We start from the raw sequence: 237,372 nt of genomic DNA on the forward strand, positions 1-237,372 counted from the left end.
AGCAAGTCGGGGCCCGAGATGAAAGGAGACGTCATTCAGCATCGGCAACAAGACCGGCCAGCTGCTCCAAATACCACAACGCCGCGATGCTAATGGGATGCCAGCCTGGTTTAGCGGAGGGCTTAGCGAGCAGCGGCAGGGCACGCATGCGGGACAATGAGGCCATTATCGTGTCCCCGCAAAATACCAGTGATGCCATGTTGATTGAGTCCTTATCAAATGCCAGGATCGGTGAGTATTCAGGGGAACAGGTAGTTCATTCTTATCGCTGACACACACACACACACACACACAGATTATCACACGTTTGAGGTCAAAGTCATTTAATTATACAGTTCACACTGTAAGCCTTGGCATTCTCTAAATGGAATATCATCTGTTTAAATACTAACTCTGTAAAATATATTTGGTCTTGTAATTCTATATTTATAGATATATATTCATTCATTCATTCATTCATTTTCTACCGCTTTTTCCTCACGAGGGTCACGGGGGTGCTGGAGCCTATCCCAGCTGTCTTCGGGCGAGAGGCGGTGTACACCCTGGACTGGTCGCCAGCCAATCACAGGGCACATATAGACAAACAACCATTCACACTCACATTCATACCTATGGACAATTTGGAGTCGCTAATTAACCTAGCATGTTTTTGGAATGTGGGAGGAAACCAGAGTACCCGGAGAAAACCCACGCATGCACGGGGAGAACATGCAAACTCCACACAGAGATGGCCGAGGGCGGGGACCGAACCCTGGTCTCCTAGCTGTGAGGTCTGCGCACTAACCACCAGACCGCCGTGCCGCCCATAGATATATATATTTATAAAAATAGATATATTTTATATCTATATTTCTCCACTTGTGTGTATCGCTGCCCGTCTCATAAGCTCGTCTCAACAATGACAATCCGAAAAACTGAGGTCAATAACGAACATAGCGTTCCAAAGGGGGAAACATTGCCAAACAATAAGAGAAAAGAGCTGATTTGTAATCCAAATTGTCATCCATGAAAGTACCGAAACTAATCTTTATTGAAAAAAAGAACTCATCTTGGCGTGCGTTGCATCTTATGACGTGTAATAAAATAATTGGAGATTTGAACACAAGCAATCAATCTCTTTTCTGTCATTCTTAAAAAAAAACGTTCCATTGGTGAATATATCTTTGAGGTGGACTCATGTCGTCTAAATCATATCTGTTTTATCTTACAAAAACATTAAGGCTTCCAAATTTATGGAAACATTTTGGGGGAAGGCCCTTTTCACTTCCAGTGGAGCGTGGGTGAGGCACTATTATATTTACATAATTACAATCTATATATAAAAATAATATTGGTAATAACCTATCTGTAAAAGTGGATTCCTTATGTAATAATCATAAAATATTGTTGGTAGGTTCCATGTTGTTAAAGCCATAGAACATAATGATCTGTGTGCCTTGAAAGATCTGTCAGAACGGTTTAAAATACTGTACTGAATTAATTGTGATTAATTAGTTTAAAAACGGTGACTAATCGCATGTTAATTTGACGGCCCTACAAAGTACATGAATCAGTATTTGCATACTGCACATAAATAAATAGAATAAATAAATATATACAATGGAATGGTTGTTTGTCTATATGTGCCCTGTGATTGGCTGGCCACCAGTCCAGGGTGTACCCCGCCTCTCGCCCGAAGACAGCTGGGATAGGCTCCAGCACCCCCCGCGGCCCTCCTGAGGATAAGTGGTTGAAAATGAATGAATGATATTTATACAATATATATGTATATATACAATAAAATATATACAAATATATACACTATACAATAAAAAATAAAAAATAAAAAATAAAAAATAAAAAAAATAAAAATAAAATAAATAAATAAATAAATAAAAAATAAATAAAAAATAAATAAAAAATAAAAAATAAATAAAACTTAAAAATTAAAAATTAAAAATTAAAAATTAAAAATTAAAAATTAAAAATTAAAAATTAAAAATTAAAAATTAAAAATTAAAAATAAATCCATCCAAGCACATGTCAAGAATCGTTTAATTCCCGACATATAACATATTCATAAAAATTGTATACCTTCAGTGACTGACACACACACCCAATCATTTATACGAGGCGTGTTCACACTGACACTAAATGTCGCTTGGATTACAGGGCGGTGACAGTTGATGTGGCGGACAAATGCGCCCACCATCACTCATGCAGCCAATGATAAACCAGGGGGGGGACTCCGGAGTGGTGGTCTTCAGACAAATGTGCATCCGTGTTGGAATGAAAAGGTGTGACAAGGGAATCCTGCATAATAATAGGCAAATATGTCTTTATAGTGGTGGTTAAATATTCAGTTGTTGTTGGGTTCGGAGTAATAGGTGACAGATTTAATGGCTTGATGGTTTTGGCACCCAAACACAAGCCTGAAGCATCACCCCGCAATCACCGGTTGCTATGGTAACGTCACAACTACAACGAGCCTGGCTGGTGAAGGCGACATTAGCATGGCTCTGATCTAAACGCATGAAAATAAGGCGTGCCCGACTCCCATCAGCCTCACCCCGCTGGTCTAGACACTTCATGCTTCACTTTGCATATTGTGGTCGCCATGGATACCGCATACTCAACATCCGTTTCTTTAACTGTGCGCATGACGCCAACGTGAAGGTCATGCTACCTCGGGAATGCAAGTCAAAGCATCCGAATGAATCCAAACGAACCTCCGGCTGTTTAGAATGTGATCGGGAAGACAGGATTGATGAGAGATCGGATTTGGAAGCTTCCTTTCAGCGTGACCGCCGTATGACATCGACATGTTTGCTCCCAAGATTTCCCACATGGGGGCTGCATGTGAACGCAGCATCAGCATCGCATGCACAGTCTAACCTCAAAGTGACTTCATAATTCAAAACACAAAGTTTTTTCTGCCCCCCCCCCCCCCCCGCCCCCCTCTGTTTTTATCTACTATTCCGTTTGTTTGGGTACTCTCCTGGGAGTGAAAGTGCTTGGAAGGAGAAATTCAATGGATGCCATCTTGCTGTCAGTTTTGATGAAATCGTCCGATCCCTTCTGTTCCAGGTGATGCATGGTTTTTGTTAAAACATTAAAGATGACAAATATACTTATTTTTTTGCTTTAAATGGCTGCAAATTGTTAACCAATGAAAACAACTATTCACCTTATCAAATGAAAATAAGTCATATTAATACTAAGGCTCTCGCTCCATTAAAATATGACATCATAATTTGTGACGAGGTGCGGTCTAAACCAGACTTGGATCCCAGGATGCCGAGGACAAGAGGTAGGTGCCGAAATAATCTTTCATAGTCTGTTCCTCCCAAAAATTATGGATGTAAATCATATTGTGGTAAACCATTTGATACGCAACTACAACGATAACTACATCAAATTATATGAAAAGGTATATAAATGGGCCATTATTTTACTAAAAAATAATATATAGTTAGAAATCCTTCATTTGGTCCCTGAATGCATCTTTCAACTTACTCCCATGCTGCACAGACAGACCACAAAATAGTAATTTTTCCGTTTTTTTCTTTCTCAAATGCTGATGCTATGTGGAAAAGAATTAATGTCATATTTGATGATTGAGTGCTAATGTGCATATTTGTGGTACACAAACTCTCTGAAAAATAACGAGGTTCTGTCTTCATTTTGTATTTTTTTTAACTAATGGTATTTCTTTTTTTTTTTTTCTTTGGGCAAATATGTGAATCATTACAGTGCATTTCTTACATCAATCAAAATATAACTTTCCATTATTTACATTTGTATTCAACTATCTGATCCCAAGCCCGAAAGGAGTAGGCTGAAGCAAAAGCTAATACAATAATTTCTGTCATAAGTTTACACAACAAATAACAAATAAGATAAATTAGATCAGTATAATGTATGTACGTATGTTTTGCAAATGTGTTGGAAATCTTTACCGGTGACTAGCTAGTGTGCTGCTAATGCAATTGGCATTATTGACATTGCAGTCAACTGATAATTGACTGAGAAAATGGTTAGAATCCAACTTATTGGGTCTCCATCTGTCACAACATCAAACTGTCAAAATGGTCTCCTTTGAAGGATTGGATTCTTGACATTTCCTCCTGCTGCCATGGCGAGATAAAAAAGTCCCAACTTCCCAACAGTCAAATCAAGGTGAAAGCTTCTTGGGAGTGGTCATTGATTGTTAGTCAGTGGGAAGTGGGAAGAGGTCCTGACAGCCGGTTCACATATTGGTACCTGGTATTGATCATGGATGTGTTCATCCAATGGATGCTGATTTAAAACAATCTGTTGTGGTACTGAAAATGGGTTTTATTGAACATAACTTCATTTTAGTCACTGATGTTGTAGATGTTGCTTAGTTGTGCAAAGTTGATTTTATTTATTTTATATAATTTATACAAAACCAGTGGGAACATACATTTATACATTTTTATATGTTAGTGGTATGACCCCAAAACTACCAAAACGGTTCCCACAAAACTCTTAGGAGGGGTGTGACATGGACTAAGGAAGAAAGCATTATGTTTTGGGTTCACATTGTATGTATGGGGCGGCTATGGATCTGGTCTGGTTTCACTGGTGAGGCGTTCAGTGCATGTCCGACCAGCGGGAAGTCTTGAGGAAGACCGAGAACACGGAGAGACTATTCCTCAACTGGCCTGGGAACACCTCAGAGCTGCTGAGAAGCCCGATGAAGCGACCCAACACCAGATAACTGCAAGAAAATGGATGGATTAATGGATGGAACGGAATTAAACTCCCCAAACTTTGTCAGCCCTGCAACAAAGTTGAAATAAATTGCAGTTCTTTTATGTGTCTCTGTACTCAGTCAACAGTGGCCAGGACGTCTCTGCATCAATGGACCACCAGTGTTCCCCGGATGCTTGTGATGTAAATATCGGCACAGCAGGAAACCCCAAGGTTGAAGGTACAGGTAGTGTTCAACTGACAATGTGTGTGTTTGTCACAGACGGGGGTCTGTATTTGCACAAATGTGCATAAGAAAAGGAGAGATTGTGAAAAGAGTCGGGTCAAAGGGACAAAGGAAGGACCTACAATCGCGCCCGAGTCGTGGAACTTCCATGAGATTATGTCAAAGTTGAGTGGGCAGCATGCTAACCACCGCTTCTGGCGATGTCTGGTGGCTTAAACCCGTGAGAATTCATATTGAGGCACTTAATCTAATCCGGATTGTTGGGGCGGTATGCTAATGACCCATGTTGGTGCAGGTTGCTTTGGACATTTGGGATTCTCAAAGTAGGAATTTTGTTGAAATGTGGAAGAAACGTGCCAAGGTGCTAAAACCATGCACGGAGTGAACTTCCGCTTGGGAAGCCGGAGACGTGACATGAAAGAAATATATTGACAATTGTGTCATATTTTAATCTTGTGACTGGTACGACTACACGTCAACAACAAATAAGTTATTCCCGATGAGGAAGTCAAATCCCTCCATCTACCGCAACTTTTTTGTTCAACGGCATCAGGCCTGATCTCCTTTTTACTCCCATCTCTCGGCAGCGTGCCGCTATCCACAGCTTCATCAGTGGGGTGAATCAGCCGTGGAGATGGAGCGATTATCTGATCACCTGTTCCACGGTGCACTCCTTCGGTGACCTGCACATCTGCAGGTGCTTTGTTTTTCTCTCCCGGCTGTTCCTCCATAACTATTCCTTTCATGTCTTCTTCACCTCCCAGCCGCCCTCCAATCGCTAACAAGTGAGCGATGCTATTGCGGTGTCTCCAAGGAAAGAATGGTTCGCTTTGAGACCATTCTCTTTGTCGACAGAGGCTCCCTTCATCCTTTCTCAGGGGTGGGCAAACTACGGCCCGGGGGCCACATCCGGCCCGCCAAGTGTTTGCCCAATCTTTCCAAAGTATTTAATTTAAACTCAACATACAACCTGGCATCATGGCCTGAGCCAACCTTTTGATGGTTGTATCAATTTCGTTGTTTGACATGGTCTGTTGTTTACAAAGTGCTCCTGAAAAAAGAGACACAAGCACATAATAATAATAAAAATTTAAATAATAATTATTATATTATTATTATAACTATTGTGATTATTATATTTATTATATTAATGCTCATTATTATATTAATTATATATAATAATATTGTTATATTTGCATATTTTACATAATAATAATATAATAATTATTATTTTAATTTTATTTTAATTATTATAATATTTTATTATTTTTAAAATATTTAAATATAAATATAAAATAATAAATAATAATAGCAGATTGCATGACAATTTTACAGATACAATAATACCAGGTGGACTGTTACGTGTAAAATATATAGTCTGCCCCCCCCCCCCCCCCCCCCCCCGGAAATTTTGTTATATCAATGCGGCCCGCGAGTCAAAAAGTTTGCCCACCCCTGGTCTAGGGGTTAGCGCGCAGACCTCACAGCTAGGAGACCAGGGTTCAATTCCACCCTCGGCCATCTCTGTGTGGAGTTTGCATGTTCTCCCCGTGCATGCGTGGGTTTTCTCCGGGTACTCCGGTTTCCTCCCACATTCCAAAAAACATGCTAGGTTAATTGCCGACTCCAAATTGTCCATCGGTATGAATGTGAGTGTGAATGGTTGTTTGTCTATATGTTCCCTGTGATTGGCTGGCGACCAGTCTAGGGTGTACCCCGCCTTACGCCCGAAGACAGCTGGGATAGGCTCCAGCACCCCCCGCGACCCTCGTGAGGAAAAAACGGTAGAAAATGAATGAATGAATGAGTCATTGTGTGGTTATAATCGGGTATACATTATATTCAATGATAGCTATCATTAAGAGAGAAACATTGCCAAATTGCTATAATTGCTAATTGCTATTAGCTGACAACAAACATAAACAATGTTTGTAGCAACTTCCAACGTCACAGCGGGAAGAAGGTGGAATATATCCACCAAGTTAGCGCTAGCGCATCCTAACCAAGGCATGCAGCTCCTTTGGACTTGATAGTAATTACAAGTTCATAAAACCTAATGAGTCGTCTGGCAGAGTGCGGCTAAAAACATCTGTTAGGGGGGGCCGATCCTCAGTGGGCATCCCAATGTGATTTATTTTCCAGATGTCCGCAGGACAGTCCACTTGGATTCAAAGTCAACATTCCGGCAAAAATAAGAATACGGAAAAATAGTGCGACAATCCAGACTAGAGTTGCCGACCTGGCGTCTTTGTCGCTGAATCTGGCAACATTCAAGACTGTCTCGGCGGAATATTTTCTCAAAAAGCGACAAAGGGCAAATCTTGTTACTTTCTGGCGTTCTTCAGTTTTCTGGTTTCCTGGTGTTCGATTTTGTATCTTATAATTGTATCATTCATAATTGACATGTTTTATTTTTCTATGTTCATTTCCAATGCAAAGACTGACAAATTTTGTTAAAAAAACGTGAGTTTGTATATGAAATTTACACACTATGCTATTTTGCACAACTTCAAAATTCAACCTGATCATTTCAACCCAAATATCTTCTAATGAAATATTTAGGCAATGTGAGGTCACATTGATGTAAACGACTAAAAGAAGGACATCGAAGGTGATCTAATAATCAGCTTCTTGCATTTCAAAATCAAAGAGAACCAATCATACCAAATTCTGTGTTAGTATAAGAAAATGGGGTGATCTCGCTCACTATCGGAGCCCTCCAGTCATGACTTGTCCAACTCAAACCTGAAATAGTAAGTTTAATTTTATTGTGTTGACAGTATTGCTCTGTTCCCATAGACCATAATTCAATCCAGGCTTTGTTTTTCTGTGGAGCTGGCGTTGTGTAGTCTACATTATGTGAGGCAGAGCAGCCCAGACATGTTGGGCTTGACGTGACAGCCCCTCCAGCGCTGGGCAGACGACATAGCTCACATACAGAGAAGGGGCTTTCACACAGTTTGGAGCACAGATATTCATTGCATCCAAGTATTAAGTACTTGCAACAATTTAGTTCGATGTTCCTTCATTTATCGAAGGGCATAATTTCCCAAAATAGCCCACAATAAGTGAAATCTGTGAAGTAGGCACCATACTTTTTTTTAGACTTATATGTGTTTTCAGGCTGCAGAACTACTCACTCTTTGCCACTTCGTCCTGGCGCCATTATGCTGAAGCGTTTTTGTATCCTTGTTAAAACATATTGCTCCCATCGTATTTATCAATAACCAATACATGTCAAGTCCGATCCCGGAAGAACAAGGTAAGTTCAGGTAAACTTTCATTCATTCATTTTCTACCGCTTTTTCCTCACGAGGGTCGCGGGGGTGCTGGAGCCTATCCCAGCTGTCTTCGGGCGTAAGGCGGGGTACACCCTGGACTGGTCGCCAGCCAATCACAGGGCACATATAGACAAACAACCATTCACACTCACATTCATACCTATGGAGAATTTGGAGTCGCCAATTAACCTAGCATGTTTTTGGAATGTGGGAGGAAACCGGAGTACCCGGAGAAAACCCACGCATGCACGGGGAGAACATGCAAACTCCACACACCGTGCCACCCCTCAGGTAAACTTAATATCTTTTAATTAGTCTCACAAAATGTGGAAAACAGGAAATAAGGGCGGCGGCGCACAAAAAAGGGGGCACCTTGACTAAATGCATACTGGACACAAAAACAACAATAGAAAACTACCTGGGACAAACATAGGGGGTGCGTAAAACAAGCGGATAGTACTTAGCAGGTAACAGTCTGCCAACAGGGTGTCGAAGAAGACTAGGAGGTCGGGTGTAGAGTCCACAAGGGAATAACCCAGCACTCAAAGACGGTTCACGTTTGCAAATACAAACCAAGAGCAGTAAGGGTCCATAAGGGTCGGTCAGTCACACCGGTAGAAGAATTGGCAAATACATTTAGTTTCCAACATTGGGACACCATCCAATGCAGTATGTATCGGGCACACCTTTAAATATTGAAACGGTTACCATGGCATCCGTATCCTATCATCTCGTGAAGAGGAAAGAGGCGGACGTCAGCATGCAAGGAAAACACTTCAGCTTATTTCCTCACTGGCTCCACTGGCGCCGAACCTCTGTAGTGGATAAGGGACGCCCATAACGGGGGTGATGTCAGTTGACATGTCGTCACTCTTGGTTCCCGGGCTTGGTTCTTCATGGGAGGCGTGGGTGTGTCTGTTGGAGAGGAAGGGCGTATTTTGTCCGACAGGATACAAAAGCTGTAGTTGGTAATGTTTTGACCGGTTCTTATGGAGACATCAAGATAACTTCCAACATATCAACAAATACTTCGTTTACACTGCAAACTGATTCTGAATCTGTCAACTCATTTTTTGAGTCTAATTGGTCAGATGTCAGAGACTTGGTGACACTTGAAGCGAGCCGGATTTCAGACCCCAATGAGTGAGTTTCTCAATCAACCAATAACCTATTGGTCTTGAGTTTGGATTGTCTGGATTGATCTCTGCCAATGAGATCAGTGCAAAGTCCATAAAGCATCTATTACCAAATGACGGACCTCGATGCGGACCCAGGACCCAGTGAAGGCCCTTTACAGACCCGTGCCCAATTAAAGTGAACGATGGCAGTTTGCAAGTAAAATCAAGTCAGTTGTTACGGTTACATGACAGCAAACGTGGTAACGTCGCTGAAAATGAGTCAATGAAATTGTTGGTTTACTTGCTGAGAAGTGAATGGGACGACCATGGCTTCCTTAAAACTAGTAAAAGTTGAACAAGATGAACAATGAATGGACCAGAATCCAGTGCCAAAGTACCGTGTCTCATATGCACTGAAACTGTAGCGCTGGTCAAAACCGCAAACGTGACGTGAATCATTTGAGGGGGATTATCCACCTGATGTGAGTAAATAAATTTACTTAGAGTCCATTATGGAAAATCTACAACACATCTATAACACATTACCTTATAGCACAGCAAGATGCAAATGAATATTCATTATGGATTGTATGGATAAAAATCCTTCATGGGAAAGTTGTGAAGGACTACTACTGCTGTGGATCTTTGTGTGACAAAATCATCATCAGTTTTCATGGCTTTTGGGTACATACCAAAGCACAAATGACAAGGGAACTACTTCAAATCCCGTGTCCACAGACAACAGAAAAGGTATTCTTCATATACCAACACAACTTGAGCAACAGCCCAAGGATTGAGTGCAAAGAGTCAAGTCTAAATATGCAGTCGCTTGATAATCTAAACACTGACCTTGTATGTATATTTGCAGATGTATATGGGCAAATCTGACCTGTAACGAGAGTTCAACAGTTTTTCCCAATGCAAACACTGAAGGTCAAATTGGGCGGAGAGCCGTGACCTCTTTGTCTCGCTGAAAGGAAGGAAGTGAGCGGAAAACCAAAGGAAGTATCTTAGCCATCAGGAGTCCCATGACATCCTCAGGAAGGATCCGTGGAGCTAACAGTGACTTAACAGAGTCAACTCCATGATGGATCACCCAGGGGTGGAAATGATATAACATACTATTTGTTACTGTCACTGATCTCCATCTCAGTGAAGGTTCACTGTCGGAAAGCCACGTGTTCACCTTGTGACACAATCATCTGGGTCAAGGTCATCAAGGTCAGAGAGGAATATTCTGGGTAATCGTTACTCTTGTGGATGTCTGATTCACTGGACATTCCACTCAATGGTTATGAATGTGGGTGTGAAAGGCTGATTGACATTACTTAGAAGTAAAAGTATTATTTGTCACTCCATTTGTGAAATGTGTGTATTTATTATACCAGAATTAAAAAAATGAAAAATTCCAGACTCTATGGAAAAAAACAACAAACCAGAATTTAGATACAGTAAACCTCGGATATATCGGATTCAATTGTTCCCACTGCTTTTGTCCGATATAAGCGAAATCCGTTATATGCGTATACCGGAAAATGTACATTTGTCGGATTTTATCCATTATAAAAAGGCACTTCCTTGACTATGTTTCCAATGTACCTGGACTGGGCAATGAAAAGAGACTTAAGGTAATGAGAATTTAACTTTATTGGACTCTGTGCAAAACAAATTGTTAATTAAGCTTAATTGTTAATTAGCGTTATTTCCAATAGTGAGGTTAAGATCTCATTCACTGCTGTGCTAGTATTATTGACGTCACTCACTTTTATAGTTGTCCTAAATCTGGAGCCAGGAGAAAGACAATAGCCAGTGACATCAACAAGATTAGCATAACGATGCGGCCATCCGATATATGCCAGGGAAATTTAATGGAAATGCATTGGAACGGGACCCGAGATTTTGTCCGAAATAGGCGAAATCCGTTATAAAAAATCTGATATATGCAATGGATTTTTATTGGAAATGCATTACAGAAAAATCGGTTCTTTTTTATCTGTCCGTTGTGAGTGAATTTCCGATATATCCGAGTCCGATATATCCGAGGTTTACTGTAGATGCATGTTTTAGTGTAATATGAATCCATGGGAACAAAAATGCAAAACATCTATTTATTTTCAAATGTATTGAGGATTATTTGTACGTACAATGTATGTTGATGTACCTTACATAACCAAATGAGCCAATATTGCAAAACACACATAATTAACTATTAACATTTTTTGTAATTACCTGAGTTTACTTTGATGACTTGCACTGAATTGAACCAGCCAGGGATGCATAGTCCGGACAGTAGCTGCTGATAGCCAGCCTCAAGCACACTTCCAAATGTTTATCAGTCATGGATAATATCCGTATCATAATATCCGTATAATATTCCATATCCGTATGGAAGTGATATGTTTTTTGCCTTTTTACTTGGTCCAGTTTTTGCCTTTTTACTTGGTCCAGCTCCTTCACTCATTTTAGTGACCATAAACTTTAGCGAGGGCTTTAAAATCTCGCAATTCGCCGACTAGCTTAGCACTTTGCATCGTTGTTTACGCATGAGCGGTGACCTAAAGGTCAAAATTCAGTTGTCATCTGACTGGTTGTCCTGTATGTCAATCAAGTAACGGGGATGGATGATAGGCTGACATCGTAAGTTCTGCTGCACTTAGAGACGTTGTTTGATTTGATTGGTCGCCCGAAGGGCAACATTCAGTTGTCATCTGAATGGCTGCCCTGTATATCAATCAAGTGACGGCATTGATGCTGGGATGATATTTTTTTAATGTCACGCCGCGATCGACCAGCGATCGACCAGTACCACCTCCGCGATCGACCGGTAGATCGCGATCGACTTAATGAGCACCCCTGCTGTAGCGCATCATCGTGCATTTGCCGAAAATGCCCCCCCCCCCCCCGCACTTCTGCTTATAGTAAAATCGAATGTTCATATTTGACTGGATGTGATATTGCATATGTATATGAAACTGAAACCATTAATTTAGGTCCATTTTCATTCTTCAACTCCAAGGCCCTAACCCTAACCTTGGCACTTTTTTCATATTGTTTATCATCTATTTGTACAAACTTAAATAACTACATTAAATTCCAGACTTCTAATAAGAGATGTAAGACATCACCATTTTTCCATCACATTAAAACTTCCCTAAAACAGATATCGCACTGCACCTTTACGTGGAAGAACCACTGACGATGCATACTTACAGTACATGGCGATATTCCAGTGATGTAATCCAGTTTGAATCTCTTCTGTGGTTTGGAGAACGAGTCGCTATGCAGCACCGCCCAGAAAGTTGGCGTAAAGAGGAAACATGTCGTCCGCTGTGCGTGACTCGTACATGACTTGCACGGTCAAGCCTGAACAAATCTGAAAGCTCCACAGCAATTACCGGTCAAACTTTGGTACATGGTTTATTTGTTCAAATTTTACCACTCGACTACATGATGACAGTAAAAAAAGGAAAATAGTCGAGAACAGAGGTGTATTGAGAATCTAACATTGGGTTAGTAACTTCCTCCGGGGCTGATGCAGCGGGAATATTTATCTTTCGTGGAATGTCAACACATACGTAAGGTCCAAATGAACTCACCTGCTTCTCAAAATACTCATTATATTGTATCCAGTACAGTCGTAATTTAAAGTGACACAGTGCATATACAGTATTTATACACACACACACATCCGTATATATATATATGTATGTATAAGTATATATACACACACTGTGAGTTTGTTTACTCAGCTTGTACAAGACCAGCATACGGTCCTACTACGTCCCTCATTGATTTGATGTGTGAAAAGTGGAAGGAAATCAAAGCCATTTCCTTCATTTTTCCCGTTGTGGCTTGTGGTTCCCCAGGGTGGGGGGTGGGGGCTGGTGGGGCAGAGTGGCAGTCAGCCTGCAAAAGTGTACGAGGCACCACAAGTTGCCAAGAACAACACAAGAAACTGTTGCTGGAAGGCACCAAACACGCTTACACAAAAGTAAGTGAAGGTGCTCCGAGCTCCCAGTCCAGCAGCGACTCCATTTCTGTTCTATTCTGTTCCTGTGATTGAGAAAACACGCTTTTTTTTCTTTTCTCATTTAAATGCTGATAAGTTTGAGCACAAGCGCTGCAGAGTGTCGCCAGGAAATTGTTTCCCATTGACGAAAAGTCTTTCTCAGATAAAAGTATTTTTAATTTTGTGCTGCGACCGCCGTCAGAACTTGTGTGCTCATGTTTGTGTGACAGACACAATGAAGTTTATTACATAATTTTTGCAGTAATCAGTATTATGTTCATATAGTAGCTACGATGTACCTTTACAAAACCTGGGAAAAAATATGTTTTTTTTGTATTTGTGTAGTGGTGTTTAAAGTAACTCTTACGCAACAAACTGAAAAGTATTTTCAAGTCCAAATCTTTGACGTCAAAGTCCACAGCAACTTTCAAGTTCTTGGCGATACTGCAAATCGATTCCACAGTCATCAAAATTGACTTGAGTCCCCACTTCCGATTTTTGCCACTCTGCCAGAAATCAATTTTAAGACCCCGAACTTCTGGTTGCTTAGTGACGCATGGACCCTAAAAGATCCCGATGTCAATGATCAGATATGGGATGTAATTCCTTGATCATTTTCACCCAATAACAGTTAAAATAAAAATATTGGTTATATTGTTGCGTCATTTTTGTTGATTAATTGAACATGTTTGTTTTATTTTAAAGGAAAAAACATTCATTCATTCATTTTCTACCGCTTTTTCCTCACGAGGGTCGCGGGGGGTGCTGGAGCCTATCCCAGCTGTCTTCGGGCGTAAGGCGGGGTACACCCTGGACTGGTCGCCAGCCAATCACAGGGCACATATAGACAAACAACCATTCACACTCACATTCATACCTATGGACAATTTGGAGTCGCTAATTAACCTAGCATGTTTTTGGAATGTGGGAGGAAACCGGAGTACCCGGAGAAAACCCACGCATGCAAACTCCACACAGAGATGGCCGAGGGTGGGATTGAACCCTGGTCTCCTAGCTGTGAGGTCTGCGCGCTAACCCCTAGACCAGGGGTCAGCAACCCCTGGCTCCAGAGCCGCATGTGGCTCTTCAGCCACTTTGTTGTGGCTCCCTTCACAACGCTCAAGTATTTTTTTAAAATACCCTAATGGGAAAAAATATGCATTTTTTAATGAGTTTTTTTTTAAAATCTGACTTTCTGTGAGACCCTGAATGAATTGAAGTGAATGAGTTCTGACTCGTGATTGGATGAGCTCAAAGAGCTCACATGTGACGAGAAGCAACAATTTGGTGTAAAAATTTGGCGTTAAAACTGATTCAAACTTTCAAAAGTTTATAAGATATTGTTTTTAAATGATGTTTTGCGGCTCCTATCTGTTTTCCTTTAGTAAGCGTGTGGGTAAAATGGCTCTTTTGATAATAAAGGTTGCCGACCCCTGCCCTAGACCACCGTGCCGCCCAGGAAAAAACATAATATAGTAAAATAGCTTCGAAATGATGGATGGTTCAGAGCAACTTGAATCTTTTGGGATTTTGCTCCATAGGATCTCCTGAACTATGTAAGAATTATGAATGCTGATTTAGCAGCTGTCATCTCTTCATGTCCTGCAGGCAGACCCCCTCAGAAATCAGCGTTCACATCTCCGCAGGAATGCACCTTTCTCTGCGCAACATTAAAACAATTTCATTCGCCGCGTAGAAAGATGTCAGCGGCAGCGGTGAATCGAGATTTCTATCACAAGAAAGACCATTTAAGCGCAAGGAGCATTTGGGGCTAATGTACACAACTCAGCTTCCATCAAGCAGAAAGTTCAGTCTGGCGGTCCATAGTTTGGGGTCCTTTCAGGAGGTCTTGAATGGATCGGGAATGTGGGACGACACGGCTTTAGGGAAGCTGAAATCCCTCGCCTCTGAAGACATCTACCATTTATCCCGAGTAGAAAAGTTGTCCCGAGGCGGAAGATGTCTACTCACGGCCGTTTGACTGATTCCTTTCTCAGCCGAGTCACTTCTTAAACGATTCATTATGTTGGGTCCGTTTGGAGATTGAGGACTTTGGAGCCAAGATGCTGCCTTCATAAGGAAGAAAAGATGAACAGGACCGAGTCTTTTGACCCCATTGAGCTGACGGCTCAACACCTGACAAACTTTTGCACCTCAAATGGGCTTGATGGTGAATGGGACGCTTAATAAGGAAGCAGGTTGAATAAGGTGCGGATAATGGGAATTTCAAAAGACACTGAATGGCCCGTGATTAAAAGTGGGACAATCTTATTCTAAATGAGCTTCGGGCTTCTGGTTTTGTGACTTTTAAGTATCCAATCATGGTTTGAATAAAAGAAAAAATGGTCCATTTTTATTGTTCATTTCAGTCTTTGGTCAAATGAATGACACGTCTCGCCCCCCCCCCCCCTCTATTCAACAAGTACGAACTGCAGATAAGACTTTTCATTCCTGATAAGTTGGAGCAACATTCGCTTTAATTGTCAGTCAAATTGACTTGCTAGGTCACACTTAATAATCATAAAGCATAATACAATCGCCGCAACACGCCGATGACCTTTATGCTTCATCCGGCTCATGTAATTGCTACAATACACACTCGACAACTTTTCATACCTCGGTTTTCATTCCAAATCGGTTCCAGAAGGTCAGCTGATAACTGACTGTTACGTATGAATACATTTTCCCCATAAAAACTCATGAAAGCACAATTAATATCAGCGATGTTCCGATCGGGGTTTGATGCTGATGATTCAGATGCCGATCATCCACGAGTGAAATTGGCCAATACCAATCACATTTTTTAATTTATTTTGGCCACGGGTGCCGTATAAGGGGGGAAAGTCTGGACAATTCTGAGGGCCCCTAACTGCCCCCCTAAAATGTTCGTAAGCCCCCTAAATTATTCGATATTTTTTATTGATTTTTTTATTGATTTTTTTTTTACGAAAAAAATCTCTGACAAATTTTATATAATAGGGCAAAAGCAGGCTAACAAGCAAGTCAATAAGCAGGCTAGTACTAGCCTACTACTACTACTACTGCTACTACTACTACTACTACAAGTAGTAGTAGTAGACTAGTATCATTCTTCTTCTTCTGATTATTATTATTATTATTATTACTACCAGTAGTAGTAGTAATAATCAGAAGAATAATGATGCTAGTAATAATAATAGGCTAATTAATAATATAATTAATAATATAATAGAATTAATAATTAATAATATAATTAATAATTAATAATATAATTAATAATATAATAATATAATTAATAATATAATGATGATTATTATATCACTGATCACTGCCGGTTTTGATCACTGTCCAAAATTGGGAAAGTTTTATCCTGGTTCTTGTTCATTATTTGTTTTATGGATTTTTGTATTTTTTTTTGAATGTCTACTACATTCATTCATATCCTGTGCATCTCCAGGGGGCTAAGATCCCCCGTCCTCAGAACCTAGTGACGCCCCTGGGTCCGGTGCTTTTGGTTCTGGACTGCATTCACACTTGACCAAAGAAACCATACCAACAGATTTGAGTTTGTTTTAACCGAGCCAAAAATGACACGTGAAGGCAATCTAATAATACAGTCCAATAAAATATACGCAATGATAAACCCAATGATATATTTAAATATGTAACAACATATTTGAGGTAATTATAAGTGCAACGTTGTAGTCTGCGCCCCCAGACACAAGTGAGGGGCAGAGACAAAGCCGGAAGAAAGCGTGTTTCCCCGGGCTGGCGGAGGGGCGGCTCGCCTGAGTGTTGCCCGCCCCGTGGGTGTGTTCACGACGCCTCGGCCTCGGCATCCACCTGCTCCCGCCCAAGCTCGCTCCAGTCAGGAGTGGCCAACTTTAGTGAGAGACACCCACGCCGCGTGCCCGGACCTCTTTTCCACCACGGGGACTTTGTTTCACGCTGTTTTTTTTCCCACGACATGTGGATTGTGGCCGCTCGCTTCTGGTGCTCTGTCAAGAAGAGGAACATTTCCGATTAAAATGAATGCCTCGCAGTAATAACCAAGCGGCGAAGACGCTCAGGTACCGCGGATCGTTCAGAAGACGCACCGGGATTTTAATAATATTATTGATTTCAACTTGGACACGGACGTGATCGATATATTGGATTTTTTTTTCAATGACTGAACCAGACTGGCTGTGAAGTTTGCCCCATAATCGGAAAGCTTTAATAAGCAGGTAGGTGTTATTTGTTGTCATCACCTTACCGTATTTTACCGTAATGTTCTTGTGACTGCTTGGAGCTGCCTGCATTTTTAAAACAATCTTTTATTACAAAACTAGTCCACAACAAAAAAATACATCCAGTTAAATAAAGTAGCACTTGAATAATGTCCTAAACAGAGTATTCCTGAATTGTATTTGAGTTTAAGTTGAATACCTCACCAGACTGTTTACTGTTCTCATGTGGAGCCAAGACTGCCATGCCAGGCTGCCACATACAGATCAGCCTGGGTCTTATTTCAACATTTTTACTTTTACTGTCATTCATATTTCATCCTCATAAAAAGTTGTTGAGAAATTTTAACAATAAAAATTAAATCAACCTGTAAGTTTGAATATTATTTTTATTTGTACATGATCATGTGGCTGGTTAGATATGCAGTAAATAAATAAATCTTATTTTATATATCTAGAATTTGGTTCCGGTATATTTCATTTTGACTGGCAATGTTAAATTCCCTTGAATGTTTTTTTCATGGTTGTGTTGCTGAGTCTCTCCTTGGTGTAATTTGCCCTCAGTGCCTTGTTTGATTTCATCTTGTGGTGTGAAGGACTTGGCTTCTGTCTCAGAATAAACAGCTGCTTGGTTTACAAATTGTCAATAAAAAGGTTTAAGGTTTAAACAGCTGGTTATGGTCATAAATGCCCTCGGGCCAAGCACTTTGCTAGACCTTTGTCTCTACTGACCGTTTGAGAAGTGGACACTCCAAATGTAAAGAGTGTGTGGCAGAAGAAGCTTTGTACGGCCAGGTTCCCTCCGTGGGGGACAGCTTGGGGATTTTTGTGTTTTTTTCCACAGTTACTAAAGATTGATTATTGTCGTTGCTCTCTGGGGGCCATCATTCATTAACCTAAGATCATTACTGGCCACTGTTTGCTATGCTAATGTCATGATGGGACTCCCAATGAAATATTTACCGATTGAATTGTGGCATCCGTTTTTTTACCAAATGGACAAAATCTCCAAAAGCTTGGCTCCAGCGGCGCTCAACATCTGCGGGACGGATCTAGTTAAGTTGAGGGCAGCGTCTCCAAAACATGAGTCCCCTGGGGGCCGCTGAGTTGACACGACATAAATGAATAAACAAAGGTTAATATTCTGTTGTTATTTTATATTTTCTCATTGGCTCAATTTTGTTCCAACAGATTTGTTTTGTTAAATCACTGATTGTGTGCTACTGGTTGGTCGACTATGCAGTTGGACGGTCTGTGGACGGTCCACACCCTCCTGGCGCTGTGCGGCTTTGCTCTGGGTAACCCACTGAGCAATGAACCACTTGCTGCACCTCGCGTCTTCATCTCCTTCAAAGGTAAGACTTCATCATGTTCAATTTCACTTTTGCTTTCAATGTGTTTCATTTATTGTTAGGATTTACTATTTCCCTGCCATGGACTGGCCGGTCCGGAGTTGTTTAATTGAATGGTTTGTGGTTTGGATAATTGGGGATTTTATTCATCATCAGGAGCAGACTCTCGTGTTTCAGAAGTACACATTTAAATAATTTGTTGACCTTGCTTATAAGGGTGGAGTGCCAACTCCACTAGGTCTTGTTGAGGAGTTCAAGTACCTCAGGGTTCATGAGTGAGGCAAGGATGTAGGTCGACTGGAGGATTGCTGCGCCGTCTGCAGTGATACAGACTCTGTATCGGTTTGTTGTGGTAAAAAGAGGGTGGAGCCGAAAGGCAGAGCTCTCAATTTACTGGTCGATTTACGTTCCTACCCTCACCTACGGGCATGAGCTTTGGGGAGTAACCGAAAGGTCAAGATGGCGGTACAGGTGACGTATTTCCTTAGGGTGGTTGGGAGGGTTGGCCTTTGGTTGAATTTGAGCGATTCCGGTTCTTAATGATTCTCGATTCCGATTCTTACCAGAGGTAGGGTCATAAAAGTTTGGATGGTTTAAATGAGGGCACTAAGTTCTTGGATAAAATGTCTGGATGTCTCCATGGTTTTAAAAAAAAATCTTAGCCCTATAGCTCCTATTGATGCTCAATGCCCAACCATAGTGGTTGGGCTCTCTCTTCGAGATAAGGTGAGAAGCATTGTCACCTGGAGTAGAACTGCTGAGAGGAACCAGATTTGGTGGCTGGTGATTCCTCTTGGATACTCTCCTAGGGATTTGTTCAGGGCATGTCTGACCAGTAGGGGGCCTCTGGGAAGACCCAGAACACGTTGGAGAGACTATGTCTCTCAACTGGCCAGGGAATGACTTGGGATCCGCTGGGAGGAGGATGAAGTAGCCAGGGAGACGAGAAGACTGGATGGACGGATTGATGGATGGATGGACGGATGGATGGATGGACGGATGGATGGATGGATGGATGGATGGATGGATGAATGGATGGATGGATGAATGGATGGACGGACGGACAAACGGATGGACGGATGGACGGATGGATGGATGGACGGATGAACAGACAGACGGATGGACGGACAGACGAACGGATGGATGGATGGATGGATGGATGGACGGATGGATGGATGGATGAATGGACGGACGGACAAACGGATGGACGGATGGATGGATGGATGGATGGATGGACGGATGAACAGACAGACGGATGGACGGATGGACGGACGGACGGATGAACGGATGGATGGATGTATGGATGGACGGATGAACAGACAGACGGATGGACGGATGGACGGACGGATGGATGAACGGATGGACGGATGGATGGACGAATTGATGGACGGATGGTTACACCTTAAATAGACTGTATGCAACTTGCTTCAAATGGCATTTTTTCCAACCAAAAATATAAGAACACCCCCTAGCATATGTTGTCAATAATGGTTTATAAAAATAACTTGTTACTTCCAATACCTAAAGTTAGTAGATAAACTTTGCCAAATTGCTATCATAACAAACATAGTTAGTACATAAAAACCACCCGCGTCTCAGTAGGATAGACACAAATAAATAAGGAAAAGGAAATTGACCGTAGGGCAAACATTTTGAAAAGATTTACACATTTCAGCTAATTAAAAGCAGATTTTATCACCCGTTTGTTACACATTTCATATACAAAGTGGGGGGGCACGTAATAACTCTTGGGCCAATCTGCCATCATTCCCTGGTGATGTGTTTCACGGTCTGTGTTTGTGTGCTTTACCGGCCATACAGATTAGGTGAGATGGATTCAGTAAGGGTCCGAGTTCGAGACCACATTATCGAGAACAAATTGCCAGGCTCAGCCAAGCAGAACGACGTCCCTGAGGCTCGTCCAGTTCGGAGATCAAGCCTTTGATTAGCATCCATGGAAAAGCAGAAGCAGCGAGCTGCAGCGCTCTGTTTGCTTTGCTTCCCATTCCCAATGCGCCCTGGAACAAGTTGACTTAATGAAGTGGCCCGGTGGCACGGTTCATTGTTCAACTTGCTTTGCGGCTTTAATCAAGTAGGATTTAACACATCAGTGAGCACGTCCGCAGCTCAGCCTTCGCAATTTTATGTTCCAAATATCATTTCAGAGTATTTTTTTTTTAAACACATGTAGTTGCATGTCTTGAACAGAAACAGAATGGCAGCGAGGCTACTTACTGGATGCTTTAGAATTGGCACATCTCCGAGGGATGAACCCCGCTAAGTTAATTCACAGTCTCGTCTTTGCTTTGGGTAGAAAACGCTGAAGTGTCTTGCCTACCTGTGTGTGTGTGTTTGGCCCTGCAGTCAATATGAATTTCACAGTCTGCTGCAACTGCCTCTCTCGGAGGAATGCACCCCCCCCCTGCATTCAATATCATGACGCTCCAGCTCCTTTAATTGCTTTTTGAGAGGCCTGGGTTGTCCTCACATTGGCGAGCTGGCTGCACATCCCCTGATGCATCATGATAGGCGGCTTTGGCCCGAGCGCTTTGTTGGGAAGTTGCTGCAACTTGACTACAAAGAGGGTGTTTGAAAGCATCGGATAATTTGTGGTTTAATTGCCACGTTCTTATTTCGGAGTATTTATCGTTATTGTAAACCTTTACTGTGAATCCAGGAAACGTCTGTGGAAAAATTGCCATGTTGGCATGAACAGGAAGTAAGTTTAGAAGCAGAACTTTGTCCAGGCTTATCACGTCTTTTGCGCCAGTAAAGCGAGGAGAAAGGGCAGCGTTAGCAAGACGCCTGCCAGTTTAGGCAAGAAAGGTGTAATCAATGTCAGATGAGAAACCTGTTTTCAATGAAGGAGGTGCAGCAGTGAAACAAATCTCCCTCCAGGTAATCGTTTGACATTTTGAGATTAGTCGAGACAAGACTGCTGTCGCCTGCAAAACCCCGAGAGACAAATTCTATGTGGAACTTCGGAAAATCTGCCAGTTTGAGTTATCGCTCACTGTCTTCTTAGTCTTGATTACTAACGATCGCTTTTAATGGTGAAGGCACCTAAGTCAGGAATGAAGTTTGGACACAAACTAAAAGCACGTCTAAAAACCTCAAGGTAGGGCTTAACAAGAAGAAACTGATGTTTGGGTTGGTCGCCTGTCCACACAAGGTCTTGTTTCAAGGTCTTGTTTTTTTTAATGCACATGATTAGACATGCGATCCAGAAAATGATATGCAAATGTTACACTTAGGGGGAAAAGGGCTAATAAAAAATGGGCTAATAAATTGACAATAAAAGCACAAATTTCAGAAAACAACAGATGGAATGATACAGCACTCTACAAGAAGCAATAAAGTCTGTAAAATTAAATAATTAAAAAAAAAATCAAAAAATTGTTACAACAATAATGGTGAAAATGGTAATATTAATGATGATTAGAATAATGGTGAAAATAATAACAATAATAATGGTAATAATGATAAAGATTATAACAATAATGATAATAATGATAATGACAATAATAATATTACAATGATAATAATAACAAGGGAAAAACAAGACTGGCATGAACATGATTATATCTTAGTAGGCATTTATAAGCTTTTGCTTCAGCCTACTCCTTTTACTTAATAGTTGAATACAAATGTAAATAATGGAAAGTTATATAGTAAACCTCGGATATATCGGACTCGGATATATCGGAAATTCGCTCACAACGGACAGATAAAAAAGAACCAATTTTTCTGTAATGCATTTCCAATAAAAATTCATTGCATATATCGGATTTTTTATAACGGATTTCGCCTATTTCGGACAAAATCTCCAGTCCCGTTCCAATGCATTTCCATGAAATTTCCCTCGCATATATCGGATGGCCGCATCGTGGCGCTCCGATTCGCCGAATCGTGACAGGCCGCTATACGACGTCATTTGCAGCGTTTGCAGCGTTGCCTGCGCGTCCAGGTACATTGGAAACATAGTCAAGGAAGTGCCTTTTTATAACAAATAAAATCCGATTTACGCATATACCGGATATAAATCCGATATATGCGTAAAACGGACATTTTCCGGTATACGCATATAGCGGATTTAGCTTATATCGGACAAAACCAGTGGGAACAATTGAATCCGATATATCCGAGGTTTACTGTATTTTGATTGATGTAAGAAATACACGGTAATGTTTCATATATTTACCCAAATAAAACAAACTAAAAGATAGAAGATACCTTTTATTATTGTCAGATACAGTTTTTCTGGAAAACTGCTATCGGGACAAGCATAAATGCACCTTGAAAATACTTGCACTACCAACTTTTTGGGCTCCACTGTAGCTTATTTTGCAGCTGTGATCAATAAGAAAAGCAGAGAGGGTAACCGCGTTCGTGAGCAAAGTACATCAATAGAAGCACTATACATCACTCTGCTGAAACACGGCATTAACATGTGAAAGGATGGTGTGAGAGCGCTGGACCTCCGTGAGACTCCCAAGTCATGCAAGTGCTTTTGTAACTTAAACCCTTTAAGAGGTCAACCAATATGGCCAGTATTTCCTCTTGTGCTACAGGACACTGCGAGGCACGAAGCAGAACCCTCTCTGAATGGACCGGCACGCGGGGCATTCATGCTCGGCCATGTTTAACAAAGACTCTAACATTATTGCTTTTGGCCCACGTGAGAGATTTGACTTCATCCATCAGGTAGATACCAATCTAAATCCACGCTTACGGCTCTACTTCAGGCATTCAAACCGTACATAAACGTCTTCCCCATCTGGCCGGCTGCAGCGTTCTTTATTCCGAGTGACAGACTGACAGGCTCCTGTGCAAAATCTCTGCCCCTGCTCGCATATCCGATTGTTTACCTGGAAGTGGAATTGGCCCCTGAAAGCTTTCAGTTACATTACTGCTCCTTAAAGGTGGTCCTTCCTTGGGCCCCGTGCACACTCAAATGTCCCTGGGATTAGTTTTGCATCGTGGGAGCGAATCACGGGGTGAAAATGATGTAGGCACAAATACGTGGAGATGGGTAAACAGGCGGAATTACGAGAAAACTACAGAAGAGGAAAGAACGCCTGTACATATCTTCTTCTTCGCTTTCAAAGGTTCGTTGAGACGTGGAATTAATAATAATAATAATAATACATTTTAATTGTATAGCGCTGTTCAAAATACTCAAAGACGGTTTACAGTGAAGAAAAATTGAGTAAAAAACAGAGTCAAAGATGCATTAAAATACAGATTCATACATTCATTCAGAGCTAAAAACAAGGCTAAAAGCAGTCAGGTATAAATAGTTAGACATTAAAAATGGATTTAAACAGGTGGGTTTTTAGTTAGTTTTTGAAGGTGGGAAGGAATTTCTTCAAAATAACAAAATATCAGAAGAATATCGAGTCACGCCTGTCAAAATATTCAGATATTATGTTGGCTCGTCGTCAAAGCTCACTTCTGGTCATGTGACAGCCATCGTTTTCATAAAGCTGGCATTTTCATATTTTCCCATACTGGAAGCCGTTTTAAAAAAACATCTGAAATGATAAAATATTTAGCGGGCTGCACGGTGTTCAAGTGGTTAGCGCGTCGACCTCACAGCTAGGAAACCAGGGTTCAATTCCACCCTCGGCCATCTCTGTGTGGAGTTTGCATGTTCTCCCCGTGCATGCGTGGGTTTTATTCCGGGTACTCCGGTTTCCTCCCACATTCCAAAAACATGCTAGGTTAATTGGCGACTCCAAATTATCCATAGGTATGAATGTGAGTGTGAATGGTTGTTTGTCTATATGTGCCCTGTGATTGGCTGGCCACCAGTCCAGGGTGTACCCAGCCTCTTGCCCGAAGACAGCTGGGATAGGCTCCAGCACCCCCGCGACCCTCGTGTGGAAAAAGCGGTAGAAAATGAATGAATGAATAAAATACTTTTGACCTAAAAATGCTTTCATGCCGATAGCATGATAACACATAGAGCATGTAGACAAAAACACTGGGTCCACTCAAACTTTCTAAATATTGGCTTGGACATGTAGACTTAATCCACAATTAAAGCCAGGATGAGATTTGCGATGTCAGCACTTTGTGAGAATAGACCGCAGCTTTGGTCTCAATACAATTTGCAATTCCACCCATTTAAATATGTATGACATACTACATATGTAAATACTGCATTATAATAACATTACAGTACTCCACCACCACCGCCCTCAGTCAAGACCAAGTCCACTGGGAGGGCATCAGAATGTGGGTCAACTTAGCGCACCGACGGCGGTGCAGGTGGCGGTGCTGAGGCTCCTTGTTATTCCAAATACTACTCATCTGCACGCGCTCTCCGGACTCCTATTTTTACTGCAGGGGCTTCACTTTCTAACGGGTGTGAGTGCATATGCGTGTGGGAGGCAGTGCCAAGTGTCGCCACCCCCCGCCCCCCTTTAGGGTTAAATGCCTCGCATGCTGCGATGTGCTGCCCCTTGTTCTGCAGTAGTAATATTAGTAGTAATATTTCCATTGTATGTATTTTGGTCGTAATAACTGGAAATGAACAGATGAAGAAGGCTTAAAACAGGGGTCTCAAACTCAATTTAGCTGGGGGTTACTGGAGCTAGGGTCTGGGCAAGGCTGGGCCGCATCAGGTCCCCCCCCCAAAAAAAAAGCATTTATTAAAAACAGAAAAATATACAAACTTTTTCAGTGCTTTGGTTCCGATTTTCTACAATAAAAGCTCTGATAAAACATTCCACTGTTCTCAAATATCTTAATTTTTATTTTTCTGCACAAAATAAGATGAAAAATAAATAAACAAATCAAGAATGAAGAAAATCAATCAATCAGTAATAAATAAATATAATAATAATAATAAAAACTTAAGAAACCACATATAGTTGGTGGGTAGACAAATGATTTTTTTCAGATTAAAATGAACAAAGCATTATTAGAGCCCTGTAGACATGACAAAACACGACTATAGTCACATTTATACTCTTTTTTTATTTACAACATATTGCGCAACTGCAGGGTCTTGAGACACATGCTAACTCGCAAACTAGAGAGCTAGTGACCTAAACGGTAACCTTCAAGTTATTTCCTTTAAACTTAAATAGCCAAAAACTTACCACTTCCACACGGATAGGGAGGATAACTATTAACAGTTATTTAACCTTTAACATGAACATTAATCAAACTTAATATTTTTTTGGGGTACATGATACCAAACTTGCGCGATACACTAAACTTTCATATCAAGGCGGGGGCCTCAAACTAGTGTCCTGCGGGCCACATCTGGCCCGCGGGCCGCGTGTTTGAGACCCCTGGCTTAAAATGAAGTCGCTGTCAGCAGTTCACCGTCAGTTCATTTCTGGGCTTGTCCTTTTACTACTGCTGTGTCACTCGAACTAGTCAATGTTTAAAAGGATTATTCCCGTTGTTCACACAATACGAGCGGGTCACTTTCTTCTATTCACTACAGTGAGTCGTTAGCTTGCTTTTTATGACCGCTAACCGCTGTTAAGTCCAAATTAACGCAGAGATCAAGTCAATGAGTCAACGAGTCGCTCCTGTGCTAAATGCGGATCTAGGTCCGCTGCAGTGTGACATAAATGCAACATGACTGTTGACTCGAGGTGACTGTCTCTCCTCTTTGTCCTCTCGGCGGCCCTAATAGCCCCAGTACTCCGATAAAACAGTTCTTTCAGACCACATGCAAAAACTGAACTAAACCAGCTCCTGTTGGGTGTTGCTGTTTGCGAGGTTGTGGCGTCAAAGTAGCGACTTTAAAAGCATCTTTTCTGCGAATAAAACATTTTAGCAACGTTATTCAATCCAGGTGGCAATATAGCGACGTCAGATGAATGGCAAACGTAGCCCCACTTTGCTGTGACCCAGCTGTAAAGGCCACCATTTTTACGGTTTCTGCTTGTTGGCGAGAAAACGTTGGCAAAGTAAAACAATGAGCGTATCTGTGATGTTGGGTCTGTTGTTAATCTTCCATTATTAGCCCTGTCTAACTTGTGTGTGGGTGTGGTGAGAGAGTGTCACCCCTGTGCTGGAATCCAGACCGCACTTTGAAACAATATTCAATGTATGTAGGGCCCTATAAATTCTGTTTTATTTTTTCCCAAATTCCGTTTTATTTTTTCCCAAATTCCGTTTTTTCCGTTTTACTTTTTTGGAATTCCATTTTTGTTTTACCTTTTACTCATTTTACCACAAAAGAGTGCGTTTTAATAATGTTTATGAATAAAATGCACACTAATTAATTAGAAATGAACTTACATTCATTGAGGCGACACAATATTGCACTTTTCCTCAATACTTTACTACTGCATCATGTAACACAACATTGCACTAGGTCAGGGGTGGGCAAACTTTTTGACTCGCGGGCCGCATTGATTTAACACAAAGGGGGGGGGGGGCAGACTATATATTTTACACGTAACAGTCCACCTGGTATTATTGTATCTGTAAAAGTGTCATGCAATCTGCTATTATTATTTAATATTTATATTAAAAATGCTTTATATTTAAATATTTTTATTTAAATATTTTATATTTAAATATTTTATATTTAAATATTTTAAAATTTATTATTATTATTATTATTATTATTATCATCATCATCATTATGCTTGTGTCCCTTTTTTCAGGAGCACTTTGTAAACAACAGACCACATCAAATAACAAAATTGATAAAACCATCAAAAGGTTGGCTCAAGCCATGATGCCAGTTCGTATGTTGAGTTTAAATGAAATACTTTGGAAAGAACGGACGGGCCGTATTCAAACACTTGGCGGGCCGGATGTGGCCCCCGGGCCGTAGTTTGCCCACCCCTGCACTAGGTACTTCAAATAAAAAATGTTTGAAGTGAAAACAAATGACATATTAAAAAATAATAAAGTGCTCAACCAGCCTTTTGAAGTTGAAGGTGAAGTTGTCGGAGGCTGCTGGCATTTTCAGGCAGCGCTCCTCCCTGTTTGCGGTGCTTCACGAGAAAAGGACGTATTTTTCCCAACTTCTCCAAGGGGATGTCGGCCTCAGCACACAAAATCCTCGACTAAGTCTTTTCTTAAGTCCGCTGACTTGAACGAGGCAGTAACGCATGTCTGTCGGGGCTGCCTGCTAGCGTTAGCGCTATGCGTTTCTTTTTTTTTTTAGATGACTTTTGGATAACGGGTGGTCATCACATGTGTTTTTTCGCTTCCACTCAACTGAGTGTTGACAGAAAGTAGAAAATAACATGTCACCAGATACATAGAAGTCACCTGGGTACTGCTCGGCTCTGTATTTTGGCGTTAGCGTGGTATTGTGCAACTTCTTCGCAGACGGGGGGAGTGCCATGTTTGAAAAAGGGCGCTAGGCAGGTATTGTGTCACATTGATTACCGACCTCCGGGAACGATTCCCCAGGTTTATGTTCCTCTTTCTCATGAAAACAGAATTTCCGCGATATTCCGCATTCAAAATAATTTCCGTTTTTATTGTCCAATTCCGCGATTCCGCGAACGCGGAAATTATAGGGCCCTATGTATGCATGCACGTATGCGTTGAAAGAATCGAAACCGAACATTATTATGCTGAACGTTACCAGCACGGCGGTGACAATTTCCCCTGGCATTTATGTATTCACTCATCCTGAAAGGATACGCTGGATAGTCGCTGGTCAGCTCGTCTGCTGTCTAACAGGCGTCACGGATGAGCAAGTTGTCAGGTATCATTTAATGGTTTGTGGGTCGGGAGGAAGGTGAGATGGCAGGTGAGGAATCAGAGATCGATGAGCTGCCTGTCTGTGACCACCTCCAACCCTCACCTTTGACCCCTACTTGCTAGATGATTGATGGGACTGCAGTTTATCACGGGACCAACAGCAACGTTACAGAACAATTTATTTCTGGGTATCTTTCACAGTTACTGATGATTCATGCACAAGTCTGATCATAACTTAAACAAAATAGAATTTAAACTCACGACATCGTTGAAATTGTTGGTACTCTTGTTGCCAAAGAAGGAAAAAATCCACAAAATTCACTGACAAAAATTGACAAAAAAATTAACAAATGGAAAATCAGACATTGATTTTGTATTGTGATTGAAGAGAACCTAAAAAAAATAATTGACGCATGAAACTTGCCAGACATGACACTTTGGACACCACTCCACTCTGGCTGTGGAAACCCACACCTCGACCACAGAGCCCTCCGGCGTCTGGATTCAGTGTGGGCCCGGGTTAACCTAATATTTTGTTACACAACCTTTTTGTATTGTCATATCACCTCGTACTTCGGTACGAGGTACATTATTTAAAAAAAAAAAAAAAAAAAAAACTTAAACTGTATTATGGAAAGCAGGAAGTGAACAAATGTAACAGTTACTGATTGTAAAAGTACCAGATGGAGGGGTAGGATTTAATAAGCTTTGCTTCTTCCTACTCCTTTTGGACATGTGGAACTGGGAACTGATTATGTGATGCATTCAATTGCAGGGCTCTACATTAAAAACAAAATGATTCCCAAAATGGGAATCCTTAAGGTGAGAACTACTTGCCCGAACTTGCCCCATGTAAAATGAAAAGACTGCCATAATGATATCATCTCATTTTTAGTAAGCAGTGATATTTTATAAGTTGTGCACCACAATGAAACATTATTGATTAGACACATTTGTGTACTAGTAAAGTGTTTTTAATCCAGAAAAAAATGCTCAATTGTCAAACAATAATTTGTGAAGCAAAGGTGAGAAAAATACACAGAAAAATGGAAGCGCTAGATTTTGTAGCTTGTGCAAAATCAGCACTTGGTATTGGATCTAATGGGTGGTGTTTCATTGTGACCACTTCAAATTGTCACAGCAATGTGATTCACTCACCTGTGCCATCATTTGATTTGCTGCCGCTAATAAAATACTTGTTTAGGAGGCACTGCTTCATCACTTTTTGCTGTTTTCCTTCAGAAGTTGTTGAAGAATTAGACGATGTTGGCAGGGACGCCATGATAGATGTTTTCGTAGTCAAACGATCGCTGATTGGTTGATCGCGAACAAGAACGGGTGTGGGTAAAACGCGGACTGTGGATTACGGACCGCGGTCTAAATAAACGATTCTGATTGGTGCATTTCAAGATTTGCAAGGATTGCTTTGCAAATTACCACCGGAATTACGCACTCCGTGTTTTACCAACACCCAACAAAAAACTCTTCACAGTACGGCATGCTAAAGTGCACTTGCCCGACGGGAATATCACTGATTGGATTTACTTGCCCAAATTTTGTTTTAACTTGCCCTGGGCCATCGGTACATCGTTATTGTCGAGCCCTGAATTGTAATCTGACACATGTTCAAATGAAATTAAACCATTACCATAACCTTTTGAAGCACCTAGTACTTCCCTAATTCCCAATGGGACTCCTGCACCTATCCACATGTAGTATGAACAAACTGCTCAACGCTCTAAGGTTGGTTGGATACCCCCTCCAGATTGTGGTTTCGCTCTTTTGATAGATGTTCGGTTCGATTAAAGTCAGTACTCATAAAAGACCACATTAGAATTGTACGATGTTTTGCCTTGAGTCGTACTTGAATGTTTTTGGGTGATTTGTCAGTGGACCCATGACCTTTGGTTAAGACCGAGCTTCTGATGCAAGGCAACTTATTTCACCCCGGAATGTCTTGATAGCCTGAAGATTAATTTGTTTATTCTACACTGCACAGATGAAAGACACCTTGTGTATGATGCGGCAATGCAGTCTTAGAATATAATAATAGTTTCCTCCATACAGTAGGCATGGTGTTCTTTTCTCTCCATACGTCATTTTTGTATCTATAAATATCGAGCTGATATAGAGCTGGCCTGCAGAAACGCTCCATAAGCTTTGTAGCTTGTCAATGTGAATTTTATCAAATGAATATATTATAAATTTTGTCCGTTTTGAGTTATTTCAGTGACCATTGTGGGTTTTTCCTTCTTTTACAGAAAGATACCAACAATTTCATCCACGTCTATAAATCAATATATCACATTTAACATGTTCTAGAAGACACTGTTTCTGTCCCTCACCCTTCACCTTATGAGGCGCACGTGGGAGACAGAAGTGTGATATTCATCAAAAAGGATGCAGCAGCCTTTTATCACGTGTCCGACTTGGATATAAAGCGGTGTCGGTATCAATTCCAAACTGTTTCAGCCAACATTTATCTTCTCCTGTGTGCCTCACACATGTCGCCAATGCAACAAGCAACCTCTATCGCTTGACTTTCTTTAGCCAATGAATGAAATCATTGTATTGGGTCGTTATAGAATACAGGCACCGGCTATCTGGTTCTACTTGTTATGCCATATGGCTGCAAGGTTGCAAGGAGAGAATCGGTGACCACTTGGGTGGTCCTCGGTTTGATAAAAGAGGAAGCGGTATCAGTCGATCTCTAACATCTGGCCATTGGATAAATTACACGGTTATTAAAATATAGCAGCTAACATAGTTCTGTTACATGTCCGATTTTAGGGCCAAGTGAAAGTGACAGACTGCCCACAGCGCAAACTAAACCCTTTTGGAATTCTCAGTTTACGGAAGCAGTTCAGGCTCTTTACCCTTTCACACTGGAACAGTCAAAGCACCAGTTTGGGATTCCTGGCATGACAGCTCAACTCTAAAACAACAAAGGACTATTATATTCTATTCCAAAACCCTTTTGCCACCAAATGTCCAGGAACTTTCAGTTCTTGGTCAATGCAGTTCCTGGAATTAAAAGGTTGTGTTTACGTTTGAACAGCAGCGAGGTCCATTGGAACATTGGGATTCTGTCTGACGGCACTCTGAAGCATCACACTTGATTGCGCAGACTTGCTAAACACATCAACTGTAATTTATTTTACTCACATTTTTTATTTCTAATAAAAAATAGCGTGCGATTCAGTGCGATCACACTCGCCAAACTTAGCACGATTTAGGTGTTTAATGGGCTCAGATATTAGACCATGGGTGGGCAAACTACGGCCCGGGGGCCACATGCGGCCCGCCAAGTGTTTGAATATGGCCCGCCTGTTCTTTCCAAAGTATTTCATTTAAAGTCAACATACAACCTGGCGTCATGGCTTGATCAATTTCGTTATTTGATGTGGTCTGTTGTTTACAAATGCTCCTGAAAAAATGGACAAGCACATAATAATAATAATAATAATAATAATAATAATAATAATAATAATAATAATAATAATAATAATAATAATAATAATAATAATAATAATAATAATAATAATAATAATAAAAAAACAGTCCAGGGTGTACCCTGCCTCTCGCCCGAAGACAGCTGGGATAGGCTCCAGCACCCCCGTGACCCTCGTGAGGATAAGAGGTAGAAAATGAATGAATGAATATTGGTACATGTTTGTATATTTCTCAGTTCTATCTTTTCAATCGACTCCAAATTCTCGATAGGTATGAATGAGAGTGTGAATGGTTGTTTGTCTATATGTGCCCTGTGATTGGCTGGCCACCAGTCCAGGGTGTACCCCGCCTCTCGCCCGAAGACAGCTGGGATAGGCTCCAGCACCCCCGTGACCCTCGTGAGGAAAAAGCGGTAGAAAATGAATGAAAGAATGAATGAATATCTTTTCAATGTTAGGTTGCTGTGTGATGAGTTTAGTGTTATTTGTAAGATGACAACGTGAGTCAGAGTGTTATATAATGACCTAGATAGGTAGAAAATGAATGAATGAATGAATAATAATAAGTTTAATTTATAACGCACTTTATTTTACGTGTAAAATATGTGTAAAAATATACATATATAAATGGACTGTTACGTGTAAAATACTATATAGTTACCCCCCCCCCCGGCAATTTTGTTAAATCAATGCGGCCTGTGAGTCAAAAAGTTTGCCCACCCCTGTATTAGACCGTTGGCTGAGTGCTAGCACGCTGTTGGTCATTCGGCCCCGAAAAATTACCAGCAACTTATTTTTGACCCCAATGTCCCGCGGTTGAGGGTAAAATTCCTCTAGTGCAAGAAGGGGCATATTTTAGCATATGCCTTAACTGCTGTCCGGCTGCATGTGGTGGCCTCTGCGGTCATGGTTTGACCCGTACAGAGTCCTGAGTCAGGTTACGGCCTCTGTCTGTGGTCTGCCCCCGTGAAACTGAGAGGGGTTCTCCAAAAGACCGAGTCCCCAGCGTTGTCTGTCCTTCTTGTGTTTCATGGATATGTTGTTGCATCTGTTGCTTCGACCAAAGCCTCTTCTCACCAGGCCAAAAATACAAGACACAGTCAATCACTTCACGTTAGCGTCGTTATTAAAGCATCCTTTGGTCAGCAGGACATGATTGGAGACCGGATAAATAGGTTTAGGATTTAGACTGGCTTTGTCTCTGGGCTGCTGTTTGGACTGAACAGAGTATATTCTTAGCGCTGGTGTTTCTCTTGTGGAAGATTAAAGTGTCAGGTAGAGTAATAGTCCAGACAGATTAGTCAAGTTTGTGTGTCCAACTAAACCAATGCCAACGTTTCATAAAGGGTTTATTTCAATGCCCTCTGAGACTCTTCTGGGTTGTTACTTTGGAAGTAGGAGCTGGTATGCTATATACATAATGTCTACAACATGGTAAGTCTCCATTGACTGAACATTCTCCACCCGCCTTCCAATCGCTTCTCCCGACTTCCACACCCTCCACAGACTATGTAGCTGCTTGCATCACATTCAAAACCTGGGGCTGGCATGCCAGATCCAACAGATCCCAACTCCGAGTATTTAAGGCAGCGGTTCAAGAATTGTGTGCCAATCCCTGTAAGCTTTGTCTTAAATTTCAAAAAGGCTTCCTTTTTGCTACAAATGTCATGACATGTTCCTTCTTGTGTTCAAACGGTGCTACTAGAAGTTTGGCCAAAGCTGCTCTCCATGTGTTGATCTTATGATAGGGCCCTGTGATTACCTCACTAACGGAATCATAGACGGAATTGCGGAATTGGTCAATAAAAAATAGATTTATTGTTAAATACGGAATCTCACAGAATGGAACATGTGGGGAATTTTTTCCCCGGCGGACCACTCAATTGTGCTGGAATTTTATCCCAAACTGTAACCCGTCTAAACATGTAGAAATGGTGGCCTAAAACTGGCGAAAAGTTGGCGAAACATTGGAAACTATGAATGGAAACTAGCCAGGTTAGCTTAGTTTAGCAGAGCATGCTAGGACGGGATGCTAAATATGAGCAGGCTAGCGGGTGTCGGGAGGGGGATGGTGAAATTCTATCCTTTTGTTGAAAGACTACCCTTTTTGGGATAAAGGTTACAAAAAATATTCGATCATAATATCGAATTTGTAAAATCAAAAGCTGATGGATCAGCACTTTTTCTGCAACTTTGTCAAAATCAGCCACAAAATCAGAAAACTAGCCCACGAAATCTTGCAGCGACTAATCATGTTTGGAAAACATGTCATATAAAAATTCCAAGGTTTGAAATGCAACACTTGGGAATGAATTTGTCCAATCATTTCATCTCTGGTCATGCCGGACTTTTGAACTCTTACGAGGGGAAATGAGGCCGTTGGGAAGACACTGAAGAGTTCAACCCATAAGAGCCCTCTGGCGGAATCGAATGCATGGACTTTGATGCCTTTGTGGCGTCGTGGTTTTGAAATGCTGATTTCGAGATTCCCCTATCCTTCCTCTGGCCCGTTTTGGAGTAGGCGTTAATTGAAATGTGTGGGGATGGACTCTTGTTCACATCCATTGAGGCTCGGCCAAAGCCAGCAGTGACCCCCTGGAAGGCAGGTTTTGTCACCGACCCATCCTGTTTGGCCTCCTCCTGTGGCGATGCCTCCTTCTGATTGGCGACCGAGTGAAAAAGGGGAACCTCGGCTTGTTGTTGTTGTTGTTTGGCGGCGCCCACACACTCTTCCCCCTATGAAGGACCTATAGCTGCGGGGCGTTTGTGTAGGTTTGGGTCACACTCACAGAAGTTCACTCACGTTCTGGGAGACCCGGGGGTGGACGTTAAACTGGCATCAGCCTTTTTAGTTGATGAATGTGGTGCACAGCCTCCCGCTGGTTTTCCTCCGTGAATGCTTTAGACTCCTCGGTCCAGGTCCAGAGAGCACACTGGGAAGCTGCAAAGAGAGGACAGCAGTTTCCAATGGAGGTTAAAAAAATGAGGTTCCAACAGCGAGTGGTACTGTGTCGCAAAATAAAAGCCGACGGGATTATGAGTGTTAGGGGGGGGTGTTGGTGAAACCGTTTGGTAATTCCCTAATGGTTCTCGCAATCACAGCAACCTTTTGATTCTCTCATCCCTGCGCTTGTCCGAGCAAGATGCAAAAGCTCTTGAGCTCTAAGAGACTTCATTGTTTTGTAAATTTCAGTGTGAGGGGGCGTTACTATGTGTACCGAGTCCATGTTTGACTTCCTAACTCAATTGCTTGTTTTTCGACTCAGCCATTCAATGGAAGGATAATGAATACTTTATTGCCACTTTACCATGTGGATGTCCGTGGCCATATTTAACACCCCCCCCCCAGGGACATCCCGTGGCGTTTCCCAGAGTTTCCAAGTAGCCTGCTTTGCATTTCCTTTCTGAAAGAAGACAAACGGCCTCAAGTCCAAGAGGAACTGCTCTGACCGAGGGAGGTCGAGACAGAGGAAGGCAGGCTTGGATTTCACGTTTTAAGTCTTTCACCCGTGCTAGGAAACAATCCCGAGTCTCTCTCCCCCGCTACAGTTTGGCTCAGGTTTCACCCGCTATCTCCTTACCCCCCTTGGACATACAGTAGTACCGCGGGGTGGATCTCCCAGCAAGCATTTCTGTGCATTTCCAGAGAATAAACTATATATACAAATATTTTCCAAGTAAGGGATTGACTTAGTTTACTAAGTAAAGTAATAACAGGGCTCGACAATAACGGTGTATCGATGGCCCGGGGCAAGTTAAAACAAAATTCGGGCAAGTAAATCCAATCATGATATTCCCGTCGGGCAAGTGCACTTTGGCATGCCGTACTGCCAAGAGTTTTTTTTTTTTTTTAAAGCGGTTCGTGTTGGGTGTTGGTAAAACACGGACTGCGTAATTCCGGTGGTAATTTGCAAAGCAATCCTTGCAAATCCCACCCTCGGGCATCTCTGTGTGGAGTTTGCATGTTCTCCCTGTGCATGCGTGGGTTTTCTCCGGGTACTCCGGTTTCCTCCCACATTCCAAAAACATGCTAGGTTAATTAGCGACTCCAAATTGTCCATAGGTATGAATGTGAGTGTGAATGGTTGTTTGTCTATGTGTGCCCTGTGATTGGCTGGCGACCAGTCCAGGGTGTACCCCGCCTTACGCCCGAAGACAGCTGGGATAGGCTCCAGCACCCCCCGCGACCCTCGTGAGGAAAAGCGGTAGAAAATGAATGAATGAATCCTTGCAAATCTTGAAATGGACCAATCAGAATCGTTTATTTAGACCGCGGTCCGTTATCCACAGTGCACGTTTTACCCACACCCGTTCTTGTTCGCGATCAACCAATCAGCGATCGCTTGACTACGAAAAAATCTATCATGGCGTCCCTGCCAACATGGTCTAATTCTTCAACAACTTCTGAAGGAAAACAGCAAAAAGTGATGAACCAGTGCCTCCTAAACAAGTATTTTATTAGCGGCAGCCAATAAAATGATGGCACAGGTGAGTGAATCACATTGCTGTGACAATTTGAAGTGGTCACAATGAAACACCACCCATTAGATCCAATACCACGTGCTGATTTTGCACAAGCTACAAAATCTAGCGCTTCCATTTCTCTGTGTATTTTTCTCACCTTTGCTTCACAAATTATTGTTTGACCATTGAGCATTTTTTTCTAGATTAAAAACACTTTACTAGTACACAAATGTGTCTATTCAATAATGTTTCATTGTGGTGCACAACTTATAAATATCACTGCTTACTACGACTACCATGTGTAAGGTATTATGGTAGTACTCTCATTTTATCTTTATTTGAGATTCTCATGTGATGCCACAAAAAATTACATGATATCATTATGGCAGTCTTTTCATTTTACATGGGGCAAGTTCGGGCAAGTAGTTCTCACCTTAAGGATTCCCATTTTGGGAATCATTTTGGTTTTTAATGTAGAGCCCTGTACTAATGACTTCATCATTTCTTGAATGTGAATGGATGTTTGGTGATGGTCACGTTTTCGTCAGGCGAGCCCCTGGCAGCTGTGACTCCAGATGTAGATAACCACTGAACCACTGAATGAATAATGGATTCACTTCATTGTCAAGTGTTAAATATACAATCCATTCCATTACGATTATGGTACATATTTTCTGTCATTTCCGTCTCCTTCTGCTGCCATCCGCATGTTTCTGATAACGGTCTTCGTCATTCAACGTCCTAATTCTCAGGTGTAGTGACTGATTGTGTTCCTCCTCCTCCTCTTCTTGACAGCCTGTCAGACGTATCTCGGCTGTGACGAGTGTTTGCTATTTTAATACCTGCTATTAAGGCGGTCACCTCCCATTTCCCATCACAGCAAGATTTCAGCGCCCACCTCTGTCACATGCTGGACCCCGCGGTTGAGCGATGGCTTTTTAATAGAGGCGACCCATCGAGGAGACAAAATAGCTGGTGGGAGCAGTCGGAGGGAAAGCCGAAAGACGGGAAAAAGAGCAATCATGAATAAGCTGCTGTTTTTCTGAATGTGGAAGAGGGATTGAGTAAAGGTAATTGATCGGAACTAATTAGGGGTGGAGAGATAAATGATGGTGAGGTGAGATGTGACGCTCTTAATGACACACTGTGGGGACAGAATGCCCACTGGATTTAACTCTTCAGTAAGTCTGGAGAGGCGACAAGCCCACGGCAAAGCTCGGTCGTGGGTTTTGTTTGTGGATTAATCCTCAATGGCTCCTTCAAACTCATTTCTGGATTATTTAACGTTGGCTTTAACTTTAAGATACTTTTTTTTTAGGCTGCACGGCGGTCTAGTGGTTAGTGCGCAGACCTCACAGCTAGGAGACCAGGGTTCAATTCCACCCTCGGGCATCTCTGTGTGGAGTTTGCATGTTCTCCCCGTGGGTTTCCTCCCACATTCCAAAAACATGCTAGGTTAATTGGCCACTCCAAATTGTCCATAGGTATGAATGTGAGTGTGAATGGTTGTTTGTCTATATGTGCCCTGTGATTGGCTGGCGATCAGTCCAGGGTGTACCCCGCCTCTCGCCCGAAGACAGCTGGGATAGGCTCCAGCACCCCCTGCGACCCTCGTGAGGAAAAAGCGGTAGAAAATGAATGAATGAATGAATATTTTTTTTTTAGATGCATGCTTTTATGATTGAGATCACTGGTGTGGAATTGAAGGCCCGCCACATCGTTTTAAGCCTGGAAATAATGTCTAATACAAATTATCACAATTAATCTTGTAAGAACGAAACAAGGATATTGTAATTATCTCCCCCCAATCAATAATTCCTCATGTTTGATGAAAACAGGCCAAGATTCCAGATACATTTGAACATTTCCTGCAGCGGGAAAAGAGTCTGTTGTTAAAACATAGCAAGAAGATGATCCAAGATTCAAGTTGTGACATGTTCTGAAATAACAGCAGGCAGCGCTATTAGTGATAGATGCAGCGACAAGCCTTGGCACTCCCGGGGCTAACCCCTGCCTCCTCATTGCTCCATTTTAACATGGCCGCTATCTGGCAATGGTCCCACGGGGTATTGGGAAAAGTCACTTTCATCAGACAGGGCTCTACGTTAAAAACAAAAATGACTTGCCCATGGGGAATCCTTAAGATGAGAACTACTTGCCCGAACTTTCCCCATGTAAAATGAAAAGACTGCCATAATGATATCATATATCAATATATGCTGATAATTCATCAGATAATAGTACTGATGCATTGTATTTGGAGGAATGTCTGAAAATGTGTGTAGATGTATGTTAACATGGCAAGCCATGCTACCTTACACATGGTAGTCGTAGTAAGCAGTGATATTTATAAGTTGTGCACCACAATGAAACATTATTGAATAGACACATTTGTGTACTAGTAAAGTGTTTTTAATCCAGAAAAAAAAGCTCAATGGTCAAACAATAATTTGTGAAGCAAAGGTGAGAAAAATCCACAGAGAAATGGAAGCGCTAGATTTTGTAGCTTGTGCAAAATCAGCACTTGGTATTGGATCTAATGGGTGGTGTTTCATTGTGACCACTTCAAATTGTCACAGCAATGTGATTCACTCACCTGTGCCATCATTTGATTCGCTGCCGATAATAAAATACTTGTTTAGGAGGCACTGGTTCATCACTTTTTGGTGTTTTCCTTCACAAGTTGTTGAAGAATTAGACCATGTTGGCAGGGACGCCATGATAGATGTTTTCCTAGTAAAACGATCGCTGATTGGTTGATCGCGAACAAGAACGGGTGTGGGTAAAACGCGCACTGTGAATTACGGACCGCGGTCTAAATAAACGATTCTGATTGGTCCATTTCAAGATTTGCAAGGATTGCTTTGCAAATTACCACCGGAATTACGCAGTCCGTGTTTTACCAACACCCAACAAGAACCGCTTAAAAAAAAACTCTTGGCAGTACGGAATGCTAAAGTGCACTTGCCCGACGGGAATATTAATGATTGGATTTACTTGCCCGAATTTTGTTTTAACTTGCCCCGGGCCATCGGTACATCGTTATTGTCGAGCCCTGTCAGAGGAGAAGTCTGAAGCAGATATGAATAACTCTCATGGCGGCGTCCGCTCATCATGGTTTACCCTTAAAGACCTTTCCTCTTTAATGAGTGCTTCCTTTCCCATTGAAAGGCTGCTAATATGCTAATATGCTAGTATGCATGTATTCAATCAGGACTGTGTTATAGTTCATTTTTAAGTCATATTGCAAGCAAACATTCGTTCTTTTGGCTTTGCATTATCTAACACGACACTTTTCACTGGTAATTATATCACTGGATCTCCTACTGATCCCTGGAGATTATAGCAGTCACTATTGAGTCCACCAGATTTGTTTTTCATGTGTAAATGACACCGGAACCATTACATTCATGCATGTGATTGTTTCACTGTTATTTAAAGACGAGGCTGTTTTCCTTGGAGGATAAGCGTGCGTACTTCCAGACCGTGCTGATGGCTTCCTGGCAAAGAGACAAGCAATATATCTCCGCTGATTACACCACATTCTCAAGATAAACTTGCTCGTTCGCCACCATCTTTGTTTTGACTTGTCTCAATCGCCGTCAATTAAAATGTTTTTAGAGGAACGCCATGTTGCTGCTGGAAAGGGAGCGTGTACGGAGTCGCACGCATGAGATACGTTTGCGTTTAAATCAGATGGTAAGATCCCATCAACACGGAGACTTCCCGATCAAGATTGAAGTGCAGAAATCAAAGCTGAGAGGAAGCTAATGTGGGAATGTTTGTTGCTACTTTGGAACCGGTGTCCAGCTTGTAGAAGAAATGGCGTTCAGGCCATCGAACAAAAGCCAACGATAACACAAAGTGGAGCTGCGTTTTGTTCTGTTTGGCAAAGCGTCATTTCCTCAAATGAAAATAAAGAAACTAGCCGTTTCCCATGTGGGAATCTCATCTCGTCACTGGTACCCAAACCAGGAAGCAGTTATCATAGGGATGTGTACTTTTTCTAAATTGCGTGGTCTCAGAGTCCACCGACCCCAAAAGAAACTTCCAAGCCTGCAGCTCATTACCCCCCCCCCCCCCCCCCCCCGCCCCCCCGCGCTGGAATCGCTCACGCAGCGGTCACAGAGTCGGATATCCTGCCTGTCAGTCAAACGTCAGGGCTGACAGGTCTGTCTCACTGTTTTGAATTTAAAGCCAAGCGGGGAGACTGACTGGTCATTAAAATCTCAGCCGAGGGGGGGGGGCGAGGTTTGATTTTGTCATACCTCGGTATATTTCCACGACTGTCAAGCTGTCTCGGCCTGCCGCCTCGTGTGGTTGTCACCTCGGGCTCGAACCGACTTGAGAAGACGCTTTTCCTCTTGCTTAATGAGGAAGAACTGGTCATGGCGGGAGAAAAAGGTTTTATTTCTTTTTTTCACTAAATGCCTCGGTTACTGGTTTCTCGATTTGTGCTGTCCCATTTGTAAGACCAAAGTATATATTTCAGGGGTGCTCACACTTTTTCAGCATGCGAGCTACTTTTAAAATGACCGAGTCAAAATGATCTACCCACTACAAAAATGCAAAACATCTATTTATTTTCAAATGTATTGAGGATTATTTGTACGTACAATGTATGTTGATGTACCTTACATAACCAAATGAGCCAATATTGCAAAACACACATAATTAACTATTAACATTTTTTGTAATTACCTGAGTTTACTTTGATGACTTGCACTGAATTGAACCAGCCAGGGATGCATAGTCCGGACAGTAGCTGCTGATAGCCAGCCTCAAGCACACTTCCAAATGTTTATCAGTCATGGATAATATCCGTATCATAATATCCGTATAATATTCCATATCCGTATGGAAGTGATATGTTTTTTGCCTTTTTACTTGGTCCAGTTTTTGCCTTTTTACTTGGTCCAGCTCCTTCACTCATTTTAGTGACCATAAACTTTAGCGAGGGCTTAAAATCTCGCAATTCGCCGACTAGCTTAGCACTTTGCATCGTTGTTTACGCATGAGCGGTGACCTAAAGGTCAAAATTCAGTTGTCATCTGATTGGTTGTCCTGTATGTCAATCAAGTAACGGGGATGGATGATAGGCTGACATCGTAAGTTCTGCTGCACTTAGAGACGTTGTTTGATTTGATTGGTCGCCCGAAGGGCAACGTTCAGTTGTCATCTGAATGGCTGCCCTGTATATCAATCAAGTGACGGCATTGATGCTGGGATGATATTTTTTTAATGTCACGCCGCGATCGACCAGCGATCGACCAGTACCACCTCCGCGATCGACCGGTAGATCGCGATCGACTTAATGAGCACCCCTGATATATTTGAACCGGTAACGGCAGCAAAAGGCAATACTCGGTAAGAACTTTTAGTTTGCATGACTGCAGAACACAGAAGCTGGAGTTCAACTCTCCCTCACTTCCTCCCTGCTGTGCTATGCCAGCCTTAAAAGTTATAAATGACCGTGAAATTGGAGCCGTTCATTTGTTTTATGTCAGGGGGTCTCATTGAAAGCTTCGAATGCTGGGGTCAAAGTAAGGCTATCATGCACGGAGAAGAGAAGAGTTATGGAAGTGCAGGTTTGTTATCGGGATGATAAAAGGAAGCCCCAAGAAAAGATTCTTAACAATTGGTTGACTTGTCAAGTAAGGAGGACAAGCGTTAGGAAAGATACTTCCTCCCCAATGCGGCTGTGGTGCAACGCTACTGGGAAGCGGCAGTGCTGATCTGCGAGCGCTGGCGTCTCCTGGCGCGATGGCGGCGTTAGCTGAGGTGAGGTCAGACCGGGATTGAAGAGCTCGCATCGTTGAGTCATTCTGCAGAGTTTAGATTGGAGATGCTAATAGGTTAGCATCGTAGCAATGTCCATCAGCTATCCTTACGCCACTTCCTGGTGATTTACAGTCAGGCTTCCCTAGTAGAAAACCCCAGCAGGATTTTCCTTGGATGAATCCGAAATTCCATTTCAAATACACTATCCAGGAATGATGATGGTGATCCAAGCTTTTCACCCAGCGTTGTTTAAACCCTGACACCAGTTCCACAAGTGGTACTACATGCAGTAAGATTAGGGAATCTTAGTCTATTAAATATGACTGATCTGTAAGACAGTTACCGTATATACCGTATTTTCTGGACTATAAGTCGCTCTGGAGTATAAGTCGCACAAGGTCAAAAATGCATAATTAGGTAGAAAAAAATATACAAAGGTCGCACTGGAGTATAAGTCACATTTTTTGCGGTTAATTTATTTTAAACTACTTAACCAAAACAGACATTACGTCATCTTGGAAGCGAAGTTCTAACATGAATAAAAGAATAGCAAACAGGCTGAATAGGTGTAATATATGCTAACACAATGCTTATTCAGCTACACGAAAAATAAACATGAACAGAAAAGGTGTCCAGTGTTTATGTAACATAAACAGTTTTTTCATTTATAAGTCGCTCTGGAGTATAAGTCGCAGGAACAGCCAACCTATACGTTATTTACTGTACAGATTAAGCCTGAATTATGAAGCCAGTGTCGGCTTTTTCCTTTAACGCCATTTTTCCGGTTCGTCTCTCCTGCAGTCTGCAGAGGAAGGATGGATCAAGTAGAGTAGCGAGTAGCTTCAAGTTCAATACGTTAAAGCATAATTTTACGTGAATGTGCCTTCAGTTTTTTACGACAACATCGGAAGATGGTCAAAGAGCAGAAGGATTTGATTTTTCCCTCCCAGTATTTTGGTATTTTGACAACTGCATGTTGAGTGCTCACCCCCAGTCGAAGAGCTGTACAGTCGTCCCTTTATCGCGGTTAATTGTTTCCAGACCAGACCATGATATGTGAATTTCCGCAAACTAGGATTCAATATTAAAAATTTAATATTTTCGTGGTATGGCTGTACCCTGTGTGCCTGGAGACATGCATGCATGTCAAATATGCGTAGTCTTACGTTGTAGGGATGGTTGCGTATCGAGTGGCCATTTAGAAAATCAAAGAAGGCGACTGTTGGTTAATAAAGATTGGTCATTAACGTGAAATCACACAAGTACTCTACACACTTATTAGTGTTATTAGTGTAACAATGACAACTGGTACTGCACGGTGGCTAGGCTCGGAGTTGAAAGTCAAATCCCTGCCGGTGTTCTCCTGCATGGCCGGTTTCAAGGCTCCGTACGTTCCTTTAATCCCCACTCAGCTCTTACTCTGACTGACTACATTTTGTCTGATATTGATCAAACCTGAAAGAGGAGCCCTTAAGTGAACGTGTGAAGCCTCCTGGTAATCGATGATTGACGGCTGATATTTCAACGTGCTATTCAAGGTTACTGTGATTACTTCTGTGGGAAGCAGAGCAGCGGGGCTGCATATTGACAAATGATGAAGGAGAATGGTCGTAGTATCTCCTATCGGAGAGCAATACTAAACTCACAGGACAAAAATTTGCCAGAAGTATTCCTGCATCCTGCTAACATCGTCAGTGATGAAAACATTCCCAGGACTGCAAAAATTAGATTAGATTAGATTAGATTAGATTCAACTTTATTGTTATTGCTCATGTCGCTTGTACAGGGCAACAAAATGCAGTTAGCATCCAACCAGAAGTGCCATTTTTATAAGTACATTAGTATGGACAGATCTATGTAAATAAAACTATACAGGCTATGACTATAATACAGTGAGGATATGTACAGGGATATCAATGACTATAATATGGCTATTGTAGATTATACAGATTATAAACAGTGTGGGTATGACAATATATAATAACAGTAATATATACAGTATTAGGGCGGCACGGCGGTCTGGTGGTTATCGCGCAGACCTCACAGCTAGGAGACCAGGGTTCGGTCCCCGCCCTCGGCCATCTCTGTGTGGAGTTTGCATGTTCTCCCCGTGCATGCGTGGGTTTTCTCCGGGTACTCCGGTTTCCTCCCACATTCCAAAAACATGCTAGGTTAATTGGCGACTCCAAATTGTCCATAGGTATGAATGCGAGTGTGAGTGGTTGTTTGTCTATGTGTGCCCTGTGATTGGCTGGCGACCAGTCCAGGGTGTACCCCGCCTCTCGCCCGAAGACAGCTGGGATGGGCTCCAGCACCCCCCGCGACCCTCGTGAGGAAAAAGCGGTAGAAAATGAATGAATGAATGAATATACAGTATTGCAATGGAGTGACTAGGGTATGGAAATGACTATAATATGGCTATTGTAGATTATACAGATTATAAACAGTATGGATATGACAATATATAATAGCAGTAATATGTACAGTATTGCAGTGAAGTGACTAGAGTAGAGTATGGTTATTGCAGATGATATAAATTAAACAGTATGATCAATGAATCAACAGATAGTATATGTACGATCGAGATCCCGACTGCATCCCGCCTCTGATCCAGAGCATAATAAAGATGCAGCAGATCCATTGATCCTTTGAACCAAGCTCTGTTAAGCTTTCCTACGCTAAAATCCTGTCGGAATGATTAAAAGACTCCCTGAATGTGTTTTTCTTTGCCATCTGATTCTTAGTCGTAAAGAAGGCATATCATGCTGCCGTTGGACTTCCTCCAAAGCAACTGGTGGCGTCGCGTTTCACCCTAAAAGTTACGACACATCCCCGCTAAAACACTTGTACTCACATTTAGCCGATATATTTTGACAAGCATGTTTCCCGTTTAACTTGCTGAAATACGAGCTGGTTGTCTAAACGAAGCCCTGACAGACTGGCAGTCAAAGTCGAATTCATCAAGTCGCCCTCTTAGTCGGAATTGCACGTGTGGATTGATCATTACATAACTGGCAGCAACATCGGGATCATAAATCCCGACATCGTACAGCGATTCTGTTTGGCTGGGAATCGGAGAAGCCTCTCCGGATTTAGAAAGCACATCGTCAAAGTTGGAGAGAAGTGAAGTGCTCGTGGTGAGGTGTGAAGAAACAGATGGAGAGGTGTATTTCTTCATTTTAAGGGCTGCGGTTTTGGGCGTCATTGCCAGAGCAAACGCCTCCATTTCCTCCTACCTTTGAGCAAGTGAGGAACTTGAGTACCATCAAGTCAACTGCTGACATTCCTTCTGCTTCTTCCACCTGGAAACATCAATCAATCAGGCGATAAATGGGGTGCCTTAGCATAGCACCCCCTCAACCGAAATGCCTTAAAACTATAAACAAATACCCAAATAGTAATTCATTCCGTGTTTTACGTCCATCATCTCACATCATCAAAGTTTGTTTCTACCTTTTTCCATTCTTTAGTAATCATCAGTAGAACATTTGTAAGTTTCAGGAAAATATCAGTTCCCAACTAAAAAGCTTTTTGTGAAAACACAAATATTTTTTGCTTTTGTGACAGCTGAAATATATAAACCGATAACACAACAGGTGTTTGAGTGGTTAGCACGCAGGCCACACAGCTAGGAGACCCGAGTTCAATTCCACATGTATGGAGTTTGCATGTTCCGGGTACTCCGCTTTCCTCCTGCATTCCAAAAACATGTTGGCTTCACTGGTGACTCCAAATTGTCCATAGGTATGAATGTGAGTGTGAATGGTTGTTTGTCTATGTATATGTGCCCTGGGATTGGCTGGCCGCCAGTCCAGGATGGACCCCGCCTCTTGCCTGAAAACAGCTGGGATAGGCTCCAGCACCCCCACCGCCTTCCATGTCGAAGCCATAACGTGTCACGCTTGATATTCATAAGCGGCTTATGTGTGCCGCCGTTTGCTGTGCGTATTGTCCGTACCAGACGGCGTGAAGAAGGGATGAGGCCAGAGGATGTCCCGGTTCGCGTGCGCACGTAAACACTCCCACATGCCATCCTTCCTACTCGCCGCCTCGGCCTTATCCGTGCTGTGTCCAGCTCCTGCAGGTACCAGACTGATTCTATCAGCCTGTTAGCCGCACAGAGATTACCAGTGACAAACTGGGATGACTAAATCGGCTTGGCAAACTCGCTGACCTGGCAACTCCACCCCCTCCCCCCCCTGCCCCCTTTTATCTACTATCTCCCTCGTGTTACCATAAATGGCCGTCTTGAAACTGATAATGCTCCGACAAATGAGGTGTCTTGTGACTTCTTGTATTTACCATCTTCAGGCATTGCTGTTTATATTGCAATTTAAGTTCTGTTTTGGTGTTATATGAATTAAAGTAGAACCAGTCAGATCTATTAAACGCCTCTGGTCAGGTGCGGACAACCCCTCCCATTAGATTGATTAGTCAATCTCAAGCTATTATCTCATCCTGCCTCAGAAAGAGGATAAGAGTTTAGAGAGGTAGAAGGTCTTTAAAAAGCACCTCGATATCGGACGGTAGGTTTACCTACCTACCGTCAGGGGTGCTCACACTTTTTCAGCATGCAAGCTACTTTTAAAATGACCGAGTCAAAATGATCTACCCACTACAAAAATGCAAAACATCTATTTATTTTCAAATGTATTGAGGATTATTTGTACGTACAATGTATGTTGATGTACCTTACATAACCAAATGAGCCAATATTGCAAAACACACATAATTAACTATTAACATTTTTTGTAATTACCTGAGTTTACTTTGATGACTTGCACTGAATTGAACCAGCCAGGGATGCATAGTCCGGACAGTAGCTGCTGATAGCCAGCCTCAAGCACACTTCCAAATGTTTATCAGTCATGGATAATTCCGTATCATAATATCCGTATAATATTCCATATCCGTATGGAAGTGATATGTTTTTTGCCTTTTTACTTGGTCCAGTTTTTGCCTTTTTACTTGGTCCAGCTCCTTCACTCATTTTAGTGACCATAAACTTTAGCGAGGGCTTAAAATCTAACGCAATTCGCCGACTAGCTTAGCACTTTGCATCGCTGTTTACGCATGAGCGGTGACCTAAAGGTCAAAATTCAGGTGTCATCTGACTGGTTGTCCTGTATGTCAATCAAGTAACGGGGATGGATGATAGGCTGACATCGTAAGTTCTGCTGCACTTAGAGACGTTGTTTGATTTGATTGGTCGCACGAAGGGCAACATTCAGTTGTCATCTGAATGGCTGCCCTGTATATCAATCAAGTGACGGCATTGATGCTGGGATGATATTTTTTTAATGTCACGCCGCGATCGACCAGCGATCGACCAGTACCACCTCCGCGATCGACCGGTAGATCGCGATCGACTTAATGAGCACCCTTGGTTTACACCATCGCATGAAGGAGTCGTCGTGTTTTCCTTTGTCCAACAGCTCTGTATACATAAGGGGTTAATGCCGTGACCCTGCATTCCCGTTCATGGCTGCATGTGCGGGTGACGCTGCTGGTTTTGGACTTCCATGGCGGATGGCCGTAGCGTGGCCGTAGCAGCCGGAAACGCAGAGCTGTTTGTCAAAGGCTAATCATATTTATCTCAGATGAGCGCACTTGGAAGGGAGAAAGAAAGCCACGAGGCAAAATGGAGGGACTGTGCTGACATACACATTGAAATATGGGATTTGTCTTCTAATCCCACTTCCTGTACACAAGCTCTGGGAATCCCAGGCACATCCGAACTCAACTCTGCCACTGTTCAAAGTTGGAGTCAACAAAAGGCTTTCTACAAACGTTTGCAGACTCACTTTGTTTTTCTTGGGAATGGCGTGACTCGCCCTTTTTATTCCGATCAGCAGATAAGACGTAATACTATGTGACGACAGTATACACTGTGTGTACTTAACAGCTGAGGGCTATTAAGTAATTCATTGGCTCCGGACCGTCATCAAGTAGGATTCAATATTAATAAATGGAATACTTATGGGGTTAGAACAGGGGTGGGCAAACTTTTTGACTCGCGGGCCGCATTGATATAACAAAATTTCCGGGGAGGGGCAGACTATATATTTTACACGTAACAGTCCACCTGGTATTATTGTATCTGTAAAATTGTCATGCAATCTGCTATTATTATTTATTATTTTATATTTATATTTAAATATTTTAAAAATAATAAAATATTATAATAATTAAAATAAAATTAAAATAATAATTATTATATTATTATTATGTAAAATATGCAAATATAACAATATTATTATATATAATTAATATAATAATTAGCATTTATATAATAAATATAATAATCATAATAGTTATAATAATATAATAATTATTATTTTAATTTTTATTATTATTATGTGCTTGTGTCTCTTTTTTCAGGAGCACTTTGTAAACAACAGACCATGTCAAAAAACGAAATTGATACAACCATCAAAAGGTTGGCTCAGGCCATGATGCCAGGTTGTATGTTGACTTTAAATTAAATACTTTTGAAAGATTGGGCGGGCCGTATTCAAACACTTGGCGGGCCGGATGTGGCCCCCGGGCCGTAGTTTGCCCACCCCTGGGTTAGAACATAAAAAACCTGTCAATGACCTTCGAAAAACCTTTAACATTATTAGAGCCCTGCAAACATGAAATAGCACCCCTACTGTCATCCGTACCCTCTTATTACCCAATAAAATAGACATTTCAGATCGATAGATAAGCGGGTGTTCCTTCCGTCATACACCCTTACGCTGACGTTTGTTTAGCTAGCTTTGTCTACACTGCATTGCACAAACCTTAGGTGTAACACTTGGTAAGTGGGTAGCAATCTACTGAGCTAACTAGTTAGCCTCCACTTTAATTATTCCAAACTTAACAAGGGGTTTGAAACTGAGTGAAGAAAGCCAAAATGTACCACTTCCACACAAATGGGAGGGTAACTTTTTTTTCCACTGTCAGATTCTGTAAAGTAAGGAAGGCAATGTCTTATTAATGTAACAATACTTACGCCTACTGAGGAGAATACTACATATGATGTGTATTTCTATATTTTTGGATTCATGAAAGGCCATAAAACAGCAATCGTTAATTTAATTCATTTTTTAATAACCACATTTTTACTAACAAAAGCCCTCAGAGAAACGTAATTGCCCTTTAAAGGAGCCGTTTCAGAACTTTTCAGTCAGCATCCTTTCCTAGTTCCCTTCCTAGCTGATCATATTCAATGACGCAGATCACGATCATCTAATAAATAGTCTTTTTTCAAACCAAACAGCCGTTGTTCTCTGGAAGGATTAGCTAGCGCCGAGGTGGACTCGCCGGCTGAGGGGAGCAGCAGGAGCTTGTGGGAGGAAGAAACCTGGAGCAAAGCCACAATGGCTTCTGTCCTGGTTCCCTGTCATTCCCAGGAAGGGGCTGGAACAACTGGACTCCCACACTGCGACCCCACACTGCTTCAACAAATAAGGCATTCATGGCCACAGGGCATGACAGCGGGTGTCGCATCCATAGGTTGCCGTTTCCTGTGTCTGTCGACTTGTAAATCTTCCACTGACTTGTCAGGATGCACCTGAGGCACAGATTGTCTCATTAAGGAATGTTGTGGTCCTCCAAAGTCTTCTCAGTGGAGGACGCAGTCAAGAAGGGAAGGATTGGGTAACTCGTTCCAAGTCGTTCAACAGACTTGCTCGGTTTTCTTTTCACAACATTAATTATATCGTTCATAAATAAATCCCTTATGTTTAAACACAGATATGGAATGTGGATTAATCGTTTTTAGCATTCAGTTCCCATAGTGACTGATTCCACCAGGTATTATCTATCCAACATTCCACATTGACGGAGAGGGTGTTTCATGGTCAATACATTCGTCTCGTATGTGTCTCTGTTGCCGAGACACCAAGCATGGATGTGGAGTACGGATTCCTGGACAATGTCCAGCATGAGGGGATTATTCTTTGACATGAGGCTGAGACATGCCAGGTAGAGGACGATAAGAAGGTCCGAAGGTAATGTTGTCGTTTCGGACACAGCTTTATGTTTAGACTTGGTGGCTCCTTGCAAGAACCGCCCCTGCAACCGTCTTTGTGGTCAACTAAGAACTTTGTTTAGAGTCTGCATTAAAATGACCATACAATCTGTTTTTTGCCTGGCCATAGTTTTGGTCGTACTCGTGATTCATTGGTTCCTAGGGTGCTACTTTATGATCTCGGTGCACGTGGACCCCCGCTGAGCTGGAACAATGGGCTGGGAATTGTTAGAAGAATGGCCGAGATGCTACAACACGTTCAGTGAGACATCCAGAATTTGTCTATGGCTCTTTCTATCAACGGTATCAAACACGTGCTCATTGCAATTCTGGACAGGCTATCCAGTAATGCCACTTTACCCCCCGGCAATCCCTGTTTCCTGATTCCCCTCAGGGTGAGGAGAGATAACCCTGACCCTGAGCTAATCCCAGATTAAACCAGTACATAAAGCATTGCCACTGTTTCCCAGTGACCTGTGACTCGTGACTTGTGACTTGCTCATGTCTCCTGGCTCCGACTTCGGTAACCGTGCTCCGCATTCAGGACAGCGCACGCCGGGGAATTGTACTACTTAAATTAATCAAGCCGAGCGTGCAGATTATTACAGCCGGAGTAAAGCAATCATTTGTTGGAAGAATCCCTCGCAACTCAGAACTCAGAACTCGGGACTGCAGGAATTGATGCTGAGCTGTCTGAGACGGAGACTAATAAGAAGCCGTCAGTTAAAACACGGCCATGTTTGTTCAGATGTGCGCCATTAAAGGAAGACTCTCTCGGGAGGATCTCCTTCCCAGCAAGTTATGCACATTTTACATCAACCTCAGCTGGATCTCAGTTGGAGAGTACCTGTTTGACACAAACAGGCCTGTTCGGAATGACCCGGTTTTTGTTCTGGTAGGGGATACTGAGACAGCCAAACCTGATTTTTCTTAGCTGACGCATGAGCATTGTAATGAGGGACTGATAGTTATTAAATATTATGTCCAAGCCGTGTGTATCGATATGTGTTTATATTATTCTTCGCCTTCTGACAGAACCGCAAACAAAGCAACAATTTCTGAAAGATGACTGGCAAGTGTGGTTTGCAGTCAAAACATCCACTAAACAAGTATATTTTGTTAGATAGTTACATAGAAATATTCAATTTGTCAAAAAAGACTAATAATCACACAAAAAACATATGAATTACCGGTAATTGGACCTTAAAATGGGAGCTGTCCAACACTGATTTGCGTGAATTCAATGATATAAAATAGCATTTCAGCTCCATTATACGCTGCTGCTTTTTTACAATTGACATGAAAATTGAGACAAATGTCCCCACTCCCACTCCCACCAATGCTCCCTCACCCTGTTTTGCCTGCCCGTCAGCAGTGTGGGCTTGGCAGGTGACAGAAGAGAGGCTTAGGCGACTGTAGCCAGAAGCTCCGCGATGAGGCCGTTTCTTCGCATGAGAGCTCATCAGAGCTGACAGCGAATACAAATTGGAGCCATTAGCAAAGGAGGGACAGGGGATAGGCCAGGGATGGGGCTTACTGTGGACCTTAATTATAGAGTGGGAGAGCACCCCCGGGTCGGCAGGGGACCACAGAGGGGGTGAGGCAGTAACGATGCGCCGGTGGTGGTAAACAATCAAGTGTCACATCTCTAAAGGACACAGAGCTTAGCAGTGAGACTGCTGGGCCCTGCAGGGTCACTTGTGGTGGTTCAGAGGCTCGGTGGTACGGAGTTGGTGATATCATACAGCTTAGCCATTATGAAGGGTGGCACGTGACTTGTTGGTACATGAGAAGGCTGCACCTTGTCCCCTGTGTGGGCACACAGCAACAAAATAGAAACAAAATAGGACGTAGTGCTATCAAAAATAGTGTGCTACCAGCAGACATTTTATTTTGTAATTTACACATGTGCATAGGTTTGTTCCGATAACAGATTTTGATGGTTGATAATTGTGCTACACAATATCTCTGAAATTGGATATTATCTATTTTGACATTATAGATAATAATTATTGATATTATCTAAAACCTCGCACCAGCCAGGCCGCAATGGTAGAGGAGGTGTGCGTGACCCTTGCATTAAAAGTACATTGTGTACATTGCCGGCCTCCATGGGCGCCGTGTCAGGCCGCCCCCTTTCTGCTATGGCGGCAGGAGCGTCCCCAAACAGCGTCCCCAAACAGCGTCCCCAAACTGTCTGAGACTCTTTCAGAACTTTATTCAGACCTGAACGCGTCAACAGCAGTTAGATCCCAAGAACATATATGTATCACCAACTCACAAGGCACGTCTCTAGTAGGGATAGGGTGCCTGATAACGTAAAAAATAAAAATAAAATAAAAATAAAAAAATAAAATAAAAAAATAAAAATGCGATATCGGTTGATATCGGTATGTGATTTTTTTTTCCGATCAAGATATTTAAAAATACTGTATACAACACGTGTTCATTCCACTACATGATATATGTCATGTAACACATATCGGTATCGGTATCGGTATTGGTATTGGTATCGGTATCGGTATCGGCTGATATCGGTATTGGAATTTGAGTTTTCATTTGGAGCTGATAAAGCATCTAAATACATAAAAGTGTGTCCTGTCATTTATCTTTTGGTTCATAAAAAAGCCTTATTTCACACACAGTTGCACATTGTGATTAATCATGATTAATTAGTTTACAACCTACGATTGTTCTTCGTCTTATGGAGAAAGTTCTTTCTGTGCGGGTGCAAACTTAGTCATATTGGTCAGGTATCGGTCAGCCAACTGACTATGATTAACTATGATTAATTCAATTGCAATTTTTAATCATTTGACAGCCCTGGTATGAACACTCCGAACCAAGCGCACCCAGCGGATGCCGAAGAGCTTAAGCCGCGAACACATCATAAAGATATTTCCATGCTCTACGTGCTCATATCTCTCGGCAGCTCTTGTAAACGTGGGGAATCGAACGTGACCCGGTGGCTGAGCTTCTATTATCCTCCGTCCCACAGAGGAGCTAAGCTGCAGAAAGCAGCTGTTGTGCTCACATGGCGTTCCTTTTCATTGAGCGGCGAACCTTAAACACAGAAATCACGCAGCTTTGACGGTTGGACCGAGCACCAAGATAAAGCATGCTGGGAGGACGCCACTGAGCAAGGCACTGTGCTGTGGTGCCATGATGTAGCCTTGGACGTTGTGGCAGAAAGCAGCACAGGTGACGTTCAGTGGCTACACATTTATCCGAAGTGTTTTCCAATCTTCCTGACGGCGTTGTTGACTGATTGCCACTATATTAGGGATTTCCTTATCCTACTGATAGAGGGAATCACTGTGGGAAAGTTTAGCTGGGAAGATAAAGGGGAAACCACAACTCTTTCAGATAAAAGCAGCTGGACATTAGCGCTTACTTCTTGGAATATTTCATTTCACCCAAGTATTCTATTGGACATGATATACAGTGTGTTTATGATAACCAACATTATGCTTAATAATTTAATAGTTTCTCACCATCTTTATCAAAGGGCTGGAACTTGCAACTTTCTTTGGCCCCGTGGAGGGTTATTTCACAGTCACGCTTAATAAACAATGCATGGACAGTGAGTCAGCAACATGTTTGAACATGATATAATAAGTCATTTACATGCATGTTTATGCAATTTTTGTGGATGTAAACGTAGTGATTGACACTTTCCAAAGGATACACGACTGAAGTTGTTTCTGTGGAATTCCATAATTGCCCTAACCCCGGAAAAGGGCTTTTGGGGACAATAGGATGGGTTATAGCATCATTTTTTTTTTTTTTCAAAGTATTGGTCCAAGATTCCTGACATAGGTTTCCTTTGATGTGTGGGAGCACGACACCTTCCCACCCCTCTTAAACACCCTCATTATCGCTCCTGCCCCTCTGCTGTGTGATCTAACACCCCACTAAACGTTGGAAACTGCTTCAGGGCAAAGTTTAGTCCGACACGTATGTGATGTGCTGGGGGTTCGTTGGGTATTCTGTCACTTTATTACTAAAACACTGTTGCATTCAAAGACAGGCATTTTGCTTGGGGTGGTTGAAGGTCTTTTGACAGGACAACAATATGGTAGTCTTGTTTCTTTGTATTTTTTTTTTACTGACAGACAACAGTGTTGATGAAACAATCCCATTCACATAGAAATGTAGAAATAAGTAGAAATAAATCAATTAGTTGGTGATAGTTTTGTCAAGGAACATTAAATACTTACACAGCAACTACTCCTCTCGGCTTCTATCTGAAATCGTTTTCTCAATGCCCTTTGTTGGGGTATGGTGGATTTAGGATCTGACAGGAGATCAATTGAGACGGAATCAACGGCGCTTCTGCCGGTTGCGGCCAAATCGTGCTCTCCATTTTAGCCTCATTTGCTTCCAGACCTGATAAATCAGCCGCTTCAAGGCAGTCCGTTCCACACAATAAGCAGAAGTGGTAACGATCTTCATCCAGCAGGTATTTTATGGACTTCAACCTTCTTGTGGTGCCCTTGAGTAGTTTGACTAAAATCTGAACACAGTTTTGAAAAATGCTACAAGTAATCATTTCCATATCTCGATGTGATTCGTGAGTAGGAGGGTAAGATGATACCGCGTCTACAGTTTTGAGGTCCCGTGTACATTTTTCACAAAGTGGACTCCACAGAACCGTGACTTGAGCAGGTGATGGCTCCACAGTTGGCTCCTCATCAGTCATCGCCCCCCCTCCTCCATTTTTTTTTAGGTATCTCTCATTGTGTGCCTCACTATCAGCCATCCAGGAGAAAAAGGCCCAGCTCTGTTTCCTGCGGTGGGGTGTACTTTTATTTTTGTGTTTGAAACCTGAGCAGTGTGCACCAGATTACCCATATCACCCACCGCACCGTCTTGGAGTGAATGTGAGCTGCATGCCCGCCACACCCTCCATACCTATGTGCCCCAGTCTGTGTGATGGTAGGCTTGAACAGAGGAACACTGTCCCCGTCCCCGGACTCTAAATCTGCCAAATATCTCTTTATGTCAAAATGTTAAGTTTACACTTCCTAGTCGGAATTTTTATTCAAGGAAAACCACTTTTTTTGGAATGTTGCCCTTTAATCCAGGGGTGCTCATTAAGTCGATCACGATCTACCAGTCGATCGCGGAGGTGGTACTGGTCGATCGCTGGTCGATCGCGGCGTGACATTAAAAAAATATCATCCCAGCATCAATGCCGTCACTTGATTGATATACAGGGCAGCCATTCAGATGACAACTGAATGTTGCCCTTCGGGCGACCAATCAAATCAAACAACGTCTCTAAGTGCAGCAGAACTTACGATGTCAGCCTATCATCCATCCCCGTTACTTGATTGACATACAGGACAACCAGTCAGATGACAACTGAATTTTGACCTTTAGGTCACCGCTCATGCGTAAACAACGATGCAAAGTGCTAAGCTAGTCGGCGAATTGCGTCAGATTTTAAGCCCTCGCTAAAGTTTATGGTCACTAAAATGAGTGAAGGAGCTGGACCAAGTAAAAAGGCAAAAACTGGACCAAGTAAAAAGGCAAAAAACATATCACTTCCATACGGATATGGAATATTATACGGATATTATGATACGGATATTATCCATGACTGATAAACATTTGGAAGTGTGCTTGAGGCTGGCTATCAGCAGCTACTGTCCGGACTATGCATCCCTGGCTGGTTCAATTCAGTGCAAGTCATCAAAGTAAACTCAGGTAATTACAAAAAATGTTAATAGTTAATTATGTGTGTTTTGCAATATTGGCTCATTTGGTTATGTAAGGTACATCAACATACATTGTACGTACAAATAATCCTCAATACATTTGAATATAAATAGATGTTTTGCATTTTTGTAGTGGGTAGATCATTTTGACTCGGTCATTTTAAAAGTAGCTCGCATGCTGAAAAAGTGTGAGCACCCCTGCTTTAATCCTTCCGAGACACGAACTCGTCTTTCTTTTTTCTGTGTTCTAAAGATATAAAAACAGCTAAAAGTGACAGTTAATTAATGCATGTAATGGGATCACTAAAAGATTGCTATTAAAACAACCAACAAGGTTTTATGGTAACATCCATGATCCGGTGTAATACAATATTTACTGTATTTTGGTCATTTTTTAATATATAAAACATAGAAATGAACACTACACCTAGGCGAGGTGTCACTACGCCAGTAAAGTAGTTTTTTGGCATGAACGCTTACAATAATGTCGCCCCAGCTTGGTTAATATGCAGGTCACATGACGTAAATGGAGGCTTTTTTCGAAGGATTTATAAGCCTAATAGCTGCGTCCAATTACTTGCATTCTTAGCCGACTCTTTTTAGCCGTTTTTAGAACATACAGAAATGACAAAGACGTGTGTTCATGTCTCATTTAAGGATCGTGGATCTTGGACAGAGACATTCACGGTGTCTATGTGGGCCAGATCTCGGTCCGCAGACATGCAAGGCCCTTTCACCCTGATGGTTAGACCTCTGCTTCTCTTGTCATTATTGGTCCTCAGTCCGCTTTTCATCAAAGCACAATGCTCTCCAGCCTAAAGCTAAGGCTGACCTTTAAACTAAGAAAATGTCAAGTCGCTGGAATAATATCACTTTTTTGTTGCTTTGAAGTAAGCGCGGTGAAAAGCATGCTACACCAGTAGGTGGTGGAATGTCTCGTAGCCATTGATGTTTTGCTTATGGTGTACTAGTGCGTATGCCCAGACTGAACACTCGACACGTGTCTGCACTCATAGTCCATTTTTAAAGACCGATGTCAACTGATGCCCTCTGGTATTAGCGGTTAAACTCGGCACGGCCGAGTGCTGCCTTCCGTCGGTTAAAAACACACGTCAGTCTTTGCGAAAGAAAAATGAATGACGTCAGTGTTTATTCTCATACACAAGGGGGAGTGACATCCAATCACAAGTGGTCACTAGAGGCGCATGTTTAGACCTACTCGGATGCCAGACGTGAGCTAACGTGTCCACTTGTAATCGGATCACCCGAGATGCACATTAATGTCAGGTCTGAAGGTCTGACAGTGCCAGAGACTCGACTTAGGCTCTGAGTCATTCCGTGTAATGAAAGAGCAAAGTTTCCCTGCAGGCCAAGTTTTCCTCAACAACAGCATCACCTCATGCCGTAGGTGTTGCCTGTTGCAATGGACTGTACATTACAAATATACGGTGCATATACAGTACATACAGTAATATACAGTATTGCAACAGCTGGGCAAACTGTCTTATTTTTGCTGTAGACTGAAAACATTTGGGTTTGATGCCAAAAGATGAGTACGAGTCCAGGGAGCAATATTTAAGAGTTTATTCTCAGGTATTTACATCTGGATGCACAACTCAGAAATATTGTATATTATTATTATATTATCATTATATTATTATTATATTCTTATTGTATATATTGTATGTTATTCATTCATTCATTCATTCATTTTCTACCGCTTTTCCTCACGAGGGTCGCGGGGGTTGCTGGAGCCTATCCCAGCTGTCTTCGGGCGTGAGGCGGGGTACACCCTGGACTGGTGGCCAGCCAATCACAGGGCACATATAGACAAACAACCATTCACACTCACATTCATACCTATGGACAATTAACCTAGCATGTTTTTGGAATGTGGGAGGAAACCGGAGTACCCGGAGAAAACCCACGCATGCACGGGGAGAACATGCAAACTCCACACAGAGATGGCCGAGGGTGGAATCGAACCCTGGTCTCCTAGCTGTGAGGCGCTGTGCGCGCTAACCACTAGACCGCCGTGCCGCCCTATATATATGTTATATTTGAGCCCAAACATGCTTCAAGTTATCAAAAGTATTGGTGTTTTCTTCCATTTTGCCTGTGCAGACTCCGTTTAGAGGTGAAAACAACATAAAAAAATGCAAAACTGCAATTGTGTATTTGAAGGAAAATGGTAGAAAGTCAATCAGAATCATTGCACAAATATTCGTTATGGCCAGCACAACCATTTAGAAAGTCCCGGAAGAAACCACAGGTGTACTAAGTAACATCATCAGCAGCATTGTGACACCTGTAAAAACCCAATTATTAGTATTTTCATGAAAACATGTCTTAAAATGATATTGACAATATCACCAATTATTATCCAGCGACATATCTTATTTTGACAGGCCTGATGTTAATAGTGTGGCTCTCAATTCGAGGAGTCGAGTACTATTAACACCCCCCAACGGACACATGGTCCGCTCCAGCTCCTCTCTGACAACAAACACACTGAGGATTTGCTGAAAACCCGATGATGCAGACAGGACTTGGACCGTCTCTTGGAATGCGTGTGTGTGTGCGATGCGTGTCCGCCTGTTGTGTTATTGCCACACGCACGCATCAACCACACAAACCGAGCAGATCTCCGCAGCGTATGGGGACCCGTCCTTCAACTTAGGTCTCCAACACAAATAATCACAGGTTCCAACCACATGTTGAAGCCCCGCCGCACGATGCTTTGACAGCTGTCCATCACTTGGCTCACATGTAAACATTCCTCTGGTGGACGCAGTTATTCAATTCATCTTTATAAATATCGCAAATGCAATGTTTGTAGTGTTTGCTTATTGATGTAACTTTATTCAATTTACTTCTGGATGGAAAAAGCATCACATCATCTTCTATAGTGGCTCGCTTCTCTGGAGATGGTGTTTATTTTAGGATCCGATGGTGGGCATGTTGTTACCTTGCAAGAATTCATGTACGACAGGGGTGCTCACACTTTTTCAGCATGCGAGCTACTTTTAAAATGACCGAGTCAAAATGATCTACCCACTACAAAAATGCAAAACATCTATTTATTTTCAAATGTATTGAGGATTATTTGTACGTACAATGTATGTTGATGTACCTTACATAACCAAATGAGCCAATATTGCAAAACACACATAATTAACTATTAACATTTTTTGTAATTACCTGAGTTTACTTTGATGACTTGCACTGAATTGAACCAGCCAGGGATGCATAGTCCGGACAGTAGCTGCTGAAAGCCAGCCTCAAGCACACTTCCAAATGTTTATCAGTCATGGATAATATCCGTATCATAATATCCGTATAATATTCCATATCCACTTTGCATCGTTGTTTACGCATGAGCGGTGACCTAAAAGTCAAAATTCAGTTGTCATCTGACTGGTTGTCCTGTATGTCAATCAAGTAACGGGGATGGATGATAGGCTGACATCGTAAGTTCTGCTGCACTTAGAGACGTTGTTTGATTTGATTGGTCGCCCGAAGGGCAACATTCAGTTGTCATCTGAATGGCTGCCCTGTATGTCAATCAAGTGACGGCATTGATGCTGGGATGATATTTTTTTAATGTCACGCCGCGATCGACCAGCGATCGACCAGTACTACCTCCGCGATCGACCGGTAGATCGCGATCGACTTAATGAGCACTCCTGATTTACATTGACTGGAATTTATACTTCTTTTGGAACATCTCTGTTTGATAATAATCAAAGACAGTCAGCAATATTTGTCTGTTAATGCTCTGGTTTCCTTCCATCACATTTAGGGTTGCTAAATCAACAAAAGCTAATTCTGACTAACCTCAAAGTGCAGCTAAGTATGCGTCTGTGGTTTGTTCCTGCAAACAGAATCAGGGCTTTCCTGCCGTTTGACTGGAACGTTAGTGTTTGTCCAACAGTCAGCGAATGCCTCACCCCTACGGATTGTGTGTTTGGAGTGTTTGTCTATGGTGTGGCGTGGGGCTTGGCTCGCTTAGTAGTCGCCTCCCTGCTCTGCTTGTACGCGGTTGCTGAACCCAGAAGACCGTATCAAACAAACACTCCAACACATGACCGTAGGACGATTGGGTTACCCTCAACATGAGAGGACATGTTGACTGCATAGCGAAACCGAAGTCACACAACGATCTGACCTTCACAGAATAGAATAGTTATAACAGTTCAAACAGGAATAGCCGATACCTGGTCGATACCCGTTATAAGGACTTTATTGAACAATGTCCATCTAAAGCAGGGGTGGGCAAACTACGGCCCGGGGGCCACATCCGGCACGCCAAGTGTTTCAATATGGCCCGCCTGTTTTTTCCAAATATTTCATTTGAACTCAACATAAAACCTGGCATTGTGGCTTGGGCCAATTTACAAAATACTCCTGGAAAAAGGAGCACAAGCACAATAATAGTAATACAAATAATAATACAAATAATACAAATAATACAAATAATACAAATAATACAAATAATAATAATAATAATAATAATAATAATAATAATAATAATAATAATACAAATAATAATAATAATAATAATAAGAATAATGTTGTCAATAATGATAATAATACTACTATTATATTAATATTGTTGTTAATAATATTAATATAATAATGGTAGTAATATTACAAAATACTCCTGGGAAAAGGAGCACAAGCACAATAATAGTAATACAAATAATAATACAAATAATAATAATAATAATAATAATAATAATAATAATAATAATAATAATGTTGTCAATAATGATAATAATACTACTATTATATTAATATTGTTGTTAATAATATTAATATAATAATGGTAGTAATATTACAAAATACTCCTGGGAAAAGGAGCACAAGCACAATAATAGTAATACAAATAATAATAATAATAATAATAATAATAATGTTGTCAATAATGATAATAATACTACTATTTTATTAATATTGTTGTTAATAATATTAATATAATAATGGTAGTAATATTACAAAATACTCCTGGGAAAAGGAGCACAAGCACAATAATAGTAATACAAATAATAATAATAATAATAATAATAATAATGTTGTTGTCAATAATGATAATACTACTATTATATTAATATTGTTGTTAATAATATTAATATAATAATGGTATTATTAACAAAAATAATAATATAATAACATTACTATAACTAATAATAATAATTCTAATAAAAATAACAATAATAATAATAATAATAATAATAATAATAATAATAATAATAATAATAATAATAATAATAATAATGTCAATAATGATAATAATACTACTATTATATTAATATTGTTGTTAATAATATTAATATAATAATGGTAGTAATATTACAAAATACTCCTGGGAAAAGGAGCACAAGCACAATAATAGTAATACAAATAATAATAATAATAATAATAATAATAATAATAATAATAATAATAATAATAATAATAATAATAATAATAATAATAATAATAATAATAATAATGTTGTTGTCAATAATGATAATACTACTATTATATTAATATTGTTGTTAATAATATTAATATAATAATGGTATTATTAACAAAAATAATAATAATAATATAATAACATTACTATAACTAATAATAATAATTCTAATAAAAATAACAATAATAATAATAATAACAATACATTTAATTTCTAATACACTTTACATCAAATAAATGATTTCAAAGTGCACATATAGCAGATCGCGTGACACTTTTACATGTAAAATATGTGTACAAATATAGGTGTAAAAATGGACTGTTACGTGTAAAATACTATATAATCCCCCCCGTCAATTTTGTTAAATTAATGCGGCCCGCGAGTCAAAAAGTTTGCCCACCCCTGATCTAAAGTCAAGAACGACCACCCTCTGGGGTGGTATTAAGCCTTCAGCACCGCGTGACAGATGCTCAGTAGCTTGTCTCTCTAATGTGCGGAGTTAAGTTACATCAATGGAAACCCATCAGATAACGGAAAACTGATATCTCGGAGATGTTTGAAGAATGGCTCGTTCTAAAAGTGTGTATTTCTCATTTTTGCCTCCGTCCAGAGTTGAGATCTACCGGCACCGCTCATCATTTCGCCTACCTCCTCAACACCTCCGATTACCGGATCCTGCGCATGGACGAGGACTATGACCGCATGTACATCGGTAGCAAGGACCACATTCTGTCCCTGGACCTCCATGACATCAACAAAGATCCTCATATCGTAAGAACTGTTTTTTCCACTCGTATTCGCCGTTGTAGCGATGAAGCAAGTACCTGCACCTCGACTCTTAGAGCTGCACCTCTGGGTAAAATGTTCTGCTCCGTTGCACCAGCAGCAGCCGTTTGGGTTCGCTCAAATGCAGTTTTTGTTGGCAGTCATGTTTCCTGTTGCACAGTCAGTCATTAAAACACTGTTTCTGGGTTCGGACAATTCCTGCAGGGCAAATATTAGCCTTGGTAGACGTCCACTGCAAATTTAGAGCAAAACTCCCATAAATGCGAATGACGTGTAACGGGTTGCAAACATGAAATGTTTCCCTGCTCGCAGATCCACTGGCCAGTGTCTGAACGAAGAAGGATGGAATGCCTCGTGAGTGGGAAAGACGCCAACGTAAGTAAGCCGCTGGATAGCAGAACTATGGTCCCGGCACGGTCATTAGATTTACATGATTTGCATCGGTTTGACAGCCTCAACATAAATATGCGTTTAGTTAAGCCTTACTCGATACCGTTTCTATTTCACTGGTTATGATATGAAAAAGGCGGCACGGTGGTCTAGGGGTTAGCGCGCAGACCTCACAGCTAGGAGACCAGGGTTCAATTCCACCCTCGGGCATCTCTGTGTGGAGTTTGCATGTTCTCCCCGTGCATGCGTGGGTTTTCTCCGGGTACTCCGGTTTCCTCCCACATTCCAAAAACATGCTAGGTTAATTAGCCACTCCAAATTGTCCATATGTATGAATGTGAGTGTGAATGGTTGTTTGTCTATATGTGCCCTGTGATTGGCTGGCAACCAGTCCAGGGTGTACCCCGCCTTACGCCCGAAGACAGCTGGGATAGGCTCCAGCACCCCCCGCGACCCTCGTGAGGAAAAAGCGGTAGAAAATGAATGAATGAATGAATGATATGAAAAACCTTCTCACATTTGGTGTTTGAGGACATTGTAAAAATAATAATACCTTTTTTTATCCATCATGTGTTTATTTTGCCGTTTTCGCAATTTGACACAATTCCAAATCTTGCAGGAAGAGTGTGCCAACTTCATCCGTCTGATTGAGCCATGGAACAGGACACAGCTATACGTTTGTGGGACAGGCGCTTACAATCCGGTCTGCACCTTCGTCAACCGTGGACGCAAATCTCAGGTAATTTGCTTTCAATTTTAGTGAGCTGCCAAACCGAAAAAAAAAAAAATGTCTCTTGTTCTTTTTCTCTCACCTAAAACTGCACTCCAGGCACCTCAATGCGAGGGTCTTTAATGATTTTCCAACATTATTACCCTGTTTGTGGTGGGCTGCCCGCCAGCAGGATTGACAGTTTTACTCACACTCAGCTGTTGTCCCTAATGACTTGTTAAAGCTACTCTGTTTAGCCTCAGCCTTTAATGGGACCGCTTGAATTTCCTACGCCAAGCCAGGAATCAGAACCTCCATACTCAGACTCGGCTCGCTCCGCTTTAAGTTTTACACTCGGTTCCTAATGAACATGTTCAGATTATTGAGTTTCCCTTGAGAATAGATTGCCAACTCTTGTATCTCGTATGGGTTCCTTGTTGCATCCAGTTCCTCGATGAGCTTTTATGACAAATGTCTTCTATCTGTTCAATCACCTACTGCAGGGGTGCTCACACTTTTTCAGCATGCGAGCTACTTTTAAAATGACCGAGTCAAAATGATCTACCCACTACAAACATGCAAAACATCTATTTATTTTCAAATGTATTGAGGATTATTTGTACGTACAATGTATGTTGATGTACCTTACATAACCAAATGAGCCAATATTGCAAAACACACATAATTAACAGTTAACATTTTTTGTAATTACCTGAGTTTACTTTGATGACTTGCACTGAATTGAACCAGCCAGGGATGCATAGTCCGGACAGTAGCTGCTGATAGCCAGCCTCAAGCACACTTCCAAATGTTTATCAGTCATGGATAATATCCGTATCATAATATCCGTATAATATTCCATATCTGTATGGAAGTGATATGTTTTTTGCCTTTTTACTTGGTCCAGCTCCTTCACTCATTTTAGTGACCATAAAGTTTAGCGAGGGCTTAAAATCTCGCAATTCGCCGACTAGCTTAGCACTTTGCATCGCTGTTTACGCATGAGCGGTGACCTAAAGGTCAAAATTCAGTTGTCATCTGACTGGTTGTCCTGTATGTCAATCAAGTAACGGGGATGGATGATAGGCTGACATCGTAAGTTCTGCTGCACTTAGAGACGTTGTTTGATTTGATTGGTCGCCCGAAGGGCAACATTCAGTTGTCATCTGAATGGCTGCCCTGTATATCAATCAAGTGACGGCATTGATGCTGGGATGATATTTTTTTAATGTCACGCCGCGATCAACCAGCGATCGACCAGTACTACCTCCGCGATCGACCGGTAGATCGCGATCAACTTAATGAGCACCCCTGACCTACTGTATGCATCCAGAATAGCCACCAGCCTCCACTGGGTGAGAACCAGTATCAACCAGTAAGAGGGGGCCCTCATTACGAGGTTTTACATGAATGTTCCAGATTTTGGTCATTAATACGAAGGCTGTTATTTTTAAATTGTTTGGACATTCGGGCCAATTTCAACCATGCTGGGAATTTCAATTTGACACAATGAAAACATTTTTTCTGAAATGCTAACAATTGTCTCTGCAGATGTTCTCCGACAATGGTATTTTTATGGTATTTTATGGTATTATTATGGTATTTTTATGGTAATGGTAATGGTTTTATTTCATTTGAACATGCATCAGATTCCAATTGAGTGCATCCCATAATCAGTTCCCAGTTCCACATGTCCGAAAGGAGTAGGAAGAAGCAAAGCTTATTAAATCCTACCCCTCCATCTGGTACTTTTACAATCAGTAACTGTTACATTTGTTCACTTCCTGCTTTCCATAATACAGTTGAAGGTTTTTTTTGTTTGTTTTTTTTGTTTTTTAATAATGTACCTCGTACCAAAATACCAGGTGATATGACTATACAATGACATAATGGGTACCATAGTAACTTTATTATTCTATTAATACAACAATAGCCCATATTTCTAGAATGGATACCCCTTTACATATACATATTACATATTCCAATCACTAACTGTTACATTTGTTCACTTCCTGCTTTCCTAATATAGTTTAAGGGTTTTTTTCAATTTAATTTAATTTTTTATATATTTTTTATTTTTTTGTTTATGGTGTTTTTACTGTATTTTTATGGTATTTTAGGTTTTGTCAATTCTTTGAGCCTGCTTTTCCTTGTGGGCTGGCTCTCTGGTCTTTCACAGAACCTGAACCAGAACACCAGAAGTCAAGTCACAATTTTGATGGCTCAATTTGACAACATGATCAAAGACTCGGAACTCGACTTGGCCTTTGATATCAGTGACTCGGATTCTAGTGTTAAGTCTTGAATTAGTCTTGTCACACTGGTCTTATTTTAATTCAACATGCATCCATTGTGTTGGTCAAATCTAACAGATTGTTGCATCGTTCAAATGGAGACACCAAACGGTGCTAATCTTTGTAGGACTCAAAGATTTAAAGCCTATGACTTTGGACTTGACTCTACCTGGCATCTAAAGACTGAACTTCCATTCCTTTGATTTAGGACCTGGGAAGTTATCATTTCCGTGAAATAATAAATGGGTCACATAACCCCCAAACTTTGCTGTGTCCTGTTTTAGACGTCCATGTACCTCCAGATGGCCCAGGCCAGAGGACGGGCTAGCCGCGCCGCTGAGCCCAGCGCGGTGCATGAGACACTTGGACTAAAGGTGCGATGTGGGCCATGTCTGCACCGCAGGCCGGCGTACCGCCCGGGGTCACGGTCCCACGCTGCATGCACCATTTCCTTCCGTCTGAGCGTTCCCACATCTTTGTGTTTGCCATCACGTGTCCTGGGAATGCTGTGTTGTTGGTCACCCGTTCTTCCCTGAATGTCTCATTTTTCTCGACGCTAACCTCACATGCTTCCTCATCCACACCCAACAGGACACGAATGGCCGCCATGTTTGTCTGCATGTCGTAGGCGCATGGGAATGATTACAACCAATCATCGGAAAGGTGTCGCGCCCATCAGTTCCTTCATCAGGAATGTGTTGAAGGTTCTCCTGAAGAGGCAGCAGGGCTTGTCAGCATCTCAACCCCCCCGCCCCCCCCCTCCCACAGCAGACTGTGTTAGTCCAGAGCAAACAGCGGCCATCTGTAGGCGTCTCATTGTGCAGCAACGGAAATAATATATGCCGACATTTCTCAAGAGGATGTACAATAGAAAAAAGGTGCTAGAAATATTTAGGGTACTGAGTACGCATTTTGGACCTTTTTAATGTCAACTTCATGTTGATGATCTGGACCAGGGGTGGGCAAACTACGGCCCGGAGGCCACATCCGGCCCGCCAAGTGTTTGAATATGGCCCGCCTGTTCTTTCCAAAATATTTCATTGAAACTCAACGTACAACCTGGCATCATGGCTTGAGACAACCTTTTGATGGTTGAAGTAGCTGTTTTATCAATTTCGTTATTTGATGTGGTCTGATGTTTACAAAATGCTCCTGAAAAAAGGGACACAAGCACATAATAATAATAATTAAAATAATAATAATAATACATTCATTTTCTACCGCTTATCCTCACGAGGGTCGCGGGGGTGCTGGAGCCTATCCCAGTTGTCTTGAGGCGAGAGGCGGGGTACACCCTGGACTGGTCGTAATAATAATAATAATAATACTAATAATAATTCATTCATTTTTACCGCTTATCCTCACGAGGGTCGCGGGGGTGCTGGAGCCTATCCCAGTTGTCTTGGGGCGAGAGGCGGGGTACACCCTGGACTGGTCGTAATAATAATAATAATAATAATAATAATAATAATAATAATAATAATAATAATAATAATAATAATAACAATAATAATAATAATTCATTCATTTTTTACCGCTTATCCTCACGAGGGTCGCGGGGGTGCTGGAGCCTATCCCAGTTGTCTTGGGGCGAGAGGCGGGGTACACCCTGGACTGGTCGTAATAATAATAATAATAATAATACTAATAATAATTCATTCATTTTTACCGCTTATCCTCACGAGGGTCGCGGGGGTGCTGGAGCCTATGCCAGTTGTCTTGGGGCGAGAGGCAGGGTACACCCTGGACTGGTCGTAACAATAGTAATAATAATAATAATAATAATAATAACAATAATAATAATAATTCATTCATTTTTTACCGCTTATCCTCACGAGGGTCACGGGGGTGCTGGAGCCTATCCCAGTTGTCTTGGGGCGAGAGGCGGGGTACACCCTGGACTGGTCGTAATAATAATAATAATAATAATAATGATTAATTTATAACGCACTTTACATCAAATAAATGATTTCAAAGTGCACATATAGCAGACTACATGACACTTTTACATGTAAAATATGTGTAAAAATATACGTGTACAAATGGACTGTCACGTGTAAAATACTATACAGTCTGCCCCCCCCCCAATCAATGCGGCCCGCAAGTCAAAAAGTTTGCCCACCCCTGATCTGGACAGACCTGCCAGCACCTTCTTGTGTGCAGACGTGATTTTAATCCCATTTGAGTCGGGATACAGAAGGGGGTGGGGGGGGGGTGAATATGATAAGTGGTTTTGGCAGGCCCCAGTCTTTGGTGCTGATAGACCATGACAGACATCTCTGTTGCTACAGGGAGGTGGAAGTTGAAGTTTGACATGATTTTCTAGTCGACAGGGCGGGGCGGGGCGGGGCGGGGCCCGTATGACATGCCATCACACGCCATTGATTCCATTTTTCCTGCTCATAAATTCCCAGCAATAACTTTTCCGGGATGCGGTGCGGTGGGCATCCGCCTGACTTCGTAGATTTGTTTTCACTGTTCTGGATTACCGTGTCAGGACTAGACCTGAACACTCAGAAGTTAGGAGATCTCTGGCCCGGCACTTTATGAAGAGAAGAAGCACACTAGACATTATTGTAGTATTCTAGTACTCCGTGGTAGTATTAGGATGGATTTGAAATTCCCCTTTCACATTCCCTGCACGCTCTTTTTGTATGAACTAACACTCATTATTCTAATACCCCATCCCTCATCAGACCTGAAGGGTCCCCCAGGACTCCCAGGGAGCCTCATTTTCCATCCGCAAGGGAATCGCTGTGACAAGATGAAGAGGCCTGAATGCGTTTCCAACTCGTTCTGATTTTCCAATTGCAGGAGGACATTTTTCACTTGGAGCCCGGCAAAGTGGAGTCTGGGAAAGGAAAGTGCTCCTACGACCCGAAGCTCAACAGCGTTTCGGCTTTGATTAGTGAGTATCTCGAGTCGCCGTGATGATGTCAGTGTTGGAGGGTGGGGCCTTCCTAGCGACATCTCATTGGCTGTATAACTATAAATGATGTAATGCTAATGCTAATGCTAATGCTAATGGTTTAATTTCATTTGAACATGCATCAGATTCCAATTGAGTGCATCCCATAATCAGTTCCCAGTTCCACATGTCCAAAAGGAGTAGGAAGAAGCAAAGCTTATTAAATCCTACCCCTCCATCTGGTACTTTTACAATCAGTAACTGTTACATTTGTTCACTTCCTGCTTTCCTAATATAGTTACATTTAAAAAAATAATAATTTTAATTTTTACAATCAGTAACTGTTACATTTGTTCACTTCCTGCTTTCCTAATATAATTTAATTTTTTTTATTTTTTTTTCCATTTAAATTTAAATTTTTACAATCAGTAACTGTTACATTTGTTCACTTCCTGCTTTTCCTAATATCGTTACATTTTTTTAATTAATTTTAATTTTTACAATCAGTAACTGTTACATTTGTTCACTTCCTGCTTTCTTATATAATTTAAGTTCATTTTAATTATTTTTTTTTATTTAAATTTTTACAATCAGTAACTGTTACATTTGTTCACTTCCTGCTTTCCATAATACAGTTTAAGGTTTTTTTTTTGGGGGGGGGGGGGGTTGGTTTTTTAAATAATGCACCTCGTACCGAAATAGAGAAGTATTGGATGACGTTTTTAGCAAATTGGTTGTTTTTATGCATTATTTTAGCGGGTTGAAAATTAACTATATCAGCAAGTTGAAGTAATTGTGATTTTAGAAATAAGGAGTTAGTATGTTCTCTGTAGGCGGCATTATGAATTATCCTTACCGACCTTTTCTACAGTACATTTAGCGAGTGAAGATTGCTTTTATAGTTATTAGCTCATATTTCCACACAATAAGTAAGATATGGTAGAACCAGAGAGCAATAAAGAATTTTTTTTTTTTTTTTAAATAATGTACCTATATAAAGTATGTGGTGATATGACTATACAATGACATAATGGGTACCATAGTAACTGTCAATGTCACTTTATTATTCTATTAATACAACAATAGCCCATATTTCTAGAATGGATACCCCTTTACATATAATTTGATGTAGTTATTTACAATTATTTTACTTTTTAAAGTGTTTTTTTAAGTGTTTCTCTTCAAGCACGCTTGCTTTTTAACAAATACTGTAAGAATGTCACTTTTGTACAATCAGCTTCTTTATTTTAAAATGTAAGATTAATGTACATAATTTGTACAATAACATTGAATCAGTTTGAATAATAGTAATTTTTTAATCGTATCGAATCGTCGCTGATGCTTGAATCATCACATTGTAAAATAAATACACGGTGTCCGTTCATGAAAGTGGTCCAAGGTCACATCCAGACCTCATCGTCGCCACAGGTGACATGGAGTCTTCTCTGTGGGAAGTAAATCGTTGGCACCGTTTCCCAACATAACTGCCAGCTGACCTGCACGGAACAAATGTTGTCACCCAAGATGGATTCACTGTCCATTTTCAGCAGTTGGCATCATACAAGGGGCACCGTGTTCAAGCTGTGGCGCCGAATTTACCATAGCCCGTTCTACTCTACACTACATTACACGTGAGATCACCCATGAACATTTTAATCATGGATCTTAAAAAGTCATCATGCTGCAAAGAACCAGGATTTTGAACATAAAGGATGAGGCGACAGAGGTCTTTGTCCCCCCCCCCCCCCCCACGCCGCCTCCTGCAGTCACACCTGCTCCCTAATTGGGGGGGCTACACGGCAGCTGGCGTACAATCACCTTGCCTTCCTGCGGTCTAACGAGGCTGCCACGTAGTACTCTTGTGCATTGGCACACACGTACGTGCGTATATATTTTTATGACTTTATAATGTGTCAATGCTTGCTGGGGAGGTTTTACAGACCCTTTCTGCAAGAGCTGTTAAGCTAGTGACATATTTTTTTAATCATTTTTGGGAGGTGTGCAAAAAGACCCTTTTTTACTAATGAGCAGCAAAACACACATGTATAAAAAGGTCAAAAATATAATAGAAATGAAATAAACTAAGAATTATACATGAACAAATACTGCAAATGTGTAATTTGCTATTTTAGAAGGATTCTAGAAAAGTAATATAGTCCTACTAACTACTAATTAACTAAAATGCTTCCAAAATCTAGTTCAATACATATATTGGAAATAATATTTTTTATTCCCAATAGGCTAAATGTCAAAGTACAGGGTGACCCAAAAAGATGTGTACCCATGAAAATTTCAATTGTGACTTTGATTAAAAAGCTATTTATTTCAAATTACAACCACACATTATTCACTTTATGGAAGACCATTCACCAGAGTTTCAGCTATTTCTGTCAATTTTTAGTCAATTTATGGCTTTCCCAAGATGTGTTCCAAATGTCCACCATTCCGTTGCAAGCAAACCTGTACTCGTCTGACAAAGTTGTCAATCACTTTTACACACTCCTCTTTCGGGATGGCTCTTATTTTTTTTTTTGCTTGGTTGAGGCAGAGGTTCGAAGAGAGACTCATAAGCAGAAGATGCGATGTGGAATGGGCCCCGCACTCACTCCCAGATCTTAACCCCCCAGATTTTTATCTGTGGGGTTTCCTCAAAGACAATGTATACCAGGGAAATCCACAAACTATTGAGGAACTGAAAACTGCCATCACAGCAAAAATAAGAGCCATCCCGAAAGAGGAGTGTGTAAAAGTGATTGACAACTTTGGTTGACAATGGTGGACATTTGGAACACATCTTGGGAAAGCCATAAATTGACTAAAAATTGACAGAAATAGCTGAAACTCTGGTGAATGGTCTTCCATAAACTGAATAATGTGTGGTTGTAATTTGAAATAAATAGCTTTTTAATCAAAGTCACAATTGAAATTTTCATGGGTACGCATCTTTTTGGGTCACCCTGTACAAGAGCACACAAGAATACTAGTATAATGTAGTACAAAGCACTACGATGGTGACGGTGGAAAACGATGACTTTGTTACGTTGGCGTGCAATAAAGAGACCAAATGGATCTCATTCAGGAAATATTTAATTTCACGAAAACTGAATTTCTTCCTCAGATGGCGAACTTTACGCTGGAGTCTATGTTGACTTCATGGGAACGGATTCAGCCATTTTCCGGACTTTGGGGACCAAGACCGCCATGCGAACCGATCAGTACAACTCCAGATGGCTGAATGGTAAATCAGTCCGTAGTCTTTACGTTGGATCCGGTTGGATCAACGAGTAGTAAAGAATAAATGTCCCGCAGATCCCACTTTCGTCCATGTCCACCTCATTCCCGACAGCGCAGAGAGAAATGATGACAAACTCTACTTCTTCTTCCGGGAGAAGTCGTCAGAGATGGGCCAGACTCCCGTGACCCAGTCCCGGATTGGCCGCATCTGCCTGGTGTGTACACATTACGCCGCGTGTTTGTTTCGGGGTGTAAACATCACGAAAGGACCGTCAGCGTCCGTATAAAAACAGGTTGGAGTCTCCGGAGGCGAGTGTCCCGCAGTGTCGAAATGTTTACATGCCGGACTCGTATTTGGCCCACACCGATGTGCTGGAATCCACGCGTCTTTAACCTTCCTGTCTACAATGGCTTCCTCTGTGCGTCAGACCGCCCTTTGACCTCTCACCTTTTGACCTCATGACCTTTTCTGCCTGGTAGTCCAAATGCACTTTTAGTGTAAATAGCAATGTTACCAACATCATCCTTAGCCAGTAGACTTCCACGGCCACCAAAGCGACCAGGATAGTCCGAAATATTAAATGGTCTTCTTCCAAAGTTTGTTGATATCGAAGTGGAATCAGCTAAGACGATACGTGAGGAAATATGGCCGACATGAGGCGGTCATTTCAGCTGCTGTATTTATTTGAAGGGGGTCAGACGCTGACCCGGCACACAAACACTCGCCCCCCTCGCCGTGGGTTTTGTCATGGTCTCAGGAGACCCGCTTCTGTCATTCGGACTCCAACACACAAAACTAGGAAAATATACACAATATATAATATAATATAATATAAACATTTCTTAATCCATACAAGTATGATATCATTACATGGACTTACATGGGGCGGCACGGTGGTCAAGTGGTTAGCACGCAGACCTCACAGCTAGGAGACAAGGGTTCGATTCCACCCTCGGCCATCTCTGTGTGGAGTTTGCATGTTCTCCCCGTGCATGCGTGGGTTTTCTCCGGGTACTCCGGTTTCCTCCCACATTCCAAAAACATGCTAGGTTAATTGGCCACGCCAAATTGTCCATAGGTATGAATGTGAGTGTGAATGGTTGTTTGTCTATATGTGCCCTGTGATTGGCTGGCGACCAGTCCAGGGTGTACCCCGCCTCTCGCCCCAAGACAGCTGGGATAGGCTCCAGCACCCCCGCGACCCTCGTGAGGAAAAAGCAGTAGAAAATGAATGAATGAATGAATGACTTACATGAGGCGGCACGGTGATCGAGTGGTTAGCGCGCAGACCGCACAGCTAGGAGACAAGGGTTCGATTCCACCCTCGGCCATCTCTGTGTGGAGTTTGCATGTTCTCCCCGTGCATGAGTGGGTTTTCTCCGGGTTCCTCCCACATTCCAAAAACATGCTAGGTTAATTAGCCACTCCAAATTGTCCATAGGTATGAATGTGAGTGTGAATGGTTGTTTGTCTATATGTGCCCTGTGATTGGCTGTGATTCAATGAATGAATGAATGAATGACTTACATGCACATAATCAACCAGGGTGTATTAAGTGTATTAGAAAATATTACGTAACATATGATGTGTATTATATTCCATTTGTGTCCTAACTGCATCATAAGCGCAATTCAATGAATTATTGTGGCCACTAGGTGTCACCAAATGAACCAACCACCACCCCTTTAACTTAAAGGCAGCCCATATTAAATGATATACTGTTGATACATAAGTACGTAAGTACCACCGGATTCAAACTATGACAGAATACTGTAGAGCGGCTTTGCCCACAGGATGCGGTTCTGCAATGGCTGCCATTTACTGTATATCCTCACGTCAAAGTTTATTGTTTTTAACGATGCTCGCTGTCTAAATCCCCCCAGTCTTAGCTCCTTCCTCCACCACAGATGGAAAACTATAAATATGACAATGCGTACGTGTTTATCATACGCCGCCCGCCACCCTCCCCGATGCAAACCAGTATGTTCACGTCTGTGTGGGAGGTTCCACCTGCGCTTTGCGTCTCATAAGAAACCATCAAATGTTTCCGTTGCGGTAGAACGATGATGGAGGTCACTGCTGCCTGGTCAACAAGTGGAGCACCTTCTTGAAGGCCAGGCTCATCTGCTCGGTGCCGGGGGCCGACGGGATGGAGACGCATTTTGATGAGCTTCGTGAGTATGAAATTTACACTATAAAGCGGCATTGTCTTTATGTTGTGGTGGCGGCAGACCGTTATGCCCCCCCCCCAGTCTTCAGTGTGGTTTTAGTTAACATTGAAATAATCCTTAAAATTACGTACTTATGCCAAATTATGGCAAAGTCCATTTGTACACGTATATTTTTACACATATTTTACACGTAAAAGTGTCATGTAGTCTGCTATATGTGCACTTTGAGATCATTTATTTGATGTAAAGTGCATTATAAATTTATTTTTATTATTATTATTATTATTACGACCAGTCCAGGTGTACCCCGCCTCTCGCCCCAAGAAGCTGGGATAGGCTCAGCACCCCCCACGACCCTTGCGAGGAAAAGCGGTAGAAAATGAATGAATGAATGAATTTATTATTATTATTATTATCATTATTATCATTATTATCATTATTATCATTATTATCATTATTATCATTATTATTATTATTATTATCATTATTATTATTATTATTATTATTATTATTATTATTATTATTACGACCAGTCCAGGGTGTACCCCGCCTCTCGCCCCAAGACAATGGCATAGGCTCCAGCACCCCCCGCGACCCTCGTGAGGATAAGCGGTAGAAAATTAATGTATTATTATTATTATTATTATTATTATTATTATTATTATTATTATTATTATTATTATTATTATTATTATTATTATTATTATTATTATTACGACCAGTCCAGGGTGTACCCCGCCTCTCGCCCCAAGACAGCTGGGATAGGCTCCAGCACCCCCTGCGACCCTCGTGAGGATAAGTGGTAGAAAATGAATGTATTATTATTATTATTATTATTATTATTATTATTATTATTATTATTATTATTATTATTATTATTATTATTATTATTATTATTATTATTATTATGTGCTTGTGTCCCTTTTTTCAGGAGCATTTTGTAAACATCAGACCACATCAAATAACGAAATTGATAAAACAGCTACTTCGACCATCAAAAGGTTGTCTCAAGCCATGATGCCAGGTTGTACGTTGAGTTTCAATGAAATATTTTGGAAAGAACAGGCGGGCCATATTCAAACACTTGGCGGGCCGGATGTGGCCCCCGGGCCGTAGGTTGCCCACCCCTGATCTATACTGTATGTCGGTAGAAGTATTGGACTGAATAGAAAAAAAGACAAATGATGAGATTTATGAAAGACGTATTGGGTCAGGACCCCCCAAACGTGTCCTGCTTGGAGACGCTTATGAATGGCGGACCCACACGTTGGCCTTCGTCTCATTTTATGGCCCATCCAGGGTACAGTTACGCAATCTAAGAACCCCTCCCCCTGCATGTCACTTCCTTCCAAGATGTCGGAAGTCCTTCCTTCCATCGGATGGAATGTGTGTGACTGACAATGGTAGCCTCTGTGTTGACTCGGGACTGACTCGGGACTGACTCGGGACTGACTCGGGACTGACTCGGGACTGATGCACAGGATGGCTGATGCTCTCCAACTCAGGGAGCCTGATTATAGCTACTAGTCTTTATCACCATGACGCATTTCTTGCTTTCATCTGGTCCCAGCTGCAGTCCCGTAAGCACCGTTTGCTTTTTTACAGGTGACAATTATTGAAAGGCCTTTGAACAACCGCCAAGGTGACACACACCTGAGAAATCTGGGACACATGGGTCCATGTGTGCCGTCTTGTACAGTTCGGAGAAATCTACTCATTTATCTACTCACCTTTGTAAACAGGGCTCCAATTTTAGGGTCACTGCTGACACGCGGGCGAATCATGATCATTCGGTTTTGGTGCCATCTAAATCATTTTCATGTAGGTCTACAGAGAAGGTATATACAGTCATCTAAATCATTGTTATGTAGGTCTATGGAGAAGGTATATACAGTAATCTAAATCATTGTTATGTAGGTCTACAGAGAAGGTATATACAGTAATCTAAATCATTTTGATGTAGGTCTATGGAGAAGGTATATACAGTAATCTAAATCATTGTGATGTAGGTCTATGGAGAAGGTATATACAGTAATCTAAATCATTGTTATGTAGGTCTATGGAGAAGGTATATACAGTCATCTAAATCATTGTGATGTAGGTCTACAGCGAAGGTATATACAGTAATCTAAATCATTGTTATGTAGGTCTATGGAGAAGGTATATACAGTCATCTAAATCATTTTGATGTAGGTCTATGGAGAAGGTATATACAGTAATGTAAATTAATGTGATGTAGGTCTACAGAGAAGGTATATACAGTAATCTAAATCATTTTGATGTAGGTCTATGGAGAAGGTATATACAGTAATCTAAATTATTTTGATGTAGGTCTACAGAGAAGGTATATACAGTAGTCTAAATTAATGTGATGTAGGTCTATGGAGAAGGTATATACAGTAATCTAAATCATTTTGATGTAGGTCTACAGAGAAGGTATATACAGTCATCTAAATCATTTTGATGTAGGTCTACAGAGAAGGTATATACAGTAATCTAAATCATTTTCATGTACGTCTACAGAGAAGGTATATACAGTAATCTAAATCATTTTGATGTAGGTCTACAGAGAAGGTATATACAGTCATCTAAATCATTTTCATGTAGGTCTATGGAGAAGGTATATACAGTAATCTAAATCATTTTGATGTAGGTCTACGGAGAAGGTATATACAGTCATCTAAATCATTTTCATGTAGGTCTATGGAGAAGGTATATACAGTAATCTAAATCATTGTGATGTAGGTCTATGGAGAAGGTATATACAGTAATCTAAATCATTGTGATGTAGGTCTATGGAGAAGGTATATACAGTAATCTAAATCATTGTGATGTAGGTCTACTATGGAGAAGGTATATACAGTAATCTAAATCATTGTGATGTAGGTCTACAGAGAAGGTATATACAGTAATCTAAATTATTTTGATGTAGGTCTATGGAGAAGGTATATACAGTCATCTAAATCATTTTCATGTAGGTCTACAGAGAAGGTATATACAGTCATCTAAATCATTGTGATGTAGGTCTATGGAGAAGGTATATACAGTCATCTAAATCATTTTGATGTAGGTCTACAGAGAAGGTATATACTGTCATCTAAATCATTGTGATGTAGGTCTACAGAGAAGGTATATACAGTAATCTAAATCATTGTGATGTAGGTCTACAGAGAAGGTATATACAGTCATCTAAATCATTGTGATGTAGGTCTACAGAGAAGGTATATACAGTAATCTAAATCATTGTGATGTAGGTCTATGGAGAAGGTATATACAGTAATCTAAATCATTGTGATGTTGGTCTACAGAGAAGGTATATACAGTCATCTAAATTATTTTGATGTAGGTCTATGGAGAAGGTATATACAGCAATCTAAATCATTGTTATGTAGGTCTATGGAGAAGGTATATACAGTAATCTAAATCATTGTTATGTAGGTCTATGGAGAAGGTATATACAGTAATCTAAATCATTGTGATGTAGATCTATGGAGAAGGTATATACAGTAATCTAAATCATTTTGATGTAGGTCTACAGAGAAGGTATATACAGTCATCTAAATCATTGTGATGTAGGTCTATGGAGAAGGTATATACAGTCATCTAAATCATTTTGATGTAGGTCTATGGAGAAGGTATATACAGTCATCTAAATCATTGTGATGTAGGTCTATGGAGAAGGTATATACAGTAATCTAAATCATTGTGATGTAGGTCTACAGAGAAGGTATATACAGTAATCTAAATCATTTTGATGTAGGTCTACAGAGAAGGTATATACAGTAATCTAAATCATTTTGATGTAGGTCTACAGAGAAGGTATATACAGTCATCTAAATCATTTTGATGTAGGTCTACAGAGAAGGTATATACAGTCATCTAAATCATTTTGATGTAGGTCTACAGAGAAGGTATATACAGTAATCTAAATCATTGTGATGTAGGTCTACAGAGAAGGTATATACAGTAATCGAAATTATTTTGATGTAGGTTTACAGAGAAGGTATATACAGTCATCTAAATCATTTTGATGTAGGTCTATGGAGAAGGTATATACAGTAATCTAAATTATTTTGATGTAGGTCTATGGAGAAGGTATATACAGTCATCTAAATCATTGTGATGTAGGTCTACAGAGAAGGTATATACAGTGAAGAAAATAAGTATTTGAACACCCTGCTATTTTGCTATTTCTCCCACTTAGAAATCATGGAGGGGTCTGAAATTTTCATCGTAGGTGCATGTCCACTGTGAGAGAGATAAACTAAAAAGAAAAATCCAGAAATCACAATGCATGATTTTTTAACAATTTATTTGTGTGATACAGCTGCTAATAAGTATTTGAACACCTGAGAAAATGAATGTTAATATTTGGTACAGTAGCCTTTGTTTGCTATTACAGAGGTCAAACGTTTCCTGTAGTTTTTCACCAGGTTTGCACACACTGCAGGAGGGATCTTGGCCCACTCCTCCACACAGATCTTCTCTAGATCAGTCAGGTTTCTGGGCTGTCGCTGAGAAACACGGAGTTTGAGCTCCCTCCAAAGATTTTCGATTGGGTTCAGGTCTGGAGACTGGCTGGGCCATGCTAGAACCTTGATATGCTTCTTACGGAGCCACTCCTTGGTTTTCCTGGCTGTGTGCTTCGGGTCGTTGTCGTGTTGGAAGACCCAGCCACGACCCATCTTCAATGCTCTGACAGAGGGAAGGAGGTTGTTCCCCAAAATCTCACAATACACGGCCCCAGTCATCCTCTCTTTAATGCAGTGCACTCGTCCTGTCCCATGTGCAGAAAAACACCCCCAAAGCATGATGCTACCACCCCCATGCTTCACAGTAGGGATGGTGTTCTTCGGATTGTACTCTTCATTCTTCTTCCTCCAAACACGCTTATTGGAATTATGACCAAAAAGTTCTATTTTGGTCTCATCTGACCATAAAACTTTCTCCCATGACTCCTCTGTATCATCCAAATGGTCATATGCAAACTTAAGACGGGCCTTGACATGTGCTGGTTTAAGCAGGGGAACCTTTCGTGCCATGCATGATTTCACATCATGACGTCTTAGTGTATTACCTACAGTAACCTTGGAAACGGTGGTCCCAGCTCTTTTCAGGTCATTGACCAAGTCCTGTCGTGTAGTTCTGGGCTGATTCCTCACCTTTCTTAGAATCATTGAGACCCCACGAGGTGATATCTTGCATGGGGCTCCACTCCGATTGAGATTGACCGTCATGTTTAGCTTCTTCCATTTTCTAATGATAGCTCCAACAGTGGACCTTTTTTCACCAAGCTGCTTGGTAATTGCTCCGTAGCCCTTTCCAGCCTTGTGGAGGTGTACAATTTTGTCTCTGGTGTCTTTGGACAGCTCTTTGGTCTTCGCCATGTTACAAGTTAAAGTCTTACTGATTGTATGGGGTGGACAGGTGTCTTTATGCAGCTAACGACCTCAAACAGGTGCATCTGATTCAGGATGATACATGGAGTGCAGGTGGACTTCTAATGGGCAGACTAACAGGTCTTTCAGGGTCAGAATTCTAGATGATACACAGGTGTTCAAATACTTATTTGCAGCTGTATCACACAAATAAATTGTTAAAAAATCATGCATTGTGATTTCTGGATTTTTCTTTTTAGTTTATCTCTCTCACAGTGGACATGCACCTACGATGAAAATTTCAGACCCCTCCATGATTTCTAAGTGGGAGAAATAGCAAAATAGCAGGGTGTTCAAATACTTATTTTCTTCACTGTACAGTCATCTAAATTATTTTGATGTTATTTTAGAATAAAAGACGCCATTGTAGCTTAAACTCCTGTTAAAATGTCACATGACCGCCCTGACCTTTACATCGCTCCTTAAGCTTCTTGTGGGATTTGTGATATTTTCCCCGCGTAAAGACACAATCCCACTTTCTCTAAATCCAATAATCAGTAGCATGTTTCTTCAACAAAGTTCAAAGTTCAGCTTCCAAGCGGAGAAAGTTGGCTCCATAGAAGCTGATGTGATGATTGTTGACGAGGAACTCCATGCTGTACTTTGCTTCTCGTGTTAAAATGATTCTTTTGTCTTCCAGGGGATGTTTACATTCAGCCAACACAAGACACCAAAAATCCTGTCATCTATGGAGTTTTTTCTGTTTCTGGGTTAGTACTTTTGTACACAATACATCATATGAATTTAATAATCCATATTGTTGTTGACGTTCCTGATTATTACCAAGCCTGTTCCTGTCTTAGGTCGGTATTCAAAGGCTCGGCAGTGTGCGTCTACTCCATGGCCGACATCCGCATGGTCTTTAACGGACCCTTTGCACACAAAGAAGGTCCCAATTACCAGTGGGTGGCCTACACCGGAAAGATCCCGTACCCCCGACCAGGCACGGTAAGTCCCACCTTTAGAAGGTCTAACCTTACGAGGACCCCGCACGTGAATCCCGCCGCAAGCTGGCATAACATTGACTTTTCTCTGAGCTTAACCACAAATAGAAACCATGTCGGTAAAATCCAGCGTCAGCGGCTTTAAACTGGACTTTCTGTTTTTCTTCACCTGCGCTTGCTGAATGTTGTTGATTGCGTTCCGTCTGCAGTGCCCTGGAGGTACGTTCACCCCCAACATGAAGTCCACTAAGGACTACCCGGATGAAGTGATCAACTTCATGAGGAATCACCCCGCCATGCACAATCCGGTGTACCCAGTCCACAAGCGCCCCCTAGTGGTCCGGACCAACGTGGACTATGAGTTCACCACCATCGCCGTGGACCAGGTGACGGCGGCAGATGGCAACTATGAGGTGCTTTTCTTAGGAACGGGTGAGTCTCGTTATTCTCTGATAGCTGTTAGCTGTTAGCAGATTCAGAGGAGAGAATGGAAGTTTATACCATAAACTATACCATTGCTTTAATGTTGTTGTTTGATGCTTTTCTATTACATATTTACTGTATTGATATTTGTCATTTTATATAACGTTGTTCTTATTTTCAGCACTCCTTTCTCCCATCAAAGTGCTTTTGCTCTTTGTTCAGGCTGCGTTTGTAAATAAGAATTTGTTCTTAAATTGCTTGCCTGGGTAAATAAAAGTAAAATAAAATAATAAAAAAATAATAAAAATAAAGTTTTAGTGGGTGAAGTAAAATAAAAATAAAAATAAAAATAAAAATAAAAATAAAAATAAAAATAAAAATAAAAATAAAAATAAAAATAAAAATAAAAATAAAAATAAAAATAAAATTAAATTAAATTAAATTAAATTAAATTAAATTAAAATAAATTAAAATTAAAATTAAAATTAAAATTAAAATTAAAATTAAAATTAAAATTAAAATTAAAATTAAATAAAAATATATAAAAATAATAAAAATTAAAGTGTTAATGGGTGAAGTCGAGTCGCTGAAAGAAATCCCAAGTCAGTGGTGGGCTCGTCTCTCCTGCGATCGTTTGTCAAGATAAAAGCATTCTTTCTTTTGTGCTGGGGTGGAAATGCAACCTATCAAAGCGTCATTCTAGTCACATGTAGTAAACACCAGGGTATTTTTACCTGGAGGGCAGTGGTAGATTTAACAGCAGGGGGCAGGAGGGGGAGAAGCAGGGGGTACGAAGGACAGAGGTGGAAACATACATCTATCACCTTAATCTTGCACACTTGAAGCTTTAGTAAGACGGCCGAGTGACAGCAGTAAGCCGACCCCACATGATGCATGTATGACGTCTGTCATCCAACGTCTTTGTTCATGTGTTCGTTACGGGGAGGAGACTAATGGCTTCCTGTGGAGGAGGAATGCGCTTGCATTCAGACACGAGCATTCAGCCCGACACTAAAGACTCCATGCTGAAGTCATAATAACGCATCTCACAGGAATGCCAACACAAATGTGGCAACCCGCTGAAGGCCAAAGATGGAGGATACAGAAAGTTGATTTTAGTGGAAGTGGAACAGAGCCTCACGTCACTGAGCAAAGGTTCGATGAACAGACCCGTGCGATTGTTACGGGTCCCAAGCGTGGGCATCGTAAAGCAGATCATTTACCTGAATGGTAATGGTAATGGTTTTATTACATTTGAACATGCATCAGATTACAATTGAATGCATCACATAATCAGTTCCCAGTTCCACATGTCCAAAAGGAGTAGGGAGAAGCAAAGCTTATTAAATCCTACCCCTCCATCTGGTACTTTTACAATCAGTAACTGTTACATTTGTTCACTTCCGGCTTTCCTAATATCGTTACATTTAAAAAAAAAATTTAATTTTTACAATCAGTAACTGTTACATTTGTTCACTTCCTGCTTTCCTAATATAATTTAAGTTTTTTTAATTATTTTTTTTAATTTAAATTTAAATTTTTACAATCAGTAACTGTTACATTTGTTCACTTCCTGCTGTCCTAATATCGTTCCATTTTTTTAATTAATTTTAATTTTCACAATCAGTAACTGTTACATTTGTTCACTTCCTGCTTTCCTAATATAATTTAAGTTTTTTTAATTATTATTTTTTTAATTTAAATTTAATTTTTTACAATCAGTAACTGTTACATTTGTTCACTTCCTGCTGTCCTAATATCGTTACATTTTTTTAAAATTAATTTACATTTTTACAATCAGTAACTGTTACATTTGTTCACTTCCTGCTGTCCTAATATCGTTACATTTTTTTAAAAATTAATTTTAATTTTTACAATCAGTAACTGTTACATTTGTTCACTTCCTGCTTTCCTAATATAATTTCAGTTTTTTTAATTATTATTTTTTTTAATTTAAATTTAATTTTTTACAATCAGTAACTGTTACATTTGTTCACTTCCTGCTGTCCTAATATCGTTACATTTTTTTAAATTAATTTTAATTTTTACAATCAGTAACTTACATTTGTTCACTTCCTGCTTTCCTAATATAATTTAAGTTTTTTTAATTATTATTTTTTTAATTTAAATTTAATTTTTTACAATCAGTAACTGTTACATTTGTTCACTTCCTGCTGTCCTAATATCGTTACATTTTTTTAATTAATTTTAATTTTTACAATCAGTAACTGTTACATTTGTTCACTTCCTGCTTTCCTAATATAATTTAAGTTTTTTTTAATTATTATTTTTTTTAATTTAAATTTAATTTTTTACAATCAGTAACTGTTACATTTGTTCACTTCCTGCTGTCCTAATATCGTTAAATTTTTTTAATTCATTTTAATTTTAACAATCAGTAACTGTTACATTTGTTCACTTCCTGCTTTCCTAATATAATTTAAGTTTTTTTAATGATTATTTTTTTAATTTAAATTTATTTTTTTACAATCAGTAACTGTTACATTTGTTCACTTCCTGCTGTCCTAATATGGTTACATTTTTTTAAAATTAATTTTAATTTTTACAATCAGTAACTGTTACATTTGTTCACTTCCTGCTTTCCTAATATAATTTAAGTTTTTTTAATGATTATTTTTTTAATTTAAATTTAAATTTTTACAATCAGTAACTGTTACATTTGTTCACTTCCTGCTTTCCATAATACAGTTTAAGGTTTTTTGGTGGGGTTTTTTTGCTTTTTTTAAATAATGCACCTCGTACCGAAGTAGAGAAGTATTGGATGACGTTTTTAGCTAATTGGTTGTTTTTATGCATTATTTTAGCCGGTTGAAAATTAACTGTATCAGCAAGTTGAAGTAATTGTGATTTTAGAAATAAGGAGTTAGTATGTTCTCTGTAGGCGGCATTATGAATTATCCTTACCGACCTTTTTTGCAGTACATTTAGCGAGTGAAGATTGCTTTTATAGTTATTAGCCCATATTTCCACACAATAAGTAAGATATGGTAGAACCAGAGAGCAATAAAGAGTGCGGAGTGATTTCTGATTGAGAACAAATTTTGCTTTGTTCAATGCTGAAATATTTTGGCCACCTTATGTTGTATATTTGTAATATGAGGTTTCCAGCTCAATTGAAATGCAGGCAGAACAGCAAAGTGAGGACGATGCGTTCCCTTGCAGATTGCGTCTCTTTATTTAACACACACAAACTCAGATACAAAATACATATCTTTCAAATCACTCCAGCTATTTGCATTTCCATTCTCAATTACTTATCACTTTAACATCACTTGTACATTTCACATTTCCAAGTCATCTAATTTCCTTGCGACTAATCACATTAATTGCATTTGTTTGTTCTAACAACCCTTTTAAAGCATTCTCCAACATGCTTACTTTGTGACATATGTCATCGAAAATGTTCACATTTGTGCTCAAACGTCTGTAAATCCCACAGATTAGTGGAGCAATTCTCAAGAATATGATGATGTATCCTGGTAACTTCCTGTAACACACTTACATACAAAATGACACCATTTTTATGACTATTGAAATACCCCACACTTCCACTGGGTGGCGATGTAACCAAGAGTTCAAGTAGCGGTTATGTCTTTGATGTTTATACAACAAACGTTCTCGATAACGAATCAAATCAGCGGTTAATTCCACAAGATAACCACTAAATTAAATCTATGTGGACGCGATATTTTGGAGTGTGCCATACGATGAAGGTCAGGAGAACAGTGAATCCATCCAAGAATTATTAGCCTCGTCTGCTGGAGGCTGCCCTGAGAACGAAACGGGGAACCGGGGGGCTGCCGACAGGGGCGGTTGCACAACGCCAGGTGTGTGACTGACAGGTGTGTGTGTGTGTCCGCAGACAAAGGGACCGTTCAGAAGGTTATCGTTCTGCCCAGGGATGACCTCCAGACTGAGGAGCTGGTCCTGGAGGAGGTAGAGGTCTTCAAGGTGAATTCATCTCATTCAGTACACAAGATATGGAAATAATAATATAGCAAACTTCTTTATAATTTATTATTTGCATATTCTGATGAGTTCAGGTGATTTTATTGAAAGTATATGTTTTATATTTAAGGTTCCAACTCCAATTACGACAATGAAGATCTCATCCAAAAGGGTAAGCATGAATGATGCTTGGTTGAAGTTCATGTTGTACTGTAATATTACTGTAAAAACTGCCAGCTGGCACTTTAGCCCGAGTATATGATTTAATACCAAAATACAGGGTTCTCATTCATCAAAACGCCTGAATTTAATGTGGTATTTTTGAAGTTTTAAAGGTGTTTTTAAATGCTTCTTCTTCGGTCTAATTCCAAGTGGTGTCAACGTTTCCCTCAACAGCAACAGCTGTACGTGTCATCCGCGGTCGGGCTGACCCAGCTGGCTCTTCATCGCTGTGACGTGTACGGCGAGGCGTGCGCCGACTGCTGTTTGGCCAGAGACCCTTACTGCGCCTGGGACGGGAAGTCGTGCTCCCGTTACTCTGCTTCCCAGAAGAGGTGAGCACCGACAGGGTTTGCGGCGTAGCACCAAAACTAACCGAGTGACTCGGTCGTTTGATTATGAGCATGGCAGAGTGAATCACAGACTCATCGTTTTTGGCGTGTATTCATAACAAGCTAAACACTTATGAGCTATGCACATTTTTTAGCCTCCAAAGTAAAATAAATAAAAACTGACTCATTTTTCACTTAGTGATGAAAATGAAATGCAAATTTCTAGTTTGCGATTATACCTCGTATAGAATGATGCACAGTAGTCCCTCTTTTATCACTGTTAATTGGTTCTAGACCCGACTGTGACAAATACATTTCCAAAAGTAGGAATCCTTACTATTCCTTCATATTTTCAGATAAAACAATAAAATAAAACCTGTTTACTACTTTCTAAATGCAGTTTTTTACATTATTAGAGCCTTCTAGACATGGAATAACACCCCTATAGTCAATGTTACACTGGTGTTACCCAATGTAGGAGACATAATAAAAGTAAATAAGCCATCTGAGACAAAAATAAGACGTTGCTATAAATGTGTTCCCCAGGGTAGCTGAGTGAGGGGCGGACAGGAAGTGGTGATGTAGTTCAAAGTAGTTTTATCTTGGCATGGAACAGTAGCCTGTGTCTTTATCAGGAATTTTTATTTGGGATTATTGTGATTGTTGTGAGATCTTTCAAACCTGCAATAAAAGCCTGTTGTTCCAGCTATCACTATATGTTATATGCGATATGTGTCTCTCAGAACATTACAGGAACATTACTGGCACCTAGTGGCTGTCGTTGGAAGCAGACTATTACATACAATGGGACTTCTACATATATATATATATATGTATCTTATTTCATTTAGCCATTTTTATGCTGGCTTAAATTTGCTTAATATGCATATTATTTTCCTAATATGCCGTATTCAATGACAAAACAGCATAATTTATTAATTCATATATTTTTGAAAAACTATGACAGAAATGACATAGCATCACAATGTATGACTTTGAATGGCTTTGAATGGCTTCCTGCTGCTTTATGCCTTTCTTTTGTCTCCTTATCCGCCCCTACTGGTCTGACCCCTTTAGACGTAGCCGGAGGCAGGACGTCAAGTACGGGAACCCCATTCGCCAGTGTCGAGGCTTCAACTCCAACGGTGAGGCGCCCGTTCTTCAGACTCTGAGAGTTGTGTTTATTGATCAGGCCACGAGTGTGAAAGTAACGACGCGTCTCCCTGGTACTTAAAAAAGACGAGTAATGGTAGTATTCTGACAGTTTTATGGTAATCTGTGGAAGCCGAGCGCTTTGATTTGGGGTGATCGGAGCTCATGGTAATGAGGTGTTTTGTTGCCATGGTAACCCCTCTCTCCTCCTGCCCCACAGCTAATAAGAATACTCTAGAGATGGTACAGTACGGGGTGGAGGGAAGCAGCACCTTCTTGGAGTGTCAGGCCCGCTCCCCCCATGCCGTCGTCAAATGGCATCTCCAGCGAGACAACAGCGACCGCAGGAAGGAGGTCAGATGCCACACAAGGCTTTTTTTTGTCCTTTGTCCTATGTCCTATGTCCTATGTCCTTTGTCCTTTGTCCTATCATGCATACAGAGACAAATACAGGCCTTGGTAGTACTTTACAGTAGGGTACACATAATTACAGTAGTTGGTGAGGAACAAAACTACCTAACCCTAACAATACTCATCAGTCCCTCATTACTTCCTCAGTAACTACTCTAAATGTATGTACCTTGGTCCCTCATTGCTTCCTCAGTAACTACTCTAAATGTATGTGCCTTGGTTCCTCATTACTTCCTCAGTAACTACTCTAAATGTATGTGCCTTGGTCCCTCATTGCTTCCTCAGTAACTACTCTAAATGTATGTGCCTTGGTCCCTCATTGCTTCCTCAGTAACTACTCTAAATGTATGTGCCTTGGTTCCTCATTACTTCCTCAGTAGCTACTCTAAATGTATGTGCCTTGGTTCTTCATTCACTACTCTACTCAGTAGTTCCTCATTACTTCCTCAATAACTACTCTAAATGTATGTGTCTTTGTTCTTCATTCACTACTCTACTCAGTAGTTCCCCGTTAGTTCCTCAGTAACTACTCTAAATGTATGTGCCTTGGTTCCTCATTCACTACTCTACTCAGTAGTTCCTCATTACTTCCTCAATAACTACTCTAAATGTATGTGTCTTTGTTCTTCATTCACTACTCTACCCAGTAGTTCCCCGTTAGTTCCTCAGTAACTACTCTAAATGTATGTACCTTGGTCCCTCATTACTTCCTCAGTAACTACTCTAAATATATGTACCTTGGTCCCTCATTACTTCCTCAGTAACTACTCTAAATGTATATACCTTGGTTCCACATTCACTACTCTACTCAGTAGTTCCCCGTTAGTTCCTCAGTAACTACTCTAAATGTATGTACCTTGGTCCCTCATTACTTCCTCAGTAACTACTCTAAATATATGTACCTTGGTCCCTCATTACTTCCTCAGTAACTACTCTAAATGTATATACCTTGGTTCCACATTCACTACTCTACTCAGTAGTTCCCCGTTAGTTCCTCAGTAACTACTCTAAATGTATGTACCTTGGTCCCTCATTACTTCCTCAGTAACTACTCTAAGTGTACGTATGTACCTTTGTTCCTCATTCACTACTCTACTCAGTAGTTCCCCGTTAGTTCCTCAGTAACTACTCTAAATGTATGTACCTTGGTCCCTCATTACTTCCTCAGTAACTACTCTAAATGTATATACCTTGGTTCCTCATTAGTTTTTCAGTAACTACTCTAAATGTATGTGCCTTAGTTCCTCATTCACTACTCAGTAGTTCCTTGTTACTTCCTCAGTAACTACTCTAAATGTATGTGCCTTGGTTCCTCATTCACTACTCTACTCAGTAGTACTTCGTTAGTTCTTCAGTAACTACTCTACTCATTAGTTCCTCAGCAACTACTCTAAATGTATGCATTCGCTTCAGTTCCTGAGCAACTACTCTACTCATTAGTTCCTCAGTAACTACTCTAAATGTATGGATTCGCTTCAGTTCCCGAGTAACTACTCTACTCATTAGTTCCTCCTTAACTACACTAAATGTATGTGCCCTAGTTCCTCAGTCACTACTCTATAGTTCTGCATTGGCTGGTCAATAGTTCCTCAGTAACAACTCTAAATGTACACTATGTGCCTCAATTCCTCATTCACTACTCTACTCATTAGTTAAGGTTAAGCAGTTCTTCATTAGTGTCTCGGTAACAACTCTAAATGTGTGCGCCTCTGTTCATTAGTAACTACTCTACTCAGTAGTTCCTCATTAGTTCCTCAGTAACGACTCTAAATGTTTGTTCTTCAGTTCCTCAGTAACCACTATACTCATCAGTTCATTATTTCTTGGTTAGTTCCTCAGTAACTACTCTAAATATAGAGCGGTCTAAGGTCCAGTAGCTTTGTTTTTCCCGGCCCTTACAAGGAATGCTTCGTGTTTCTCCGTCTCCAGATGCGTTCTGACGGGCGGATCTTAAAGACAGAGCAAGGTCTCCTCCTGCGGTCTCTGCAGCCCTTTGACTCCGGAATGTACCAATGCAGCGCCACAGAGAAGAACTTCAAGCACACCCTGGTCAAGCTGCAGTTGGTGGTTCTGTCCAGCCGCGCCGTCAATAACGTGATAGTGGAGGGCGGGGCGGGGTCGCCGCCATCCTCGCTCCACTCCAGCACCCAGTGGACCCCCAGCGCGGGCCAGTACAAGGACCTGCTGACCATCCTGAGCCAACCCGAGATGAGCCTCATCAATCAGTATTGCCAGGACTACTGGCAGTTCGGAGACCCCATGCTGGGCCCCCTCAAGGTCAAAGACCTGAAGGAGCTCAAGGAGCAGAAGAAGCCCCGCAACCGTCGGCATCACGGTGAGGCGGAGGAGGAAGATGAGCGGGAGGATGCAGAGACATGAGGAGCCCAAATGTGTCCAAAACACCCTCGACCGCCCCCCCCCAAACCCCTCCACCCCACCCTGTGAAAACTGGGAGAGACTCATTGAGAGAAACGAGGAAAAAAAAAAGCACACGCAAACCGGGAAAAAATACAAAAATGAAACGGAGAAGATGCGGCTTCGAAGCATCCCCCCCCCCCCACATGCATTGTTTCAAACAGTAAGATATATGCTACTCAGTATTTATTGTAGGTTGTACATAGTATCATTCTGTGTATTTCTTTGTACTTAAAGAAAACCAGGCTCTTCGTGTATAGGTAACTTTGGGGCAATTATTGTTGTTGTTGGTGTTAATTTTATTGTTGCTGTTACTGTCATTGCATCACAACATGGCGGGCAGGTAAATGTTGGGTAACCGAATCGCTTTCTCGTTTTTGTGTACCAGGACAAGAACAGATGACAATAGATATAAATATGAAAGGGCGGGGCTTTACCAAATACAAACATAATATGAACTGAGGCGGTGGTGCAATAAAGGGTCAAGTTTTTGTACAAAGGGCATTTTTTTTTTTTTTTAAAGGGCCGGCAACCGGGGCCAAATGCAACAAGCACAATTGTGGACTTCTGTGAATAAAAATAGTTTAAGTCGGAGCGAGGTGCCTGGATCTGTTTGTTTCTGTCCTCTGACGTCCATGTTGGGGGGAAAAAAGGCCCATTTACTGTATCCACAACTGAGCATCGTAACAATGTTGTGACACTAACCAAATATTGGGAAGCTGGCTTTCTTTGTGTGCATGAAAATGTATTTGTACTGTAATCCTGATAAGATGTGTGGTCTGTTTTTGTTTCCGTTCACCATCCTACGGGATGTAGAATAGGACACGACAAGCGATGCTACCACAGTACACTTGGTAGAGCAGTACATGTAAACGTGCAGCAGAAGCATATGGTGCAGCTTTTACTTGACGTGAAAGATTGTGCGTATGATTTCAAATCACCTGCGGATCATGAGAGTTTATTTGTACTCTCTGTGTAAATGAATATTAATATAAAAAAAAATATATGGTGCGCTTGTGCCTCTATTGACTACAGTCTTAAAAGTTATTTTGCAGTATATGCAAAGTAGGTTTCACTCAATAAAGTAAATGCCCTGAACACTCCGAGAAGATCCGAACACCTCTGGGATGATGCATCCCGACTGTCGATGTAAGATGTCTGTCAAATTTCGACATATACAGCAAAAAATACAAAGAAAGTTTGTACAACATGTATTTTTTATCGTGGATTTACTTTTCCGGTGTCTGTAGTTTTTTGCCTTTTCCTTTTAGCGTCATCGAGTTGAAAGAAAAAAGACAAAATGCAATGAGGTGATGTTATTGTGATGACCTAAATGTGTAAATGACTCGTATCCTCTCGTTCCATTGTGTTTGCTGACTAATAAATTAAAGCTCTATATTTTTTAAGAATGGAATGCTTCCCCCGTCATTGTGATTAACTCGATACTGAATGTTTTCCATGTTCTGCCCAGAACTCTCTGGAATAAAGTTGTACCTGTTGAAGAAATATTGGATGCATATTTGTGTAAAATACACACTGCATTTTTAGATCAACAATGGCCGTTAATTAGACTAAATCAACACAGAAAGTAGACCCGCCCCACAATTTGAAAGGCACTGGACTACTACCTTTACTTCTTATCTCCCTCCAAGAAGTATTCACATGATCACCACTACTAGAACATTTAAATGCAGCTTAATCACTACTGCAACTACTAATAACGTCCAGGTGGGGGCGGACTTACCATTAGGTAAACACATGGCAATTGACTAATGGGGTCCCCGGATTTCCAAGCCCCCAAACGTCCCATAAAAACGGATTATTGTATTTCCTTCAATTTAGAGCAATTATTATTGTTTCAGTTGTAATTCACGTGCTTAAAACGACATAAAAATGCGTAATCTATCATGATCGCTTTGAGTGCTACCCCATCCGTTCTCATGCAATGGACTAACCCATGTTACTGCGCATGTGCAGGTTGATTCCCGCTTCAGGTCGTACTTTATGTTTCACAACAATACTGAAAAAAGTAACTTTTAGGCGTACTCGATTATATTACTGTTTTTTTTACTTTCAATCTTACACTGAAGTTCTTTTTAACTGTTTTTTAGAGCAGCAAATATTTAACATTAGAAAAATCACCACCAAACAAAAAGTGACGTCGTATGAATGACAACCTGTGGGCACACAATTGAATCAGGTAATGTCTGTCATCTAGTGGTAGAGCATGTAATTACACTACCTGTCGCTATTTAGTTTCAAATATTGGGGTGGGGCCTCTGGCTGTCAGTGAGGGTGTAAGGAGCAGGAAAGACGTCAATATTAGTGTAGACATGTCAATAACGATGTCCAATCCGGAAGTCCAAGTGAAGAAAAGGGTCAATTCCACCAGCTGGTTGATTGACAGGTTGGGTCACGTGGCTCGAACGCCGGCTCTCAGGATCTCAGGTTGGTGTGTGACGTCATTGCATGCATGCATACATACATGCATACATACCTGGAAATGTTCCCTTTTTATACCACAGTACAGTATGTTTTACTAACTGCATGCATTCTTTCTGTGTAACTATTTTCTTGACATTAGTATCAAACGTATTTTTAAATATCAAGGTTATGAAATCAGTAGCATCATTATTAAGCATCATCTGCTATTCAGCAGTAACATCCTACTACAGTATTTTGTGTAACATGTAACAATGTCTTTGCTGCTGGAGTGTAGACTGATTGTACGTCCAAACCTGAATTCGGAAGGCACATTTGTTGATAAAACAAATCTAGTACTCGATCTCATAATAGTTTCAAGGAGTAAGTTATTGTCACAAGAATACGGACACTTTTTTTTACACACTCCATGACTGTAATAGCTGCAAGACACGTAGTTGACCAGCAGATGGCAGCCTACATTAAGTATTGCACCTTATTGCAATTAGGAGCCTTTTATTATGGGTAACTCACGTTTTTCATTTGATCTATAGTTATATCACAACATACATGCTCTTCACTACAAATATCACCAAAATCATCATTCTTCTGAGCTGGTATTTCATACTTGTTCATTGAAAACTTCAAAACCCACAATTCTGTTCACGAATACTTATGTTTTATAGTAGTACTATTAGTACTATCATAATAATTATTATAATTATAGCACAATAATAGTATTTTTCTGGAAGGTGTACTCCCTATGGTGGCTATTGTCCCATCAGTGTATTGTAATAACAGATTTAATTGACTTTTAATAGAGAAAATAACAGTAAATAAGCCAATAAAGAAATAAATAAAATACCTGCTCCAGTGGTGTCACAGTAAATGTGTTCCCTGGGGCACCTTAGTGTGGGCAGGAAGTGTCGAAGGTTACGGTTCTATCGGTAACCCATGTTGTTGTTCAACATCTATCCAGTTATCACGGTGGGGTCTGGAAGCGATTACCAGTGATAAACGAGGGAGTTACTGTTGGGATGTAAGACTTTTGTCCGCCATTTCCAAACCCTGACACTCTTTGCTGGCATTATCACTCGACAAGAAAGGAATAAACAGATGAATGACATTTTATTACCACCAAAGTCATCAACTGAGTCAAGGAGAACATTACAGAGGCCACGAATGCAAGAAAGGAGCCAGCAGTGACCACTGGTCCGGGAAAACGTTACATCTACAAACACATTGGTGGGTGTGTGGCACGTGACCAGACATGGAATACTACAGTGAGGAGGATGTCGGGGTGAAGGCATTGCTTGAAACTGTGCAACAATATGAACATAAAACCACCGATTCACATAAATATTCTAAATATTCGGAATAACCTCTAAATGCAGACACTTCCAGAACGAACACTACCTGCAGAATTGGTCTGGGAATTAACTGGAGCACAAAGAAAGAGTGAACATGTTTAAATACAAATCTCTGCAATAAATAACTTTATGTAAAATACATTTTCTTCATGGTTTGTTTTCATTTAGCTGCCTCATCTCATAAAACCACCGCCAACAATAATAACACGTTTCTTTTCCACCTCCCATCCTGTTCAGTGTTGGCAGCGCGGGGTCAAGTGGGGACTCACAGGCATGACAACACACCGTGGACGTGTGCACATAAATACATTTTGGCAGGGCCTTCCAACTGACGAGACCGTGGACGATTGAAAGGACGCCAAGAATCACAGTTTCTGCAGCCTGTTAAATATTGCTCAATTTCCTTCAGAACGCCTTCTGTGGCGCTCGAGGAGGGGTACTTGATTTGAGCATCTCACCAAGTGAATATGTACCACTAAAACATATTAAAAGGAGCTGTCAAAGTAGAGAACACGCATCCAAAAAGATTATGTTGGGAGGAATCGTACCTCAGTAAAGCAAAATGATGCACGTCTTCCCATGAAACCCGCATGAGGTCGAGTAATGCACGTTCAAAGTCAGCGCTAAATATTAAGACATGTGGCACACAAACGAACGGCAGTAAAACGACTGGTAATCGTGATGTCTACTGGGGTGTTTCTCCAAAAGAAAAGCTACAAATTAATTGTGATGCATAGAACTGCCATGTGATGAAAAATTATTTTTTTACAGGACAAACAAGCGGGCCACAAAGTACGAGAGCGCATCGAGAGTAGCAGTGGTTCTCAACTGGCTTGGCTGTGGAACCCACATCATCCCTCAGTTGAGTCTGTAAGTACCTCCAGGTTACCCAGCATGCCTTGCGGTTTTGCTTGTATAGTTTTAATGTGTGTTATTTTGATACCCGCATTGTGCACGTTTGTGCACTTTTGGTGGGTGTTCCATTTCTGTCCATTAGTTTGTGTTGGCGACCTCCTGTCCGAGTCCGCCTTCACATCAAACTGAAGATGCCTTTGACCATTTACTAATCCCTCCTTTAACACGGTTAATTGGTTCTAGATTGGACCGTAATAACTGAATTTCCATGAAGTAGGATTCCTTACTTTTATTATCAGACCACAGAAAACATATTTGCAACCTTCTAAATGTGCTTTTTGATATATTTAGAGCCCTCGAGACACAAACGAACACTCACGTAGTCACCTTTAGACTTGAATTACCCAATATAGTCGACATAATGAGAGTAAATAATCCATTGAAATCATAAATGTTGCTATGAAAGTGTTGCTATGAGTGGCGGGCGGACAGGAAGTGACTGGGGTTGAGTTTAGCTTAGCGTGGCTTACAGCAGCAGCAACAGTAGCCATGTTTATTAGGGATTATTATAAAAGTCTGTTTTTCCGACAAGTAATTCTGATGTTTGTGTGTCGGTAACATTACTGCCCCCTAGTGACCAGTGTAGAATACTACCTATCCTTTGTAAATGCCTTATATTTGTATTATCCTTGGAAACGCTTAATTTAAGGGAAAATGTCAAATTTGCCTCAATATTCATACATCTTGACTAATAATAGGCCTTGTTCAACCATAAAACTGCATGGTATATTCATATTTTTGGAAACTTGGCAATAAGAGTGTAATAAGAAATGTTGCTGGTGTTTCTCGATGATTTTACAAATTGCACTACAGGGGGTTGCAGCCACTTTAAAGGAATCTGTTGGGAATTTTGCCCATCATCCATAATCCTTATGTGAGACATGGACACACATCTATGTCTTTTCTGTGCGTTCTAAAGATATTCAAAGAGATAAAAAGGGCCAGGTGAGGATGCACGTAATGGGACGCAACCATTCTGCCTACAAAGCCTTCGGAAAAAAATGTGACATGTCAACCTAACTTGTTATTGTTTACGTTATTGTTATCGTTTACGTTGCTAAGTGAAATCAATGGAAGGCGTATTCCATGTTATCATGAACGTAGGTATTACTACATGGTCACATGTTTGGAGGTGTTTTAATAGCGGACTTTGTAGGCGTGTCCCATTATGTGCATCCTGAGCTGACTCTTTTTGGATGTTTTAGATCTTTAGGAGGATTTTCCCAAAAAGTGCAGTTTTCCTTTATAGCAATAAATAGACGACTCCCCACTTTTATCCTTTTCAGAATAAAAGACCTGCGACCCACCAGTTGAGAACCACTGATAAATAGACTTGTTTCAAGTGTAAAAAGAACAAAGTAGTAGTAATAGTAGTAGTAGTAGTAGTGCGTCTGTATCAACCAAGTGGTTGTGTGAATGCAAATGAAGAGCAGGAAGTGAGAACGCATGCTCTTGAGCTACTTCCACAAAGTTCTCGTATGTACAGAATCTTTACACCAACTACTACGAGGTTCTTTCCTGAGCGGGAAGTAAGCGAAGGACCGGAGCTTTTTCATTCTTGTGTGCTTATCGTGTATGAGGTGGCCTGACAACCCCCCCACCCCTGCCCCCGCCCCCGCCCCCGCCCCCCGGTGCCGGCACATTATAGAGAGCACCGTGGAAATGTCAGGCGAGCTTCCCTTGTACAGCAGCAGGGAGGTACGTGAAGTGAACATTTTCAAGTCTAAACTTTTCTTGTGATTTTAAGAACGTAAACTGCCGGAGAGAACTTTCCCAAGTCGGCTCATTAAAAAGGAATCTGTGTTTTTTTCCCTGCTTGGTTTATCTCATAAAGACGCATCACGAAAAGGCTTTAACTGTAAACCACGGCTTGGTGATGGATTAGGATGTTTTATATCGCCTGACCTATAATACATGTGGTCAACTAGGAAAAGGAGTGGATTTGAAAAGGAACGTTAGCATAGCCTCCATGAGATGATCCTAATGCTGCAAGAGAGAGAGAAGCAGAGTCGGTGTCACCATGCTAGCAGCTAATGTACAGTGTGCAGGACTCGGCGGGTCGGAGCAAGGTGGACCTAGCCCTGCTCATCTCCGGCCTCGGCGCCTGCATGGAGCGTTGCCACAGTATCTCCATTGCACCGTGATGTGGGTTCCGCTTCCTGGTTCCGCTGTTGTGGTTCCGCGGCGCCGGCTGCCTCCTCGGTCAAAGCCTCTGGAACTGTTTTATGGATCTCTGGGGCCACTTCCTGTGGTGTGGCGGTGGCAGGTGAAGGTGTGGAAGGGTCAGCGGCATCTTGGGGTGCAGCAGGGTCCACCGTGGCGGCCTTTGTGCTACTGTGCTCCGTCGCTCTCAGCCTCTTCATGATGGTGGTGACCCGCACAGCTTTCTGTGGAAGGAGGTAGAAATGTAATGTACAGTATCTTTACAAGGTCCAATGTCACCCAATGATGTTTCTCATGGACTTTACTAACTTAAAGAGTCTAGTCTACAGCTGGTCTAAGGTCTAAAGTCACTGGTTAATGTAAACCTAGCAAAGTTAAAAAAACATTACTAAAAACGGTAAAATATGGTGGTGGTAGTGTGACGGTCTGGAGCTGTTTCGCTTCTTCAGGCCTTACCTTCCATTTGGCTCGAGCAAAATTCTTCTCTATTTGTGCGCATACGTTTTCCTTGATGTTTTTATCCGAAGCCGCGCCACCAGAGATCCTGTTTCATAAACAACACGCGTGTCATTAAACACGTCATTCTATGACCATGCTGACAGGATGTGAGTCATGTGGTCTACCATTCATGGTTGATGGCCTCCTGGGCTGTCAGTCTCTGGTCCTGATCCACTTCCATCAGACGTGCAACCAAACTCTTAGCTGTCACAGGGAATGATACATCAAAAACCATAAATATTTTGCTTTTATAGAAAAATAGAGTTTTGAATTGCCCATATGATTTTTCTTCACAGCTCACCTGAATCAGAGATTTCATCCCAGTACGGGGAGTCAAACTCATAATCTCCTGCAAGGATCTTCCGGAACAGGTTCTTGTCGTGATTTTCATAATCATCTTCATCACTCTCATCATAGAAAGGAGGGTTCCCCGACAGCCTGGAGTTTCAAAAAGATAAAAAAAAGTGTAATAACCATTCCCGGGTCAGAGTCAGCCGTCCTACTGCCAAGTCCTGAATGTGTGGACTCACAATATGTACATGATGACGCCCGTCGCCCAGCAGTCCACAGGCCGACCGTAGCGCTGCCTGCCAACCACCTCTGGAGCTGCACACAAACACCCAACCCAAATGAGGTCCACATATCTGGGAATGTTAAACAAAAGTTGAATATCTCACCCAGGTACTCTGGCGTCCCGCAGGGATCTTTGATTAATCCATTCTCCAGTTTGGCAAGGTGGAAGTCACTGATGACTATTTTAGAGTGCTTCAGGCGGTTGTAGTACACCAAGTTCTCCAGCTGGGGCACATGGAATTACATGGATATAGTATAATAAGTATAATAAGTCATTAAGACAACACCACACAGCCCCCCAGTAACATTCCAATGCTGCCATCACAGTACTTCCAACAGTACTTTCCTATTATTGGCTTTTTGTTGAAAATATTTGGCATACACCTCCACGTTCTCTGAGCACTTATCAAATGCACTTCTGCCACCTAGTGGCCGTTTTTATGGCTTTAAATTGCTGGGAAGTGAAATGCATTAGTGGAGAGTCACCTCTTTTGCCTCTCGCTCAAAAAAAAACCTCGAAAGACGTATAAAGACGTTGTTGGGATCGGGCGTTTGGGTTTATAAACATTTTTGCTAGTTGATAATTGTGCTATTAATTATCGACTTTCATCTTGAAAGAAAATATCACTGTCATGTCACATTTGAGCCACTAGAGGGTACTAAAGTGTAGTGTACCTCTATGAGACATGACAGCCTTTTTTTTTTACAAAAACCGTACAGCAAAGCACTCTGGGAAGACGGTGCCTTGACTCAATAGTACTCCCACCTACGCTATATTATAAAGATTGTCTCTGTTGTGCTTGAATGCAACACTACGCCTGTGCTTGAACACCACTTCCTGTGCATTACAAGCTGGACCACCGCTCGATAAATCGATACATCCATTATCGAAACAGGCCGACGTGTAACTGACTCATATATCAAGGAAATGAATTGGAGGCGGTCTGGTACGGAGCCAGGCTACACGGCGGTCGAGTGGTTAGCAGGCAGCTAGGAGACCCGAGTTCGATTCCACCCTCGGGCATCTCTGTGTGGAGTTTGCATGTTCTCCCTGTGCATCCGGTTTCCTCCCGCATTCCAAAAACATGCTAGGTTAATTGGCTACTCCAAATGGGAATGGCTGTTTGTCTATATGTGCCCTGTGATTGGCTGGCTGGGATAGGCTCCAGCTGTCTCCAGCGGTAGAAAATGGATGAATGAATGGTCCAGAGCCAATTCACCGATTGAGTATAAGTTGAGTTTAATCTGAGCGATTCCCCACGATCATTACCTTGAGGTTTCGGTGAACAATGTGTAGGGAGTGGAGGTAGGCCACGGCCTCCAAAACCTGGCGCACCACATTGCTGGTGTCCCGCTCGGAGTAATAACCTTGATCCAGGATCCAGTCGAACACTTCTCTGCCTGTTGCGCTGCGGGAGAACAGGAAGTCCAATTTAATGTAGTACATTTGTGCAGGTATCAAATCAACTTTGAAAGAAAACCGGGTCATCCTCACGTACTTTAAGTACTATCTACTGAGAGAGGAAAGTAATTTAAGATGGTGACCATAAATCACATATTTCGTGTGACTCTAGGGTTGTCTCATTCTCCTCCCGCTTTGTCATTTATTTTTAAGCAAATACCAAATGTTCATATCTGCGAGGTCTAGGGCTGCTCCTCATGGGCACGGTGTGTGCTCATCTGAGTGACAAAAATAACGCAGGGATCCTTTTGTCCTTGCTCCTTATCCACTCACAGCTCCAGGAAGAGAAAGTACTCCTTCTTAGTCTCAAAGACATCCACCAGTTGGAGAATATTGGGATGCTTCACCCTGAGGAAAAAACAGCGATCGATTAAAATGCGAAAAAACAAAAGTTACTTACAGAACGCAAAACAATACCAATTTACATACTATGTTTAACCCGCAAGGCATGCTGGGAACAGCCTGGGAAAATACAAACAATGTAAAGTGAAAGCAAAGTGATTAGCAATAAGGGGGTGTTACGATCCGCAGCATTAAAAGGGGGAGCTGTCAGGAGCCTAATTGTGGTTTCCTCCACTGATTAACAATATTACATTAATTAAGACTTAAACGGGCGCCTCTTCTCCTCACTAATGGCATTTGCCAGCAATTATTCATAGCCTTTGACAATAACAAGCTGTTTATTTCTTCATCACTGATGATTAAAACATAAACAAGCGTAACAAGCGTCGCTCAGCCTTGAATTGAGCAAAGGCTAGCAAGGGATGGAGGCAGGGATTCAGTAGCGTTAGAGCGGAAAGTCTTATAAGTTCTGGGAAGTATTATGGGATTATCACGACTATACGATCATACTAACAGATCAGTAGCAGTCATAATACTCTATGAATTATTCTATGTAATTGTGATTTGGGCTGGTTGCCAGTCTCAGGGTGCAACCCTTCGCTTGTGTCTGTGCCATCTATTCAGCGAAGTTACTTCTTTATTTGATGTTAGTAACGTCGGATTTAATGTAGCGTTAAATAGAAGCCGAGAAATTGCATGATTGGAAAACAATGCTCAGCTTAAATAAAGAAACTCACATTTTCAAAATGAGGATTTCATTTTTTGCAGCTTTGCGGACCTTCCTTCCGTCCTTTTTCAGGAACTTTTTGCACGTGTACATTCTCATCGTACTTTTGTCCTTGGCTCTGAATATCTCACAGAACTCCTCCCTGGACACACAAACATTCCCAACTCACAGGAAAGAACATCAACATCGAGCATGACAGAACCTACAAAACCTTGGCTTATCTTGTGAGGCTCATCGGGCATTTGACACCTCGCCATAATTTGGCTACATCACTATTAACAGAATGAACGTTTCATGTTTGGATGGTGCAGTCATTGAGGAAAATGTAAAGCAATGCCCAACGGATATTACTACAGATGATAATGGCGCCTTTGTTGGTCAGTGTGGAGTGAAAGTAGGTGTATGTTTATTCTTAAACACACTAAAAGTCATTTCTGTACGCTTAAAGCCAGCCATGTAAAGTTTGCCATTGAAATGATAGCACGTATTGCCGCGTCATCTGTCAGCAAAAAGCAAAGAGTTTTCCAAAAGCTCAGTTTTTAAGAACGAAAACCGGAGTATTTGTGTGTAGGAGGCAAAAAAGCATAGACAAATAGACAAATATGCGTAAAAAATCCATATTCCATATTCAAATATACAACTGGTAAACATTGTGAAAGATCACAGCAGGTGGTAGTACTCACGATTTAACGATTTGACCCATGTCATACTTGTCCGCTACGTCCGAAGGACTGTGGTAATCCTTCTTTTCCCCGATTGTTAAACAGCCAAATGGCATGGCCGCTCCTGACCTGTGGTCGGACAGAAAAAGTCAAAAAACATGACATAAGTTTCCATAATTTTGAACATTACAGCATCACAAAGGTTTTCCTGATATTGTGTCACCATCTTCCAGGAGGCCATTCCTTGGAATGACGGCGTCAATGACAAATATTCCTTTTGAAAAGCAGACTTTACTGATGTCGACTGTGGTTGTTTTTCTGTTGAACTTGAGTTGATTGATTTAATTGGTAATCAATTAATCCTAAAAAATCTACAAAAATAATTGTCCGTTTAATTGCTTATTAAAATAATAGTTTTTGGCTTCCCAATGACTTATTTTGCAGAAAACTAATCTTCAGAATAAAACCTGTAAGTCCGCTTTCATGTAAAAGAGTTACTCGCCAAAATGATTGTGCAGCAACATTCCCCCAGAAGATGAAATATATGTTTCCTGATATCACACCACATCCATCCAAGCTGGCAGCCCGGATGATAGATGCTCACATGAAAATGAGCCAAGGCCGAGAGGAATGACAAATAAAAAGTGAAAGAAGGGCAATCTGTTCGCTGTAGCTCAGCAGAATCACTTGTAATGTCGTTTAGAGGAACAAGGCTGAGCTCCGAGACGTGTGAGAAAAATGTGTTCTCCTTGTCGTCTTAGTTCTGTACTTGGTGTCAGAGGGTGACCTTTGCTGGCTCCGCATCGCTTTTTTCTCACGTTCACATCCCATAATATAAATGCTTTGGCTCAGCAAAGCTCAACAGGAGCAAAAGAGCGTTTTCAGGGGCGGTGATTTAATTGGAGGTAATGCACTGGACGGAGGACGCAAGTAAAATCATTCAGTGGGACAATACATAAAATACACGTACAATTCAACAAGTGTAAAAAAAAACAATATAATAATGATGCAATGGAGGATTCACAGCAAATACAGTTGCCTTTCACAACTTTTACACAGCTTCACTCGATCATTTTTCAAGTTAATAAAACTTGCTGTTCCGTGCTTAACTTCAGCCTACATTTATATAAAAAGATTGTTGGCCGTATTTATGTGTGCTAATCTGAGCAGCCTGCATCCATAAGAGAACAAAAAGCAGCATAGTGGAAATGTGTGTCCAAGATATACGGGACTATAAAAACCTCTTAAGCCTGTATTCCATTTATTTCCCTATTTGCGCTGACCGGCGCCGGCACCATTTAAGCGCTATCACCCCTTGTTCTGACTGTTATTCATTCAACGGACGCAGCATCAATAGATGGCGGTGCTTTATTACTCAGTTTGTCAACAGCGGTCCCCGGCGGGGCAGTGGAACGTTTCGAATTTACGAGCGTTAAGATGGATTGTAATAGAGCTCTTTAGGCTTCCCTCAGCTAAGACAGCTCCATCCAGGCAAGCACAAGCGCAAGTGAAGGTGTTTGTGTCTGGGTGGAGTCCTACTGAATCTGGACGGGATCGGTCAATACACTTAAACGATTCGGGAGATTGTCCCGCTGCCATGAAAGGGTAATGAGCTACACCAGCAGAAAATACACAATGACTGTTCAATAACATTACTAGAACATGAATGATGGTCAGATAATACCGCGATAAAATTCATCAGCATCAGCACCTTTTGGAACTCATTCATTCAAAGTTCAGTTTTTAAATCCATCCTTTTCTCCCGCCTCCGTCCCCCCCCTCTATCTGGCTCAGCAACTCACTGAAGTGCTGACTGGAAGCCATTGCTGATTTACTGAAGTGAAGTTAAACAGTGCTGAGTCTCAGCGTTTACCAACTATAATTTACACAAACCCTCACCTACAGGCAAGATGAAAGGACTTTCGTTTTATCCGCGCGTCCAAAGGCAACACAAATACAACATTTTACCAGCAAAAGGTCAGGGTAAATGTTGCGCCAAAGCAATGCTGACATTTTGTCCGAGTTTGTTTTTTTCACCGGTGTTGTATTTGGGTTGACTTTTTGGCATTAGACGCAATATTACGGATCAGTAAACTTCAGCGGCACCAGAAATGGCAAATCCAGGCATCCGTTTTCAATGCCGCTTATCCGTTTAAGAGGTGGGTCCACCCCGAGCTGGACTGTGAACGGGGCCTTGAGAGTCGCATGAATGTCAGCTTAGTGACGCACGGTTTGGTTCATCGTATAAAACTGCAGACTATAAAACTGCTTTGCTTTTGTGTTTGTTGTTTCATTTATTTTTGTCAATGCAAACTGCTGGTTGGTCATTAGCCAATACATAAAATATACTGTAGATAGACTTTGGTATGACCCATAGGACATCCAATACCATCCATCCATTTTCTAAGCAGTTTGTCCTCACTCGGCCGCGGCGCTATGCTGGAGCCTATCCCAGCTGACTTCGGGCAAGCGACGGTCTAAACCCTGAACTGGTCGCCAGTGAAATCCAATCCAATGGAGGTCGAAACACTGACTACCGCTAGCAAAGACTCCTGACTCCCGGATGTCACTGTATTTGTTTACAGACTACACATCTGATGAGGGGGGGGGGGACACTTCCTGTCCCTCACTGTGTGGTAAATCGGGACGCCTCTCTACCGAACCAAGGGTCCATACCAAAAAACCCGGTTACAAATATACAGTATACCCGTGGTATGACCAAGGTCATTGGACATATACAGTAGGACAGTAGTACAATACGTAGCAACAACATCTTAGTACTGCACCTCCTAACTATGTATATACTTCCGTTAACGGCACTACTGGTTTAAATTGCCGTCTCACACCATAGTTTGAGGAAACTTCGTTCTATATGCGATTAATTGTGATTAATTGTGATTAATTGTGCGTTAACTGCAGGCTGGGTGTGATTAATTGCGATTAAATGATTTAATCAACAGCCCGAATGTTTATATTTGACTTCAGGAGGAAATGTCGAGACTTCTTCATATTTTCACTGCTCTAATTAGAGATGAGAAACGTAGAACTGAGGAACGTAACGACTGGAAAGTCAAATAAATACATGGAAAGCGAAATAACAAGCAGACATCTTGAATGGCCGTATAGATGGTGCGATTCACACACAGCCGTGCATATACAACCGAATGAATTATTAACCAGTCTCCTTGTCTACAGTGTGCTTCACTATGCCCGCTATTCTTGTTGTACTTGTATCATGGACCATGGTGTCCCGAAGCGTTTGCTTTACAGCGTACCGGGAGCTCAGACATGTCAGCTCTGGCAGCACGGTAATAATTATCAGCCTTCTCCTTTCACCCATCCTCTAATCCCACGTCAGCACAATGCATGGCTTATCTCTGGAAGATTCACACAGCAAATCTCTCAAGAATCGATTACATCTCTCATTTGTTTGCCAGACAGCGTGAAGGATTGGAGCCCGAGGAATAATGCTATTTCATTTCAGGATTGTATCCAAGGCCGTGGATTTTGTCTGCTGCCTTACATTTTAAGGTTTTACTTGAAAAAAGAAATCCTCTCTTCCCTCCGTCAATCAGCTCAAGTATCTCAAGGCAAATGGCACCTTAGAGCTTTTTCAAAAGGTCACATTATTGGTACAAGTCCCTGAAACACAAACTTAGAGCCGTAAGTCCAGTTTTTACCTGCTGACCACCTCGACGTTATTGTTTGGCTTCAGCGGAGCCGAGCAAAGCACTGTTGTCTTGAGGAAGAATAACCATTGAAATCATATTTATGTTATAGCAAAGCCGGCCAACTGCTCCTTGGAGCCCATGAGCAATAAAACCAGGCTAGAAAAACATGCATTTATATTTTTTATTTCTTCCTAGATGTGACTTCAAACCTGGGAAAAAGCTGATCATATTGCTGTGTTTTCATTTGCCGTAAACCAGCATGTCAGTTTGACCAAGAAAGTGCTAGGACTATTCTATTCTATTGTACTCTATTCTATTCTATTGTAAAATTGTAGGACTGGTGTATAGTACCTGCCGAAACATTCATTGATTTAGTTCCAGGTGACTTGGGTGAGACAGCAAACACCCGACCCAAGAAGAGTTACCCCGACTTTTCCCTCTCCCATTCACACCAATGGACACATTGAAATCTAAAACCTGAACGTTTTTGGACTGTGAGAGCAAATGTGAGTACAATACCGACCAAGCCGAAACTTATTTTCTTGAATTTCTGTCTCGATTGCACAAATGCATCATGAATATGAAATTCTGCGGTTTTGTTCCATCAATTATTAAAATGAAAGAAGAAGCTGACGCTGCTAGTGAGGCTTACTTTGGTTTGCCAAGGGGAAGGTTGCATTTCCTGCATTTAAAATTCAACACATTCAGGAATATGGTTTATATACAGTAACATTGCTTCCTTTGACCCCTGAAGATCAACGGATTCATTATCTTTTCAAATATACTGTAGAATCTCGACCAGGAAGCTTACTTAGTGCTTTCATTAATGATGGCACGGAACAGAAACTCAGCACTAAAAGAAGATTGTGTTGTATCGTTGTTTGATAAGAAGAATTAAAACAAGTCTGGCGGATACGCACATTAGAAACGACATCAACAGTCATGAACATACGCTAACTGCAATCCGTGACATGCTAAGCACCGTGATGCCTTCTGCCCAAAGTCACCTGAACGGAATAACCGCTGGAACTAAAGAACTAAGGAATGACTTCCCTTTAGGTTTCTTAGTTAATACGTGGTTAATACGATATATACCATATGCATATTCACTGAGGAGAGCGCGTGAGCTTGGTTTGACAAAAAATGCCACCGACAATCCATCCTGGGGGGGCGAGGGGGGGTATGTATGAGCATGTAAACATGCTTGTATGCCTCCAAGCACATACAACCTAATGCACTGTATGTCCTCTCCTATTTGCAAAGGATACATTTACTACTTCTAATTTTAACCCAACACAGATCCTTCCTGTCAAAACGCCGTACCGACATATCATTTTTAGTTGGAGGCACGGCGGTGTTGGCGTGAGTGTGTTTGAATGCCCTAATTGGAGACACATTCTCCGCCATATGTAACCAGGGATTATATCAGATTCAGAAACTGAGGTGTGTAGTACTGGAAGCATTCTTACAATACATCTGTTAAGGTACAGTACTAACACTGCAAACAGGATATACAGTATATACTGTACAGTTGTCCCTCGCCACTTTGTACTTTGAAAATCACTCACTCAAAAATGTATCCATAAATGCACCAACAGTCAAATATTGTGGTGGTAGTGTGACGGTCTGCGGCTGTTTTGCTGCTTCAGGACCTGGAAGACTTGTTGTGATGAATGGAAGCATGGATTCCGTGGTGTTCCTAACCACCTCAAGCTAGAACCAGCTTGGGTTGTGCAGCAGGACAATGATCCAAAACACACCAGGGGCTGAGGAAAACCAAATGAAGACTTAAGAGTGGCCTAGTCAAGTCTTGACTGGAATTCTAATGCAATGCTGTGCTTCCTCCACAGCGCTGGAAGAGACTCAGCAAGTTATCGCAAACGTTTGATTGCAGTTGGCCCAACGACTTATTAGCTTTAGTGGGTTTGGACCCCCCACCCCTTAATAATAAAAGGTTTCCTTTAGAAATAGCATTTTGTGTTCAGTTGTGTTGTCATTGGCTAATATTGAAATGTTATGATCGGAAGCATTGAAGTGCATCCAATAGAATATGAACCATTTGAATGCATATTAGAGTTTGGGTTCAACAACCACATAGAGAATATTATTATTTTTCCCTGCCGTGTCCATAAAGACATACACAAGTTATGCACCGATCCAATTACTAGCCGGCTCCTCCATGCTGCTTGTGTGGACAAAAATGTACATAGCTCACATAAAATCAACACTACAGAGAATATAACCCCCTAATAGCTGCTGTAAATAAATATGGCATGTTTTAAACGTCAGGCTCACAGTAATTGAAAGCGTGCCCGGAATGCTGACTTTGCGAATCACGAGGCGTACATTTAAACATTGATGAAGCCGAGAGGCTCATGGAAATTGACATCATTTAGAAACCATCAACAATACTTCATGCCGCTCTCTTGTGATGAGGTGACCTTGAGCTACAATGGACCCGACCTAGCCTGAATCCCAATTCTACTCCTTAGCCTTCGCACTCACCACTTACCCTTTACCCCTTGGTTGAAGGAGAACTGGGACGCCGCTTGATTCTCATGAATGTGTAAAGCCTCGGGGGAAGAGTAAAGGGATTCAGCCTAAATCTAGCATTCTAGTACCAACTTGCATCACATATCATTCTAACATACATCGAATAATTTTGCTGTTTGACTCATAATTTGACTGTGTTTAATAACGTCTCCTTTAATGGAGTCATCACCAGTAGGAGTCTGGTCCGTACTCCATCTGTGCACCATCATCCTCTGTGACTGATATGCCCTGACAGTGGTAAGATGCATAATCACATTAAATTATATATCAAGCATGTTATTTGGCGTCCATTATTTGGTTTTGAGTCCTCATCTGCAGCGACATCCATCTCAGACTTTGATCTAAAGCTGCCATTGCCACCAAGAACGCCACGCTCATATCTCAGACGTAGAACATCACATGCTTTCACGCGGTTCCTGACAGCGTAGCCCGAAGCTAAAATGCCAACCTTAGCATGTTAACGCAGTCAAAGTATTCCTCATTTATTTGCTGGTGTTTTGCAAGCGCAATGCCAAGGTTCACAATTAGTACACTAATTGCCACTTAAAATGGACTCCAGCTCTGTTTATGCAGATACAATAATAATACCGCTAACCAAATAAGCAGTCTAGTGTCAAGGTTAGGGGTGTTTTGTGACTGAATATAATGCATAATATGCATATGCTAACGGGCGACTCAAATAGCAACACATGTATGCATAATGTTTGTTTGACTGGGATCATTGACACGGAGGGTCACTGAAGGCCTCGTCTTATTGTGACAAGGATGTCATATTTAAGTGTTGGCACGAGATTTACATCACAAAGACACCCGGAATCTGTAAGCAAAAGATTTCCCTTAACTCAAAGCCTCCTGTGACTTCCTTATTTTGCATTAGTGCATACCCAATTTACAGTATACACCAGGGGTGCTCACACTTTTTCAGCATGCGAGCTACTTTTAAAATGACCGAGTCAAAATGATCTACCCACTACAAAAATGCAAAACATCTATTTATTTTCAAATGTATTGAGGATTATTTGTACGTACAATGTATGTTGATGTACCTTACATAACCAAATGAGCCAATATTGCAAAACACACATAATTAACTATTAACATTTTTTGTAATTACCTGAGTTTACTTTGATGACTTGCGCTGAATTGAACCAGCCAGGGATGCATAGTCCGGACAGTAGCTGCTGATAGCCAGCCTCAAGCACACTTCCAAATGTTTATCAGTCATGGATAATATCCGTATCATAATATCCGTATAATATTCCATATCCGTATGGAAGTGATATGTTTTTTGCCTTTTTACTTGGTCCAGTTTTTGCCTTTTTACTTGGTCCAGCTCCTTCACTCATTTTAGTGACCATAAACTTTAGCGAGGGCTTAAAATCTCGCAATTCGCCGACTAGCTTAGCACTTTGCATCGTTGTTTACGCATGAGCGGTGACCTAAAGGTCAAAATTCAGTTGTCATCTGACTGGTTGTCCTGTATGTCAATCAAGTAACGGGGATGGATGATAGGCTGACATTGTAAGTTCTGCTGCACTTAGAGACGTTGTTTGATTTGATTGGTCGCCCGAAGGGCAACATTCAGTTGTCATCTGAATGGCTGCCCTGTATATCAATCAAGTGACGGCATATTTTTGTAATGTCACGCCGCGATCGACCAGTACCACCTCCGCGATCGACCGGTAGCTCGCGATCGACTTAATGAGCACCCCTGGTTTACACATACACAACTGATGAATACAACAATTAAGTGTTGGTGTATGGGTAAGGTTAACAAAAGTCTTCTTTAGTTTTCCTTCTTTCCACTCAACGTACCGTACAGTAGAGTCGCACAATTGGTTCCAGTAATCCCTTAGCTGTCCCCCCCATGGGATGGACCTCCTCCTCATAACAACCTGTTTCTCCAGATGTCCTTGGTGATTCAAGGGTGAATCATTTACCATCTCCACAGACCTCCAGAACCGACACCTGTGCTGTGATATCCTTTCAGTCAGCGGATGTTCAATGCTAGCTGAACCAGTGGTGTAACCGATGACACACAAGCTAGGGATGTGTTAGAAACACTTTTGCAAGCAAATAATAAATTAGGAATTTATCATCTCTAACTGACGCTTATGCACACATAAACAGTAGATTGGGGGTTTTGGACCCCAGCTGGACCTTGTTGTGTATATTGTTTGTCTATGTTGAGTGTCTTTCCAGGATGTGGTAGAAACAATCAAACATGGAAAGCAACATAATATACTTAAAGACCTACACATTGTTGAAAATCTAGTAATTGTAGATGTTTGCAATTCAAATCATATACCAAATGTGTATGCATGTTCATTGCAATTCCCTTTTATTGTGAATGAACTGAATGAACAGCATGAAGAGGCTTCCTGGCTCCTGGGCCAGGAAGCCAACGCTGCTGCTTCTTCCAAGTGTGTTACGAGGTTCTTGGAAGGGAAAGGAGTTGACAGGTTGCTGTACTGCACACTTGCTGTCCGTGGTCTTGGTTGGTGTGAAATCCAAGGGAAGTTTTGGAAAATCGAACCGAAATCAAGTTCTTTTGGACTTAAAGTGCTCATGACCCCAAAAATGACAGTACTCACTTCATCAACATTTTGGTCATACTGCTGTCATAGATTTTGACACGCCACCCTCAGCTAAATGAACTAAAATACAAATATATGTTGATATAGGTGTTAGTGATATTACTGTAATATTTGGAGAGACACACAAGCACCAGACCGGGTCGCTAGTATTGCGGGTCTGAATTTTCTCGCTAATAAAAACAGGCTACTGAAACCCACGCCAAACTGAAACTGAACTCCAGACCCCTGACGCCACTTCCTGTCTGTCCCTCACTCATCTCCTCTAAGGAACAAATCTAGTGCAACAAAAACCAGCCTAAGTCTTATGATTTATTGTAATGACTCTTATTATGTCTGTTCTATTGGTTATTACGAGTGTAAAGGTGACCATAGGGGTGTTATTTCATGTTGAGGGCTCTAATAATGTTAGTAAACACATTTGGAAGGTTCTAACTACTACTGGAATTCTTCTTTTATTTGTCAGAAGACATATTAGAAGTTTGTATTCAGTGCTTTCCAGCCTTACTAACTATTCTCTCTCTGGGAGAAAATCCAGCAGAATTAAAGATAATCTCACTTGACAGAATGTTCATGAAAATTAGGATAGATTCTTGGTGAGAGAGTTTTACAAATTGCAGCAGAGTGTAGCAGCTGTGTTTCTGTCGGCTTTTGTGCAGGTCAACAGATGTTGCCGACCTCACTGATGGCTTTTTAAGCAACCGAGTCACAAAACAGCAGACCTAAAAGCTTGCATGTGATATAAATGGCAGATAATAGCCTTGTCTCCATGGTAACGTCGGTGAATTAGCAGGAAGGGACCTGCAGGAGACGACGTATTCCTCAAGGATAAAGAACCTCGCCTGCCGCGGTCTTCCTCTCCTCAGCACATGTGTCGTGCCCTATTGTGAGAAGTGACTCCAAAAGGGGTGGCGAGCCGTCCTGCATATGGTCCTCACGGTCCATGTGGGATCACAGCACTGACTAACACTCGACATACTGGCCACATTTCCTGTTAGACACACACAACGCAGGAAGCGCTCGGAAAATAGATGGCTAGATCGCTGCGGGACAGGACCTTCTTCAGACGCAAGAGGATTAGGCTCCATCTGTAAAGACCTGGAGGGTCAACTATCCGTTCTCAGGCCCTCGTCTCCAGGCTCTTCCAAAGAGATGTTAAGGTGGACGTCATCATCTTTGGAAATTTTGGTTCTAAGGTTTTATCTGCCATATTTATCTGACCTGTATGGAAGCCCGTTTCCGCCACTGAAAAAAAATTATGCCAATGTTAAATCGAAAGTCAAAATCACAAGATTAAAAAGTCGAAATTACGAGATAAAAAGTCAAAATTACGAGATAGAAAGTCGAAATTACGAGATAAAAAGTCAAAATTACGAGATAGAAAATCAAAATTACAAGATAAAAAGTCAAAATTTTGAGATAAGAAAGTCGAAATGATGGGATACCAACTGCACACATGCCACAGGTGCCGTCTTTTCCACAGTCGTCTTCGTCACTTGGCAAAATGGCTAGACAGTTATGAACAGCCACATTATTATTATTCATATTTATTATTTTGACGCCTCAAAATTCTTTCCAATGTGCGTTTGCTTAGTACAAAGTATTTCATCACTTGTAAAGCCACACTTAAAGTACTCCTCCATGTACTCACAGTCCATGTCTGAATAAGAGAGAAGAGCAGCTGCTGTGACTCTATATCTATAAAGCTATATCATAATTTACACTTTCTTATCTCATTATTATGACTTTCTATCTCAGAATTTTGACTTTCTTATCTCAAAAGTTTGACTTTTTATCTCAATATTTTGACTTTTTATCTCAATATTTTGACTTTTTATCTTGTTATTTTGACTTTTAACTTATAATTTAGACTTTTTATCTCGTTATTTTGACTTTTTATCTCATTATTATGATTTTCTATCTCATAATTTTGACTTTCTTATATCAAAAGTTTGACTTTTTATCTCGTAATTTTGACTTTTTATCCCGTTATTTTGACTTTCTTATATCAAAAGTTTGACTTTTTATCTCGTAATTTTGACTTTTTATCTCGTTATTTTGACTTTTAACTTATAATTTAGACTTTTTATCTCGTTATTTTGACTTTTTATCTCGTTATTTTGACTTTTAACTTATAATTTAGACTTTTTATCTCGTTATTTTGACTTTTTATCTCATTATTATGACTTTCTATCTCATAATTTTGACTTTCTTATATCAAAAGTTTGACTTTTTATCTCGTAATTTTGACTTTTTATCCCGTTATTTTGACTTTTTATTTCATAATTTTGACTATTTATCCCATAATTTCGACTATTTATCTCATTATTTTGACTTTCTATCTCAGAATTTTGACTTTTTATTTCATAATTTTGACTATTTATCCCATAATTTCGACTATTTATCTCATTATTTTGACTTTCTATCTCAGAATTTTGACTTTTTATCTCATTATTTCGATGTACCATTGGGATAATTTTTTTTTCAGTGGCGGAAACGAGCTTCCATAGACCCGAGAGGCAGGGGGGAATTTCAGTATGAGTGCGAACCGGCCAACATGCCGTCAAGGCTGTGATTGGTGGGCTTTTAGAACGTGACTTTCTGTGTGTATTTGACCCGTTCAAATTGAAATGATGGAAAACCCAAACCCACAGCGCACCCTCTCATTAGGGATGTCATTTATTCACGCAACCTCGCACCAAATGCATCATCACGACTCCAAACGATAAAGTTTGGGAAGTGATTCCATTGCATTCTATTCTTTCCTCCATGTAAAACTGTGTTTCCACTCGCTGTATGCAAAACGTTGTGTTCTAATTACATCCCCGTGACGGCGTTGACATGAAATGAAACTGTGCGGGCACAAAGGAGCCAATTTTAACCGACTGACTCATAAAGGCAAACAAGTGGCTACGGCACAATGTGTGCTGGCAAATTTGGAGCCACAACACTAAAAGCCCATGGGGTTGGTCCTCTGATGCGCGCTTGGCCTTTCTCATATGCGCTAATGGGGCTGGAGGAGCAGACTCGGCGTACTACAAAATCTTCTTTCCACCGCAAAGCTGGACTCCAGCTTCTTTTTCTCCCACGCAAAAGAGGAAATGTAATCTCAGAGGCCTTTTCTCCAGTCAGTAGTAGCAGTCTGCATCTAAATATACGTTCCTGGTGTCAGCAGCGATACAGTTAATCTGTTTTGTTGTAATCTGGTGCGTGGTGGCGCTCAATGAGGAGAGCGCATAACACGCTGAGCAAACAAGCAGGGAGGAGTGGCGTCAAGCCAGCGACACGGGAACATGTGACAGGAGGTCAGCGTGGTGGGAGGTGACGAGATGAATGACTGTGGTGTGAATTATTGGCGCTAATGGAGCATCCTCCTCCGCCAAACTCTTTCCTCGGCTTTGCTCATCTTATGGCCTGGTTTACCTTTGCACAAACCTCGCATGCTATGCTATGCTATGCTATGCTATGCTATGCTATGCTATGCTATGCTATGCTATGCTTCTCCAGATCTGCTTGGATGCTTGACATGGTTCCTCCTAAATCCACGCTAGTTCTGCTTTAATGCTATTAATGCAAAACATTGACTATTTAGAATGGCTTCCTCTTCACACTTCACAGGCTAATCTGACCGTTCTATGCGCCTGTTGTTGGTTGCCGTGGTTACACGTCCTTCAGTATGGCATAGCAGTACTGTACTGTTCCTGCTCAATGCAGAGAAATGCAGGGGGTGGGGTGGGGGGGTGGGGGGTTCATAATCTATGCTGCAGAAATGTAGGCCACATTTTATTCAATCATTTCTCATTTTCTGCACGTGTGTTTTTACATATCTAATACTTCATTCATATTTGGAAAAAATAACAATCAAGAAAAGAATAAAATACAGTAGAGAGTAGATGCTACTATGAATACCGCCCTAAATTAGTGCAAGGTCCGTTTTCATTTTACCATTTTGTACTTCAAATTCCGCAGCGTCACTCTATCATGGATTTATAAATCTTTGGTTGACTACGACATATTTAGCTAATTGTATGTATTTCTGGCCTAACTCGAACATTTTCAAGCCTAATAATTTTCAAGCTAAATAAACTAAAATACAAATGTAATTGAGAAGATACACGTTTTTAGGAGGTATTATTCTACCCTGGTCACTAGTTATCAGTAATGTTGCATTGATGAGACACTGCAGGAAGTACGCTAGTCAATGTGAATTTTCGATGAAAGTCAAATGGAGTTATTGGGACATACCAAGGGGGCGGTATGCATGGCGGATGAAGAACACAGCATCCCAAGACAAACACTTGCTACCCACAGTAACATTTGGTGGTGGTTCCATCATGCTTCAAGTTGAAGGTGGCATGGATTCCAGACAGTATCAGCAGATTGTTGCCAAGAGTCTTCAAGATTCTGTGACAAAGTTGAAGTTGGGTCTGGGCTGGATACTTCCAACAAGACAATGACCCTAAACCCTGCTCCAGTTCTACAAAGGCATTAATGCAGAGGAACAAGTCCAACGTTCTGGAATGGCCATTTCAGCCCCTAGACCTAAATATTATTCCAAATCTGTGGTGGGATTTAAAGCGGAACCATCAAACCTGACTCAAGTGGACATGTTTTGGAAAAAGGAATGGTCCAAAATACCTTCAACCAGAATCCAGGCCCTCATTGGAAGCTATAGGAAGCTTTTATTTCTGTAAAAGGAGGCTCTACTAAATATTGATGTCATTTTTTGGGTGGGGTGCACAAATTTTCTTGAAATAACTGTTCTGTAAATCCTATGAACTTGATTTCACTTCTCATCTATCACTGTGTTGGTCTGCTGTATGATATAGTTACCTGGAATGGATGATCCCAACAAGGAACATCTTGAAAATGATCAGGGGTGCCCAAAATTTTCATACCACTGTATACTATATTGGTGACAAGGTGATTATAGGGGTGTAATTTCAGGTCTAGAGGTCTCCAATATAATATTTTATAACATTTTATATTCATGTTGCACATAACTACAGTTTATCTTTATTTTTTAGACGATACAGAAGAAATGTAATCCACTGTAGATCTATGGAATACGATGGAATATAATAGGATACAATCCACAAAAACTGAACATTAACACCACAGCCTTCGTAAGGTCTAAGTCTTTAATTATTACTACTTTCCACGATGAAGAACACCCTGAGGAAACAGCCGGGGTCACGGTGGTAATAACACCGATGACCGCCCATCACCTCTGCTGCACAGTGGGTGAAGATCAAGACTACTGTAACCTCCACGTGCATTTGCATAAGCAGCGCACCCGCAGATGAACAAGCCTACAGTCTCCGCGTGAATCAATGTCGAGGTGAAATATTAATCCATTCCATTTAGAATTCCACTTCAAACATTCTATTTGTGGATGATAGGCAGGATTGCCCTTTGATGTTCCATGATGCTGTGAGTAACCCTTCCACTATACATGAGACTTGAGGGCAGACCGGATCCCCTCCATTGGATCGCTAGACATTTACAATGAATGATGCTGCAGCCCATTGACGTCTACTTCATGAATCAGTCTCACTGTCTTAAGTGATGAGCAGCAGCCTCCTGGAGTAACGAGGCAGCGGCTGTGTCATCAACGCAAACAACCGGTCTAGTCTTCCCTTCCGATGGTATAGCATGGGGATGGTGTGTGTAGGATTGTGTAGCGGTCGTCTTCATTTCTCAACGGACATCCTGACATCCGAGCTCACCTCCCCGAGATCCTCTCATGGATTAGTGAAAATACAAAAATAAGAGTAAAAAAAAGTACCTCATTGTAATCCTATGTAATGTATTAAACAAAGAAAAGCTCCACATCAAATTCCCAAACATCAGTTTGTTTCCCAATGAGAGGATGAGATCACATGGTTTGATGTGGGTGAGTGACTTTTCCTTTAAACTTTAATCCAAAATGAAGGAACAACAAATTTCTCCCCGCACACAACACAAGGGATTTGGCTGATTAGCATGCCTGGAAGCAACAAAAACATATTTTAAGTAGCTGCTGTCTGTCTGCTTTCTTGTCTGCCCATTATCTTCATTGGTCTGGGATGTTTTAGCAGAGAGACGGCTTGTTAACGTAGCACGTCTCTTGATATGAACACTGGTCCCGGGGTAAAACACATCGATTAATTGGTTCAAATCGGTTAATTGGTTCGACATTAATGAACTGAACATTTCGCAAAACTTTTTTTATAATACGCCTTTTACTATTATTAGAGCTCATGACATGAAATAGCACCCCTATAGTCATACTATTCTTTATTACACCACATTACGCAACACAAATGCGCAGGGACATAAGACACGGCCTCCGTTCATAGCATATAGCAAGTCACAAGCTAACTATTATTATTTGTTCTAATCTTAAAGGGTACCTATTATGCTCATTTTTCTGCCCTTTGTATTGAGTTGTGGTCTCCTATAGAGCCGCGACACACAATAACCCGCACAAAAAATTTTGCAGAATCTGCAAAAATATATTCCACCCACCCACAGCCCGCCTCCGTGCACGCCCACTCTGCTGTGATTGGTCACACGCCCAAAGAAAATCCTAAATATGTACCATATAAGGAAGTCCGCCCCTCTGTGAGGTCATAAAGAACGGTTTCATTTTGGTGCAAACCTCATTATCTGAAACTTTGGCATCGTTTAACACCGGAATACATCATTTTAATGACATTTATAGGTCAGATAAGTGGAAAAAGCATCACAGGCCTATAATAGCATAATAATTCATTCATAATATTAGCAGATTCTAAAAATATATTTGATTTGTTGCTTTGAAATCTAAAGATTGGCAGCAGCCCGATCTCATGTTTCTACCACATTTGATTAGGCAATGTGCTTTTTAAAAAAAAAACTAAATGTTAAGAATAATTGTAATCATACAGAAATTACATTAATCACAGCGTTCAATGGACAGCTATGATGAATGTATTTATTTTATGTCATTATTAGTTGTTTTTAACACCTCCCCTGACCGTCATTGGACCTAACCTGTTTGACAAACTGAGCACTTTTTCTCCGCTGTCGTCCCTTTTCCGTTTCAAAGAGCTCTGACCCGCATGGACTTGTGAAACAAACCCTTCCATCTGCCGTGTCACCATCTCATCTCTCATCTGTTTGGAGGTTTGATTTCTCTGGCTGAGATTTGGCACGGCTGCAAATGAGCAAGACGACATTTACTCCCCAAATCCCCTCCGAAGAAGATGGTCACTTATACAAAGAAGGCATTTTCACTTCGCCTTGAGAGGTCAATCGTTTCTGATCTTGACAAGTATAACAGATATATATATATATTAAAAAAAACATGTATCAATATTTAAAAGCTGAGATCGTATCAGTGATGTTTTGTGTCAAGGCCAAAATGATTAATAAATAAGTATATATGTATAAATATGCATGTGTGTGTGTGTGTGTGAAATGCCCATAATGCGACGACATTGTTGGAGTCGTGTGCATGCAGCTTATTGTCCGATTTGCAATGGTTCAAACCCTCAGATGGCGGCGCAGTCGCGGTGATCACTGTCTCCCTGGTGTCCGCAGGTTCCGTGAAACTGTTTCTTCTTCGTTGTATGCTAACACGTCTTAGGGTCTGCATCTCGCAGTCACATTTCAAAACAGTTGGTTTGTCTTTCACGGTAGTTTATAGCTCGAATACGAAGCCTCGTTGTGCCCATAAGGAAGATACTTGCATCCCGTCTTGTGTGCAGTGCAACCCATACTGCTGTATGAATGGGAATGAATGTATCTACCCCAGGGCAGCTGTGACTACAGATGTAGTTTACCATTACTAGTGTGTGACGTTCTAGTGATGAATAATGGGTTTCACTGGAAAACGTTTTGGGTATCTTTACAGGCACTACATAAATGCAATACATTAGTAGTATTATTACACTGGAACCTTGGTTAGCGTCCTTAACCGTCAGACTCTAGCTGAAACGTACTGTAACCAAATATATTTCCCGTAAGAAATAATGGAAATCCAATTAATCCATTTCAGAAAGGCAAGGCAGATCCAACGTGATCGCTAAAACAGCGTGTGCTAACGTGCTAACAGCGGAGTCTATTTTTTTTGTTAAAGTCTGAAAAAGACGTTGCAGTTAAGTTTCCCCTGGTGTCACAGAACCGGGGAAGTTTAATGCGACCAAACTCATCCACCATTTGAAGCAGCAGCTCACAGGACAAGAAGAAGTCATTAGCCATAACGGAAAAGATTCGTTCAGACGGATTTAAATGCTTCATTGAGCATCTTGAACCTGACTATATTATTTCATTGTGGGTAAATCGAACATCATCTCCAAACAATAGAGCTCACTGGTATATAAGCCGTGCCCAGTGAGGGTAATTGGGCAGGTTAAACAATAGCCCACCGGAAAAGTCATTGATCTTTGTCCTTGTCCTCCTCCTGGGAACTCAACACACTAAAGTCGTCTTCTTCACTCTCAGAACCGAACAGCTCCACGATTCCCAAGCTCACCAGGTGGTGATCAAACTTTTTACAACAAAGTATAAAAGTACCAAATCCTCTTAATGACCAATGTGTAACATAAAAAAAACTCTCAAGCCGTAAACATCACGTCACGCCACTGCTTGAATATAGGCATGCCCTTATTCCAACTGGGCAACAATATCATAAAACGCCACACATGCAAGTAAGAACAGGCACATTTCCTGTGTACTGGTGTGTGCGTTATTATATTCTCTTCAAAATATTCCATAAAAAAAAAGGTCAATAGAAGTTCTGCATCCATAACCACAATTTGAAAGACAAGAGCATATTATTTTTGATTAAAACACAGTAGCGTGTCTCAAATGACCTCTTCGGGCCTCCACATGACATCTCTGCCGCAGCACTAATTGCCTGTTTGCCGCTATAGTGCTGCAGTGTGTGTTCCGACGCGAGCATTAAGCACACAACTCGCTGTGTGACAACAGTTTTGCAGCATGGGTCTTGCACAGGACTCTCTGAGGTCCCATAGTAATTTTAATCAGCACAAAAATAAAAACCCCATTCTGCATGGAGAGTAAATATCGACATAATGTCCTTGGGACTTGGGACTAAGGTGAGCGGACCACCTGTAAAGGCCCAAACAAGCCCGTATAGTGCCTGCTGAGAGTGTGACTGTTTACTCGGGAAGTCATATAAAGGAGGCGAATGGCTCGTCTTTCACTGAAGCATCATTTTGAGCAGCATTTCACAAGTCTGCAATCCTCCCATTTCCCAATGACTCTGCCACAGCGCACAGAATCAAGAGCACTCCAAGCCGCTCTCCCCGGGGATCCAATTCTACACAAATTGCGAGCGTATTCAGGAATCCGCTGCTCTTTCCAGCAGCAGCAGCAGCTGCTGCCATGACCCGCCCTGGGTCCAGTGCAGGGACGGACCTCTTATGAAGCCCAGCGAATCATTACATATGGCTCAGTGGTGCCCCGGTGTGAATCTCTCACTTGAAAGTCTCTTATGACACATGGGTGAATGACTTTAACCTCTCGTGCAAATGCTCCCGTTGTACACACTTGGCTGAAATCGCTCAGATGTTTCCACCGAAGAAGGAAGAATCACTCACGTATTCGGGAACTGACGACCGTGATAACGATGAAAAGGTTTCAAATGTTTAAAACAAACAACTGACAACTACATCAACACACTAGTACACGACACCATTGTTTGTCGATGGTCAACTTAATTGGTTCCAAACCAGACAAAGTAGGATTCTTCATTTATAAATCGAATATTTTCATACTGGGAGCCTAAAAAACCAGTTCACGACATTCTAAATATGGTTTTTAATATCATTTGAGGGTGGCACGGTGGTCTAGGGGTTAGCGCGTAGACCTCACAGCTAGGAGACCAGGGTTCAATCCCACCCTCGGGCATCTCTGTGTGGAGTTTGCATGTTCTCCCCGTGCATGCGTGGGTTTTCTCCGGGTACTCCGGTTTCCTCCCACATTCCAAAAACATGCTAGGTTAATTGGCGACTCCAAATTGTCCATAGGTATGAATGTGAGTGTGAATGGTTGTTTGTCTATATGTGCCCTGTGATTGGCTGGCGACCAGTCCAGGGTGTACCCCGCCTTACGCCCGAAGACAGCTGGGATAGGCTCCAGCACCCCCCGCGACCCTCGTGAGGAAAAGCGGTAGAAAATGAATGAATGAATGAACATCATTTGAGCCCTCTAGACATCAAATAACACCCCTATAGTCAACTTCACACACGTATTACCCAACGTAGAAAACACACAAATGAGAGCATGGAAGAGAGGAAGTGAGGTCGGGGGTTCAGAGTAGAGTTTAAGCTTGGATCGGATTACAGCTGTAACATTAGCTTGTGTTGTCATTGTGCCGGTGGTGAGATAATTCAAACCTGCAATAAAAGCCTGCTGTTCCGGCGATCGAGTGTGATGCTTGTGTGGGAAAACATTACTGACACCTAGTGACCAGTGTAGAATACTACAGAGCATCGCGTCTCGGAATGCCTTATAGTTTATTTCGCCATTTTCTCGCTGCCCACCTATGCGATGTGACGCTTTGTGAAGTGAGACAGATTTTGGTTTGGGCGACAGCAACGTAAACCCAACAGGTTCCATCCAAATGTGGCGTTTACATAGAGAGATTGTAGCCACTTCAGAGTTTGGATAGAATATTTACTGTTAGAGCCGCATATTTTCCACATATTCTTGATCATAAATTCAGTTAGCATGGATTTATTAGCCACTTCACTCTACAGAATAATCTCAGAACTGTAAACGTTTGATTGGCACGTCACATGACCTCCTACAAAACTGCTTAGTCGTCTACTGTGTCAATAGCAAATTAACTTCAGATTGCAATATAGTAACAGCTCCTGTTCTGACGCATGTAGCTCCGTATGTAGCTCGTTTCAGTCCATGGAGTCATGGGTTCCAACATAGATGGCTCATATTAACATGAAGCGAACCCCTACAGTTGATGGTTGGGTCCGTAACATATCAGAAAATTGACAAAAATGCCCTAGACTGTTTTCCATAGCCAACGCTGATATGTGTGAATATCTTGTTTTGGCTAAGGTACAGCATGTGTGTGTGTTTTTAGTCCAAAATAAATCCTGGGCTAACTTAATATTTGGGTACTGCAATCAAGTCCTGCACCTGTCAACAGGTACGCAAAATGCTCTAACTGCAGGTTTCAGTTCTTTCCATGGATGTTGAGTAGCATTTAGTGTAAATCAGGGCTCATGGGATGCCACTTTAGTGTGTTTGGGGTCGTCATCCTGGTGGAGGACCCCTGACCAAGCTTTCTGACATTGGGAAACACGTGTCACTCCAGAATTCCTGAATAATCTTGAGATTGAATTATACCCTGCACTCAAATCAAAGCAGACTTAAAACGTTTCCTTCGTGTTTCATAGCAGCTGTGCTGAATGCTTCCTTTTACCAGCCATTTTCTCAACAAAAACTTGGCGGCGGCCATGGTTCCAGTAAACTGAACGGACTGTAGGAATGTTTCAACGGCCCCAAGCTAATATTCCTTCTGTGGCTGGGAACATGAACGAGTTCAGACAGATTAGTGTCAGTGTGGCAAAGGCAGCCATAGTAAAAAGTCTCATCTAGCGCACGGTCACAGTAGCGCAACTTCATCCTCGTGAACTCGCATCCTTCGTGCACAATGCACAAACGTCACAATTCAAGGTGTGGAGTTTGCATGTTTGTCCATACTTGTCCCCTCCCTTCCTCAGGTTCTACATGCCAAAAACACGCCTAATTAGAGGCTCTAAATTGTCCCAATATCAACTATATCAATATCATATATCTTTTATTTACACATGGGAGGGCTTTGATGAATAGTATTTTTACTCCAATAATTATTATTATTGTTTATGTATGAAACAATTGAAAGCCTTTATACTGTGTTTTATTTTTGTATAACAATTATGATCACAAAAAAAAGGAAAAATCACATAATCTTGACAAAGTATTGTTATTAGTACATTGTACTAATTACTGATATTATAACAAGTAGACACCAAAATGTAGAGTATCACTCACGCCTAATAGAGCATAAAAATGTCTTCTAAATGTGTGTGATGGTTAAACATGACAAAAGTTACGAAACCACTGAAATGCAGCATCAGCACCAAGTATACTCCGGAGTACTTGGAGTAATAATTCCAAAAAAGACGGATGTCTTCACTTCATTCACAATTCCAAACCATAAATGCTACCAGTTTTACCAAACTTGTGTTCTAATAAGAGCTTATCTCATTTCAAATCACTTCGAGTCTCTTTTAGTTGGAAACACGGAAGGTAAATGATTAAAACCAACTCACCTGGACCCCGAATTCCGTGTCCGAACGATTCCTGGTAAAGGTAGACTATGTGGTCCTCCGGGTCCACCTGGTCGACGCTCAATACGGGTAAAGTTGCTGGGAATGGAAGTTGTTCTCAAGCAGGTTCTTGCGCCCTAGCTGCAGCCCGGAGTAGTGTGCGGTGCACCATCTGCCGTGACACTGAGCGTCGAGCTCCGTGGACGGGGAGGAGGGTGGGGGTGTCCTCGCCCAGCGAACACAACAACGCGCAGACACACGCTGGCTCCATTTCACCTCGTCGTTTTTCATTGACGCCTCTATTGAGCACTTAGCGGAGTTTCCGGTGCTATAGTGTAGATATTTAATGTTATATGCTACTAATATTTACTGTACGTACACTTTTTAATAGTGTGTGGACACTTTACATTCATTCCGATACCATCGGCGTCACGTGACGTACACCCATACTCAGTGCACGTGAAGGGTACAATGAAATACAAGGCAATACAGCACGTGGCAATAGTCTACACTAGAGGTGGGCAAACTACGGCCCGGGGGCCACATTCGGCTCGCCAAGTGTTTAAATACGGCCCGCCCGTTCTTTCCAAAGTATTTCAGTGAAACTTACACGACATACAAAAAAGGGACGCTAGCACATATAGTAGCAGGTTGCATGACACTTTTACAGATATAAGTTTAAAGATAAAAAGATACGCAGTACAGCACTTTTAACACATAAACGTATCATTTTAAACGTCCCTCTGCTATGACCCCAAATGTGTTTTAGGTGAAAAAAAAATTCTAAAGTTGTAATACTATGAGAAATAAAAAACAAGAATGAAGTTACAAATTTTCGAAAAAAAAAGTCATAATATTAAAGTCATAATATTAAGAGAATTTTTTATTTTACAGGAAAAAAGTGGTCATTTACAAACATAAGTCATAATATCCTGAGCAAAAACATGTCATTTTTTGGAAGCATAAAGTTGAAATATTTAAGAGGAAAGTTGTTGTTTTCTAATTATGAGAAACAAAACAAAGTCTGAATTTGCACATTGTGGAAAATTGGCTTTGGAGAAAAGATATAACATGACAAATATGATGGGAATAAAGAAGAAAATGTACATGTTGAAATATTTGAATAAAACAACAACAAAATGTAAAAACAAGAAAAAGAAGGTTGCGTTTAAGAAGAATAAGTTCATATGAATATTCCCATTCATCCAATCATCATCATCATATTTTCAGGGCGTTCAATCGATCCAACTGGACCATTCAGGGTGACTTTAAAGGAAGGCTAGGGCTGTCCTATCTAGTCTGACTGGTGTATGTCCCATCTAGGATTTAATGAACTGATGAAGCCTGCTCGGCCCTCGATGGAAAGGTTGGACACCCCTGCAATAAAGTCGATAAAACGCTACAAAAGTGGCCTTTAAATGTGCTTAACATGTTAAGACGCAAGGCCCGGCGACCCTGGCGTATCCGAGTGTCAGCAGAAAAGCCCCCCCCTGCCATATTGGTCATTTATGGGGTCGGACTGGGATTCTGAGCGGTTCGAATCAGGCTTGTCAGGTTTATGAGAAATGGTGCAAACCCGATAGACTCAAAGGAGCAAGCTTAATTTTGTTATATGACAGCTTATACCTCGGGTGTCCAAATTTGCAGCCTGTGGCACATTGTGGGAATAAAAATAAACAATATGAAAAATGGGGAAAATGGAAAGAAATAAACTGACATGTTGACGAATAATTTATGGCCTTATTTTTATAAAATCAAATATATATAAAAATGTCAGTCGGACCCCGTTTCATTTGGTTTTTCAGTATGTGGCCTTCGCCTGTCCCCCTTATACAGTGACAATGGAGACTATTCTTGTTTAATTTTTTTTTTCAAACGTGCCAAAAATGACACTTCACAAATCAAATAAGCAATTATATTAATTTGACGATGAGAGGATGAGCGAATACTGTAGTCCAGGGGTGCTCATTAAGTCGATCGCGAGCTACCGGTCGATCGCGGAGGTGGTACTGGTCGATCGCTGGTCGATCGCGGCGTGACATTAAAAAAATATCATCCCAGCATCAATGCCGTCACTTGATTGACACACAGGACAACCAATCAGATGACAACTGAATTTTGACCTTTAGGTCACCGCTCATGCGTAAACAACGATGCAAAGTGCTAAGCTAGTCGGCGAATTGCGTCAGATTTTAAGCCCTCGCTAAAGTTTATGGTCACTAAAATGAGTGAAGGAGCTGGACCAAGTAAAAAGGCAAAAACTGGACCAAGTAAAAAGGCAAAAAACATATCACTTCCATACGGATATGGAATATTATACGGATATTATGATACGGATATTATCCATGACTGATAAACATTTGGAAGTGTGCTTGAGGCTGGCTATCAGCAGCTACTGTCCGGACTATGCATCCCTGGCTGGTTCAATTCAGTGCAAGTCATCAAAGTAAACTCAGGTAATTACAAAAAATGTTAATAGTTAATTATGTGTGTTTTGCAACATTGGCTCATTTGGTTATGTAAGGTACATCAACATACATTGTACGTACAAATAATCCTCAATACATTTGAAAATAAATAGATGTTTTGCATTTTTGTAGTGGGTAGATCATTTTGACTCGGTCATTTTAAAAGTAGCTCGCATGCTGAAAAAGTGTGAGCACCCCTGCTGTAGTCTTATGAAGGAAATCTTGATGATGGACGTACATTTCCAGTGTTGGGTTTTATCTCAGGGTAACATTACCGGAACAAAAGAAAACTGTGATTTTTCTCATATTAAAAAAGTTGAATGCCCACCAAGCATTGGAAAACATTGGAGGTGTGAAACAATGCAAAGTCATTCAGCAAGACCTAAAAAGTGGGTGTCGCTTCACAGCATGTCTGATAGGTTTAGCACTAAGAGTGAGTCACTTTATTTCCTGTCATGATTATATGGCTGGTGTAACCCAGCCAAGTTCTCTTTTTCGCAGAAAGTAGACTAAGCTGTAATTTGTCAGTCCTGGTACAAAAGTGACAGCTGGTAATCTGTCACAGGGGTGTTGTGCTCTTTAGGGAGACTCACGGGTTCCGGTCACAAAGTAGACTTCCTTCCTGCGAGAGGTGTATCTAATGTGTGTTTTATCCTGGCAGTGGAGCACAGAAAGTACCATTTAGGTCACGGTGGTTCTAAGCTAATTATCGGAGACATCCTGTCGCCCCGCCGCCGCCACCGCTCTCCTCCGATGTTTCTGTAGCGAGCCTTGTACTTCCAGTCACAGAGAGACCTGCTGTTTTCTCTGCAAGTGCCTGATATCGCAACAGCAACCGTGGCCTTGTAGCATCACCGCACTCAAGCTGGAGTTGCTATAGCAACCGGTGATCGGAAGCATTATTCCTCTGTTTGTGAGCATATTGAAGCGATGATGAGGGAAAAAAATGACTTTATAATCAGTCATCGGCAAGACGGCGGCATCTGCACCACAATGCCAGGCTTTCTAAACGCCAGTAGAGCAATAAATGTCAACCTGTTATTGTTCCTCATTAGGGAAATGTGCAAGAACACGAAACGTGATGTAATATCTATAATATATGCCTCACTGTGGCTAACCATCCATGACTGATGTTTCCTCTGGCACAAAATGTGCACCGTGGCAGCATCTCCCCAAACAAGCTCTCCAACAGGATGTAAAATCACAAAGGGCACAGCGTGATCTGATATCACCCCTTCATAGGGGCCGCATGCTGGCACTTCAGACCCTCCTTGAAAAGGTCACAGCCGAAGGCGTCAAGCAACACTTTGACAGTCGCTTTGCCTTGTGTTATATGTACATGCGTGTGTTACTTATGGCCAACATACTATGGAAACCTGCTTGGGCGGTCCAAAGCCTCAATCTGTTGCGTGGTACGAGTCCACTTCTAATGCGTTCTCATTTGAAAACAATCATTCAATAACAGGTATTGCATATATTTGCATATATTGCATATACAGTAAACCTCGGATATATTGGACTCGGATATATCGGAAATTCGCTCACAACGGACAGATAAAAAAGAACCAATTTTTCTGTAATGCATTTCCAATAAAAATTCATTGCATATATCGGATTTTTTATAACGGATTTCGCCTATTTCGGACAAAATCTCCAGTCCCGTTCCAATGCATTTCCATGAAATTTCCCTGGCATATATCGGATGGCCGCATCGTGGCGCTCCGATTCGCCGAATCGTGACAGGCCGCTATACGACGTCATTTGCAGCGTTTGCAGCGTTGCCTGCGCGTCCAGGTACATTGGAAACATAGTCAAGGAAGTGCCTTTTTATAACGGATAAAATCCCATTTACGCATATACCGGATATAAATCCGATATATGCGTAAAACTGACATTTTCCGGTATACGCATATAACGGATTTCGCTTATATCGGACAAAACCAGTGGGAACAAGTGAATCCGATATATCCGAGGTTTACTGTATATTGATATGACACAGAGATTTTGACATTAATTTTAAGAAAAGTGCAACAAAAAATATGACTTGACAAACAAATCTGATATAACCGAGTCACAAAATTATGCATTTACGTATTAAACTGTTTATTGTCCCACAAATTGATGATAAATTATCAATATTTTTTGCATGTTTTGACAGGAAGGTGAATTGTTGCCAAGCGACGGACGAGGGTGTCCAAGCTCCGCCTACTTGCTCCGCTGCTGGGTTGAATTGTGGAGGGGTTTATGCAGCTTTCCGACCGACATTTTACAGTGATCGTATGTACAATTGCAGTGAAGCAGTACTTGCTTGTACCATGGATACCTCACCTTGGTTGGGACCTTTTAGTGATTAGAGTACCTCACAAAAACAGTGGCCGGTCTACAGCTAGTCTACGGTTCAAAAATCAACAGGTCACAGGCGTTTTTTTGCACATAGCCCCCCCTTTACCACTGGTTGTGACCTCGGCTCTACACACCTTGGACAACCTTTGGTTCTATGACAATCACATACTACAGGAGGTTCCACGTTCTCCCCATGTAAGCACTGGTTTTCCCTGTTTTGGTAGAACTTTGGAGATATATTTTTGCAGGAAAATTGGATTGAACTCCAAACTTCAGAACTTTTAAGGTATTCGACTTTGGCGGTTCCGCTGTGTATTTGCTGGTCTTGAGTTCGTCTTTTCTTTCTTACAGACTCTTTGTGCTCGTTCAAAATAGGGCACATCCCGAGGGGGTAGTAGAGACTGCAACTTCATTGCTTCTTCTCAGATGCCTACTCAGTAGATGTCTCTACTGATGACTGAGCAGGACCAATGGTGACCAGGTCCTCCTGGTTTTATTGGCGGTCTACCAAGCAGTTGGTTCTTTGCTGACTCTAAAAAGGTGTGGGCAAACCGTGGAGTCCGGTCCCACAAATAGTCAGAGATGATCTCTTTCCACAGATTATTTGGTAATCCCTCCAAAATGGGGGCCTGTCCTTTGTGGTTGGTGTCTTCTATGGTAGCAGCTCCTCTCGCAAGCTCCAATTGGAAGGGTTAGGGTTGGGTTGAGAGGGTAAGGGTTATGGGTTAGGGTAATGGGTTATGGGTTATGGGTTATGGGTTATGGGTTATGGGTTATGGGTTATGGGTTATGGGTTATGGGTTATGGGTTATGGGTTATGGGTTATGGGTTAGTGTTTGGGTTAAGGTTAGGGTTCAGGTAAGGGGTTTGGTTCCGCTGTGTATTTGCTGGTCTTGAGTTCGTCTTTTCTTTCTTACAGACTCTTTGTGCTCGTTCAAAATAGGGCACATCCCGAGGGGGTAGTAGAGACTGCAACTTCATTGCTTCTTCTCAGATGCCTAGGAACTTTCTGATCAGTGTTCCCTCAATTGTTCAGTTCGCCATCTGTGTAACCGTAAGTGGGAAAACAAATCAACTTTACGATGACATGATGTCCTTGTGTTGTTATTATTTTGGGGGCGGAGGAACGCATTACTTTGTGATAATTCCTTGACAAGACTGTTTCATGGGGGGGGTGCAAAATCTCTCTGAGGGATGGATGATGTGACGTCATCTCAACGTTTTTACAGTTCTTGGATCCATGAAATTAGCCTTTAGCAGCGATTTGTGTAGCATCCTACATCATGGCCAAGATTTGAACTGGGATCCAGATGAGATTTCTAAAATCAGCTTTTACCGCGTTATAACGTCATTCGGAAATGATGTTTCTCGTGACGCCTTGAGGGTATAGGTTACTTTAGGTAACTGACTTCCTGACCCCGTCTCATGAGACTTAGCATCCACTATCAGTCCAACTTTTTATGAAACTAAAGAGACCTAGATCTTGTGGGCTTTTGCCACATCCTTTAATCCTTCGCATGAATTAGACATGCTAAATCTTAAAACCTCAGCAGGAAAATGATTCTAATGTGTTTCTCCAAGTAAATTCATGCTAGAAAGCAGATATTCGTGGAGTTATCAGGAGTGGGCCTGAGCTGGTTTTCATCGGCGACAAGCAGCCAAGTGGAAGGGCCGTCCAACATTCAAATGTCTTCATGTCTGTTTATTTATGGCAGCTATTGTGTATCCATACTTGCCAAGACAATCTGTGCTATTTCCGTCTCCCCAGAAATAACACAGTAAGCTCATTTTTGTCAAAGGCTTTCAGACCTTAATCTGGATTATAATCATGGTGATAAAGCCTACACAAAATTAGCCTTGAAACTTCTCCTGTATGATAAAAAAAGACCTTAATATTTCTTCAACACATTTATAATTTTGAATTATCGATTGTAATGTTTTATACGATCCGTCAGTGACTTCCAATACTCAACTTAACTGCAGTCCCAATGTATGACCTCATGCGTCCATACTGCGGTCCACTCATGGAGCGCCAGCTGTTTCACAGCCCTGAGCTACCAACTACCAGGTTAGCGTGGGCAGGCTCTATGGGCATGCACCGTCCACTGGCTCCATGCGGAGTCTGTTTTCCCCGAGTGAGGTTGTTGAACACACAACAAAGCCAACATGGCGCCAACGGAAAGTGTCACCTCAAACCATGTTGCCAAATTAGATTATGCAGCTGTGCCTAACAACGTGTTTGTTTTGTATACGCCTTGTTATTTTTAGCAGGAGGCGGACCCCCTTTAGTCAGCGAGCCACAATTTCTGCAGCAGTGAAGCGTAATAATTGTGGTAGCATTGGCCAAGAAATCCACCGTCTCTACTGATGACTGAGCAGGACCGATGGTGACCAGGTCCTCCTGGTTTTATTGGCGCTCTACCAAGCAGTTGGTTCTTTGCTGACTCTAAAAAGGTGTGGGCAAACCGTGGAGCCCGTCCCACAAATAGTCAGAGATGATCTCTTTCCACAGATTATTTGGTAATCCCTCCAAAATGGAGGCCTGTCCTTTGGGGTTGGTGTCTTCTGTGAGAGCAGCTCCTCTCGCAAGCTCCAATTAGAAGGGTTATGGTTGGGGTTGGGGTTGGGGTTGGGGTTAGGGTTAGGGTTAGGGTTAGGGTTAGGGTTAGGGTTAGGGTTAGGGTTGGGGTTGAGGTTGGGGTTATGGGTTATGGGTTAGTGTTTGGGTTAAGGTTAGGGTTCAGGTAAGGGGTTTGGGTTAAGGTAAGAGGCTAGGGTTAGGTTGGGTTTAGGGTTAGAGGGTAAGGTTTATTGGTTATGGGTTAAGGGTCATGGGTTATGGGTTAAGGGTTAGTGTTTGGGTTAGGGTTAAGGTAAGAGGCTAGGGTTTGGTTGGGTTTAGGTTTAGAGGGTAAGTGTTGGGGTTGAGTTAGGGTCGGGTTAGAGGGTTGTGATTAGGGTTAGGGTTAAGATAAACGGTTAGGGTTAGGGTAGGGTTGGAGTTATGGTTAGAGGGTTAGGGTTAATGTAAGAAGCTAGGGTTTGGTTGGTTTCAGGATTAGAGGGTTCGGGTTAAGGTAAGACGTTAGGGTTAAACTAGGGTAGGGTTAGAGGGTTGGGATTAGAGGGTAAAAATCATATTTACAACTATAATAAATGCACATATTTCTGGGTAATTAAAAGTCTGAAGAATTTAGACCTGAAATATGATTTAAATTTAACCCTATAATTAATATTGGTAGGCAAAAACTACGACAGCCAACTATGGCTACGCATCCAGGTGTATTATTACGTTGTTCTGTATCTGGACTGTTTTTGAATAGCGCCCTGTAAAATGTGCTGAGCTTCGGCGAAGTCCCCAGCAGCCCGTAGCGCGCGGCTCTTCGGGTCCATCTGTCAGACTGACATCACACCAACGGATCGGACGCATAGCGACATTGTTATTATCCTGTTGTGCGGGAGGACGCGAGATGGCACCGTGCCAAATGCAGACATAGCCGACATGTGTTTACTTGGGTTGTGTTACGCTCATAACACACCTAAAAAAAATTCCATGAAAATACAATCCATCAACCTGGGTCAAATTGGATGAGAGCTGAGTAAAAAGCATCATTCCAGTCGGCAGCGTCTGGCGTTTCTGGACAGGATGCGTTCCCGTGAAAGCTTCTGTCTTGTAATGAGAAATTGGTGCTCGTTCCTGTTGTTGGCATCCATCTGGGGTGGGGGGGGCACAGCAAAGAGCTGGTCACCCACGTGGCAAGGGCTGCTTGTCACCGCCATGCTGCTCGTACGCCGCCCCAGGCGGAGGGACACATGTGTCAAAGGTATGATCATTTTATCCATCAGCTGTTCCATGACGCTGTTCCATCATCAGCTTCTCATCTCCCAGGTTGAGCTCTCGGCAAAGTTGCCCCCAACTCGATCAGATGCTGACAGCTGCCGAGCCGTCGGCGTTATGTCTGTCGCACCCCATTTGGATCTTACTGCTCGGGGGAATATGGAGATAAAGGTGGACTCCGAGGGGGGGGCCATGTGGCGCTATAAGCCTCTCAGTGAGGGGGTGTTTATGGGCCTTTTGCACCTTGGAAATGTTTATCATGCCTTCCATTGTAGTGCTCAGCTTTACTTTCGGACGCTCGTTTATACTCCAGTTCAGAAATGGGACAGCAGCCATTTGTAGGCCGTAAATACACCTTACATTTGCTCCTCGTTAGGGAACTTCCGTTCCCTAACGAGGAGAGGTTATGTCAGAGCAGGACGCCATATGTCAAGTGGAGCATTCATACACACGTACAGTACAGTCACATGACAACACCCAATATACGCATGACGGTCACATTTGCTAGTTTCATAATGCAATCAGATAAGGTACTTTTAGTGACGGGTGTTACTATTTGGGTAACTTATTTAACCACAAATAGGTATTAGAAATACTTATCAATATGAAGCAATGGAATTCATCGGCATTGCAAACACCCACAGTTGGTCTATTCATCGGAAAAGGAGTCGGAAATATTTAATCCTACCAGGGCTTTTTTGCTGATAATCAATATTGTCCAATTTCCGATTATTCCGATATCAACCAGTACCAATGTTTAACATCACGTATTTTTTTTCCTGGGTGAAATTGTTGTAAAAGTCCATTAAAGATAATTAATTCACGCCATTTTACATGTTTCTTTTGCTTACATTTTGCGTTTACATTTGCATGTTTACATGTGCAAACAATGCACAACGATGAGCCAATTCAAGAAACAATACAAGCAGTTGATGTTTGCTAAATACAAGGATGAAGAGTCTTCAACCAGTCATGATGTGCTATATATATATCACTATATTGACAGCTACTATTAATTACTATGTCATTGTATCATATCACCTTGTACTTCGGTACGAGGTGCATTATTAAAAAAAACAACAACCTTAAACTGTATTATGGAAAGCAGGAAGTGAACAAATGTAACAGTTACTGATTGTAAAAGTACCAGATGGAGGGGTAGGATTTAATAAGCTTTGCTTCTTCCTACTCCTTTTGGACATGTGGAACTGGGAACTGATTATGGGATGCACTCAATTGGAATCTGATGCATGTTCAAATGAAATTAAACCATTACCATTACCATTTTCTTCCAAACGTGTCCAAGGGTTTTCCACCGAGGCCCACATACTGAAAAATGACAACATGCAAGGACCAGTTTGATATTTTCGTAACCTGGACTTCTTTATCTGGGCATATCCAGTCATAAGCTGCGTGTGCATAATCCCAGTGGAATGGTCTCGGCGAAAGGTGCTAGCTGTGCTCATACTGTACTGTACGTATGTGAGTTCATGCTTAGATGAAGTGTGTTGCCCCACCGTGAACTACTTTTGAATCATAGCTGCTTTGTACAACACAGGTGCTTCACTGATGGTTTCTATGACAACAGTATTTGATTAGCGCTATAAACGTGATCAAAAGTGGGGGGAAAAAGCAGCCTCCCAGTCAGCTAGAAGAGGTGAGAGCGGTGAGAGCACGCTCCTCTGTGCAATTTGAACAGCGATGCCGCACAATGACGGAGGTTTATTCAGGTGGAGGCCAATCCAATCTTTGCATGCGGATTATGGCTGCATTCATCTCCAGACACTGACGTTAATGTGTCGCAATAAACGACTCAATAAAAGATTCAAATGGAGTTTACTTCAGTGAAAAAATAGTTCCAACAAAAAGGGAAAATCAGAGATGTAAATTGCCAATAATACAACCATTTTCTTCTCTTATTTCCATAATACTTTGACTTTATTCTCATAAGATTAACACAAACTTTTTCTGTAACTTGCAATTTTATTTGTTAGTTTTTTTCTTCTAAATAAATAATGCATTTTTCTCAAAAATTTCAACTTTATGCTACTTAAATTATGTTATCTTTTTCTTCATAATCTTACAACATTATGACTTTTCGATAACAACTTCTTCCTCATTATAGTAATCTTAAGGCTGATTTTTCAACTTTTGCTGTCATTGTTTTTTGTTTGTTTAAATTATATGATATTTTGTTATTTTGTTATATTTTGTAATTATATTTTGTTACAGATTATATTTTGAATGTGCCGCGGACCAATAACAAAACCAGCCATGAGCCACAAATGGCCCCCAGACTGCACTTTGGACACTCCCAGTGTTTGTACAGCTCACTGGCAGCCCTAACGAGGACAAGCAGTATATAAAATGGATGGATGGATTGATCAAGTGACCAACTTAATTAACATGAATTAACAACAGTTTGCCAAGCGACAGCCTCAAAACCTTCAGGATTTTGAGCGTTTCTGCAGGGAGAAGTGGACCAAAATCTCTCTTTTCCCAACCTGATTATTCATTGAAAAATGAAATCACCCATTGCAGATAAACTAACATAACCTGAGTGATGCAATGGTACCATGGTAACGTGGTGAACAGGATCCAGCATGATGACAGGCTGTTGATGAGGCGACGAAGGCGGCCTGGTTGTATAATCCTTTCAGCCTTGACACTCAGGTGGAGCGCTATGCGTCTTTGTACCTGCTGAGGCATGACGGACTTTATGATTCATGTTGGGATGCGTAATGTGGTAGAAATGGTATTTATTCATAATTCATTTCACTGGAATGGGTTGGATGGATGGATGGATGGATGTTGGATGGATGGATGGATGGATGGATGTTGATGGATGGATGGATGGATGGATGTTGGATGGATGGTTGGATGGATGGATGGATGGATGGGTGGATGGTTGGATGTTGATGGATTGTTGGATGGATGGATGTTGGCTGGATGGTTGGATGGATGGATGGTTGGATGGAAGGATGAAAGGTTGGATGAATGGTTGGATGGTTGGATGGATGGATGGTTGGATGGTTGCATGGATGGGTGGATGGTTGGATGGATGGGTGGATGAATGGTTGGATTGATGGATGGATTGATGGATGGATGGATGGATGGATGGTTGGATGGTTGGATGGATGGATTGATGGATGGTTGGATGAATAGATGGATGGTTGGATGGATGGATGGTTGGGTGGTTGTATGGATGGATGGATGGCGTGATGGATGGATGGATCGTTGGATGGATGGATGGACGGATGGTTGGATGGTTGGCGTGATGGTTGGATGGATGGATGGTTGCATGGATGGGTGGATGGTTGGATGGATGGATGGATGGATGGATGGATGAATGGTTGGATTGATGGATGCATGGATGGACGGTTGGATGGATGGATGGTTGAATGGTTGGATGGATAGATGGATGGTTGGATGGTTGGATGGTTGGGTGGTTGGCTGGATGGATGGATGGATGACGTGATGGTTGGATGGTTGGATGGATGGTTGGATGGTTGGATGGTTGGATGGATGGATGGTTGGATGGATGAATGGGGAACATCTAGATCTCTGGAAGGGAGTGACATTATTCCTTATAGGCGTCCGTATCAGTTAGTCAGACCTTCTAGAACCAATCAAGGATGCTCGACAAGATTCTGCTAAAAGTGCTATAAGAAGTCAACACACCGTGTGTGTCGCATCAGGGAGGGAGTTGGTTAATTTTTCGGAAGGAAATTATTGAGGAGGGGGTCTGACGTCACAGTTCCTGTGAGAAAAGATTTTCTTCCTTGTGTGCCGCCTGCGTTGTGACTGCCTGCAGCCCCCCCCCCCCCCCCCCAGTCAATCACTGAAACACTTTGACTTGTTTCAAACTTCCTCAATTAATGTGGAAAAAAGTAACCTTTTTGTGTACTTCCTGGTCGGCTCATGAATACTTCAGCGATGGGCTGCGGGTATCAACTGGTTGGGGAAGACTTGACATGATCAGCAGTTTTGGATGAACTTGCATCAGCCGCGTGAAGAACCAGAAGGCAGGCTGTGTTTGCCTGTCAAGCCATCGGTGACGAGCGAACGTTGTGTGCACGTTGTTAAGAAAGAGTGATCTTCTTCCGAAGGAAAGCCAAAAATTCCCACATGCGGAGTGAGATTACTGCCGACATCTCGTCTCCAACCCCCCACCGTGCCTGATGAGTGCGTCTAAAACGCCATTCAGATGATAAACTTATACGTGATTGTCAAGGATCCGGTCTTATACTGGATGTTCTAGGAGGAGCTGACCTTGTCTTGACTCCTTCTTCATACTCCAGCCCGACGTGCCGTCATGTGTGATCAGCGCATGCTGATAATGGATCCAAAAAAAACAGGCGGAATCCAATTTTACAAACATTCCCTGGAGGAAAAACCCTCGTCGCTTGACTGGCGAGTATGGCTGCTACAGATCTACGCGTGGTAGACAAGAACGCCGCAGCCATGCCTTATTATGTCCCTGTAGATATGAAGGAAATAGAATTTTGAAGCGAACAAGCATCTTTCATTTTGCTGTCATCCATCTCCCGATGCCTGCTGGGATGGGGTTCCATCCACCGACGCATATCTACCAGATAAATGCAAATGTGCTTCCATCAATGGACATCTATTGGTCTCTTCATCCGAAATCACATGGAATGTCAGCATGGAGAAGGAAGCGTACATCCCAGGGTCTCCGAGGACAAATGGACCACTGCCTATAAGCTAACACGCCCATATTATAATACATGCAAATGTATACGCTATAAATATACAGTATGAAAACACCGTAGTATAATAATATACAGTAATTTGAGGCAGAAAGCAGACCTACCAGGGGTCATATACCGTATACTGCACAGTAAATATCCATACTGTATATAGTACATAAATGTTTCAGTAGCATCCAGTCTATGACGGAGGATACGGTGTCCATAGTGACAGCAGTACAGTCATCGCTGCTTTATTGTGGTTAATTGGTTCCGGACCCCAACGTGGGGAATGAATTTGTATGAAGTAGTAATTCCTTGGATATCAATGGAATATTTTCATAATTACAGCACAGAAAAATAGTTTCCGACCTTATAAATATAGGTTTTATCATTTGTAGAGCTCTCCAGACATGAAATAACAACCCTATACACTCGTATCCAACATGGTAAACATAACAAGCGTAAATAAGCCATTTCCGACACTCGTGTGTGTTGCTATAAATGTGTTCCTTGGGGCGCCGAGTGGCGGGCAGACAGGAAGTGACATTGTGAGTGTCAACAGTAGCGTTAAAAAAACAACGGCTTTTTAATTTGAACAAGTTGAACAGAAGAGTACAAATATCTAAGAAATCTATGGTTGGATGGATAGATGGATGGTTGGATTGATGGATGGTTGGATGGATGGATGGATGGATGGATGGATGGATGGATGGATGGATGGATGGATGGATGGATGGATGGATGGATGGCTGGATGGATGGTTGGATGGTTGGCTGGATGGATGGGAAGTAGTAATTCTAGTAGTAGTAATACTTCATTTCCGACACTTGTGTGTGTTGCTATAAATGTGTTCCTTGGGGCGCCGAGTGGCGGGCAGACAGGAAGTGACCTTGTGAGTGTCAACAGTAGCGTTAAAAAAACAACGGCTTTTTAATTTGAACAAGTTGAACAGAAGAGTACAAATATCTAAGAAATCTAAGTAATAAATTCAATAATATGAAATAAAATCAGAAAAAACGGAAAAAACAGCAGCAATACAGAACAGCAAATATGCAAAAAAAATGGTAATGTAATGTTGATATTTTGTTTTTGTGAATGCGCTGAAAGTAATGTGCTACTTCAAAGTATGGCAAATTACAGTAAGTATTACTTTATCATCAATTTACTTGTTCAGGCGACTGTAGGGGTGTTATTTCATGTCTGAAAGTCTCTAACAATGTCAAAATTGTGTTTAAAAGTTCAGAAACAGGTCTTCCATGCTCTAACTACAAACGTTCTATTTATAAATAAGGAAGGAATCCTATTTCACAAGATATTAGAGCAGTATGGGGGGGGGGGGGGTCATACATCATCCTGTAGATGTCTTTAATGTCTTTCTATTGTTCTAGCATTCTCTTCAGCAATGTCTCCCACATATCAAACATGCAAGAGAGCATAACAATGTTCCAATATCCAGCACTGCCGTGTTGCTATTGTGACCCACTTGACCCACTTGTCTCTGGCTTTGAGCCCACCGGACACAAACGCTGTTTATCCCTGGGGCCGCCCAGCTGCAACGGCGGGTGCTGCTAGAAGACGGGCTACCTCTCCCCGAACACAAGTTTTGCTACTGCACAGATCACATTATGTTTATTCTTTTTCCACGACTGTTTATCCCAAAAGCACATAGGAAAACAAGTGCGGTGTGAATATGTCCCAGGGACGCTGCCAGGAATTCTAGGCACCAGGAAAAAACTTCACTATGGACACCCCTGGGCGGCTGTGGTCGCCACATCTCCAGGACCTAACTGGCCTATTAAAAAATATTTGTGTACTATTTTACTTGAAGCTGAATTTAATTAGATGCATATTTTGGACTACAAAAACATGGGGACATTATTTTACCGCAAAATAACAGAAAGCTGGGATTGAACCATCACCCTGTGCTATTGAATGGAGCAGCTGTACCATTACACCACCAGAATGGAATGGGGAGGAAGTGGGAGTACGTGGAGAAAACCCACACATGCATGGGGAGAACATGCAAACTCCACACAGAGATGGCCGAGCTGGGAATCGAACTTGGGTCTTCTGACTGTGTGGCCATCATGCTATCATTTATTTATTCTTATTCATTCATTCATTCATTTTTTAGCGTTTTTCCTCACGAGGGTCGCGGGGGTGCTGGAGCCTATCCCAGCTGTCTTCGGGCGAGAGGCGGGGTCAAACCTGGACTGGTGGCCAGCCAATCACAGGGCACATATAGACAAACAACCATTCACACTCACATTCATACCTATGGACAGTTTGGAATATTTTGGAATGTGGGAGGAAACCGGAGTACCCGGAGAAAACCGGAGAACATGCAAACTCCACACAGAGATAGCCTAGGGTGGAATCGAACTTGGGTCTTCTGACTGTGTGGCCATCATGCTATTATTTATTTATTCTTATTCATTCATTCATTCATTTTTTAGCGTTTTTCCTCACGAGGGTCGCGGGGGTGCTGGAGCCTATCCCAGCTGTCTTCGGGCGAGAGGCGGGGTCAAACCTGGACTGGTAGCCAGCCAATCACAGGGCACATATAGACAAACAACCATTCACACTCATTCATACCTATGGACAATTTTGAATATTTTGGAATGTGGGAGGAAACCGGAGTACCCATAGAAACTCCACACAGAGATAGCCTAGGGTGGAATCGAACCTGGGTCTTCTGACTGTGTGGCCATCATGCTATTATTTCTATATTCTTATTTATTTTTATATTATAATTGGTATGATTTAAATGTGTTAATAATTTTTTTATGATTTTATTCCTATCAAATCGTCCCAACTTGAAGCTTTTAGAAGGTTTGCACAAACAGCTCCGGAATTAAATTAAGCATAAAAAGATGCGGTTTAAATAGCTCGTACTATTGGGTAAATTATTTTTTGTGAAACAGTGCCAGACTCGTGGGCTGCAGAAGATTTGAGCTGCTGCAGTAAAATCCCCCCCCCCCCCAAAAAAAAAAAAACATAATTTGTCAGTGAAGGGAGCGCAATATATTCATAAAACCATGAATATCGATGGACCGAGTTGAAGCGTAGTTAAACAACCGTAATTTCATCTCCGTAATTCATTGTTGTTTAACCTTTGTACTTATTAAAGTATCTTTCCAGCACATTAAGCTTCTTTCCAAACCCGACGACTCGAGTCCCGTCGCCTTCGCCCTGCAGGAGCAACGACAGCGACCTGACAAGACCAACAAATAAACAAATGTCAGCCACAGGAGTTATTTCCCACGGCAAGCGTCCCGCTGTGCATCCTCAGAGGACGCCTGTGTGCCGAGACCCGAGGGCGCAACCGCAAGCACACAAACTCCAGCAGTGGCTATTTTTGACGGCGCTACCTGTTGGGAAGCTCCGACGTTGGCAGCCCAAAGATCATCGCACAAGGAAGTCGAAATCTTCTCTATGAGTGGAATAAAAACAACCGAAAAGGGAGGAGCAAGAAAAATCAACAATGAGCGGAGATGAAATATATCGCAATGGCGAGCCGCCGTGTGAAAAGCCCCCACACAGCGTCTGCTTCACCAGCCGCTGGTAGGTGGTGGATGTGGTCGACGTGAGCTCGTGGGTAGATGTTAAGTTCTTCTCAGGAAGATGAGAGGCTCTCCATTGACTGGGAAGATGCACCGCGTTCACCCGGCCAAAAGTCTCTGGAGAACATCTGCTGTAATAAAACGTCTTGTGTCTTACAACAGACTCAGACTTTGGGGCTGGTTGCCATAGTTATTGCAAAAAAAAAAAAAAACTGGAATTATTCATAACGTCAGAAAGTAAGTCTCCTCTTCAGAGGTTGTGTGCAGACGAGGAGCACGGAATTGGAATCCTGCTTAGCGAGAAGACAAAGGCAAAAAAATAAAAATACACCTTCATTTCCGCTATTGGATGCTGTCCATTTTTATTTGCAGGGAAGAAAAACAAACGTGGCCTGCAACTGTAATATTTTGGCAACGTTTGCAACTGCATTCCTAATCCAAAATTCATAAGAAGACAATCCCAATTTATGATTATTTATTTCAGATTTCTTTGAGAACATTTTGTACCACGTTTGAACTGAATCAACAATGGTGTAATCTGGAACCAAATCCTCTTATCAAACAGTGTGCACGGCTCCATGTGTTCACAATAACTGATTTGTTATGTTTTTAGGTAGGCTGCACCCACAAAATTATATTAATTCTATTTCTATTAATATTAGTTATTATTATTATTTATAATATTAGTTACATGTGGGTTGTTTGATTGAAGTTACAATCATTTTTTTGTCTAGGACTGTGAATTTTGGACAAAGTAACCTGACGACCCCCCCCCAATTACAGTATCTGAACGATAAGCAGTGATCTCCCCCAGGAAATACTAATACTAATCTTAATAATCTTAATAAACTTCTGCTATGATTGGGTGGAGCCTACATGGAAGGACAGGAAGGTTCAATAACATCTCACAAAGAACACAAAGAGTTTATAGCAATCTGCGTATTTAAGCGATTCCTTCGGTATGAACGACTCCTCTGGAATTTTTATTACTTTTATTATTCATTCATTCATTCATTTTCTACCGCTTTTCCTCACGAGGGTCGCGGGGGGTGCTGGAGCCTATCCCAGCTGTCTTCAGGCGTAAGGCGGGGTACACCCTAGACTGGTCGCCAGCCAATCACAGGGCACATATAGACAAACAACCATTCACACTCACATTCATACCTATGGACAATTTGGAGTCGCCAATTAACCTAGCATGTTTTTGGAATGTGGGAGGAAACCGGAGTACCCGGAGAAAACCCACGCATGCACGGGGAGAACATGCAAACTCCACACAGAGATGCCCGAGGGTGGGATTGAACCCTGGTCTCCTAGCTGTGAGGTCTGCGCACTAACCACCAGACCGCCGTGCCGCCCCTACTTTTATTATTAAAAGTAGAAAAAATTCACATAACCATTCTTAAGAGGGCGACAAATTCAGACCATTCTGATCAGGATTTTATCCCGCCGATACGATAATCCAGGAGTGAAATCGATACCAATACCGATCCGGGTATTTCTTTTGAGAGCTACTTTTACAAAATGAAAATGGAAAAAGAGCTGCCCGTTTTTCGAACATTTATTTGCATGCCTGTTCTGGATCTTACAGCGGGGGCGGTGCTGATCGGTGGAGGGGATCGGCGTTTTAAAACAAGTATCGGCCGATACTGTCCATACTGTCTTTTTTCACTGATATCGCCCGATACCGATATGTGGTCGATTGATTGTAAATTTGACTCACTCGCAATCCCTCTGATAATATACTTCCTCTATGTGCCGGGAACTCGTTTTTGGGAACAAATCTACCAAAAACTGCAGAGTCGGGATGGTACGTCCGGATGGTTGGACGGCTTTAGATGCGACCGAACCGATGCTTCCCAGTGTCCACATCCTGGACCGCTCACTAACGCTACAGATTCAAACCGGAATCTCCTGATTGTGAGGCATCCGTTTTTTATGCCACTTATCCTCACTTGGGTCGCGGGTATGCTGGAGCCTATCACAGCTGACTTCGACCGCGTGGCCAACATGCTAACCACTCGTCGAGTTTATGTTGGCGAAAGGAGTCAAATTCCCCGAAAACGAGTATAATTTTTTTTCATTTTTTTGCTCTTTGGCTCTCAATGAAGGCGGTCACATATTTCATCTTATGGATTTATGATGCATATCCTTCATCCAAAGCTACTCCAAAGGTCCAAAGGTACTGGGTACCTTATGCCGAGGTCCCACACTGTGCTCCTTCATTTAGGAGTCTACTTTGGAGTTGTTGTTTTTTTCTCCTCCCCTCTCCTAGAGTTGCCCCCCCCCCCCCTCATTGCCCAGTCATCCCGTCCTGTCAACCCTTGTCTGAAGGAACATTCGGAGGAGCCTTCCAAACTTGAGCCACGCCCAGTTAATTAGGTGAAAAGGACGTGATTATTAATGGTAATCAATAGAAGCCCCAACAATAGCCCCAGCAAACACAACACGGGAGCGGCTGACGTCAGTCAGGTCAAAAGTGCATCAAGTCGAGGGGGGGGGTTTGCAGGTGGGCGGCTTGTGGAAGTGTTGATAGGCAGACCTGTGAAGCGGAGGTGGCCGTGGTGCCGCTAATGGTCTTTAGGAGGGGGGGAGGTGGGAGGGGGCCGGTGTGAGGGCCCTTCATGGCACTTCTATCGGTGTCGTGATGTTGGCGCAAACGCACCGACCGCCACTCGGCTAAAAATGGCTGCTATTTGACTGCGACGCATCAGCGATAATACCTGTAGGGAGCTACGCCACATGCTAACATTCATTCATTCATTCATTTTCTACCGCTTTTCCTCACGAGGGTCGCGGGGGTGCTGGAGCCTATCCCAGCTGTCTTCGGGCGAGAGGCGGGGTACACCCTGGACTGGTTGCCAGCCAATCACAGGGCACATATAGACAAACAACCATTCACACTCACATTCATACCTATGGACAATTTGGAGTGGCCAATTAACCTAGCATGTTTTTGGAATGTGGGAGGAAACCGGAGTACCCGGAGAAAACCCACGCATGCACGGGGAGAACATGCAAACTCCACACAGAGATGGCCGAGGGTGGGATTGAACCCTGGTCTCCTAGCTGTGAGGTCTGCGCACTAACCACCAGCCCGCCGTGCCGCCACATGCTAACAACCGATGCTAAATATTTTGGAATTCCGACTTCAGATCGGCGCTTGATTGATTAGCGGGATTGATTATGGTGATTGATTGATCACATTTCACAGCACTTTGATTAAGAAATAAGAGCAATATGTTTGCCTAATGAGAAGACCGCTAATTAAAAATGGCCTCCTGTCATGATGGTTTATAGTCGTCAATCAGTTTGATTTCAGTCCCACGTGCTAATGAACGGCTAGCTCTTCTTCACTATGCTCGTGCTTTGTTTCCACAGCATCCTGGTTTCTCCACCAAAGTTTGTGATGAGCCGTGTTGCTGTCGGCCATGTTTGTCAAGTTACGCAACCTAATTGAGCCTTGAAATAGTCTGCTTGAGAGGAGACGGTTGTTTGGGTATTGATTCTGCTGTGGCTTAGCGCTGCACGTTGCTGCATTAGTTACTGTACGTGGTCATCAAGACATGTACTTCTTTGGCAAAGATTTCACTACATATTCATGTTTTTTTGCAGTAATGTGCCACAAATCATCAACAGATTACTAGCCAGTATAATAATGCTTTGGGTACAATGTAGGTGATTTTTCTAAGGTTTATTGTCCCATAAATTGACGCTCAAAGATATTATTGTTAAAATGTTTTGAGACCAAGTAAACCACTATAATAAATAAAAATAAAAATAAAAATAAAAATAAAAATAAAAATAAAAATAAAAATAAAAATAAAAATAAAAATAAAAATAAAAATAAAAATAAAAATAAAAATAAAAATAAAAATAAAAATAAAAATAAAAATTAAAATTAAAATTAAAATTAAAATTAAAATTAAAAATGACTAAAATAGGCTAAAATAGGCTTTGTGGTAAAAATTTTCTCCATATATGGCACATGTGTGCCACGTCCAAAAAAGCACTAAAATAAAATAAAATAAAATAAAATAAAATAAAATAAAATAAAATAAAATAAAATAAAATAAAATAAAATAAAATAAAATAAAATAAAATAAAATAAAATAAAATAAAATACATACCTTCATTTTCTACCGCTTTTCCTCAGGAGGGTCGCGGGGGTGCTGGAGCCTATCCCAGCTGTCTTGGGGCGAGAGGCGGGGTACACCCTGGACTGGTGGCCAGCCAATCACAGAGCACATATACGTAGACAAACAACCATTCACACTCACATTCATAAAATAAAATAAAATAAAATAAAATAAAATAAAATAAAATAAAATAAAATAAAATAAAATAAAATAAAATAAAATAAAATAAAATAAAATAAAATAAAATAAAATAAGTGGCAACGTAATAGTAAATAAATATCTTATAAGACAAATCTTTGTGTTTTTAGTGGTGGTTAGTATCAAATTTTTACATGACGCCTTTTTGCTCTATTCTATTAGCATATGTTTTTTTTTGTTTATTTTAGGTCGACAACGAGCCTTGCTCCAGGGATGTTTTGTTTGATGTTTTGCCTTCTGGGCAATGTTGGTCCAAGGTTGGGTTGCACTGTGGAGGGTTTTTTCCAGCGTTCAGATCTGCTTTGCACCACGTTACGGAGATGGAGCTCACTCCCGCTGCCCTGCTCAGCAGACCCTTGGCCAGGCGGAGGTCCCTTCTCTGCTGGGTGTAGTTTTACCGATTCCAATCTTCAGCTTCATTTCCCGACAATAAGGCACGTGAAGGATGTACCGCCATTAAGTCCTCGGGGGACCAAGGAGGCTCAAGCGGACACAAACTCTGATGAGTCGCCTTTCATAAACCGCACATGAGTGGATTGAAATCTCAGAACCGGCTCAGCTGATGTGGTTTCTTCCAGTCAGGGCCAATATGTCTCCGTGGGATTTCCACAAAGCTGTGAGAGGACGTCCACTTTATTTGTCACTCTCCAAGAAGGTCGGCGAGCTGAACTCCAAGAAGATTCAAGCGCGCTCCATACACTTTAATTAAAGACTTATATTGGACAAGAGTTAGCAATTAGAGTGGGTGCTCGGCTCCTGCGTGTCCCCAGGGAGGTGCTCGGAGAAACTCCCACTCAGCCATCAATGTTTAAACTTCCCTGACCCGCTTGAATTATTCAGTGAATCACTCGTCCAGTGCAGGTAAGTACCTCCCTCCTGGTCTGGTCCTCGGGCCAAAGCCTACGTGACTTGCTGTATGTGGGGCAGCACCAGCAGCACCAGCAGCACCAGCACCAGCAGTCTTTGGCACGATGGGACCGGAAGCCTACACTGAAATATACGGAAGTCTTATTGGAGCCTCAGCTTATTAAAGCCGCCTTCTTTTTAGTGACCTCGAGTGGGCCGTGTTTATCCTCACAGTGCCACAACTTCATTTAAAAAAAAAAACCTGAGCTTCATGAGTGGCCGGTGGACCGATTGTGGCTCCCAAATAAAACCCAAGCTTCCCATCGGTGGCTTGCTAGGAGTAAAACTTCAAAAGAAGCCTGACTTTGATGTAGAGTTGCTGGATGAACCAAAATACAGTAGAAACTGTATTCATTTTATTAATAAAGATAAGCATATTTAAGCCAAAATGGCCGAAATGAAGCCTTTTCCAGCATGGGAATTGCTAAATAAACAAGAATACAAATGAGGCGTTATTGTAGTCCAGTATCGGTGATCTGGGAAGTGTTTAGAAAGTTTGGCTATTCTCCGGTAATGCCTACCATTTGTACGCTAAGCATCTTCTACCCCAGGGGTGGGCAAACTACGGCCCGGGGGCCACATCCGGCCCGCCAAGTGTTTGAATACGGCCCGCCCAATCTTTCCAAAGTATTTAATTTCAACTCAACATACAACCTGGCATCATGGCCTGAGCCAACCTTTTGATGGTTGTATCAATTTCGTTGTTTGACATGGTCTGTTGTTTACAAAGTGCTCCTGAAAAAAGAGACACAAGCACATAATAATAATAAAAATTTAAATAATAATTATTATATTATTATAACTATTATGATTATTATATTTATTATATTAATGCTAATTATTATATTAATTAGATATAATAATATTGTTATATTTGCATATTTTACATAATAATAATATAATAATTATTATTTTAATTTTATTTTAATTATTATAATATTTTATTATTTTTAAAATATTTAATAAAAAATATATATAAAATAAATATATATTTATAAATATAAAATTTAAAAATATATAAAAATATAAAATAATAAATAATAATAATAGCAGATTGCATGACAATTTTACAGATACAATAATACCAGGTGGACTGTTGGACGTGTAAAATATATAGTCTGCCCCCCCCCCCCCCCCCCCCACCCCGGGAAATTTTGTTATATCAATGCGAGTCAAAAAGTTTGCCCACCCCTGTTCTACCCTGAAAAAGGTTGGCTTATTATTTGTATTTCTAGCGTTTTGTCAATTTGATTTAGTGCTCCTTTTTCTGAGAATAACTCAGCCTGGCTTTCACTTTCTTTATATCGATTCTAATCTATTATTTACAAGAATTCCACCTCTGGAATACGCAGAACACTGGAATAGTGGCCGGGTTTGCTTTGTGAAAAGTTATTAATTCAACTGGAAGCGACGACGGCGGCAGGCTACGAGGAAAGCCTGGGTTATCTATGTTGAACCAAAGCCTGGCATTATTGCTGGCGTCCTACACATTCTCATTGTGAAAACACCTGTTACCGTGGCAACAAGCACACCACAATGACTGCAGGCTCGGAGACAAACAAACTGCGCTGTAGCGTGGAGGCTGGGAGCTTGTGATAAATTTATATAATCAAGGACATTTACTGTACACTCACTGTCGTCTGGCAGCAGCCGAAGAAAGAAATATTGGATATTTTATACTTTTTATGGATGGTCCCCAACACCAGGGCTTGGATGCTGTATTGGTTCGTACCTAAATTCCTGGTTCCTTAGCTTATCTCATCCTAGGGATCAGACTTCCCTCTCCGCGGCTCCTCCGGTAGGATGCCGATCTCCCCAGGGGGGCATCCATGCAGGAAGCATCCTGACCGGATGCCCCAGTCGCCTCCTAAGGCTCCTTTCAATGCAGAACAGCAGCGGTTCGACTCCGAGTTTCTCCTGGATGACAGTGCTTGTCATCTTATTCCTTAGTTTTATTTTCTATTTTATTCCCAAGGGAGGGCCCGGCCACCCGACAGCGGGAACTTGGCGCTTTGGATCGCTACCTGAAGCTCATAACCAGTGTAGGAATGTCGAAGCTCCGTCTTCACAACAGACTGATTCCGTCAGACAAAATACGGAACCATTCAGTTTTTCAATTAGCGGTTGGCTACCCTAACTTCCGACTTTAAAGACGGATACGCCCCAGGTTTGGAGCCCCTTGTCGCGAGAAAGTTCCCTTGATTTGCTTTTGTCTGACAGCTGGTTCGATACCAGACGGTCTGATTGTGAGTTAGTAGAAACAGAGTCTAGGTCCAACAAGATCCTTGACGTTTCAATGCTTCGTTAGAGACCATCACATGGCTTTCACCTGTGTGCCATGAAGGTGTGTGTCCGTGTGTGTGTGTGTTTGCGTGTGTACACGTGTTGCGGTAACAAGGCACCCAAAGCCGGGCCGGAACTGTTGGAGATGCAGGACATGATGACAGCCGACCTTCTCAACGACACCATAACTGATTTAAATCCACTTTTCCAACTGCGCTTGGATTATCAGGAAGTTGGGAACATGACTTGCGGTATTCCCAACTGGAGACGACTTTTGAAGGAGAACACGACCTTGAGCGATGATTATTATCTTGACAATGCTTGTAGAATTCTTAAAATCATTGAAGCATTTCATGATTGGCGTCTAAAAAAACGGTGTTACTAATCCGGTTTTCCATAGCAAGTAATTGGATTACGTTACGAAGACCCGGACAACCTTCACCAATCACACTCGTGTGCCTTCATGGACGTCGGAACTCTGAACATCAACACGTAACGCACGCTTGCTAAAGGTAGAGATCCAGATCGCTTTTGTTGGTTAATGGGAGACGAGAGATGTGGATGTAAACGAGAACGTCAGGTGGTGGGCGGGGCTGCGCAGGAAAGCATTTGATTGGTTGAACAGTTGATGTACGGGGAAGTTGTCAGAATCGGACAAAATCGCGATTGCCGCACAGAATGAACAGAATTTGTGTTCCTCAAGGATCTGTCTTATGCCCTCATGAATTTGACTCCCCAGTTTCCATTTGCATTTCATATGCTGATCAAATTATGGGATGTAGGAGGCTTGTCATGTGTTTATTTTCCGCCTGTCACCGCTGCAACGTTTTCCCGACACCTGTTGATTTATTTTAAAATGCAAAAATCAACTATGATACATCCCCTCCATAAATCGAGTAAATAAACAAATACAATCCTATCAGCGGCAAAGTGTAATTAATTTGTTTGTGACACATATAAGCTGTCACACTCTAGTGCATCCCACAATTCCGGGCTGTATCTCGGTAATCGTGAGCTTCCAGCCGGAGGACGTGGAATGATTTGCCGTCCGAGCCTCAGCCCTCGGAGACGAGGATAAATTGCTTTTATGACAGCAACAATAAGTAAAATGACTCTGCCATAAAGCTGTCATATAATACCATCATGTGTTGGGGACGCGTAATCGGCTTTGTCGATGGGAGATTCTCCGTCTTCCCGTGGTTCGCTGGCACGATGCATTTTGTTGACCAATGAATATTGTAGGTATGATCTATTTAATTATGCCTGAGAACCCGCATTAATGATGTTTAAAAAATTTTTTTTGATGTTTTTAAGTTTTGAAAAGTAACATCATAACAATAATATATGAATATATCACCTCGCACTTCGGTATGAGGTACATTATTTTAAAAAAAATAAACAAAAACAATACAAAAAAAACCTTAAACTGTATTATGGAAAGCAGGAAGTTTAAAAAAAATAAAAAATAAGAAATAAAAATTAAAAATTAAAAATTAAAAATTAAAAATTAAAAATTAAAAATTAAAAATTAAAAATTAAAAATTAAAAATTAAAAATTAAAAATTTTACATTTTACATTTTACATTTTACATTTTACATTTTACATTTTACATTTTACATTTTACATTTTACATTTTAGGAAAGCAGGAAGTGAACAAATGTAACAGTTACTGATTGTAAAAGTACCAGATGGAAGGGTAGGATTTAATAAGCTTTGCTTCTTCCTACTCCTTTTGGACATGTGGAACTGGGAACTGATTATGGGATGCACTCAATTGGAATCTGATGCATGTTCAAATGAAATAAAACCATTACCATTACATTACCATTACCATTACCATTACCATTACCATTACCATTACCATTACCATTACCATTACCATTACCAATATATAAACAAAATCCCAGGCAGGCATGAAATGACTAAACTGACCTCATTGCTTCTGAGCAGGCAAATATTAAAGCAATAAGAATATTAGTGGCCTCATATGAACCATTTTTTTTGGCTGTGCGTCATCGCCTTTCAGTGTGGCCACTTGGCGAGGTGGACACGTCACTCGGTGCGACTGTGTTCGCCTCAGTTCATTTTACAACCCCCCCCCCCCCCCCCCCCCCCCCCCCCCCCCCCCGGCTCAGTGACATGCCTAACAGGGAAATATGTATTTGTGTGTCATGCCCTGGGCTGGAGGTATTCCAGAATAAATAGCATTTCTCTTCCTGACTGTGGAGATAAAAGATGCACTGAAAGGCAGCAGCATCCATTGTTCATCAGCATGACTCCAATATGGAACCATCAATATGGAAACAATCTACACTAAATCCTGTGGACCAGTGTGACAGAGTTCAAGGAAAAACTAGAAAGTGGAGTCGCTAGTTTTTAAGTGCTTAATTACAAGCATGTCTTAGAAGAGTCGATGATTCGAGTCAAAGGAGTCGGATTGGACTGTCGATCATATGAAATGAATCATATGACAATGTTGCGATGGAGATTGTACCATTCAAGTATTTTTTTTTGTTCCTATTTTATGTGGACTAGTGGTTGATATGTGGAACACCTGGGTTCCAATCTCCGTTGTATCGGGTCTGGTTTCCCGACAAAAGCTTTGGAATTGGATTGAACTTGATCACCGACTCATCACTGAGATCTCAGGAATACCGACGTATACGAACACACCCCCCAGTCGTGTAGTTATGCTCGTAAGCGGTGTTGAGAACATAAACAAAGTCCGGAATGACGATTTAAAAAAATTGAGGACCACTCAGAGCAGGAATTCTTCCATCGGAGGAGAGGAATTGAACCTTTTACCGACACTTCTTCATGCAACCATCCACTGAAATGGATCAAATTATGCCCAATGAAACCCAAAATTGACCCAGTCAGCAGCTAATGCACATTTTTTGAACGATATTATTAGTGAATGAAATACAAATCATCTTTTTCAGTTATGGGTATTCATATATTAAATTTAGTCCTTAAAAATGCTTTTCATCTATTTGATGGAGCGCTCCAATCTGGTATTAAAAAAGAAAATCCCCTTACCTTTAGTGAATAAAATGGATGAGTTATGACTTCCAAAAGCCACAATAACAGACTTTTGGATTACAATGTCATCACTTTATGAGCTTCATGAATTTATTTATGTGTTATCCTTAAAGTGGAAAGGGCCAAAACAATATTAGACAAAATGTCATAAAATCACATTCGGCTATGAAAGACACGATAATTTGATGGTTCTTTGTACAGTTGTGTCCTCCTTTCTACCAATCACGGGATCAACAACGTGTATAATCCAGTTTTGTGTACTACATACGTGTGTACTGCAAATATACGTCCGTCCATCTTGTTATTTCTGCAACGAGGCTTCATGCATCACAGCGGAATTAGTGTCGCCGTGTAAGGAAATGGGTGTCCAACACGTGTACGCTGTGACGAGTATATTTGCAAGCCAGCATCCCGCTCTGCAGTCACTATGCTGAAATATAGGCCACACACGGAATCGTGCACGAGCTCGCCAGCAGCGGTAGCAAGAGAAGTAAATGTGCTGAACCGTGATTCAGAACGACACATCAGCATTACTTTGTGGCTTGGAATATTTAAGGTCTATTTGAATTTATGATGCTCCCCTCATATAACCTTAATGGGCCACACGTAATTAAACAAAGAGCCATGTTCACGTACAAGCATAAAATCATACCATTGGCTGTCAAGTCTGGATTTAAGACCAATTATGCTAATTTGGGTGATTTGATTTTAGATCTTCCTTTGAGGGACAGGATGATGATGCTGCATTTCGGTGATGTTGGTTTTTTTTCACGTGAAACAACTTCATCTTTTGGGACCGATCTTGTGGAGTAGCTGGACATTTTACTCCTAAGAACCGGAACCAGGAGCCGTGAGCATCTTTGAGATGCTAACAGGAAGAATTAGCAATACATCAGTATTGGATCTCCTGTTGGTTTTGTAAGTTTACTGACCTGACCAGTTCTCCTTCAGAAGTTCATTGGCAAACTTTAAACGGGCCTGCGTACGGGTCTTCTTGGGGCATGTGGATATGGTCCCATCTCCCCTGAGACCATGAACCAGTCCCTTCCAAGTCATCCTGGGCTGCTCTTCTTCAGCAAACTTATGATGGACCTGTTGCTTCATTCAACAACATTTGGGATCAGTTAATTTATTATTGTCACAGGGATGAGATCTTGTGATGCCTTTTTTTAATAACTAACTGTTGGTAATGGTAATGGTAATGGTAATGGTAATGGTAATGGTAATGGTAATGGTAATGGTAATGGTTTAATTTCATTTGAACATGCATCAGATTCCAATTGAGTGCATCCCATAATCAGTTCCCAGTTCCACATGCCCAAAAGGAGTAGGAAGAAGCAAAGCTTATTAAATCCTACCCCTCCATCTGGTACTTTTACAATCAGTAACTGTTACATTTGTACACTTCCTGCTTTCATAATATAGTATAATTTAATTTTCTTAATTTTTTAATTTTTTAATTTTTTAATTTTTTATTTTTTTATTTTTTTATTTTTTTATTTTTAAATTTTTAAATTTTTAAATTTTTAAAATTTTAAATTTTTAAATTTTTAAATTTTTAAATTTTTAAATTTTTAAATTTTTAAATTTTTAAATTTTTATTTTTCTTAATTTTTAAATTTTAAATTTTTTTTATTTTTTTATTTTTTTATTTTTTTATTTTTTTATTTTTTATTTTTTTATTTTTTTATTTTTTTATTTTTTTATTTTTTTATTTTTTTATTTTTTATTACCATAGTAACTGTCAATATAGTGATATAGTATATAGCACTATATTGCACATTATTAAAAAAAACTAAACTGTATTATGGAAAGCAGGAAGTGAACAAATGTAACAGTTAGTGATTGTAAAAGTACCAGATGGAGGGGTAGGATTTAATAAGCTTTGCTTCTTCCTACTCCTTTTGGACATGTAGAACTGGGAACTCAATTGTAATCTGATGTTCAAATGAAATAAAACCATTACCATTACCATTACCATTACCATTACCATTACCATTACCATTACCATTACATCATGACTAGTTGAAGACTCTTCATCCTTGTATTTAGCAAACATCAACTGCTTGTATTGTTTCTTGAATTGGCTCATCGTTGTGCATTGTTTGATTTCCTTACTCAATCCATTCCATAGTTTGATTCCACAGATAATAACATCTACCAAGATTCTCTCTGGTGAAGTCACCACCGAAGGCCCAGGTACCAACATCCCATAATATTGTCAGAAATGTTCCTCACCGCCTGAAGACCCTGACTATCAAATCAGATGAGACATTCCAGACAGAAATGGAAATGATGTGAAGGACTCGTTAGCAGAACATCGGGACGAGAGGTCCTGTGGTGAACGCCTTACGTAATGGTCACATCGCGCAGCCACTCTACAGATGGTCCGGGAGAGGTGGGCAGTAACAACAGCACATCTATTTCCACGCGGCAGCCGTGAGAGCTCTTATCCCTCTCAGCGAGCCCACACTGACAGGAAGCTGAGCTACTTGACGAGCGGCAAGACCACAAACTGTACCCTGGTTAAAAATGGATGCTGATGTGAGGCGAGGACGCGCGTGAAAACGTCCCGGAACATCTACAGGGTTAAAAGTCACATAGTTGCCACCTGCTACGGCGCTCATTGATGAGTTATTGATCACGATGAGCGAGCTCGGCGTGCTGAGAGAGCGGCCCCGTTCCCCGGAGAGATATCCAAGATTGATGGCGTCCTCGTGATGCGCAAATCATACGCATGTCATCTCGGTGGAAATGAGACACATGGTGCACGCGGTGATGAATGAGAGAAGGGATGCTGTATAGGAACGCGTGAATAAGAAATGTCCGCATTATGAATATAATCCATGTGTCAGCGCTGAGCGGTGGGCAGCTCTAATTTGCATGTTTCAAACGCGGTGAGTTGATGGTTGTTTGTGTCTGCCATCCTCCCACGCTTGCGTACACAATATGCTGACTCACAAAAGCATTATATGCCGTATAATAGCAGACAGAAGTAGAATAAAACGCACCAGCGTGTACTTTGTCTGGAAGTTCGGGAACAAATACTTCAGATTAGTGTGGGAGGCTGGGAAAAAACACATCTTTTGGATTGTAATCCCTGAAGGTCCTGTTTTGTAAATGTTAATGCTGCGGTAATATTCCACCTCTAAAGGCCGCAATGCTCACCGAACTCCCAACAACGCACTTAAATCCTGGAACGGCTTTACATTCACCGGGTGGCCATTTATGTGCTGAATCACATTTCAGATTTGACGTCAGTCAAAAACCCACCAAAGTCATCATGGAAAACTTACCTTACCAAGATGCGGTTTTATTGACAGGTCCTCCTCTTCTGTTCCAGACTCCCACGGAAAGTTGTGTGCTGCACTGAAACGCATCCAAGAGGAAATGGCTAGACCAGGGGTGGGCAAACTTTTTGACCCGCGGGCCGCATTGATTTAACAAAATTGACGGGGGGATTATTAATAATTAATAATAATAATTATTATTATTGTTATTTTTATTAGAATTATTATTATTATTAGTTATAGTAATGTTATTATATTATTATTATTATTATTATGTTAATAATAATAATATTACTACCATTATTATATTAATATTATTAAGAACAATATTAATATAATAGTAGTATTATTATCATTATTGACAACAACATTATTATTATTATTATTTGTATTACTATTATTGTGCTTGTGCTCCTTTTTCCAGGAGTATTTTGTAATATTACTACTATTATTATATTAATATTATTAACAACAATATTAATATAATAGTAGTTTTATTATCATTATTGACAACATTATTATTATTATTATTATTATTATTATTATTATTATTATTATTATTATTATTATTATTATTATTATTATTATTATTATTATTATTATTATTATTATTATTATTATTATTATTATTATTATTACTACTATTATTACTATTATTACTATTATTACTATTATTATGCTTGTGCTCCTTTTTCCAGGAGTATTTTGTAATATTACTACCATTATTATATTAATATTATTAACAACAATATTAATATAATAGTATTATTATTATTATTATTATTATTATTATTATTATTATTATTATTATTATTATTATTATTATTATTATTATTATTATTATTATTATTATTATTACTATTATTACTATTATTACTATTATTACTATTATTGTGCTTGCACATTTAGTCAATTAGTAAATAATATAAAGTACATGATTATGAAAAATAATAGCATGATTTAGGAATAGTATGATTTCCACAAAACCCTCGCTACGTTATTATTTCATGCTAATTCCAGTATTTGATTTGATGATTTTTATTTTTTACATTAGCAATTAAATCATCCGATTTCCAGAAGCTCATTAACCAGATCAATAAAGCTATTACCAGGAGGCGCAATCTCCAAACGAACAGCTTAGCCCAAGCATCATAGGCGCTCTGATTAACTGCCATGATAATGTTGTTATTGTGCTAAATTGGTCGCTCTATCACATTTTCACGAACCCCAAAAGATACGCGGGGGCATATAAAGTATAAAGAACATTCCATTATGGCCGCCAAGAACAGCTGATAAGAAAGCGTAATGATCGCCCGGCTCTATTCATGCCCTTGCATTGTGTTGCGTTATCACAAATTAGCGACGTAATGTCAAAGAAGATGGACATTGCCGCAAGTAAATACAATACAAGGATCAAGCAAAGGAACTTCCACAAAGGTGGCGATAATTGGCCGCTGCCGCTTGCCCGGACTTTCCGACTATTGTCCCGTTAGATGCGATTCCTGGTCGTTCATTCCTGCAACGACGCAGTTGGTGACAGGTTTAATACAGAGAGCATTTGAGGCTGCTTTTTAGGTTTTAGCTCTTATATGTATTTTTATATGTACTTATATGTACTGACTGGGGGCTCCTTTGGCAAAATATACTCAACAAAAACTACATTGTTCTTGCTAGCAGTTCTCATGAGCTCGACTCAAAGATATAAAACATTTCTCGTGTACACAAAAGGCTTATCGCTCTCAAATGTTGTTCGCAAATGTGTCTAAACCAGGGGTGCTCATTAAGTCGATCGCGAGCTACCGGTCGATCGCGGAGGTGGTACTGGTCGATCGCTGGTCGATCGCGGCGTGACATTAAAAAAATATCATCCCAGCATCAATGCCGTCACTTGATTGATATACAGGGCAGTCATTCAGATGACAACTGAATGTTGCCCTTCGGGCGACCAATCAAATCAAACAACGTCTCAAGTGCAGCAGAACTTACGATGTCAGCCTATCATCCATCCCCGTTACTTGATTGACATACAGGACAACCAGTCAGATGACAACTGAATTTTGACCTTTAGGTCACCGCTCATGTGTAAACAACGATGCAAAGTGCTAAGCTAGTCGGCGAATTGCGTCAGATTTTAAGCCCTCGCTAAAGTTTATGGTCACTAAAATGAGTGAAGGAGCTGGACCAAGTAAAAAGGCAAAAACTGGACCAAGTAAAAAGGCAAAAAACATATCACTTCCATACGGATATGGAATATTATACGGATATTATGATACGGATATTATCCATGACTGATAAACATTTGGAAGTGTGCTTGAGGCTGGCTATCAGCAGCTACTGTCCGGACTATGCATCCCTGGCTGGTTCAATTCAGTGCAAGTCATCAAAGTAAACTCAGGTAATTACAAAAAATGTTAATAGTTAATTATGTGTGTTTTGCAATATTGGCTCATTTGGTTATGTAAGGTACATCAACATACATTGTACGTACAAATAATCCTCAATACATTTGAAAATAAATAGATGTTTTGCATTTTTGTAGTGGGTAGATCATTTTGACTCGGTCATTTTAAAAGTAGCTCGCATGCTGAAAAAGTGTGAGCACCCCTGGTCTAAACACACTTCAAGTGGATACCTAGCTCTCAATTTCACTTCAAAGACTCAACAAGATGCTAGTTTACTGTCAGCGGTTCTTACCTGAGGACTGGAGGCCAGGTCTCGTGCTGGAAGATACAGCCATCCCAAGGAGAGCACACAAGGTAAGTGTTGTCGCTGTATCTATGCTGCTGTTGTTGATAGAACTAGCGTAATAAACTCCTGGGCTATGATTGGAAATCAATGGGCAATCGAGGAAAGAAGTTTTGGTAATATTTTACCAATTTAAGTATTACTTGTTATCATCAGGGTACTTGTTCTTGCATGATGATAGCATGTATTTCAATCGATAAAATCCTGTTAGAGGGCTTCGTAGTCAAATTGGATGTGTCCCAAAGACGTGCATTGTTAGCTAGCTCATATTGACTCATTTTCTGGTGTTATAAGAAATATGTGTTCATGTTTCATATAAGGATTGTGAATGAAAAAAAATCATGCAAAATACAAAATTGCGCAGTTTCCCTTTAAATAAGCATTTTTAAACAATTCAACCACAAAAAGAATGAATATATTCTGACCGGGATCGAGTCAAACCGCAAAATGTGGCGAGGACGATAACAATATTTTTGTTGCGCATCACCCGGCCCAACTGTAACCCAAGGGCATAATAATTCAATGTTGATGAAAATAATTTGCACGCTTGAACCTCCGCTGACCCTGGAAAAAGATGTAAACAAGATGAACAGGAAGCGATGCTGCAGGACAGTAGAACCTGGAATGATCTTCAAGTTGCGCCGGTGAGCGATGATCCAAACTTTTACTGCGCGTTGTCTCGAAATAAAACGAGCCCATAAGACAAAAAAGACATCCCAAAAGTACTAAATTGGGCCAAGTATCATTAATTTGATATATTCCAAGTACCGTGATGTATGATGTTTATTTAGCTCCAGGAATATTTACACTCGTCTTTTTTAGCATTCCTCTCCTTAAACCTTCTCGGGGTAGCTCTGAGCTATGAAGAAGAAGCAGTGCCCAAACCGGGCATATATTTTTCGACATCAAATTACCTTCCAAAAATGCTTTTAATACCATCATAACGTTCATGTTCACGCGGCATGTCAGTGTCACTCGTGTTCAGTTTCTACAAACGCAGTCAGCTCGCATTATCTTCACCTTGGTTATTCAAGAGAACCTGCGCTACCCTGGTAGAACATCTTCCTTATCAATATTCCTCCAGGTATCTTTGTCATCGAAGGACAGCGGTAATGACTTGTTGAATTTTACATGAGGGCCATGGCACAGAGAAGGAGACGTCTAATCAATATTCCATGACCTAAGGACAGTAAATGTTTTGTTTGACGATTTCAATCTTTGCCTTTTCGGTTTTTGTTTTCATTTCCTAAAAGACTGAGATTCAGCGTGCTCGACACCATGTTTTTAGAGAGTATCTGTCTTTTTTGTCCTTGTTTTTTAAGGAAACGGGTGAAGCGCCATCTCCGAGTCAGGGATGAATCCTACCCCAAGTGTTTGAGTACGGCTGGGTTTTGTTCACCATAGAGCAGGGGTGCTCACACTTTTTCAGCATGCGAGCTACTTTTAAAATGACCGAGTCAAAATGATCTACCCCAGGGGTGCTCATTAAGTCGATCGCGAGCTACCGGTCGATCGCGGAGGTGGTACTGGTCGATCGCTGGTCGATCGCGGCGTGACATTAAAAAAATATCATCCCAGCATCAATGCCGTCACTTGATTGACATACAGGGCAGCCATTCAGATGACAACTGAATGTTGCCCTTCGGGCGACCAATCAAATCAAACAACGTCTCTAAGTGCAGCAGAACTTACGATGTCAGCCTATCATCCATCCCCGTTACTTGATTGACATACAGGACAACCAGTCAGATGACAACTGAATTTTGACCTTTAGGTCACCGCTCATGCGTAAACAACGATGCAAAGTGCTAAGCTAGTCGGCGAATTTCGAGATTTTAAGCCCTCGCTAAAGTTTATGGTCACTAAAATGAGTGAAGGAGCTGGACCAAGTAAAAAGGCAAAAACTGGACCAAGTAAAAAGGCAAAAAACATATCACTTCCATACGGATATGGAATATTATACGGATATTATGATACGGATATTATCCATGACTGATAAACATTTGGAAGTGTGCTTGAGGCTGGCTATCAGCAGCTACTGTCCGGACGATGCATCCCTCGCTGGTTCAATTCAGTGCAAGTCATCAAAGTAAACTCAGGTAATTACAAAAAATGTTAATAGTTAATTATGTGTGTTTTGCAATATTGGTTCATTTGGTTATGTAAGGTACATCAACATACATTGTACGTACAAATAATCCTCAATACATTTGAAAATAAATAGATGTTTTGCATTTTTGTAGTGGGTAGATCATTTTGACTCGGTCATTTTAAAAGTAGCTCGCATGCTGAAAAAGTGTGAGCACCCCTGATCTACCCACTATTGCAAAACACACATAATTAACTATTAACATTTTTTGTAATTACCTCCACATTACTCCACATTTCCCTTCTTTGGTACTGCGATGGTAGAATGGCATATGAGGCAAACGCACTTCGAAAAAGACATTGTGAAAAAAAAGTCCACCTCCCATTCCGTATGGAAGTGATATGTTTTTGCCTTTTTACTTGGTCCAGCTCCTTCACTCATTTTAGTGACCATAAACTTTAGCGAGGGCTTGAAATCTGACGCAAATTCGCCGACTAGCTTAGCACTTTGCATCGTTGTTTACGCATGAGCGGTGACCTAAAGGTCAAAATTCAGTTGTCATCTGACTGGTTGTCCTGTATGTCAATCAAGTAACGGGGATGGATGATAGGCTGACATCGTAAGTTCTGCTGCACTTAGAGACGTTGTTTGATTTGATTGGTCGCCCGAAGGGCAACATTCAGTTGTCATCTGAATGGCTGCCCTGTATGTCAATCAAGTGACGGCATTGATGCTGGGATGATATTTTTTTAATGTCACGCCGCGATCGACCAGCGATCGACCAGTACCACCTCCGCGATCGACCGGTAGATCGCGATCGACTTAATGAGCACCCCTGCCATAGAGGGAACACGCTAACTGATGAGTGACAGTGAAAATATATTTTTTATGATCCCAGTCATGCATGCAGCTACAAACCAGTTGACAATATTAGCCTTTAAAATATGAATTATGATGATTTCTACGTAAACTATACCATCTCGCACTTTGGACACCCCTGAAATAGAAACCAACACCCAATAATAATAATAATAATAATAATATTATCCATCACTCTCCCACGGAAAGTTGTGTGCTGCAGTGAAACAGCGAAAGTATTGTTCTGCACCACAGAGACGCATTTGTCGGAATTGCCCCCCCCCCCCCCCCCCTTGGGGGGTGGCCACTGGGGCGGAGCGACCGCGCCGTAGCTCCACCACTACTACCAGTCCAATATTAGTTATGATATAAAAAAGGTTTGAGTAGTATCAAAACCATTTGTTTACCTGTCATTACCTGCCATTTTGTATCGATACTTAATATAAAAACTAATAAATACTAAAATACGACATCCCAAATACATTAATGGTCATTAGGAGTAAGTCTTTTGCAATCATGAATAATGCACGCAAAGAAAGAATTGATGGTTTACACGTGTGGATGAAGTTTGAACAAACGAGCAAAGTTTGCAGACGAGTTTCTTCCTTCGCCGCCTTTAAAAGTAGACCCGGTCTGTCCCGACCTTCAGTCTGCCGACTGGACCTGCATGATGTTGTCAAATCGATGGCTTTTAACATCATTGTGGTTACAAGTTTGCGCTGTGGACTCCCGTGCATCGTCTCCTCTCTGCTGTCAACAACTGAGGAAAGAAAAGTTTGATTTTTCTTCTGAGTGTAAAACAAGAGTAGGGGAGTTGTTTGAATTATTAATGCCCCCCCCGTTAAAGATGCAGGTCAGATCTCTCAAGAAATGTGTTTGTGTGCACATACTACGTGCGAGTGTGTGTGTTAAACTGCAGCTTCTTTGATATGGAGTCAATACTACGGGTCATGTGGAGTTAATGATAGCCACTGGGTCGCACGTCCGCACAAATACAAACCAATGATGCGTTTTCAATAGCATAGCATTATTAATAAGCTACAAAAGCAACATCGAATCTGTTGCTCAGATAGGCGAGATCTTCCGTGCAGCCAGCAGAGGATCATTGTCCACTCAGGTAGTGTACTGTATGTGTAAATAAATAAATGGTTATTTGTATAGACAGCAGATCATGGCGGTTGCATCCGGGAAAAATTGAGGCACGAGGAAAAATGTTTCTGTTTCTGACACACGGAACCCTTCCTGCTAGCTTGACGCTGACTCTCTTCAACATGCCTCACACAATTATTAAACATATTTAAAGTACAAAATGTTGGCCTATAGGAACAGCACTAATAAATGAAAATGTAAGATGATTGAAGAACAGATTTGACAATCTGTTTGACAATCAATAAAATCTCGACAAGTGGAATATATTCAGTTATGGCAGAGACAAACTCTTTACAACCATTTACCCAATACAGTAGATAGAATCTGAGAAAATAAATTGTATTAAACATAAATAAGATCTTTTTGACGTTGTTAAAAGACCGAGCCTGGCCCTTTAAGAAGAATTGCATTATGGGAAAAGTGAGTGTAGTTTTAGGTATCTCCCGTTCTCTTCTACACCTCCCATTGTCTTCTGAGTCCTGATTGGTTGTAGACCACTGTCAATCAATCTCCTTCTTGCCGCCTTGACGGTGTCTCCTGCTGCATCATCGCTAGCATTTAGCATTTGAATGCTAGCGACGTTCTGTACCCATAGTAGATACAATCTGAGATACAAAGTAGATACAATCTGAGAAAACAAATCATATTAAACATAAATGAGATTTTTTGGACGTTGTTAAAGACCGAGCCTAGCCCTTTAAGAAGAATTGCATTATGGGAAGTGAGTGTAGTTTTAGGTGTCTTCTCTCCCTTTCTCTTCTACACCGCCCATTGTCTTCTGAGTCCTGATTGGCTGTAGACCACTGTCAATTAATCTCCTTCCTACCTTGTTTCCTGTTCCATCGTGGCTAGCATTTAGCATTTGAATGCTAGCGATGGCGTTCTGAGACGTTCTGTACCCAAAAGGCAGATAAAGTCAGCCGTTGCACAAATAAGTTATGGACTTGCTAGAACGCCACATTCAACCAATAAACAGCAACCATTTATTGATCATTTTATCAGAAAATACGACACTGAATGACCGATGTTTGAACGGATCACTTCCGATTATTACCTTGTGGTAAGTGCGGAAAATACGACTTATTTTCATACAAAGTATATTTTTGGACAAGAAATATGTACTGTATGTACCATGTAACTGTTTAATGACTTTGCAGGTATCCATCATAAGCTAAATCTAACAGAATGTTTACACTCATCGCAGCAACGATGCTCCTCTAATGAGGCTGACGTACGATAATAAGCAGACAAACCGCTACTGCCAATCGTAAGACAGCTTGCACACTGACGGCAAAAAAGAAGCAACATTGTGGAAAAGACATCAAAGTTCCTCCACTATAGAGCAGGACCTTATGGTGAACCCAGCTCAGGAGAAAAGCTCGGAGATGCTCACGCAGTTGTTCGCCTTTTATTGCCCCCAGATAACAGCGAAGGGAAGGGAAGAGACGCAGAAGGATGCTTTGCACACTTAAGATTTTGACATCTACATCGGGATCGCTCTTTCTTTATATCAAAGGGCCCCGTCACACTCGGGGCCGGATATCAACAACAATATGATATTTATTTCCTTCTTCGTTGCTGTGGGAGATATGTGTTCCTTGTGGATGGGCGTGCTTCGTTCAGGGACTCATTTGATGCCATGCGGGGGCCGTTGGGTTTATTTGAGGGGCTGACAGATTGATTGTGTCATCCCCTCTTTTAATTTGGGATGTAGTAGTTTGCCTGGCAACTCCTAAGAGGGAAATAAATAGTTTAGATGGGAGCAACAAATACGTAACGACGAACCTTTTCAACCGTTTCTCTCACAGTGTGCCTTTTTGCAGCAAGCCGATAAAAAGTGTCTCCCAAGCTGCACTTTGAACACCCCTACCGTATGTATCATCTGCATAGCTTATTCGGGTGATTTAAAGAGATTGTGTGGAACAAACCTGGCTCTTTGTGTGCTTACAACGTGCAGCAAACATTAAAGTACTCACCTTAGCGCAATGCCGACCTCTAGCGGTCACTGCACGTAACACTACAAAATCAAAAAGGTAATGAATATGGAGGACCAAAACTGCCAAAATAAAAAAAAAATAAATAAATAACAGTATAAAAATAAAAGTATAAATATAAATGGAAATAAAAACAAAAATAACAAAATATTTATGTATATATTTTTTTATTTATTTCCATTTATATTTATTTTTTGTATTTAATTTTTTGATTTCTTTTTTCATTTTTGTTTTTATTTTCACTTTTATTTATTTATTTATTTATTATTTTGGCAGTTTTGGTCCTCGAAATGCAGAAGGAAAAACTATTAAAATAAATATAAATGGAAATAAAAACAAAAATAAAATAATATTTATGTATATATTTTTTTATTTTTGTTTTTATTTCCATTTATATTTATTTTTTATTTTGGCAGTTTTGGTCCTCCATAAATGAAAGCGCATCTTGACAAAATTATAAACAAATAAATATTTTAATTTATTACACTATCTCAAACATGGGGTCCATACAAGTAACATTAGATTTAGCTTTTGTTTTGCACATAGAACTAAAAGTGTGATCCAAAGGATACAGAACAATTAATGAACTGCAAAAGAATTAGAAGCAAATGTGTGAAGCCATACCAATTAAGACATGACTAGAGGATCTACAGCTGCACTGTACGGTAGAAAAGCAGGCACGGCTTGTATTTGGTTCCATTGTTTGTTCCACTTGAGTTCAGGGATCAGGAGGAGATGGAGTCATCGTCTTCAGCATCAGTTGAGTCACATTCATCAGCAGATTCGGTGAGAGCCGGGTAGGGGCGTGGCTGGTCCAGGTTTACATAAGTGACATTCAGACTGATGTAGTGTTCTCCCTCGAGGCTGGATAGGATCGTGGTGACGGCCGACGCCAGCGTAGCAAAGTTAGGCCGCAACTCTGGATCGGGGTCCCAGCACTCGAGCATAATGCTATACCTGGAAAAGGATGGACTGTGTGAGTCGTTCAGTTGCATCATTTTAACTCATTAAACTCATTAACTCGGCTACAAATAATACATTCATTCAAACCTTTGTGGCATCTCCCCCAAAGACTCGGGTGTTAAACACGTTTTCATCGCTTAGTTTATGATAATCCATCGTATCCAAGGATGACTTCTCTTCTTCTACGGGTTAGTTTTGAGGCGACTGAAAAGTCCAATATGAGATCTGCAGGGTCTATTGCTATGGGGGTATATGAAGTTAATGTCCGTTGTGGTCTTGACTGCAGGGACTATCTGCAAGGCCGCATCGCAGTGCATAATTGACAAACATGATTTACCCAGGCTTTCGTGGGCGATATAGAATGATGGGGTGTCTAGAGTTTGACACATTTGATCAAAGTGATGATTATTCTGTTTGTGTTCGCCTTTACACACAGCAGCATGTTCGGCTTGGGGCCGCAGTTTGGCCAGCGGCGGCTCTGCTGAGGTGTAGAGACTCGACAAGTATTCACGGTAACATACACCAACTTTCCATAGCCCCCTTAACTAAACTCGGACGTGGAACAAGATGCAAAGTATAAATGGCTCATCTATTGTAATCCAACGCACACAATGAGATTTGTCATTAGAATATTTTCTAAAACTGCAAAAACAAGTTTAATAGTAACGTTTCTCAAGCGTACGTGTTTCTGGTGTAAACATTAACCTCAACACATCTCCTCTAACTGTGCTGAAATACCAAGTGGTGGACAATTTACAGATTTCACATTGCTGAGTCATCATATGCGCACTGTGCCGGTTCAAAGCTACCCTTCTGGAAGCTAAACATTATTTATACTAGTCCTAAGTTACAAGTAACCCTGCACGAACACAGCCAGGAATCATCGTCAGACTGATTCAGATAAGAAATCTGATGCTTTAACGGTGACACTTACAAAGGGCCAGGGCAGTACTGAGGCTGGGGGAGCCTTCTGCCCTTCAGTAAGTAGTGTGTTATGTCATAGGGGTCCACTTCTGGGTAAGGGCTCGCTCCTCTGGTCAGCATCTCCCACATCAGCACACCAAAGGACCACTGCATCAGGAGGACACACAAAATATGGACTAATTGTATTGCAATTGAATGCAGCGTTGATTATCTTTTTTGTTATAAATTTACTTCAAATTTTATTAAACATCCAGAAATCCAGAAGCAAACATCCTAGCTTTCTTTTTCTTAATTAGCTTTGTAATTAGCACAGTCTATGAAAAACTAAAACTATGAACTTAAACTATAATAAATGGTCAAATAAGATGACTCAGATTCATGACTGTACCTACCTACCTCCCTACCTACCTACCTACCCACCTACCTACCTTCCCACCTACCTACCTACTTGCCTACCTACCTACCTACCTGTCACTCATGGCTGTCTCGCACGTCCATGCACGTATGAACACGCCAAACACAGAAAGCAGTCTCAGAGAAGCGACCAACAATTTGCAGTTATTAAGTGGTGATACATTCAATGACAGCTAACATGAGTCGCTAAACTTTGCCAAATGGCTATCAATGTCAGACCGGGAAGAGGGCAAGTCAGCACCTTAGCTTTATTTGCTCACCACATCGGACTTTGAAGTAAATTTCTGCGTCCGTAGACTCTCGATGGCCATCCATTTGACGGGCAGTTTTGCCTTTCTGTGGTCTTGGATACTGTAGTACTCCTTATCGAAAACATCCCTGGCCATGCCAAAGTCTGCCACCTTGACCGTGTAGGACTCATCCAGCCTGACACAAAAGGCAACATCACATGTAGCGACACCACGTCGGTTGGAGGAATGGCGTGTTTGTGTGACTCACATGCAGTTGCGTGCCGCAAGGTCTCTGTGAACAAATTTCTTCTGAGCCAAATACTCCATCCCCTTGGCAACCTGCAGCCCGAAGCCGATCAGATCCTTCACAGTTGGGTTCTACGTAAAAGCCACGCACGACAAACAGAATAAGAAGGGGTTAAGGTGCTTCATCAGTGCGTGTATAAGATCAGGAATATCCACTCTCGGAACGCTAAAGTCCCACCCTCTTTTCGCAGCGTATGAAATGACGCAGGTCTCCATGTTTCATGTAGGGGAGAACCACCAGCGGGAGACCTTCTTGTGGGAGAAGGATGCCCAGCAGAGACAGCACATTGGTGTGATGGAACCCCTTCATTATGATGCCTTCTTTCAGAAACTGCTCCACCTCCTCCACGTCTGTTATTCCTGATGGCACACAAACTTTTCAGTAGGAGTACTACTCTTGAACAGTACACATGATAAACGAGTACCGATGGCTGACTCACGATTTAAAGATTTGACAGCACAGTGTATTTCTCTGCTGTTATGGTCAGTGAAGTAGCCATGATAGACTGTTCCAAAATGACCTGCAAGAGAAACCCAAAAAAAAAACACAATTGCAGAGAACTTGCAAAACTCGCTATACTGTCTTTACAGTACATCCCCGTTTTTCCCAGAAGGTACGTTCCACGCCTACCAGCAAATGCAATAAACGGCCACCCATCCTTCTTTTATTCATCGTATCCTCAATTAGGTTGTGGGGGCATGCTGGGGCCGATCCCAGCTGCCTGAGGCGGGTGGCCAGTCAACGCGGGGCACATATCCAATCCAGTCCAATCCACTTTATTTATATAGCACATTTTATAAACAGAGTTTCCAAAGTGCTGCACAGACTAGTAAAATAAAAAGTCAAAATAAAATACAATAAAGGTACAAATTGAATTTAATCCAAAACTAAAAGATCAAATATTAAATAAAATTGTAAAAAAGATATTAAAATATTAAAAACAAGAAGCAAAGCAATAAAAGTACATAAAAAAATAAAAGCAATTAAAATAAAAAGAACTAAAAGACACAGGACCAAACGACTCACTCCGAGTTAAAAACAAGAGAATAAAAGTGGCTTTTAAGACGAGACTTAAAGCTTTCCATGTTGGGGGCCTGGGGCCAACCATAGAAAAGGCTCAGTCCCTCTGGTCTTAAGTCTCGTCTTGGGCACCACAAGTTGGAGCTGGCCCTCGGACCTCAGTGACCGCGCTGGAGACTAAATTTGGATAAGGTCCGAGATGTATTTGGGGGCCGGCACATTCAACGCCTTAAAAACAAACAATAAAATCTTAAAATCAATCCTAAAGCCAACAGGCAACCAATGCAGGGAGGCCAAAATGACATCCAGACAAGCAACCTTTTACGGCCATATTTGTACCTACAGACAACCTAACAGCCTCGCTCTCGTAGACCCGATCTACTGTCTCATCTGGTGGCACCCCCATAGGTACTCACTGCTAATTAACAATAAGATACATGATGGACAGGCGGCACGGTGGTCTAGTGGTTAGCGCGCAGACCTCACAACTAGGAGACCCTCGGCCATCTCTGTGTGGAGTTTGCATGTTCTCCCCGTGCATGCGTGGGTTTTCTCCGGGTACTCCGGTTTCCTCCCACATTCCAAAAACATGCTAGGTTAATTGGCGACTCCAAATTGTCCATAGGTATGAATGTGAGTGTGAATGGTTGTTTGTCTATACGTGCCCTGTGATTGGCTGGCGACCAGTCCAGGGTGTACCCCGCCTCTCGCCCAAAGACAGCTGGGATAGGCTCCAGCACCCCCGCGACCCTCGTGAGGAAAAAGCGGTAGAAAATGAATGAATGAATACATGATGGACGAAGTGCACACAACTGTGGTGTGTTCAGGGACCGCTGGAAAAAGTGCAAAATCTCAAAAACCAAAAACATTGAAGCATAAAAACATGAGGGGGTGTGGTCTGGTAACCGTGGCACCAGATTTTGAAGACTCCAAAATGGAGAAAGGGCGGGGGTCCACTGTACTATAATAGTATTTTTTACTTTTACCTTTGCCAATGATCCGATGGTGCTGCACGATCAGCATTTCAGCAGGAATGAGAACATCCTTCACTTCCTCCAGCAGCTCCGGCCTAAAACTGGAAATGGAGATTTTCTCTGCCGCCATGAGAGGAGTGAGGGTCACGTCTATACTGCTTGCAGCGTAGGCCAAGCTGGGGAAGGCCACGGACCCAACCATGGGAGTCGGAGGATTGAGGGACACTACTAGTGAAAACACAGACATTTATTAAGGACAGAGAAAATGGCACCACAGCATGTCTTGGAGGCACCTCTCCTGTAGTCCCCAACGGGTGACATCTCCACGCTATTTGACGCGGAACGGCTAGCACTGTGAGCCAAACGGGTCTCCACCATGGAGGCTGAAAAACATTTCACAACATTGTTTTAATTATCAACCACCGATGAGTAGAGCCGACAAACATAGACAATGAAACACCAAGGATGTTCCGGTTGGAGGAGCTGCGTAATTCACCGACAGCCGCGGCGCTAACTGCTGCATAAACAGGTCTGAACAAGGTCCAAACAGGCTACCTTTCTTTTTCTTCCGCAAGTGCTTCATGACAACGAAGGCTAGCACAGCCCCGGCCACCAGAGCCGCCAAGATCCCCAGCACTATCCCGACCATGTAGTGGTTGCTGACTCGGATCACGGTACCCACATTGTGGACTTGTCCGTTAATGGAGATCTGGAACGAAGAGTCATCATACATTTTAAATAAAGGCTTTTCACTGCAACAGGAAACCATTTTTAAATATTCATCCCAGACTCAAGATGAATGCATTTCCATACATATACTGTATGGGTAACAAATACTCTCTAGGGTATATGTACTTCATCATGCCTAATGTATGCAGCCATCACCCTACAAGCCTAAGACCCCCCTAATGGCCACACCGTAACACATGCACATGATGTAATGTGGTCAAACATGAATAAAGTATTTTTGGTATTTCATTCCATGGTTTGTGCACTTATATGGTTTTACTGTGTACAGGAAAACTGATCTTATGGACCAGCGGGTTTTCAATCCAGCATTGCTAGCCTACCCAGATTGGTGAAATGTCCAATTTCCCATACGGAACATATTTCAAGTGAGGGGCAGACTGCCTGAAATCAGCCCAAAAGGCCAGGCATTCAGTGATACATGTATAATGTACAAATGTATCATTTCCGGTGACTCGGACCCGGTGGAGGAGAGTCCAAAGGGCAGCCCGGGGGCCATTTTCAGCTTAAATTAAACTACAGTAAACCTCGGATATATCGGATTCAATTGTTCCCACTGGTTTTGTCTGATATAAGCGAAATCCGTTATATGCATATACCGGAAAATGTCCGTTTTGCGCATATATCGGATTTATATCCGGTATATGCGTAAATCGGATTTTATCTGTTATAAAAAGGCACTTCCTTGACTATGTTTCCAATGTACCTGGACGCGCAAGCAACGCTGCAAACGCTGCAAATGACGTCGTATAGCGGCCTGTCACGATTCGGCGAATCGGAGCGCCACGATGCGGCCATCCGATATATGCGAGGGAAAATTAATGGAAATGCATTGGAACGGGACTGGAGAGTTTGTCCGAAATAGGCGAAATCCGTTATAAAAAATCCGATATATGCAATGAATTTTTATTGGAAATGCATTACAGAAAAATTGGTTCTTTTTTATCTGTCCGTTGTGAGCGAATTTCCGATATATCCGAGGGTTACTGTAATTGGCTTTGTCACCTATAACACAACGCTTATATGGCTTATAATTAGGGATGTCTGATGATTATCGGCCTGATATCAGCATAAAAATGCAATATTGGGCTGATTTTTTTTTTCCCGATCATGAAAACTGATATTAAAAAATGCTGTATACAACTCATACTGTATGTGTTCATTCCACCACAGGAGGTATATCATGTTACACATATCAGTATCGCAAAATTTACAGTTGGACAATATCGGCGTATTGATTTTCGGTGAAAAAGCCAATATCGGACATCCCTACTTATAGTACAATATACTGACCTGCATTGTATTGGTTTTTGCATCTTTTTGCTCATTGGACGATCAACAAATGACAATAGTGGCGATATGGACCTTTTCCATAGTCTACTTTTGTGAGCCAATGTCATTGTAGTATCTATTAATAATTAATTAATCTATAAATTAATATAAAATATGAACCTGTACATCACACATTACAATACATAGAATGTACAGAATTTGTGGTGCATTTCAGGTAATCATAGAAAGCAGTATCCTGACCAACCTTTACTGGCAATCCCTCGCCGGGGATTGTTATGTTTTTGGGTATCCTGCAGGTGATTTCATTGTCCAGGACTTTAGCATCACAATCGACGCCCGCCACCGTCATAACGATGGTCATGCAGGAGCTCACCAGGTTCAGTTTCTGATGCTGCGGAAACCAAGGCAAATCGAAACCATGATATCGGAGAAGATGGATCAATTCGATATTGATCCATCCTTACATGGAGTGAAACTTCATCAAACCCGGGGTACAAATGCAGCTCATGTCCCTCTGTTTCAAAAGGTATTGGTCGGCCGTAGGGGTGGTAGGAAAACTCCTTGTTCCAAAGTCCCTTTGCACCATCCATGTCGAAAGAAAGCTCTCCTTCTTCTGACTCATCCCTTGGGAAGACAGGAGTGATGCATTCCATCCTCGTGGACGAGGCCTTGCTGATGCACTCCTATAACCAAAGGAGCTCATACTTTAAGTCATATACATCCATGTATTACTACAGTACTACTACATCGTACCCGTGTCACAGGCTTCAGGTGGCTCTCGTTGGGTTTAAAGCGGATGATGGTCCGATAAACAGAATCAAGGTTCTCTCCTTCGATGGTTATTTTCGACCCCCTGGAATTCATACAAATATACCAATTGATGACATTTTAATTACTGTAATTGAAGTTCTGCCGGTGCTACTACTTTTACCTGTCAAAGCTGCAGTCGGGCAGCACGGCTGTAATCTTTGGGTTTTCTTTGTAGTAGAAGACCTTTGTTGTGACCACAGGAGACTTGTCAATGAAAACACCTAGAGGGACGTCCCTCACCTCTGAGATGGGCTGGGAGCGACAGATGATGGAGGACATATTGCCTTTAGGTTCTGTGACGCTGCAAAGAGGACAGTGAATGGGAATAATCACAATAAAATCATCATGTTTTGCATGTCATAAACATCAATTCTAGTTTATTCTTCCAATATTATAAAACCACTCTGGGAACATAAATTTTCGTAAGACTCATAAGTAAATGAATGTCAATCTAAAAACAACACAATAGATTTTCATACCTCACAATTGGGCACGGCACATCGTCGAGTGTGACTCTCCTTGTGGTTCCGGCATCCAAGTGAGCTCCGGTTATTGTGATCAACGTTCCGCCAATGCGAGGCCCATAGTTGGGTTGGATTTCGGTGATGTTGGGAATCTGCAGAAGAGACGTTAGGATAAGTTATGACATATTTACAGGTTGATGTGTTGCAGGTAATAGTCAGTTCCCAGCCGTCAGAGCCTTCTCTGCTGGCCATAATTTTACCAACTTAAATTACAGTACAATATTTGTTCCCTGGAATTGTATTCATTTGTTCCCAACAGTCTGTTATCTTCATATTGTTGTTCCGTGGCTTGTACTTTGCGTGTATGTTACTTTTTTGTCCAATCAGATTTCAGCTTTTGTGTGTTGCCTTGTCAATGTCATCTACCCAAGGCCTTCAGAATCAGGAGTGCTGGCCTAATTGCGCTTAAACACTGTGAGCAATGGGTTGTTTATTTTCTCACACCGACGTCAACATTTTTCCTTCCCTGACTGGTTGATGCCCGATGCCAAAACACGCAAAGTTACCAGTGTGCTTGAATGCATCACCACATGATGACATGAACATTCATTCATTCATTCATTCATTTTCTACCGCTTTTTCCTCACGAGGGTCGCGGGGGTGCTGTCTTTGGGTGAGAGGCGGGGTACACCCTGGACTGGTCGCCAGCCAATCACAGGGCACATATAGACAAACAACCATTCACACTCACATTCATACCTATGGACAATTTGGAGTGGCCAATTAACCTAGCATGTTTTTGGAATGTGGGAGGAAACCGGAGTACCCGGAGAAAACCCACGCATGCACGGGGAGAACATGCAAACTCCACACAGAGATGGCCGAGGGTGGAATTGAACCCTGGTCTCCTAGCTGTGAGGTCTGCGCGCTAACCACTAGACCGCCGTGCCGCCCATGACATGAACAGTGGAGCGCAATTAATAAGGAAACAGACTTGGTGTTGTTCATCCTGCTTTGTGCGTCATAACAACAAATAAATGAGTTTCATTTAAAAACTGTATTTTGTGTTTGGTTGTGTTGACATTGATTAATGTTTATATTTGTTTGATGATGTCAAACATTTACCTAAGTGTATCAGGAAGGGGGGAAACACTTTTTTCACACCACTGTATGTCTATAGTGTATATGTGATGTATTTAATGTAAGTTTGTAATGTTATTAGATAAATATTGCTTTTGTGTAGTAGTTGTTAAGAGACGATGTAGTATTACTGATGGTTTGTATACTTGTGACATGATACTGGAGGTATTAAGAGGTGGCTTGGGTCCAGGAGGCCCAGGTACCAAACGCACCGCCCGCCACTGGTTACCAGAAATGTGAAGCCTGGCATTTCTGCCTTCCCGTCAATAGAGTAGCGTCCCTCCAACTTGCCCTCATGCACTTCCACTGTAATGGTGACTGGCTTAGACAGGTCAGTGGCGCTGGAGCGAATCTTACAAACCAGGCTAAAAAAAAACACACAACATGGCCGTGATTATATTATACAAGGTTATACTACTGGCTTTACAGCTTGTTATACATTGAAAAGAAATACAGTATGTACTTGTAACTTGCAGTTTTGCTGTAATATGTTCAGGTACAGGTACAATAAAAACACAAGTTTGATTATATCAAGTATTAAAGTGTATTAGGTACTGTACTACAGAAGTTCAAGGACATGATGAAGGCTCCTTGAGAGTATTTGTAGTATTTGCTTTTGTGTATGTACTCACTGTGTGTTGTTACTCTTGACCGGAAGCACAGCGCATAAGGTCTGTCCCAGTCGTACTTGGTGGCTTCTGGACGTAATAGCGGGTCTTAAAGGGGACTGGAACTCCCATCCACACACCGTTAGCTCTGTTTGACCATCAGGGGGAGCAGTCCGTGGAAAAAACTGTGTCAATAAAGCAGAATATGTAGCACTACTTTGAAATTAAATCATGTGTATTAGTTAGAAAACCGTTTCTTTGAAAACGGGGTCTAGAACTAGCCTGACCCCGGTGATCCCTGGTGGGCAGGACTCATTCCTCCACCGATTAGAGCACTCGCTCTCCCATGAGCAGACACCCGAGCACCAGCCACAGCCCATGAATTTAGGGGCCGTCAGACACACGGCACAGGTCAGGAAGTGCTGACAGCCGGGTCCTCTCTGGGGAACCTGAATCATCTGGAAGAGAGATGATTGTTTAACTCAATCAGAGGACAAAGACTGCTTCCTGGTATGAACCCAGATTAAGCCGTGGCTTTAGAACGTTCTCTTTCCTCAACGTCATGTCATATTCAAACTCATTTCACGGAACTTCAGAGGAAATTCACATGAAACCTTAATCAAAATAGAAATCAAATCATGATCATATCGTGCCATAAGATTAACCCGGGTTCTGATGTCACAGCCCGTCCAACACACAAGCATGCACTCACTACAGCACGGGTTTCCAAAGTGCGGCCCGGGAGCCATTGGTAGCCGTCAGACGTTTTTTTTTGGTCTGTGTCATCTCTGTGTGGAGTTTGCATGTTCTCACCGTGCATGCATGGGTTTTCTCCCGACCCCCCCCCCCCCCATTCCAAAAACATGCTAGCTTCAATTGCTACCCCAAATTGTCCATAGATATGAATGTGGCTGGGAATGGTTGTTTGTCTATACGTGCCCTGTGATTGGCTGGCCACCAGTCCAGGGTGGACCCCGCCTCTCGCCCCAAGGCAGCTGGGATAGGCTCCAGCATACCCCCACAACTTTACTGAGGATAGCCAGCATAGAAAATAGGTGGATGGATGGAAGTTGAAATCATAAAAAGTTGTTATACTAGGAGAGACAAACGACACAAAATAAAGTTGATGTTCAATAATTATCGGTACTGATAATAATTGCCTGATATCAACATAAAAATACGATATCGGTTGCTTTCCAAAATATCAAAGGAGCCCCTGCGTCCTTTCATTTGTCAGTATGCGGCCCTTGCTGGAAAAGTACCTTGTCTCCAACCACAAACAGGAGATACTCCGACGAGTACACCGCAGCAATGGATGAAACCCTCTGGTTCTCCACCAAAGAGTAGTTAGCAAAGATAATGGGGCTTGATCTTGTCAGCACGAGCTGCAAACACAAACACAAAACATGATGGGAACAGGACAGGACATATTGCATCACCAGAGTGGCTCACTGAAAAAATGAGTGTACTGTACCTGAAGTAATCGACCGGTGGAGGTGCCGATGTGGGCGACGGTCTTGTTGTCAATTGTGGTGACCAACAGGGAGGTGAGAAGAACATTTGTCATCTGTCGGTTGAATAGGTCCACTCGGTAGTACGGCTTGGAAACCATTGTTGGATGGTCTTTGCATGTGGCGTTGTTCTCCATGCTCTGGTAGAAAGGCCACAAGTACTCGATTCATTTATTTCTACCACCTCATCAGATCACAGGTGAACTGGAGCCTATCCCATTGGAAATTAGGATATCATTACAGAAAGTTTGCAGTGTACTGCAGCTATAGAGACACAGTATGTCAAATACTGGATGACAGGCGATAATAATAATAATAATAATAATAGGCCTTGTGTGTTCTTCCTGAGTTAACCAAAATGTTAAAAAAAATACATTTGTGACGTGATTGGCAACATCGCTGTTGTGATGGAATGAAAGATTTTTGTTGGCCGGTCCCGCTGGCAGGTTATCTACCGTTGAGCTCAGCGGCCAAAACTAACAAGAAGACCTCAAGAGGGGGATAAACCCTGGAACTCGGTGAAAGCGTACATTTTGTTGTCTTTTACTAGCATCGAGTGCCAAACCAAATAACTGACTGACACATCGCTGCAAGCTGAAAAGCTCAACATCTCTTCTGGAATAGCATCCGAATTTACAGTCATGGAATTCTCAGTCGACCAGAGCAATTGGGTTTCTGTGAGTTAGTTTCCTACACTTGGGATTTTTCGATAAACCAGCAGTAGAAGGAGCAAAGCAAGCAAGAATCACAGCAAAAACAGAAGCAAAGCCTGAATGACAGTCAGTTAGTTAGATCAATTAGGCTTCCTGTGGGATCTAACTAGCAACCATTCAGCCAAGCCAGAGAAACGCAACATGCTAACCGCTCAGCTTGTCTGCTGGCGCTCCCTCATGGCATCAACACATCTAAGTCAAGTGTATTTTCTCAGCATTTTTAGTAAGCTAAAGTCGGGGTGTCACGAGACACCCGGTTAAAGACCAAGATTGGGTCTGTGAAGCGAGACAAGATTAATTTAATTAATGTATTAATGTATTAATTTAATTTTTAAATATTACCTTGCATTGTTCCACACAAGGCAACACTCTTTTTCACTCTCTGTGTATGCTAGTGGCCCCGCCTCCACCCACCTAGACAAACAGACTGGCAAAAGGGTTCACTCCGTTTATGCCGTTGTTCTATGGAACACACGAATGAAACCGATGCACAGAGTGAACCCTCGAAAATCCCATGCCTTTTTTTTATACCGTATTTCTTGTGATGTAGTCACAAACTGCTGAACTCTCTTACATAATAGCTACGCCATTTTGTATCCCATGGTACTGGAAGTCTTGACTCACCTCATGAGGGCAGCTCTCACAGGGCTGGAAGTGGCAGAGCCCCCTGGAGAGTTGCTCCGGTCCGGAATTACAGCAGTCGTCCACCCCAACCGCGATCGCTTTATTCACGTTGTCCATGGGGAAGGCGCAAAGGGCTGAATCATGCTCGGTGACTCCGCTGTCGTCGGTCACAGCAAAAACCCCGTAGAGGATGTCATCCTCTTCCTCCGCTCCCAACTCCTCCGCTAGCTCCCTGCCTGCTTTGCCAAAATGGGCTGCCTGAACCACGTTGTAAACCACATCCTTGTAGGGTTCGCTGACCGCATTCCTCCTCCGCCGTTTGGGTTCAAAGCGACACTCGAGGATGACCTCGCGGTATCGCCTCATCTCCCATTCATTGCGCGGGAGACGGCCGAGGCGGGTTTGAAAGGGCGATGAATCCTGATCCGGGCTCTCTCTTTGAACCGACAGGAAGTAGACAAACTCCTGAGTGAAAAAGCTGTACACGTATTCAATATGGTAAGTCCTCCTCAGCCCAGGAAGGACGGTCAGGCCACGAACGTCACTGTAGAAGCCATCCTCCGTTGCCAGCGGTCGCCGCACCGATATGGACTTCCTGCCGTAGCGCTGAGTTACGCTTTCGTTGACAGTGGTGGCAACAAAGAAGTACACCGTCTGACCCTCTTCCACCATGGTGACTTTGGTGCCGAGAGGGCTGGCCACACAGTCAGGACAGTAGGCGGCAGAGTTGGAATTCGCCCGGAACAAACACTTGGAAAGAGAAGGTGGCTCTCCGTTAGCGTTGAGTTGGTGAAAGTAGCATACGCCATATTGGGAGCTTCCACAGGAATACAAATACATAAAGAGAGTATCCAACAGCAACACCTGATTGTTTGTGTCTTCCAGGAAATTGGGGTCTTTGTCAATTTGACACTGATCGCAAACCTGACACTCTGGACTTCCCACGGGGCCGGTGCGAAGCCCCCACGTCTTCTCCAAGCTTCTGTTGACCGCTTCGATCACATTCTGAGAAGCGACGTACACCTCCTGGTAAAGGGAGTTGTTCACGATGTTCTGGATGGGGCCCCGTGCTTGGAAGAACGGCATGGTGTAAACCACTGAGAAGTTGACCGGGTTCGGAGCCAGTGAGGGACAGCCGGACGAGGCCAAGGCCAGAAGAGTCTGAAGCCAGACACATGTCCCCCACTGGGGGGTCCAGTTGACCATCACCACCCTGGGGTGCTCGGGGGCCGGCGGCACAGAAAAACAGGGTTACCTCCAGGTATGACGTCGGCACAAAAGCATCTTTAACGCCAGCCAATGATACCTGCCGAGTTAGGATGGACAAAAGGAACAATCACGTTCAATCTTCACAATCTTCATTAGACTTAATAATAATTTATAATCTTGATGTTGTTGATGTTTGTTGTTTGTCCTATGTAAGATTCTGTGATTATATGTGTGGAAAAAAAAAAAACTTATGGAATTGGTAACTGCTATGGCGTGGAGAAGGGGTAGGATTTAATAAGCTTTGCTTCTTCCTGCTCCTTTTCAGACATGTGTAGTAATGAGGTGTTGTGTGTATGCATGTATGTGTATGTGTATATATGTATATATATGTATGTAGATATGTGTGTATGTATATGTATGTATATATGTGTGTATGTATATGTATGTATATATGTGTGTATGTATATGTGTATGTATATATATATATGTGTGTATATATATATATATATATGTGTGTGTATGTATATGTATGTATATATGTGTGTATGTATATGTGTATGTATATATATATGTATATATATATATATATAGAGAGAGAGAGAGAGAGAGAGATTGTAAGTGTATATGTGAGAAAGAATAATGTATATATATATATATATATGTGTATATATATATATATATATATATAGAGAGAGAGAGATATTGTAAGTGTATATGTGAGAAAGAATAATGTAACATAGTATGCATGTCTGAAATAAATTAAGAAAGAAGAAAGAAGAAGATGTACAAGTAATAATCGATTAATGGATTAATTCAATATACAGTAATCCCTCGTTTATCACGGGTAATGGGTTCCAGACCTGAGTGTGATAAGTGAATTTCTTTATTTATAAATGGAATATTGTTATAGTTATCTCTGTGCAGTTTAAGTGTAAAGCAGTCAGTATCTGCTGTGACCACCATTTGCTCCAAATACCGTCCACGCTTATTCAGAGCATCCCAAACATGCTCAATGGGTGACATGTCGGGTGAGTATGCCGGCCATGCAAGTACTGGGATGTTTTCAGCTTCCGGGAATTGTGTACAGATCCTTGCAACACGGGGCCACATTATTATCATGCTGCAACATGAGGTGATGATGGTGGATGAATGACACAACCGGCCTCAGGCGTTCGTCACAGTATCTACTGTACCTGCTTTCACAATGCCATCAATACAGTAGTCAAATAAGTAATTGAATGTGTTTTTGAATGTGTCTTTTAAATGCCTTATATTTGTATTTTACTTCATTGGATCATTTTTATGATGGGAAATGCTTAATTTTGGCAAAACAATGTGAACATTAGATTAAATATGTATATGTTATGAGTAAGGATGTCCGATATTGGCTGTCCAACTCTCAATATCCCAATACCGATATGTAACATGACATATCTCCTGTGGTATAAAGCATTATATAAATATCCGAAAACCCATATCGACCGATATTACATTTTGATACTAATAATTATGGGTACAGATAACTATCAGACATCCCTAGTTTGGAGTAATAATAGGCCACTTATTATGTGGTGTTCTATGCCGTGTAAATAATACCCAATGTGCTTATACTGTACAAAGACATATTGTATTCACTTCATAAAAGTAGTAGCATGGAACTACACAGCACTGAGATATGTTTTTCCACTCTTCCTAACTCTCTGAGTCAGTTTGTGGTACCTTGAAATGTATTTATGACAAGACACGCCCAACATTGCTTGTATTCTTCCGACTGACCAACATGACTTATTGCTGACTAGTTTGCCAAAAGTAAATAATGACAAGACAGTCGTGGATAACCTTGGCAGGAAGTCACGCTAAGAAGAGCTTGATTCACGGTTTACTACCCTCAGCGAGTCGTACCACCATGACTCTCAGTCTGATTGTGTAAATATTACCTCACATTGTTTGTAGTGAATCAGACATTTATTGTACTTGTGTCATTTGACTCCGACATTAGTCTCTAAAGAGAACATCATGTGAGGTTGTTTCGGTTATCAGTGAGTATGCCTTGCCAATGAAGTACTGTGATACTGTCTGGATGTCTGGGTACTGCACGTGACGCATGTTCCTTATTTGGAGCTTGAAAGTAGTCTCCATCACGAGCAGACATTACCTGGTTGATCATTAACCGGGTGCATCAGTTAGGCTGCACTCACAAACCCCCGGCCTCTCTAGTTGGCATTCATGTCACAACCGCTACGTGCCCTGCACGGGAAATGATGTGCACGGACCGATGGTCTGACAAAGTCTCAATGGGACGGCTTGTCTGATCATGTCAGAGCATTTCATCAGGTTCCGATACTTACGTCAGCAGCAAAACAAACCTAAAAAACAAAAATACTTCCTAAAAATACATGTGGAAGCGTTCTTATTGGCTCTTACACAACTGGTGCGTTACATTTTAACAGGGGAAAGTGACTTTTTGGGGTGGTGTTTAAGAGCAAAGGGGACACGAGGGATCCGATTACCGTCACATTGCTCATGTTTAATAAAACATGGCTGAAATTGAGAAGATGCAACGGGACTCCAATTGAACGTGCTGTTATGAAAGCAGCAAGTTCCTAAACAGACAGCAACTTAGCATGCTAACGTGGATGATTTGTAACTAATCGGACTGCAACAATGACAACAATAGGTTTCTTGCTGCTTGTTTGGAGTGGACAGAACGATACAAATACACGTGGTATCAATATGGGATTGATACTAGCATGACTGGATGAATATTCCTCACATACAAATATCTGTATTTGTATTGATTTTTGTTGTTTTCATTGTTATTGAGTATGTTTGCAATCAGAAAGGATAAAGATCACATTGTAACATCTACACGGACGTTGTAAGGATGGTGAGGTGGTGAAGCAATCATCTCTTCATTGCTACTGTCGGCTGCAAGTGCGCCACAACAATATCAGCAAACTCAACTGCTCTTCAGATATAAAATACAAAAGAAACACAAATTCGATGTACGTCACAGTCTAGGAACGGAACTTTTTCGTTCGTTCCCAAAGACCATGTGTAGTAGTTAGTGAATAAGGTAAAAGGAAAGCATATTATTGTGGTTGACATTAGTACATTGTTTTATTTTGCTGTTTTGAATAAAAATGGATGAACAATAGTTTTGCTTAATATCTTTGTTCTGTGTCTTTGCTTAATTACGACCAATTTTCAAAGAAAAGGTACTGGGACTAGTATTGACTTGATATCAGGGCCATGCCAAATGTTGCAGGATTGTAATAAAGTCAAGGAAGATGCATTCACTGGGCTTTGAGAAGGTCAGATTATTGTTATTATTATTATTATTATGTTAGATGTGCTGGTGCCGAGGTCAGGTATGGATCAAGTGGAAGTCAAGCAACCCAAATGAGTACAAAGGATGCAGTGTGGATCCACACAGATGGCTGCCATTTCTTTATCTAGTTCTTTATTTAGATGGGAAGGAATGATTTAATTGTAGAGTATTTTTCAAAGTCAACTTCGACATGGCTCTAAGAATAAGACAATTAGCTAGCTTTATTATTGCACTGGTTTAACTAATAGTTAACTAATTGTTTTAGATGGTTTTCTGCTTGTGTACCTCAGCAGAACTATGATTGTTTTATACGCTGCCCTCGACATAATACGAATATTCCAATTGCGGCACAAACCTGAACAACAATATCTATAGTACTTCCGTGAGGTGCTCATCAAGTTTATTGTGTTAACTTTTCTACATATTTATGGTCATAATACTTAATACAGCAATGAAACCGGTATATATCCAGTAGTTATAAAAAAGGAAAGACATCTTACCTACACAGGTCGTTTCCCGAGTGATGAAAAGTGCGTTAAAAGCTCAAAGTGTTTCGCTAGAGAAGAGTGGTCTCCTTGAGGGCTGGTAGATGTATTAACCTGGAACCTGCAACCTGGATTGGTTTCTCCACTGTTGGACCGACCTTGGTTAGCCTGCTCGCCCCTCCTCCCTGCCCTGCGTGGTGTTGTCGTCCACTCGATGCCATGCTGGTGCAAGGGAGCCAGGGCCGTACCTAGTCACTGGGGAGGGGGGGGGCTCGTCATCTTTTTATTTCATTTATACGAAACGTTGACTTAGTACACTTTTTTTCCTGCTTTTTAAATGTTACAAGCTATCTGTCAGCTTAAGTTGCTATAGTTTTATACACCCCCCAAAAAACTATTTTACATATTATCATCGAACAATTGTGTCTAACAATTTCCTTAAAGAATTCTAAGTCCTTAAAATCTTCCTGGGGGGGGTATTACTACCTAACGCTTTCACTGTAATTGATAAGAACTTTAAGACACATTTAATATAGTTTACCGCTTGAATACTTACGAAGCATCACTCAGCTTTATCTGAGGAAAACTGCATTCTCCTGGGCTGACAGTGAGGGGGGGGGTGACCTAGCGTCTCCATGTGGGGTGTCTGTGAAAAAGGTTGATAAAAGCTGTTTGTTTCCCCTTTCGATTTAAAGCTCATACTACTATTTTCTGGTCTTAATTCCTGTTCTTAAAACTACATCATAATGCATAATCTATCACGATCGTTTCGATAGCTCCCCCTCCATTCTCGTGCAATGGAGTATTCCATGTTGCTGCGCGAGTTCATATTGATTCCGGTAGACCGCAGCAAAACAAACTTGTTGGTGCAGTTTGGAGAAAAAATAATAAATCGAAGGTGCCCTAAGCATTTGCCTGTTTACCTAATCGTAATAATAATAAAAGTATCATAACAATTAAGGTTATTATTTGCACCACCATTTGCTCAATGAGGTCATCCAAACAAACTTCTCGTTACAGTACACTATAATGCAGTACAGTTGTACACAATTGTAACGTACAACCACCATAAAGGTATTCAAAGAATACCTGTGTCAAACCCAACCACAACTACAGTATCTTTGTGTTTTAACACAGCCTTTGCATCTGATGAAGAGCAGGTAGATGTACCTAATGTAATGTACAGTTTCCTTATGTTAACTTGTTTAGGAAACAAGAGTATGTTTTATGCAGGCTCCCTGGCAAGAACAGTTTGGTAACAACAGTTTTAGTGTCATTCAGTCTTACTGCAAAATAAAGCATGATTCCGGTAAGATATTTTAATAAGTAGTATATTTTTATGCTATAGTGCAGCTGCAAGTGACCTGCACCATAAGAGCAGGGAGGGGGGGCAAGGCAGGCAACGCATGGGGTCCCAGCCCAGTTGACATTTGAACTTAACGTTGATGAACTCCTATGAATTTTTGCCTGTAGTCAAGTCAAAAAATAAATGTTTAGCCTCAACAAAAAAAATCAACGCAACAGTTTCCATTAGTCTTTCTTAGTTACGACAACTTCATTTGAAATTGCTTTGAACCAACAAACAATATTGCATTGCACAAATTAGCTTTTCCTCTTCACTCAAAGCTTATTTTAAGTAATGCTTACTGAATAATTGTTGTCATAGGGACAAGTTTTTAAGTTTGTAACTCAAAGAAATATGTTAAGTCAACCGACTTCATCATTTTATTCAAAGTAGTTTAGTTTGTTGTCGAATTAATTATAATAACAATGCACACAGCTTTTTAAGTAGCAGTAACTTAATATATATACTATATATGTGTGTGTGTGTGTGTATTATGTTACCAAGCTAATTATATTAAGTCATGGCAACTTGAATTTTGTTTTAAGCTTACCAACAATAAAATTTGAGTGTATATGACATTCTAAATTAAGTTCATGTAATAGCCAACATTATTATTTGAACATAACTTAAAAAATAAAGTTAGCAACTTGGAAAGTTTATCTAGATCAGGGGTCAGCAACCCGCGGCTCCAGAGCCGCATGTGGCTCTTCAGCCTCTTTGTTGTGGCTCCCTTTGCAATGCTTGAATATTTTTTAACACCACAGTGGGGAAAAAGCATGTCTTTGTAATGAGTTTTAAAAAATCCAACTTTGTGTGAGTCCATGAATGCATCCTGACTGAGTTCTGACTGGTGATTGGATGAGTACAAGGATGAGCAGACAGGATGCTATTCAGTTCTCTCTCACAGGTAAACATTAAGGAAAATACTTTATAAATACTTTTCATACTTTCCCAAAGCTATTTGACAATTCTAAAAAATAAATTAGAGATCATATAAAACAGCGACATTGGAACTTCAGGTATCAGGTAAGTTTACAGTAATTTACACATATATTTATGTAAGTTTATATTTAATATAATACTAGCAAGAGTACTCCAACTTGTTTTTTTCTTATCTGAACTACTTTGATAGCCCCAAATTCCCTCCAATTTTGTTTTAAACATACTATGTTTTGCGGCTCCAGGCTATTTTTCTTTAGTGAGCAAGGGGGTGAAATGGCTCTTTTCATAATAAAGGTTGCCGACCCCTGATCTAGATCAATGAATTACAATTTTTACATTGCATTTATGTATTAAATCAAGTGGTGTCAACAGATACTCTGAATTACTTTTTAGAGTGTACGTAACGCAGGCAGAGAGAAGCCGAGAGTAACGCTCCATGAAAAGATCAATTTACTGAAATTACAAACTGATTAAAGCTCAACTCGTAAATTCAGTAGCGTTTAAATTAAAAACACACGAATTCCTAAACACATACATAAACAATACAAATATTCTAGACATTTGGAGGATGATGTACCCCTCAGGTCGGGATTTTTCTTTCTACTCATCGGTGCATAATTCTTATAGTAGGATAGACTACTTTCTGGTCGATGCCAAACTGGCACCTTATACAGTAGATGCTCGGTATCACAGCATTGTGATCTCAGATCACAGTCCACTCTCCTTCTCAGTCTGCTTAGACCATATAGATAAGCCACACACTTCTTGGAGGCTGAATCCTTATTTGCTTACAGATAAAAAATTCCGAGATTACTTAAAGGACCAAATTTCATTGTACTTTGAGATGAATGATCTCCCAGAGACGTCTCCCTCTATTCTGTGGGAGGCGTTTAAAGCCTATATTAGAGGTAGCATAATTTCATTTGAAGCTTCAAGGAGAAAAGCAAACATATCCAAATTAAAAGTTCTAGAAGAACAGATCAAAACGTTGGACCAGGAAAATGCGCGTTCTCCATCTGCATCACTACACAGAAAAATAACAACATTAAAGTATGAATATAATCAAATTATGTCTGTGAAAATAAGCAAAGCATTCCTGTACACTAGACAAAAGTTTTTTGAATTTGGTGATAAACCACATAAATTATTAGCTCGGCAACTCCGGAAAATGGAAAGTGATAGGACAATTCATAAAGTAAAGGCCCATGACAACACTATCCTTACAAAACCCAAAGATATTAATAACAGGTTTCTTGAATTTTATACTGATTTGTACACTTCTAAATCCACGTCAGAATTTGAAATTATGAATAAATTTTTAGACGAATGTGAGCTGCCGAGGTTGACAGCTGCAGACTGTGAATCTTTGAACGCAGAACTCACAATCGAAGAGGTCCAAACTGCTATTGCCTCACTAAAAAGTAATAAAACACCAGGTCCTGATGGCCTCCCTGGAGAATTATATAAAACATATAGGGAAAAGTTGTCCCCCTACTTATTAAAAGTATTCCAACATGCTCAGGAAAGCGGAGATTTGCCTCCAACACAAACTGAAGCTGTGATCACCGTAATTCATAAAAAGGGAAAGGACCCTCATGAGGTTGGTGCTTATCACCCTATTTCACTCTTAAATGTGGACGGGAAGTTATTTGCCAAAATACTAGCAAACAGACTGGGCCCCTTGTTGGGGAGGTTAATCCACCCAGACCAGACGGGTTTCATACCAGACAGACACTCCACTTTCAATTTGAGACGCCTGTTTAATATTCTCTATACAGAGAGACTATCACACGCTGACCTAGTCGTCATTTCGCTAGATGCCGAAAAGGCTTTTGACCAGATTGAATGGCAATATTTATTTGAAGTTCTCAAGAGATTTAACCTCGGAGATAGATTCTTATCATTGATTAATCTGATTTATAAAAGTCCTACAGCTCAAATCCTAACTAATAAAACATTGTCCTCCCCATTTAAGTTGCATAGGGGGACGAGACAGGGTTGTCCCCTCTCCCCCCTAATCTTTGCCCTTGCTATTGAACCACTAGCGCTAAGCATTAGGCTTGATGCTCGGATACATGGATACACAGTTAAAGAAACAACTAGTAAAATATCACTATATGCGGATGATATCCTTCTTTACTTAACTCATCCTCAAGAATCTATTCCACTACTCCTAGATAAAATTAATCTGTTTGGTACTTTTGCAGGATATCGGATCAACTGAACAAAAAGTGTTCTAATGCCGGCTCGTATAGATGTTCTGACATCCTTGTCTAATCTTCCATTCAAAATCTCCCTAGATAAATTCACCTACTTAGGGATAGAAGTGACAAGAGAATACACCTCTCTCTTCCAAGAGAACTTTCCGCCCCTAATTGAAAGTCTGCGCTCTAGATTGCTGTTCTGGGACGCACTTCCAATCTCAATGATCGGAAGAATAAACGCAATCAAGATGGTCTTTCTCCCACAAATACTATACCTGTTCCAAAATATTCCAATATTCCTTAAAAAATCCTTTTTTAAACAATTAGACTCCATAATTACACCCTTTTTGTGGGGACATAAACCCCCTAGAATCGGTAGGAAATATCTCCACAGACTAAAGTCTGAAGGAGGATTAGCTCTCCCAAATTTTCTGTTTTATTACTGGGCCTCAGCACTCAAGAATTTTATTGTCTGTCTAAATACCACAGAGTCCCCACCCAATTGGCTAATAATGGAACAGGAAGACTGCCATCCACATTCACTAGCCGCAATTCTGTTAGCACCAATTCCGATCAGTAGATCATTATACAACAATAACCCTCTTATCCACAGCATGATTCGCATTTGGAAACAAATTAAAGCCAGTTATAACCTAAATTCTATATCCCCTGCTCTACCCATAGATAGAAATCCTACTTTTGCCCCGTCTGGTCTGGGGGGAAGCTTTGCCAAATGGAGTCAGAAGGGTATAAAATGTGTTGGACATCTATATATACAGGGTATCTTTGCCTCATTCTCTCAACTACAGCATAAATTTGGATTGGAAAATAATTCTTTCTTTCAATATCTGCAAATTAGAGATTATATACGTAAACATATGGAGGACTTTCGAAATGAGTCAAAAACATTAATAAATGAGTGCCTGAAATTGACAATAGACGAACCAAAACTGATAACACGCATCTACAAAGCCCTCCTGTCAATGACCCCCTCTCCAGCTCATATACATAAGCATAAATGGGAGAAAGAACTTGGCGAAACGATTACGGAGGATCTCTGGGATAGTGCACTTGAAAAGATTAATACATGTTCGCACAGTGCCAGACATTGCCTTATTCAATTTAAAATTATATACATGCTCCATTTCTCAAAGGAAAAACTACATAATATATACCCAGATGTCTCACCTATCTGTGACAGGTGCAGATCTTCGAAGGCAACTCATCTTCATAGTTATGCACTTTGCCCCAAAATATACTCTTTTTGGTCTGGTGTTTTTGATATAATGTCCAAGGTTTTGGGGATTGTGCTAAAGCCAGAGCCTTTGCTCATTATCCTTGGGGTTTCTGAATCCTTTCAAATGTTAAATAAGGCACAACAATGTTTCATTTCATATGGTCTCATTATAGCGAAAAAACTGATTCTAATGCTATGGAAAAGTGTAAGTGTACCATCAACTAAGATGTGGCTAGAGGAGTTGACGAACACACTCCATCTGGAAAGAATAAGATATATCTTGAAAGACAGACTTCAACATTTTGAAACATCGTGGCAACCTTTTGTTCAATATCTTGTACATACGAATCAAGCTTAATGATGGATGTAACATGTACTACAAGATTCAAGTGAGGTTTTAAATGGGTCCTCAACGGGGAGGGGGGGAGGGGTGGGCTGGCAACCTGCTTTGTTGTAATGATGTTATGTTTGTATATTATGCTTTGTGTTCTGAGTTTGTATCTTGTATATTTGTGTTATAAAAAAAAAAACCCCAATAAACATACATGGGAAAAAAAAAAAAAAAATTAAAAACACACAAAGCAGATTAGTACCCTTCCATTAAGACGATGGTTTCATAAAATAAACACTGTAAATTCAGGACAATTCTTTAGGGAGTGCTTTTTTTTTTTTTTCTTCTTCAAGGATATGCACGGAGGTAAATTGTCATCCGTGCTCGTCATAGTTAAAGGTCATCCTGTGCAGACAACACAACAGGACTGCGGTAACTCGTGCCACCGCGTAACTCGGAGCAAAAGAATTCCAGTTATGTTTTAGCACTGAAGCCTGTTCGATTCTAGAACAGTTTGTTGTGGAATGGTTCTAACAGTATATAAATGTCATCATTCGTGATGGGAGATGCTATACTGTATATAGCATGATGCTTTCATTCATACTAAAAAACACTTTTAAAACAAGCAGCTAAAAAGAGCTGTAATTTACTATCATACAATACCTGCTTTTATCACATGACTGTGAATGAATTTAGCGGAAACCAGACGTGCATAGCCTTGACACCCAAACAGACACCGAATGTGTGCGTCATCGCAGGTCATTATGTGCAGGGTTTGTGCAAAGAAGCCTCAGTAAGTGAGATGACTCAAGATGAACAGGCGATCCTCCTCCTTCCTGATCCATTTCAGCAGTTTGTTGACAGCAGAAATAGCCAACGCCTTTGTGCCCAGGGGACTGAAACACATGTAAAGCTCGAAGCCGCTTGTCACCTGCGGGGAGAGTGTAGGGAGAAAAAAAAAATTATTTACATGCTACAGTACATCTTGTTCAAATTTGGGTCTGCATTGTCACCAGGTTTTTTGTCTTTTGATTGACATTTCAATTACAATGTTAAATACTGATGAGAAATTTAAGTTTATTGTAAGTAAGTAAGTTTTATTTATATAGCACCTTTCTCAGAAATAAGTCACAAAGTGCTTCACAAAAGGCAAAACAGAGAGTTAAAATACACATAAAAAAATACAATAAAACAACGTACAATAAAAATAGACATAAAACAGTACATAAAAACAGTATACAATAAAATAGACATAAATATATGATGGTCATAGTACCCTAAATCTACTGAGCTGGGTATGCCTGCAAAAACAAGTGAGTTTTAAGGTTACTCTTAAATGCATCGACAGAGTCAAGCGAACGTAGGGAGGGTGGAAGGTCATTCCAGAGCCTCGGCGCAACAACCTGAAAAGATAGGTCTCCTCGGGTCCTAAAACGACTACGAGGGACCATGAGTAAATTTTGATCTAACGATCTCAGCCTCCGAGAGGGGGTATAGCTTTTAACCCTTGTATTATGTTGCGGGTCAATTTGACCCGTTTCAGTTAAGGTTAACAAGGTTAACTAGCATGATTTGTTAACCCTTGTATTATGTTGCGGGTCAATTTGACCCGTTTCAGTTTTTGTGTTAATGACCCTAGATGAGGAAAAGTCACAAAATTCCGTGAAGAAAAAGAAAGGATAACCAGTACTTTGGTCAACACAAAAACTGAAACGGGTCTAATTGACCCGTAACATAATACAAGGGTTAACAAATCATGCTAGTTAACCTTGTATTATGTTACGGATCAATTTGACCCGTTTCAGTTTTTGTGTTCATGACCCTAGATGAGGAAAAGTCACAAAATTTCATGAAGAAAAAGAAAGGATAACCAGTACTTTGGTCAACACAAAAACTGAAACGGGTCAAATTGACCCGTAACATAATACAAGGGTTAATGATGTGTACTCGCATCATTATCATGAAAAAAATGTCCTCAAAGTAATGTTGACTATATTTATTTATAATTTTATCAGCAATAATTTGTTGGCCAATTATCATTCAGGCAAAGTGTAGCAGCGTAACAGGATTACTTGCCAGCTATTTGGACAATAACGACTGTGTGCTAGCAATGGTAGACTCTAAGTTACTGTATATCTGTCCCTTGAGAAGATATAATATAGATATAATAATGAAGATATAATATATTATTCATATATATCATATATGAATAATATATATTTTAATAATAATAATATTAAAAATAATTAAAAAAAATAATAATAATAATATATTTTATTATATCTTCATTATATGAAGATATAATAAAAATATAATAAAAAGGTTTCCGAAATGTGAGTGCCGTCAACACATCTCTTACCCAGGCCATCATGTTTTCAGTTTCACCACAGCGGTAAAAGTAGCGTAAGGGTCTGGTGGGATGGTGCAAGTAACTGTGAAGGTCCTGGTACAAACCCATTAGCCTCTCCTGCTCTTCGTCTGACTGGTACACCATTGGGAACTCTGGACTGGTGGCAGAAAACAAACCCATTAGCTTTAATTGACTATTCTGAGGCAATATTATTCAGTGGTTCTTTCACAGTGACCCATAGTGGAAAAAAAAAACAATACATGTTGATAAGCCCACCTGGTATATAGTCCAGAGCTCTTGGATTTGTACAGGAAGTGTCTGAGTTCTGGAATGCCAATCTGTGCCAAAGAATAGCTGGGGGACTTCAGCCCCTCCTTCAGGGCTTGATAGGCACTGCGTTTACTGACCCTGTCTAGAAACTTCTGCTTGCACTCGGACATGTTAAAAAAGTCCTCTCGATCCGTTGAGACTAGAATAAGACACAGCTCGGACTTGGGCTCCAGGTAGGAAATATGAGCGTGGAAGAATCCTGCAGTGTTGAACTTCGGCAGACAGATCGGTGTCCAACCTTCACCCTCTCGAAACGACGAGGAGGAGCCAACGAGGTTGAAGACAAGGTGCAAATCTATATGGTGCAGGAACTGGTCCTTTTTCCTAACCAGAGTGACCAGGCGGTCTCCTGCAAGCAGAATGGAGAAGACCAGGTTTTTGGATTTGGCAGCCTGCAGGCTGGACGAGATGACGTCCCTGGAAGAGCTGGGCAGCGGCAGGCAGGTGACGGCGCTTAGCAGCAGGCCCGGGTCGTGGTCCAGCCGATACAGCAGGTTGTCGGTGAGATACTCTGAACCAGCCAGTAAGCGCCGCAGGTCGTAGTTCTGCTTGTGCTGGAAGATGTGGTTGAGCTGGGTGAGGGTGAGGAGGCTAACGATTTGGTAGTACACATACTGCAGCTCCCTCAGAAGCTCCTTGTCTGATTGACAGGTGCGGGAAACGCCCACCAGGACCAGCGGACTCTTGGTGAGGAAAACCACTTTGCATCCATCTGATGAAAGAGGTCACATAGTCAGGCCTGCAATTGTTCGCGATGTCATTCAATTCTAAAAATAAAGTCAGTTCAACGATAAAATACAATAGTTTCCCAAAGTGTATTAATTACACAACATTTAGCAGTCAAAACCAAAACATATTTCTAATGTCTGCTATTTCTAAGCCTATTTCTGCTCATTTGCATAGACCAGGGGTGCTCACACTTTTTCAGCATGCGAGCTACTTTTAAAATGACCGAGTCAAAATGATCTACCCACTACAAAAATGCAAAACATCTATTTATTTTCAAATGTATTGAGGATTATTTGTACGTACAATGTATGTTGATGTACCTTACATAACCAAATGAGCCAATATTGCAAAACACACATAATTAACTATTAACATTTTTTGTAATTACCTGAGTTTACTTTGATGACTTGCACTGAATTGAACCAGCCAGGGATGCATAGTCCGGACAGTAGCTGCTGATAGCCAGCCTCACGCACACTTCCAAATGTTTATCAGTCATGGATAATATCCGTATCATAATATCCGTATAATATTCCATATCCGTATGGAAGTGATATGTTTTTTGCCTTTTTACTTGGTCCAGTTTTTGCCTTTTTACTTGGTCCAGCTCCTTCACTCATTTTAGTGACCATAAACTTTAGCGAGGGCTTAAAATCTCGCAATTCGCCGACTAGCTTAGCACTTTGCATCGTTGTTTACGCATGAGCGGTGACCTAAAGGTCAAAATTCAGTTGTCATATGATTGGTTGTCCTGTATGTCAATCAAGTAACAGGGATGGGTGATAGGCTGACATCGTAAGTTCTGCTGCACTTAGAGACGTTGTTTGATTTGATTGGTCGCCCGAAGGGCAACATTCAGTTGTCATCTGAATGGCTGCCCTGTATATCAATCAAGTGACGGCATTGATGCTGGGATGATATTTTTTTAATGTCACGCCGCGATCGACCAGCGATCGACCAGTACCACCTCCGCGATCGACCGGTAGCTCGCGATCGACTTAATGAGCACCCCTGGCATAGACACTTCCTTTTAGCAACATTGTGTTTACTGAGGTGTAACGTTTGTAACGTAGCTTTCATGTACTCTGAGGTCTTGCCTGATGTCCCAAAGTTTGGAGTTTTAGAGGCAGATTTTTCCTGAAGATGTTGACCAAATACCGATTTGCGTGTGTTGAACAACAAAAGTTCCACTGTATTTTTTGTTTAATAAAATAAGCGTTTGTTCTGACCTGCGTGAATAGAGCGAATGATATTCTTCTCAGCCTCAACAAAGGACACGAGGGCCATCATCACACCCATGGTGCTGGACAGAGCCTCCTCTGTGCCATAGCGGGTATAAATTGGCTTTCCGGCCTCGCTCAGCACAAACATGTGCTTTTTGTGGCTTCTCCATGCTTCGCTGGACACATCCTCCTCTTTAGTCCTGCAGTCTGATGGAACGTTCTGTTGCTCCTCGACTCGTTCATCTCCCACCAGCGCTCTGATGCCCTCTGCGCAGTCCCGAGATCCGAGCACCTCGGCATCCGTGTGAGGCTCTTCAGCCTCAGCAGTCAGATCCTCAAAAGACCGTGCATGAACAAACATGGCACTCTTCTGACCAGCACCTGTGTGAACCAGAGTAAGGCTCAACGTACACACAAGTACCATCTCAATGAGCAAGATGCAGAAAACTGGGAAAAAATTGAACAGTAATTTCTCACAGAACAAATGTTGACAATTAATGAGCATAAAAAACAAGTTAAACTACATGGCAGGCAACAGCTTGTCTGTGGCAACCCAACACGTGAACGCTTTCACCCCAAGTTAATAAGTGACAATGTCATTTAGTATGCATGTTTCTTCATGGAACAATGGGTTCTTTTCCCTGCAGAAACTACTGTTCCTTGTCAATGCAGGAAAAGCACAGGTGGAAACACTGAACACTAACATTAACCAAGGATGACTGTTCCTTCAATTGTTCCCATAAAGCCTGTCAAGAGACTGAGCATGCATAATCGCACTGATCCTGTATGCCACCATCTTTAATGGTTTGAATAATATGCAAAAGCCTGCTGCGTTTTAACATTTAACATTGTGACAACTGCAAATATTGGGATGTAGAAAATTCTACTTTTAATCAACAATTTTTATTTAGGATTTACTTTGACAAGGCAAATTAATTGCAAATTAAGTACAGATGCTGGAAAGTTGAGGCTTGATTCCAAATGCAACATCTGCAGCTGAATGTTAGACCGCCTCACCTGGTTCTGTTCCCTCCACCAGACCCGGTGTGGGACTGTCAGACCTCTCGGAGCGAAGACGGTCCACCGGTGCCAGGGTACCGTTTTCCCATGGCACGGAATGCCTTTGGCTGTCTCCATCCATCACTATTATTGGCAGCCCGGATGCATACCTTGGAGAAAAGTCAACTTCAGTTTTGTTTTGTTTTTTTTAACTAAGGGTTCAACTTTTAATATACCCTAACCCAGCCCAACAGTGTTGGTGCCACTTTGTTTTTTTTTCTTTTACTTTCTTTTGACCCTACAATGTTTATGTGATTCAAATTCACAGCATCCCTACACAGCATCATAGAATGGGGAATTGTTTGTTTCCTTATGAAGGTACATAAACAGGGCAAAATATGACATTATTATTATTATTATTACACCTGTTTAATGACAGTTTCGTTTTCACATTAAATGTATAGATCCTTAATGTCAATCAGCTTAACACTATGAAAATGCAGTTGCACGATTGTTTGTACACACCTAATGTTATGGCCAGTGAATAACCTTCGTCATGACTCACTGCTGTCACTCCCAGCTACGGTTAATAAAGGTGTGAAGTGTGAAGACAGCACATAAAAATACTTAGAAGTGTTAACAAAAAACTAAAATACGCAATTAATTGTTTTCCACGCCGAAAAAACGTCAGAAATGAAAATGACTTGACAGCTAATGTTAGATTCGATTCGATTCGATCACAAGTTAGCGAACTACTGTAGTGCAGAGTTAAATCACTGTTTTGCTCCTGATAAAGCACTTGAAGAGTTCATTGAGTTTTGGATTTTTTTTTTTCTTTTTACAAATCACTACCTTTCATTCCTTTCGGTTTCTTCAAACACCCACCGCTGACAACTTGTTTGCAGATAGTAGTCTCACTTCGTCTTCGTTTTCTGACGTCCGTCAACATGCCTCTGCCCGGATGCGGAAGTAGGGACATGAACTTCTCTTCCCTAATCACGCGAGAGATGCGTTCGAGAAGAAACAGCTGTCACGCAAAATAGTTGTTGTAATATGTGTTGATTATGATCCGTAATCCGGCTTTATTAACGTAATTACAGACTAATTATAGCATCATATAAAATATATATTGTAAACAAAATTAGGAATGATAACTGTACACTTTCTTCAAAATTGTAATCTTTCTGTTGATTTTAACTTTAACCTAAAGACCCTGAACGCACCATGTGGGGTGGAGCTTGTGTTTGAACGTACAGCGGGGAAACATAATGGCGTAACGTCGATGTGTTATATATGTGGTGATTAACTAACTGCACTTCGACAGTCAACATCAATATTCCAAATGGCACGCACATAATATTGATAAGTGCTTATTACGGCGGATGGTGCAGTAACATAACTTTCTCAAGTATGGCGACCGACCAGTGATCGGGCAATTAGTGGTCGTAGCTAAACGTGTTAGCTAGCTGTTCTTTAACATGCTTATCAAATGCATGCCACCGTGTATGATATACGTATATGTATGATAGTCTATACCTCACCGCAGTAACAGAACGCTTCGCTGGGAATTAGGATGCCTATTCGAGCTTATTGTACAATTTGCTCCGATTTCTTCGATCACTCCAAAGATGTCGCCGCTATCCACTGCGGCCACACTTTCCATCATGACTGGTAACGTCATCTAAGAAGTTGAATATTTCTTTCCATCTTTTTGATTGTGAAATTCTTCCTTCTTCTGTTAGCCTGCTTCGGTGGTTTCAAACAGCCACGACAAAAACATGCCCGCAGTGTAGGAAGCAGGTAAGGACGGTCCATCAGCAGACTTCTCGTACTGCTTCAGTGAATGATCTAATGGCTACTTCATCGTATAGGTCAGCAACAGGCACATTATCAGCAAACTCTTCTTTGACATTGGAGAGGAAGAGAGTTCAGCAGACCCTGAATCCTTGCAGGTACCAGTCCTATTGTTTGATGAGGAGCAATACATATTTATGTCCTTTTGACCAAAGTCCCTGTGTGTCTCCTCTCTCGCTTTCAGAATGAGCTTGACAGGCTTAAGGCGCTTTTAAGCTCTAAAGGTAACATTTAAATCGTTTTGTGAGGTAATGAAACCTAGACACTGAGATTTCACCAACTTATATGATGTAGAAAGAGACTGGCGTGACAAACAGAAAACTGTGGATGGTCTTAAGGACACTGTGGACAAGCAGAGGAGAGACTTGGACAGCATGCGGAAAGATGTCGTCGAGAAAGAGATGCTGTGTTCTGCTCTCAGAGTATGCAGTCTGTTGAAACGCATTTGGTTTAATAATGCACCCCTCTTTGAGTCCGTAAATACTCAGTTTTTGTTGTTGTCTAACTTGACTTCACAGAAACAAATGACCTATCTGGAAACGCAACATAATGACGCTCAGGCTGCAAAGGATGAGGCCCGCAGACTGAGGACCAAAATGAAAACATATGAAAGGTAATTGCCGTCCAACTCATTAGACTGACTAGATAAAATATATCGATGTGATTATTGGTCTTCTAACAACAACACTGTGTGCTGGCGCCAGCCTGGATGTTTTATTACAAGGTCAAAGATCTGAAGTGGAGTCCATGATTACAGACATGGGTGTTAGTCAGGCTGCTGTGGAGCAGCTCTCCATCTACTGTATCTCTCTCAAAAAGTAAGTGGAAGGTCTTCATCAAGCTTCTTCAACGAGAGCCGAGGTCTCATTGGATGTAAATGTAACGTAGTGCATGACCTCCGTTCTTTTCAGAGAGTATGACAGCTTAAAAGGAAGCCTGAAATCGTCTAACGACATGTGCGAGAGGCTGAGGAGGGAAGTGCTCACATCCAACAACAAGGTTCCATCACCTTAGCACACGAATGATCACATTTCTGGTTGCTACGCTTGTGTTGATGTACATTATGTCACACGGGTGACTTACATTCCAGCAAATATGAGACAACACTAAAGAAACAACGTAAATGTATAATGTAAAGTAGTCAGCGTACAGCTGAGATGACTGTGTAAATTCTCTATTCAATAAGTCAACTGGGGCTGCAACAAATGACTATTTTATTAGTTGATTAATCTGACGCTTGTTTCGATGAATCGAGTAATCGGATAGGCCTTAGACTTAAACTAAAGCCCCTATAAGGGAGCACAGAGTGGGGCTGTTTAAAAAAAAAAAAAAATCAGCATACATTTGCACAAGTAAACACATTTTTTGCACAACATGAACACAAGATGAATGCCACGAAGGAGAGAGGGAAAATGGAGATCCCAGCATGGCCAGCAGCCAGTTCTGGCGCAACCTGCGGTCCACATCACGCCAACGGTGTTGGATGAGGGAAGGGTGCCTGCCTGACGAAGTTCCCCCAACAGGCGCCCAGGAGCCTCAGTCCACAGGGTGTGATTGCGATGACACAGCAGTTGCCATGGAGACGTCCATGGATGAGCCCAGACGAGGGCAACAAATGATTGTCGAGTAATTTTAAGGGTTCTGTAAATGTACAATAATCGAAGCTGTACACTGATTACTTTACACTTTATTTCGTGTTGTCCCATGAAAAGATATAATATATAATACAGGGGTGTCCCGATCAGACGGGTGAATGGCGTGCTCACTTTGGTGACCTGCTTTGCTTTGCGTGTTTTATTCAGTTACAAAAAGCCTCGACGGAAGTGAATCAAACAAAAGAGGACATGAAGTCGCTGCAAAACGATCTGGCGAGTGCGGACAAAGAGATCTCTGTAAGTCACTGCAACAGAATCCTACACGTGACGGGCTCCATGTTGACAAGAGTACACGCACATGTGTACTGTATGTTCACACAGAGTCTGAAGAAGAAGGTGGAGTTCCTGCAGAAGTCCCTGAGCACGCCGACACGAACCAACGAGGCACTCAGTCGACTCATCTTTGAGAGGTGAGCGCGCTCCTGTCCGAACACCTCCTCCTGTGTGCTCATCCGTGCTTTGTGACCCTCTCAGCCCGGCTCCCATGGAGCTGAAGCAGCCTCACCTCCACCAGCCAGTAGGCGGCGATGACATTGACCTCAACATGACCTATGAGGTAGCCACCCCCGATGACGTGGCCAAGAAACCAATGAAGGCCCCATCCAAGAAGATGCATTTAGACCATCCACCGTATGTATTGTGTGTGTGTGTGTGTGTGTGTGTGTGTGGTTGAATACCTATCTCACATTTCAGCCGCCATTTTATCAGTATATCTTCCAAGGGACATTACTGTAGAAATGAAACTTGGTATCTTGGTGTCAATATTTATTTAACTAATACTGCCTTAATCCTCCAGTTATGTTACACTGATGAGACAGTAGCCACCTCAGGTAGTACTATCCAGAAACCGGAGTCTATAGTATTATTATGTTGACTATATTGGGTGACCATAGAGGCATTATTTCTTATCTAGAGGGCTGTAACGATGTTAAAAACCGTATTTTGAAGGTTGTGAACAGGTTAATAAATAAGGAACCATACGTCTGGAACCAATTAACCACCGCAATTATCCCTTGAGAAGATAATACCCTTAAATTGTTGTTGAAATGTGATACTGTACTGCAGGGGTGCTCACACTTTGTCAGCATGCGAGCTACTTTTAAAATGACCGAGTCAAAATGATCTACCCACTACAAAAATGCAAAACATCTATTTATTTTCAAATGTATTGAGGATTATTTGTACGTACAATGTATGTTGATGTACCTTACATAACCAAATGAGCCAATATTGCAAAACACACATAATTAACTATTAACATTTTTTGTAATTACCTGAGTTTACTTTGATGACTTGCACTGAATTGAACCAGCCAGGGATGCATAGTCCGGACAGTAGCTGCTGATAGCCAGCCTCAAGCACACTTCCAAATGTTTATCAGTCATGGATAATATCCGTATCATAATATCCGTATAATATTCCATATCCGTATGGAAGTGATATGTTTTTTGCCTTTTTACTTGGTCCAGTTTTTGCCTTTTTACTTGGTCCAGCTCCTTCACTCATTTTAGTGACCATAAACTTTAGCGAGGGCTTTAAAATCTCGCAATTCGCCGACTAGCTTAGCACTTTGCATCGTTGTTTACGCATGAGCGGTGACCTAAAGGTCAAAATTCAGTTGTCATATGATTGGTTGTCCTGTATGTCAATCAAGTAACGGGGATGGATGATAGGCTGACATCGTAAGTTCTGCTGCACTTAGAGACGTTGTTTGATTTGATTGGTCGCCCGAAGGGCAACATTCAGTTGTCATCTGAATGGCTGCCCTGTATATCAATCAAGTGACGGCATTGATGCTGGGATGATATTTTTGTAATGTCACGCCGCGATCGACCAGCGATCGACCAGTACCACCTCCGCGATCGACCGGTAGCTCGCGATCGACTTAATGAGCACCCCTGCTGTACTGTATATTGTGTTGTTTTGGTCCAAATTAATGGACCAATGGACAATTAACGACTGCTTGAAGAAGGACGTGTAATCATTAAAAATGCTTCCATCGCCAGGTCAAAACACGACGAGAAGGCTTCATCTTTGAGCAAGGTACGTCCCCATATCGTGCTTCACGTGTGTCTTTCCACATCCATGGACCAACCGGAGCGTTTTGTCACCCAGGCCAGAGAAGATGCATCCGTGGATCCTTTTTTGAGGAACTCCCTCCTCTTCAGGAAGAAGACCTTTGGGAGCATGTTGGACCCCCAGAGGAAGTTTGGAGCCGTACGTGCACACGAGCACAGCCGCCACGTCCGCTCCGACATCTCCTGAAACGGTCATAACCAAAGTTACTTCTCATTTCAGGTGAAAAGTGGTTACGATGGATTAGGAGGACGGACCAAATTCATCCAACCTGTATCCTTCCGTTAATCCGGCTCGTGTCGTCTTCCCTTCGCTGTACGCGCACGGAGGAGTTGACTAGAAATGAATATGTCGCCATCTCGTCGAGGTCAAAGCGGGGAAGCGCAATTTTAGCTGCCGAGGTGTTCCTTAACCTCGCCCTCCCCCCACGCAGTCTCCGCTGGCAGAGATCCGCCCGCTGATGAAAGCTAAAAGGAAAAAGGTGAGCAGGCCCCCCCCCAAGATGCCAACCTGCCTGACGCTGGACAGCTTCCTTGAATGAGGAAGTCACCTGGCAGGATGCGGCTTGTGAAGTGTACGCTATTAGTTTTGACCTTTCACCCCCGACTATCTATTTAAAAACAAGTGGGCGACCACTTCCTGTTTTCTTTTCATGACATTAGCACATTTTCTTCTTGCTGTGTGTTTGCGTGGGAACACTCTCTGCTTTTTCTTTTTCTTGGGGCGACTCTGAACTATCGGTATGGGAGACTGAGGGAGTGTATGCAGAATTTTCCGCCGTAGTCTTTTTTTTTGAAACAGATTCCAAGTCTGATGTATTATAGTCAAAGTATATTTTTTAGTTAAATTGTAATTAATAAACCGAATCCTTTTAGTGATGATGTGGAGTCTTCTTCCAAGTGAGGGGCGCTCTCCAACAAAAGGGCGGTGTACACAACGTTGTTGCTTGCGGAAGCTCGGCTACTGCAAGGGATAAGGAAACGCTGTTCACTTTGAAGAACGCTGCGGGAATTGAAGCCGTCATTGTCGTAATTCTGTGATTTTATCATCACACTCGCGTAAAGTAGTGCTGTTGGGGGGGGGGGGCACCTTCAATATATTAAAACTAGTTCGAATGTAAAGCAGAAATCCAGCAGAATAGGTGCAGATTCTGGAAGAACTAGAAAGCTTTCCGTGCTGGTTATTGTGTGTAGCTGCTCTATAGGAGTCCACGACTCAATACAAACGGATGAAAAATGAGCATAATCGCTCCCCTTTGATGTTGATTGGTTCTATTTATGCTTCATTTCTATGATGATTTATTCACTATTTTATTGAAATATATTTAATGTATGAATCATGTAAATGCGTGACATTATCTTACAAATGAAAGTAACAGTAAAAACAAAGTTTTTCCATTTGTTTTGTAAGCCGACAGGGGGGGGGGGGCATATAAAATCTCCCCAGGGCGCCACTTTGGGTTGTGCCGGCTATGCTGGTCAGGGTCCCAGACTAAAATTAGAAGTGTTGTGCGTTTAAAAACGAACCAACCCTCCCCCCATAGGAGTAAAATATCATAATAACCACAAGACAAAATTCATGCAGTGCTTTTCAGGTGACTAAATAATTTTCCTCGTCAATCATAAACATCTTTTTGCGGGTCCTAGGTCACCACATCGCTTCTTTTCCCCAGGGAAAACAACAAACACCACCTTGACAAGTTGAAGAGCATAGAAAATTGGCATGATGTATAAAAAAAAAAAAAGATTTTTTGCAGTGTGGAAGTTCATTCTCATCGTCCACCAGTCCTTTAGTGAGTCTATTCAAAGTAGATCAAATTCCAGGTTCCCTTTGGTGCAACATTCCAAATAGTTGCTGGCGTCATATTTAACAAGGTGGGGGAAGAAATGACCCAGGATAAATACTTCCTGTCTTCCCTGATCACGTCCCATCTCAGTCTCCTTCACTGTGATCTGTCCGGTTCGATCTTGGACTCGCCGTTCTGTTTGTCGTTGGATTTCTGGGAGAGGTGCGTGGACACGGTGGCCGCCTGCACCACGGCCTTGAAGCTCCGCTTTCGCTTCTGGACGTTCTGCTCCGGGTGGAAGATGATGACGTAGACTTTGGGGACGTACAGCATGCCCAGGGACACGGTTGCGCTCAGGCTCATGGACACCGTCAGGGTGGTGGTCTGGATGAACATCTGGAATACAAAACAGCTTTCATCCACACGCTGCATGGCAGACGCCGTCGGCGAGGTGCTGGATTCAGCTTTTATCTTTTATCGGGGCGAATGGAGTCGTGTTTGGAACACAAATACAATATTTTCTGTGACCTCGCTTGAATTCCAAGCTGGATGAACTCCAGATTGTGTTCACTTTACATTATTTGGATGCGTGAGAAGAGCAAAATATAAAAACGCCTTTCAGTATGATGTACAGTTTACAGTACTGCCAACTAGAGGCGGGTGATATGACCATTTATGGTATCGATCTGATACATAGTACATACAAGGCCACTATCGCCTATACCAGGGGTGGGCAAACTACGGCCCGGGGGCCACATCCGGCCCGCCAAGTGTTTGAATACGGCCCGCCCAATCTTTCAAAAGTATTTCATTTCAACTCAACATACAACCTGGCATCATGGCCTGAGCCAACCTTTTGATGGTTGTATCAATTTCGTTGTTTGACATGGTCTGTTGTTTACAAAGTGCTCCTGGAAAAAGAGACACAAGCACATAATAATAATAAAAATTTAAATAATAATTATTATATTATTATAACTATTATGATTATTCATTCATTCATTTTGTACCGCTTTTTCCTCACGAGGGTCGCGGGGGGTGCTGGAGCCTATCCCAGCTGTCTTCGGGCGAGAGGCGGGGTACACCCTGGACTGGTGGCCAGCCAATCACAGGGCACATATAGACAAACAACCATTCACACTCACATTCATACCTATGGACAATTTGGAGTGGCCAATTAACCTAGCATGTTTTTGGAATGTGGGAGGAAACCGGAGTACCCGGAGAAAACCCACGCATGCACGGGGAGAACATGCAAACTCCACACAGAGATGGCCGAGAGCGGGGACCGAACCCTGGTCTCCTAGCTGTGAGGTCTGCGCACTAACCACCAGACCGCCGTGCCGCCCTATTATGATTATTATATTTATTATATTAATACTAATTATTATATTAATTATATATAGTAATATTGTTATATTTGCATATTTTACATAATAATAATATAATAATTATTTTAATTATAATATTTTATTATTTTTTAAAATATTTAAATATAAATATAAAATAATAAATAATAATAGCAGATCGCATGACAATTTTACAGATACAATAATACCAGGTGGACTGTTACGTGTAAAATATATAGTCTGCCCCCCCCCCCCCCCCCCCGGAAATTTTGTTATATCAATGCGGCCCGCGAGTCAAAAAGTTTGCCCACCCCTGGCCTATACCAATAGTGATACTTTTCACATAAAACCTTTTCGAGATCTTTGATTTTGTGATTAGCCATCCCTCATAAGATTCAATATCAATAGCGATGTCTGATAATTATTGGTCCGATATCAGCATTAAAAATGCGATATTAGTTGATATCGTTATTTGTTCCTGATTTTACACATCCAGTATGTGTTCATTCCACCACAGGAGATATGTCATGTTACACATATCGGTAGCGGAAATTGAGTTGTCCAATATCAGCATATCGGTATTTGGCAAAAAAAAAAAAAACAATATCGGACAGAGCTTATTTAAATTAAATGTATTGCTTAATATTGTTGAATATTGTAATATTGTAAATAGGTGATAAATTATAACTATAGCAAAAATAAAACTAAGGCTACTGTCGGCCGCAACCACGCCAAAACAACATCAGCAAACGTCAGCTCGTCAGGACAGGCCTGTCACATTTGGAAGGCACATAACTACAGTATCCTTTAACATGTTAAAGGATCTGCTCCTATGAAAGCGACAGTAATAACTAAGCAGCGTAGTGGACTGATTATTGAGATGGAAAGGTTGCTTAATCCTTGTACTTAGCGTATTGTTGCTGTATTTTATGTCCTTCACGTATTCTGTGTGAGTGACTTAAGTTTTCATATAATAAAGCATATTTAGCCGCAAGATCCCACTTGTATTAAAACTGATTGCCTTCGTCAGCCGCCAGTATGTCATCAATAAATATCAATCAGAGCTGCCAGTGAACGCACCACGCGCGTACCATCAGTTGTCACATTGCCGTCCAGGCTGTTTTCATTCCAAAGCACAAGCGGCCGTGCCCCCCCCCCTCTCGATTAATGATTCACGACCCGCTATATGTATTCAGGAAAGGAATCTCTATTTATGGGCTTTGACCACGTTGCTCTTCTTCCATTGCAAAGCCAACAGCGATAACGAGGGGTGACTTCTCCTGAGATTGACTCCAATGAATTATGAACTCATTATTCAAGCAAACTGTACTGGTTATGAATAAATCAACACACATGCGCCATAAATAAGATATATTTGCGGCATAAATAAGTTATAAATTGTACACTACCCAGCACTCATCTCCGGCAGCAACATGTCCTGCATCTCCTGCTTTAATATCTCTTCTGAATGGCTTCTTTTATAAGCTCATCCATGCTTTTAATCAGTTTCACTCAATGACCCCCGTGCCCGTTTCTCAAAGAATATATGCGTTGGATTTATGCGCTTACAGCCCGAGGCCAGTCGATATACCGGCTTAGAAATAGTGAATGGGGATTGCGTATACGTGGATACTGACATCAAGCAGGTAGTGCCCCCCCATCCCCCCCACCCCCCCTCACCAACCCACACGTGGTCCTGCACATGATGGAAGAACGGATAATATTTTCATGAGCCAGACAAAAGTCAAAGTCTATATTTGGAAGCCTTTTTTGAGTGATGATTTATTGAATGGGATGCGAATGAAGAGGGCGCTCGACCATCGCTGGGATCATCTGACCCATTTTCCTTCTGTCCTCTCTTTGGACGCTTCATTTCCATTAGGAAGAGGTGAAAAGATTCCGAAAGCGCTTCAGGCTTTAATTGTTGCAGGTTGACCGCTTTATAATACAGCTCTCCATTAGTCAGCTGATCTGCTTTTTCAAATATATATATATAATCGCATATATATATATATGTATTCGCCCAACAGTCATACGTGCATTGTGACAGTAAAAGTTCCCAAGAGGCGCTGGTTTTCAGTAAAAGGGGACGGGACTTCCTGTAGGAGGACCTACCAACTCAGGTTTCATGTTGAACATCCGAAGGGTTTAATTACACTTAGTATCATTTCCATTGGCCTCAATACTGCAGTATCACATCTCTATGACTGTAGCGCATAATATAGAGGTAATTATTGTATTGCACAACAAAGTCACATATTTTAGTATGCAAAATAATCTGTGGATTTGTCAATAACATGACAATAATCTGAATACACCCTGGACTGGTGGCCAGCCAATCACAGGGCACATATATACAAACAACCATTCACACTCACATTCATACCTAAGGACAATTTAGAGTGGCCAATGAAGCTAACATGTTAGCATGTTTTTGGAACAAGCGGAGATTCCAACCTCAGTCTTCCCATCTCCTGATAATTATGACCATTTTAATCAGATTAATCAGAGTTTTCAAATTAATTAATCATGATTAATCACCATTCGTGATGAGTTAGCGCCCGCCCCAGTTAGCATGTTTTTAGCGAAAACTTATGCCCAAATTTTACGATTAGCGTAGAACACGTAGCTTTCCGTGTTAGCTATACACCGTGTGAGTCCAATTGTGTTTTAATGTATTTTTGATCACAAACGTCCTCGTGAGCATAGCTTGCTAACAAACGAGCATCAAGTAACCCGAAGCATAAAACCATTTTTAAAAATTTGACAATGCATATAAATGATGAACGTAAGGGATTCATCAACATTTAAGGTTACTTAAGCCTTCACTGAAGGCCCGGTGTGGCAGAGAGACACCACTTGGACACCATCTTCCTGCTTTGTCATGACTTATTTATTGAATTCAGTCGTGTTCTCACCTTTTTTTTTATGAACATGCTGTCTTTCTTTGGCTCCATTTTGGGTTATTGAGGTGAGAAACTGAATGAAATAAAATAACTCATGGCAAAACCGGAAGGTGGTGTCCGTGTGGCGTATCGCTGCCACGTGGGAACTGTCACGTCAACAATCACGTCTTCAATGAAGGTATAAGTAACGTTCTGGAATGGATTCAGTGGATTTACTGAATTGAAAAAATAGATTTGGTTAGCGTCCGTTTCGGTGAGAGTCGGAACCTGTGGAACTTCTTAATTCATGCTGTGTTTGGTGGACGAAAGCCCCGCCCGTGTACCTTCTCAGTCGATTGCGCCGTGCCGAAGAAGATGGGCACAAAGGCCAGCCACACGATACACGTGGTGTACATGGTGAAGCCGATGGGCTTGGCCTCGTTGAAGGTCTCGGGAACCCCCCTGCTTTTGATGGCGTACACCGTGCAGGTGATCATCAGGACGAGACTGTAGCTCAAACACAGGATGAGGGACAGGTCGGACATGTCGCATTTCAGAACCCCTCGCGCAAACTCAGGATTCGGCGGCTTCTGCTCTTCGTAGTCGATGATGGTGTGGGGGGGCATCACGCCGAACCAAATGAACACACCGAGCACCTGGGTGGGAAACAAGCGCAATCCGATTGAGACCTCGCCGCCAAGGTCAGTGAAGGGGACACGCACCTACCTGCACTGAGATGAGAATGAAGGTGATGATGAGTTGAGAAGTCGGACTGATGAACTTGGGCGGCGTCACCGACTTTTTGCCTTGCTCAAAAATGCGATAGATGCGATTGGTTTTGGTCAACATGGCGGCGTAGCTGATGCACATGCCCAGCCCCAGCAGCAGCCGGCGGAAGGCGCACACGGCCACACTGGGCTCGGCGATCATGAGGAAGGTGATGAGGTAGATGAGGAAGATGCCCGTGAGCAGCACGTAGCTGAGTTCTCTGCCGGACGCCCGAACGATGGGGGTGTCGTTGAAGCGGATGAACGTAACGATAACCCCCGTGGTGGCCAGGATGCCCAGGATGGCCAGGAAGACGGGGATTATGGCCCAGGGCGAGCTCCACTCCAGCTTGATGATGGGCGTGGGCCGGCATCCCGTACGGTTCTTCAAGGGTCTCATATCGAAGGGGCACGTGTCGCAGCTGAACTCGTCCAGCAGGTACTGGTAGCCGTCGCAGAGCTCGCAGTGCCAGCAGCACGGGACGCCCTTCACCATCTTCTTCCTCTCCCCAGACTCGCAGGGGAAGCTGCACACCGACTCCGGGATCTTGCGGTCGCCGCCCGACCACTGCATTTCCTCTGGCTGGGATGGAAGGTCATGTGGTCATAAGTTAACTATACTTCATTCATTCATTCATTTTCTACCGCTTTTCCTCACGAGGGTCGCGGGGGGTCTGGAGCCTATCCCAGCTGTCTTCGGGCAAGAGGCGGGGTACACCCTGGACTGGTCGCCAGCCAATCACAGGGCACATATAGACAAACAACCATTCACACTCACATTCATACCTATGGACAATTTGGAGTGGCCAATTAACCTAGCATGTTTTTGGAATGTGGGAGGAAACCGGAGTACCCGGAGAAAACCCACGCATGCACGGGGAGAACATGCAAACTCCACACAGAGATGGCCGAGGGCGGGGACCGAACCCTGGTCTCCTAGCTGTGAGGTCTGCGCACTAACCACCAGACCGCCGTGCCGCCCTACATAATGAAGTTATTAGAACTTTTTTAAGAACTTTGAGTATGCATAACTTCATTTATTGAAGTACAGTAAACCTCGGCTATATCGGATTCAATTGTTCCCACTGGTTTTGTCCGATATAAGCGAAATCCGTTATATGCGTATACCGGAAAATGTCCGTTTTACGCATATATGGGATTTATATCCGGTATATGCGTAAATCTGATTTTATCCGTTATAAAAAGGCACTTCCTTGACTATGTTTCCAATGTACCTGGACGCGCAGGCAACGCTGCAAACGCTGCAAATGACGTCGTATAGCGGCCTGTCACGATTCCGCGAATCGGAGCGCCACGATGCGGCCATCCGATATATGCCAGGGAAATTTCATGGAAATGCATTGGAACGGGACTGGAGATTTTGTCCGAAATAGGCGAAATCCGTTATAAAAAATCCGATATATGCAATGAATTTTTATTGGAAATGCATTACAGAAAAATCGGTTCTTTTTTATCTGTCCGTTGTGAGGGAATTTCCGATATATCCGAGTCCGATATATCCGAGGTTTACTGTACTTTGAACATTGGGGTTTACAGTGTAAATTATTACCGACTTTTACCGGATTGTAATTGTTGTAATCGATCATATAATTACATATTCATAAATTAAAAAAATTATTAATCAATTAATTGACCATACTCGATCATCCAATTAATTGACAGCTATTTTGGTCGTTGATCCATCGTTTCAATGAAAAATGTAAATATCCTGGTTTCAGCCTGTCCAATGTTTAAATTTCCTTCGTCTTAAATGTGTCTAGAATAATCATTGTGATTAATTATAATAATGAATGTATTGAAGAATGTTAAGATATTAGACGCTGATCCAAATGATCAGGTGCCGTTTCCGGCCCAAAACTACATTCCATTTGTACGATAAAGCGATATTTACATTGAGCCGGAGGTGGTTTGTCCATTGGCCGATGACCTTATATCCGGGGTAGCTGACATTGGAAAGCTGGTACTGGAAGATGTCATAACGTCCGGGAGCGTCTCCGTTCTCATTGAACATCACGCCGGTTCCTGCACTTCCTGTGTGATGGAGACAACATATTAATGGCCTGTCATGAAATACAATCTGCCAAAGCCATAGTTCCATTTTGTGGTGGGTAGGAAAAAAAAACCCTCCCACCCACACGCACATTGAATGCATCTTGTGCTGGCTTTTGTCACTCTTGTGCTATACGGTGAAAGCTAAGTGCAATTTGCTCTTTAGTGAAGGCTGTCCTGGACTTGAATGGCCTTTCAGTGCACTTTGCTCCGTCGCCCTAACGTCACTGGATGTTCCTTTCAGTTCCTTGCAGGAAAACAATCAGAAAAATCCTCCATACAAGCCAAGGTCGTCCAGCGGGAGGCGAGCGCTAGTCTTGCTGTCATAGAACACATTTTTCCTTTTTCAAAACTGTGACTATTTTATGAAAGATGTGGATGAAAAGCCTTGAGCGTCGGTGAAGGAGCGAGGAGGCGGCCTGCGGGGAGGAGGCGTGTTTTGAAGTGATGGTACATGAGTACTTCGGTACATGAGTAGAAGTATCTCAAAGCTTGCTGGCTTCCCTTTTTGATGTTTCCCTTTCCTAAAATCCCTCATTTCCACCTCGCAGGAGTGGAAAACGTCTCCTTTTTTCATGAGTGCACCACCATACGTAATATAAGAAGGTTCGGTTCGGAAATCATACCATTGAAATTGACAGAGCGGATGTATTGGAGCAGCATCCGTCCCTCCACGGGGTCCATCTTCTCGCAAACGCCCATGGAGCCAGGACACAGGTCCAGGTGCATGCTGTGTAAGGCGTGAGCCATGGCGTAGACCGCATCGATCACAAACTGCACCTTGCCTTCTTGCTCATACTGAGAGTCTCGACTTATTCTCTCCTCACCTGCAGGAACACCAAGATCTCACTGGAGAACAAAAATACACAGTCAAATACACAGTGGTTCCTCGGTGTGGCTTTACCTGTGCATTTCCGTCTTCCGGCTTCGTATTTGATGCCAGGCCGAGTCAATTTACACTTGAAGTCATCCTCCCAGAATTCAGCAAACCAGATGTTCCTTCGGTTGTTTTCCAGAGATCTCGTGGTGAAGTACTCATCAAATCCTGAATCATGTCACAAATATTGTGATAAGATATGCTTATGTAAGGTACAGAAAAGATAAGGTAACATGTTTTTTTAAAAAAAAAAACTGTTTAAAATGCTTAAATATAGTTACAACATTTAAGAGTAGTAATAGTTCATGTCATACATATAAATATAATTCAGTTGTAAAAGAAAAAAAGACACCCTACTATTTTTTTTATATGTTTTTTCTAAAATAACCAAATCTCCATTGTTGGCGTTTGGGTGTAATACCTCAAAGTCCACTAGGGGATGCTATCAGCAATGGTGGTATATAGAGTAGGTGACAAAACGACAGAGGAAGAATAAATCCAGAGGGTGAAAATACGTCAAGTCATCGTGGATTGTCTTCCTTATTCTGTACCACAGGTTAGTACAAAGTAGAGATAATTTATATTTTAACGGCTGTAAAGAGTTTAGAAAGTTGCTAGAGTAAACAGCTGACTGCTAAATGTTTGTTACAAAATGTGTTGTAGAGCATTTGAACATAAGCGAAATGGCTAATGCTAGCCAGCTTTAATGTACAGTTAATAGCATGAAGCAGGCTAATTGAAAAATGTGAAATGTGTCTGGAAACAAATTGGTAATTGTTGATGTAATCATCTTATGATATCTGGAGTGTTGTTATTTTTGAGAGGAAGAATAAATCCCGAGGGTGAATATACGTCAAGTCATTGTGGATTGTCATACAACCCCTCCAGGTGGTGGAGGGGCAACACTTGCATTCCGAATCTAGTCCCAATGAAAGATTACGCGGGAATGACCCCCCGCCCCTTGGCACACTTATGTACCACAAAACCTTGGACAGGTCTAAGTATGGAAGTAAGCAAAGTTGACTGTATTTGTTGCTATTGAAAGCAAATTTCTCCACCAATATCATAATATCAATATCTACTAATAAGAGCAAGTTTTACGATATCACGCAGTATGTCTTTCTCCCGCCTACCGTCGATGGAGGCTCTTTTCGGCAAGATAGTGACGGCCCCCTCCGCCACTTCCTCCTGGTCTTGGATGGGGGAACTCTTGGCTCCCCAGCTGTCGGAGCCAACGAACAGGAAGTGGCCGGTCAGATTGGCCTTTTTGGCAGCTTGCAACACTCGCCTGGAAGAAACCAAATTGGCATGATTTTCTAATTCTGTAACGTTATCAGACAAGAAACACAGAAAACATAAAAATACATTTTTTTGCCTGAAAAAAATACCCTTTAATATTTTCATCCGCTTTAGTAAAAATAGAGATCCATCAAACCACATCAGCTTTTTCTGCACTCACTTGATGTCGTCCTCATTGGCAAAGATGATGACCCCACGGGCGTTCGACGTCTCCATCAGTCTCTTGATGATCTTTTCAAACTCCCCGGGTCTGGGCTCCCTGGGGATCTTGATGGACTGTGCAATACACAGCCCTCCTGTGTTGCGACCATAGAACGCATCGTCAGTAGGTGTTCTGCACGTGCCTCTTGCTGTATCACATTCTGTGTGCTGCACGCTAAAGCTACGAAAACATGTTAGTGTTTGACTATAGTTGGATCCGCCTAACACCCAGCAACATTATTCTCTGCCTGGGGGGAGTAAAAGTAAAAAGAAGTCAAGCCGAAGCTCTCACAAAATCTGCCAAGATTAGCGGCAACAAACGCAAATCAATGCAAGCAAGGAAGTTCCCACAATGCTTAAAATGACCAAAATATGTCAAAATATTAATATAAGTATCACAGGTTATGATGAATGTGTCCGTTCCTACATGGGCACAGCATGTATATAAAATGATAAAAGGTTGTTGAATAGTTTCTAGAGTTTTAATAAAGGCACAATAGGTGAATCCCATCATGTTGTATTATTAGCTGCCTCTTGCTAGCAGTTTTTCAATATTCAGAACTTACAAAACTTCAAGTATCACATAAGGATTGGGAATTATGAGCAAAAAATCCAACAAAGTGAAGTTTTATTTTAGGATCTAACAGTGAAAAATGTCAACGTTTTCCAACTGGTTTAAAAATTATTCAGTGCCAACCGTCACAAAAGGTTCCATTTTGGGACTTTGTCACAAATCCATGACTAAGACCAAATTCTACTTGCATGCACAACAAGGACTCGGGTTTTTGGGGTGAATATGCTTCATCTGTGCAAATGACTACACAACCTGCTTCTCTGGAAATCTGCAGGAACGCATCGACGCCGCTCTCGCCGTAGTTGCCTTCCGATGCTATTGTTGACACGTAGTTCCAACCCATGGCTTTGACGATGTCCACCATGGCCTGGGCCTGGTAGGAGTCCGGAGGCACCACGCGAGAGAAGAACTCGTATCGGCTGTTGTCGCTCAGCTCCGGGGCGGTGGAGGCGTAGCTGATCTGAGGGATCTGAAACACATCCATGAGTTCGTGGTGACCACAAGCGTTGCATCGAGTGCTGATATGAGGTCACGGTGTCCCGTACAGAAGAACAAAGACAACCCTTGATTTTTCCATTTTTACAAAAGGTGAGTGTAATTTAAACACTTTTTGTCCTGCTTTTAAAATCTGTTAAAGTTATCTGTAAGCTTAAGTTGATAGCCACATAGCCATGTTTATGTATACCCCCCCCAAAACGATTTTAAATATTAATGTTTATCATCTACATATGAGAAAATTCCCGTATTTCCTGAGCTACATAAAGTCCTTAAAATCCTCCCGTGGGATTATTATTACCTAACAAGTGAATCATCTCAACGCTAAAGCGAACATTAAGCAACATTTAATATAGTTTAGCGCTTTAATACTCACATCTTTGTGATGAAAAGCGTCACTCTCAGCTTCATCCCCAAAACGACATTTTGCATACGACATGAACGATACCTACTGTATGGGGCTCTTTTTTTCCACCGTTTTTTGTTGTGGACTCCTATAGAGCAGCTACACACAATAACTCGCAGAGAAAACTTTTTTGATTTTACAGAATGCAAATGCATCTTCTGAATGTCTTATATTTGTATTTTATCTCATTTAGCTGAGCAAAAAATACAATATTTTGGACTAATAAAAGTGTGATTTATTCATGAATAAATCTTGGAAAACAGAAATTAGACCAGCGGCGTGGCGAGGGACGACTGTACTGTACTGTAAATGGAGGCCTCTGAAAAGAGAGCTGACACTGCAGGGGATTAACATCCAAAAATTGGACTATCATAGAGAGTATTCGTCTCTCGGTAATTCCATGATCTTCGCCTGGTTTGCGCTGACAACATGGCGTCACAGTGAAATGCAGATGGTCGGAACCGCAGCTGCAGAAGCATTTGTTTGAAGGGGAAAATAGATGAGAAGATTAATTTACGGGTGTACGCCATCTTTAATGACACAGTTCATGTGGTCGGTTTCAGCGCCGACCCTGCTAATGCCGGCCCCTGTGCGTGGCTTAGCGGCGGGCCCTCTGGAGCCACGTGGAGAGAAAGGTAGACACAAGGGGTAGCGAAGGGAGAAGCGGAGAGGAGCGAGAGAACCATTTCACAGATTATCTGGAAGGATTAGAGGGGTTTTAGTCAAATTACGTTAAGCACAGAGGGAGAGACAGAGATCAAGGGACAAGAAAAAGGTTAGCATTTCTCAGCTGTAAGCCATACAATATATTTCATTCTGCGTTTGCGTTCTGTGTTAACCCATGGAGGTCAGCTTTTCTCATTCAGAACCGCCACAGACCACTTCGTACTGGAAAGAACTTCCAGGAACTGCTCATCTGTGGTCATGCGGTGCGGCCATCTTTGACCCCGGGATCACCCTGAATCCGTGGCGGCCGCCGGAAGCATTCCGCAAGATTGACATCCATGTCGGAAGCTCACACGAGCTCCGTGCCGAGCAGCTCCGGCTTCAGCGGACATAAGGCCAAATGGAAAGAATCCATTCATATCACTCTTATAGGCTGCACGGTGGACGAGTGGTACCGCACAGGCCACACAGCTAGACCCTGGTTTGATTCTCTGTGTGGGTTTTTTCCGGGTAGTCCGCTTTCCTCCCTCATCCTCCCATTCCATTGTCAGCTTCATCGGTCACTCCCAATTGTTCATAGGTATGAATGTGAGTGTGAATGGTTGTTTGTCTATATGTGCCCTGTGATTGGCTGGCCACCAGTCCAGGGTGGACCCCGCCTCTCATATCATATCAACCCTAAAAACGTCAAAGATTAGTTCTACCTATCATGTCCTTCTTCCTATCCCAGAAGGAACTGTCCTAACAAGGCTCCTCTCGGATGGTATGAGGGCCTGGCGTCCCACGACTGGGACCCCGGTTCACAGCCCGACGTGGTGCAGCCTTATTGGCATTTGAGAACACCATGAGAACCGGTGCCTGCAAAAAGCTCCAGCATGACCAGTTTGGCGGTGGGTGGGTGAGTGAAGGTATCCCGAGGCATCTCAGCTCTGGCGTAGAGCAGATGTTCAGGGTACAGAAGAGTGGACATGACTGTGGAAGCACACGCCGTCCAGAGTGCGGCACATATGGAGGCTGGGTAGAAACCCATCATTTAGCTAAATCTGCTCCTCCCCGGCGAGGCCACAAGTTGCTGTTATCCTGGAACCAATGTCATCCTCTGGCCTGATGCTCTATTTTCAGCCCAGGGTCCTGAGCTGCTGAGAGGGGCTTAGTGAAGGTTGGGATCTATAATTCTGTAGTTAACATCTGCCCCGTGTGCAGGCTGCTGCTCCTTGGCTCCCGGCTAGCATCCTTATCATAAAGAATGCAAGTTGCCCGAAGGAAGAAGTAGAAATGCACTTCATCTTTTTATACACCGAAACCTCGGCTTGTTCCAAATGGGCCGTATCTTTAGGCATAGCATCTACGTTCCCAGCCTGTAATTCCACGAGAACATCCCATAATGTGGGATTTGCGCTCTGACCCAGCATTGCTATGAGCAGTGTAATCAATTATCAAAGGTCAATCATCTGTACAAGACAAAAAAAGCTAGCGAATAGAGATTAGCCGATGGAGATCAAGCCACAACAATCCTGGGTGATTCCCTGAGCAGGACATCAACTCGGAATTTCATTCATATTCTGCATCATTTCATTTGAATGGATACATGATGGAATTGGACATGATGGAATTGTACTCAGGTCGAAATGAGTGCCAACGTCATTATCGAACAATGGCATCTGGACAACGGGTCCCCGTATATTTGCGACTCAGCATTGGCGACACCGCAAATTTGCGGATTTTTCATCAATTTTTTTCCCACAGAACGGCATCTCTATCACCAGAAGTTAATAACAATTTATAATAATAATGTGATAATTGGGGTTAGGCTGCATGGCGGTCGAGAGACCCGAGTTCAATTCCACCCTCGGCCATCTCTGTGTGGAGTTTGCATGTTCTCATGTTTTCTCCGGGTACTCCGGTTTCCTCCCACATTCCAAAAACATGCTAGGTTAATAGGCGACGCCAAATTGTCCATAGGTATGAATGTGAGTGTGAATGGTTGTTTGTCTATATGTGCCCTGTGATTGGCTGGCGACCAGTCCGGGGTGTTACCCGCCTCTTGCCCGAAGACAGCTGGGATAGACTCCAGCAATTTCCAGCTTATTCCAGCTGCTTGGAGAGAAGACTACGGAGTACCTTGATCTCAGCCCAGCTCCATAAAGGCAGAAGTGAAGCATTATATTATCAATAGCATGATTTGTTCCCTTATATCAGGGGTCCCCAACCACTGGGTCGCAGCTCGGTACCAGTCCGTGGGATGTTCCGAACCGGGCCTGCATTTGTCACGACGTCTCGCCTTGATTGCTATAAGGTGCTGCTTTCCGGACTTCCGATGTCTAGTCTGCAAAGCCTGCAGTTGGAACCAAATACCTCAGCTCGTCTTTTCACAAGAACGGTCCAGTAAATTCAACATCTTTCTCCAGAACTAGCTAAGTTGCACTGGTTGCCAGTTCATCAAAGTTCTGTTACTTGCCTATAAACCCTCTTCTGCGGCCCCTTCTCAAGGTTTCTTTGTTCCATTCATCTTTGGTCAAATAGCGTTTAAGCGGAAGTAGTAAAAGAAGTAGTAAACTCACCGCAAACAGCCTGAGAACGTTGGCCACCATGATGGATACCGAGCTGCCAGACGCCCCGATCACGCCAACCACTCTCTCTGGTTTGGGGATGATGGGAGGCTCGCCGTTGGAGCAGCGCACATCTGAGGTGTCCTTCTGGATCAGAGCTTGGACAAAAGTCAGCGACTGCTCCAGGGCGTAGGTGTCTCTGGAGCAAGTGTCCAGTATTCGGGCCCCCAGCGTGATGTTGGGCAGCAGTTCTGGGTCGCTGTTGATCTGATCCAAAGCGTACAGCATGGCCTCCAGTCGATGGATTCCTTTTTCCCTCTTGACGTCCCCGCAGGCCACTCCTACTGGCCCCCGAGAATGCACCGGGAACAGCCCCCCTAGGGTGATGTCACCCTCAATTTTGATGGACTGAGGCTGCGTGCCCTGTTGGCCCCACGTGCCCGGTAGGTTCCCGACTAGTAGCACCCACAGCAGCCCCGACCAATTCCAGGGAGAGCTGCACTGATGAGAAGAGAGGGCTTCTGGTGTCATGATGCTGACCAGCGGAGGTACTTGGAGCACCGTGCCTCTACTTCTACCTTCGCCACCTGGGGACATTCACGGAGAAGGTCCAATCATCATCTCATTAGGTCCAACGTGTGTGTGTGTGTGCTTCACATCTAAGATACCTTGTTACCTCAGACCTCGTATTCATACTCCCTGGACACTTCATGAGCTACGCTTGCTCAAACTAATAACAACTACGTTTATAAATGCTGGTGTTTTATGGAGAGGTCATCATTTAGAAATATGGTTATTGTTGTGCTTGCAATTGGCAGCAGTGCAAATATGATTATATGGCTTGTATTACAACAGTCTAGCCTGGGGGCCATTTGTGGCAAGTAGCTTGTTTTTTGTTGTTGAACAATAACATTAATAAGAGCCTGCATGAGAACATGACGGAAGACGATCAGGGACAGACGACTAACAAGAAAACAATGAAAACGTTAGAAGAAATACATTTTTGCTGGCTGTGGTTTTGACAATTCAAGAATTACATCATTAATATTTACAAATTAGATTAGGAAACCTTAATCATCTACTCTTATTGTTACAGAGCCCCCGAGGTGACAAAGGGAAAATCATTTTGATGGGTTAAAAAAAAAAAGGTTGTACAAAAGTTTCAGATATGCGACACAAGGTTTTCCCATTTCCCATTCCTCCCATTGGAGGACAAGCAGCATAGAATAGAAAATGGTGGAAAAACACTGCAGATCTGCGTCTGTCCACTAGAGGCAGCCAGAGGATACAGAGGGAGGCTGACGTCACTGCAGTGCCTCAATGAATGCGTTGCTCAGACATAATGCTGTCATTTGAAACTCGTATCGGTTCATGTTTGTATACTACAAAGGTGTCCCTGTGGGGTGTTAAGTCGCCGTGTGATGAATTAAGTGCTGTTAGTAAAGTGACACCTTGTGTTGTTATACTGTTCTATAAAATGGCCTCCTGCAATATCCACTGGGTTGACAAGGTCGTTGTGAGAGCATTGGTAGCTCGTGATTGGCTCCTACCAAAAAAAGGGCTACTGTTTCCTCACTGACTTGCAAGCGACACAGTATTTAAAGAATTAGTAGTAGTTCGGAAGTAAATGAGATGTCACGAGCGGCTTATTCACTGGAAATGACGGTACATTGATTAGCCATACATTGGATTCTTTCACTTGCGTGTACTGCTTGTCCTCCAAGTAAACCTTGTCATGTCAAAAACTCAACTAGTGTGACGCTCTTAATTTGAAACATCCGACGCCACAGCATTTTAATCACAGTTTGGATTTTTTACCTCCTAAATGTTATATCATCGAATGTAGTTCCTGATCACAATATCACCATTGAGGTTTAACAGCTGATAATGGCCACTGAATATTAGTCCAAATACTTTTTTTATTTTGTTTTTCACCCATCAAAATGATTTTCCCCCATGTCCCCTCGAGGGCTTCATATATTGTTGACTTTCAGAAATCACTGAAAAAAATGTATTGACTTAAATCCAGTGTATTGACTAAATTGTTTATTTAGTAGAAATGTATTAATTCATGAACATTTTAGACGGCAAAATGAATTGAATTGAAAGATGCATTGGCCTTTCTTCTGTATTCAGTCAGATATATTGAACTGCCTGGTATGGCCACCCACACTGAAATGGTTTTGCCGTGTTTTCTTCCCAAGATGCTGAGATCTATTCTTTGTGTCATAGGCAGACCTTTCATGCCGTTTTTGCATGAATTGATTAGATTGTGAGCGCGTGGGTTGGTGGGTGGGTGGGTGGGTGTGTGGGTGTATGACTATGTGCAGTATTAAAGCACCTTTCAAGACTGCTAAGCATGCTGGGTGAGGGGGGGGGGGGTTGTAAATGGGTATGAATTGCAATTGACAGCTGTATTTGTATTTCTTCAGTGAACAACACATATTTGAGGAAAAATCATAAACATCTACCAACGCTATCAATGAGTAAATATAGGATGCTTTTATCACGGGTAGCTCAGAGCCCATCATGGTAAACATTATCAATTTTGCAAAACCATCTCTGCCGTGCAAACAAGGGATGTAATGGAATGCCAAAATAAACGTGTTTTACTTTGATTTTAAGTGAAAAGGTTTCCGAGCATATTAAGATCATTTTACTTGTTATGGAGCTTCTCATGTGGCATCTGGAGCCTTTATGACAGGAGCAAGAAAGAGAAGAAACTTACCTTCCCATTCTTCATGGACCACTTTTGATTGTATCCATCACTTGTGCTCCACAGCGTCCATCCTCCAAGGCGTGATTCTATCTCCAAGGCAAGGCTCTCCTCACCACGCCGAAGACGAATCCTTGATCATCTCAGCTGCAAAAAGCCGCCACAGCACACCGAAAAGTGGAAGTTGTTCCAAACCAAAATGAGATCCCGACTTTGGAATCTTTAGGGCATGGTATCATGGCAGAGCCGAGGAAAGTGTGAGCGAGGGAGGGGGAAAAAAAAGCACAATGTCAGCGCAGTGAGATTCTACAAATCACTGGCAAATCCCTTAAAAGCTCTCTCATGCTCTCGCTGGTTCTTTTCCCTCTGTGCGCATCTCTGTCCGGGGCACCCCCGCCCCCGCCCCCCCTCCACTTCCCCTCCCGCTCTGTCCATCTCACTCACTCTCGTTGCTGAACTCTCTCCTCGCTCCGTCTCTCAGAGCACTAATGGCCACAGATTGGGATTATCATGCAGGCGTCTGTGAAGAAGCCACGAGGTGGACTAGCCCACTTTTTTTTTTTTTTTTTCATACAGATGAACCCAATGCAGGATCTCTCCACCCCCCACTATGATGGACCTGTGTCACTTTGAGAGATTAGATGAGTGATTTGATTCATACGCTCACACACACTAACATGCCACACACACACATACACACACACCTACACACACCTGCCAACAATGGCACGTTGCTTGCTTACATTTACCTGCTAAACACAAATTAGGGCTCAAAAGTCCAAAGCACTATCACGCAATTATTAACTCCACCGGTGGCCTTTTCTTTTTCTTTGGCTTTTAGTGGTTTTTATGCTACCACTGAAGGGCGCCGGTCATCGGAGTCGCAGGGAACTGCAGCCCGTCCAAGCATACCTGGACCAAAAGACCCGAACCGTTCACACTGAGTGGGAAGTGAAGCCAAGGACCCCTTCAGGACCAATCAGGCCATTTCACACCATTTTGACTGATTGTGTTCTGTGTCTATAGAAACACGGAACCTACCAAAACAAAGATTAGACTCCCTTCTTTCATTGGTTTCTACAGTAAACCTCGGATATATCGGACTCGGATATATCGGAAATTCGCTCACAACGGACAGATAAAAAAGAACCAATTTTTCTGTAATGCATTTCCAATAAAAATTCATTGCATATATCGGATTTTTTATAACGGATTTCGCCTATTTTGGACAAAATCTCCAGTCCCGTTCCAATGCATTTCCATTAAATTTCCCTCGCATATATCGGATGGCCGCATCGTGGCGCTCCGATTCGCGGAATCGTGACAGGCCGCTATACGACGTCATTTGCAGCGTTTGCAGCGTTGCCTGCGCGTCCAGGTACATTGGAAACATAGTCAAGGAAGTGCCTTTTTATAACGGATAAAATCCCATTTACGCATATACCGGATATAAATCCGATATATGCGTAAAACGGACATTTTCCGGTATACGCATATAACGGATTTCGCTTATATCGGACAAAACCAGTGGGAACAATTGAATCCGATATATCCGAGGTTTACTGTACTTTTCTTTAACCTCTTTAGTAATCAGCAGTAAAACATCGGTAAGTTTCAGGAAAATATCAGCTTTTGTGAGAGCTCAAATATCTAAAGAACACAAATAGGGTTGTTTTACATCAAAATAACAATTTCTTTTGTTTAGTTTGAATGTGTGTTCAATGGTTTTGTTAGTCAATGTGTCGCCAATAATACTGTAATGTTGCAGAAACATCCACCGAACAACACTTCCTCATTGTCACGAGACGGCCACGAGATACATTCAGGGCCACTCCGAAAACCAGAGAATATTTCATTATGTGCATAAATGTCTGGTCTAAATAAACAGAAAGACAAACAATAAGTGGACATTCTAAGTATTTTTGTGGAAGTACAATTTAATGCTTTTAATTATGCTTAGAAATCCCAGAAAAAAAACTTCTACATTCAAAAATGGAATTTACCTTAAACTGCTTGGTGTCTTTGAAGGCAACTCGTCACGGCCCGTAATAACAGGGTTTATGTGTCAATTAAATGTTGAGATACAGTAAGAATTGGCATATTTCACATATTATTTTAATATTAATTATTCACGATTATTCTTAATTTGAATTGTCTTAATTTAGTCCGTCATTTCTAGCAAAGAAATGTCTGCCATATAGGATTCAATGTTCATACATGGAATATTTTTGTAGTCAGAGTGTGATTAATCATTTGACAGCCTTAATAATCAGACAATAAAATGCACAGGTATATGAAATGGGAGACGCTGCAGTACTGACCTCATCCTGAGGAGGGGGTGCTTGACCCTGCTGTCTTGGACTGCAATGTGAAACACCAGTGAACATTTTTAACACACTTTTCCATTCTGTTGATTGAGAGCCTGTCTCCAAAGTTTTCATTGGCCCTGTATTTTTATAATATATTATTTTTAAAAATTCAACTCCAACCAGCATAGTGGAACGGATTGTGTTCCGTGTTGAATGTTCAAATGTATTATTGATCCCAGTAAATGCAACCAAAAGGATCAGATGGCAGCCCATCATCTGTCAATTACAGGCTTGGCTATCATGTCGCTATACAGTGTAATGACCCCTTTCATACAAGACTCAGCATCTCATGTTACACAGAGGCCACAATTTGCTTTCATTTTAGTTTCTCTTTATTGTTTGCTTCAGTGTTATTATTAGAAAAGCTGCTTAACTCTTCCCTGGCCAGTCACTCTAAGACAAAGAATGTGTATAAATGTACATTTACACTGAGAATTACTCAAAAACTACCCTAAGAATACCGACTTCTCCAGGCCGTCCTCGGCTTTGGTGTACTCCAGGTGAGATTTGAAGTACTGGCTTTCATACTTTGGACTACTTCGAACATACTGCAGGTAGTCTGGAGTACCAGGACAGATGACATTATCAGCGAGCAGGACGCTTCCTCTCCTCAGGAGGCCACACTCCTGATGAAAGAGTCATAAGGTTGGGGTCATAGTGCAAAGGTCACAATACTATCAGTATAACATGAAATGAAAGGAGGCTCGCCTCTATCAGTTTGGTATCTAGAAGGTATCGATTCTTCCAGTGATCCAAGAAGACCAAGTCGAAGGTTTTCACCCCAAACTGCGCCTTAAGTTTGGGGATCCACTCGCCAGATTCTCCTACGACTAACTGCACCTGCAAAAAGAAGCGCATTGGTGCAACATCTTCAACTGCCCGTCGGTTCATTTGAATAGAGACGCTTTTACCTTGTTCTCCACGCCTGCCCATGCAATCACCTGCCGAGCGACGGCAGCGTAATCCCGGTTAAATTCAAGCGTGATGAGCTTGGCGTGGGGCTGCAGCATGCTGGCTATCCTCACTGTGGAGTATCCACAGTAGGTGCCCAGCTCCAGGACGTGGACGGGCTTCACCTCTGACACCACGGAGTCAAGAATGCAGCCTATGGCACAAGTGCGAGAACATCCATCTACTGTATGTACTGTATGTACTGTATGTACTGTATGTACTGTATGTACTGTATAGACGTGGGTACTGTATAGACATGTGGAGAGTCATTCATTACCTTTCTCATCCCCCACGTTCATTGCCCACTCATTGTGGCTGCAGAACTCGTCGATGGCTTTGACCACGCTAAGAGGGTTCCCTCTGCTGGCCTTCCTCTGTACTGCAGCTAGGAGCCGCTAAGGGTTGGGGGGTGGGGGGGTAGAAACACAGTACATGAACATTTCATGTCGAGTTAAAAACTGTCTGCCTTTATCATCAAACAAGTAGACAATTGGAAGTAGAATGCTGTGTCTGTTTTGACCTATGAGTGATGTATGTACAGTATACCGTATTTACCGTATATACATATATGTAGATGGATCTAGAGCAGGGGTCGGGAACCTTTTTTGGCTACGAGAGCCATGAAGGCCAGATATTTTAAAATGTGTATCTGTGAGAGCCATATACATTTTTTTAAACATGGAATGCAATAAAATGTGTGCATTTTTATGTAAGACCAACAGTTTTAGATATAATGGGCTCTAATTATGTAGACCACGCACACTACCCCACGCCAAGGGGGTGTGGCCAGCACACTTTCGTGAGCAGCGCAGTGTCTAATAATAAATCTAATACTTGCTGCCATTAATGCAACTTCTGCTGCTGCATGGTTTTGCACCATACTCCGTACATGTATTTCATTCTTTTGGCCATCTTCGTCAGAAGGCTTGGTTCTGCAGCTTTAGCTAGGTGACTAAATTAATAAATTAATATTTGACTAAAGGAGGAAAGTTTACATTTACATGTTGACATCTCAATGACCGAGGTAGACTACCGCATTACCCAGTAATAATCGAGTTTTGGTGTTTGACCTGGAAAATATCATCAGGAAAGATAGATATGGTCGGCCGTATTGCAGTAGAAAATAAATGGACGGATTAAAATGCATAAGAAAGTTGTTGATTTTGAATATTATTTTTAACTGTCATTTCCGTGATGTTTACTTTAAAATGTTAGCAAACATACATTTTTATTGTGGTAAATGCTTGAGAGCCAGATACAGTCATCAAAAGAGCCCTACCTGGCTCCCGAGCCATAGGTTCCCTACCTCTGATGTAGAGGCATGACCATATGCCATGTCAACTTGACCGGACTATTATGGACTCAAAAAACCAAGGGTGATTAGGAAAAGGATCACATACATAACTTGCCCCCGGGTCCACAGTATGGGTGTAGTTGCCACCGTTGGAAAAGCAACAAGTAAAGAAAATCAATCCATCCATTTTCTTCCGCTTATGTGGGTCTGAGTCTCAGTCAGGAAGTCCGGACTTCCCGGTTTCCAGCCATCTTTCAGTTCCATCGAGAAGAAACCAAAGAGTTTTTATCCGTTTTTGCTGTTTCTTTGTTTCATTTTATTTCTACAATGAGCCAATCAAAAAGAAGGCAGTGATCTCAGAGCCACTCTCTGGACCCCCCCCCTGGTGTGGTGGTTCACCCGGATGACACCCAGCTGTGTATCAGTTCCCACTCAGTGTGGGCGTGAACAAAAAAAGCAGCATGGAAAGTGGTTGGATGGATGAATGGATGATAATATCAGCAAGCTTCATGAGGAACGCCTTGTTGGTGGAGACATTAAGAAGATACTTTTCATCATATGTGGCGTCTCCACTGAGTTTAGTTTAGTTTCAAACAGGAAGCTGTGTTGAGGTCCCACCTGAGGACGCGTGGACTGGGTCAGCGTGTCCAGTATCCACTCCACAATGACATCGTGCCACATGAGCGCCAGGCCTCCATGATACTGTACCAGACCAGGGATCAACCATCTGTACATAGCATAGAGGAGGACCGCTCCACCGCTGCAGTAGCCAAGAATCCACCACATCCTGCAACCAAGTAGGAGAAAGAAGAGAACTGAATGCGGTGTGGGATTAGTTGCATTACCAGAGTAGCCTGTGCTAGACTGCGTGATGCGTTCAATGACAGCATAGCAGCACTGAAATAAATGAAAGCTCTGTCGCATATTCAGAATCCTCAAAAGCAGCGGTTGTCAACTATTGGGTGAAAGCTCTGAAACATTTGGTCCTCACCCAACCCAGCGGTCACGGATTTCATCCTTGTTTAACTCATTCAATACCAATTTTTTAGAATCCCGGATTTTTTGAATCCCGGAACCCGATCCCAACAACGTATTTGAATGACCTTGGTACAAACTGTGCTCTTAATAAAGTTGCCTTGCTAAAACTATTATAAACGACGAACGGATGAAACATATTGTTGATGCGGACTTCCCGTACATCCTGATGAAAAAATTCAATACTGTTTCTCACCAGTCACGGGGTGGCCAGGGGTGGCCCACCCCAGTGGCCCCACCCCCACCCACCACGGCTGGGGGACAATTATAACAAACACGGCTCTCTGGTGCAGAACATTAGCCTAGCCTGACCGCCGTTTCCGCAGTTCAATTTTACAGTACGAGAAAAATGACTCGTTTGTTATTATTATAATAATGTCAAAGGAAAAATTTGGGAGAAAATGTTTGATGGAAACAGAATCATACAAAAACCGGGGTGTATGAAAACCGAGGATTGACTGTATTGCAGGGGTCTCAAACTCACGGCCCACGGGCCAAATGCGGCCCAAGGGGCGCCAGTTTGAGGCCCCGGCCTTGATATGAAAGATTAATTTGTTTAATTTGTTTTTTGATTTGCTTATTTATTTTTCCATCTTATTTTGTGTTGAAAAATAAAAATTAACATTAAACATTTATTTAATAATTTAATAATAAATACAAATTAATTTGTTCATTTGTTTCATTTGTTTTTTGATTTGCTTATTTATTTTTCCATCTTATTTTGTGTTGAAAAATAAAAATTAACATTAAACATTTATTTAATAATTTAATAATAAATACAAATTAATTTGTTCATTTGTTTTTTGATTTGCTTATTTATTTTCCCATCTTATTTTGCGTCCAAAAATAAAAATTAACATTCAACATTTATTTAATAATAAAAAATTAATTTATAATAATTTATTATAATTTAATGTTTTATCAGAGCTTTTGCAAAGAACCAAAGCACTGAAAAAGTGGAGGGTATAGCAGAAGCATTGAAGACTATTATATTATATATATATGTATTAATATGTAATATAAGTAAAATTTATTTTTTTTATTCTTTATATATATATATATATATATATATATATATATATATATATATATATATATATATATATATTTTTTTTTTTTTTTTTTTTTTTTTAACCTGATGCGGCCCAGCCTCACCCAGACCCTAGCTCCAGCGGCCCCCAGGTAAATTGAGTTTGAGACCCCTGCTGTATTGGTTGTAAAGTATGTTTCCTTTATGTGTTATTTATTATCCAGATTAGATACTGTATTGATTACTTTCCTTTCCAGTAATTAGCACAAATGTATTGATTATGTATGAAGAAACTAAAGAACTAAAGAAGAAGCTAAAATATCCAAGAGCTCTCACATGTCCCCTGACCCTCGCTCTTCCTTTGTGCAAGGCTAATGAGATGGGTGTTTACTATGCAGGGATGCTCTTCCCGCTTTCATCCTCTCCGCCTGAGCGCCCAGACACACTGTGATGGATATCACATAATACCAAGCGCAATAAGCGCAGTGAGCACACGGCACTACGATATTTGGTGACATCATTTATCAACTTGGATGAGATTAGGATAGGAATCAGAAATGAAGAAAACAACAAGCACAAGCAGAAGCTGATTTTGTGTGGATGTGGCCGAGCTACAGAACGTCGGCTTTACCTTCCTACAATAACGCTGTGAAAGACCAGCCGCGTTTGAGCTGATTCCTTTTGATTTGGGGTTTGAGTCGCATGGCAACTGGCTGGGGGTTAGGAACGCTGTCACTAAGGGAAAATTGCTGGGAGTTTAACCTTTACTTTGCGCCGCACGGACCCGCACATTGCATCCTTGTGCACGCTCACGTGAAATTCAGGCACAGAAAGTCAACAGATAGGATGGCTTGGAATGAAATGAAGATTAAAAAATAGAAATGTGCATCATGCCATGCAAATCAGGTGGATAACATGACTGAAATGTTATTGCCAATGCATTATTTCTCTCATGCACTAAACCATACAAGTATAATAGAGAAGCCTGTGTTTGAGCAGGGCTTCTTAACCAAGGAATTCATCCAATTAATCCTAGTCATGATCTTCATTGCGCCACAAAGGCAAACCTGTTGAGCAGAAAAATCGTACTTACGTTTGAGGGCTGGCGGCAGACCTTGTGTCTTCACTGCTTGAGGAAAAACTTGATTTTCTGACACCTGGACACGTGCTTGCTTCTGCGTCTAACTCCTCCCTCCGCTGCCCTCCTGCTCCCCTCCATCCTCCCTCCATCCCCCTCTTGAGCTCAGCTCAATCTGAGCATGCAAGGAATGCACCCAAGACCTAATCTCATGGTTTTGTACAGTACACACCTACACAACAAATATAGATTACAGGACCTCTATGTGGATTGTATGTGCAGCTGGACATTAGGCAATTTAGTCACTTGAAATAGAATTTTCCAGCAAGCAGCATATGTAAATAATAACACATATAATTCTGAATTGGTGTATTGACCTTTTCTCCAGATTTATATGTTAAATTCCAATTTTATTCATTTTCTATTGATTTACCCAAAAAAAAGTATCGGCATCGGTATCTTCAAAATGCTAAAAGAATGGTATCGGTAACTGGTATCAGCCATCATCTCTTCGAATGACTGGAATAGGTCTTCTTCGAAAATCTAAGCCCCGCCCACCGCTGCCAGACACCGCAAACCAGAATTGTATCACAAAATACATTCCTGGTTTTGCTCCAACCACAATCTTTAAAAATGTATTGATTTTATATATCAAAAGTAAATATTCAACATGCAGAGTCCAAACCGTGTCCTTCGAGAATTGAAAAAAAATGGCGATTGCGATGACGTCACCTACACAGATCCGCCAATGGCGCCATTTAAGATGCGGAATGTGTGAGCTTCGTACCTGGACAAATGAGCGACGTTAAACAAGACATGTCTGTGTTGTTGGGGTCCGAAAAACAGGCAGACACCGAGTATGCACCCTCGTCTTCCTGGTCAAGTATTTTGGACTTCCGTGGAGCCTTTGGAAGATACAAATCATGCTGCAAAGGTAAGCTACCTGTTAGCTAGCTCTGGTTAGCTAAACGGTTTGACACACCGCAAACGCAAGACAGGGCCCGGCTAAATATCTCACGTATGCGAAGAATAATGAATAAAGCTGGCTACCTGTTGGTAACTTCTAGCCTGACGTTTGAGAATGAACTTTTGGGCAGTGATACTGAGAAAATATAGAGTTTAACCATGTCCAGTATAAGCCCAGTTTTAGCTGGTTACTAGTTTTAGCTAGTATTAGCTGTCCACTCGGAGAGCGCTGCTCTGGTATCAGGCCTTCGAAACAACCAATCAGAGAACAGCGCACTGGCGTGTGCCACCAGTAAGGTCTCCAGTCTTCTTCGGAAATCTAGGCCCCGCCCACCGCTGCCAAACACCGCAAACCAGAATTAAATCACAAAATACATTCATGGTTTTGCTCCAACCACCATCTTTAAAAATTTATTGATTTTATATATCAAAAGTAAATATTCAACGTGCAGAGTCCAAACCGTGTCCTTCGAGAATTGAAAAAAAATGGCGATTGCGATGACGTCACCTACACAGATCCGCCAATGGCGCCATTTAAGATGCGGAATGTGTGAGCTTCGTACCTGGACAAATGAGCGACGTTAAACAAGACATGTCTGTGTTGTTGGGGTCCGAAAAACAGGCAGACACCGAGTATGCACCCTCGTCTTCCTGGTCAAGTATTTTGGACTTCCGTGGAGCCTTTGGAAGATACAAATAATGCTGCAAAGGTAAGCTACCTGTTAGCTAGCTCTGGTTAGCTAAACGGTTTGACACACCGCAAACGCAAGACAGTGCCCGGCTAAATATCTCACGTATGCGAAGAATAATGAATAAAGCTGGATACCTGTTGGTAACTTCTAGCCTGGCGTTTGAGAATGAACTTTTGGGCAGTGATACTGAGAAAATATAGAGTTTAACCATGTCCAGTATAAGCCCAGTTTTAGCTGGTTACTAGTTTTAGCTAGTATTAGCTGTCCACTCCGAGAGCGCTGCTCTGGTATCAGACCTTCGAAACAACCAATCAGAGAACAGCGCACTGGCGTGTGCGACCAGTAAGGTCTCCAGTCTTCTTCGGAAATCTAGGCCCCGCCCACCGCTGCCAAACACCGCAAACCAGAATTAAATCACAAAATACATTCATGGTTTTGCTCCAACCACCATCTTTAAAAATTTATTGATTTTATATATCAAAAGTAAATATTCAACGTGCAGAGTCCAAACCGTGTCCTTCGAGAATTGAAAAAAAATGGCGATTGCGATGACGTCACCTACACAGATCCGCCAATGGCGCCATTTAAGATGCGGAATGTGTGAGCTTCGTACCTGGACAAATGAGCGACGTTAAACAAGACATGTCTGTGTTGTTGGGGTCCGAAAAACAGGCAGACACCGAGTATGCACCCTCGTCTTCCTGGTCAAGTATTTTGGACTTCCGTGGAGCCTTTGGAAGATGCAAATAATGCTGCAAAGGTAAGCTACCTGTTAGCTAGCTCTGGTTAGCTAAACGGTTTGACACACCGCAAACGCAAGACAGTGCCCGGCTAAATATCTCACGTATGCGAAGAATAATGAATAAAGTCGGCTACCTGTCGGTAACTTCTAGCCTGGCGTTTGAGAAGGAACTTTTGGGCAGTGATACTGAGAAAATATAGAGTTTAACCATGTCCAGTATTAGCTCAGTTTTAGCTGGTTACTAGTTTTAGCTAGTATTAGCTGTCCACTCAGAGAGCGCTGCTCTGGTATCAGGCCTTCGAAACAACCAATCAGAGAACAGCGCACTGGCGTGTGCCACCAGTAAAGTCTCCAGTCTTCAACCATGCTACATACAAAACTCCAAGGTAATGAAGTGGGCTCCTTTCTGAACTCCACTCAAGTGACAGGAAATATCACTGTTAATATAAACATTCCTTTGGTTTCTCCAGTAGCCAAAAAAACAAAACTTGATTAATAGAACTTTAACTGTAGGACATATTGATAAGATAAGACTGTTGATAAATTGTTGAAATATTGTTGAAATTGTGTTTACATTGTTTACATATACATGTAATAAACTGAACAAATTCTTGAAATAAAATGGTCTTTTGATGAAATAGTATGAGGTAATAAGATCATCACATGGTTTGTCTGGTATCAGGCCCAGTACCATGCCCCCAAGTGCAAGTATCAGCCTGAGCCCGAAGGTCCAGTATTCCTGCGGCCTGCGAAGTGTGCCTCTTGATCTGCAGTATTCCCGCGCCCAGCGAAGTGTAAGTGTTGAACTGCATTATTGCCGCGCCCAATGAAGTGTGCCTGTTGAACTGCAGTCTTTCTGCAACCCAGCTAACTCTACATTGTTGAACTACAGTTTTTGTGCAACCCAGCTAACTATGCCTTGTTGAACTGCAGTCTTTGTGCAACCCAGCTAACTATGCCTTGTTGAACTACACTCTTTGTGCAACCCAGCTAACTAATAAACTGCAGGGTTCCCGCTACCAGCGAACCGGGCCTGTTGAACTGCAGTGGTTCCCGCGACCAGCGAACCGCTCCTGTTGAACTGCAGTGGTTACCGCGACCAGCGAGCCGGGCCTGTTGAACTGCAGTCGTTGCCGCGACCAGCGAACCGTGCCTGTTGAACTGCAGTGGTTCCTGCGACCAGCGAACCGTGCCTTGTTGAGCTGCAGTCTTATGTGCAACCCAGCTAACTATGCCTTGTTGAACTGCAGTCTTTGTGAAACCCAGCTAACTATTGCTTGTTGAACTGCAGTCTTTGTGCAACCCAGCTAACTATGCCTTGTTGAACTGCAGTCTTTGTGCAACCCATCTAACTATACCACACCTTGTTGAACTGCAGTCTTTGTGAAACCCAGCTAACTATGCCTTGTTGAACTGCAGTCTTTTTGCAACCCAGCTAACTATGCCTTGTTGAACTGCAGTCTTTGTGCAACCCAGCTAACTATGCCTTCTTGAACTGCAGTCTTATGTGCAACCCAGCTAACTATGCCTTCTTGAACTGCAGTCTTTGTGCAACCCAGCTAACTATTGCTTGTTGAACTGCAGTCTTTGTGCAACCCAGCTAACTATGCCTTGTTGAACTGCAGTCTTATGTGCAACCCAATTAACTATTAAACTGCAGGGTTCCGCGACCAGCGAACCGGGCCTGTTGAACTGCAGTGGTTCCCGCGACCAGCGAACCGGGCCTGTTGAACTGCAGTGGTTCCCGCGACCAGCGAACCGCGCCTCTTGAACTGCAGTGGTTCCTGCGACCAGCGAACTGCGCCTGTTGAACTGCAGTGGTTCCCGCGACCAGCGAACCGTGCCTTGTTGAGCTGCAGTCTTTGTGCAACCTAGCTAACTATGCCTTGTTGAACTGCAGTCTTATGTGCAACCCAGCTAACTATGCCTTGTCGAACTGCAGTCTTTTTGCAACCCAGCTAACTATGCCTTGTCGAACTGCAGTCTTTTTGCAACCCAGCTAACTATTGCTTGTTGAACTGCAGTCTTTTTGCAACCCAGCTAACTATGCCTTGTTGAACTGCAGTCTTTGTGCAACCCAGCTAACTATGCCTTGTTGAACTGCAGTCTTTGTGCAACCCAGCTAACTATACCACACCTTGTTGAACTGCAGTCTTTGTGCAACCCAGCTAACTATGCCTTCTTGAACTGCAGTCTTTTTGCAACCCAGCTAACTATTGCTTGTTGAACTGCAGTCTTTGTGCAACCCAGCTAACTATGCCTTGTTGAACTGCAGTCTTTGTGCAACCCAGTTAACTATTAAACTGCAGGGTTCCCACGACCAGCGAACCGTGCCTGTTGAACTGCAGTGGTTTTTGCGACCAGCGAACCGTGCCTGTTGAACTGCAGTTGTTTCCCGCGACCAGCGAACCGTGCCTGTTGAACTGCAGTGGTTCCTGCGACCAGCGAACTGCGCCTGTTGAACTGCAGTTGTTTCCCGCGACCAGCGAACCGCGCCTGTTGAACTGCAGTGGTTCCCGCGACCAGCGAACCGTGCCTTGTTGAGCTGCAGTCTTTGTGCAACCCAGCTAACTATGCCTTGTTGAACTGCAGTCTTATGTGCAACCCAGCTAACTATGCCTTCTTGAACTGCAGTCTTTTTGCAACCCAGCTAACTATGCCTTCTTGAACTGCAGTCGTTGTGCAACCCAGCTAACTATGCCTTGTTGAACTGCAGTCTTTTTGCAACCCAGCTAACTATGCCTTGTTGAACTGCAGTCTTTTTGCAACCCAGCTAACTATGCCTTGTTGAACTGCAGTCTTTTTGCAACCCAGCTAACTATGCCTTGTAGAACTGCAGTCTTATGTGCAACCCAGCTAACTATTGCTTGTTGAACTGCAGTCTTTGTGCAACCCAGCTAACTATGCCTTGTTGAACTGCAGTCGTTGTGCAACCCAGCTAACTATTAAACTGCAGGGTTCCGCGACCAGCGAACCGGGCCTGTTGAACTGCAGTGGTTCCCCCGACCAGCGAACTGCGCCTGTTGAACTGCAGTGGTTCCCGCGACCAGCGAACCGTGCCTTGTTGAGCTGCAGTCTTTGTGCAACCCAGCTAACTATGCCTTGTTGAACTGCAGTCTTATGTGCAACCCAGCTAACTATGCCTTGTCGAACTGCAGTCTTTTTGCAACCCAGCTAACTATTGCTTGTTGAACTGCAGTCTTTGTGCAACCAAGCTAACTATTGCTTGTTAAACTGCAGTCTTTGTGCAACCCAGCTAACAATGCCTTGTTGAACTGCAGTCTTTTTGCAACCCAGCTAACTATGCCTTGTTGAACTGCAGTCTTTTTGCAACCCAGCTAACTATGCCTTGTTGAACTGCAGTCTTTGTGCAACCCAGCTAACTATGCCTTGTTGAACTGCAGTCTTTTTGCAACCCAGCTAACTATGCCTTGTTGAACTGCAGTCTTTGTGCAACCCAGCTAACTATGCCTTGTTGAACTGCAGTCTTATGTGCAACCCAGCTAACTATGCCTTGTTGAACTGCAGTCTTATGTGCAACCCAGCTAACTATGCCTTGTTGAACTGCAGTCTTATGTGCAACCCAGCTAACTATACCACACCTTGTTGAACTGCAGTCTTATGTGCAACCCAGCTAACTATACCACACCTTGTTGAACTGCAGTCTTTGTGCAACCCAGTTAACTATTAAACTGCAGGGTTCCCGCGACCAGCGAACCGGGCCTGTTGAACTGCAGTGGTTCCCACGACCAGCGAACCGTGCCTGTTGAACTGCAGTGGTTCCCACGACCAGCGAACCGTGCCTGTTGAACTGCAGTGGTTCCTGCGACCAGCGAACCGCGCCTGTTGAACTGCAGTGGTTCCCGCGACCAGCGAACCGTGCCTTGTTGAGCTGCAGTCTTTGTGCAACCCAGCTAACTATGCCTTGTTGAACTGCAGTCTTATGTGCAACCCAGCTAACTATGCCTTCTTGAACTGCAGTCTTTTTGCAACCCAGCTAACTATGCCTTCTTGAACTGCAGTCGTTGTGCGACCCAGCTAACTATGCCTTGTTGAACTGCAGTCTTATGTGCAACCCAGCCAACTATGCCTTGTTGAACTGCAGTCTTTTTGCAACCCAGCTAACTATGCCTTGTTGAACTGCAGTCTTTTTGCAACCCAGCTAACTATACCACACCTTGTTGAACTGCAGTCTTTGTGCAACCCAGCTAACTATGCCTTGTTGAACTGCAGTCTTTTTGCAACCCAGCTAACTATACCACACCTTGTTGAACTGCAGTCTTTGTGCAACCCAGCTAACTATTAAACTGCAGGGTTCCCGCGACCAGCGAACCACGCCTGTTGAACTGCAGTGGTTCCCGTGACCAGCGAACTGCGCCTGTTGAATTGCAGTGGTTCCCGCGACCAGCGAACCGTGCCTTGTTGAGCTGCAGTCTTTGTGCAACCCAGCTAACTATGCCTTGTTGAACTGCAGTCTTTGTGCAACCCAGCTAACTATGCCTTGTTGAACTGCAGTCTTATGTGCAACCCAGCTAACTATACCACACCTTGTTGAGCTGCAGTCTTTGTGCAACCCAGCTAACTATACCTTGTTGAACTAACCCTGCCATGTTGAACTGCTCTTCTTGTGCTAACCTCACTAACCATACCAGGCCTTGTTGAGCTGCAGTCTTTGTGCTAACCCTGCCATGTTGAACTGCTCTCCTTGTGCTAACCCTGCCATGTTGAACTGCTCTCCTTGTGCTAACCCTGCCATGTTGAACTGCTCTCCTCGTGCTAACCCTGCCATGTTTAACTGCTCTTCTTGCTAACCTTGCTAACCATACCATGCCTTGTTGAACTGCTCTCCTTGTGCTAACCCTGCCATGTTGAACTGCTCTTCTTGTTAACCTCGCTAACCATGCCATGCCTTGTTTAGCTGCTCCCCTTGTGCTAACCCTGCCATGTTGAGCTGCTCTCCTTGTGCTAACCCTGCCATGTTGAACTGCTCTCTTTGTGTTTACCCTGCCATGTTGAACTGCTCTCTTTGTGCTAACCCTGCCATGTTGAACTGCTCTCCTTGTGCTAACCCTGCCATGTTGAACTGCTCTCCTTGTGCTAACCCTGCCATGTTGAACTGCTCTCCTTTTGCTAACCCTGCCATGTTGAACTGCTCTTCTTGCTAACCTCGTTAACCATGCCATGCCTTGTTGAGCTGCTCTCCTTGTGCTAACCCTGCCATGTTGAACTGCTCTTCTTGTGCTAACCCTGCCTTGTTGAACTGCTCTCTTTGTGTTTACCCTGCCATGTTGAACTGCTCTCCTTGTGCTAACCCTGCCATGTTGAACTGCTCTCCTTGTGCTAACCCTGCCATGTTGAACTGCTCTCCTTGTGCTAACCCTGCCTTGTTGAACTGCTCTCCTTGTGCTAACCCTGCCATGTTGAACTGCTCTCCTTGTGCTAACCCTGCCACGTTGAACTGCTCTCCTTGTGCTAACCCTGCCTTGTTGAACTGCTCTCTTTGTGCTAACCCTGCCTTGTTGAACTGCTCTCCTTGTGCTAACCCTGCCTTGTTGAACTGCTCTCTTTGTGCTAACCCTGCCTTGTTGAACTGCTCTCCTTGTGCTAACCCTGCCATGTTGAACTGCTCTCCTTCTGCTAACCCTGCCTTGTTGAACTGCTCTCTTTGTGTTTACCCTGCCATGTTGAACTGCTCTCTTTGTGCTAACCCTGCCATGTTGAACTGCTCTCTTTGTGCTAACCCTGCCATGTTGAACTGCTCTCCTTGTGCTAACCCTGCCATGTTGAACTGCTCTTCTTGTGCTAACTCTGCCTTGTTGAACTGCTCTTCTTGCTAACCTCGTTAACCATGCCATGCCTTGTTGAGCTGCTCTCCTTGTGCTAACCCTGCCGTGTTGAACTGCTCTCCTTGTGCTAACCCTGCCGTGTTGAACTGCTCTCCTTGTGCTAACCCTGCCATGTTGAACTGCTCTTGTGCTAACCTCGCTAACCATGCCATGCCTTGTTGAGCTGCTCTTCTTGTGCTAACCCTGCCTTGTTGAACTGCTCTCTTTGTGTTTACCCTGCCATGTTGAACTGCTTTCCTTGTGCTAACCCTGCCATGTTGAACTGCTCTTCTTGTGCTAACCCTGCCATGTTGAACTGCTCTCCTTGTGCAAAGCCTGCCATGTTGAACTGCTCTCCTTGTGCTAACCCTGCCATGTTGAACTGCTCTCCTTTTGCTAACCTTGCCATGTTGAACTGCTCTTCTTGCTAACCTCGCTAACCATACAATGCCTTGGTGAGCTGCAGTCTTTGTGATAACACAGCCTTGTTGTGAGGTGCTCTCCTTGTGCCAACCCTGCTCACCATACAATGCCTTGTTGAACCGTTCTCCTTGTGCCAACCCTGCCCTGTTGATCCACTTGTTTGTGCCAACCCTGTTAACCATACAATGCCTTGTTGAAATGCCGCCCTGTTTGTGCCAACCATGCCTTGTTGAACCGCTCTGTTTTTGCCAACCCTGTTGACTCGCTCTCTTTGTGCCAAACCTGCCCTGTTGAACCGCTCGTTTTTCCCTGCCCTGTTAAACCGCTCGCTTTGTGCTAACCCTGGTAACCATACCTTGCCGTGTTGAAATGCCGCTCTATTTGTGCGAACACTGCCTTGTTGAAATGCTGCTCTGTTTGTGCCAACCCTGCCTTGTTGAAATGCCGCTCTGTTTGTGCCAACCCTGCCCTGTTGACTATACCCTTCCCTGTTGACCCACTCGCTTTGTGCCAACCCTGCCCTGTTGACCATACCCTGCCCTGTTAGGCTGATATATCCACTGTTGTTTTATTTTGGGGCTCGCTTAACTGTGTATGCATTGTTTTTACTGTTTTACTGTTCAAATTTTAATTTTGATTGTGAAGCACTTTGTGACCTCCTGTCTGAAAGGTGCTATATGAATACATTTTACTTGACTTACTGTTGAAATGCTCTCTTTGTGCCAACCCTGCTAACCATACCATGCCTTGTTGAAATGCCCGCTGTGTTTGTGCCAACCCTGCCTTGTTGAAATGCCGCTCTGTTCATACCCTGCCCTATTGACCATACCCTGCCCTGTTGGCCATACCCTGCCCTGTTGACCCGCTCCCTTTGTGCCAACCCTGCCCTGTTGACCCGCTCCCTTTGTGCCAACCCTGCCCCATTGACCATACCCTGCCCTGTTGGGCTGATATATCCCGTTTTTTTATTTTTGGGCTCGCCTAACTGTGTATCCATTGTTTTTACTGTTTTACTGCTAACCATACCATGCCTTGTTGAAATGCTGCTCTGTTTGTGCCAACCCTGCTTTGTTGAACAACTCTGTTTGTGCCAGCCCTGCCCTCTTGACCCGCCCTGTTGACCATACCCTACCCTCTCTGTGCCAAATCTGCCTTGTTGAACCGCTCTGTTTGTGCCAACCCTGCCTTGTTGAAATGCCGCTGTTTATACCCTGCCTCATTGACCATTCGCTGCCCTGTTGGCCATACCCTGCCCTGTTGACCCACTCGCTTTGTGCCAACCCTGCCCTGTTGACCCACTCCCTTTTTGCCAACCCTGCCCTGTTGACCTGCTCACTTTGTGCCAACCCTGCCCTGTTTACCCGCTCCCTTTGTGCCAACCCTGCCCCGTTGACCATACCCTTCCCTGTTGGGCTGATATATCCCGTTTTTTTATTTTTGGGCTCGCTTAACTGTGTATACATTGTTTTTACTGTTTTACTGCTAACCATACCATGCCTTGTTGAAATGCTGCTCTGTTTGTGCCAACCCTGCCTTGTTGAAATGCTGCTCTGTTTGTGCCAACCCTGCCTTGTTGAAATGCCGCTCTGTTCATACCCTGCCCTATTGACCATTTGCTGCCCTGTTGGCCATACCCTGCCCTGTTCACCCACTCCCTTTGTGCCAACACTGCCCTGTTGACCCTCTCACTTTGTGCCAACCCTGCCCCGTTGACCATACCCTGCCCTGTTGAGCTGATATATCCCGTTTTTTTATTTTTGGGCTCGCTTAACTGTGTATGCATTGTTTTTACTGTTTTACTGCTAACCATACCATGCCTTGTTGAAATGCTGCTCTGTTTGTGCCAACCCTGCTTTGTTGAACCACTCTGTTTGTGCCAGCCCTGCCCTCTTGACCCGCCCTGTTGACCATACTCTGCCCTCTCTTTGTGCCAAATCTGCCTTGTTGAACCGCTCTGTTTGTGCAAACCATGCCTTGTTGAAATGCTGCTCTGTTTGTGCCAACCCTGCCTTGTTGAAATGCCGCTCTGTTTGTGCCAACCCTGCCTTGTTGAAATGCCGCTCTGTTGATACCCTGACCTATTGACCATTCGCTGCCTTGTTGGCCATACCCTGCCCTGTTTACCCACTCCCTTTGTGCCAACCCTGCCCTGTTGACCATACCCTGCCCTGTTGGGCTGATATATCCCGTTTTTTTATTTTTGGGCTCGCTTAACTGTGTATGCATTGTTTTTACTGTTTTACTGCTAACCATAGCAGCCTTGCCCTGTTGACCCGCTCACTTTGTGCCAACCCTGCCCTGTTGACCCGCTCACTTTGTGCCAACCCTGCCCTGTTGACCCGCTCACTTTGTGCCAACCCTGCCCTGTTGACCCGCTCACTTTGTGCCAACCCTGCCCTGTTGACCCGCTCACTTTGTGCCAACCCTGCCCTGTTGACCATACCCTGCCCTCTTGACCCGCTCCCTTTGTGCCAACCCTGCCCCGTTGGGCTGATATATTCCGTTTTTTTATTTTTTCGCTGGCTTAACTGTGTATGCATTGTTTTTACTGTTTTACTGCTAACCATACCATGCCTTGTTGAAATGCTGCTCTGTTTGTGCCAGCCCTGCCCTCTTGACCCACCCTGTTGACCATACCCTACCCTCTCTGTTCCAAATCTGCCTTGTTGAACCGCTCTGTTTGTGCCAACCCTGCCTTGTTGAAATGCCGCTCTGTTTATACCCTGCCCCATTGACCATTCGCTGCCCTGTTGGCCATACCCTGCCCTGTTGACCCACTTGCTTTGTGCCAACCCTGCCCTGTTGACCCACTCCCTTTTTTCCAACTCTGCCCTGTTGACCTGCTCACTTTGTGCCAACCCTGCCCTGTTTACCCGCTCCCTTTGTGCCAACCCTGCCCCGTTGACCATACCCTGCCCTGTTGGGCTGATATATCCCGTTTTTTTATTTTTGGGCTCGCTTAACTGTGTATGCATTGTTTTTACTGTTTTACTGCTAACCATACCATGCCTTGTTGAAATGCTGCTCTGTTTGTGCCAACCCTGCCTTGTTGAAATGCCGCTCTGTTCATACCCTGCCCTATTGACCATTCGCTGCCCTGTTGGCCATACCCTGCCCTGTTTACCCACTTCCTTTGTGCCAACCCTGCCCTGTTGACCCTCTCACTTTGTGCCAACCCTGCCCCGTTGACCATACCCTGCCCTGTTGAGCTGATATATCCCGTTTTTTTATTTTTGGGCTCGCTTAACTGTGTATGCATTGTTTTTACTGTTTTACTGCTAACCATACCATGCCTTGTTGAAATGCTGCTCTGTTTGTGCCAGCCCTGCCCTCTTGACCCACCCTGTTGACCATACTCTGCCCTCTTTGTGCCAAATCTGCCTTGTTGAACCGCTCTGTTTGTGCCAACCCTGCCTTGTTGAAATGCCGCTCTGTTTGTGCCAACCCTGCCTTGTTGAAATGCCGCTCTGTTTGTGCCAACCCTGCCTTGTTGAAATGCCGCTCTGTTGATACCCTGACCTATTGACCATTCGCTGCCTTGTTGGCCATACCCTGCCCTGTTGACCCACTCGCTTTGTGCCAACCCTGCCCTGTTGACCATACCCTGCCCTGTTGGGCTTATATATCCCGTTTTTTTATTTTTGGGCTCGCTTAACTGTGTATGCATTGTTTTTACTGTTTTACTGCTAACCATAGCAGCCTTGCCCTGTTGACCCGCTCCCTTTGTGCCAACCCTGCCCTGTTGACCATACCCTGCCCCGTTGCGCTGATGTATTCCGTTTTTTTATTTTTTCGCTCGCTTAACTGTGTATGCATTGTTTTTACTGTTTTACTGCTAACCATACCATGCCTTGTTGAAATGCTGCTCTGTTTGTGCCAACCCTGCTTTGTTGAACCACCCTGTTTGTGCCAGCCCTGCCCTCTTGACCCGCCCTGTTGACCATACTCTGCCCTCTCTTTGTGCCAAATCTGCCTTGTTGAACCGCTCTGTATGTGCAAACCATGCCTTGTTGAAATGCCGCTCTGTTTGTGCCAACCCTGCCTTGTTGAAATGCCGCTCTGTTCATACCCTGCCCTATCGACCATACGCTGCCCTGTTGGCCATACTTTGCCCTTTTGACCCACTCCCTTTGTGCCAACCCTGCCCTGTTTACCCACTCACTTTGTGCCAACCCTGCCCTGTTGACCATACCCTGCCCTGTTTACCCGCTCCCTTTGTGCCAACCCTGCCCTGTTGACCATACCCTGCCCCGTTGGGCTGATATATTCCGTTTTTTTATTTTTTCGCTCGCTTAACTGTGTATGTATTTTTTTTTACTGTTCAAATTTTAATTTTGATTGTGAAGCACTTTGGGACCTCCTGTCTGAAAGGTGCTATATGAATACATTTTACTTGACTTACTGTTGAAATGCTCTCTTTGTGCCGACCCTGCTAACCATACCATGCCTTGTTGAAATGCCCGCTGTGTTTGTGCCAACCCTGCCTTGTTGAAATGCCGCTCTGTTCATACCCTGCCCTATTGACCATACCCTGCCCTGTTGGCCATACCCTGCCCTGTTGGCCATACCCTACCCTGTTGGCCATACCCTGCCCTGTTGGCCCACTCCTTTGTGCCAACCCTGCCCTGTTGACCCACTCCCTTTGTGCCAACCCTGCCCCGTTGACCATTCCCTACCCTGTTGGGCTGATATATCCCGTTTTTTTATTTTTGGGCTCGCTTAACTGTGTATGCATTGTTTTTACTGTTTTACTGCTAACCATACCATGCCTTGTTGAAATGCTGCTCTGTTTGTGCCAACTCTGCTTTGTTGAACCACTCTGTTTGTGCCAACCCTGCCCTCTTGACCTGCCCTGTTGACCATACTTTGCCCTCTCTGTGCCAAATCTGCCTTGTTGAAATGCCGCTCTGTTCATACCCTGCCTTGTTGGCCATACCCTGCCCTGTTGACCCGCTCACTTTGTGCCAACCCTGCCCTGTTGACCATACCCTGCCCTGTTGGGCTGATGTATCCCGTTTTTTTATTTTTGGGCTCGCTTAACTGTGTATGCATTGTTTTTACTGTTTTACTGCTAACCATACCATGCCTTGTTGAAATGCTGCTCTGTTTGTGCCAACTCTGCTTTGTTGAACCACTCTGTTTGTGCCAACCCTGCCCTCTTGACCTGCCCTGTTGACCATACTTTGCCCTCTCTGTGCCAAATCTGCCTTGTTGAAATGCCGCTCTGTTCATACCCTGCCTTGTTGGCCATACCCTGCCCTGTTGACCCGCTCACTTTGTGCCAACCCTGCCCTGTTGACCATACCCTGCCCTGTTGGGCTGATGTATCCCGTTTTTTTATTTTTGGGCTTGCTTAAGTGTGTATGCATTGTTTTTACTGTTTTACTGCTAACCATACCATGCCTTGTTGAAATGCCGCTCTGTTTGTGCCAACCCTGCCTTGTTGAAATGGGTTTTGATTCTCCTCCGTGAATCACCACCTTATCGTGGTGGAGGGGTTTGAGTTCCCGAGTGATCCGAGGAGCTATGTTGTCTGGGGCTATATGCCCCTGGTAGGGTCTCCCAAGGCAAACAGGTCCGAGGTGACGGGACAGACCAAGAGTGATTCTGAAGACCCAAATGAATAAAAACAAGAGGAGGAACCATACCTCACCTGGATGTGGGATACCGGGGCCTCACCCTGGAGACAGGCCCGGGGGAGGGGCTCGCAGGCGAGCGCCTGGTGGTCGGGCCTTCACCCGTGGAGCCCGGCCGGGCCCAGCCCGAAGAAGCCACATGGGATCTCTCCCTCGTAGACCCACCACCTACCGGGGCAAGCATAAGGGTCCGGTGCATTGTGTGTTGGGTGGCGGTCAAGGGCGGGTGCCTGGGCGACTTATTAATAGCCCCCCCGGCTTGGTGCGTCTGTGTTGGAGTCAGCCCCGGTGAACGAGAGGGTCATTTCCCTATGCCTTCGGGCTGGGGAAAAGGTCCTGACTGTCATTTGTGCGTACGCGCCAAACGGCAGTTCAGAGTACCCGGCCTTCTTGGAGTCCATCAGGGGGGTGCTGGAGAGCACCCTACCTGGTGACTCCGTTGTTCTACTGGGAGACTTCA

General features: G+C 42.0%; 7 protein-coding genes and 4 long non-coding RNA genes across 23 annotated transcripts; 6 read left to right on the top strand and 5 right to left on the bottom strand.

Moving 5' to 3' along the window:
• The first annotated feature begins 17,149 nt into the window (after nt 1–17,149).
• On the top strand, nt 17,150–90,808 carry LOC131105088 (semaphorin-3F-like). Of its 3 annotated transcripts, XR_009119894.1 has the most exons (20): nt 17,150–17,555; nt 18,747–18,910; nt 62,109–62,269; nt 62,597–62,659; nt 63,294–63,413; nt 65,962–66,051; nt 68,492–68,585; nt 71,704–71,823; nt 71,895–72,034; nt 73,880–73,994; nt 80,070–80,139; nt 80,233–80,377; nt 80,583–80,805; nt 84,680–84,768; nt 84,896–84,937; nt 85,162–85,318; nt 86,378–86,461; nt 86,689–86,822; nt 86,910–88,705; nt 88,809–88,956. XR_009119894.1 is itself a non-coding variant. In XM_058052884.1 (19 exons), the coding sequence occupies exons 2-19, from the start codon at nt 18,793–18,795 to the stop codon at nt 89,256–89,258; spliced, it is 2,415 nt and encodes an 804-aa protein (XP_057908867.1). In that variant the 5' UTR covers nt 17,150–17,555; nt 18,747–18,792; the 3' UTR covers nt 89,259–90,808. The 3 variants fall into 3 exon arrangements, 2 of the variants coding, with proteins under 2 accessions (XP_057908867.1, XP_057908957.1); XM_058052884.1 differs by lacking the exon at nt 86,910–88,705 and having other exon boundaries at nt 88,809–90,808; XM_058052974.1 differs by lacking the exons at nt 65,962–66,051; nt 86,910–88,705 and having other exon boundaries at nt 17,152–17,555; nt 88,809–90,808.
• Nucleotides 90,809–91,508: 700 nt separating this feature from the next.
• Nucleotides 91,509–116,642, top strand: LOC131107195 (uncharacterized). 2 transcript variants are annotated; one of them, XR_009120221.1, is made up of 3 exons: nt 91,509–91,742; nt 93,857–93,955; nt 116,318–116,642. It is a non-coding gene; the product is annotated as an uncharacterized LOC131107195 (long non-coding RNA). The 2 variants fall into 2 exon arrangements; XR_009120227.1 differs by lacking the exon at nt 116,318–116,642 and adding an exon at nt 96,958–99,467.
• Nucleotides 95,630–121,765, bottom strand: LOC131106047 (caM kinase-like vesicle-associated protein). The gene is made up of 11 exons (XM_058054779.1): nt 121,575–121,765; nt 100,449–100,556; nt 99,776–99,907; nt 98,970–99,044; nt 98,505–98,643; nt 97,339–97,459; nt 97,192–97,267; nt 96,963–97,099; nt 96,787–96,865; nt 96,620–96,707; nt 95,630–96,387 (listed from the first exon to the last, which is right to left on the bottom strand). Exons 2-11 carry the CDS (start codon nt 100,541–100,543, stop codon nt 96,076–96,078), a joined length of 1,254 nt encoding a protein of 417 aa, XP_057910762.1. The 5' UTR covers nt 100,544–100,556; nt 121,575–121,765; the 3' UTR covers nt 95,630–96,075.
• Nucleotides 121,766–159,979: 38,214 nt separating this feature from the next.
• LOC131107022 (uncharacterized) lies at nt 159,980–167,303 on the top strand. Its single transcript, XR_009120185.1, has 3 exons — nt 159,980–160,255; nt 162,589–162,664; nt 164,254–167,303. It is a non-coding gene; the product is annotated as an uncharacterized LOC131107022 (long non-coding RNA).
• Nucleotides 161,607–179,628, bottom strand: mst1rb (macrophage stimulating 1 receptor b). Of its 2 annotated transcripts, none has more exons than XM_058052383.1 (22): nt 179,513–179,628; nt 178,972–179,211; nt 173,932–175,237; nt 172,558–172,734; nt 172,346–172,468; nt 171,371–171,541; nt 171,108–171,268; nt 170,705–170,840; nt 169,351–169,487; nt 168,993–169,172; nt 168,815–168,914; nt 168,526–168,744; nt 168,306–168,452; nt 166,577–166,730; nt 166,315–166,404; nt 166,034–166,246; nt 164,467–164,547; nt 164,205–164,386; nt 163,989–164,098; nt 163,751–163,916; nt 163,087–163,223; nt 161,607–162,146 (listed from the first exon to the last, which is right to left on the bottom strand). In XM_058052383.1, exons 3-22 carry the CDS (start codon nt 175,135–175,137, stop codon nt 161,915–161,917), a joined length of 4,122 nt encoding a protein of 1,373 aa, XP_057908366.1. In that variant the 5' UTR covers nt 175,138–175,237; nt 178,972–179,211; nt 179,513–179,628; the 3' UTR covers nt 161,607–161,914. The 2 variants fall into 2 exon arrangements, with proteins under 2 accessions (XP_057908366.1, XP_057908286.1); XM_058052303.1 differs by having other exon boundaries at nt 166,034–166,249.
• A 1,315-nt stretch (nt 179,629–180,943) lies between these two features.
• Nucleotides 180,944–191,638, bottom strand: mon1a (MON1 secretory trafficking family member A). Of its 2 annotated transcripts, none has more exons than XM_058054069.1 (6): nt 191,499–191,638; nt 190,665–190,816; nt 189,654–190,028; nt 187,642–188,407; nt 187,375–187,522; nt 180,944–185,946 (listed from the first exon to the last, which is right to left on the bottom strand). In XM_058054069.1, exons 2-6 carry the CDS (start codon nt 190,786–190,788, stop codon nt 185,806–185,808), a joined length of 1,554 nt encoding a protein of 517 aa, XP_057910052.1. In that variant the 5' UTR covers nt 190,789–190,816; nt 191,499–191,638; the 3' UTR covers nt 180,944–185,805. The 2 variants fall into 2 exon arrangements, with proteins under 2 accessions (XP_057910052.1, XP_057910118.1); XM_058054135.1 differs by having other exon boundaries at nt 191,532–191,598.
• A 226-nt stretch (nt 191,639–191,864) lies between these two features.
• On the top strand, nt 191,865–197,110 carry traip (TRAF-interacting protein). The gene is made up of 15 exons (XM_058054344.1): nt 191,865–192,317; nt 192,389–192,446; nt 192,518–192,598; nt 192,685–192,724; nt 192,795–192,922; nt 193,019–193,113; nt 193,205–193,318; nt 193,412–193,499; nt 194,303–194,392; nt 194,477–194,565; nt 194,630–194,785; nt 196,162–196,198; nt 196,271–196,372; nt 196,454–196,504; nt 196,665–197,110. The coding sequence occupies exons 1-15, from the start codon at nt 192,220–192,222 to the stop codon at nt 196,770–196,772; spliced, it is 1,335 nt and encodes a 444-aa protein (XP_057910327.1). The 5' UTR covers nt 191,865–192,219; the 3' UTR covers nt 196,773–197,110.
• Nucleotides 196,719–215,302, bottom strand: grm6b (glutamate receptor, metabotropic 6b). Of its 2 annotated transcripts, XM_058052705.1 has the most exons (11): nt 214,884–215,302; nt 212,168–212,742; nt 208,292–208,508; nt 207,425–207,560; nt 207,099–207,253; nt 205,993–206,133; nt 205,715–205,915; nt 204,931–205,070; nt 202,978–203,601; nt 202,596–202,907; nt 196,719–198,413 (listed from the first exon to the last, which is right to left on the bottom strand). In XM_058052705.1, exons 2-11 carry the CDS (start codon nt 212,684–212,686, stop codon nt 198,174–198,176), a joined length of 2,685 nt encoding a protein of 894 aa, XP_057908688.1. In that variant the 5' UTR covers nt 212,687–212,742; nt 214,884–215,302; the 3' UTR covers nt 196,719–198,173. The 2 variants fall into 2 exon arrangements, with proteins under 2 accessions (XP_057908688.1, XP_057908739.1); XM_058052756.1 differs by lacking the exons at nt 202,596–202,907; nt 202,978–203,601.
• Nucleotides 206,471–215,935, top strand: LOC131107061 (uncharacterized). Of its 2 annotated transcripts, XR_009120209.1 has the most exons (4): nt 206,471–206,521; nt 206,854–206,974; nt 207,079–208,627; nt 214,938–215,935. It is a non-coding gene; the product is annotated as an uncharacterized LOC131107061 (long non-coding RNA). The 2 variants fall into 2 exon arrangements; XR_009120198.1 differs by having other exon boundaries at nt 206,854–208,627.
• Nucleotides 215,936–217,562: 1,627 nt separating this feature from the next.
• Nucleotides 217,563–224,566, bottom strand: comtb (catechol-O-methyltransferase b). 5 transcript variants are annotated; one of them, XM_058055934.1, is made up of 8 exons: nt 224,421–224,566; nt 223,416–224,275; nt 222,644–222,860; nt 220,104–220,272; nt 218,469–218,586; nt 218,152–218,345; nt 217,949–218,080; nt 217,563–217,866 (listed from the first exon to the last, which is right to left on the bottom strand). In XM_058055934.1, the coding sequence occupies exons 3-8, from the start codon at nt 222,778–222,780 to the stop codon at nt 217,687–217,689; spliced, it is 930 nt and encodes a 309-aa protein (XP_057911917.1). In that variant the 5' UTR covers nt 222,781–222,860; nt 223,416–224,275; nt 224,421–224,566; the 3' UTR covers nt 217,563–217,686. The 5 variants fall into 5 exon arrangements, with proteins under 5 accessions (XP_057911917.1, XP_057911989.1, XP_057912077.1 ...); XM_058056006.1 differs by having other exon boundaries at nt 223,416–224,296; nt 224,421–224,436; XM_058056094.1 differs by lacking the exon at nt 224,421–224,566 and having other exon boundaries at nt 223,416–223,533; nt 223,679–224,368.
• A 66-nt stretch (nt 224,567–224,632) lies between these two features.
• LOC131107129 (uncharacterized) lies at nt 224,633–226,362 on the top strand. Of its 2 annotated transcripts, none has more exons than XR_009120214.1 (3): nt 224,633–225,046; nt 225,711–225,822; nt 226,019–226,362. It is a non-coding gene; the product is annotated as an uncharacterized LOC131107129 (long non-coding RNA). The 2 variants fall into 2 exon arrangements; XR_009120218.1 differs by having other exon boundaries at nt 226,037–226,362.
• Nucleotides 226,363–237,372: the final 11,010 nt, after the last annotated feature.

The sequence above is a fragment of the Doryrhamphus excisus genome, chromosome 1 (assembly GCF_030265055.1).
Source record: "Doryrhamphus excisus isolate RoL2022-K1 chromosome 1, RoL_Dexc_1.0, whole genome shotgun sequence".
Lineage (NCBI taxonomy): Eukaryota > Metazoa > Chordata > Actinopteri > Syngnathiformes > Syngnathidae > Doryrhamphus > Doryrhamphus excisus.

Excerpts from the sequence above, each read along its gene's own strand:
- LOC131105088 (XM_058052884.1), top strand. The coding sequence starts at position 18,793 with ATGCAGTTGGACGGTCTGTGGACGGTCCACACCCTCCTGGCGCTGTGC. Across the intron at positions 62,270-62,596 it reads TCAACAAAGATCCTCATATC|ATCCACTGGCCAGTGTCTGA; the intron begins GTAAGAACTGTT and ends CCCTGCTCGCAG. Across the intron at positions 80,806-84,679 it reads GGTGCTTTTCTTAGGAACGG|ACAAAGGGACCGTTCAGAAG; the intron begins GTGAGTCTCGTT and ends GTGTGTCCGCAG.
- LOC131106047 (XM_058054779.1), bottom strand. The coding sequence starts at position 100,543 with ATGCCATTTGGCTGTTTAACAATCGGGGAAAAGAAGGATTACCACAGT. Across the intron at positions 99,045-99,775 it reads GAAATCCTCATTTTGAAAAT|GGTGAAGCATCCCAATATTC; the intron begins GTGAGTTTCTTT and ends TTTTTTCCTCAG. Across the intron at positions 97,100-97,191 it reads GGCGTCATCATGTACATATT|GCTGTCGGGGAACCCTCCTT; the intron begins GTGAGTCCACAC and ends TTGAAACTCCAG.
- mst1rb (XM_058052303.1), bottom strand. The coding sequence starts at position 175,137 with ATGGTCAACTGGACCCCCCAGTGGGGGACATGTGTCTGGCTTCAGACT. Across the intron at positions 171,542-172,345 it reads TGTTTGTGGTTGGAGACAAG|ATGATTCAGGTTCCCCAGAG; the intron begins GTACTTTTCCAG and ends TCTCTCTTCCAG. Across the intron at positions 170,841-171,107 it reads GTCAAGAGTAACAACACACA|CCTGGTTTGTAAGATTCGCT; the intron begins GTGAGTACATAC and ends GTTTTTTTTTAG.
- mon1a (XM_058054069.1), bottom strand. The coding sequence starts at position 190,788 with ATGGATGGAGACAGCCAAAGGCATTCCGTGCCATGGGAAAACGGTACC. Across the intron at positions 188,408-189,653 it reads CATTCGCTCTATTCACGCAG|ATGGATGCAAAGTGGTTTTC; the intron begins GTCAGAACAAAC and ends CTCTTTCATCAG. Across the intron at positions 185,947-187,374 it reads CTGAAAACATGATGGCCTGG|GTGACAAGCGGCTTCGAGCT; the intron begins GTAAGAGATGTG and ends CTCTCCCCGCAG.
- traip (XM_058054344.1), top strand. The coding sequence starts at position 192,220 with ATGCCTATTCGAGCTTATTGTACAATTTGCTCCGATTTCTTCGATCAC. Across the intron at positions 192,599-192,684 it reads CAGACCCTGAATCCTTGCAG|AATGAGCTTGACAGGCTTAA; the intron begins GTACCAGTCCTA and ends TCTCGCTTTCAG. Across the intron at positions 194,393-194,476 it reads GTGCGGACAAAGAGATCTCT|AGTCTGAAGAAGAAGGTGGA; the intron begins GTAAGTCACTGC and ends ATGTTCACACAG.
- grm6b (XM_058052705.1), bottom strand. The coding sequence starts at position 212,686 with ATGACACCAGAAGCCCTCTCTTCTCATCAGTGCAGCTCTCCCTGGAAT. Across the intron at positions 207,561-208,291 it reads GCAGATTTCCAGAGAAGCAG|GAGGGCTGTGTATTGCACAG; the intron begins GTTGTGTAGTCA and ends GTCGCAACACAG. Across the intron at positions 202,908-202,977 it reads TCATTCTCATCTCAGTGCAG|GTGCTCGGTGTGTTCATTTG; the intron begins GTAGGTGCGTGT and ends TTTCCCACCCAG.
- comtb (XM_058055934.1), bottom strand. The coding sequence starts at position 222,780 with ATGGAGGGAGGATGGAGGGGAGCAGGAGGGCAGCGGAGGGAGGAGTTA. Across the intron at positions 218,346-218,468 it reads GAACGTGGGGGATGAGAAAG|GCTGCATTCTTGACTCCGTG; the intron begins GTAATGAATGAC and ends CTTGTGCCATAG. Across the intron at positions 217,867-217,948 it reads TAGATACCAAACTGATAGAG|GAGTGTGGCCTCCTGAGGAG; the intron begins GCGAGCCTCCTT and ends CTCTTTCATCAG.